Here is a 288,358-nt window from a genome sequence, read left to right as displayed (position 1 = left end):
AGCCCAGGACCAGATGGATTCACCGCTGAATTCTACCAGACATTCAAAGAAGAACTAACTCCAATTCTTCTCAAACTATTCAGAACATTCGAAAAAGAGGGAATCCTCCCAAATTCTTTCTATGAAGCCAGCATCACCTTAATTCCTAACCCAGAAAAAGATGCAGCATTGAAAGAGAATTACAGATCAATATCCCTGATGAACATAGATGCAAAAATCCTCAACAAAATTCTGGCCAATAGAATGCAACAACACATCAGAAAGATCATCCACCCAGACCAAGTGGGATTTATCCCTGGTATGCAGGGATGGTTCAACGTTTGCAAAACAATCAATGTGATACACCAAAGTAACAGACTGCAGAAGAAAAACCATATGATTCTCTCAATAGACGCAGAGAAAGCATTTGATAAAATACAACACCCTTTCATGATGAAAACTCTAAGCAAACTGGGTATGGCAGGAACATTCCTCAATACAACCAAAGCAATTTATGAAAAACCCATGGACAACATCCTATTGAATGAGGAAAAGTTGAAAGCATTTCCGCTGAGATCTGGTACCAGACAGGGATGCCCACTCTCACCACTGCTCTTCAATATAGTTCTGGAAGTTTTAGCCAGAGCTATTGGGCAAGAAAAAGAAATTAAAGGGACACAATTTGAGAAGGAAGAACTCAAACTATCCCTCTTTGCAGATGATAGGATTCTTTATTTAGGGGACCCAAAGAAGTCTACTAAGAGACTATTGGAACTCATAGACAAGTTTGGCAAAGTAGTAGGATATAAAATCAATGCATAAAAATCAACAGCCTTTGTATACATAGGCAATGGCACGGCTGAGGAAGAACTTCTAAGATCAATGCCATTCACAATAGCTACAAAAACAATCAAATACCTTGGAATAAACTTAACCAAGGACATAAAGATATCTATGATGAAAATTACAAAACCTTAAAGAAAGAAATAGAAGAGGATACCAAAAAATGGAGAAATCTTCCATGATCATGGGTTAGAAGAATCAATATCATCAAAATGTCTATTCTCCCAAAAGCAATTTATACATTCAATGCAATACCAATCAAGATTGCAAAATATTCTTCTCAGATCTGGAAAAAACGATGCTGAAATTCATATGGAGACACAGGACACCTCGAATAGCCAAAGCAATCTTGTACAACAAAAACAAAGCCAGAGGCATCAAAATACCAAATTTCAGGACATACTACAGGGCAGTGGTTATCAAAACAGCATAGTACTGGTACAGAAACAGATGGATAGACCAATGGAACAGAATAGAAACACCAGAAATCAAACCAAACATCTGCAGCCAACTCATATTTGATCAAGGATCCAAAACCAATCTCTGGAATAAGGACAGTCTATTCAATAAATGGTGCTGGGAAAATTGGATTTCCACATGCAGAATCATGAAGCAAGATCCCTACCTTTCACCTTACACAAAAATTCACTCAACATGGATTAAAGACTTGAATCTACGACCCAACACCATCAAATTATTAGAGAGCATTGGCGAAACCCTGCAAGATATAGGTACTGGCAAAGACTTCTTGGAAAATACCCCAGAAGCACAGACAGTCAAAGCCAAAATTAACATTTGGGATTGCATCAAATTGAGAAGTTTCTGTACTGCAAAAGAAACAGTCAGGAAAGTGAATAGGAAACCGACCGAATGGGAAAAAATATTTGCAAAGTGTGATACAGATAAAGGGTTGATAACCAGAATCTACAAACAAATTAAGAAACTCCAGAACAACAAAACAAACAACCCACTTAAGCGATGGGCCAAGGACGTCAATAGACATTTTTCCAAAGAGGAAATCCAAATGGCCAGCAGACACATGAAAAAATGTTCAAGATCACTAGCAATCAGAGAAATGCAAATCAAAACCACAATGAGGTTTCATCTCACCCCGGTTAGAATGGCTAACATTCAGAAATCTACCAACAATAGATGCTGGCGAGGATGTGGGGAAAAAGGGACACTAACCCACTGTTGGTGGGAATGCAAACTGGTTAAGCCACTATGGAAGTCAGTCTGGAGATTCCTCAGAAACCTGAATATAACCCTCTCATGCAACCCAGCCATCCCACTCCTTGGAATTTACTCAAAGGAAATTAATTTGGCATTCAAAAAAGCCATCTTCACATTAATGTTTATTGCAGCTCAATTCACAATAGCTAAGATGTGGAACCAACCCAAGTGCCCATCAACAGTAGACTGCATAAAGAAATTATGGGACATGTACTCCATAGAATACTATACAGCAGTCAAAAACAATGAAACCCAGTCATTTGCAACAAGATGGAGGAATCTGGAAAACATCATGCTGAGTGAATTAAGCCAGTCCCAAAGAGACAAATATCATTTGTTTTCCCTGATCAGTGAAAACTAACTGAGCACCAAAGGGGAAACCTGTTGAAGTGAAATGGACACTATAAGAAACAATGACCTGATCAGCCCTTGTCCTGACTCTTGATGTACAATGTAATACTTTATCCTTTTTAGTATTTTTTTTTGTTGTTGTTGTTCTAGTACTAGTGGTTAAACTCTGTAATTGACACACAATTATTCTTAGGTGTTTAAAATTAACTGAAAAGTGATCCCTGTTATATATGAGTGGGAATTAGAGAGGGAGGAGATGTACAATTTGGGACATGCTGAAGCTGACTTGCCACTAATGGTGGATTTAGAAATGTGCCAGGGGATTCCAATACAATCCCATCAAGGTGACATGTACCAATGCCATCTCACTAGTCCAAGTGATCAATTTCAGTTCATAATTGATGACTCTGATAGGTCTAAGAGTAAAAGGGATCACACAAACAAGACTAGTGTCTGCTAATACTGATAGAATCAAAAAGGGAGAGAACGATCCAACATGGGAAGCGGGATACACAGCAGACTCATAGAATGGAAGATGTCCTAAACAGCACTCTGGCCTCAGAATCAGCCCTTAAGGCATTCGGATATGGCTGAAGAGCCCATGAGAGTATTGTAGGCCTGGAACGCTAAGGCACCCTGGAAAAGAAAAAAAAAAAGAAGACCTAAATGAAAGATCTCTGCGAGTGAGATCCCAGTGGAAAGAACGGGGCCATCAAAGATGGAGGTACCTTTCACTGAAGGGAGGAGAGAACTTCCACTTTGACTATGACCCTGTCGGAATAAGATCAAAGTCGGCGAACCCTAAAGGCTTCCATAGCCTTGGCAACTCATGACTAGAGCCTAGGGAGATTACTGACGCCATAAACAAGAGTGTCAATTTGTTAAGTCAACAACAGGAGTCACTGTGTACTTACATCCCATGTGGGATCTGTCCTTAATGTGTTGTCTAATGTGCAGTGATGCTATAACTAGTACTGAAACAGTATTTTTACACTTTGTGTTTCTGTGTGGGTGCAAACTGATGAAATCTTTACTAATTATATACTGAATCGATCTTCTGTATATAAAGATAATTGAAAATGAAAAAAAAAACCTGGTGTTAAATTGGAAATGGCATAGAAAATTAATTAATTTTTAAAAAATATCATGTAGGATCTCTGTCTTTAATGTGCTGTACACTGTTATTTAATGCTATAACTAATACTCCAATAGTATTTTTCACTTTGTGTTGCTATATGGGGGCAAACTGTTGAAATCTTTACTTAATATATACTAAACTGATCTTCTGTATATAAAGAGAATTGAAAATGAATCTTGATGTGAATGGAAGGGGAGAGGGAGCGGGAAAGGGAGGGTTGCGTGTGGGAGTGAAGTTATGGGGGGGGGCATTGTAATCCATAAGCTGTACTTTGGAAATTTATATTCATTAAATAAAATTTTTTAAAAAAATTCAAACACTACCAAATTAGGCGAATTGGGTTTGAAGCAGAATGATTTTAAAGACTTTGATAAGTCTTGGAAGACTTGAAAAAATAAAGTTATTAAACTAAAAATAAAAGAATCCTTTGCAGTAAATTGTGAGTGGAATTTGCTACAAGCACACCTAAAATACCTGGTAGTTTTCTGGCTAACAATGACGCAGGATGATTAGTACTCATAGTTAATATTTATTCAGGGGCAGGTGCTGTGGCACACCTGGCTAAAGCCCCATTGTATAGTGCCGTCATCCCCTATGGTACCAGTTCTAGTCCCAGATGCTCATTTTCCAATTGAACTCTCTGCTATAGCCTGAAATAGAAAATGGAAAGTTAGTCTGTCTGTCTGTCTATCTGTCTATCTATCTACGTATCTTCTATCATCTATCATCTATCTCTCCCTCTCTGTCTGTTGCTTTGTCCTTCGATTAAATAAGTCTTTAAAAAAAAATAAAGAAAACAATTTGACACTCTTGTTTATGGCGTCAGTAATCTCCCTAGGCTCTAGTCATGAGTTGCCAAGGCTATGGAAGCCTTTAGAGTTCGCCGACTTTGATCTTATTCCGATAGGGTCATAGTCAAAGTGGAAGTTCTCTCCTCCCTTCGGAGAAAGGTACCTCCATCTTTGATGGCCCCGTTCTTTCCACTGGGATCTCACTCACAGAGATCTTTTTTTTTTTTTAATTAATCTTTTATTTAATGAATACAAATTTCCAAAGTACAGCTTATGGGTTACAATGGCTTCCCCCTCCTAAAACTTCCCTCCCACCCACAACCCTCCCCTTTCCCGCTCCCTCTCCCCTTCCAATCACATCACGATTCATTTTCAATTCTCTTTATATACAGAAGATCAGTTTAGTATATATTAAGTAAAGATTTCAACAGTTTGCACCCACATAGAAACACAAAGTGAAACATACTGTTGGAGTACTAGTTATAGCATTAAATAAGAGTGTACAGCACATTAATGACAGAGATCCCACATAATATTTTTTTTTAAAAATTAATTTTCTATGCCATTTCCAATTTAACACCAGGTTTTTTTTTTTCATTTCCAATTATCTTTATATACAGAAGATCGATTCAGTATATAATTAGTAGAGATCTCATCAGTTTGTACCCACACAGAAACACAAAGTGTAAAAATACTGTTTCAGTACTAGTTATAGCATCACTGCACATTAGACAACACATTAAGGACAGATCCCACATGGGATGTAAGTACACAGTGACTTCTGTTGCTGACTTACCAATTTGACACTCCTGTTCATGGCGTCAGTAGGTCTTCTTTTTTTTCTTTTCCATGGTGTCTTGGCTTTCCATGCAATACTCTCATGGGCTCTTCAGCCAGATCCGAATGCCTTAAGAGCTGATTCTGAAGCCAGAGTGCTGTTTAGGACATCTTCCATTCTATGAGTCTGCTGTGTATCCCACTTCCCATGTTGGATCGTTCTCTCCCTTTTTGATTCTATCAGTTAGTATTAGCAGACACTAGTCTTGTTTGTGTGATCCCTTTGACTCTTAGAACTATCAGAGCCATCAATTGTGAACTGAAATTGATCACTTGGAAGTTATGGGAGGGGGGAAGCCATTGTAATCCATAAGCTGTACTTTGGAAATTTATATTCATTAAATAAAAGTTTAATAAAAAATAAAAATAAAGAAAAATAGTAAGGAAATAGCAGAAGAGGTGAAGGAATTTGGCAACCACTTTTGCCCTCCCAAGTGGTGACTTAACCATCATGCCAAACACTTGCTTCTGTTTCACTTTTTAAAATTTTTTAATTTTTTAATTTTTTTGACAGGCAGAGTGGACAGTGAGAGGGAGAGAGACAGAGAGAAAGGTCTTCCTTTGCCGTTGGTTCACCCTCCAATGGCCACCGTGGCCAGCGTGCTGCAGCCGGTGTACTGTGCTGATCCGAAGCCAGGAGCCAGGTGCTTCTCCTGGTCTCCCATGCAGGTGCAGGGCCCAAGCACTTGGGCCATCCTCCACTGCACTCCCGGGCCATAGCAGAGAGCTGGCCTGGAAGGGGGGCAACTGGGACAGTATCCGGCACCCCAACTGGGACTAGAACCTGGTGTGCCAGCGCTGCAGGTGGAGGATTAGCTTATTGAGCCACGGCGTCGGCCCTGTTTCATTTTTAAGTAAGATCTGCTGATATTTGCAATACTACAAAAAATGGTAAATATTTCATTTTGCAAATGTAATTCATATGCATTATTTCTATATAGACCTTTATTATGTATAAAACATGTTTTTTACTTCAAAATATAATTTTTTGTCCAGTTTAGTTTTCTCATTATAACCCAACAAAGAAAATAGTTTATCAGGTTAATAGATGATTCCAGTGAGTAACAGATGATACCATTTCAATATTCTAGGTGAGAGTTTAAAAGCTTAGGAGAACTTTCTTTGTTGTGTTAATAATTCTCTCTTCTATTGTCTTTCAATTTCAAACATACATTTTATTGGGTGTAATAAGTCAAAGTGGATTCACATTTGAAACAATAATACTGTTTCTCAAGAGTCATAAAAAACCGCATTTGACCTCCGCCTTGTTAAAGTAATCAGAAAAGTCCCTTATATTCCTCATAAGGAGAGAGAATATGCCAAATACAGGAAGTGGGACGTTAGTTTCATGCTTTTTTCTTCATTTTAACATGTCAATCCAGATTTTCATCTTCTCTGAGACTTTAGGGGAGCAATGCTGAACTCTTGGGGATTCAGTACTGATTATTAAGGTAATAGAGAAGTCTTTGTCACAGAATTTTAAATCATAGTTGAGTCACCTGCTTAGGAAGTAAGGGAGTAACTGACTATAGGCTCGTCCTGCGAGGCCCACACTGTTGGTATGGTGGGGTGATGGTGTTCTTTGATAAGAAACACTGGAGACATTTTTGGTGAACATATCCATTTATTAGCAGTTAGGCACAAGCTTTTATAGAGCAGGCAAAGGGGAGTAGCTAGCTCAGGGTAGCAACACTAATTCTATGGGATAAAGCCGATATAGGCACTGCTATGCTTCTCCAGTCAGCTTGAAGGTCACATAAGCCACGTAGCCTTCCAGTTGGTCTTATGGGTCTGGGCCACATCCCAGAGCACTTTATCTAGCTGACAATTACAAGGCCCCTCAACAGGAAGCAGATATGGGGAAAATGTGCCTGGGGCTCCACCACCTCCCAGCAGTCAGCTCATATGTGGGTCTCAGTGTGCTGAGTCCTCAACCAGGGATTTTCCTTGCAGGGGGGTGGGGCCTGGTGTGCCATGTCCTCTTGACCTCCTGCATAGGCTAGGCAGGCAGTCTTCCAGCCAGGCACAAGATCACCCACAACTGACATTGCTTTTCTTTCTTTCTTTTTTTTTAAAGGCAGAGTTTTATATATACATATATATGTATATATATATAAATATATTTATAAGTTTTATAAATATATATATCTTCTGCTGCTTTCCCAGGCACATTAGTAGGGAGTTGGATAGGAAGTGGAGCAACTGGGATCAAACTGGCACTCATATGGGATTCTGGCAATGCAGGGATTAGCTTAACCAGAAATGTCTCAGCACAGGCCCCAAATTACTCACTATTAACGCAGAACCAGGGTTATAAATGGGAAGGATTTTGTCTTGTGAGACTTTGCTTCTTCCTCCTCCTCATTTGGGCCTCCCTATCCACAGTGGTGTGTTGTGCTGTGGATTCCTTGTGCTGAGAACACAGGGGTCGCAGGCCTGTCCGGACTTGCAGAGACTAGGCTCTCCTTCCCTGCTACTGCTGTCCAACTTACAGGAGTTGCCATTCTCTTTTACCTAGTCAGAAAAGTTTTTGCCTTGCAGACAATATTTTTAGGGTGACAGAAGGTGTGTCTTTCTGACTTCTAGATTTAGGATAACCACCGGAAACTGCAATTATGAAGAGCAGGACATTTGTCATTGCAGTTAAGCCACTGCTAATCAAATAACAGTTATTAAGCTCTTAGTATATGCCAAGCACTTTGGGATGTTGTTTAAATGTATTAACTCCTTCAGTTCTCATGACTGTCGCATAAGTAGATGCCATTTCTCAATTTACAAATGAGAAAACAGAGACTTAAGAGCTTCCACCCAGTCACACAGCCAGTAGGTGCCAGACCAAACTGAAACTTTAGTCAGACTCCACATCAACTGCATAGCCTTCCTGCCACTATCCTTCCACGACACATCATTTTCCCTGGTAAGGGGGGACAACTCATGGTCTGTGGAAGGAATATTAATAAAATGATTAAAATTACAGTGTAAAACCAAATTCTCACATATTTTACAATCTTTTTTTCATAATATGGAAGATTTAGATTTTTGTAACTGGAGCAAAGTTGAAATTTTATCTGTAAAAAACAGATCGTTACATCTTTGACAAATCCTTTGGATATTCATAGATTATTTGGTTTGTGATGAGCACTGAAGAAAAAATGTTCTTACCCTTATGGAATCTGTAAAGGAGGCTGACCAATAAAGGTTATATGATAAGTGCTATAATACAAGTATAGGACAGCACGCATGAAGGGACAAGGAAATCACAGCCCTAGGGGTTCCCTGGATGAATCAGGGCTAGTGATAGAGCTGGGGGATGATGATATTTAATTTGTGTCTTATAGAATGGCCAGGATTTTAATTTTAATTTTGTTAAGAAAGATTTATCTATTTAATTGAAAGGCAGAATGATGGAGGGAGGGAGAGAGGAAAGGAGAGAGATATCTTCCATTCTTGGTTCACTCTGAAAATACCCTCAACAGCTGGGCTGGGCCATGCTGAAGCTTGGTGCTAGGAACTCCATCTGGGTCTCCCATATGGGTGGCAAGGACCCAAGTACTTGGACCATCATCCGCTGCTCCCCAGATACATTAGCAGGGAGCTGGATTGGAAGCACACAGTGCCTGAGGACTACTCCAGGCACTCTAATACAAGATGCAGATGTCCCAAGCAGCAGCTTTACCTAGTGTACCACAATGGCTGCCTCTCTATTATTTTAATTTTATTTTAAAATTTAATCCCACTGTATTCTATAAAGGATGAGTACATACCAGAATTGGTTGGAAATAGGCAACAAAACCACAGAGTGAGAAAATAGCCTATGTTTCTGCTTTTAAGTAAACCTCTTACAGAAAGACCTAGATCTCAATGTACTTGATCCAATGGACACAATATCAGGGCTTCTTTCTCTGACTGATTGATAGAGTAGATTGAGTCACTACTGTATTTACAGTGACCCAAAACTATTTTATAATTAGAATGTTTGCATCCAAGCAGTAATTGCTTGTGTTCATAGCTTTTGCTAATTACATTGAGTGTTTTAATCCAAAATTGAGTTTTCAGCATTTCAAATGCTCCTAATATGGAGATGAGAACTTGAAGATATTAATGGTAGTGTTGAACAAAGGAGAGTAATTTTAAAATTGTGAATAAAGGCTTCAGAGAGACTCAAGTTTGTTGAAATGCATTCTCAAATAAATTTGTACATTTCTTTTCCAAACTATGGATATTAGAACTCCTATCATGTAGGACAGCCATAAGACAAAGCCCTGAGAGAACAAGGGTATGAAGATGTACTGCCTAAGTTCAAAACCCATTTTCATGACTTAGTAGGTGTGTGAACTTGGTTAGGCTGCTTAATCTTCCCGTGCCTCAATTACTTCATCAGTAGAGTAGGGATAATAAGATAACTTGCTTCAAAGAGTAATTATAGGATTTAAGGGAAATATAGATGTGTATATATATACATATATATATATATATGAAATGCACATATACGTATATCTGTGTACATATGTGTTTGTGTGTATATGTATACACAGGACTTGAACCAGTAGCCATATGGGATGCTGGCACTACAGACGGCATCTTTACCTGCTACACCACAGCACCAGCCCCATACAATTCTTGATAGACATGATGTACTGTGAAAAAGAAACTGCAGTAAATAGCCTTTAGTTTTATAGTGATGAGGTGCAGGGAAAGGGAATCATCTATGTCCTTATGACTAGGTCTCAGTATTTTAATCATCCTATGCCTTTGGACTGTGATCTTCAAAACTGTGCTGCAGGCTTCTCTCTCTTCTTAGATGGGACTGGGTGGTTCCCGTTGATGAGCTGGGGATTTTCCTTCCAGGAGAGGTTATAAGCTTAAAGGTTAAGACACCTGCATCATAAATGCTTGTATTCAATTCCCAGCTCCAGCTCCTGACTCCCAACTTCCTGCTAATGTAGACCCTAGGATGAAGCAGATAATGGATCAAGTAATGGAGTTCCCACCACATATGTGGGAGACCTGGAATGAGCTCCCAGTGAACAGCTTTGGCTCCAGCCATCTCTGGCCATTGTGGGCATTTTGGGGGAGAACAAGCAGATGGAAGTGTTCTCTCTCTCTCTCTCTGTCTTTCTCTCTCTCTCTTAATTAAAATACACACACAGACACACATAATTTAGAACACTGCCTGACATATGGCAGAGTACTAAAAGCACAAAAATTATTGATTCTATGTATGTGAGTTGAGGAGTTGGCATTCTTTTGACATTAAAAAAAATTACTACTTACTTTTGAAAAAAATACGCATGACTCCTGCTTTTCAGTTTTGCATGTAAGGAACTTAGACATGGTTACTCTATCCAAAAAACAAGTGCAATGCTTAGCAGTCTGAAAAAACATCAGTTTTTCTTCAGTCTATAGGAGATACAGGAGAAACAGGTGATACAGAGGGTGCCAGCTTCCAGGAGAGACTTATGCATGGAAGCCTCCATGAGAGCTAGTGCCAAGATTGCACTGTGCTTGACAAATTGCTGCACACTCAATGCGGACGCCTCTACGAGTTGGAAAGTTCAGGGTGACCCAGTGAAGCTGGGGTTCCCATACCTCTGTGAGTTTTACCTCCAGAAACTTGGCCAGGTTCTCACAGTAATACCAGAAGAAAATGTACATGCCTTCAGCAGGCGAAGAGAAGCAGAACCATGTTGAAATATTTCACAGCACTTTTTTATTATTAAGGCTCAGCCACAGGATAAACTAGTCAACCAGAGTGGGGGGTTATCAGAGCCAGACTGATGTTGGGGGAAGGAAAATCCCCAGCTCATCAACGGGAACCACCCAGTCCCATCTAAGAAGAGAGAGAAGCCTGCAGCACAGTTTTGAAGATCACAATCCAAAGGCATAGGATGATTAAAATACTGAGACCTAGTCATAAGGACATAGATGATTCCCTTTCCCTGCACCTCATCACTATAAAACTAAAGGCTATTTACTGCAGTTTCTTTTTCACAGTACATCATGTCTATCAAGAATTGTATGGGGCTGGTGCTGTGGTGTAGCAGGTAAAGATGCCGTCTGTAGTGCCAGCATCCCATATGGCCGCTGGTTCAAGTCCTGCTGCTCCACTTCTGATCCAGATCTCTGCTGTGGCCTGAGAAAGCAGTAGAAAATGGCCCAAAACCTTGGGCCCTGGCACTCACGTGGGAGACCTGGAAGAAGCTCCTGGCTCCTGGCTTCGAATCAGCGCAGCACCAGCAGTTGTGTCCAACTGGGGTGTGATGAGTATTACTCACTGGGAGATAACTTCTGGACATTGTTCAGCTTGGAGGAGAGGAGATGAGGAGGTGATAACACCAATAGAGGTGACCAATCCCCCTTCTCTGCTAACAAGAAGAGGTTATGCTCAACTTGGGTATTAGCCTGGATACTTGTTTTACCCTGGAACACTGACCAGAGCTTTAAGGCCAAATCCAGCACACACCACCTGATATTCATGAAAGCACAGACATTCCACTAAGCCATAGAGACATAGCTCAAAGGTAAAAGCATCAGAGGAAAAACCCAACAAGTAACTCCACAAACGCCTAAAAAATGCAAAAATTCAAGAAACAAAAAGAAAAAAGACACCTTGACACCCACAGGGTAACACAACAACATTTCAATATTAGAATGTGAAGATTAAGAAGTTGATGAAATGCCAGAAATGAAATTCAGAAGATTAAACATAGGATTACTTGGCTGGTTCCGTGGCTCACTTGGTTAATCCTCCTCCTGCGGTGCCGGCATCCCATATGGGCACCGGGTTTTAGTCCCGGTTGCTCCTATTCCAGTCCAGCTCTCTGCTGTGGCCCAAGAAGGCAGTGGAGGATGGCCCACGTGCTTGGGCCCCTGCACCCGCATGGGAGACCAGGAGGGGGTACCTGGCTCCTGGCTTTGGATAGGGGCAGCGCCAACCGTGGTGGCCATTTGGGGAGTGAATCAACAGAAGGAGGACCTTTCTCTCTGTCTCTCTCTCTCACTGTCTAACTATCTGTCAAAAAAAAAACAACACAAAAAAACAACAACAACAACAACATAGGATTACTTAAAAGCAAGCAGAAGCAAATCCATGAATTAAAGAAATCCATACATGACATGAACAAAAATTTTCCCCATGAAATTGAAATTTTTAAAGAGCAATAAATATGAAATATTATAAATGAAAAATTCAATACAGCAAATAAAAATACAGTGGAAATCCCTAACAACAAACTTTGTGAGGCAGAAGAAAGAATATCTGGACTAGAAGACAAATCTTTAGAAATATTTCAATCAGAAAAACAACAATAACAACAACAATAAAAACAAGAACAATGAGAAACAGTGACTTGATCAGTCCTTGTCCTGACTGTTGATGTATAATTTAATACTTCATCCCTTTTAGTATTTTTTTGTTCTAGTTAATACTATTGGTTGAACTCTGTAATTAACACACAATTATTCTTAGGTGTTTAAAATTAACTGAAAAGTGATCCCTGTTAAATATAAGAGTGGGAATAAGAGAGGGAGGAGATGTACAATTTGGGACATGCTGAAGCTGACTTGCCCCAAATGATAAAGTTAGAAATGTGCCAGGGGATTCCAATTCAATCCCATCAAGGTGGCATGTACCAATGCCATCTCATTAGTCCAAGTGATCAATTTTAGTTCACAATTGATCACATTGATAGGTCTAAGAGTCAAAAGGATCACATAAACAAGACTAGTGTCTGCTAATACTAACTGATAGAATAAAAAATGGAGAGAACGATCCATCATGGGAAGCGGGATACACAGCAGACTCATAGAATGGAAGATGTCCTAAACAGCACTCTGGCCTCAGAATCAGCCCTTAAGGCATTCGGATATGGCTGAAGAGACCATGAGAGTATTGTAGGCATGGAAAGCCAAGACACTCTGTCAAAAAAAAAAGAAGAAGAAGAAGACCTAAATGAAAGATCTCTGCGAGTGAGATCCCAGTGGAAAGAACGGACCATCAAAGAAGGAGGTACCTTTCTCTGAAGGGAGGAGAGAACTTCCACTTTGACTATGACTTTGTCTGAATAAGATCGATGTCTGCAAACTCAAAAGGCTTCCATAGCCTTGGCAACTCATGACTAGAGCCTAGGGAGATTACTGACGCCATAAACAAGAGTGTCAATTTGTTAAGTCAACAACAGGAGTCACTGTGTACTTACTCCTTATGTGGGATCTCTGACCTTAATGTGTTGTCCAATGTGAAGTAATGCTATAACTAGTACTCAAACAGTATTTTACACTTTATATTCTGTGTGGGTGCAAACTGATGAAATCTACTTAATCGATCTTCTGTATATAAAGATAATTGAAAATGAATCTTGATGTGAATGGAATGGGAGAGGGAGCGGGAGATGGGAGGAGTGTGAGTGGGAGGGAAGTTATGGCGGGGAGCCATTGTAATCCATAAACTGTACTTTGGAAATTTATATTTACTAAATAAAAGTTAAAAAAAAAGAACAAATTAGAAAACTTGAAAACAGTGGAGTATTGTCAAACAAACCAACATACCGGCCTTAGGAGTTCCTGAAGGTATGGAAAGAGAAAATGGACTAGAAGATCTATTTAGTGAAATAATTCCTGAAAACGTCACCAATTTGGAGAAAGAAATGGACATCCAAGTATAGGAAGCACATATACTAAAAAACATGACCAGAAAAGATCTTCACCACCACATATTGTACTCAAACTTTCCACAGCATAACATAAAATGGTTCTAAAATGTGCATGAGAGAAATGCCAGATTACTTTCAGAGGATCTCCAAGTAGACTCACAGCTGAATTCTCATCAGAAACCCTTCAGGCTAGGAGAGAATGGCAAGGCATACTCCAAGTCTTAAGAGAAAAAAACTGTCAACCAATAATACTGTATCCTGCAAAGCTCTAATTTATGAATGAAGGTGAAAGAAAGACTACCATAACAAACAGAAATTGAATGAATTTTTCACCATTCATCTTGCTTTACAAAAGATGCTTAAGGGTGTGTTACACACAGAAACACAGAAAAATAGCCATCATTACGAAAGTGTGAAGGCAGAAAATCCCCCAGGAAAAGTACAAAAGAAATCCAAAGTAACCAAAAGGAATATTTATGGGAAAATGGCCGGGCCAAGTTGTTACTTATCAATAGTCACTTTGAATGTAAATACCTCAACTCTCCAGTTAAAAGATGCAGACTGGCTGAAAGGACTGAAAAACAAGAGACATCTATTTGCTGCCTATAAGAAATACACTTCACCAACACATACATGCAGACTAAAAGTGAAAGGATGGAAAGAGATATTCCATGATAATGCAAAACAAAAAAGAGCATGTGTAGCCATCCTAAAATTAGACAAAGTAGTCTCTAATACAAAAATTGTTAAAAGAGATAAAGAAGTCCACTATGTAATGATTAAGGGATCAATTCAACAGAAAGATGTGACTATAATAAATGTATATGAACCCAATTACAGGGCACTTGGCTATTTAAAAGAATTTTAATATATCTAAAGATAGACATAGACTCCAATACAATTGTGATGGGGGACTTCAACATCCCACTTTCATCAACATACAGATCAAAGAAGCAGAAAATCAACAAAGAAATAAGAAAGCTAATCAACATTATGACCAAATGGACCTAACTGATATATACAGAACTTTTACCCTACAGTTGCAGGATGCACATTCTTGCCACCAGTATATGAAACTTTCTATAAGGGAGACCATATGCTAGGCCACAAAGCAAGTCTCAGCAAATTCAAAAAAATTGAAATCACACCACACATCTTCTCTGAGCACAAAAGAATGAAGCCAGAAATAGACAACTCAAATATCTCTAGGTCATGTGCAAACACTTGGAGACTGAACAAAATGCTTCTGAATGAAGAGTTTGTCATAGAAGAAATCAAAAGAGAAATCAAAAATTTTCTGTAAATGAAAGAAGATGAAAATATATCAAAATTTTTGGGATACAGCAAAAGCAGTGTTGAAAGAGAAGTTTAAATAACTCGCACCTACATGAAAAAATTAGAAGGTATCAATTCTTTTCTGGAACCAAACAAAAATGCCCAATCTCACCATTGCTTTTTAATATAGTCCTGGATGTTTTAGCCTGAGCCATTAGACAAGAAAAAGAAATGAAAGGGATATAAATTGTAATGGAGGAAGTCAAACTATCCCTATTTGCACATGACATGATTCTTTCTATATATACGGGATCAAAAGACTCCACTGAGAGACTACTAGAACTCATAAAAGAGTTTGGTAGTTGGCAGGATACAAAAATTAACACACAAAAATCAAGAATCAATAGCTTTTGTATACACAGTCAAGGTCATTGCTGAGAAAGAGCTTTTAAGATTAATCCTATTCACAATAGCTACAAAAGGAATCAAATATCTTGGAATAAATTTAATCAAAGATACCAACGATATTTATGATGAAAATTACAAAACATTAAGGAAAAAAATAGAAAAAGATACCAAAAAATGTAAAAAAATCTTCCATGTTCATGGATTGGAAAGAATCAAGACCATCAAAATGTTCATACTACCAAAAGCAATTTATAGATTCCATGTGATTCCAATCAAAATAACAACATTCTTATCAGATCTAGAAAAATGATTATAAAATTCATATGGAAACATAGGAGACCCCGAATAGCTAAAGAACTCTTACACTACAAAAACAAAGCTAAACGCATCACATTACAAGATTTCAAGACATACTACAGGGCAATTATAATCAAAACAGCCTGGTACTGGCACAAAAACAGACGTGTAGACCAATGGAACAGAATAGAAACTCCAGAAATCAATCCATGCATGTACAACCAACTTATCTTTGATAAAGTAGCTAAAATAAATCTCTAGAACATGTACAATGTCTTTAATCTTCAACAAATGCTGCTGTGAAAACTAGATCTCTATGTGAAGTATGAAGCAAGATCCTTACTTTTCACCTTCCACAAATATCTACTCAAAATGGATCTAAAACCTAAACCTAAGATCCAATACTATCAAATTACTAGAGAACATTGGGGAAACTTTGCTAGACAGTGGCTTGGGCAAAGACCACAAAAGCACAGGCAATCAAAGCCAAAATTGACAAATGGGATTACATCAAGCTGAGAAGCTTCTGCACTGCAAAATAAACACTCAGCTAAGTGAAGAGGCAACTGACAGTGTGGGAGAAAATATTTTCAAACTATGCAACTGATAAAGGGTTAACATCCAAAATCTAAAGAACTCAAGACATTCAACAACAACAAAACAAATAATCCAGTTAAGAAATCTGTGAAGGACTTGAGCAGGCCTTTTTCTAAACAAGAAATTCAAAAGGCCAACAGATACATGAAAAAATGCTCTGGATCACTATCACCACGGAAATGCAAATCAAAAGCACCATGAAGTTTCTTCTCACTCTAGGTAGAAATACTCTCATATAGAAATCAATGAACAACTGCTGGCAAGGATGTGGGGAAAGAATACCCTAGTGCACTGTTGGTGGGAATGTGTACTGGTGCAGCCACTGTGGAAGACAGTATGGAGATACCTCCAAAATCTGAATATAGACCTACCATATGATCCAGCCATCCCACGCCTGGGAATTTACCAAATCCAAAAGAAATCAGCATATGAAAGATTTATCTGTACACCTATGTTCATTAGAGCAAATCACAATAACTAAAATATGTAATCAACCCACATGTCCATCAATGGTAGATTGGATAAAGAAATTATGGTATATATGTATATATATATATATATATATATACACTATAGAATACTATTCAGCTGTTAAAAAATGAAATCCTATCTTTTGCAATAAAGTGGATGTAACCAGAAACCATTATACTTAGTGAAATGAGCCAGTCTCAAAAAGACAGATAACATACATATGGTTTACATGATCTAAGGTAACTAATAGAGTACCTAAAATGTAATGTACTGGAGTGAAATGGACATTTTGAGATTTGACGATTTTGATGATTGTTTATAGCTCTTTTCTTTTCTGTTGAAGAACAGTGTTTTTTTTTTTTTTTTGTACTATTTTGGACTCTAACTTAGTGTAGGGTTAACTTTAAGATCATTAGGTAAACTGAAAGTAGATTTTGGTAAAAATTAATAGTGGAGATAGGAGAGGGAGGAGGTAGGGTTGGAACATGGGTGAGAGGAAGGGTAGAGTGGGAAGTGTCACTATATTCCTAAAGCTGTAATTAAATACATGAAATTTGTGTAACTTAAATGAAATTTTAAAAAAATTGGTACACTTACATGAAGAAATACTGCTTAACCATCAAAAAGAATGAAGTCTTATCTTTCGAAATAAAATGGATGCTACTGGAGACCATTATGCTTGGTGAAATAAGTCGGACACAAAATGACAAATATTGTGTTTTCTCTGATTTGTTGTAGCTAATACAGAGTGTACAAAAAAACCCTGAATACATGAGTGAAATTGACATTTTATGTTGGTTATTGTTTATAGTCCTTGTCTATATTCCTGTAGAACAGTAATCTTTCCATATTTGGTGAAACATTAAGCATGTGATTATAAAGTAACTTCAAAATATGTCATTGCGGGCCAGCACCATGGCTTAACAGGCTAATCCTCCACCTTGCGGTGCTGGCACACCGGGTTCTAGTCCCGGTTGGGGCGCCGGATTCTATCCCGGTTGCCCCTCTTCCAGGCCAGCTCTCTGCTATGGCCCGGGAAGGCAGTGGAGGATGGCCCAAGTCCTTGGGCCCTGCACCCGCATGGGAGACCAGGAGAAGCACCTGGCTCCTGGCTTCGGATCAGCGAGATGCGCCAGCCACAGCGGCCATTGGAGGGTGAACCAGCGGCAAAAAGGAAGACCTTTCTCTCTGTCTCTCTCTCTCACTATCCACTCTGCCTGTCAAAAAACAAAAACAAAAACAAAAACAAACCCAAAATATGTCATTGCAAAAATTTAAAGAAAAAAGGAAAGAAGGAGGAGGGGAGGGGAGATATTGTTATGTTCTTAGGATTGTATTTATGAAATATATGAAGTCTCTTCTTTTTATATTAACAAAGAACAAAAATTAAAAATAAACTAATCATTGATGGTGTCAGTGCTGTGGCTTAGCAGGTAAAGCCGACACCTGCAGTGCTGGCATTCCATATGAGTGCCAGTTCGAGACGCAGCTGCTCCACTTCCAATCCAGCTCTCTGCCTTGACCTGGGAAATCAGTACAAGATGGCCCACGTCCTTGGGCCCCTGCACCTGCGTGGGAGATCCAGAAGAAACTCCTGGCTTCTGGCTTCAGATAAGTACAGCTCTGGCTGTTGCAGCCATCTTGGGAGTGAACCAGCAGATGAAAGACTTCTCTCTCTCTCTCTGCCTAACTCTGACTTTCAAAATAAATAAATATATTTAAAATATTTTTTAAAGATTATTTACTTGAAAGTCAGAGTTACACAGAGAAAGGAGAGGCAGAGAGAGAGAGAGAGAGAGAGAGAGAGAGAGAGGTCTTCCATCCGATGATTCACTCCTCAATTGGCCGCAAGGACTGGAGCTGCACTGATCTGGAGCCAGGAGCCAGGAGCTTCTTCTGAGTCTTCCACGTGGGTGCAGGGCCCAAGGATTTGGGCCATCTTCTACTGCTTTCTCAGGCCATAGCAGAGAGCTGGATCATAAGTGGAGCAGCCGGGACTAGAACTGGCACCCATATGGGATGCCGGAACTTCAGGCGATGGCTTTACCTTCTATGCCACAGCACTGGCCCCAATAAATAAATCTTTTAAAAGAGTCATTATCATACTAATGGCTATAATGGATAAAGGGGACAGCTTGTAAGAACAGAAGGGTCACATGTGCAGAGAGATGGAAATGCTCATAATCAGAAAGATATTCTAGAGATCAAAACATTGACATAGAAATGAAAAACAGCTTTGGTGGACTTAGTAGTAGACTCCTCACAGCTGAACAAAGACTGAGTTTGAGACTTTGTCAGTAAAAGCTTTCCAAACTGAAAATCAAAGAGAACAAGGACTGAAGAAAATAGAAGAGAACATGCAAGACTGTAGGACAGTTACAAAAGCTGTCCATACTGTACTTTAAGGTGTACATAGCATATAATTACATACTGTTTAATGCCAACTATTTGGCATTCTGGAAATGGGAAAACTCTGGAAATAGAAAAAGATCAGTGGTTGCCAGGAATTGGGCATCTGGGAAAAGGTGAATGGGCCGAGGACCGAGGATTTTTAGGGCACTGAAAATATTCGATGATGTATGCCATTATACATGTGTCAAACCTATAAAATGTATAGCACTGAGAGTGAACCCTAATGTGAACTGTGACACATCAGTGCAGGGTCATTGCACTGCCTGGGTGGTGATGGTGATAATGGTGACACCTCTGCACAGGAGACAATAGGAGAGATACAGGAACTCTCCTGATTGTCATCCCAATTTTGCTGTGAACCTAAAACTGCTTTTGAAACAATCTTTCTAAAATGAAGGCTCAGGATCGTTAGTCTACAGTAGATCTTTGCTTATTTAAGAAGTTTACCATAGTTTGGATCATGAGATCCTTTACTGTTCTTCCCTCTCCTTATCTTGCCATTTTTTTCCATTCAGCATATATTAGTACACCAATCTACACTCACATATTCACTAGGAATACTTTCAGTTATAAAATGTGATTCATAATGGCTAGACCTCATGTGGATTTATTTTTGTTATAAGGCAGTGTAGGGTTGCAGTGGCTTAATGACAGCGTCAAGGACACAGGCTCTTTCTCTTGTTCTTCTACTGGTGACTTGCTACTCATGGTACCTGTTGTAGCTCCAGGCTCCATAACCTGCTATAAACAGATGAATGTGATGGCCCCAACAATGTCAGTCTTTTATCAGAAAAGCAAAATTTTTATCAAAAGCCCTAGAAGATTGTAATTACCATGTAATTTTCCAGATTATCTGACTGTGTAGCATCATGCTATTCAAATACTGGTCTATGGACCAATGGCTCTGGCATCCCCAGGGAGTTTGTTATATTTTAGATATGTTTAATACAGATTAGAGATAGACGTCATTTATTTCTTTTAGCTGTTGTGTGAGTCCATCACACGAATACACCCTATCTTATTTGTCTAGTTCCTGCTACTGGGTGCTTAGATTTTCTTTTTCAGTCTCACTCTTTAAAAACTATGCTATAATGAAGACCTTTCTCAATTATATGCTGGAATGCAAAAATATATCTAGATAGACATGTTAGTTGATGTGCCTTTTTTAGAAGATTTATTTATTTATTTGAGTGGCAGAGTTACATACAGTGGGAGAAACAGAAAGCAAAGTCTTCTATCTGCTGGTTCATTCCATAAATGGCCGCAAGAGCCAGAGCTGGGCAGATCCAAAGCCAGGAGTCAGGAATTTCTTCTAGATCTCCTATGTGGTTTCAGGGCCCCAAGCACTTGAGCCATCCTCTGCTGATTTCCCAGGCAACCAGCAGTGAGACGGATCAGAAGTGGAGCAGCCAGGACTAGAATGGACACACATAGGAATAACAGCACTACAGGTTGAGGCTTAGCCTACTATGCTACAGTGCTAGCCCTGGTGTGCATAATTTTTAAAGATTTACTTACGTATTTGAAAGGCAGAATGAGATAGAAAGACAGAGAGAGCAAGAGCGAAAGCAAGAGAGAGAGAGAGAGAGAAAGTTCTCATTTGCTTTTCACTCCCCAAATACAAACAGTAGACAAGGCTGGGCCAGGCTGAAACCAGGAGTCAGGAACTCTCCATCTGGATCTCTTAAATTGTGGCAGGAACTCAAGTACTTGAGTTATTTTCCACTGCTTTCCAGGCATATTCGCAGGAAGCTGGGTTAAAAGCACAGTACCCAGGACTCAGATGAACATTTGGGGATGGGATGCTGGTGCCATGGTGGCTTAACCTGCTGCTCCACAATGCCCACTCAGTGTGCATATTTTTTTAATTTTTAAAATTTATTTTGGGGCCTGCACTGTGGTGTAATAGGTTAAAGCTCCACCTGCGGTGCCAGCATCCCATATCAGTGTTGGTTCATGTCCATGTTATTCCACTTCCAATCTAGTTCTCTTAATGGCTTGGGAAAGCAGAGGAGGAGAGTCCAAGTGCTTAGGCCCCTGCATGCCTGTGGGAACGATGTTCCCTGATGGGGTTTTCTCTCATCTGTGTGTGAAAGAATTTAAGGTGAAGACATAAATGTGTAGGAGAGCAGGATTTATTTGATGGGACAGTAGATGCTCAGAAGTAAGTTCAGGCAACCTGTCTCCATGAAGAAGGAAAAGCTGCTGCCTCAGACAAAGTTGGGGTCATGCCTTTATATGGTAGGGGATGTTGCCCTCGTTGAATATACAAATAGAGCAGAGTTTGTATGAAGCTTCAGCCCACATGGTGATCTCCAGGAAGTATCGTGGTATCTCAGTGTGGGGCTGTAGCATACACATAGTCATAGTGACATCTCATAAATCTGTCTATGCAGCCGTCTTTTATTTTAACTGAAATAGTCCATTTTGACATTTTGTTTCTTATCTTTGGTTGTGATATTAGGTTCCTTCCTCTCCCTATCTCTGCAATTCTTACTTTTCTAGGTCCATCCAGGGACTAACTTCTTCATGAAGTCTTGTTCACGTATTTCATCCACCTGAAAACTGTCTTCCATGAACACCTAATGCTGGAAAAGAGTTCTCCAGAATGTTTTGGGGAGATACAATGTTTCATTCCTTTCGTATTGTGCTATTCTTGAGGGCATAGCCTCTATTTTGTATTCCTTTCATATCATGTTGGGTACCTGGTACTGTTTTGGACATATATTTGATCTCCTTAATTACTTGTTGGTCCAGAATATAGTTGTTAAATTGATACGCAAATTGGTAGAATTAGAGAATTATAAAGTATTAGGATCATGTCTCCTTATTTTAATAATTCTAGGTCATACAGTCTAATTTTCCATACTTGATAGATGTAGAACTGTGTCCCAGAGAGTTTAAATATTTCATCTGAACTTTTATAGATGTTGATTTATTTTTTAAGAAGCTACTACTACTTTACATTTGGAATACCAGAAGGAAGCATTCCACAGCTACTATTCCCCTTTCCTGCTTGTCACGAGGAAAGAGAAAGGTTAGATCCCACCCATTTTAGGCATTTATGGCTATACATGGTGATATTTCTTTCCCGTAAATGTTTATATGTATTGCATTACTCCTACTTCTACTTTCTGTAATTAGCGTGTGAGTCATTTTTATGAACCTGGTACTGAACTGAAGTCTTACTTTTTATGTAACTGAATTTGGAACTAAGTATTTGGTTAATTTCATTTGTGGCTTTTTCATGGACACTATTAGTATTTTTATTTAATTTTTTTTCATGTTTAAGGATCATAGTATAAGAAAATGATGGTTTTTTAGAATAATATGTCACAATAAGAATTTTCAATATTCACATACAGAAAGATCTTTGTGTGTATTCTGTTTCCTGTGACTTCAATGATTTTTCTTTGTAGAATAATAAAAAGATATACAGCGGGGCCAGTGCTGTGGCATAGCAGGTAAAGCCTCTGCCTGCAGTGCTGGCATCCCATTTGGGTGCCGGTTTGAGTCCCAGATGCTCCACTTCTGGTCCAGCTCTTTGCTATTACATGATAAAGCAGTAGAGGACAGCCCAAATCCTTTGACCCCTGCACCCACATGGGAGACCCAGAAGAAGCTCCTGGCTTCTGGCTTTGGACTGGCCAATTGGGGATTGAACCAGTGGATGCAAGACTTCTCTCTCTCTCTGCCTCTGCCTCTCTGTAACTCTGCCTTTCAAATAAATAAATTAGTTAAAAAAATACATCTTTTAAAGTGCTATGTAGTGAGTAAAAGATTAAAAAGTGTCTTCTCTTTTCAGAGGGCACAGCGTGGAGTTTATTGTAACCCAAAAGGAAAATCATTTAACATGTGCAGTTTCAGCAGCACCATCCCTGGGATATTACATAAACTTTCTCATTATTGCATATTGCTTCATTTCCAAACTCAAAGTGCAAATAATAAGGTTGGCATCATCCCATAAAAATAGACAAGTCGGGGACCTGCATTGTGACACAGTAGGCTAAGTCTCTGCTTGTGGCGCTGGCATCCAGTATTGGTGCTGGCTTGTGTGCGAGTTACTCCTCTTCTGAGCCAGCTCTCTGCTTATGGCCTGGGAAATAAGTAGAGATGGCTCAAGTGCTTTGGCCTCTGCATTTGCATTGGGGACCCGGAAGAAGCTCCTGGCCTCGCATTGGCTCAGCTCCAGCCATTGCAGCCATTTGTGAGTGAATCAGCAAATTGAAGATTTTTCTCTCTGTTCCTCCTCTGTAACTCTACCTCTCCAAAAATAATTATGTCTTAAAAAATAAAAGTAGATGAATCTACACAATACTGAAATATTTTAGGTATTCAACAAATTTTTATTAAATTCAGTTAAATTTAAAGAAAAGATAGAAGTGATTTAAACTTTCTGGAATAGGGAAATTTATTATTAGGGACTCTGTAAGTGAACCATTTTTTCCTTGAACTTTATTCAAACTCCATGGCCAAATTTTTCCAAACTAGTGGTTTCTCTAGCTAGCTAGTTTGATTCTTCAAGACTCAGGTCGGGGATAGACTCCTCTGGGAAGATTTTTAAGATATAAACTATGCTTTTAACCTCCAACTTGGGGTTTATAGTTTACCTATGAGCTCCCATATCATTCTGTGTTTACAACTGTCTCTTATTACAGCAGCTGAAATTATGTTTATTTGTCTGTCTTCTAAACTCAATTGACTGTTTTTTTAAAGATTTATTTATTTTATTTGACAGAGTTACAAAGAGAGAGAAGAGGCAGAGTGAGAGAGAGAGAGAGAGGGAGAGAGAGGTCTTCTATCCGCTGGATCAATCCCCAATTGGCTGGAGCTGCGCCGATCCAAAGCCAGGAGCCAGGAGTTTCTTCTAGGTCTCCCATGTGGGTACAGGGGCCCAAGGACTTGGGCTATCTTCTACTGCCTTCCCAGGCCATAGCAGAAGCTGGATTGGAAGTGGAGCTTGAACCGGCACCCATATGAGATGCTGGCGCTTTAGACCAGGGCGTTAACCCACTGCGCCACAGCGCCAGCCCTTCAATTGACAGTTGAGATTAGAGGTTGTTTCTTATGAATCTATTCGTGTTTGAAAACCCATAAAAAATAGAATAAGAATAAAATTGTGCAAGTACAGAAATATTTAGAAGAAAATTTTTCTTGTTAAGGAAGAAAAGAATGCAACAGAAAGCTGCTAACTCGGTCTTCTCAAACTAATTTCAAGATGGTTCAAATCGCAACAGGTAGTTTGACACAATAGAATCTGACAAGACTAAGTTTGAGTTCTAAATTATGAAGCATTCCTTTCTCTTGGAGCTTTGGTTTTCCCATCTGAAAATCAGCAAATTATGGCCTATAGTAGAGGAGGCTCCATAAATGTTATTTAAATATGGAATATTAGAAAGTTCTTGGCCGGTGCCGCGGCTCACTAGGCTAATCCTCCGCCTTGCGGCACTGGCACACCGGGTTCTAGTCCCGGTCGGGGCACTGATCCTGTCCCGGTTGCCCCTCTTCCAGGCCAGCTCTCTGCTGTGGCCAGGGAGTGCAGTGGAGGATGGCCCAAGTCCTTGGGCCCTGCACCCCATGGGAGACCAGGATAAGCACCTGGCTCCTGCCATCAGCTCAGCGCGGTGCGCCGGCCACAGCGCGCTACCGCGGCGGCCACTGGAGGGTGAACCAACGGCAAAAGGAAGACCTTTCTCTCTGTCTCTCTCTCACTGTCCACTCTGCCTGTCAAAAAAAAAAAAATTAAAAAAAAAAGAAAGTTCTTAACAAATGAAAGCTAATAGGATTTCTTTATTTTAAAATGTATAGCACACTTACCTCTTCCTTTATCAAGGAAATATCCAGGGGCAGACCATGAAAGTTGAATATAATCTCCATTAAATTTGTCCTGCGGGTTGCAATTTTACCAGGTGGGAAGACATGATGTTGATCACCACTAGGAGGCGCTTCGGACACAGTATGGACCCTCCAGAGGTTAGTCTACTAAAGTCTTCTACTTCAACTTGTGCCACCAGATCATCTTTGACTTTAGGTCTGGGTGCATTCAGGATGATTTTACCTACCACAGAAAGGAAATGTGTAACTTTTCATGTGTCCATGTCGATTTTTCTTCTTTTTTTTTTTAAATTTATTCATTTATTTGAAAGTCAGAGTTACACAGAGAGAGGAGAGGCAGAGAGTGAGAGAGAGAGAGAGAGGTCATCCATCTGCTGGTTCACTCCCCGATGGGCTCCAACGGCCGGAGCTGCACCGATCTGATGCCAGGAACCAGGAGCTTCTTCATGGTCTCCCACGTGGGTGCAGGAGCCCAAGGACTTGGGCCATCTTCCACTGCTATCCCAGGCCATAGCAGAGATCTGAATTGAAAGTGGAGCAGCTGGGACTCAAAACCGCATCCATATGAGATGTCAGCACTGCAGGCGGTGGCTTTACCTGCTATGCCACAGCGCCAGCCCCAAGCTATGTTGATTCTTAATGTTGAAGTTGATCTTGCAGCCATGAAGCGTTAATATTTTTTGATAACAAACTTTGAAAAAGGTAACAGCTTTAAGTTAAGAAAATCTGTTATATTGGTATCATTTTAAAATTAATTATGAGGCATTATAGTATGTTACAAACATGTTTTAACTTATCCCTCTGAATAACTTGACTATAAATAGTTTATCAGGATTGTGTTTTATTTGTCTTTGTAGTTGCAGCATTTAGCACAGTGCTTTTCATATAGTAAGTGCTCAGTAAAATTTTGTTTAATGTAAATGAAATGAACTGGGCTGTGTGTGTGTGTGTTAGGTCCATTAATATGACTATGCTTTAAATCACATAAATTATTTCATAGTTATATTCTTGAGTTTTCCATAGAACCTTATATTTTCAGTGTCTGCCATATGCAATTTACTTAAACAACTGACATGTTTTATTTTAATGATACTTACCATCTTCAACATAGCATGGTACATACAGAGCTTTGTTCTGTTGTTGTCTTAAACCTGTACATCTCCTCCCTCTCTTATTCCCACTCTTATTTTTTACTGCAATCAATTTTCAATTGGATTTAAACACCTAAGAATAATTCTGTATTAAGCAAAGCGTTCATTCAATGGTATTAAGTAGAAAAAGAAAATGGTGGCCGGCGCAGTGGCTCGCTTGGCTAATCCTCTGCCTGTGGCGCCAGCACCCTGGGGTTCTAGTCCTGGTTGCTCCTCTTCCAGTTCAGCTCTCTGCTGTGGCCCAGAAGGGCAGCAGAGAATGGCCCAAGTGCTTGGGTCCCTGCACCCGCATGGGAGACCGGGAGGAAGCACCTGGCTCCTGGCTCCGGATTGGCGCAGCGCTGGCTGTAGCAGACATTAGGGAAGTGAACCTACAGAAGGAAGACCTTTCTCTCTGTCTCTCTCTTACTGTCTGTAACTCTCTGTCTCTCTCACTGTCTAACTCTGCCTGCCCAAAAAATAAAAAAATAAAATAAATAAATTAATTAATTAAATAATAAGCTATTCTACAATAGTCAGGATAGAGTCTGATTGAGTCATTGCTTCTCACAGTGTTGATTTCACGTCTACAGGTTTCCTTATAGGTGCTCAGTTAGTTGCTACAGATTAGGGAGAACATAAGATATTTGTCCCCTTGGGACTGGCTTATTTCACTTAGTATGATGTTTTCCAGATTCATCCATTTTGTTGCAAGTGACCAGATTTCATTTTTTTTTTACCACTATGTAGTATTCCATAGAGTGCATATGCCATTCTTTTTTCTAACAATTTCTTTATCCAGTATTCCACTGATAGGCATTTAGGTTGATTTCATGTCTTAGCTATTGTGAATTGAACTGCAATAAACATGGAGGTGCAGATAGCTCTTTTATTTGCTGATTTAATTTCCCTTGGGTAAATTTTGAGGAGTGGGATGGCTGGGTCATACATTAGGACTATATTCAGATTTCTGAAATATCTCCAAACTGTCTTCCATAGTGGCTTTATCAGTTGGCATTCCCACCAACAGTGGATTAGAGTACCTTTTTCCCAACACCCTCTCTAGCATTTGTTGTTTGTTGATTTCTATATGAAAGCCATACTAATTGGAGTGAGGTGAAACATCATTGTGGTATTGATTTGCATTTCCCTGATAGCTACTGATCCTGAACATTTTTTATGTGTCTGTTGGACATTTAGATTTCCTCTTTTGAAAAATGTCCGTTAAATTCTTGGTTCATCTCTTAACTGGGTTGTTCATTTTGCTGTTGTGGAGTTTCTTGATCTCTTTGTAGATTCTGGTTCTTAATCCTTTATCAGTTCATAGTTTGCAAATAATTTATCCCATTCTGTCAGTTGCCTCTTTACTTTCCTAACTGTTTCTTTTGCAGTACAGAAACTTCTCAATTTGATGTAATCCCATTTGTTAATTTTGGCTCTGAATGTGTCTCTGAAGTCTTTTCCAATAACTCTTTGCCTATGCCAATGTCTTGCAGGGTTTCTCCAATGTTCTCTATTAATTTGATGGTGCCAGATTGTAGATGTAGATCTTTAACCCATTTTGAGTGGATTTTTGTGTAAGGTGTAAAATAGTGGTCTTTTTATTTATTTTATTTCATTTTTTTGGACAGGAAGAGTGGACAGTGAGAGATAGAGAGAGACAGAAAGATCTTCCTTTGCCATTGGTTCACCCTCCAATGGCTGCCGCGGCTGGCGCACTGCAGCCAGCACACCACACTGATCTGAAGCCAGGAGCCAGCTGCTTCTCCTGGTCTCCCATGGGTGCAGGGTCCAAGCACTTGGGCCATCCTCCGCTGCACTCCCTGGGCAAAGCAGGGAGCTGGCCTGGAAGAGGGGCAACCGGGACAGAATCCGGCGCTCTGACCGGGATTAGAACCTGGTGTGCCAGCACCGCAGGCGGAGGATTAGCCTATTGAGTCGTGGCACCAGCCAAAGTAGTGGTCTTACTTCATACTTCTGCATGTAGAAAACTAGTTTTTCCAGCATCATTTGTTGAAGAGACTGTCCTTGCTCCAGGGATTGGTTTTAACTCCTTGATCAAATATAAGTTGGTTGTAGAGGTTTGGATTTATGTCTGATATTTCTATTCTGTTCCATTGGTCTATCCATCTATTTTTGTACCAGTACCAGGCTGTTTTTATTATTACTGCCTTGAGTATGTCTTGAAATCTGGTATTGTGTTGCCTCCAGCTTTGTTTTTGTTGTATAAGATCGCTTTAGCTATTCAAGGTCTCTTGTACCTCCATATGAATTTCAGCATCATTTTTTTCTATATCTGAGAAGAATGTCTTTTGTATTTTGTTTTGTATCAGATTGAATTTGTAAATTGCTTTTGGAAGAATGGACATTTGGATGATATTGATTCTTCCAATCCATGAAGATGGAAGATTTTTTCCATTTCTTTGTATCATCTTCTATTTCTTTATTTAAAGTTTTGTAATCCTCATTGCAGAGATCTTTGACATCCTTGGATAAGTTTATTCCAAGGCATTTGATTTTTTTTTTGTAGCTACTGTGAATGGGATTGATCTTAGAAGTTCGTTTTCAGCCATGGCATTGTCTGTGTTTACAAAGGTTGTTGATTTTTAAGTATTGATTTTATAATCTACTACTTTATCAAACTCTTTTATTAGTTCTAATAGTCTCTTAGTGGAGTTCTTTGGATCCTCTACATAAAGAATCATGTCATCTGCAAATAGGGATAGTTTGACTTCCTCCTTCCTAATTTGTATCCCTTTAATTTCTTTTTTCTTGCCTAATGGTTCTGGATAAAACTTCCAGGACTATATTGAATATATGAGAGTGGGCATCTCTGTCAGATACCGAATCTCAGTGGGAATGCTTCCAACTTTTCCCCATCAATATGATGCTGGCTGTGGGTTTGTCATAAATTACCTTGATTATGTTGAGGAATGTTCCTTCTATACCCAATTTGCTTAGAGTTTCACCATGAAAGGGTGTTGTATTTTATCAAATGCTTTCTCTGCATCTATTGAAATAATTATATGGTTTTTGTTCAGTAGTTTGTTAATGTGGTGTATCACATTGATTGATTTGTGAATGTTGAACCATCCCTGCATACCAGGGATAAATCCCCCTTGGTCTGGGTGGATGATATTTCTGATGTGTTGTTGGATTCTTTTGTTTGGAAGTTGTTGATTTCTTCTCTAGTTTTAATTATCTAATTATTCAAATTAATTAAATAAAATTATTTAATTATTTAAATTGATTTAGGTAATTATTTAATTAGTTTAATTTAATTATTTATTTTCTCCTATTAGTTTTGGGTTTGGTTTGCTGTTGTTTGTCTAGATCCTTGAGATGCACTGATTGCTCATTTATTTGGTGCCTTTCCAATTTATTGTTGTAGGCACCTATTCGTATAAACTTTCCTCTTAACACTGCTTTTGCTATATCCTGAAAGTTTTGATATGTTGTGTTGACCTCTTCATTTCTTTCCAGAAAGTTTTTGATTTCTCTATTGATTTCTTCTATGACTCACAGTTCATTCCAGAGCATATTGTTCAGTCTCCATGTATTTGTATATGCTCTTGAGATTCCCAAGTTGCTGATTTCCAGCTTCATTCCACTGTGGTCTGAATAGATGCATGGTATGATTTTTGTTTCTTTGAATTTGCTGAGACTTGCTTTATGGCCTAGTATGTGGTCAATTCTAGAGAAAGTACCATGCACTGCTAAGAAGAATTTATAGTCTACAACCGTAGGATGAAAAGTTCTGTAGATATCTGTTAGGTCAATTTGGTCTATAGTGTCAATTAAATCTGCTGTTTCCTTGTTGATTTTCTGTCTGGTTGATATGTCCATTGCTGAAAGTAGAGTTCTGAAGTCCTCCCAATACTATTGTATTGGAGTCTAACTCTCCCTTTAAATCCTTTAACATTTCTTTTAGATAGCCAGGTGTCCTGTAAGTAGGATGTCCCTTTCTTTCTCCAAACACAGGAAGTTTTCTACTAGTATTTCACTAAAAAAGGCCTTCTAATCTTTTGTCTCTCTCCATGACTTCAAGAACTCCTAGAACCCAAATGTGTGTGTGTTTTTTTTTTTTAGTATCCTTTAGATTTCCAACTTTTTTTTTTAGTTATCTAATTTCCTCTTCTTGTCTTCAGCATGACTGTATACTCTCCTGTGCTTTGTCTTCTAAGATATTCTCTCTTCTGCCTCACTAATTCTATTTTTAAGGCTTTCCACTGCATTATTATTTGTTCTATTGAATTCTTCATTTCATTTTTATTTCTCTTTAAGATCTCAATTTCATGTTCTATTAAATTCTACATTTCATTTTTGATTCCTCTTTAAGGTCTCAATTTCATGGGAGAAATTTTCATGTCCTGCAAGGATTTCAGTAGTTCATTTTGATCACTTTTATGTAATCTTATGATCAATTTTTTGAGTTCCATTTCTTTTTTTTTTTTTTTCTGACAGAGAGAGACAGTGAGAGAGAGAGACAGAGAGAAAGGTCTTCCTTTTGCCGTTGGTTCACCCTCCAATGGCTGCTGCGGCCCATGCGCTTCGGCCGGCACACTGCGCTGATCCGAAGGCAGGAGCCAGGTGCTTCTCCTGGTCTCCCATGGGGTGCAAGGCCCAAGCACTTGGGCCATCCTCCACTGCACTTCTGGGCCATAGCAGAGAGCTGGCCTGGAAGAGAGGGTAACCAGGACAGAATCCGGCGCCCCGACCGGGACTAGAACCTGGTGTGCCAGTGCCTCAAGGCGGAGGATTAGCCTGTTGAGCCACGGCGCCGGCCCAAGTTCCATTTCTTGCATTTCTTCATTGAAGTGTCTGTCATGTTATTTTGGGAGCGTCATGTTGTCTTCCCTATTGTTTCTTGGATTGGTGCATTTGTTTGGCATTTGTGGAGATACTCATTGGTTTCTTCTTCTTCTTTATCTTTTTTTTTCCCCCTGTGGCAGCTTTTATTGTTGGGTTATGACTCTGTAGATAAGTGGAATGTCTGCTTTTAGTGAATCTCTGGAGGCTTGTAGTGAGTGTGGCCAGAAAGCTCTGTTCAGTTCTCCAAGATTAAGGGCGTGCCTAAGGTGACACACCCAGGTTTGGCATGGTAAATCTCTTTTTTTTTCAATCAGAAGGGAGGTATATTCTGCTCAGCTGAGCTCTTCTCCTCAATGGCGATCAGTGCCTCAGCTGTTGCCCCAGTGGGTATAATATTCGTCTGCTCTGTCCCAAGGACACAAGGGATCTGTGCAGTCCTGTGTAAGTTCAGATTCTCCAGCAATGTCTCTCACCAGGAACCCCCGAGCTTGTGGCATCTCCCACTGAGACTGCTCAAAGTTGTAGCTACACCGTGATTCCTCCCACACACCCTGTTTTTTCTACAGTCCCGGTTCAGAAGCTTCACATAATCATAAGCTCCCATCCCCCTGTTATTTCTACCTACCAGAGTCAGGAGTCTCTGCTCAGCTGACTGCTGGACTCAGACATGAGCTGGCACTGCTGTTTCTTATGTCCAAAATGGCGCACACTCTATTGGCTTGTCACACTGCACCTTTGTAAAGTGATCAGAGAGAAACATGTATGTCCCGTCTTTTTAATTTTTTTTCTCCTCTATTTTGGCTGGTGCACTTTCCCCCATGGGGCTTCAAGCCTCGTTCCCTCCAGGCTCTTTCTTCTGCTTTTTCTCCAGTGGCTTGGCTGCTGCCGCCTGGTATCACCTCACTTCCCAGCACTGCTACGTAGGTTCTCGGCTGTTGGAGTCCCGAAACGTGGGTGCCCACGCCCTCCACATAGATAGACCATGTTCTTCCAATTTCAGTAGAGTTTCCTCTGCTGTTTTTTTCCTAACTCTTCCCTGAGACTACACTATCTCCACTTTTTTTAAAACTCTCTCTCCTGTGCTGCCATCTTGGAACTCTTCAGAATACTTCTTGATGCATCCAATTTTATCCTTGTTCAAAATTTCTTTGGCTGCCTTGGATATTTTGTGATTCCATATGAATTTTAGGATTTTTTTTCTTTTTTTTTGTGAATTGAAATTTTAATAAGAATTACATTTAATGTGCAAATTACTTTGGGTAGTAAGAACATTTAAACTATATCAATTATTTTAGTCCATGAGCATGAATGAGGAAGAATCAAAAGAAGTAATCAAATAATAATATTTGTTAGACTTTGGTATAAGAAATGTTGAATAAGTGAACTTGCATAGTAAAGAATTTTTTAAGATACCGTACGAATATAAGACCCTGTAAAATTCCAGTGTGGCTAAACTCAGCTAAGGGCAGATTTTTTTATTTTTAAATTTAATTAAGAGTTGGAAAATTTTCCAGTCTTACATCCATACCTATTTGTATCAGATATACAGTGATTACTGGAATCATTGAAAAAACAAAAACAACCCAAACCAGCCCTAGAACCAAGAAGTTGACTGATAATTTGATTATCTGGCAAGATTTAGTTCTGAGTCATAAGGTTCATGTACTTTGATTTAGAACTGAGTGACTTGGTAAAGTCCCATAAAGATATAACAATATACTTTGACTGTTAATGTAAATTATGGCTTATTTGAAGATAAAATTTCCATAGTTACCACTCAGACTCTCACCCACTATAGTTTGAATATGAAGATATGCAAGAAGGAGAACAAACTTTATTTTATGGTTAGTAGTGCTCATAACTGAAATATCTAAATGTATGGTCATTGTACCATCTGTGCAAAAATGTTAGAGATATGCCCCTTAACCTTATTTTCCACTGTGTTCTCTCCTGCAGTCCTTTGTGTTTTCTCCCTGTTCCCTGGCATGATCAGCTATTTTTAGAGTGGTGCCTTTTTGCCTTGCCATTTCCTTTTTCTGGAATGTCCTTCCTCTTTTGCTGGGGAGAGTCTCCCATTCTTTAAAGATTAACTCAAAAGTTTCTTTTCTGGGAAGCCTACTGATCCTCCCTCTCTGGTTCCAAAGACATTTTTAATTATACCTATCATTTCACCTATAGTAGTGAGCCTTTGAAACAAGTTGTTGTGTTACTCCCAGTTACCTTATGAGAAAGTTCAAAACCCTTAGATTTGCAAGGCCCCACCCTATCACACACCACCTCTTTTTCAGCCTCACCTCTCACTCTGATCAGATGAGTCATTCTGTTTCTCAGTGGTCAGGCTCTCTTCTCACTCTCTTTGTACATGCTATTCCTTTTGCCTTGGACACCATTTCTATCCTCTTGATGACTCTTCAGCCCTTAAGTTTTCCTTACATTTTTACTTCCTCAGAGGGACTTTCAAAAACTCCCAGATGAGGTTGGTTTTCGCTGAGACAGGTGTCCACAGCATTCTATCCTTTGCATTTGAAGGTATCTTTTCCACTGGACTTCATGATTATGTCTATTTTGTTGACAGTTATATAGTCACTACTTAAGTATGGGCGCCTCAGAATCACTTGTTAAATATTTCTTGGTAGGATGAGTAGAAGGACTGTCATCTAATGGGCCCAGGTATTTGTCTCCAATGCAAGAAAGAATTCAAGGACAAGACATAAGTAAAGGTTAAGAGAGAAATAAGAGACAGTATTAGCAAAGTGAAGGTACACACTCCAGAGGGAATGCGGGCATCAAGAGTGAACTGTATCCAGGGAGGTTCAGGATTTGGGGGTGAGGCAGCTTTTCTCTGCCAAAGGCCACTGAAGTGTTTATAGCTTCATTCACGGGTTACACGAAATTATCAAGTTAAAACTTAGCCTGCTTTATGAGTTATTGAATTTTGAGTCATGCCTGTGGGTGCCTTGACAAGGCCAGAGCAAATGATTTCATGACCTCACATGGCGTGCAGGCCAGATGCTCCCCACCCCTGATTTATATGATCTGCATAGGGCAGAGGAGTAGAATATTCATAGAAGGTGGTGTTTGGGTGGGGCTTTCTAGGAGTAGGGGAGAGTTCTAAGAATTTGGGTACCATCTGTTTTCTTTCCTTTTTACGAAAACTCACACGTGTCATGTTGTTAGGTGTATGGTGGGAGAAGAGTGTCACCCTGGTAATTTATTATAATGTTATAATAATTAGTTAGAGGTCATCATGGGAACATGGCCAGCAGTTTGTTGGGCATTTCTAGCAGCTCCATTTATGGGCAGCAGTATTGTGGTAAGAGTAGTCTTGGGTTACCTTAGCCAGACAAATGGAGGGGAAGTTGAGTGAAGCAGGCAGAGCCATGGGGGGCTGGTGGCCCTCAGATCTCTCCTTGCCCATGTCATTCTCTTCTGCCTCTGAGATTTGGGATCCTTTACTTTTTGGAGGTCTAGGGTAAAAAAGGTTCATTTTCTATAATTTCTTCATGATGTGTCAGGACCTAATCCTTGCCTGGCCAGGGAACTAAAGTCCCTTGCTAGCTGATCTGGAAATACCAGTGGCAGAGCTGGAGGTTTGTCATCAGTTTTTGGCAATGGCTTGAATCCCTGAATAACCATGATTTTTACATGAACCCGTTGGGTTATGGAAGATATAAATTAGACAATTACATTGAGAATACATCAGCAAAAATGGAGCAAGCATCAGAACCATGTCAGTAAAAGAACACTCATTACTGCTTCCTTCTCTGATGGTACAAGGCAGGTGACATCCTTCACCACAATCATGGAACCACTTGGTTAATCATACATCCTTCTGATATCTTCTTCCATCAGCCCACTGTTGTTAATGCAAGTATAGCAAGTTTTATTGCAGGCTTTATTAGTCATTGCATATACTTCTTCCATTTCCACTGGTAGGAACCTTTGCTCATTGGTTGTCCATGACCACGTTAACTCTGGAATCTAAACCATCTTGTAGTTGCTGTAGGGACTACTCAGTGGTCTGGGCTAATGTGCTCAGGCCAGCAGGCAGGTTCCTCACAACAATTTTATGTTATGTAGTAAGATTTTATCGTTTGACATAAAGTTGCTGTTATAGTGGAAAATTTACAAGGGAATTTTTCTGCTAATTTTATTGCTAATTTCCCAAGGAAAATAGTAGAAGAGAAGAAAAAACATATCAACCAGAAAGTTCAGTATGTTTAACATCCTGTTTTAGGGAAGGGAATTCAGCAAAGACAAGAATCTTACTTATCTTTAAGCATTTTAAAATTAAATTGGGGCCGGCGCCGTGGCTTAACAGGCTAATCCTCCACCTTGCGGCGCCGGCACACCGGGTTCTAGTCCCGGTTGGGGTGCCGGATTCTATCCCGGTTGCCCCTCTTCCAGGCCAGCTCTCTGCTATGGCCCGGGAAGGCAGTGGAGGATGGCCCAAGTCCTTGAGCCTTGCACCCACATGGGAGACCAGGAGAAGCACCTGGCTCCTGGCTTCAGATCAGCGAGATACGCCGGCCGCAGCGGCCATTGGAGGGTGAACCAACGGCAAAAAGGAAAACCTTTCTCTCTGTCTCTCTCTCTCACTATCTACTCTGCCTGTCAAAAAAAAAAAAAAAATTAAATTGGGGTCCTAAATTTGCTCTTTTTTTTTTTCTTCTAAATTTGCTCTTGAGAGTAGGCAGAGTTAATCTCTGGGTGGGTCTGTGAAGACTGAAGGTTGTACAAACTAAATTCTTGGCATATATATGTAGCTAGAAATTCCTTGCAATTTAACTGCAATGGTTGTGTTAAGTAGTACCTGAGAGTGTCCTTTATATTTAGGCTATAATTGGTTAGAGAGGGATTCCTTTCTCCACGTTTTTAACAAAGCTAGATTTTCTGGGGAGATGGGTGGTTCATAATTTTTGGAATCTGGTGCCAGGAGATTTTATTGCTGTATTTGATCAGAGCCTTCTGTACCTCGCCTAAATTGATAATATGTTTTATTTGATCTAGGATATCTAAATCAAAGGGAATGTCACAGATGAGAAAGAGCTTCCCATTTAACGTCTCAAGTGAGTTAAACTGTAAGGTGGCCTTGGGTGCCATCCACACTCTAAGGAGAGCCATAGACAATGGCTTGAACCAGGAATCTGTGGTCTCGGCATGGTTTGGCCAGAGAGTTTTAAAATAATTGTTGTCTCTTTCATACTGGCCTGAGTATTATGCTTTCTAAAAGGCATGGAGGTGGCAGATAATTCAAAGAGCAGAGACAAAGTGGGAGGTCATTGTCACTCTGGAGTGACATTAGGAGCCCAAAACATGGGATTATTTATTTTAGTGGTACTTTGCATATTTTTTGTGCCTTTTCTGTTTGGATAAGAAGCCTTCTGTACATCCAGTGAAAGTATCAATGAAGATTAATACATATTTGTAATCAGTTGCTGGGGGCATATCAGTGACATTAGTGTATTAGTGAATCCTCACCTGGTTAGGTTTCTGTCCTTTGTATGGAAGTGAGTAGAAACGTGGTTTGTTGTGGCTGCCAGGGTTATTTAGAAGATCCTGGGACAGAACTGAGTCACTTTCTTTATAACAGAATGTAGTCCTTTTCCTCTAAAGACACAGGAAACTATTTGAATTTGGACCTGTCTTCCCAGATGGGTAGAATCATGCATTGTTTGGTTAATTTTCCATCAAGAGGCTATTGATGGCATGATTTTATGATCTAAACTTCACCCCTAACTGATGTCTTTAGTGTAATCTCCTTGCTAGGTTCATTCTATCTCAGGTGTGGTATAGTAGGGCTGTCCAGCTGTCTCTAAAAGCTGGGATAATAGAACCATTTTTGGGACCTCCTGGGTGTCAGCATTCTTCTCTGCCATATTTACCCATGCATTTACATTGTTTATATGATATTCCCTTTTTGGTATCCCCTGTAATGAAAAGAGCCCTCTCCAGAGACTCCAAAACTGCCTGGAAGAGAGCCATGTTTAATAGGGTAATTTTTTGTTTCAGTCAGCAGTCCTCTTTCTTTCTCAATTGTCACACATGCATGTTGCACATGGTATTAATATTTGGTATTTGTTTAAATATTAGATTTCTGATCTTTTCCCAGTTTTAAAGCTCTAGTCAAGGTGAAAAGTTCAGCATTTTGCACTGAGGTGTTGGTTAGTAATGCACGAGTCTCTACAACTCGGGTAAGATCTACTATGGTATCTCCTGCCTTTCTAACTCCTTCCTTCAGGAAACTGCTACCATCAGTGAACTATTCAACAACTGGATTTTCCAGAGGTTCATGCTGTATATTGGGATTACTGAAGTAGGCTATGTATGGTCTCCACACAAGTGAGATGTGCTTTTCAGTATTTTCAGATGGCAGAAGAGTAGCTGGATTGAGGACTTGCATGCTTTGAGAGTTACTCCAGGTGAATCTAAAAGGACACTTAGTAAGGCATTCTCCTGTTGGTCATTGGTGTCCTTCAATTTCCAGAGTCCCTTGAACTTGGTGTGGAGTTTGAGGCTAGCCTTAATTTGATTTTTGTGATTTCCTCTACCAAAAGTGCAGTCACAGAAACCACTTTTAGTCAACTGGGCCATCCTGTGGCCCTTGAGTGCAACTTTTTAGAAAAGTAGGCCACTGGCCGTGGAAGTAGACCCAGTTTAGGGGCAAGTACACCCAGGGCTATTTGTTGTCTTTCAACTACAAACAGGGTCAAAGGCTTGTCTAAATGAGAAATCCCTGGTGCCTGGGCTATTGCCAGCAAAACTTTAATCTTGTGAAAGGCCTTGTGTTTTTCCGTTCATTCATGTGGATATCAGGGCCCTTTATAGGGATTTGGTTATCAATCCAAGTCCTGGGATCTAGATTCTACAGAATCTTGACATTACCAGGCATGGTCTTATCAGTTGTTTTTTCTTCTTATGTGGCAGTCCTTCACATAGTATGACTTCCTGTTAAATGGGAGGACATAGTTTTCCAGAGTTAGATCTGTTTAAAAATCTGAACTTTCATTGGGGAAACTTCATGCCCTTTTTCTTTAAAAAATTTAAGACTTAAATGGTATTTTCATCTGAGTTCTGCTTAGAAGGACTGTAGATCAGGATATAATCTACACATTATTTGTACTGATTTAAGACAGTTATAGAAAAAGGGACATCTACTGTAGTTGTTCCAGCTTTTTTTTTTTTTATCCACCTTTCTCAGAACCTTCTTTTATCTGGATGATAGGATATCTCAGTATGAGTGAGATCTGGCTATCCTCTGGTATAGGGGGATAGATTTGGTTGTGGGTAGTGGTTATGGGCTAGTAGATAGTGAAGATAATTAGGAATTGAGGGAGATGGGGGAAGACTCATCAACACTGAGGGATGGCCCCAGTGATGCGATGAGCTGAATTTGAGGTAATTGAGCTGTTATTATAGAAGATCACTCAATAGTGGGTCATCCACCATATCTGTCTGTTGCTCTTTTAATCTGGCTCCTCTGGGAGGGTATGTGACTGTTCAGCATTTCCCATAATTCCCAAAAGTTCATGCTTCTCAAAATCAAATATAAAAATTTTTTTTTTCTACAGAGGCTTCACTTGAAACATAGCCCTCCCCTGCCTAGCACCTGCAAATGACAGTTGTCGGATACATGTTGAAAATCTTTTCCTTTAACTATAAGCACGATCCCTTTTCTCATCTCAATATGGCATCACCATCTTTAATTATTCTCCTTAGCTTAAGTAGCACATTCTACATATCAGTATGTTTTGTCAACTGTACTTCAAAATATGTTCCAAATCTATCTGAAAGAACACAACGGTTAAATGTATAGATTGTAAATCAGACTACTAGCTTTTCTCATGTTATTTTTTTGTGCTTTAGAGTAATTGTTCCTCCAGTATATGATTTATGAGAGTATTAGTTGAATCCATACATGTAGACCAAACTGAACAGTGCCTGCAATAAATCCCATATACTTGTACAGAGTATTATCATTGTGAGTAACATCCTAATCCAATCTGGCATTATCTTTGCGATAGTCTCTTAATGTACCTTGCCCCATCCTTTTCTGTCCAAAATCCAATTTTCACATGGCAGCAGGTGATATTTTTATTTAACAAACTAAATTGAATTGTAAGTTATATACAAAAATGTGTTTGTGTTAAGCATACATCTCTGAGCATTTTGAAAAATTATAAACTTATATAACTACTATCATGAGTAAAACATTTTTATTATGTCAAATAGTTGCCTTGTATTCCTTATTATCCTCTGCTTCTCACTGTGACTCCTGGCAACTAATCTAATTTCTACCATTTTAGATTTGTTTGGATTTACTATGCTTTCATTTAAATGAAAATTTACAGGGTGGATTTTTTGGTATCTGATTCCTTTTTTCACCATGTTTTTGAGATTCATCAATATTGTTGCATACATTCATATTTCATTACCATTAACTTAAATAAGTTATTCTACTGTATGTATAAGCTACTGTATGTAATTCACCCATTTAATGAACATTTCTTATTACCCATATTTTTTGGTTATTATAAATACAACTACAATGAACATTTGTAAAAAAGCCTTTGAGTAGACATATGGTTTCATTTCTTTTGGGTCATTCTGGGAATAATATTGTGGGATGGCATTCTAAGTATGCATGCCTTAATAGGAAATTATTTTCTGCAGTAGTTTTACTACTTTATATTACTACCAGGAATGTTTGAGAATCAAGTTGCTCCATTTTCTTGCCTACTTGTAGAATTGTGGATCTTCAGAATTTTATCCAGTGTTAAGACTATATAGTAGTGTTGCATCTGATTTTGATTTTCATGTGTCTAACGACAAATGATTTTGAGGATGTTTTCTTTTGATTACTAGCTACAATGACACTTCAAAAATTTGTGGAAAAATGGAAATAAAAAGATAAATAGCCTATTTAGGCCAAACATGAAATTCATGAAGTTTTTCATATTTTCCATGAACATTTTGAAAGCTCCTTGTATTACTTTTAGTAGCTGTTTTGTAGACTCAGTTGACTTTTTTACATAGACAATGAAGTCCTATGTCACATTTTTTTCCTACCAATATCTCCAGCATGAAATTGAATAGAAGGAAGGCTGTTTTGAACCACTAAATCCCCCATTATTGTAAATCAAAGTTCATAATGATATATTTAGAGACCTTCCAGGTGATTTTCATGTTCACCATTTACTGAATTTTATTAACCTACATGAAGTTTCATTGTTACTGAGATATTCAGTCTCATGAACTTTCCACTCTCTCCTTACATACTTGGTTTCAGTTCCTAGCCCATACCATGCTTATTACCATGTTAGAGAGAGGGGTAGTGTTTAATCTGGGAACCCCTGATGAGCAGAAATCTCTCATTCTTGCATTTGTTTCTGTCATTTCAGTGTCCAAACTCTCAGACTGAATCTCTACAGACAGCATTTTGGGTTACAGGTGGTTTAAGGTTCATATCATCCCAACCTTGCCACCTGATAAGGAAGGTTTATTTCTCCTACTTCACCTTATGTGAATCTGGTGATGGATTCTGCTAGCATTGGCTTCAGTCATGAGCTCACCCTCTGACGTGATCTCTGTGGCCAGAGTGTCAGTTCTATTAGTGGCACATCTAGAGCTAGGTACATAATGACAAGGGAGTAAAGGTCCTAAAGCACCCATTAAGCTACACAGTATTTTCAGGAAATGTGGCTAGGGGAGCAATGTTGATCTGTAATGAAAGTGGGTGTTATAAACATGGCTAAGGGATAAATTAACAGGAATTCACGTATTTCCCTGATTTATGTCTTCTACAGATCTATACCTATATGAAAATTACTTGTTCCCAGCCTAAATGAATATTTGATGATCTATTCTTACACAGAGGCTTTTATTTTATTTTATTTTTATTTTTGACAGGCAGAGTGGACAGTGAGAAAGAGACAGAGAGAAGGGTCTTCATTTTGCCATTGGTTCACCCTCCAATGGCCGCCGCGGTAGTCACGCTGCGGCCAGCGCACCGTGCTGATCCGATGGCAGGAGCCAGGTGCTTCTCCTGGTCTCCCATGGGGTGCAGGGCCCAAGGACTTGGACCATCCTCCACTGCACTCCCTGGCCACAGCAGAGAGCTGGCCTGGAAGAGGGGCAACCGGGACAGGATCGGTGCCCCGACCGGGACTAGAACCCAGTGTGCCGGCGCCGCAAGGCAGAGGATTAGTCTAGTGAGCTGGGGCGCCGGCCCACAGAGGCTTTTTTATGATCTTTTGTTGTGTTTGTAAAGACATGAAGTGAAGTAAACATCAAAAGAAGCATGATCCTTCTGGGCAGTGCCATATTCCTTGGGGCTCAGCTGTGCTCGCCACTGCCAGGGCTTTCTCATCTGCTTAACCCACCCTCCTGGGCCTTGTGAACTGACCTTGCCAGTCCTCTGCTGAGGCTCCATCATTCAGCATCTTTTATAGATGTGGTCTCAGCTGCTGCCAGCCTGCCCTTCCCACCCCACTACATCACATATAGGAAATGGTCACTCTTCTTCCTAAATTATTCCTTGCTGATGAGAGACAGCTCATCCAAGAAGAATACTCTGACAAATCCATTAAATCTGTTCTATTAGACTAATGTGAGAAGGCTAAGAACTTTTCTCCACTGCAAGGAACATTTGAAGCATTGTATTCCAGAGAACATGCACATAGCAAGTACTCAATAAATGCTTCAGTTGAATTGAAATAGAGGAAGTGACTGTTTTGACAAGAAGTAGAGAAGAAAGGCAGGTAAGACTAAGTCCAGAGGAATCCATATGGAACTTTGTAGAAACAGGCAAACTTGAAAATGTTGTTCCAAAATCCATGCAAGTCACCAGGTTCTTTACACCTGAATGAACCTGCTGGAGATTTCTGGGACAACAACCAAGTGAAGGATTTATTAACATTTCACCTTTACTGGGGTTACATCTATACCAACAATGCTGGTGTTACCCTCTACCTGAACTATATTAAACACCATTTATCATTCAGACTTTGAAAATGTTAGTGTTTCTACAGCTAAATCATCATTGACAAACTTTTATCTCTTTCTGAAGGCCAGGAAGGATAAAATCTTCACAGGAACAATACAACACAAGTGATATGTTTTTTGTGTTAAAGAAGGTTTTGTTACTTTATATGTTGTGTGTGGGGGGGGTATGAACTGTTGAAATCTTTACTGCATACAGAGCTGGTCTTCTGTACATAGAGTTAATTAAAAATGAATTTTAATGAAGAATGGGATGGGAGAGGGAGTAGGAGGTGGGATGGGAGTTGGGATAGCAGGGTAGGTATGGGGGGAAGAACCACTATATTCCTAAAGTTGTGCCTAAGATTTTGCATTCATTAAATAAAAGCTAAATAAAAAATAAAGACTATTTTGTTTGATTTTAGGATGGCTATACCTGCTTATGTTTGCCTTCTGTTAGCATGGAATACCTTTTTCCATTGTTTCACTTTTAATATCTTTGTTCATTGATAGTGTCTATGGTGATGAGGTGTTTTTCAAGTAGGTGGCAAATAGATGGGTTTGTTTTTTAATCTATACAGTTTGTATCTTTTAATTAGTGAATTTATACCATTTACATTCAAGGTTACTATTGATAAGTAACAACTGGTCCCTGCCATTTTTCCATATATATTCCTATTGTTTGCTTTGTATTTCCTCTTTACTTTACTGGGAGATTTTCTGCCTTCACAGTCTTTCATAATGATGACTATCTTTCTGTGTTTCTGTGTGCAATGCATCCTTAAGCATCATTTTAAAACTGGGTAAGTGGTGACAAATTCTTTCCATTTCAGTTTGTTATGGAAGGTCTGTATTTCACCTTCATTCATAAATGAGAGCTTTGCAGGGTATGGTATTCTGGATTGACAGTTTTTTTTTTCTTTTAAGACTTGGACTATATCTCTCGATTCTCTCCTAACTTGTAGGGTTTCTGATGAGAATCAATATCAGCTATGAGTCTAATTGGACATCCTCTGAAAATAATCTGGCATTTCTCTCATACACATTTTAGAACAGGGACCAGGAACTTCTGCCAGGTCTCCCACTCTTGTGCAGGGGCCCACGAACTTGGGCCATCTTCCACTGCTTTCCCAGGCCATACAGAGGGCTGGAATGGAAGTGGAGCAGCCAGGACTTGAAGTGAAGCCCATATGGGCTGTCGGCACTACAGGCTGTGGCTTTACCTGCTATGCTACAGCTTTGCCTCCCTAAATAAATTTTTATTAATGCTAATACATTTAATCCTTAGCTCACCTGGATACATATTTTAAAAATGTATTAATACGTCCTCTGATTTTTACATTTTGATAGCAATGACTGGCATCCTTACAGTATTATTCTTTGCACAAACATTATAGATGGCTTTTAATTTGTACTTTTTAGGGAAAAATTGGCAATCTTTCTCATATAGAGAAAGATTATTTTGTCATAGGCTCATTTCTGCATCTTCAAGATGATTGCTTGACACTTATAAACTCTGCACCAGAAATACCTGTGGAACATATGAAAATATGTGACACTTAATCTTTCAAGCAACTTAGTCATGAGCATCTTTAAAAAGATGTATTTATTTGAAAGGCAGAGAGAGAGAGAGAGAGAGAGAGAAAGAGAGAGAGAGAGAGAGAGAGAGAGAAAGTTAAATCTCCCATCTCCTGGTGGACTCTCCAAATGACTGCAATGACCTGGCTGAGCCAATCCAAAACCAGGAGTTAGCAACTTCATTTGGATCTTCCGTGTAGATGGCAGGGACTTATGTATTTGAGTCATCATCTGCTGCTTCCCAGGCGCATTAACAGAGAACTGGGTTGTAAACAGAGCAACTCAGACTCAGACTGGCATTCTGATATGGGATATGGCCATTCCAAGCAGCAGTTTAATACACGGAACACCAATGCCTGCCCCAGTCATGAAGATTTTGACAAATATAAATTTTTATATTAATTATGATAATTTTTCATTATTCTTTTAAAATTAATTAATTAATTCATTTTTAAGTAATACAAATTTCATATGCACAGCTTTAGGAATATAGTTATTCTTCTCATCATACCCACACTCTCACCCACACTCCCTGCCTCCTTCTTCCCAGTCCTATTCTCAATTAAGATTCATTTTCAATTAACTTTGTACACAGAAGACCAACTCTATACCAAGTAAGGATTTCAATAATTTGCACACATATGCATACACACACACAAAAACTGTTTGAGAACAAGTATCACAGTTAACTCTCATAATACAACTCATTCAGGACAGAGGTCCTGCATGGGGAGTTAGTGCACAATGACTCCTGTTGTTAATTTAACAATTAGAACTCTTATGTATGGTGTCAGTGACCACCCAAGGCTCTTGACATGAGCTGCCTAGGCTATGGAAGCCTTTTGAATCCACAAACTTCATCAGTATTTAGACAAGGCCATTAGTAAAGTGGAAGTTCTCTCCTTCATTTAGAGAAAAGTACATCCTTCTTTGATGGCCACTTCTTTCCATTGGGATCTCACTCACAGAGAACCTTCATGTAGAATATTTTTTTGCCTCAGTGTTTTGGCTTTCCATGCTTGAAATGCTCTCGTGAGCATTTCAGACAGACCAGGAAGCCATAAGGGCTGATTCTGAGGTCAGAGTGTTACTTAAGGCAATTGTCATTCTATGAGCTAGCTGTGTGGACTGCTTCCCATGTTGGAATATTCTCTCCTATTTAATTCTATCTATTATAATTACCCCATACTTGGTCCTATTTATATGGTCACTTTAACACTTAATCCTGTGTGTATATATATATATATATATGTGTGTGTGTGTGTGTGTGTGAGTGTGTGTTCACTTTAACACTTAATATGATCACTTTAACATTTATGACATTTTTAGCACCCAGCTTATTGGGATGTGGGGGTCCCATGACAAGTTTTTTTTTTAATTTTTAAAATTTTTTTTTTTTGACAGGCAGAGTGGACAGTGAGAGAGAGAGAGAGACAGAGAGAAAGGTCTTCCTTTGCCGTTGGTTCACCTTCCAACGGCCGCTGTGGCTGGCGTGCTGCGGCCGGTGCACTGCGCTGATCCGATGGCAAGAGCCAGGTGCTTATTCTGGTCTCCCATGTGGGTGCAGGGCCCAAGCACTTGGGCCTTCCTCCACTGCACTCCCTGGCCACAGCAGAGAGCTGGCCTGGAAGAGGGGCAACCGGGACAGAATCCGGCGCCCCGACCAGGACTAGAACCTGGTGTGCCGGTGCCTCAAGGTGGAGGATTAGCCCATTGAGCTGCGGCACCGGCCCATGACAAGTTTTTAAACTGTACCCTTAGAAGTTAGTCTGGAGGCCAGTGCCATGGCACAGTCAGTTAATTCTCCACCTGCAGTGCTGGCATACCATATGGATGCCGGTTCTAGTCCTGGCTGCTCCTCTTCCAATCCAGCTCTCTGCTTGGCCTGGGAAAGCAGTGGAAGATGGCCCAAGTCCTTGGGCCCCTGCACCCATATGGGAGACTCAGAGGAAGCTCCTGGCTTCTTTTCCTATTCAGTCTCTGTTATGACCTGACATTAAAGATGTTTATCTTAGAAGCATGGATAATTTAAAACTTCATTCTTTGGGCATGTGTTATTCTAGCATTAAATTTGAATTATTCTCTATCAGATTTGACTTCCAAATTATCTGGATGAGCTTCCTAGGAGGAGGAAAAAAACTACAAGAGATTTTTCTTTACCTTTTGGGAATTGACAAAGGAAATGAAATTTTGTGTTTTCTCAAGATAGTATCTTGTATTCTCTGCTGTCTTTATTGGGTTTTGAGTGCTTGAATAACTGTCTTAAGATTTTTTGATAGTTTAAAAAATATTTAAGTGACTGCTTTATAACTTTAATTAAATGTGGTCAATAACTCTTGTTAGATCACCCAGATTAAATAAATGATAATTATTTTTTGTGTGTGTGAGGGGAACAGGGATCCTGTTTTGACCAAATGTTTTTAAAGTGCTTAACAACTTTGAAAGGCTTTCTCAATATTCAAGTTTCAAATTAAGTCTTTTGACTTTGGTTGAGATTTCCAGCTGTGGCTCCAGGAGATCCTCAAAGGATGTGGTTCTCTTCTTGTAGAGAATCAGCTAATTAAGCTTACTTGGATGCTAAGGAAAGTGTTTTCAAGTTGTAAAGTACTGCTCAACTTTAAGTTGTATGTACATAGGCATGTTATTGATGTTAATTTTCTGGAGTCTATATAACATTTATGATAAAAGTTCTGATGTGATGCTATCAGTCATGGTTGTTATCTTAGTTAAAAAATGGAACTGGAGACCTTTAAAAGATCTTTGAGATTTCCCCTTTCATCACAGGCCCAGAGGCCTCAAAGGATGGAATAGTTTGTAAAACCTCATTGTGCTTTTTAAAATGTTGTATGCAATACAAACAATGAAAATCTCCTTATTGATTATTGAACTGTCATCTAAATTTGAATCATGGTGATTTTAAGTCTTTTATCATCCACAGTTCTTGTTCTTCTCTGGAAACATTTACACTCAGAAAAGACTAACAAATATTTATAAATACAAGTTTCTGACAAAAGATCAATAAACCAACTAAATTTTCAGTAACTCTGATACAGAAACAAAATGTTTCATGAAACTGCTAGTAAAGTTCAAATAAAACACAGTAATTACATAAGACTCAATGAACTGTAATTTACACATTCCTTTGTCTTTTACTGAAAACATTGCTGGTTCTATATTTAAATGTTTTGTCTTCTAGATTAAAATAAATTCTTTCTTAAAGCGTTTGTGACATTTTGGCAAAATATATTTTTGCAAACAAAGATGAAAAATTTACCATTTTCCTACTGAATTCCTCCAAAATTGAAAAACTACTTATATGAATTTTTTTTGGCAATGTGACTATTTGCCCAAGTTCATTAAGAATCTGTTCTCTTCATAATAGAATACAATTTGAAATTTTAGCACATCTAAAAATATATACATAATGTCTTATTTCAAGGGCTCCCAGCCTTGCAATGAGTAAGTAAAATTGTAACTCCTTAATAGATCTTAAAACTTCAAAATATTAGGTAGTACAGTTAAAAAAAAAAGTGTCCTTCTTGGTTAAGCCTCCTAACTTTCAGAGTTTTCTAAATCTGATATTACTCTATATTTAATCAACTTTTCTTGCATATTTATGCAAATAATCAACTACAATATGCCTGCTATTAAATTCCAACTCTGCTCCTTTTTTAAAAAGATTTATTTATTGATTTGAAAGTCAGACTTACAGAGGAAAGCCAGAGAGAGAGAGAGAGAGAAGATAGATCGATCTTCCATCTGCTAGTTCACTCCCAAAATGACCTCAACAGCAGAGGTTTTCACTATGACATAGTGTTGGCCCTTGTTCATTGTTTTTAAGATTCAAACTTGATTTGTTGGTTTGGCACTTGAGATGATAGCTCCCTTCCACAGAACTAATAAAGCTGAATTTAACAATGGACTCCACGTAAACTTAGCTTAAAGACCTTCCAAATATTTTCTTGCTCAAATATGTGGCAAAGGGGCTTATGACACTGATTCTTGGCTGTCAGCTATTTCCCCACACCCATTTCCAGCTTGGCAATCAGATCGCTCAACAGCCAGGACAAGTCCATCCTGGCAATGTGGAGCAAACAGAAACTAGCTATAGGATAACTTATCATCAGTGTTTAAAAATATATAACAAGAGGAGAATATAAAAGTTAAGATGTCTTGAGTCACTTGTGTCACCCTAAACTGAACTATAAAGGCTGAGAGGTTATGAAGAAAAGAATCTTATACATGATTATCTGATAGTAACTATCACCATATACTGCACCTATAGAGGTCTATAATTTCAAAAGAGATACGCTAGACATGATGCTCGATATTGTCACATCTATAAATAGCACCCATTTGGGGTTTTCAGACATGTGCAAGCCTTTGACTTCTTTGCAAACAAGAGGTAAGGATTAGGACAGAGAATGTAGAGTTAAAATTTGCAAAAATGAAATGTCCAATGGCAGATTTTTAGATGAGATTGAGCGCATTCAGGGTGGTATGGTCACAGACTAATGGCAGATTTTTAAAAGAATCTGAACATTGCTACCCAAAGCACCTGGCTTATCTAAGAACAATGACAGCCACCTGTTCTGTACTACAGAGGCTGAGTAGTTCACCCTTGGGCAGCCCACCTTACTGTGTGGGGCCACTTCTTGAACAGTGGGGAGATTACTGGCTCACTTCTGGCTATTTGGGGAGATACTAAGCCACATTGTTCCGTAATATAAATGCTACTCTGAAAACAATATAATTTTAAAATTCATTCATTTTGCTTCTGAACCTCTCTGGGTAACCTAAAAATGACTGATTATAGGTTTTTGAACAAATGTATTCCAGGAGGCTGTACTCGACTGGTATCTTCTTAGAAACTCCAGAATTCTTACAATGGAAACAGTTTCTTGGTCTAAGGAAACTGAGAGGCTGAACATGCAGTTGTAACCTTTCAGGAAAATTTGGGAGAAAAAGCTACAAACTTTTCTGGCTCACACTGTTGTTATAAGGATATTAAGGAATTCCTACTTTTATTGCTACTGTGCAAGGATGATGCACCTACAAGATAAATTTTTGTAGAAACTACCTGGGCCAAAACTCATCATCATGTCGAGAACCTCCACAGCTAAACCTGAGAACAGGAAGTGTCTCAGAAAAAAGAAAATGCCTGTCGTCTCACCTCTTCCAATCCTGAAAACCTCTATATTGACCCTTAAAAGCTACAAGTAGCTAGAATGGTTGCTTAGGTGTGGGATTCTGAGTGGTCTTCAGCATCCATGGCCTTCATTTGAATGGTCAGCGATAGATCAGTAGGTTCTTTTTTTTTTTTTTCTTAAAGGTTTATTTATTTATTTGAAAGACAGAGTTACAGAGAGGCAGAGGCAGAGAGAGAGAGATCTTCCATCCATTGGTTCACTAACCAGATGGCACAATGGCCAGAGCTGGGCCTTCCAGGTCTCCAGTGAGGGTGCAGGGACCCAAACACTTGGGTCATCTTCCACAGCTTTCCAAGGCCATAGCAGAGACCTGGATTGGAAGTGGAGGAGCCGGGACTTGAACTGGTGCCTTTATTGGATGCCAGGACTGAAGACCATGGCTTTAACCTGCTGTGCCACAACGCTGGCCCCCTCTTTGAAAATATTATCATATTCTCTCCTGTAGCATCAGACTTCTGCCCAGATGTCAATAACTGATATAATGGCCTTCACATAAGGTATATTTAAACCTTTGTGATTGTATGATGTGATTGTACCAGATAAGAGGATTATATAAAAATAAGTGATAGAAATAGAGGGAAATTGGTTCATCCAAGGAAAGAAGCCACAGAGGCCACCAGAAATACAAATAGGAGGAAAAGACTGGAAGTGAAGTTAAGGGCTTGCCTTAAAGTCCAGTGTGGGGTGAGTAGATCTTTGCTTTAAGGAGGGAGAATGGATGCTGGTAAGATAAACACATGTATTCTATATAGGGGGGAAAGAAGTGTAAAGGCAGGCAAGAATTTATGCCCAGAGGATGGTCTGTGTATATCAGTGGGTTTATGAAGTTATATTATTTATTGATTTTGAGTGTTGTGAAGTCAGTTTATTAAATAATCTCAACTCATTTGCATATAAGCATGAAGAAATAATATTTTTCCCAGTAGCTGTTATTAGCTTTGTTGTGATGAGGTCCCCCCACCAACTAGTGGGCAACAATTTCAATTAGTGATATTTAAACCAACCACATTACTATCATACTTTTTAACATTAAAATTATCTTGGTTTGGTGATTGAAACCTACATTTGTTTTTCATTGGAACTAAAGTTCTCTTATTTTTCTTCCTCTAACTCAGCTAGAATTACTTTCCTAAGGCCTTGAAATAGGAGAGGAGATGTGTGCCCTCAGTCTCAATTAATTGCTTCTCCCTTTTCTGAGGGGTATTTAGCTTGGATCTTGGAGGGAGAGAAAAGGCAGTGTCTCCTCCAAGCCTGTCCAGCTGTGGTGTGGTTTCAGACCACACTGAGGTAGTAGGTGCCTGGAAACTGATTCTCTATTAGGCTCTTGAATGTGCCTAGGCAGGCTCATCCCTCTGCAAAATCCCTTAGGAAAGGAGATCTCAAGTGGATTCATCCCAGCCACCTTCTACAATGTCTACTCTATCAGTAAGAAATTCTTTGGTCTTTGTTGTATCAAGTGTACACAGAATCTTTACTGCGTGCAAGGGAAGCCTGTCTATCTCCCCTGCTCATTTTTTCATTCTTAGCAGCACTCAGAACTCTTCTCAGCAGGAGTTTATATGGCCTCCTGAGATTTACACTTTTTAGATTTTTTAAGGGGAAAAATTTCATGTATTTAATATATAGAGATTTAGGAGCTTTATAGTGATACTTCCCACCTTAACCTCCCTCAAACCCATTCTCCCACCCTCCCTCCTCATTCCTTTTGTATTCTTTCTTTTAAGTTTTGCAATGATCTGTTTCTAGTTTATTTTTTATTTTTTTATTTTTTTGACAGGCAGAGTGGATAGTGAGAGAGAGACAGAGAGAAAGGTCTTCCTTTATCGTTGGTTCACCCTCCAATGGCCGCTGCGGCCAGCGCATCTCGCTGATCCGAACGCAGGAGCCAGGTGCTTCTCCTGGTCTCCCATGCGGGTGCAGGGCCCAAGGACTTGGGCCATCCTCCACTGCCTTCCCGGGCCATAGCAGAGAGCTGGCCTGGAAGAGGGGCAACCGGGATAGAATCCGGAGCCCCAACCGGGTCTAGTTTATTTTATACTCAGAAGATTAACCCTACACTAAGAAGAGAATTCAACAAATGACAACAAGAAGAAAACACTGTCTATCAACAGTAGAGACAAGGGCTGTAAACAACCATTGAATCCACATTGTAAGTTTCACACATTATTTTTTAGTACTCTCTTATATTTTTATATTATATTAGTTACCATAAGTCAGGGAAAACATATGGTATTTTTCTTTTTGGGACTAGCTTATTTCACTAAAAATAATGTTTTCCAGTTACATACATTTTATTGTGAAAGACAGGATTTCATTTTTTTAAATGGTTGAGTAGTATTCCATAGTGTACATATATTATGTTTTCTTTATTCAGGCATCAGTTGATGGTCATCTGGGTTGATTCCATATCTTAGCTATTGTGAATTGAGCTGCAATAAACATGGGGATACAGATAACTCTTTCTTATGTTCTTTTAATTTCCTTTGGGTAAATTCCAAAAGTGGGATTGTTGGGTTATATGGTATATCTATTTCAAGTTTCTGCAGTATCTCTATATATGTACCGCTATATTATGGCTGTAATAGTTTACATTCCTGCCAACAGTGGATTAGGGCACCCTTTCCCTCACATCCTGGCCAGCATTTATTGTTTCTTGATTTCTGTATAAGAGCCATACTAACTAGAGCAAGATGAAACCTCACTGTGGTTCTGATTTGCTATTCTTTGATGTCTAGTGATCCAGAGCATTTTTTCATGTGCATGTAGGCTATTTGAATTTCCTCTGAAAAGTGGCTGTTCACATCCTTTGCCTATTTCTTAACTGGATTGTTTGTTGTTTTATTTTGTTGTTGTTGTTGTTGTTGAATTTATTGAGCTCTTTATAGATTCTGGGTATTAATCCTTTATCAGTTTCATAGTTTGCAAATATTTTCTCCCATTCTTTCAATTGCCTATTCACTTTGTTGAGTGTTTCCTTTACAGTGCAAAAAGCTGCTTAGCTTGATGTAATCCCATTTATCTGTTCTTGTTTGATTGCCTATACTCCTGGCATATTTTCCAAGAGGTTTTTGCCTATTTCAGTGTCTTTCTCAGTTTCTCCCAGATTCTCTTCTGGTAATTTGATGGTATCAGTGATAGATTTAGATCCTTGATCCATCTTGATTTGATTTTTATATAAGGAATGTTATTTCATACCTGTGTATGCAGAGATCCAATTTTCCAGCACCATTTGTTGAAGAGACTGTTCTATCTCCAGGGATTGATTTTAGCTCCTTTGTCAAATGTTACTTGGTTGTAGATGTGTGGATTGATTTCTGGGAATTTCTTTGTTGGGGGTTCTTATTACTGATTCAATCTCAATCTTGGTTATTGATCTTTCCAGGTTTTCTATGTCTTCAGGTCTCGATTTTAGTAGATTATATTTGTCAAGGAATAATCCATTTCTTCTGGATTTTTGAATTTGTTGGCATACATCTCTTTGTAGTAATTCATTTTTATTTCCATTTAATTCATTGTTACATTTCTTTTTCCATCTCTGTTTTTATTGATTTGGGTCTTCTCCCTCTCCTTTTGTTTATTTTGGCCTATGATATATCAGTTTTATTATTTTTTTGTGAAAAAACAGCTCCCCATTTCACTGATTTTTTTTTGTTTCAATTTTGTTTATTTCTTCTCTAATTTTAATTATTTCTTCCCCCTTACCACTTTTGGGTTTGGCTTGTTGTTTTTCTAGGTCCTCGAGATGCATTGATAGCTCATTTATTTGGTACTTTCCAATCTCTTGATGTAGACACTAATTGCTATAAACTTCCTTCTTAATACTGCTTTCGCTTTATCCCACAAATTTTTTTGTTGTATTGTCCTCTTCATTTGTTTCCAGGAATTTCTTGATTTCCCTTTTAATTTCTTCTACGACCCATTGTTCATTCAGGAGAGTTTTGTTCCATGTGTTTTCATATTTTCTAGAGATTTTCACGTTGTTAATTACAGCTTCATTCCATTGTGGTCAGGAAAGAAACATGGTATAATTTCAATCGTTTTTTAATTTGCTGAGACTTGTTTTACATCCTTGAATATGGTCTATCCTAGAGAAAGGTCCATGCACTGATGAAAAGAATGTGTAATCTTCAACTGTGGAATGTAATGTTCTGCAGATATCAGTAAGTGCATTTGGTCCATAGTGTAGAATATCTGTTGTTTCCTTGTTGTTCTGTCCATTCTTGAAAGTGGGTTGTTCAAATAAAAAAAGAATGTGGGATGTTAAAGTCCCCCATCTCTATTGTTTTGGAGTCCATGTCTCCATTTAGATCCATTAATATTTGTTTAAATCACCCAGCACCCTGGAATCAGGTGCATATTCATTTCTTATGGTCACATCTTACTGTTGAATTTCTCCCTTAATCACAATGACCTTCTTTGTGTGTTTTAACAGTTTTTGTGTTAGAGTCTATTTTCTCTGATATTAGGATGGCAACTCCTGCTCATTTTTGCTTCCTGTATGGAATATCTTTTTTTCATCCTTTCACTTTCCTTCTGCATGTATCTTTGTTGATGAGGAGTGTTTCTTACTGGAAGTTTGAGTCCTGGAGCTTGTGATACATTGAGAGGACAGGGGTACCTTGCAGCCCTATGTGGATGTCCAGCCCCCTGTCAATGCTCCCAGCCAGACAAAAAGCAGTAGTGATTGTGAATTTTTTCTTCTATTAAAATCTCCAGGACATACACAGGCAAATGAGATCCGCTGCAGTCTCTACTGGTTTCAAATGGTCCATTCTCTTTTCTGCTTGCTGGGTGCCTTTTTTGGGTGATGTAGAAAAAGAAATATGCTTTTCTTTTGCTGTACTAGATGTTTTCCTTGCTCCCTGGTAGGGTGTAAGGATGGACTCAAAATCTTTGTGGTCCTCAAGGTACTCCCTCATGCAATATCACCAGTGGCATTTTTTGCCACAGTCTGTTTTCACTTTGGTTTCAGATGCTGGCATGTCCTCCATTCCCTGGTTTCAGGAGTACTGTGTGGGGTCTCCACTCAGTGCTGCATTCCTTCCATGCTACTCTATGGTGTCCACCTTTATTTTGTAGAATTTCCATTGTAAACTTCTCTCTAGCTTTCCCATGTGAATGCACTTCCTCAGCTTTACTTCTGGTAGTTACCTGTGGTCAAAAGCAGCATGTCTTTTCCCTATTCAGCCATCTTGGAGTCCCTTTGAGATTTACACTTTTTTCAGAAGCTTTTTTTCCTCTTTTATAACATGGCACTTCCCTAAAAGAGCAAGTTATTTCTGTTTTAGTCCTTTTCTTATTTTTTATTTTGCAAATTATTTTATTTTATTATATTTGAAATGGAAGGAGAGAAAGAGAGAGAGAGAGAGAGAGAGAGAGAGAGGAAAAGAGAGACCTTCCATTTGCTGGTTTACTCCCAAATGCTTGCAGCAGCCAAGGCTGTGCTAGTCTGAAACCAAGAGCCTGGCTCTTGATCCAGGTCCTGCACTTGGGTAGCAAGGAACCACGTACTTGAGCCACCAACTGCTGCCTCCCCATGTGTGCATTAGAAGGAAGCTGGATCAGGAACAGTGTAGCTGGGACTTAAATCAGGCACACCAGACAAAATGTGGGCATCCCATGCGATGTGTTAACCATTATGCCAAATGCCTACTTGTAGTCCTATTCTTATATTGTGAGGTGCTTTAGGTATGAGACTGGTAGATGGTAACCGTGTTGCTTTTTCTAGGCCAGTGCCTCTCACTTACTCTAAGTAAATTTAGCTAATAGTTTTTTTTTTTTTTTTTACATCTTGGCATTTGAAATACATATAAGTATTGTTCTCAGCTGTTTACCTGCGTATTGACTTTGGGAAAAGAGGATCATGATGGGCATTTGAAAGACTTTCTTCGCCTTAGATACTTTCTGTATCTAAGGGAGAAAGGGAATTCTAGATCCATACAAAGCAGAGAGCAGGCCAGGAGCCACGTGCAGCAAGTGTTTGGTTATGAGCAGCTATAAGCAGCTTAGCATGGGTAGCAAAGTGAAGGCAGCGTGAGCAGGTGACCCAAAGGCCATGCGCCCCAAAGGTGCGGGGCAACAAGGGCAACAAAGGGCAATAATGGCAAAGAAGGGAAAAAAGGGCTGGGCTCACCATTTTCCAGGGCTTTTATACACTTCCAAAGGGGAGTGGTTACGTAGGCTGATTGGCAGGTGGGCGTACAGGTGGGGTCAGGTAGGGCATCAGATCACACAGGCTGTGTGGTGAAAGCATGGCTTTATAGCTCACGGATCTAATCAATTTTATCCTATCTTCCTTCGTACATCGTTCCCCCTTCAGAGGCTCCATTCTCTTAATCCTAAGGGATGCAACATGATTGTTTTCACATATGTACACCATGAAGAATGGTTAAGGCAATTAGCATATGCCTTACCTCATATACTACTGTGTCCCACATACATCTCAGTCAACAACAGACTGCCTATGTAATGCTGGTTACATAGAGTCTTATCACCTAATGATGTTATTGTTACCTTAGTTTGTGTATGTGTATGGTCTGATGTTCACCCAATGATGAGACTACCTAACGATGCATTTATCAGAAAGTATTGCTATCGAGGCCGGCACTGCAAAGATAGGAGGGAACGAGACAAAGTTGGGCCAACTTGCTATTCTCTATTCCATGTCTGACTCTCCTTCCTGAAAGGCTGGCCACACTGACCCACAGTGGTCCCTGGCCCACCACAGGACTCTTAGCAACAAACCAAGAGAGGTTTAGCCAGGCAGAGGCAATGATTTTTCTCAGACTACTACAGCAACTGCCCTCATTGTCCCACTACACTTTCTCGTCATGCCTAGAAACCAGCATCCAACACTGAACCCCAACAGCAATGTTTTAGGTAGGCTTATTGATTTTTTTCTGATCCTGCAATTCCTTACTTTAGTGCTGTACTTCCCCATCCTAAAACTCTTTTAATTCCTAGTGGCTCTGCTTCCCTGGTGTGATTTTGGCTAACAGGGTTATTGGTTGCTTTGTAAATCTAGTGATGTGGAGCAAACTTCCCAAAACATAGAATCTTAAAACAACAGTTATTTTATTTCATCCATGCATGATTTCCTTTAATATAGATGATTTTTTTTAGCAGTTTATGTTTTTAATACTTGACTTGCTTTATGGATCATTAAATTTGTATAACTGTGCACTGGAGGCGGCCCGGCCTGCGCGGTGGAGCCCGGCGTCCATCTGTGCGTGAGCCCTGCTCGCCCTCTTCTGCCTCTGGAAGCCAGAGCCACCGCTGAGTGAGGCTGGGATTCTGCCTGGCAACTGTGCTGAAGCCAAGGAAGAGTGGGCAGTGCCGAAGAGCCCCAGGCCGCACCAAGGGCTGGCCCCAGGCCAGGCACACACAGTCTCTCCGGTTTTTAGGCACGAGATGGTGGCCCTGCCTTCAGTGGCCCTAAACAGCCTGGCTGCTGTCCTCGTCCTCCTCCTCCTCAGCCCAGAGGGTCTCCCAGGACCCCGAGGGCCAGCCACAGAAGTGGGCCAGGTTGCGGGGCAGGCCGCCGTCGAAGGGGTTGCTGGGGCGCTGGCGGAGGTAGGCGATGCGGTGCGAGGAGAGGAACTCCCAGGTGGTGGTGTTGCTGGCCACCAGGTAGAGGTGCGAGGCCAGGAGCAGGCTGGCCACCAGCAAGAAGAGAGCGAGCAGCAGTAAGGCGGCGAACAGGAGCCCGCTGGAGCGCAGCCACAGCCCCCAGGGCTGGAAGACGCGGAGGCCGGACCAGGCCAGGTAGAGGCCCCACAGCAGCACCACCAGCTGCAGGGCCAGGTAGGCCACAAAGAGCGGGTGGTTGCGCTCCCCAACACAGTTCCCCATCCAGGGGCAGTGGTGGTCGGCAGTCACGGCAGTGCCGGGACCGCAGGGGCTGCATCACCAGGCAGTATCTGCAGCGCCGCAGGGGCATGGCCGGAGAAACAATGGCCGTCTGCTCTTCCTTGGGCTCCTCCTGGGCCTGGGGCTGGGCTTTCACGTAGCCTGGGTCCATGAGCGACACAGCCAGGTAGAGCAGCAGGGAGCCCAGCACCAGCAGCAGGAAGGTGAGCGGCAGGAGCAGCTGCCCTTGCTCTTCCCATTGCTGCAGCTGGGTGTCGTGCAGAAAGAGCACCAGCGTGATCCCCCAGGTCAGCACGGTGTGCCGGGTCGGCACCAGGACCCCGGGGCTGAGGAGCGCCCAGGGTGCCATTGCCTCCGCCCGAGGACCCACCCGGAAGAAGTGCCCAGAGGGGCGGGCCCTGCGAGGTAATATAGATGATTTTAACGAGGCAATTCAAGGTTCCTAGGAATACAAAATTGTCAGATACATTGTGTTCATCAGAGCAAGTAAAGACTAAGTGTTGGGAATGAATCTTTGAAAACCATTCATAGCTTAGCAACCACATTTTTCTTTTCGGCTGCAGTGCTATGTTGTGCTGTGCTCTTCATGGTCCTATTTTATGCTGGTGTCACAGAGCATGTTTATCCAGCACCACAATTTGGATTCTCCCCTTTTCACACACTCTGCTGGGGCACGCTGAACTGCAACACCAGACATCTTGGCACCAACAGGAGAATATGACATCAGTTCCCTCAGTCCTGGATGACCAGCTGAGACTGTGACTGTGGACCACCACTGAGGAGTACAGTTTGAGTAGAACCCTGTGGGCAGATGCTCAGCTTGTGACACTGCAGCCTGGCTATCTCCTGGGGTAGCATCCTCTTGGATAGGTGTTGATAGAGGCTTTTTTTTTTTTTCCTATTTGGGACCTTCATACACATTAGCTTCTGTGTTTGGGATAGGGGCTATCCTGTTCCACATAGGACTTCCTGAGAATATAATATCAATTTGTACTGAATATTGGCAAGACAGAATTCATTTTTCCAAAAAATTGTTTGGTATCTTTTTTTTCCTAAAGATTTATTTATTATTTAAAAGAGTTACAGACAGAGAAGGAGAGACAGAAAGAGGTCTTCCATCTATTGATTCACTCCCCAAGTGTCTACAACAGACAAGGCTGAGCCAGACTGAAGCCAAAAGATCCAGCAGCTTCATTTGGTCACTCAGGTAGGTGGCAGAAGCCCAAATACTTGAGTCATCTTCTACTGTTTTTTCCAGACACATTAGCAGGGAACTGGATCAGAAGTTATGCAGCTGGGCATGACCCATTGCCCATATGGAATGTTGGTGTCTCAGGTGGTATCTTTACGTGTTATCTGATAATTTGTATTTTTACTACTCAAATGTATAATTTTGGGACTGGTGCTGTGGCACAGTGGGTTAAGCCACCTCCTGCAGCACCAACATCCCATATGGACTGGTTCAAGTCCTGGCTACCCTAGTTCCGATCCAGCTCCCTGCAAATGCACCTGGGAAAGCAGTGGATGATAGCCAAAGTAATTGGGACCCTGCAACCATGGGAGACCCCAAAGAAGCTCCTGGCTCCTGGCTTTGTACTGGCGCAGCTCCAGGTGCCACGGCCTTCTGGGGAGTGTACTAGCAGATGGAAGATCTCTGTCTGTCTCTCTGCCTCTGCCTCTTTCTCTCAACAACTCCACCTTTCAAGTCAATAAATAACTCTTCAAAATTTCTCTAAAAATAGACAATGTTAACTTCATGAAATTTGAAATATCATTTTAGAAAACTTTGCATCAGAAAAATAATACACAGAGACCAATATGAAAAAAGATTCTTTATTCATAACTATTTATGATATAAAATAATGAGTAAACAAAATGATAAACTTGACTATTGACATAGTTTTTCACATACCTATGGATGTGTATATTTAATCGAGGTATATCTTCTAGACTTCATAAAATTAATTTTTATGAGTTCATGATCACACAAGATGAATAAAAAAATCAGAAATATCTTTACTCATGTGGTTTTTTAGAACACTGTTCCAGATTGGCTTGAAGATTTTCTCTTTGTTAAGACACAAATTGTGGTGCTTATAATAATACTAACAACCACAACAGACCCAACCACTGACAACACCAAGGTAGAAATGTTGATTCCAGAATTGCTATGGTTTGGGTTTTCCTCAGGGCTAGGATCTGCTTCAGGGACAAAGAGAGCTACTTGTGCAATATTGGATATTTTTGATGTCAATTTGTTTTTATCTACACTTTGAATAGCAATGAATATGTGGGTTGCATTTTCTTCCTCGATGTTTCCTGGTTTAAACGTAAAAGTTTCCTTGGAGTTGGCCTCATTTGGTTGCAGACCAGTAGTGTTAACCTGAAGAGCATTATCAAAATTGTCCCGTAGGTCGAGGATACTTCCACTTATTCTTATGACATACTGTTCAACTAAGAAAAAAAGTTATGCAAGTTTAGTATCTATCACAAGCCACATCAATTCATTTCCATTTATCCTCAAATATTGTTTTGTTATACTGAGCAATACTCATATCAAAAGCTTTAGCTCATTCTCCAAAAGAAGCTGAATTCAGACTTTCATGGTCTGTCAAATGCTACCACCTTCATATGAAAAAAGTAGAACTAGATTAAAATGTATGAGTTTGATTCACAATAATGGATCAGTGGTAGGTGGATGACATACGGATTAAGATGCTTGTTATGATGTCCATATCCCATATTGGAGTGAATGTGTTCAATTTCTATTCCAGCTTCCTAACAATGTATACTTGGGAGGCAGCAAATGATGGCTTGAAGAAGAGGGTCCCCGCCAATTATGTGGGAGACCTATACTGAGTTCCCAACTCCAGTTGTCTGCTATGTGTAATCCTTGTCATTGTAGGCATTTGGGTGAGTGAACTAGCAGAGCTCTCTCTGTCTGACACCCTCTGTCTCTGTCCCTCTCTTGCTTTCTATTTCTCTGCCTCTCAAATTAAAAAAATACCATAGACAATGAAATGGATACTGTCAGCTAACAATTAAAACCTCTTCTCCAGGCCGGCGTCGCTGCTCACTAGGCTAATCCTCCGCCTGCGGCGCCTGCACCCTGGGTTGCAGTCCTGGTTGGAATGCTGGTTCTGTCCCGGTTGCCCCTCTTCCAGTCCAGCTCTCTGCTGTGGCCCAGGAGTGCAATGGAGGATGGCCCAAGTGCTTGGGCCCTGCACCCACATGGGAGATCAGGAGAAGCACCTGGCTCCTGGCTTCGGATCGGCGTGGTGCGCCGACCATGGTGGCCATTTTGGGGGGTGAACCAACAGAAAAGGAAGAAGACCCTTCTCTCTGTTTTTCTCGCTCACTGTCCACTCTGCCTGTCCAACAAAAACAAAAATAAAAACAAAACAAAACAAAACAAAAATCTCTTCTCCTTTCACCAGCCCATATCCCCGTGCTTTTAAAATGAGAACCTCTCACTTAAATCATAACCACAGGCTACTTTGTCCTTACCTGTTCCAACATCAAAATCTTCTCCTGGTGCTGTCCATGTCAGAGTGATCTCATCTCCGTCAGGAGTGGCATCAAGGTCTGTGATTTGGCTAGGTGGGTACGGGTCAGGAAAGGCGGTATTTGGAACTTGTGATACCACAAACGCACCTCCGGATGTTGTTCTGCTGAAATTTTCTAAGATTGTCTGAGTATTCTCATCAATTTCAGGTCTTGGAGGATTTCCTTCAATTTCTCCTGAATTAAAAAATTGTAATGTACAATGGATAAAACTATACTAGTATTTTTAGAACTCAATGAATCACCTTTCCTGTGTAGTTTTGTTTTTCAGATGTTTTCCCCAGGGATACCATCACCTTTGTACCAAGTTTTTGGAAATAATCATAAGCATCCAATTGGTGTGAATTTTTCCTTTGGTACGCTTACTAGGATATTGTAGAATGGAATTGACTATACTGAAAAGCAATGGTGTAAGTGAACATCCCTGTCTAGTATCAGATATCAGTGAGAAGGCTTCCACCTTTATCCCATTCAATATTATGCTGTGTGTTTGTCATAAATTACATTGATTGTGTTGAAGAATGTTCCTTCTAAATCCAATTTGCTTAGAATTTTCATCATGAAAGGTTCTTGAATTTTGTCAAATGCTTTCCCTGCATCTATTGAAATAATCATATGGTTTTTGTTCTTCAATTTGTTAATGTGATGTATCACATTGATTGATTTGCAAATGTTGAATCATCCCTGCATTACAGGGATAAATTCCTCTTGCTCTGGGTGAATAATCTTTCTGATGTGTTGTTGATTTTGATTGGCCAGAATTTTGTTGAAGATTTTGGCGATTATGTTCATCAGGGAAATTGGTCTATATTTCTCTTTCTCTGTTGCATCTCTTCCGGGTTTAGGAATTAAGGTGATGCTGGCTTCATGGAAGAATTTGGGAGATAACCTCTCTTTTAATTGTTTTGAATAATTTGATAAGAATTGGATTAGTTCTTCTTTAAATTTCTGATAGTATACACCAGTGAAGCCATCCGGTCCTAGGCTTTTCTTGGTTGGAAGGGTCTTTATTACTGATTAAATTTCTGTCTTGGTTATGTGTCTGTTTAGGTTTTCTATGTCTTATGGTTCAATTTTGGTAGGTTGCATGTGTCCAGGAATCTATTTCTTCAAGGTTTCCCAGTTTGTTTGTACACAGCTCTTTGTAGTGGTTTCCAATGATTCTTTTTATTTCTGTGGTGTCTGTTGTTGCATTTCCTTTTTCATCTCTAATTTTATTGATTTGGGTCTTCTCTCTTTTTTAGTTAGTTGAGCCAATGATGTGTTAATTTTCTTTATTTTTTTTTCAAAAAACCAGCTATTCATATTGATCTTTTGTATTTTTTTTGTTTCAATTTTGTTGATTTTTAAAATTTTATTTCTTTTCTTCTACTAGTTTTGGATTTGGTTTGCTGTTATTTTTCCAGATCCTTGAGGTACAGAGATATGTCATTTATTTGATGCCTTTCTGGTTTCTTGACGTAGGCACCAATTGCTATAAACTTTCTTCTTAATACTGCTTTTGCTGTATCCCACAAAATTTGGTATGTTGTGTTGTCATCTTCATTTGTTTCCAGAAATTTTTTGATTTCTCTTTTGATTTCTTCTATGACCCATTGTTCATTCAGAAACATCTTGTTCATTCTCCATGTGTTTCCATATGATTTAGAGATTCTTGAGTTGCTGATTTCCAGTTTCATTGCATTGTGGTCTAAGATGCATGGTATGATTTCATTTTTTTTTGAATTTGCTGAGATTAACTTCATGTCTTAACATATTGTCTATCCTAGAGAATGTTCCATGGACTGGAGAGAAAATAGTGTACTCTATGGCTGTAGGGTGTAAGGTTCTGTAGATATCTGCTAGGTCTATTTGGCCTATGCTGTTGATTAACTCTGTTGTTTCCTTGTTCATTTTCTGTTTGGTTTATCTGTCCATTGCTGAAAGTGGAGTGTTGAAGTTTTCTGTTACAATTGTATTTGAGTCTATATCTCCCTTTAAGTCCCTTAACATTTTTTTTTTTAATTTTTGACAGGCAGAGTGGACAGTGAGAGAGAGAAACAGAGAGAAAGGTCTTCCTTTTCCGTTGGTTCACCCCTCAAATGGCCGCTGTTGCCAGTGTGCTGCGGCCAGCATACTGCGCCAATCCAAAGTCAGGAGCCAGGTGCTTCTCCTGGTCTCCCATGCGGGTGCAGGGCCCAAGAACTTGGGCCATCCTCCACTGCACTCCTGGGGCACAGCAGAGAACTGGACTGTAAAAGGAGCAACCAGGACAATCCAGTGCCTCGACTGGGGCTAGAACCAAGTGTGCCGGCGCCGCAGGTGGAGGATTAGCCTATTGAGCCATGGTGCTGGCCTATAATTCTTTTAAATAGTTAGGTGCATATGTATTTATAATAGTCACATCTTCTTGTTGGAGTGATCTTTTAATCATTGTATAGTGTCCTTCTATGTATCTTTTAATAGTTTTTGTGTTAATATCTGTTTTGTTTGATTATAAGAGTGGCCACACCAGCTCTTGTTTGATTTCTGTTAGCATGGGTTATCTTTTTCTACCCTTTCACTTTCAGTTTCCATGTGTCTTTGTTGATAAGAAGTGTTTTTTGTAGGCAGCAAATAGATGGGCTTTCTTTTTTAATACATTCGGCCAGTCTATGAATTTTAACTGGGGAATTGATACCATTTACATTCTGTGTGACTAGTGTGAAGTACTGACTTTTCCCTGCCATATTTGTAAATAGTACTATTTGTGTATTTTGGATTTCATTTGTTCTTTTGCTGGATTATTTTCTGCATTCATCTTCTTTTGTAATGATGTTCCTGTTTCTGTGTATAGCACATCCTTGAGCATCTTTTGTAAGGCTGGGTGAATAGTTACAAATTCTTTCAATTTCTGCTTGTTTCTGAAGATCCTTATTTCTCCTTCATTCATAAATGAGAGTTTTGCAGGGTAGAGTATTCTGGGTTGACATTTTTTTTTTCCTCTTAGGACTTAGACTATGTCTTGCCAATGTCTCCTTGCCTGTAGGGTTTGTGATGAGGATTGCAGAGTGAATTTATTTGGATTTCCTCTGAAGGTGATTTGTTGTTTCCTCATGCACATTTGAAGATCTTTTTTTGTTTGTTTGTTTGTTTCACTGAGGTGAGTTTTGCTATTATGTGTCTTGGTGAAGTTCTTTTCTGGTCATGTCTTGGGAGTTCTGTGTACTTCTTGCGCTTGGATGTCTCTTTCATTCTCTATTTTGGGGATGTCCTCTGTTATTATTTCATTAACAAGGCCTTCTAATTCTTTTTCTCTTTCCAAACCTTCTGGAATTCCTAGGATCCATAAGTTGGGTTGTTTGATAGAATTTTGTAAATATCCAGCTGTGATTTGTTAAGACTTTTCTCTGCATTTTTTATTTGATCTATTGAATTCTTCATTTCTAGAATTTCATTACTTTTTAATATAATAATTAATAATAATTAATAATAATTAATAATTTAATAATTTCATTATTTTATTTTGATTACTTCTAAGTAATCTGACTATTAATTTTCTGAATTCCTTTCCTGGTATACCCTCTATTTCTTCTTCTTCAGCTGCCATTATAGAAGACTTATACTGTTCAACTGGGGACATCATATAGTCTTCCTTATTCTTATTCAGGAACTTTCCTATGTTTTTCAGCATTTCTGGTTGATTTTACCTTTAATTTGTGACTTTCTGCCTATGGTGCAATTTCCCTCTGCTCTGAGCTGCTATGTGTCTGTGCGTTGCAAGTGGGAGCACACAGCCTCGTCTCCTGGATCCCTGTTTACTTCTAGAACATGATGGAGTGCACCAGAGCTTTGGTGCACTAAGCCCCGCCTACTGGGGCCAGGCTTGCTTCTCACTGGTTCATGAAATGAGCTGAAGTTTTTGATGTTTAAGAATACTCCTTTGGGCCGGTGCTGTGGCACACTAGGTTAATCCTCTGCCTGTGGAGCCGGCATCCCATATGGATGCTGGGTCTGGTCCTGGTTGCTCCTCTTCCAGTCCAGCTCTCTGCTGTGGCCCGGGAGGGCAGTGGAGGATGGCCCAAGTGCTTGGGCCCCTGTGCCCACATGGGATACCAGGAGGAGGCACCTGGCTCCTGGTTTGGATCGGCGCAGCTCCAGCCATTGCGGCCATTTGGGGAGTGAACCACCAGAAGAAAAACCTTTCTGTCTCTCTCTCACTGACTGTAACTCTACCTGTCAAATAAATAAATAAATAAAATCTTTTAAAAAAGACTACTTGTTGTACAGCTTGTGTGGTGGGGAGGAAAGCACTCTGAACTGTAGTGATCTTTTATCCTGGGTGGGGGATGTAGTGAGATGACCCCCGCAATTGATGGGTGTGTGCACAAGAGGCAAAGGTGGCAGCATCCTGCTTATACTTGAAAATGTAAACTATCAATATGGCTTCTCCCTGCCAGCTGTAGGTCTGGCTCGGGGAGGTGGGAGACATAAATGGGCCAGGGCATGCCTGATCTCTCTGCTTGTTACCCTGTAATTTTCTCCTTCATCTCACCTGGAGCTTCAAACGCAGTTTGCCAAGCTCTGTCGCCCGCTGCATTCCACAGCTCCATGGACGCATGACCTCTCACCTTGTTCACTGGAGGGGGTGGCACCGATCTCCTTGTTCAGTGTTTCTGCTGCACCTTTGTTGCACCTTCACAGTGCCTCCACCACTACCACTACCCCTTTCTGTTAGCTCCTACCTTGTGAATCTACCCTTCTCTGCTGGACTCCTGGGCTTCTCTGTGTGAACTTACTGCAACTCCGTTGCCAGCTTGTAACCCCTTTGCTTGTTAACTATCTATTTTGCTCCACGGGACTTGGAAAGTCCTATTGTTATACTGCCATGTTGGCCCCTCCCCTGTTATACCGTAACTGATTATCCCAGTTGATGTGGATGGGGCTCAGCCAATCAACTGAAGGATTTAAGTACAAAAAGAGAAGAAATAGTGCCTCAAGACTGTGACATAGAAATCCTGAGTTCCCAGGATGCTGATATGCCCTATAAGTGTCAAGTTCAAGACTTTACCATTCGGTTGAAACTTAATGGTATCAAATGACAACATTCATCAAGCTTTCACTGGGTTCCAGATATCATGAGTTACTCACCGTCTACTACCCAGCCTGGTATATACATGGCTCTGTTCAATGGACGCCGTAAGCTTCGGGTTGCAGAGTTGGTTCCTCCATGAGCCCATACTTTCAAGCTGTATCTGCCATTTTCTGTATAATTTGTAAAATACCTGGAGTAGACCCCATCATCCTTGAAAGCATCAGCACCTTGTTATAGAAATGAAGGGAACACATTATTACTATAAATAAAAGATACGTTTATAAACTTCCCAAGACAAGCATTGGCCTTTATAAACATATTCTCTAGATTACACTCAATAGTTTGGGACTGACCCTTTGGTGAATGTTTCCATTATGCTCTGCCAAACAACACGTTGTTGAATTGCTATCTTTGGGTTATTTTGATATTTGTAGTATTATCTGTGTAACATGCATTGATGTTTCTATATTTACTATATATATTTACTATATAGTTCTATATTTACTATATATATACATATATGTGTATATATGTATATATATGTGTGTATATATATATATATATATAAACGCCTCACCATTCTATCTCTTATGAAATTACATTCAGATTATTTTGGCACTCTTCTTACCGTTTCTCTACCAGGTTACATTATGTAAACATCATAATTGTGTCATCCCTCTGTCTACATCAAGGTCTCCCACTAAGGAAAAAGTATCTTTCTGTACAATTTAATTTTCATTATAGTCAACTAAAATACTTATTTGGTATTATTTCAACAGCTCTTTTTTTTCCTTCATTTCTCAGCTTTTGCTTTTCAAATCTGTTAACTTCCTGGTCTGACAATGGAAAATTCCATTTGTTATTAGAATAAATACTTGAGGGAGCTCAGGAATTTTATATCATATGTCTACTTTTTTTTAAAAAATATATTTTATTTATTTATTTTAGAGGTAGAGTTACAGACAGTGAGAGGGAGAGACAGACAGAGAGGTCTTCCTTCTGTTGGTTCACTCCCCATATGGTCGCAACAGCCAGAGCTGCACTGTTCCGAAGCCTGGGAGACAGGTCCTTCTTCCTGGTCTCCCACGCCGGTGCAGGGGCCCAGTGACTTGGGTCATCTTCCACTTCTTTCCCAGGCCATAGCAGAGAGCTAGATTGGAAGAGGGGCAGCCAGGACTAGAACTGGCACCCATATGGGATGCGAGCACCGCAGGCAGAGGATTAACCTACTGTGCCACAGCGCCAGTCCCCATATGTCTACTTTTTAATATCACTGCTATTTGAATCACCTGTTAAATTGCAAACACATTCTCTAGGGATTTTAATCCTCTCAGACAAAAGATCTGAAAGAAAGTTTGTTAGACCAGCAGCACCTACAATTTCCTAGATTTCCTAGGGAAGGTCCCCACATTTCTCTTTTTTAACAAACTCTCCAAATCATCACTTTTATACTGAACTTTGTAAATGCCTGCTCTGAGCCACTGTTAATCATCAATAACTTTTTCAGTAAAGACATTCCATGGGGGGGGCCAGTGGCTTGGCTCACTTGGCTAATCCTCTGCCTGTGGCACTGGCATCTCATATGGGCACCGGGTTCTAGTCCCTGCTGCTCCTTTTCCAGTCCAGCTCTCTGCTGTGGCCAGGGAAGGCAGTGGAGGATGGCCCAAGTGCTTGGGCACCTGCACCCACATGGGAGACCACATGGCTCCTAGCTTCTGATTGGCGTAGTCCGGCTGTAGTGGCCATTTGAGGGGGTGAACCAATGGAAGGAAGACCTTTCTCTCTGTCTCTCTAACTCTACCTGTCTGGAAAAAAAAAAAAAAAAAAGACATTCCATGGGGCCGGTGCGGTGCTGTGGTGTAGTGGGTGAGGCCACCGCCTGCAGTGCCGGCATCCCATACTGGCACCGGTTCTAGTCCCAGCTGCTCCACTTCCGATCCAGCTCTCTGCTATGGCCTGGGAAAGCAGTGGAGATAGCCCATGTCCTTGAGCCCCTGTACCCATGTAGGGGACCCAGAGGGAGCTCCTGATTCCTGCCTTCAGATTGGCACAGAACCAGCCGTTGTGGCCAATTAGGGAGTGAACCAGCGGATGGAGGGTCTTTCTCTCTCTCTTTCTGCCTCTCCTTCTATCTCTGTATAACTCTGATTTTCAAATAAATAAAAAAATCTTTAAAAAAGACATTCCAAATTAGCTTACTAGTCATCTGGCAAAATGCTGAGAAATGAAATAAGATGCAGTAAGTTTTAAACGATTTTGTGGAAAAAGAAGAGGCTGGGGATAGTTGTGGAACTGTTATTATATCTGCAGAAGGCATTAAGGTATACCAAAGGACAATTTGCTCTTCTTGGTTTTTCTCAGGGTTAACTCAGATTAAGATGGAATTATAATATGACTTAATAATCTATATTGCAAAAGATAATAATGTAATAATTCAGACGTCTATCAACTTGGCTATTTCCTTGTTCACTGACTCCCAACAGAAGGTTCATTTCCTGGAACAATCCATAGTCTGAGAGAAAGGTCATTCAGCACCATTCTTCCAATAGACCAAGGACACAGAGCATGGCCAGGTCTGTCTCTTGATTCCTGCCAGTCAGGCCTGGTGTCTGATGCCCAAGCCATGATCCCTCCTCTGTCATAGTGGTTCTAGCTTACCTGGGCCTCAGTTCTCAGACAATATTTGTGTTTCGTTCCATCTGTTGGGAATCACACTTGCTTCTCTCCTTTTCTGTGCCAGGGGCCCGAGATCTACCACTTGACTGCATCTGACTGCTTGAGCTTCACCCTCTGCCCAGACTTTCTAGACAATGCCCCCCTGAGAAAAACTCTTGCCCAGACTTCTTGATGCTGTTCTCAACCTCCTGAATGAGACCTTCCTAAGCTGGTGACAGACACTGGCTGTGTAGGTGCCAAACAATAGTGATGACAATAAACTGTATTTGCTGAGTGTGTGAGACAATGTGCTATTTCGTTTCCAGGTGTCACCTGGATAGAATTCCCTGCTGGCCTGTTATTCTTCCTTAATCTAAATAAGTTCTTCATGTGCCTGTGCTATTGCCCACAATGCCACTAGGGCGCACAACACAGACTTATTTACAAAACCCTGTGTATTACCTGCACCATTATCCAAAAGTTGCAAAACTTTTGTGTTCCCACTATTAGATTCAATGACAGCAGTCACATTGGCTCCAAGAACGGGTGCATAGCCTTGAAGGACTTCTGCATAAACAATCATTGGGCTGGGAAAGATGTTGTTGTCTTTATTCATCTTAGCGTTCGCTGTGATTGGAGGTACAGAAGAATTTGCTGCCCGAGAAGTTACTGTGATAGTTAATGTTTCTGAGTCTGCTGTGGCCTGAGCACTGTAAGTCCAAAGGCCTACCTAAAAATTTCAATGAAAACATAGTAAGTATCCGTTGTCAAGTTCTTTTCTGGGTTTTCTATGCATGTCTAGAACAAATCTATGCATGTGTAGAATAAAGAAGCAGGCTTCTTTATTGTTTTGTTTTTTTGTTTGTTTGTTTTTGGTTTTTTTTTTAGGGTTACTAAGGTAAATGAATAAGAGTTGAGCCAGTTCAGACAGGGCGCTCTAGCTTTATCATTTGTGGTGTGTACACTTTTCAATGTCTCAACTGAAAAAAATAACTTTTGGAATGTTTGCCTTGGTTTTGGTCCCATTCTTTGACCTCAGAATCCACAGATTCTATGACTCTGGTAGGGCTACTGAGGAAGGATGTTCCAGCTATTTGCACACCAAATTGCATGAACTCCTACCACATTCCCTCCGAAATGCTCTACTTATACTACCTATTCTTTTTTCCTACTGAAACATACCTTCTTTCTTCCTTTACCTGATGTCATAATTATCAAGATTACTATTTCCTATTTCTTATCTAACTCACTTTGTTTCTGCTCAATCACTGAGCATTGAAAGTGCATTGGATATTATCTTAATTTTAAAAATGATGCAGTCATTGGAATTTACAATTACAATATTAAACAGTTTATTTTTAGTTAAAGAAATTTCAGAGGAAATATAAAAGATGATTGCTTACCTTTGCAGTTCCTGGTACACTGAGATAGGCCATTTTGGAGTTAGAATCCACTGTGAAAGTCTTCATTAGTGTTCCACTGGGATCCCAGAGAGAAATGTCGGGAATCTGCTTGTTCCATGTAATGAGAAAGAATGTGTCTTTCCCCACTGTGCTATCAATAATTACAGTGTCATTCATCCAGGAACTACTGTTCAGTGTTAATCCCTTACTTTCAAGCTGTTCAAAAATATATTTAAAAATTAATGACTGCAGAAGATAATTTTTTTCTTTTACAGTTATCTCTTAATTTGATTTGTGGCCTAAGAATAAGTTTTCATATGTGATATCATCTTAGGTTTGTGATCTCCCTGAAAGCTGAGTAGGATGTGAGAATTGTCAGTTAGCAACTGCGGAACACAGGATCTGAAGAAACAACAAGATTTAATAAAAGCCTTAGAGCAGAAGCATGGCTTTTACAGTTGAGTTTATGATCCTGTTATTTATTCAAAGTGATTGTGGCAAAAACTCAAGCAAACCTTTAGCACTAAAGGGTGCTACAACTCCAGAGAAGAATTAGCTGTTAGGTGGGTGTGTGCCTCTGTTTGTGTTAATCATCTTCATGATGATTTACCAGGTAGCGCTTTTTGATGGCTCAGTGATTGAGCAGAAACAAAGTGAGTTAGATAAGAAATAGGAAATCATTGATAGAAGCATCCAAAGATACTTTTTTTTTGCCAGGCAGACTTAGACAGTGAGAGAGAGAGACAGAGAGAAAAGTCTTCCTTCCGTTGGTTCACACACCCCCCCCCCCCCCCCAAATGGCCGCTACTGCCAGTGCGCTGTGCCAATCCCAAGCCAAGAGCTAGGCGCCTCCTGCTGGTCTCCCATGCGGGTGCAGGGCCCAAGCACTTGGGCCATCCTCCACTGCCTTCCCAGGCCACAGCAGAGAGCTGGACTGGAAGAGGAGCAACCTAGACAGAACCGGTGCCCCAAACGGGACTAGAACCCAGAGTACCGGCGCCACAGGCAGAGGATTAGCCTAGTGAGCCGCACCGCCAGCCCAAAGATACTGTTTCATTACAGTGAAGGGTGAGGAAATCTGGGACCATGGGACTTTTTAAAAAATGCACTCAGATCGGGACCAGTGCTGTGGCGTAGTGGGTAAAAATGTCTCCTGCTGTGCCAGCATATCATTTGGGCACCGGTTTGAGTCCCAGCTGCTTCACTTCCAATCTAGCTGTCTGCCATAGCCTGGGTAACAAGTAGAAGAAGATGGCCCAAGTACTTGGGCCCCTGCACCCATGTGGGAGATCTGGAAGAAGCTCCTGGCTCCTGGCTTTGGATCAGTGCAGCTCTGGCTGTTGCTACCAATGGGAGTGTGAACCAGCAGATGGAAGACCTCTCTCTCTGCCTCTCTTTCTCTCTCGCTGTAACAATGACATTCAAATAAACAAATAAATCTTTAAATAAATGCACCCAGAAAAATATGTGCATAACTTTGGAAAAAAATATTTTTGTAATTAAAAATTTGTATTAACATAAAGACAACAGATTTCATGTATTTCATAGATATAATTTCAGTAAAATAGCCATACTTGTCTCCCTCACTCCCTTCCTCAAACTGTCCTCCTACTTACCTTTTTTGTTTTTTTTTAATTTTTGAAATAAATTGTTTTGTATTTTATATATACATTTTTTGATAGAAAATTTGGAACTATTAGGTTTGATGATATGTCTTAACACTATGGAAATATGGAAAGAAATAGTGTTTCTTCTATGTCACCACTTAATTTCCCCATGTCTAAAAATAATTTCTAGTTCAGATGGGTTTTGATTTTAATAAAATTTCACCTTGAGAAAACTAAAGATTCCAAAACTTAAAGGAAGCACATTTCTTAGCTATTGTAGACACAAACTTGAAAACACACAGAGGGGAACTCTGACCTGGAGCGACTTCTGGGAGAGATCAGCATTTTCTGATGTAAGGGCACCAAAAGCATCAATGAGGCCATTATTCTGAGCATTATCTGAAGCATAATAATGACTTCCTCCTAAAAGATAAATGTGTCATCACTTAGGTTGCTTTATAAAAAAAAAAATAAGTACTTATCACATTTTTGTGATTTTTGAATTAACAGCATAAGCAAAATCATCATTTAGTATGTGTTATTAAAATAGAGCAAAGTGCAATAGATGTAAAGATTAATTCTGAAATTCCATTTTAAAAAATGTTGTAACTAGGAAGTGTAAGGCTACTTAACACCTCAGTATCAGATTCTTAGCTAGCTTAAGTACATCAGAAAACCATTGACTATAAAAGAATATGTTAAGATTCTATGCATTTAACCATGCAGAATTTACACAGCTCTTTAGGGGAATTATTCGCTCTTGTTTATGATACCATTTGAACAGTCGGATTTCACATTTTCCAGCCAGAGTAGACCAGAAACACAAAATCTGAAAGATTAAAAACCTGCTCTGACAATACCTGGCAATGAGGAGAGAGGAAAATAGGGAAGCAATGGAGACAAGTCCAAAAAAAGTACTATTTTAGGAGGAATACTTAGAAATGAAATATATGTCACAATGGCCATGAATGCAGCTTGAAGCAACAGCTTGAAGCAACAACTAAGCCTTCAAAAGCAAGTTTCTATTTGACATCATTAAAACCAATAAATGCAAGAACTGACATTCATAAATTATGTATTCTTCATTATGTTCAAGAAGGCCTTGGAAACAGAATTGGTATTCATTACATTTGTGTATTTAAAAGAACAGCTGCTATAGTTAATATTTATGTAGAAATTTTATTGTAATTTAGTTCTATTCAACCTGAGTTTCTGTTACATTTTCTCACCCCACAGCCCCTGCTTTGGTCTTGTGGATAGAAAAATCTATGTTCTGGAATCGTGGGGTCACCATTCTCTCCATGTGCCTTGCATTGTCATTTCTTTTTTCCCCCTCTTCCTCATTTTTGTTTCATTTTTTAATATTATTTTTATTTTTTTCCTCACAACCTGCTCATTTTTATCATCCCTTTAATTTTTTTTCATTTTAACTTTTAATTCTCACCCTTTTTTCTTCTCAGAGAAATTCAATATGTTGAACAAGACCCAACTTAGAAGTCACCTAGTTTCTCATGCCTTCTTTCCCTTACTCCATACAATTCTGAGGGCATTCATATCTTCCTCTGTTCACACAAAACTTTACTTTTCTATATTCTCTCTGTTATAAAGCGATGTTATATGATTACGTGAATTGATTTCAGTTTTATTTGACTTTCCAACCATCCAGACTCTGAAGACCAGAACAGAGAATGGGTCTGGTTTGACTTTGGTCCCTACCCCTACTGAGTGGGAGCTTGAGAACAATTCTTCCATTGTCAGTCTCTACATTTACACATTGCCATTGAAGGCCTGGGGGTATATCGATCATGTTTTACCTGTTAAATTACTCATTTGTATTACAGATGCATCAGCAGATGGTCCCAAAGCAATAAAATGAATTATCGTCCCACTTTCTGTTACTTCATTAACACAACTGCTGGCAGTTGAGTCCTCCCCATCGGTCAGCAGCACTATTTCAGATCCATCTACTTCAGAATTTTGTTGTTTAAATACCTGTAAACATAATTTAGAACAGAGTTACCATCAGGTGCTTCAGATCAAATAGAATGACAGGAAATTATTTTTTAAAAAGTACAGAGAAAATGAACAAACATTGCAGAATAGAAGAGAGCGCTCCTGTTGTAGAATCATGGAAACTGCAATCAGCAGTTCCCAGGAAATCTTAAACACGAATTTTTTTCTTCACCCCTTGCTGCAGGGAATATTTACTTAAATGAAGTTAGGTTGGAGCAGGACTGTGGAAAACCCTGCAAAGACTAAATGAACTTGACATCCTGGAAAACTGAAGTCAACCAGTTACCCAAAAAGTAACTGCAGACTGTGAGGTTAAATATATTTCTGCCATCTTTGAATGGACTTACTCTGAGAAACCTTCCACGTATGAAATCTGCTGCACAAACAGCTAGATTCATCAAAAATCTACCTCAACCCTAATGATGAAAGTGTTTGATGTATTGCACAAGCAGATTTGACATATAGAAGTCCCTAATAAAACTGGTGTCAGAGAATAAATTGGCCACAATCAATATAATTTTTGCATATTTTGAGGCAAACAGTGAATATTACATATGTTTTAATATATGGGAAATGTACTATGGCATGAACTGAAATCAAACGGAAAAGTAGGGGCACACTTTTATATGTTTATGCCTTTTATATTTCACTCCCCAACTTCTCCCATACATTTAAGTATAAAACAAAGTTCCAAAGATGAAGGGAGATCTCTGTCCCTCACCTCTCCCTTTCCTGAGTTCAACTCATTCACTGAGCACTTGGAATGTGTCAGTCACTGCACTGTGATTCATCAGAAACAACATAGTCCCTGCTTTTGTGGAAAGAATTGAGAGCAATTTACTATTTACTGAGCTTTGTACAAGAACTGAAAAGATACAGAGATGAGCAATACACAATTAAAGTGCATGGCAAAATATTCTGTTGTTTGAGAGAACTAGAATGATATAATGTTACCATTCAGTGAGCACTTGAGATATGTTATCTATGTTGTACATTTAAAATTTAATACACATCCAAGCTTTTCAGTCTGCCTGCTGCCATCTTGATCACCTCCCTACAATTCATACATACAACCAGAGTCACCTTTCTGAAACATAAATTGATTGTCATGCTCTGATGCTTTTTACCTATTAATAGCTTTTTGTGTTGCTTAAAATACAATCCTCTTATCATTTTTGAATCTTTGAAAGATTTAGATGTTTTCTACCTCTCCAGCCATGTTTCTTTCCCTCTCATTTACCAAACCCCATGCCAGTAGCTTTACCATTGTTAGAACAATCCAGTCCCCAGGCCCCCCCCCCTTAATAAGGAACATTATATTTTTCCTTTCTGCCTGAACACTGAGCTCTTTCTCATTCTCTAACTCAGCTTGAATGTCACCCTTCAGAGCAGGCCTCAGGGGCTTCCCTATCTTAAGCAATTCCCCTCTGTGCCCATTACTCCTTATCACATCTCCCTGCTTGTTCCTTCACAACACTGTCTCCATTGCCTGCAACAACTGCTTCTGTTACCTAGGCTTCATCTGTTTCCCACTGGTACAGCATGCACAGAAGAGCAGAGGAAATTTCCTTGGCACAGAGCAGACAGCCAATAAATAGATGCTGAGTAAATTTGAACATGAAGAACTCCATGTGTTAGTTTTCAATATTCTGTTTTACCAATAAGGTAATTGAAGACTAGGAAGGTTGCTGGAGCTCCAAGATGGCGGGATAGGAAGGGAGCACAATGATAGTCTGGGAAAAGATACTTTAATAAAAGTGGAGATCCTGTAGTTTCATGGAAGAGTTAGGGAAAAAACTGCAGAGGAAACTCTTCCAGAACTAGTGGGACACAATGGACCTATGTGGAGGGCACGGGCACCCATGGCTTGGGACCCCAGTCACTAAGTCTACACACCAGCACTAGAAAGGGAGGTGAGGTAAAACCTCAGTAGCCCAAGACACTGGCAGGGAAGTGGCAGGAAGGGCCTAGAGGGAATGAGGCCTGAAAGCCCGTGGGGGAAAGTTCACCAGGCTAACTAGAGGAGAGAAAAAAAAATAAAAGGGACTGGTATGGACATGATTCTCTCTCCACTCACCTTAGAAAGGCAAAGAGCAGGCGCCATTTTGGACATACGTAAAAGCTGTGCCACCTCTGGGCTGCGCCCGCCCCCAGCCAAGCAGAAAAACCTAACTCTGGTGGGGAGAAATAACAGCAGGTTAAGGCCTAGTGAATGTGTGGAGCTGATGAACTAAGACTGTGAAAAAAAAACAAACAAACAAACAATGAGGGTGTGTGAGAGAACTCACGGAGTGCCTGAGATGCCACAAACTTGGCAACCTTGGCAACCCGGTGGGAGATTGTAGGGGACTGAGGACTGCAGAGATTCTTTGTGTGGTCCTTGGGACAGAACAGACGAATATTATACCCACAGGGGCCAGAGCTCCGACACTGACTGCCTTCAAGGAGAATAGCTCAGCTGTGCAGAATTACTTCCCTTCTGAATAAAAAAGAGAGAGAGAGAGAGAGAGAAGATTTACCATGCTAAACCTAGGTGTGTCACCTTTGGCACACCCTTAACCCTGAAGCACTGAACAGAGCTCTCTGGCCACATCCATCACAATCCTCTAAGGATCCATCAAAAGCAGACAGTCCACTTAATCTAGAATCATAGTATAATGAGAAAAGCCACCACAGTGAGGAAAAAAAAAAGAAGAAACCAAAGAATATCTCCACAATGCCAAGAAACAAATGCAGAAACCAAGGAAACATGAACAAGAAAGACATTATGATACCGCCAAATGAACAAGATGCCCCAATTCAAGATTATGAAGATGAAGAGATAGAGGAAATGCAAGATATGGATTTCAAAAAATTTATGATAAGAACATTTAGAAGTTCTCAAAAACAAATTCTTGAACTACAGAAATCCTTACTGGACAGGGTAGAAAATCTCACTTGTGAAAATGAAATCTTAAGGAAGAATCAAAATGAAATGAAGAAACTAGTAGAACATGAAATTGTGATAGTGAAGAGAAATCAAAATGAAATGAAGAACTCAATAGATCAAATGACAAATGCATTAGAGAGCCTTAAAAACAGAATGAGTGAAGCAAAAGAGAGAATATTGGACTTAGAAAACAGAGCACAGGAAAGTATACAGTCAAACCAAAGAAAAGAAGAGGAAATTAGAAATCTAAAAAATATTGTAGGGAATCTACAGGATACTATTAAAAAAAACCAATATTCAGGTTCTAGGAGTTCCTGAAGGCATGGAGAAAGAGAAAGGATTAGAAGGCCTTTTTAGTGAGATACTAGCAGAAAAATTCCCAGGTTTTGAGAAGGACAGGGACATCCAAGTACAGGAAGCTCATAGAACCCCTAATAAACATGACCAAAAGAGATCCTCACCATGACACGTTGTAATCAAACTCACCACAGTGAAACAGAAAGAAAAGATTCTAAAATATGCAAGAGAGAAACATCAGATTACTCTCAGAGGATCTCCAATTAGACTCACAGTAGACTTCTTATCAGAAACCCTACAGGCTAGGAGGGAATGATGAGATATAGCCCAGGTACTAAGAGAGAAAAACTGCCAGTCTAGAATATTATATCCTGCAAAGCTCTCATTTGTGAATGAAGGTGAAATGAAGACCTTTCATAACAAACAGAAATTGAAAGAATTTGTCGCCACTCACCCAGCCCTGCAAAAGATGCTTAAAGATGTGTTACACACAGAAACACAGAAGCACAGTCACCAATATGAAAGAAGGTAAAGGAAGAAAACCTCCCAGTAAAAGATCACAGGAAGCTCAAAGCATATATTAGAAATATCTTTGGGAAAATGACAGGGCAAAATTAATGGCTTCAACTCTCCAATAAAAGACACAGACTGGCTGAATGGATTAAGGAACAAAACCCATCTGTTTTTTGCTTACCAGAAACACATCTTTCCAACAAAGATGCATGCAGACTGAAAGTGAAAGTTTGGAAAAAGATATTGAATGCCAACAGAAACCAAAAAAGAGCTGGTTTAGCCATATTAATATCAGACAGAATAAACTTTAACACAAAAACTGTTAAGAGAGACAAAGAGGGGCACTATATAGTGTATAAAGGTTCAATTCAACAGGAAGATGTAACTATTATAAATGTATATGCACCTAATTACAAGACATTGGTTTATTTAAAAGACTTGTTAAGGGACTTAAAGGGAGACTTAGACTCCAATACAATAGTACTGGGGGACTTCAATACTCCACTCTCAGAAAGAGACAGATCAACAGGACAGAAGATCAACAAGGAAACAGCAGATTTAATTGACAATATAGCCCAAATGGGTCTAACAGATATCTAAAGAACTTTCAATCCTACATATAAAGAATTTACATTCTTCTCAGCAGTACATGGAACCTACTCTAGGATTGATCACATACTAGGCCATAAAGCAAGTCTCAGCAAATTTAAAAGAATTAGAATCATACCATGCAGCTTCTCAGACCACAGTGGAATGAAGTTGGAAATTAGCAACTCAGAAATCCCTAGAGCATATGCAAACACATGGAGACTGAACAGCATGCTCCTGAATGAATGCTGGATCATAGAAGAAGTCAAGATAGAAATCAAAAACTTTCTGGAAGTAAATGAGGATAACAACACAACATACCAAAACTTATGGGATACAGCAAAAGCAGTTTCAAGAGGAAAGTTTATAGCAATAGGTGCCTACATCAAGAAATTGGAAAGGCACCAAATAAATGAGCTTTCAATGCAGCTCAAGGATCTAGAAAATCTGCAGCAAACCAGACCCAAAACTAGTAGAAGAGAAATAATTAAAATCAGAGAAGAAATCAATAGGATTGAATCCAAAAAACGTTACAAAAGATCAGCCAAATGAAGTACTTTTTTTTTGAAAAAAGAAACAAAATTGACATACCATTGGCCCAACTAACTAAAAAAAGAAGAGAAAAGACCCAAATCAATAGAATCAGAGATGAAAAAGGAAACGTAACAACAGACACCACAGAAATAAAAAGAATCATCAGAAATTACTACAAGAGTTGTATGACAGCAAACAGGGAAATCTATCAGAAATGGATAGATTCCTGGACACATACAACCTACCTAAATTGAACCAGGAAGACATAGAAAACCTAAACAGACCCATAACTGACACAGAAATTGAAACAGTAATAAAGGCCCTCCCAACAAAGAAAAGCCCATGACCAGATGGATTCACTGCTGAATTCTACCAGACATTTAAAGAAGAACTAACTCCAATTCTTCTCAAACTTCAGAGCAATCAAAAAAGAGGGAATCCTCCCAAATTCTTTCTATGAAGCCAGCATCACCTTAATTCCTAAGCCAGAAAAAGATGCAGCATTGAAAGAGAATTACAGACCAATATCCCTGATGAACATAGACACAACAATCCTCAATAAAATTCTGGCCAATAGAATGCAACAACACATCAGAAAGATCATCCACCCAGACCAAGTGGGATTTATCCCTGGTATGTAGGGATGGTTCAATGTTCGCAAATCAGTCAATATGATACACATTAACACAACAACAACATTAACAAACTGCAGAAGAAAAACCATATGATTATCTCAGTAGATGCAGAGAAAGCATTCGATAAAATTCAACACCCTTTCATGATGAACACTCCAAGCAAATTGGGTATAGAAGGAACATTCCTCAATACAGTCAAAGCAATTTATGAAAAACCCATGGCCAGCATTCTATTGAATGGGGAAAAGTTGGAAGCATTTCCACTGAGATCTGGTACCAGACAGGGATGCCCACTCTCACCACTGCTCTTCAATATAGTTCTGGAAGTTTTAGCCAGAGCTATTAGGCAAGAAAAAGAAATTAAAGGGATACAAATTGGGAAGGAAGAACTCAAACTATCCCTCTTTGCAGATGATATGATTCTTTATTTAGGGGACCCAAAGAACTCTACTAAGAGACTATTGGAACTCATAGACAAGTTTGGCAAAGTAGCAGGATATAAAATCAATGCACAAAAATCAACAGCCTTTGTATACACAGGCAATGCCATGGCTGAGAAAGAATTTCTAAGATCAATCCCATTCACAGTATCCACAAAAACAATCAAATACCTTGGCATAAACTTAACCAAGTATGTCAAAGAATCAAAGGTATCACATAAACAAGACTAGTGTCTGCTAACACTAATGGATAGAATTAAAAAGGAGAGAATGATCCAGCATGGGAAGCGGCATACACAGCAGACTCATAGAATGGCAGATGTCCTAAACAGCACTCTGGCCTCAGAATCAGCCCTTAAGGCATTCGGATCTGGCTGAAGAGCCCATGAGAGTATTTTAGGCATAGAAATCAAGACACTCTGGCAAAAAAAAAAAAAAAACTAAATGAAAGATCTCTGTGAGTGAGATCCCAGTGGAAAGAACGGGCCATCAAAGAAGGAGGTACCTTTCTCTGAAGGGAGGAGAGAACTTCCACTTTGATTATGACCTTGTCTAAATATGATCAGAGTCAGTGAACTCAAAAGGCTTCCATAGCCTTGGCAACTCATGCCAAGAGCCTCGGGTGATTACTGATGCCATAAACAAGAGTGTCAAATTGTTAAGTCACCAACAGGAGTCACTGTGCACTTACTCCTCATGTAGGATCTCTGTCCTTAATGTGTTGTTCAATGTGAATTAATGCTAGAACTAGTACTCAAACAGTACTTTACACTTTGTGTTTCTGTGTGGTTGGAAACTGTTTAAATCTTTACTTAATATATACTAAATTGATCTCCTGTATATAAAGAGAATTGAAAATTAATCTTGATGTGAATGGAATGGGAGGGGGAGCGGGAGATGGGAGGGTTGTGGATGGGAGGGAAGTTATTCGGGGGGAAAAAGCCACTGTAATCCATAAGCTGTACTTTGGAAATTTATATTTGTTAAATAAAAGTAAAAAAAAAAGACTTGGAAGGTGAAGAATTTTGATTAGACTCACAAAGCTAATGAGTGACAACTGTAGTTTGAATACAGGCCTTTGGGTTACAAACCTATACCAGATTGTCATTCAATTCATAAAAGAGAGAGATTCAATGGAGTTGGGGAGAGCAGGCAAAGCTCTATGAAGGTGAAAGGCTCTAAATAGTCAGTAGACATTTACCATGCAAAGATGGTGAAGAAGGCATCATTGTAGGCTGAGGAATGCATGGGAAAGGGATGGAACTGTCAGTACTCAGCATGGAGAACAACCCGTGTGGCATTGGTTGGAGGATGGGACATCCAAAGGGGAGAACTGAGAGAAATGGCTAAAAAGATCAATAAGGGCACTTTTATTAGGAGATAGGAGACATTAGAATAACTTCAGACTGAGGCATTCAGACGTAACTTTATAGACTGTGAAGGGACAGAGATTTCTAATCAGAAAAATGATGTAATTGTTATCAATGATGAGTTCGGATGATCACTGAATAAAAAGAAGATTTTTTTAAATTTATTTATTTTTGACAGGCAGAGTGGACAGTGAGAGAGACAGAGAGAAAGGTCTTCCTTTGCCATTGGTTCACCCTCCAATGGCCGCCACCGCTGGTGCCCTGCAGCCGGCGCACCGCGCTGATCTGAAGGCAGGAGCCAGGTGCTTCTCCTGGTCTCCCATGAGGTGCAGGGCCCAAGCACTTGGGCCATCCTCCACTGTACTCCCTGGCCACAGCAGAGAGCTGGCCCGGAAGAGAGGGCAACCGGGACAGAATCCGGCGCCCCAACCGGGACTAGAACCCGGTGTGTGGGCGCTACTAGGCGGAGGATTAGCCTGTTGAGCCATGGCGCCAGCCAAAAAGAAGATTATTAGTCACATTTATACATTATACAGTTACTCTATCATACAGTAGATATTGCTGTCAGTATATAAATATAACGTTTCACCTAGTTCTCATAATAATTATATGAGGTAGAAATTCCTATTTTCTATTTTTTAATAGATAATGTACAGAGACTCCAAAGAGACTAAGGAGTTTCTTATGATACAATGAGTGAGTAGCAGGTCCACTACTCTGGTGTCAAAGTTCATGCTGTAATTCATGTAGCTTATCATGGGCATGACCAACAGTTCTTGCTGTATCTGCTATTTAAAACACCAGCTTGCCCTGGCTGAATGTCACAGAAACTAAAATGAGGACTAGTTCAAAGTGCAATAATTCCATATAACTACCTTCACTGTCTCAAAGTTAATGACTTCTATATCCATGTTTGTTTATTGTTTTAACTGACACTTATTTAGCACCAGCTATAACATAACAAGACAGCAGTGTCCCAGACCTCAGTGGACTTACAGTCTAGTGGCTCTTTCACTTATTCACCCACAGTTCATTCATTTCAGTTCACTAGAAAATGGTCAAGTGATATTTTTTTCGGTGTGTTTTATCCTGGACTTCTTAGGAATAATTATGTGAAAATTAGGCAGCAGGTGTGTTCAGCAGTACTTAACATAAAACATCTGGAAACAAGGAACAGTCTGTCTGCAGCATAGTTTTTACCTGATATGCAGCTCTAATTCCCAGGCAGATCTGAGTTCCTCCGGCAGCCACTGTAGGCAAGCTCTGCAACAACATGTCCCTTTCACTGCTGCTTTTTATCTGGATTAGTTGACTTTTAATAGTGGCAGTACTATCAAAGTGAACCATCCCCACCCAGGATCCACTTTCCACAACCTGCAGCAGGAAATATTTTGCTGCTTGATTCATTCGATTTAGGCGATCGTAATTCTGATGGGAAAAAAAGACAAGAAAAATGGTCAAGTGGTTTTAACAGGACAATGTGAGTGCATAAAATTTATTGGTAAGGATTCTATTTGAATATTAATTGGTATTACTAAAGAAAGCATTTTGTTTCAAAATTTAAATACATAAATATGTGTATTATGGGACACATATAAGACAGTTTAAGAACACAAACCATAACCAGAACTGACTATTGACTGCTGAACAACCAAGTTAGAGCTCGAAGGGTAGGGTGGAGATTGAGTTGGCAATGTAGGTCATGATTCACATCTTATATGATCTGTACCTGTTCTTCTAAGATGAAATCATAGCCTAGAGTTTCAAATCTAGCCAGACTATCTCATATTCTAACCAAAGAATGCAATTGCCACATTAATTGAGGACTAGACTACCCAAAAGGTGACAAGTGCCCAAACAGCAGGTAAATTCTGAGAGACCCAGTCTCTACTTCACTTTCTCTTTTTCACTCCTAACCTCTCCCAACCACTTCTTCACCAGAGGGTTGGAGCTGGAATTGGCTCTTTGGTCACCCACCAGGACTCACATCCCTCTTTCCTAGGTGATTGCCCAGGCTCTGTAGCACTTATACACATAGGTCTTCTCCAGTACCTCATCACTACATTGGTCTATAGTGCTTCCCCCAAACCACACGCAAATTTCCCTCTGATCTCCCTGACTAAACCCCTGTATCCCCATGATCTGGGGTTCTCTCCACCATTTTACTTTACCTTTAAATCTGGTTCTACCGGTATCCTAACTAGAGAAGTCTGCCTATCTTTCCCCAATCAGGGGCCTCTTTTCTCCACAGTGCCGCTCCTGGACTACTTGTGTGTGCTGGTGTCTAGCCTTTTGCTGTCCTCGCTAAGGAGCTCTGGGTTATTGTGGCTCATTTCATTTCTATCATTCTCTGCCCTTTTCAATTGCCACCCCCTCATTTGTTAAATCCTTTATTCTTGGTCTTCAGCATGCTGTGTTCTGTCTCCAATGTGTCATCCTCCTGGGTGCCTTATTGCATTGCATTTAATTGTTTGTAGTCTCCTCACTTAAAAAATTATTGACTGATCATTCCTATGTGATAAACAATGGAAATACAAAGATAAATAGCACAAGGCTCCAATCTCTAGAGGAGCTCCCAATCTAGTTTGTAGAATCATGTGTAATTTCAATATAGTATAGAATACTAGAGAAAGGCACAGGGCATAATTGAGAACTAAAAGAAAGGCTTAGTCCAGCCTATAAGCCCAGTTCCATGTCCTGGAGGAAGTGAATGTCTCTCCCAAGTTTTGAAGGTTGAGTATGACTTAACCAATTAAAGAGAGAGAAAAAACTTTATTGAACTAGGAACGTATCAAGGACATGGATCTCTATTCACAAACCTAACATAATATTTGCCATTTGCTGAGTAATAGTAGAATGAATGAATGGTCCATTTTGTCACACATGCTATATGGTGAAGCTTTCTGTTGTGTCTTTGATAATAAATAGACGAATTATACAGTGGTGCATGTTAGATAAATCCCTTTTAGGAATTCTGACTGATTCTTTTCTTTGACTTGAAATAGAACTCAACATCCACCATTCCCTCTATCTTCATTTCTATCAAGCATTTTCAGTAAAAGAACCATGGTTAAAAGCAATTACATATTCCCATCTCTAGTACTGACTTTCCAACTAAAGTCGTTTTTTTTTTCTTTCTTTCTTTTTGACAGGCAGAATGGACAGTGAGAGAGAGCGACAGAGAGAAAGATCTTCCTTTTCCATTGGTTCACTGTGCTGCTCCGAAGCCAGGAGCCAGGTGCTTTCTCCTGGTCTCCCATGTGGGTGCAGGGCCCAAGGACCTGGGCCATCCTCCACTGCACTCCCTGGCCACAGCAGAGAGCTAGACTGGAAGAGGAGCAACCAGGACAGAATCCGGTGCCCCGACTGGGACTAGAACCCGGGGTGCTAGCACTGCAGGTGGAGGATTAGCCTATTGAGCTGCAGTGCCGTCCCAACTAAAGTTTTACTGAAGGGTTTTATAGCTCTCCTCAGTCAATTGTTCCTATTCTGGGAAAATACAGAGACCCTTGAATTTGGTCTTTTTAACTCTACCAGCATCATTCTTTTACTTCAATATTGTGTTCGATATTTTATGACTCCATGCTGCTTAGAACAATCCAGGTATAGGATAAGAGTTCAGAGTGGTCCTAGGCATTCAGTAACTCTCCCGTCCTCATGTCCAGAAGGAAATGGGCCCATGAACTTACAGCCATGCTTCCCGATTTATCAAGAACTAAGCAGACAGTTCTTTGTCTGGGCCTCAGCAGTGAGAAGGCTGGTGGAGGGGGAATTCCCTCCATGGGCGTGGTGCTTTGAAAATCCTCAGAAATGCTGATCACCTCCCATGTACTTCTAAAATTGCACTTTGTGTTTTGTAAGTTTGGGGCCTCTCTGTTATGGTTTTTTTCATTACAGAACTCAACAGCCTAAAAGATAAACAAAATAGAAAAATATGAAAAATTAAAATATATTTTATAAATATATTGCTTATTGGATGAAATACAATAAATGTGAATTAGTATTATAGTAATGTGCACAAGCCTAAATAATATTAATGATACTAGGTAACACTAATTGTGTAAATATTACTATGTGTCAACAATGTTTAAAAAACACTATAGTATTTATTTCACTCTCATGCTACTTGCACAGATTTTTTTAAAATATGATAACATGTCGTTTGATTATAAATTCTGGAGGCAATGAATGGCATACTTACAGACTCGATACTTTGCATATACATTATGGATGCCTTTTCTGTCTGAAATTTATCGGGAAAGAATTGACAATCTTTTTCATACAGTTTTGTTGTAGTATTCATTCTGCAATTTCTTGTTAAACAGCTGTCTCCTCGACATGTATAAACTCTGTTTATACCAGTGATACCTGCGGAACACCTGGAAATATGTGACAGACTTTGAAGCAATTGAATCATTAATACTTTTTAAAAACCCTTTATTCATAATGTCCTTTACATCAAAGTATTCCTTCTGTGTGTACTATGCACTTACTATCATGATAGTAAAGCATAAGAGTTCCCATCAAAGTAATTAGCTTTTTTTCAATTATAATGGGACATTTCAAATAAGACCTCCAGATAATATACCATGGCAGTGTTCTCTGCTGGAGTTAAACCTGCTGCCCTCTTGCTCAGCTATCTCTTTACCTGGCCCAGTGGTAGAGAATGCACCACAGGTATCTAGATGAGGGAACTTGTTAAACCATTCACTGTAAGCACCTCTTTAGCTTGAAGCTCTTTGTAGATTTCTTTTTTAAAAAGAAAATTTCCCCAAAAGAATGAGGTGTGAATAGCTACAAGTGCTGGGATTATTTAGGAGACATTTTTGGCCACAAGGAAATTTCAATGGAAGCAGAGAATGAAGTGTTATCAAGGAGGATGGATAAAGGTTGATGGAGGCATTTTAGGCATTTCTTTTTATGGCAAGGAGTTGAGCAAAGGGGGCAGTGACTTCAACAAATACACTGGCAAGTGATCATAATCCATCTCTTCAAGGTGCTTCCAGTTCAAACTCAGGAAGTGCTGACTGGATTTCAGTCATTTAGGGAATCTCCTAAACAGGTCCATGCTTCTGTTGTCCCAATACTTGGTGAATAGAATACAGCAATCCGTATGAACAGTCATGGTGAATATGCTGCCACAGAGACTAGACAAGTAAATACTAAATAAGTAAACATAGTAACCATAATAGTCTTTAAAATACATGCTTGAAATCATGTCTTTCAGTTTGCACACTTATGACAAGTCTCCAGCCCCAGCAGGACATCTGACATTGTTGAGACTGTTGACACCCAATTTTACACTGACTTTCCCCCACCATTGAGTAACTGTGATGGTACATTTCCATTTCAAATGACCTTCATAAATCTCTAAGAAGTTCCTGCTTGGCTCCTTGAGGGCGTTGGATTTCTTACTCAGCCCCCATTTGGCACTACTTAACCATTTATGTTGGTTCTAGTGTAATGGAAACACCTTTGCTCTTCTCTCAAGGTATGGTAAGTCCATTCACATCGTGGCAACTGCAATGTAAATGACTTCTGGCAGCTGCAGTAGAAAGTTGTAAAATAGGGCACATTGTTACTTTAAGATACATTTTCTTAAAGAAAATCATTGTTTTGTGATACAGTGTCTATGATCTACATTGGGACAAGAATGAATGATTGCTATTTGAAAGAAATCAAAATAAGGAAAATAAGAAAATGTACAGACTGAAGTCATCTAAGAAAATTTAAATATCCATGCCTTGTTGCTTCAATTTTTTTTGAGCTAGCACTGTAGAAAGGCTGATCTTCATTGTACTCATCAAACACTCCCCAGCGGAGATGGGCCCACTCGTGGACAAATGCTCTACCTGTGGATAAATGGTTCAAGTCAATAATCATAATTCAAGTGACAACATTTGCATTTCAAATATTTTTAAGAACTTCATTCTTTGAACTGCAAAATTTTAAGTTTAGGTTTTCAGTAATTACCAGCATTTATATTTTTGTTTATATAAAAGGATATTGCATTCATTACATTATATTACATTATACAATGTATTATCTTTTTATTCCACAATATATTAAATCGTTAAGACATCTATAGAGTATCTGCAATTGGCAGCATATATAAGGATTTGGGTTTTGGATTTTGGCAGACAAAATGGCATAGATACAGTTGTACTGATTAGATGAGGAAGCAATTAGGAGAAAATGAGTAAAAATGGTCCTTAGGAAGTTGAAGATTAAAAAAAAAGATTGACAAACACTGTTATAGACCAAGTATAATTTTGGTGATGTCAAAATTAAGTTATTTATTTCTGGTACGTGACACATATTGTTAGGCATTAATGAAATAAATAAGTATTAATTATATATATTCAGTGAAATAAAATGCATTCAGAAATATTAAGATGTGTAAGATACAGTCCATGACTTGGAAAGCATTTGAGAGAGGGAATTAGAATAAAATTGTTTCCATAAGAATCTCAAAATGAATGGAAAAATAAAGATAAATCTGCAGATTGAGGTCCAGAAAGGATATAATTAGAAATTGCTTTTAGTATTATTGGGAAAATCTTTAGAGCAATCAGAGGTGAAAAAGGAGATTGGGGCTGGCGCTGTGGCACAGCGAGTTAATGCCCTGGCCTGAAGTGCTGGTGTCCTATATGGATACCGGTTCGAGACCCAGCTGCTCCACTTCAGATCCAGCACTCTGCTGTGCCCTGAGAAGGAGGTATTAGAATTAACAGTTGTTCTGCTACAAGAGTTATTTCTGTAGTTCATTAAGAAATGAAAGCAGGACAAAAAGGTCCATGTTAGGAAGAAGTCATGTTTCTTCCTTAAGTCTCTATTCTTGCTCTGTGTGTGTGTGTGTGTGTGAATTTGTATTAATTAGAGATTAGGACACTGATTGGGGAATGTCACCTGGGTATATGGCTATCCCAGAGAATGCCCGTTCTAATCTTCCTGGGATGGTTTTTATAAGTTTTTCATTGCCTTGGTGCTGCTCTTTCTTCTCAAAATGTGGTCTGGGGTCCAGCAGCATCAACACCATTTGGGTGCATAAGAGAAATGTAGAATCACTGGCCCACCTTGTACTTACTGAATCAGAGTCTGCCCATCAACAAGACTCCTTTTACTTGTTACACTTGTGACTATCAATTAAATTGGAAGTATGTCATTGTAAAAATTAAAAGAAAAATAAGAAGGAAGGAGGAAGGAGTGAGGGCATGAGGCAGCGGAGAGGAGGAAATAGAATTATGAGCTTAAAATATGAAATTTTCCCTTTACAAAATAAAGAGGGGAAAATAAACAATAGGATGAAGATGTGAGGTATGGGAGAAGACTGAGAGCTCAGATAAGGCACTGGTCTTATAAATTGGAGGAGCCTTCCTCTTTTATGACAGATGGAGGGAGAAGAGGTGTTGGTGGACATGAGTTTGACTACAGAGAGAGGAAATGGAGGTTACTAGGCTCTCCATCAGTCACTCTTACTATAGACTTTGAGAAAAACTGTTAGAGTTTCAAAACAGCTGCTACAGGAAGTGAAAAATGGAGCACACAAGAGCCAAGTAAAATTATTGTTGAGTAGCTTTGAGGGCTTCATTGAGCTTGGAAAGTGTGGTTCAGTAATATACCAATTAGTTTTATGATTTTCTTCAACCATATTAGGAACAAAATTCCTAGGATTCAAAATTCATACCTGCAGGTCCATATTCGTTTTGTTTGTTTCCCAGTACAAAGTCAGGAGTAAAATGAATGTATTCTGCCTTCTCTTCACATTCCGTGAACTGCTTGGTGTATGGTTCATCTCTGCCTGGGGCAATAGGTGGGGCCACTATAACATCAGCCTGAGAATGTTTAAAAAGATTGTTTAATAAAAGTAGAACTATGATAGTGAAAAAGACTTTAAACAATTAGTGGCAAAACTGGAAAGCATCAGAAAATAATTTATAAGAGCAGATTTTGACTCTTACATGTGTATAACTCTCATGTTTTGGCCTCTTGTATTGAGAATTTTCCTTCCAAGTCTCAGGAATTAATATAGATACATTCTTGAAAAAAAATCTTCTTTCTGTGGCCTCAAACAGGTAGGTAGAAGCTGTAGTCACCATGTCCTAGAAGTAAAAGAAAAAGTAGCCAAGTGAGATAGGAGTAAATGAGCAGGATTCATCACAAGGGTTGCCCAGCTTTCATTGTTAGTACACAGTAGTTGACTGAGGAACAGGGTCTTTCCCCAGTTGTTCATCCAGAACAATGCTTAATTCTGCACTTTGTGAGGCTTCTGGGCTTTCTGTATCTTCTATCAAAAGGCAAATGTTCATGCTTGGTGTTAAGAGAACTTGATTAATAAGAACATATACATATACTTTGGAGTCATTAATTGGTTCCAGTTCCAGTGTTAGCTCTTTCTAGGTGACTGATCCTGGTAGATGCATATAGTGCTGCAAACCTCAGTTTCTTCCTCTCTTGAGTGGGCCATTGCTACCTATTTTTATGATTTGTAAAAAGACAGAATGAATTATAAAATACTCCTCACCTATGCAGTTCTAAATCTTTCATGTTGTTGTGGTGATAAGAAATGTTAGTGGAGAAAGTGTTCGCTGACGCATGCTTAGGAGGACAGGGTACAGACATGGGTCCTCGGAGAGGTTTCTCTTTATCCCATTCCCCAGGAGAGGGAGCTGGCTGGGAGTCCGGAGGAGAGTATTTAGGGAAATTCACATCAAAGGCAAGATTTTGTTCACAGAACTCTTGTTTTGCAACCAAGTTGAAAATAATACCACTTTATATTCAGTATCCCCCAAATACAATGATGAATAAGAGAAACAGTCCATCCCTAGGGCTTCCTATCTAGTGGAGGGGATAGAGCGGAGAAAGGCACTGTGGCGATCTGTTCTATATGATCAAACCCACTGAGGAATCCTGGAAGCTGGGTGATAATGTCAAGCTCTTCACCTTCCTGGAAGCATCCCAGTCCACAGTGCTGTTTTCAAGGCCGGCTCCTCCATGACACGTCTTGGTCTAACAAAAGCCCACAATAGAACTGTTCTTCAGGATCTTACAAGGATCAATTTTTGGTTTTCTTTAATAAAGACCAGTGTGTTCTGGACATGCACTGCATGAGGTCCGTAGAGTAATTGGATCCAGAGCCAGGGCATTAGTCAGAAGAGCAGAGAACAGTGGACTGAGGAGCCAGAGGACTTGTAGGGAGGGACAAGAAGGGCTTTGGACACTTCTCAAGACAGGTTGGAGATTCCTTTAGCATAGACCTAAGGCAGATGAAAGAATTCTCTATCTGCTCCCTAATGGTGCCTTTTCTTGTTTTTGTTTAGCAATATTTACATATCACCTTCTGCTTGAAGTGAAGGCTGTCCATGTATATGAGACAAAAATATATGTGGTCATTGAAATGCATCCATGAATTGAACAAGCAGGGCTGCTGTATGTGGTTGTTAGGGTTGTACATTGTACAACTCCAAAGGGTCCCATTTCTTATGGAGTCTCCATGGCAGAGGTGGCTGTCTTAGTATGTTCTCAGGTGGTGGGGAGACTTCAGATGCCCTTTTAGGGGACCCCTATTAGGACATTTCCCTGGATATTCTACGGAGGCTTATAATGGTTTTCATAGATTTTCCAAACACAATTCCCATACCATTCCTTCTCAGTTCCTTCTCAGAAGTCCTATACCATCCTAGTTGGATCAAAGAAGATGCAGATATCAATACTTTCAAAAGGAAGTACTCTCCAGCCAAGAAGAAACACGAATACATAGAAAAAAATGTAAACTGTAGATTGAAAAGCTCATGTCATGAATTACAATCCAATTTAATATAAGTTTATCATGGCCACATAGTATCCCTAGGATTAAGACCACAAATTATTTCATTGGTTTTATAGGAAAGAATGATTCTTTTTGGTCATCTCATCCAAGCCATAAATGAAACCCATTTCTATCAGTCTTCGAAAGTTATGTGGTAAACTAAGTTCCTTTCTGAACCCCAGTTTTCACTTAATGTGATGATGTCTACTACATAATGTGGATGACAGCATTTCACAAGATTGCTTGCCTAAGGATACAAATGTATGGCTTTGTAAAAGGCAGAGGAATATCAGGAAACATTGTATACTGGAGGTGTGTCTATAAACAACTGGCCTTCTATTTGTAACTAACAATAAAAGAACATACAAGCAAATGTTTTGCTCTTACAAATAGTTCTTTCAAATACTGCTTTCTGATTCAGAAAAGTCTGAAATTGATCATCCATCCTTGGACAGTGTCTTATCATTCAGAACCTGCTATGATAAGTGCTCTCCAAACACATATTATTTAATAAAAAGAATCTTTATCTTCTGTAATTCAAGAGGTACCAATAAACAACACTGTGCTGCAAAGAGTTTTTAGAGAACACATCATAAGTGGCATCTACAGACACCTCCAGGCCTATTGGATTTCATTGGTAGCATGCAATGAAAAAAGCGTGCAAAGAGCCTTCAACAGTAAGCGTCAGGGCTCAGCAATTGTAGAGGACATAATGTCAGGGAGAGGAGAAACCATTCCCGTGACTGGAACACCAATCTCCCCATTGAGGAAATACTATAGTCAGAAGAAATTAGAGTCCTTGGTTCAGTCCTAGACCCTTTCCATCCATATCTGCACATATTTAGTGAGCTCATGTTTTCAAATACCATCTACACACCAACAGAGCCTCAATTTTTATCTCCTTTAAGATTTTCACACTGAATTCAAATCCCTACTTTATCTACTTGGATTTTTCATAAGCACAATGAATTCAAAATGTCCAGCTTACTTCTGCTCTCAGTTTCTAGATTTTTCCCCCCTTATTGCCTTCTGTTTCTCAAATGATGATAATGCCATCCCTCCAAGTCTTCAGGCAAAACTCCTGCTGTCTCCTGTGACTCCTGTCCTACTTTCCTGGATTTCTCTGTAACTCCCATTCCATATCTAAACCATCAGGATATCCAGGATATGTTCAGAATCACACCACATTAATGATTTCTGTCAACACCTCCCTGCTCAGCTCAGTCCCATCTCTGCTCAGTTACAACAGTTTCATGGTTGGGCCCCTGCACTGCTGTGCTGCCGCACTTTAAATAAGATGAGTGACAAGTGGAGCCCCTTTGAGGTTTGCTGCACACTGCAGTCAGACGGAGCCCAGAACATGCATGAGAGCCCACCCTTTCTTGGCTCAGATTCCCTCCACAGATTCTCACCTCACTCAGTGTGAAAGCCAAGGTCTTTACAGTGGTCTGGGCCCTGCTACCTCTCCATTTTCTCACCACTTTTCCTTCTGCTAATTCACTGTTCTTTCCTTGCTCACAGCAAGTCTTCTCTCACCTTCATGCTGCCCTCATCCTGCAGATTTTCAGTGGGCTCTTCCCTCACTCATCTTGGTCTCTGCCCAGATATTGCATCATCACTGAGGCCTCCCAGACCACCTTCTGTGTCGTGGTAACCCACGCTCTCCTCTCCCCATCCTCACTTCACATTCTGTGTCCCTTATACCTGATGAATTTTACTCTGCAGTGACCTACTATCATGTGACTACTGTTTCCTTATTTCTTATTAAGTGTCTCTGAAGAGAATACTCCGCACAGGCCAAAGACTTTTTAAATTCACTGCTCTTTAGTCTCATGTGGGAGCTGTCCTTAATGTGTTGTCCAATGTGAAGTGAAGCTATAACTAGTACTAAAACAGTATTTTTAAACTTTGTGTGTCTGTGTGGGTGCAAACTGACGAAATCTTTACTTAGCATATACTGAATCGATCTTCTGTATATAAAGATAATTGAAAATGAAAAAAAAAACCTGGTGTTAAATTGGAAATTGCATACAAAATTAATCAATTTTTAAAAAATATCATGTAGGATCTCTGTCTTTAATGTGCTGTACACTGTTATTATTTATTTATTTATTTTTTGACAGAGTGGACAGTGAGAGAGAGAGACAGAGAGAAAGGTCTTCCTTTGCCGTTGGTTCACCCTCCAATGGCCGCCGCGGTTGGCGCGCTGCGGCCGGCGCACTGCGCTGATCTGATGGCAGGAGCCAGGTGCCTATCCTGGTCTCCCATGGGGTGCAGGGCCCAAGCACTTGGGCCATCCTCCACTGCACTCCCTGGCCACAGCAGAGAGCTGGCCTGGAAGAGGGGCAGCCGGGACAGAACCGGCGCCCCAACCGGGACTAGAACCCGGTGTGCCGGCGCCACAAGGCGGAGGATTATCCTAGTGAGCCGCGGCGCCGGCCTGTTATTTAGTGCTATAACTAGTACTCCAACAGTATTTTTTCACTTTGTGTTGCTATGTGGGGGCAAACAGTTTAAATCTTTACTTAATATATACTAAACTGATCTTCTGTATATAAAGAGAATTAAAAATGAATCGATGTGAATGGAAGGGGAGAGGGAGCGGGAAAGGGGAGGGTTGTGGGTGGGAGGGAAGCTATGGGGGGGGGGCATTGTAATCCATAAGCTGTACTTTGGAAATTTATATTCATTAAATAAAAGTTAAAAAAAATTCACTGCTCTTTCTCCAGGCACACCATGGCATTATATAAATAATTCCTTAAAGAACAGAGGAGACCAACTGTTAATATACAGATGGAGAAAACCAAGGATCAGGGAGGCCCTTGGCCTTGTCTTTGGTCTTCTGGTGAGACAGGGTAGAATATGCAGGTCCCTCACTGCAGCATACTGCCTATGTATTTAGTGAACACATAACAGTTGTAACTGGAGGACATTACACTAAGTGAAATTATCCAGGTACAGACAGACAGGTACTGCTTGTTGTCATTAATATGTACAAGCTAGACAGAATGATCTCCCAGACATAAAGAAAAGCAATGCCTAGAGACTAGAGTTGGTAGTGGGGAGGAGAAACAGAGGGAGGTTGGATCACCAGGACACAGTTAGGTGGAGTACCCTCATGCCAATCTTCTACAGCACAGGACATGAGCATAATTTACATCAGCCTATTCATTATTTTTTTTTTTTTTGACAGGCAGAGTGGACAGTGAGAGAGAGAGACAGAGAGAAAGGTCTTCCTTTTTGCCGTTGGTTCACCCTCCAATGCCCGCCGTGGCCATCGCACTATGGTCAATGCATCGCGCTGATCCGAAGCCAGGAGCCAGGTGCTTCTCCTGGTCTCCCATGGGGTGCAGGGTCCAAGCACTTGGGCCATCCTCCACTGCACTCCCGGGCCACAGCAGAGAGCTGGCCTGGAAGAGGGGCAACCGGGACAGACTCTGGTGCCCCACCGGGACTAGAACCAGGTGTGCCAGCACTGCAGGCTGAGGATTAGCCTATTGAGCCTCGGCCCTGGCCCCTATTCATTATTTTGTAAAGAACTATAAGACAGGAATTTAGGCTCCATGCTGCTTTTTAGCATCCGGGAGCATTTTCAGAAATTTCTCTCATGATTATTTACCATTAGCTATTTAATTTCCTCCCTCATAATTCAAACAGAAGAAATTTTATTTTTTCCTTACCTTTATTTTTTCAATTAATGTTTCATCTTCTGGCACACCAGGATCTATAGCAATGATAACGTCTTCGTAGCCATTGTTATTCAGCTTAGTGAGGGAAGAATTTGACTTGTGTAGCAGGTATAAGACAAGGAGGAAAACAGAACCTCTGAGTAACCCCATCGTTCTGCATTAGTTGTTCCTTGCCCCAGTGCTGGTTTGTTCAGGAGCCTTGTCTTTTACCTTCTCTCTCCATATATATATTTCTTAAATGATCAGTGTTGGCTAATCATGATCTATTGACTGTACAAAGGTCAATGTTACACATCCAGTAAAATATCTGACTTCAGTTTAAACAATTATTTCATTGTATATTAATGTAAAAGTGATTGAGAAACAGAAGAAATCAAATATTTCTATAAAATTCATTGCATTTTTCTCTTGGTGTATACTTTCTATAGTTTATGATTTTAACTATTCTATGTGCCTAAAGACATAGATTTTATTATTCCTCTAGAATGGATTGTGAAAATCAGTGAATCAATGAAAATTCATAATTAACACACAGAGATAGCAATGTAATATTCTCCCTGAGTTTTATAGAGTAATTTAATTATTTTATAGGTTATTTATAAATTATGGAAGATAATATATGATTATTAAATTCAAACAGTACCAAATTAGGTAAAATGGGTTTGAAACAGAAAGATTTTAAAGACTGATAAATCTAAGAAGACTTGAAAAAATCAAGTTATTAAATTAAAAAAAATCCTTCCCAGTAGATAGTGAGTAGGATTTTCTACAAGCACACCAAAAATACCTGGTAGTTTTCTGGTTACCAGTGACGCAGGGTGAGTAATAATCATAGTTAATATTTATTCAGTGTCTATCAGGGCATAGATTTTCTCATAGATTATCTTTACTGGAACTCTCTAAGGAAGTATGTATACTTTCTTCCTTGTATGTATGGAGAAACTGAGACACACAAACTTTTTTTTTTTTTAAACTTTTATTTAATGAATATAAATTTCCAGTGTACAGCTTATGGATTACAATGGCTTCACCCCCCCCATAACTTCCCTCCCACCCACAACCCTCCCCTCTCCCGCTCTCTCTCCCCTTCCATTTGCATCAAGATTCACTTTCAATTCTCTTTATATACAGAAGATCAATTTAGTATAAAGATTTCAACAGTTTGCACCCACATAGAAACACAAAGTGAAACATACTGTTTGAGTACTAGTTACAGCATTAAATCACAATGTACAGCACATTAAGGACAGAGATCCCACCTGAGGAGCAAGTGCACAGTGGCTCCTCTTGTTGACCCAACAAATTGACACTCTAGTTTATGGCGCCAGTAACCATCCTAGGCTGTCGTCATGAGTTGCCAAGGCTATGGAAGCCTTCCAAGTTCGCCGACTCTGATCATATTTAGACAAGGTCATAAAAGACAGGGTGAGGATAGTAACCAATGATCCTAAGAGTGGCATTTACCAGGTTTGAACAATTATACAGCATTAAGTGGGGAAGAGGACCATCAGGACACACATGTTGGGAGTAGAGCCATTGGTGGTAGAGTAGAGGTTATGATTACAAAGGAATGAGGCCCAAGTGCACTAGACAGGGCCTAGAACAAAGGACAGAGTTATTATTAGAGGAGCTAAGAAAGGTGCTGTCTAAGCTACAATTAAGTTTTCTGATTGAGAGGCAAATAGAACCTGATAGAAGGGGCTTGATAATAATCTGGTGGGCTTTAGGCCTTGTAAATTCAGAGGCCCAGACCTATCTATCTCTTCACATGGGGTATATCCTAAGGGAGGTGTGAACCTCCTAGGGGAAGGCACTCTGTTGACTTTCATTACTTGGCTGGCCTGGGAGGAGAGCTGGCCAGGTAAAGGCAGGTGGCATCTCTAACAAGAAATTTACAGTTCTGCCTGCAATGTTGCTGACCCTACTTGACCATGCCCTTCAAACCAGGAGGAAAAGAAAGCTAGGCATCAGAAGCAATGGGTGGCAGGCCTATTAATGGCTGATCTGTACAGTGATCTGCCCTCAAGGAGACCCAACAGGCCAGTCCACTGCAGTGGCTTTCAATGTGGTAAGCCTGGGCTTCAGCAGAAGTCAGCTTGTGAAGAGCCCTGGCAGCTCTGCCAAGAGTTGGATCACTGGAAATGGACCTGCCCTGGAGTCGAAGGATGCCCAGGTCAGAGCCACAGATCTTATTGGCTCTAAGCTGAAAAGCCCTTCACTCAGCCCAACTTCCAAAGTGACACACAAACTTTTAATAACTTGCTAGATCAAATAGGCAGCAAATGACAGTGGCGGTACCTGAACCCACCTTTCTACCAAAGGACACAAATTTAATCACTCCATAATAAGGCAATCTTCTCTGTTATTTTATTTATTTGAAAGGTGGGGGTGTGGGAGACAGATTTCAGCCACAGGTTCACTCCCCAAATACTATAACATCAAGGTCTGGGTCAGGCAAAGCCGGGAACTGGGATCTCAGTCTAGGTATCCCACATGAGTGGCAGGAACTCAACCACTTGAGCCATCAGCTGCTGCTCCTCCCTGCTTATTAGCAAGGAAGCTGGAATCTGGAGCAAGCTGAAATGGAATGCAGGCACCTCAAGGCATCCTTGCTTTATAACATTTTTTAAAAAATTAAATTATAATAAGTTAAAAAAATTAAAAGGTAAATGAGAGTTAGTTTACAAATTATTATAGTGAATCAAAAATGTTTTGTCCTAAGCCAAAAGAAGCCAGAACTCATCAGAAACCCAAAAGTGGACTGCAAATAGAATAAAAAAGTCTTTAACAGGAATTCAGGTGAGAAGACAGATACAATATTGAATTCTTGGCAACAGCACCAATATAGAATCTTTATCATACACACTCAGATCCCTCCCTTTAGTTTGGATCTGTTGCCCCTCTTCCATTCTCCCAGAGATGCTGGTCCGGTGCTGGCAGCTTGCCTTCCTCAGCACTGCCTGTGAGAGCATCCGAGGAGCCAGCTGACGATGGCAATCTCTGAAGGACTCTCCATCAGGCCACAAAAGTGACTCTAAATCCAGCAGATGCACAACGAAGACAGGTAAAGGTGTTAACATGAAGCACAGAAGCAGGTAGCACCAAACAGCAAGCAATCGTTGGTGCACATTTAGGAAGTGAGGCAGCGGTTCCCTCTCCCACTGCTGCAGAAGTAAGTTGAGTTCAGTATGAGATGGAATACACTGAAGATATTAGCGAGTGAGGGTCCCAGAGAAATTGAAAGAAGCATCGCCAAAAGCTGACCTCCAACAAGCACTGCAAGAAGCAGCTCCAAACGCTAGTGGGATCATGCGTGTTCCAGAAAGGACTGTTGTAGCAGGGAACAGTGAAGATGGTTCATTTTCAAGACCCGTTCCCTTTAAACCTCTGCTAAAAACATCACCCCATGTACTTACACTAAGCCAAAGGCCACTAGATTTTTTGGATTCAGAAAGACCTCCTTTCACCTGTCAAAAGGAAGAAATCCGTGCAGCTGGCAGGCTACAAAGAGAATGCTCTATGAGTGAAAATGCTGTTTGCCAAAATGGACAACTGGTCAGGAGCGATTCCATACGTGTGCTGTGCACGGGGTCAGCTGCTGCCGCTTCCAATTCTCGTCGTGACAACGTCAGGTGTGGCATTCCAACTGCAGATACAGCAACTGAGGGAGCATCAGAAGACATAACAGTTGGAGATGTGGCTTCATTAACACCACAGATACTAACACTAAAGAAACGTCTGCAATTTCTGGAAGAGGAAAATAAAGAAAAAGAAAAATGGCCATGTATTCAATTTCTGTAGCATTCTGACATCTTTACACTTGGCTCTGCTTTCACTGCTAGAGGCAACCACAGCTCTCAAAACTACTGTCTCAATAGCTGGAAATATGAAGGTAGTTCTTTGTTTCTGTCCTTGCACTCTATGTCATTCTATATCCAGACCCTGAAAATGTATTTTTCTACAAAGTAGCTGGGAAGAACCTATACTTGTAGAAGTAAAGATATATTTTGTCTCTGAACTCTATGCAATTTTATCCAGTTCTGCATTAAAAACTACTTGAAATTCTCCCTTTGCATGCTTTGTAAATAGGCTCTAGTTTTTGTTGTTTTGTTTTTTGTTTTTTTTAGAAAGAGTTGTTTTTTTCTGCACAACTGATTCTCAGAATAGGATGGAGAGTAGTTTTACACTTTGTGTTTCTGTGTGGGTACAAACTGATGAGATCTTTACTAATTATATACTGAATCGATCTTCTGTATATAAAGATAATTGGAATAAAAAAAAACCTGGTGTTAAATTGGAAATGGCATAGAAAATTAATTAATTTTTAAAAAAATATTATGTAGGATCTCTGTCTTTAATGTGCTGTACACTGTTATTTAATGCTATAACTGGTACTCCAACAGTATTTTTTTCACTTTGTGTTGCTATATGGGGGCAAACTGTTGAAATCTTTACCTAGTATATACTAAACTGATCTTCTGTATATAAAGAGAATTGAAAATGAATCTTGAAGTGAATGGAAGGGGAGAGGGAGCGGGAAAGGGGAAGGTTGCGGGTGGGAGGGAAGTTATGGGAAGGGGGAAGCCATTGTAACCCATAAGCTGTACTTTGGAAATTTATATTTATTAAATAAAAGTTTAATAAATGAAAAAAAAAACCATAAAAAAAGAATAGGATGGAGAGTACACAGAGAATGGATTAAAAAAGTATCTGTAAAAGAAAAAACAGTACTTTATTTTGTTCTGTTTCTCAAGCACTATTAAGTAGTTTTATTAATAGATATTTTCACACCCACATTTCAACATGAACACTTTTGAAGTCATGGATTGGTGTAAAATTTAAGAAAATCAATCAGCTAATATTTCATGATCAGTACTTCATGATGACCTGTACAGATTAAAATAATTCCTGTCAATTCCATATATCTAGTATGTGTGCATCCTTATTTTCATTTTAGTTTTGCAGATGGTTTCTACGAAGTCTGTTTTTAATAAGTCCTTATGTGAACAATTTAAAAATTGTGGTGTATTTGATAACCTGTTAACCAAAACATAAGAAAAGAAAGAAAAGGAATGTGTGCTAACTGTACCTTCATGGAACCATTATGTGGAACAAGATTCTGGATGGAGCTGCTACACTGGCAACTCAAGGGAAACAGTGATTACCTGGAGTGGGTGAATGCCTGGGTATTAACAACTACATCCTGTACAGACTTGCCCTCATTCCCTCATTGCTTTCTATTTCTCTCTGAACTCCAGTTTTATGGCTTCAAGCAAACCAAAATTCCATCCCATAGTACTCATGCCCAGGAAATTTGGTTTTGACTGGTGGACTGACTATTTAGGCCCAGACTGCAACATATACCAATGCTTAAGTACAAGCTTGTCCAAGGTCTTTGAAATGTTGGAGAACCCTGCGGGACTTAGATCCCCTCTATTTGGGGGATTATCTAGTTTATTTAGAGCTGTTGCTGTTATTACTCCCTCAATGAAATCAGATCAGGAAACTTGTGGTTCTAAGATTGGGAGAGAGAGATTTCCCTTTGTCCGAGGAGGTAAGAAAATTCCCTCCAGGCACTGGGCACAGGCATCCCAGTGAAAATAAGTAAACATTCATAGTAACCTCCCTCAACTTGTTCCTGATGCACCAGGAACCTTGACTGGAGACAGATGATGTCCTTCTCTTGTTTTCCATCTATCTCCATGGCCGAGATTCTGATTCTCTGTAAAGAGGGCAGTGGGGAAGTGTGGTATCTCAGAGCCATCCCCATCCATGACTAGTGCGTCTTGGACAGGGTGCACTGTCTCCATCAGCCCACCATCAGGTGGACATCCTAGCAGAAGCCAGCTTCTCACCAATCAGAAAGGACTACAATGTGGGTCTGGACCAAATCCAACTCAGGCAAACAGGCTCACTCAAGACACTTGGGCTCCCTTGACTATTAGAGTATGAGGAAAATGCAATTAAAGATGTTTATTTTGGTGTAAAAGTTTTTGACATCCATGTATTTTATTTCAGACTATTCATAGTCCATAAAGTTTTTGAAGTATCCTTGTATTAATGGGTCAGGTAACAACTTTAAAAAAGCAATTGTTATATATATATATATATATATATATATATATATATATTAATTTTAGTGTATAATAGAAAAATGTTTCCAAATTATCAAATGCAATTTTACCAACATTATTGTTAGAATGTTACTACATTTGTGTTTTTCTCTTAAAACAAGTGGATTTAAAGGAAAATAGGGCAGGCATTGTATCACAGTGTTTTGGGACACTGCGTTCTATATCAGAGTACTGGTTCAAGCCCCAGCTCCTCTGCTTCCAATCCAGGTTCCTGCTAATGTGCCTGGGAAGCACTGGATGACGGCCCAAGTACTTTGGTCTCTGCCACTTACATGAGAGACCCAGATGGAATTCTGGGCTCCGTGCTTTAGTCTAGCCCATGCCAGTTGTTGCAGAATTTGGAGAGTGAACCAGCAAATGAAAAGTCTCTCTCTGTCTGCCTGCCTGACTATCTATCTATCATCTATCCCTCTCTGTATGTTGCTTTGTCCTTCAAATAAATAGGTCTTTAAAAAGTAAAGAAAAATAGTAGGGAAACAGCAGAATGGGTGAAGGAATGTAGCAACCACTTTGAAATGGTGTGTGGCCATCCCAAGTGGTGACTTAACCATCTTGCCAAACGCTTGCTTCTATTTCACTTTTAAGTAAGATCTGCTGACATTTTCAATACTACAAAAATTGTAAATATTTGATTTTTTGCAAGTGTAATTAGTATGCATTATTTCTATATAGGCCTTTATTATGTATAAAACATCTTTTCAACTTCAAAATATAGGTTGTTGTCAGGTATACTTTTCACATTGCAACCCTTTTTGGGAAATAGTTTATCATGTTAATAACTGATCCAGTGAGTAACAGATTCTGATATCTTTTCAATAAACTGGTGAGAGTTTAAAATCTTAGGAGAACTTTCCTTTGTTGTGTTAATAATTCTCTTCTATTCTCTTTAAGTTTCAAACATACATTTTATCTGAGTAATAAGTCAAAGTGGATTCACATCAAACAATAATAGTGTTTCTTAAGAGTCATAAAAAAATGGATTTGAACTTTGACTTGTTAAAGTAAACAGAAAAGTCCCTTATATACCTCACAAGGAGGGAGAATATGCCAAGTGCAGAAAATGAGATATTAGTTTCATGCTTTTTTCTTCTTATGAACATGCCAATCTATGTTTTCTTCTTCTCTGGGACTTTAGGGGACCAACACTAAACTCTTGGGGTTTCAAAGCTGATTATCAAGGTAAAAGAGAGATCTATGTCATAGGATTTTTTTTAACTTTTATTTAATGAATATAAATTTCCAAAGTACAGCTTATGGATTACAGTGGCTTCCTCCCCAAAAAAAACTTCCCTTCCTCCCGCAACCCTCCTCTCTCCCGCTCCCTCTCCCCTTCCATTCACATCAAGATTAATTTTCAATTCTCTTTATATACAGAAGATCAATTTAGCATATATTAAGTACAGATTTCAACAGTTGGCACCCACATAGAAACACAAAGTATAAAGTATTGTTTGAGTACTAGTTATAGCATTAAATCACAATGTACAGTACATTAAGGACAGAGATCCTACATGAGGAGTAAGTGCACAGTGACTCCTGTTGTTGACTTAACAAATCGACACTCTTGTTTATGGCATCAGTAATTACCCTAGGCTCTTGTCATGAGTTGCCAAGGCTATTGAGGCCTTTTGAGTTTGCCTACTCTGATCTTATTTAGACAAGGTTGTAGTCAAAGTGGAAGTTCTCTCCTCCCTTCAGAGAAAGGTACCTCCTTCTTTGATGACCTGTTCTTTCCACTGGGATCTCACTCGCAGAGATCTTTCATATAGGTCTTTTTTTTTTCACAGTGTCTTGGTTTTCCATGTCATAGGATTTTTTAAGCTTTTATTTAGTGAATGAAATTTTCATATGTACAACTTGAGGAATATAGTGGTTTTTCCCCTCATACCCACCCTCCTGTCCCACTTCCTACTCCATCTCCCATCCCATTCTTCATTAAGATTCATTTTTAATTAACTTTATAAACAGAAGACCAACTCTATAGTAAGATTCAAAGAGTTTGCACCCCCACACACACACACAACATATAAAGTACTGTTTGAGAACAAGATTTGCAGTTAATTCTCATAGTACAACTCATTAAGGACAGAGGTCCTACATGGGGAGTGAGTGCACAGTGACTTCTGTTGTTAATTTAACAATAAACACTCTTATTTATGACATCAGTGATCACCTGCAGCTCTTGCCATGAGCTGCCATGGCTATATGGAAGCCTTTTGTGACCACAAACTCTGTCAATATTTATACAAGGCCATAATCAACAGAAAAGTATACCCTTCTTTGATGGCCCACTGGGGTCTCATTCACAGGTATCCTTCATGCAGGATATTTTTTATCACTGTGTTTTGGATTTCCATGCCTGAATTACTCTCATGGGCTTTTCAGCCACATCCAAATGCCTTAAGAGCTGATTCTGAGGTCAGAGTGTTACTTAAAGTGACTTCATTCTGTGTGTCTGCTGTGTGGACTGCTTGGTTAAATTTATTCCAAGGTATTTGATTGTTTTTGTAGCTATTGTGAATGGGATTGATCTTAGAAGTTCTTTCTCAACCGTGTCTGTGTATAAAAAAGTTGTTGATTTTTGTGTATTTACTTTATATCCTGATACTTTATGAAATTCTTCTATGAGTTCCAATAGTCTGTTAGTGGAGTCTTTTGAATCCCCTAAATATAGAATCATGTCATCTGCAACTAGGGATAATTTGACTTCCTTCTTCCCAAATTTTATCTCATTGATTTCTTTTTCTTACCTAAGGGCTCTGGGTAAATCTTCCAGCATTTTATTGAATAGCAATAGTGAAAGAGGGCATCCCTGTCTGTTACCAGATCTCATAGGTAATGCTTCCAACTTCCCCCCATTCAATAGGATGCTGGCCATGGGTTTGTCCTAAATTGCCTTGATTGTGTTGAGGAATGTTTCTTCTAAACCCCATTTGCTTAGAGTATTCATCATGAAAAGGTGTTGTATTATTACTGATTCAATTTCTGCCTTGGTTATCGGTCTACTTAGGTTTTCTATGTCTTCATGGCTCAATTTATGTAGGTTGTATGTGTCCAGGAATCTATCTATTTCTTCAAGGTTTCCCAGTTTGTTGGCATACAGCTCTTTGTAGTGCTTTACAATAATTCTTTTTATTTCTGTGGTGTCTGTTGTTACATTTCCTTTTTCATCTCTAATTTTATTTATTTATTTATTTTCTTGTTTTTTGACAGGCAGAGTGGACAGTGAGAGAGAGAGACAGAGAGAAAGGTCTTCCTTTTGCCGTTGGTTCACCCTCCAATGGCTGCCGTGGCTGGCACACTGCGCTGTTCCGATGGCAGGAGCCAGGTGCTTCTCCTGGTCTCCCATGGGGTGCAGGGCCCAAGCACTTGGGCCATCCTCCACTGCACTTCTGGGCCATAGTAGAGAGCTGGCCTGGAAGAGGGGCAACCGGGACAGAATCCAGTGCCCCGACCGGGACTAGAACCCAGTGTGCCAGCACCGCAAGACAGAGGATTAGCCTATTGAGCTGTGGCACCGGCCTAATTTTATTGATTTGGATCTTCTCTTTCCTTTTTTGGTTAGTTGGACCAATGGTGTGTGAATTTTGTTTATTTTTTCAAAATCAGTTCATTTTGCCGATCTTTTGTATTGTTTTGTTTTGTTTCAATTTTGTTGATTTTTTCTCTAATTTTAATTATTTCTTTTCTTTTACTAGTATTTTGTTGGTTTGCTGTTGTTTTTCTAGATCCTTGAGGTACATAGATAATTCATTTACTTGGTGCCTTTCCAGTCTTGATGTAGGCACCTATTGCTATAAACTTTCCTCTTAACACTGCTTTGGCTGTATCCCACAAACTTTGGTATGTTTTATTGCCATCTTTGTTTCCAGAAATTTTTTTATTTATCTTTTGATTTATTCTATGATCCATTGTTCATTCAGAAACATGTTATTCATTCTCCATGTGTTTGCATATGATGTAGAGATTCTTGAGTTGTGAATTTCAAGCTTCATTGTATGTGGTCTGAGAAGATGAATGGTATGATTTTTATTTTTTTGAATTTGCTGATATTCACTTGATGGCCAAGGAATTGGTCAATCCTAGAGAAAGTTCCATGCACTGGAGAAAAAAAATGTGTACTCTGTGGCTGTAGGGTAGAAGGCTCTTTAGATATCTGCTAGGTCTATTTGGCCTGTGGTGTCAATTATCTCTGTTGTGTCATTGTTGATTTTCTCTCTGGTTGATCCATCCACTAATGAAAGTGCATTGTTGAAGTCTTCCATTAATATTTTATTTGAGTCTATATCTCTCTTTAAATCCCTTAACAATTATTTTAAATAGCCAGGCACCCTCTATTATGTGCATATACATTTATAATAGTCATATCTTCTTGTTGAATTGATCCTTTAATCACTGTATAGTGTCCTTCTTTGTCTCTTTTAACAGTTTTTGTGTTAAATCTATTTTGTTTGATATTAGGATGGCCATAGCTGCTCTTGTTTGGTTTCTGTTAGCATGGCTTATCTTTTTCCATACTTTCAATTTCAGTCTGCGTGCATCTTTGTTGATAAGATGTGTTTCTTGTAGGCAGTGAATATATGGGTTTTCTTTTTTAATCCACTCAGCCAGTCTGTATCTCTTAACTGGAGAGTTGAGACCATTTACATTCAGTATGTCTTGTTAAATACCATGTTTGCTGTGCCGTGTTTCCTTAAATAGTCCTGTTTATTATTTTGGATTTCACTTGTTCTTTTGCTAGGTCATTTTCTGCATTCATCTTATTTTGTAGTGATGTTCCACTTTCTGTGTTTCTATGTGTAGCACATACTTGAGCATCTTTTGTTAGACTGGGTGTATAGTTACAAATTCTTTCAATTTCTGCCTGTTTTGGAAGATCCTTCTTTGTCCTTTATTCAAAAATGAGAGTTTTTCAGCGTAGAATTTTCTGGGTTGACAGTTTTTTCTCTTAGGACTTGAATTATGTCTTGCCATTGTCTCATTGCCTGTAGGTTTGTGATAAGAAGTCCAGAGTGAGTCTAATTTGGTTTCCTCTGAATGTGATTTGTTGTTTCTTTTGTGCACATTTTTAAAAGATCTTATTTATTTGAGAGGCAGAGTTACAGACAGTGAGAGTGAGAGAAGGAGAAACAGAGAGAAAGGTCTTCCCTACATTACTTCACTCCCTGAATGTCGCAACGGCCAGAGCTGCACCGATCCAAAGCAAGGAGCCAGGTGCTTCTTCCCAGTCCCCATGTGGGTGCAGGCACCCAAGGACTTGGGCCATCTTTTGCTGCTTTCCTAGGCCATAGCAGAGAGCTGGAGCGGAAGAAGAGCAGCCAGGACTAGAGATCTGTTCTTTCTGTTTCACTGAGGTGAGTTTTGCTACAGTGTGTCATGGTGAAGTTCTTTTCTGGTCCTGTCTATTGGGAGTTCTGTATATTTCTTTTTTTTATAGCTCTTTGTCTTTTTTATTTTTATTTATTTATAAGACAGAGTTACAGAGAGAGGTAGAGACAGAGGGAGAGGTCTTCCACCCAATGGTTCACTCCCCAGATGGCTGCAACAGCCAGAGCTGTGCAGACCTGAAGCCAAGAGCTTCTTCTGGGTCTCCCATGTGGGTGCAGGGGCCCAAGGATTTGGGCCATCTTCTATTGCTTTCCCAGGTCATAACAGCTGGATTGGAAGAGGAGCGGCCAGGACTAGAACGGGTACCCAAATGGGATGCCGGTGCTTAAGGCCAGGGCGTTAACCTGCTGTGCCACAGCTTGGATATCTCTTTCTTTTTCTAAATATGCCTTTATTATTTTGACAAGAAGGCCTTCTAATCTATTCCCTCTTTCCACACCTTCTCAAATTCTGAGGATCCGTAAGTTTGGTCGTTTGATAGAATCTTGCAACTCTCCAATTATGATTTTAATTTTGTAATTTCTTCTTCTTGTATTTGATCTGACTGTATTATTTTCAGAAATTTGTCTTCTAGTTCTGATATTCTTTCTTCTGTTTCATATATTTTATTGCTAAGACTTTCCACTGTATTTTTATTTGTTCTATTAAATTCTTCACTTCCAGTATTTCATTCTGATTTCTCTTTAAAATCTCAATTTCTTGGGAGTGGTTTTCATTTAGATTGTGAATTTTTTCCTGATTGTTCTAAGTAATCTATTTATTTCCTGAATTCCTTTTCTGTCATATCCTCTATCCCTTCTTCAGCCTCCATTATTGAGGATTTGTATTGGTCCTCTCTTGAATTCATAAAGTCTTTCTTATTCTTATTCAGGATTTTTCCTTGTTCTTCAGCATTTCTGCTTGATTTTATTTTTAAATTGATTTCCCTTTGCTATGAGCTGCTCTATGTCTGTGTGTTGCAAGTGGAAGCACGCAGCCCCACCTGCTGGAGCTGTTTACTTCTGGATCATGATTGAGGCAGGGACCAGGGCTTTGGTGCACTAAGCCCTGCCTACTAAGGCTACTGTGCTTGACAAATTGCTGCACACTCAATGCAGACACCTCTGATAGTAAAAACTTCAGGGTGAGCTAGTCAAGGAGGGTTACCACATTTCTGTGAGTTTTGTCTCCAGAAACTTGGCCAGGTTCTCACAGTACATATCAGAAGAAAATATGCATGCCTTCAGCAGATGAAGAGAAACAGAACCATGTTGAAATATATCACAGCACTTTTTTATTATTAAGGCTCAGCCACAGGAGAAACTAGTCAACCAGAGTGGGGGGTTATCAAAGCCAGACTGATGTTGGGGGAAGGAAAATCCCCAGCTCATCAACTGGAGCCACCCAGTCCCATCTAAGAAGAGAGAGAAGCCTGCAGCACAGTTTTGAAGATCACAATCCAAAGGCATAGGATGATTAAAATACTGAGACCTAGTCGTAAGGACATAGATGATTCCCTTTCCCTGCACCTCATCACTATAAAACTAAAGGCTATTTACTGTGGTTTCTTTTCCCCAGTACATCATGTCTATCAAGAAAAATTGTAAGACATACTAAATGGCACAAGAAGAGTCTGAAGAGACAGAATAAGTATCAGACCAAACAACTATCAGGTCAAAAATTTAAAACAGATGCCCATCAACTGATGACTGGATAAAGAAATTTGGTACACATGGGGAGATTCTAAGACGGTGGATTAGGGAATAGCATACTGCACTGGAATAGGGATAAATAGTAACAAATAAAAGTGTAGGAAGGGCCGGCGCCGTGGCTTAACAGGCTAATCCTCTGCCTTGCGGCGCCGGCACACCAGGTTCTAGTCCCGGTTGGGGTGCCGGATTCTATCCCGGTTGCCCCTCTTCCAGGCCAGCTCTCTGCTATGGCCTGGGAGTGCAGTGGAGGATGGCCCAAGTCCTTAGGCCCTGCACCCACATGGGAGACCAGGAGAAGCACCTGGCTCCTGGCTTCAGATCAGCGAGATGCGCCAGCCGCAGCGGGCATTGGAGGGTGAACCAGCAGCAAAAAGGAAGACCTTTCTCTCTGTCTCTGTCTCGATCTCTCTGTCTCTCTCTCACTATCCACTCTGCCTGTCAAAAAAAAGTGTAGGAAGTGTGCTCTCAGGGGAGAATTAAGGAGAAAACCACACTGGAAAGTCTACCAAAGGAAAAGGAACACCATGGACCTGTGTGGAAGGTGCAGATGCACAGCATGAACACAGACACAACACATGAGTGCAGCAGCCAAGAGCCAGAGCAGGTGGCGGCTTTGAGACAGAGGTGATAACAGACTGCAACAACCCGTGGTGAAAATGCCAAGGGAGAGCGTGCCATGAGCCTGGACTGGAGGACTGGGACTAGTGGTTACTAGCAGTTATCAGCGGACTCAGTGGAAGTAACAGGTTTATCCCACCCCAGCCACCCCACAGCAGTGCCCTCTGCCAGGCTGAGAAAGGGTGGCCAACATTTTGGGTTTGGGCAGCAGATGTGGAAGTGAATGTGCATGCACACAGCAACTGACTGAGACAGGACAGTATCTGCTCATAAGTACTGGCGGCAGTGGCAGGAAGAGCAACATTCGGCCAATAGCTCTTGTATATGCATGTGATCCAGAGATTCCAGCAGAGCAGAAAATCCTCAGTCCCCACTGACTTTGAGCCTGGCTGGGAGGATTTATAGGTAACTGGGTACCTATATAGGGCTTTGAGGCTCCCCAAGCCTCCCAACATACCACAGGCTCTGGGGCTCAAACTGCCTGGAGCTGGCTTGGGGAACATCTGCCTCTTTGCTGACTGGACAGGTTGGCAGGGAAGAGTGAAACCTCTGCACCCAGAGACTGTGAGAGCCTTGTGTGCTGAGACTGTTGGGGTCAGTGGCTAGATGAGAGGGTGCAGGGTGTAGCTGGGCAATCATTGGGTATGGCTCCACATGCCCAGAGCTCCTTGGTTGCCCGGGGTGGGCCATTTCAGTGGGAATAGTGCTCACAGTGAGGACTGTGAAAAATCATTTGTGTGGTTCATGTGGTGGTGCAGAATAGTGTTGATCCCCTGGGAGGTAACAGCTGGGCAATATTCACCTTGGAGGAGAGAGGATGTGGGGGTGATCACACCAACAGAGGTGACTATTCCTCCTTTTGTGTTAACAAGAGGAGGTCTACCATGCCCAACTTGGGTGTTAGCCTGGATACTTGTCGTACCCTGGTACACTGACTAGAGCTTTCTGGACATACCCAGCATACACTTCCTGGTATTCACTGAAAGTGAAGACATTCTACTGAGCCACAGAGACATAGCTCAAAGGTAAAAGCCATCAAAGGAAAAACCCAATAAGTAACTCCACAAATGCCTAAAAAATGCAGAAATTCAAGAAACAAAAATAAGAAAGACACCATGATACCCACAAAGGAACACAACAACATTTCACTATTAGAATGTGAAGATTAAGAGACTGATGAAATGCCAGAAATGGGATTCAGAAGATTAAATATAGAATTACTTAAAAGCAAACTGAAGCAAATCCATGAATTAAAGAAATCCATACGTGGCATGAATGAAAATTTTCCCCATGAAATTAAGATTTTTTAAAGAGAAATCAAAAGGAAACACTAGAAATGAAGAATTCAATACATAAAAAAAATACAGTGGAAAGCCTTAACAACAGACTTGGTGAGGAGAACAACAATTATCTGGACTAGAAGAAAAATCTTTGGAAATCTTTCAGTAAAAACAACAACAACAAAAAACAAGAACAAATTAGAAAACTTAAAATAGTGATATATTATCGAGCAATCCAATATATGCACTGTAGGAGTACCTGAAGGTGTGGAAAGGAAAAATGGGCTGGCGCCACGGCTGAATAGGCTAATCCTCTTCCTGTAGCGCTGGCACACTAGGTTCTAGTCCTGGTCAGGGTGCCAGATTCTGTCCCGGTTGCCCCTCTTCCAGGCCAGGCCAGCTCTCTGCTGTGGCCCGGGAGTGCAGTGGAGGATGGTCCAAGTCCTTGGGCCCTGCACCCCATGGGAGACCAGGAGAAGCACCTGGCTCCTGGCTTTGGATCAGCGCGGTGCGCCGGCCACAGCGCACCGGCTGCAGCGGCCATTGAAGGGTAAACCAACCACAAAAAGGAAGACCTTTCTCTCTGTCTCTCTCTCATTGTCTACTCGGCCTGTCAAAAAAAAAAAAAAAAAAAAGAAAACAAGAAAGAAAGAAAGAAAGAGAAAATGGACTAGAAGATCTATTTAGTTAAATAATTCCTGAAAACGTCACCAATTTGGAGAAAGAAATGGACATCCAAGTATAGGAAGCACATATACTAAAAAACATGACCAGAAAAGATCTTCACCACCACATATTGTACTCAAACTTTCCACAGCATAACATAAAATGGTTCTAAAATGTGCATGAGAGAAATGCCAGATTACTTTCAGAGGGTCTCCAAGTAGACTCACAGCTGAATTCTCATCAGAAACCCTTCAGGCTAGGAGAGAATGGCAAGGCATACTCCAAGTCTTAAGAGAAAAAAACTGTCAACCAATAATACTGTATCCTGCAAAGCTCTAATTTATGAAGGAAGGTGAAATAAAGACTACCATAACAAACAGAAATTGAATGAATTTTTCACCATTCATCTTGCTTTACAAAAGATGCTTAAGGGTGTGTTACACACAGAAACACAGAAAAATAGCCATCATTACGAAAGTGTGAAGGCAGAAAATCCCCCAGGAAAAGTACAAAAGAAATCCAAAGTAACCAAAAGGAATATTTATGGGAAGATGGCCAGGCCAAGTTGTTACTTATCAATAGTCACTTTAAATGTAAATACCTCAACTCTACAGTTAAAAGATGCAGACTGGGAGAAAAGTGACTCATCTTTTGTAGGTAGAGGGGTTTGTCTGTAGAGAAATTTTGAACAATTATACAGCATTAAGTGGGGAAGAGGACCATCAGTACACACAGGTTGGGAGTAGAGCCATTGGAGGTAGAGTAGAGGTTATGATTACAAGGAAATGAGGCCCAAATGCGCTAGACAGGGTCTAGAACAAAGGACAGAGTCATTATTGGAGGAGCTAAGAAAGGTGCTGTCTAAGCTACAATTAAGTTTTCTGATTGAGAGGCAAATAGAACCTGACAGAAGGGGCTTGATAATAATCTGTTGGGCTTTAGGCCTTGTAAGTTAAGAGGCCCAGACCTATCTATCTCTTCACATGGGGTATATCCTAAGGGAGGTGTGAACCTCCTGGGGGAAGGCACTCTGTTGACTTTCATTACTTAGCTGGCCTGGGAGGAGAGCTGGCCAGGTAAAGGCAGGTGGCATCTCTAACAAGAAATTTATAGTTCTGCCTGCAATGTTGCTGACCCTACTTGGCTGTCCCCTCAACTGTGGTGGTCACTTTGGAAGCTGGGCTGAGTGAAGGGCTTTTCAGCTTAGAGCCAATAAGGTCTGTGGCTCTGACCTGGGCATCCTTCGACTCCGGGGCAGGTCCACTTAAATAAAATTTTTAAAAAATGGTACACATACATGAAGAAATACTACTTACCCATCAAAGAGAATGAAATCCTGTCTTTTGAAATAAAATGGATGCAACTGGAGACCATTAAGCTTAGTGAAATAAGTCAGACAGAAAATTGCAAATATCATGCTTTCTCTGATTTGTTATAGCTAATACAGAATGTACAAAAACCCTGAATATATGAGTGAAATTGACATCTTATGATTTGATTAATTTTTACAGCCCTTGTCTATATTCCTGTGAAACAATAGTCTTTCCATATTTGATGGAACATTAAGCATACGATTATAAATTAAATTTAAAATATGTTATTGCAAAAATTTAAAGAAAAAAGGAAAGAAGGAGGAGGGGAGGAGAGGTATTATTATGTTCTTAGGATTGTATTTATGAAATATATGAAGTCTGTTCTGTTTATATTAATAAAAAATAAAAATTAAAAATACAAATAATTAACATACTAATGGATACATTGTATAAAGGGGACAGCTTGTAAGAGTAGAAGGGTCATGTGTGCAGAGAGATGGAAATCTCAGAATCAGAAAGATATTCTAGAGATCAAAATATTGACATAGAAATGAAAAACAGCTTTGGCGGACTTAGTAGCGGACTCCTTACAGCTGAAGAAAGACTCTCTGAGCTTGAGGCTTTGTCAGTAAAAGCTTTCCAAACTGAAAATCAAAGAGAACAAGGACTGAAGAAAATAGAAGAGAACATGCAAGACTGTAGGACAGTTACAAAAGCTGTCCATACTGTACTTTAAGGTGTACATAGCATATAATACATACTGTTTAATGCCAACTATTTGGCATTCTGGAAATGGGAAAACTCTGGAAATAGAAAAAGATCAGTGGTTGCCAGGAATTGGGCATCTGGGAAGAGGTGAATGGGCAGAGGATCGAGGATTTTTTAGGGCACTGAAAATATTCGATGATACTACAATGGATGATGTATGCCATCATACATGTGTCAAACCTATAAAATGTATAGCACTGAGAGTGAACCCTAATGTGAACTGTGACACATCAGTGCAGGGTCATTGCACTGCCTGGGTGGTGATGGTGATAATGGTGACACCTCTGCACAGGAGACAATAGGAGAGATACAGGAACTCTCCTGATTGTCGTCCCAATTTTGCTGTGAACCTAAAACTGCTTTTGAAACAATCTTTCTAAAATGAAGGCTCAGGATCGTTAGTCTACAGTAGATCTTTGCTTATTTAAGAAGTTTACCGTAGTTTGGATCATGAGATCCTTTACTGTTCTTCCCTCTCCTTATCTTGCCATTTTTTTTTCCATTCAGCATATATTAGTACACCAATCTACACTCACATATTCACTAGGAATACTTTCAGTTATAAAATGTGATTCATAATGGCTAGACCTCATGTGGATTTATTTTTGTTATAAGGCAGTGTAGGGTTGCAGTGGCTTAATGACAGCGTCAAGGACACAGGCTCTTTCTCTTGTTCTTCTACTGGCGACTTTTTACTCATGCTGCCTGTTGTAGCTCCAGGCTCCATATCCTGCTATAAACAGAGGAATGTGATGGCCCGAACAATGTCAGTCTTTTATCAGAAAAGCAAAATTTTTATCAAAAGCCCTAGAAGATTGTAATTACCATGTAATTTTCCAGATTATCTGACTGTGTAACATCATGCTATTCAAATAGTGGTCTATGGACCAATGGCTCTAGCATCCCCTGGGAGCTTGTTAGACATGTAGGATCTCAGGCATTGCCCCAGACCTAATGAAGCAGAATGAACACCTCAACAAGATTCCCAGGTGATGCATATACATTAAATTTTTAGAAGCAGTATTGTTCACAATATTGACCACAACTGATGCATTTGATTTTGTTAGATTGCCTTGGATGTGAACGCATTATTACAATTCAGGTCTCTGATAAAGAAACATAGGCTTAAGGAGATAGCCTTGACACCCACGTAATCCTTCATGCTTGATCGAGTTTCTTTGCTGGGCGTTCATCGTCTTTGCCGCTCCTTGGTAGGCATGGCCTTGGTTCTTGTTTTATTGCACCATTCATGCCTTATAGTGGCTTTCTAGTTGGTCTTGAGAAACCTGCTCAGGTACTTCTCTTCTGTCTGACTGGTCCTTGCCACCTGTGGAGGGGTTAGAAGCAGAGTTTCTTCTTTCAGTGAAATACTTGCCCAACTATTGGTTGTTTTGCATGTTTTTCTTGTTCCAACATTTAGGTGCTTCAGAGTAATCAAGTTCAAAATTATTATTATTGATCTCTTTATTTAGTGAACTATATTGTTCATGCAATGGGTTTTCATTCTAGATAAATACATTTATCAGTTCTTGCATAATTTGAAATATTTTTTCAGAATATCATGAAGGAGAAAATCAATTTTAATTTTCTTGTACATAAAGTGCCTTCCACACTGTCAATAAAATATCTGGTCCATTGCTGTTCTAAAGTAAATTTCCCTAGGACAGTTATTAAAGGGAATATATCTAGAAGAGAGAAAATTAATAAAATGATAATAGATACAGAGTTTTAAAATTTCTCCTTAGGTTTCAAAACAATGCAATTGACAGGTAATATGTGTCACCACTAAAATTCTGGTGACTCTTGCATGCAGTTACCTGTAGACCTGAATAAAATTTTTGAATGGCTAAAAATTTGAGAAGCTGATATAAGTAGAATGAAAGTTAGTAGTATCAAAATGAATGGAAAAGTTAAAAGAGAAGGCAAAGGCTAATATAAGCTATCTTGGTAGGGAAAAACTGTGTGTATTATACATAAGATGTCTTCAGCACCTCTCTACTGAAATAATAAATGCATGAATATTATCCTGTGTAAAGAGTCCTTCATTCACTTAATTTTCAAGAAACATTTTCTTTCAGGTTAGTACTCAATAGATCAAATAAAATATGCCATAGAAAGCCTTAGCAATAGAGTCAGTGAGGCAGAAGAAAGACTGTCTGAGTTAGAAGATAAATGTCTGAGAATTTAGCAGTCAGATTTAAAAAAAAAAAAGAAATTAGGAAAATTAAAACCAGTGTTGGAGATTCATGGGATACTACCAAATGACCCAATGTCAATGTCTCAGGATTTCCTGAAGACATGGAAAGAGAGAATGGATAGAAAGCCTAATTAGTGAAATAATTACAGAAAATTTCCCCAATGAGAAGAAAAGGAATTTCCAAGTACAGGAAGCAAAAAGAACTCCAAATACACATGATCAGAAAATATCTTACCATGACACAACATAGCCACTCTTTTCACAGTAAAACATAAAGAAAAGTTTCTAAAATGTGCACAAGAGAAATGCCAGATTACTTTCAGAAGCTCTCCAAGTTGGCTAAAGCTGACTTCCCATCAGAAACCCTACAAGGCTAGGAGAAAATGGCAAGATATATTCTAAGTCCTAAGAGGAAAAAAAACTCTCAACTCAAAATACTGTACCCAGAAAAACTCTCAATTATGAATGAAGGTGAATAAAGACCTTCCATAACAAACAGAAATTGAAAGAATTTGTCACCACTTCTCCAGCCTTACAAACAGTGCTTAAGTATGTGAAACACACAGAAATAAGGAAACAAGATCATCACTATGAAATAAAGTGAAGGGAGGAAATCTCACAGTAAAAGTATAAAGGAGGGGCCGGCACTGTGTTGCAGTGGGGTATTTATGGAAATAGAAGTGCCAATTCATTACTTATCAATAGTTATCTTGAATGCAAGTGGCCTCGGTTCTCTGGGCTGGTCAAATGGATTAAAATGCAAGATCCATATATTTGCTGCCTGCAAGAAACACACCTCACCAACAAAGATATTCAACGTTAATGGAAACAAACAAGCAAAAAACTAGTATAGCCATTCTAATATTAGACAAAATAGACTTTAACAGAAAATTGTTAAAACATACAAAGAAGGGCACTAAGTCATGACTATGGGATCAAATCAACAGGAAGTGTGTCTATAATAAATTTATATGCACTCAAGTACAGGGCACTTGGCTATTTAAAAGAAAAGTTAATGGCTTTAATGGGAGACATAGACTCCAGTACAATGGTAATGGGGGATTTCAACATCCTGCTTTCAGCAAAAGGCAGATCAACCAGACTGAAAATCAACAAAGAAACAGCAGAATTAATTGACCCTATAGACCAAAGGGACAAATGGATAGCTACAGAACTTTTCATACTCCAGTTGAAGAATATGCGTTCTTCTCACCAGTGCATGGAAGACCAATGCTAGCATAAATCACATGCTAGGCTATGAAGCAAGTCTCAATAAATTAAAAAAAAAATTATACCATGCATCTTCTCTGATCACATAGAATTAAGCTGGAAATCAAAAACTCAAGAATCTCTAGAATATATGTAGACACATGGAGACTGAACAACATGCTCCTGAATGAACAGTGGGTCATAGAAGAAATCAAAAGAGAAATAAAAATTTTCTGAAAATGAAGGAAAGCAACAATAAGACTTATCAAAACATATGTGATACAGCAGAAACAGCATTAAGAGGGAAGTTTATAGAAATTGGTGACTACATCAAGAAATTAGAAAGGCACCAAATGAATGAGCTATCAGTACATCTCAAGGACCTAGAAAAACAACAAACCAAACCCAAAATTAATAGAAGAAAAGAAATAAACTTAGAGAAAAAATAAACAAAATTGAAACAAAAAATACAAATATCAGTGAAATGAAGAGATAGTTTTTGAAAAATAAGCAAAATTGAAGCACCATTTGGCACCAAACTAACCACAAAAAGAGGCAGAAGACCTGAGTCAATAAAATCAAAGGTGAAAAAGGAAATGTAGCAAGAAAAATCACAGAAACAAAAAGGATAATTAGGAATTACTACAAAGAGCTGTATGCAAACAAATTGGTAAATCTAGAAATAACGGATAGATTCCTGGACACATACAACCTACTAAAATTGAGCCATGAAGACATAGAGAACCTAAACAGAACAATAACCAAGACAGAGATTGAATCAGTAATAAAGATCCTCCCAAAAGAAAAGCCCAGGAACAGATAGCTTCACTGCTGAATTCTACCAGACTTTTAAAGAAAACTAACTCCAATTTTTCTCAAGCTATTCAAAATGATTGAAAGGGAGGGAATCCTCCAAATCTCCTTCTATGAAGCCAGCATCAACTAAATTCCTAAGCCAGAAAAAATATAAACCAGAAAAAGAGAACTCTAGACCAGTTTCCTTGATGAACATAGATGTAAAAGTTCTCAACAAAATACTAGCCAATTGAATCCAACAACACATCAGAAAGATCATTCACCCAGACCAAATAGGATTTATCCTTGGTATCCAGTGATGGTTCAACATTCACAAATTAATAAATGTAATACATCACATTAACAAACTGAAGAACAAAAACCATATGATTATCTCAATAGATGCAGAGAAAGCATTTGATAAAATACTACATCCTTTCAAGATAAAAACCTTATTCAAACTTGGTATAGAAGGAACATTCCTCAACATAATCAAAGCAGTTTATGACAAACCCATAGCCAGCATTTTAATGAATGAGAAAAATATTGAAGCATTCCCTTTAGGATCCAGAACCAGACAAGGATGGCCACTCTCACCATTGCTATTCAATATAGTCATGGAAGTTTTAACCAGGGCCAATAGGCAAGAAAAATAAATCAAAGGGATAAAAATTTGGAAGGAGGAAGTCAAACTATCCCTATTTGTAGATGACTTGATTCTATATGCAGGGGATCCAAAAGACTGCACTAAGAGTCTATTAGAACTTATAAAAGAATTTGGTAAAATGGCAGGATATAAAATCAACACACAAAAATCAATAGCCTTTGTATACACAGAAAATGCCATGGCTCAGAAAGATCCTCTAAGATTAATCCCACTCACAATAGCTACAAAAAATTTAATATCTTTGAATAAATTTAATCAAGAATGTCAAAGATCTCTACAATGAAAACTATATAACATTAAAAAAGACACAGAAAAATCTTCCATTTTCATGGATTGGGAGAATCAATATCATCAAAATGTTCATACCATTGAAAGCTATTTACAGATTCAATGTGATCCCAATCAAAATTCCAATGGCATTCTTTGCAGATCTAGAAAAAATGATGTGAAATTGATATGGGAATACTGGAGATCCCAAATAGCTACAGTAATCTTATACAACAAAATGAAAGCTGGAGGCATCACAATACCAGATTTCAAGACATACTATAGTGCATTTATAATCACAAAAATAGACAAATAGAGCAATGGAACAGAATAGAAACTCTAGAAATCAGTGCATGCATATACAATCAACTTATTGTTTTTTACAAATGAGCTAAAATCAATTCCTGGAGCAAGAACAGTCTGTATAACAAATGGTGTTGGGAATACTGAGTCTCTGCATGCAGAAATATGAAGCAAGACCCCTACCTACACCTTCCACAAAAATCCACACAAAACAGATCAAAGGCCTAAACCTTTGACCTGATACTCTCAAATTCGTAGAGAACATTGGGGACATTGGAAGACATTGACATAGGCAATGACTTCTTGGAAAAGACTCCAAAAGCAAGGGCAATCAAAGCCAAAATTGACAAACGAGATTACATGAAGCAGAGAAGCTTCAGCACTGCAAAAGAAACACTCAGCAGATGAAAAGGAAACTGACAGAATGGGGGAAAATGTTTGCAAACTATGCAACTGATAAAGAATTAATAACCAGAATCTATAAAGAGATCAAGAAATTCAACAACAGCAAAACAAACAATCCAGTTATCCAGTTAAGAAATGGGCAAAGGACTTATACAGGCATTTTTCAAAAGAAAAAAATCAAATGGTAAGCATTATATGAAAGAATGCTAAGGATCACTAGCCATCAGGGAAATGCAAATCAAAACCACAGTGAGGTTTCACCTCACCCCAGTTAGAATGACTTTTATACAGAAATCAACAAACAATAAATGCAGGTGAAATAAGCCAGTACAAAAATGCACATACCATATATTCTCCCTGATCTCTGGTAACTAATAGAGTAATTAAAACTAATCTATAGAAGTGAAATTGACACTTTTAGATGCAAAGACTCTGAAAAGTTCTTTTTTTGATTGTTGAAGAACAGTGTTTTTCATGCTATTTGTTGAACTTTTACTTAGTGTAGGGTTATTCTTAAGTGTATAAAGTTAATTGAAAATAGAACTTAGTAAAAAAATAATGGGAATAGAAGTGGTAGGAGGAAGAAGGGAGGGAGTGTTGGTGGGAGAGAGGGTAGGGTGAGAAGAATCACTATGTTCCTAAATTTGTATATATGAAATGTATGGTTTGCATACCATAAATAAAATGTTTCTAGGTAAAAAAAAATAAAAATAAAATGAAGGAAATTTTGTAACTCACTACATTAGAATGAACCTTGAAGACATTATAGAACAAGCCAGCTAACAAAAGGATAGATGCTATATGAATCCTTCTATATGAGGGACCCAGAGTAGTTAAATTAATACAGACAGGAAGTAAAGTGTTGGTTATCAGGGGCTAGGGAGCAATGGAGAAATGGAGAATTATTATTTAATGGATATGGAATTTGTTTAGGAAATGAGGTAGTTCTGTAGGTGGAGGGAGGTTATGGTTGTGTAACAGTGTGAATATAAAATGTACACTGAATTGTGTGCTTAAAAATGGTTAAAAATATAGATTTACACAGGCGTTGCGGCTCAATAGGCTAATCCTCTGCCTGCGGCACCAGTACCCCGGGTTCTAGTCTCCGTTGGGGCACTGGATTCTGTCCCGGTTGCTCTTCTTCCAGTCCAGCTCTCTGCTGTGGCCCGGGAGGGCAGTGGAGGATGACCCAAGGACTTGGGCCCTGCACTCACATGGAGACCAGGAGAAGCACCTGGCTCCTGGCTTCGGATCAGCACAGTGCGCTGGCCACAGTGTGCCGGCCACAGCGGCCATTGGGGGGTGAGCCAACGGAAAAAGGAAGACCTTTCTGTCTTTGTCTCTCACTGTCCACTCTGCCTGTCAAAAAAAATATAGATTTTATGCTGTATATATTTTACTATGAAAAAGAAAGGAGGAAAAGAAAGCTAGGCATCAGAAGCAATGGGTGGCAGGCCTATTAATGGCTGATCTATACAGTGATCTGCCCTCAAGGAGACCCAACAGGCCAGTCCACTGCAGTGGCTTTCAATGTGGTAAGCCTGGGCTTCAGCAGAAGTCAGCTTGTGAAGAGCCCTGGCAGCTCTGCCAAGAGTTGGATCACTGGAAATGGACCTGCCCTGGAGTCGAAGGATGCCCAGGTCAGAGCCACAGATCTTATTGGCTCTAAGCTGAAAAGCCCTTCACTCAGCCCAACTTCCAAAGTGACCACTGCAGCTGAGGGTATGGTCAAGTAGGGTCAGCAACATTGCAGGCAGAACTGTAAATTTCTTGTTAGAGATGCCCCCTGCCTTTACCTGGCCAGCTCTCCTCCCAGGCCAGCCAAGTAATGAAAGTCAACAGAGTGCCTTCCCCCAGGAGGTTCACACCTCCCTTAGGATGTACCCCATGTGAAGAGATAGATAGGTCTGGGCCTCTTTACTTACAAGGCCTAAAGCCCAACAGATTATTATCAAGCCCCTTCTATCAGGTTCTATTTGCCTCTAAATCAGAAAACTTAATTGTAGCTTAGACAGCACCTTTCTTAGCTCCTCTAATAATGATTCTGTCCTTTGTTCTAGACCCTGTCTAACGTACTTGGGCCTCATTCCTGTGTAATCATAACCTCTACTCTACCACCAATGGCTCTACTCCCAACCTGTGTGTACTGATGGTCCTCTTCCCCACTTAATGCTGTATAATTGCTCTAACCTGGTAAATGCCACTCTTAGGATCATTGGTTACTATCCTCACTCTGTCTTTTATGACCTTGTCTAAATATGATCAGAGTCGGCAAACTTGGAAGGCTTCAATAGCATTGGCAACTCATGACGACAGCCTAGGGTGGTTACTGGCACCATAAACTAGAGTGTCAATTTGTTGGGTCAACAAGAGGAGCCACTGTGCACTTGCTCCTCATGTGGGATCTCTGTCCTTAATGTGCTGTACATTGTGATTTAATGCTATAACTAGTACTCAAACAGTATGTTTCACTTTGTGTTTCTATGTGGGTGCAAACTGTTGAAATCTTTATACTAAATTGATCTTCTGTATATAAAGAGAATTGAAAATGAATCTTGATGCAAATGGAAGGGGAGAGGGAGCGGGAGAGGGGAGGGTTGCGGGTGGGAGGGAAGTTATGGGGGGTGGGGAAGCCATTGTAATGCATAAGCTGTACTTTGGAAATTTATATTCATTAAATAAAAGTTAAAAAAAAAGAATCAGGAATTTCAGAGCATAAGATTTAACATTTTTCTCTCATCACACATGTTTTCAGTTAAGGAGCCTGGTACTTATCACAGTGCTCTTTGTTCTATTAGGTAACTTGCTATTATTAGGTAGTTTGGTATTACCCTGTGGTAACCCAAGGAAACTAGGATTGCTTAGTGCAATAAAGATTTATTGAGCCCTTGCTGGCTATAAACTGGAACTGTGGTAGGCTTTAGGGATATGAAAGCAAATTATAGACAGTCCTTGGCTTTAGTGAGGTCATAGATTAGCACTGAAAACAGAGTTAAATTACCACAACTTAGTGCAACACAAAACACACACACACACACACACAATGACTATCTATCTATCTATCTATGGCATTGTGTTTGAGAATTCATGTTCTACAACCAGATTGCCTGAATTTAAATGCTGACTTTATTGGTTTACAAGTAGAGTGATCCTAAGCAAGTGATTCAATCTGTTTATGCTTCAGTTTCATTGCCATGAAGTACAGGTCTAGTAATGCCTACCTTAAGTGTTGTTGGGAGAATTAAATGAGTTCATACTAGAAAGTGCTTAAAGTAGTATTTAGCAAATAGTAAGCACTTATTAAATCTACTCAGCATCAGCATCATTTACAATGCAGTGGCAGTAGCAGAATATAAAGTAGAGATTTTGTCTTTTTCTCACTGCTGAATCCCCAGTGTCTAGGGGATTACTGTATACATGGTAAGTGCTTAGGAAACATTTTTATTTTATAGATGAGGAGACTGATGTCAGAACTTCTATAGAGTAGAGAGTTTGGGGACTGATTGCATAGGTGGTTAGGGGAAATATTGCCTCCAAAGGATTTTGACCCAATGATTACATATTCCTTGCAACAGTGGCTAGTGGGCATCCTTGACAGGGAGCACTAATGCAGCCACGGAGGTAAAATGACATTGACTATCTGGGGAACAGTGATTATTTTGGCTTTGTCAGGTTGTAAAGGATGAGGTGAAGAATGATCCGAGATGTGATGGATAAAAAGATATATTTTATTTTATTAATTGTTATATACCTGACACTATGCCTGGTGCCAGCAATTTGCAATTGCTTCCATTATATTCCTCAGGAGTTTGCATAGAAGACCTGAAATCCCATGCTTGGAGGACTCGACTTTATGGACTCAACTTTAAGAAAAGCAGTGACTTGGATGTGGTGCATGGATAGCTAGAATCTTGGCAGCACAGAGAATGCACTAGACATGGCCTGGGGTGGGGGTTGCTGATGGTGCTGACTGAAGGAGAGTGACAATGAAGTTTTGTGCTAATCTAGACAAGAGAGAATAATGCCTAAACTAAGGTCGGGTCTGTGGGGGAGAGAGAGGAGGTACATGAATTTTAGAGGTCATTGTAGGGTATATTTTCTGGAACTTTGTGACTGAGACTGAAGAAGGAAAGAATACAAAGGTAATTCCCAATTTTCTGGCTTGGCTGGAGGGATGGAGAGTTGGGACTCTCCACTGCCCCATCTCAAGAAAGAAATAAGAAAAAGAGCAGATTAGGGAGTGGGAGGCAGAAACAAATTCACGCTGGCAGTTCTTGATGAGATGAGTTGGAGATATCAAAGGAACATCTAGGTAGAGAACACTTGGTCTCCCTATCTACACACACATAAATAGATGAACATATAAATAAGTTTTGTGTGTATGTCAGTTTGTATACTCTGATACTTGGAGAGTTCCCAGAAACAGAGATCTGGAGTAATCAGACTGGAATGTAGCAGCTGTTTATTTATCGAAACTGTTAGGCTACCTTGATGAGTCAGCCTTCGTGTTCAAAACTGGATATGTGAATTCCTTGCCAATGAATGTGTGTGGCATCTTCACTCAGGTCTCAAAGTCTGAGCATCTATAATTCAAGATTAAATATTATTAAGAGAGACATATCTGCTAGAAGTTAATCACTCTTGTCCTACTATATTCTATGATACTTTACGACAACTTTGTGACTTAAAATCACAAAAATTCATTGTCTTCTGATTCTGGAATCAGAAGTCTGAGATGGGTCTCATTGGGCTACAGTGCCAGCAGGCTGGTCCAAGAAAGAAGAAAGAAAGAGAGCTGGACTGATTCTTGGGTTCCTGAATCTACTGAACTTGAATCTACATTTTAATAAATTCTCAAAATGATTTGTGCACATATTGAATTTGGAGAAGCACAAAATGGTTAAGTATTTATTTCTTCTAATGCTGGGAAAATTACACTGGTTTTAGTTGAATCCAGAAAAGTTTCAGTGAAATTCTTGCAAGATCATCCTATATACTTAAAACATAAAATACAATACCTTAAAAAGTTTTAGAATTTTCTTTTGGGAGAAATTTAAAGAAAAAAATAGTCACTATTTTTCTCTGTGATAATTTGTCACATATGCAAAGAAATAGACATCTCCATTTCTTTTGTCATTTTATAACAGATTTATACTACTCATATACCAAAGCCTCAGCACAGGCCCCGTGGAAGTCTACATTTCTATACCAGTGACTTTGTCCTTCCTCATTCTGATTAAACCGTTGGATGTCACCTTAGTTCCCAGAATGATCCTGGGGAAGTACCAGTACATCTCTTGGACTGTTTAAGAGTGGCCCTGGCCAACCAGTTAGCAAGCTTGAGACTAAGGGTTATGTCCATCAATGTGGCCGTTCCTCCTGGAAAGAACAAGAGTTTACCTGCACATTAAGTTACTATTAGGTGTTTTGAATTTGCCAGTCTTTTCTTCAGTATATTCTAGGTGAGGCCTAGAAAATGCTTTTTGACAGCAAAGAATTTATTCTTTGATTAAGTAGAGCAGCAAACATTTCCAAGAAACAACCATTCTATTTATCTTCTCTGCATTTCAGTCATTAAAAAAATCATTGTATTCTTAGAATTGTATCTATGAACTACACATTCCATTGAATCTGTTCTCTTTGTATTAATATCACATTAACATGAGAATTGTGTTATAGTAATTACCATGCATTGGCTGTGATGCTGAGTATATAATTATTAATAAATTCCTTAAGAAAGAAAACTAGAAAAATCGAATTTTATCTTTGTTAATAGTCAAACAAAGGTTAATTACAGACTGTCATGGGTTTAAAGGATAATTCCAAAGGAATATGGATTTTTACATCGAGTTGTTTTTGTAATTTATTGTTAATGAATTAACTGAAAATATAACAGTTTTTCCTACTGGAAATAACTTACTGGCTGATGGCTTATATAATTTCAGACCTCTTTTCATTAAATGTGCATGGGTAAGAATTTAAAGTATCTAAAATCACTTTCAGGATTCTGGGTCAAAGCCTCATTAGGTTCTCAAACCAGCAAGCTGACAGGGACAAGGATTTAGTAAAATGCCAGGTCTCCTCATTTAAGGATCACTTCTTGAAGGCAACTTTAATATTTGTTATGGGGAAAAGAGAGGTAATAAAGATAATTAGTTTTAACTATAGAAGAGTTTGCAGCTGATTTATTATATACAAAGGAAAGTAGAGAACTGGAGGTTTTCCTGGATAACAAAATAGGCTTCTGTATTGTGTAAATGAGAAGATGCAACAGAGATAAAGAATTACAGACCAATTTCCCTGATGAAAAAATTCTCAACAAAATTCTAGCCAGTTGAATCCAGCAACACATCAGAAAGATCCCATACTGAGTGAGATTTAACCCTGGTATGCAGGGATGGATCAACATTCGCAAATCAATGAATGTGATACAACACATTAACACATTGAAGAACAAACACCATTTGATTATCTCAATAGACGCAGAGAAAGCATTTGATAATATACAACACTCTTTCATGATGAAAACTCTAAGCAAACTGGGTACAGAAGGAACATTCCTCAACACAATCAAGGCAATTTATGAAAAACCCATGGCCAGTGTCCTATTGAATGGGGAAAAGTTGGAAGCATTCCCACTGAGATATGGAACCAGACAAACATGGCCACTCTTGCCATTGCTATTCAATATATTCCTGGAAGTATTAACCAGAGTCATTAGGCAAGAAACAAAATCAAAGGGATACAAATTCGGAAGGAAGAAATCAAACTATCCCTATTTGCAGATGGCATGATTCTGTATACAGGGGATCCAAAACACTCCACCAAGAGAATTGGAACTCATAGAAGAGTTTGGTAAAGTACAGGATATAAAATCAGTATACAAAAATCAACAGCCTTTGTATACACAGACAATTCTAAGGCTGAGACTGAATTTCTAAGATCCATCCCATTCAAAATACCTATAAAACATATCAAATACCTTGGAATAAATTTAACCAAGGATGTTAAAGATCTCTACAATGAGAATTATAAAAAACTAAAAGAAATAGAAGAAGATACAAAAAATGGAAAAATCTTCCATATTCATGGATTGGAAGAATCAATAGTATCAAAATTTCTATTCTCCTGAAAGCAATTTACAGATTCAATATGATACCAATCAAAATACCAAAGGCATTCTTCTCAGAAAATGATGCTGAAGTTTATATGGAAACATAGGAGACCTCAGATATCTAAAGCAATCTTATACAATAAAAACAAAGCCAGATGCATCATAATACCAGATTTGAAGACATACTATAAGGCAGTTATAATAAAAACAGCCTGGAACTGATAGAAAAATAGATGGATAGACCAATGGAATAGAGTAGAATCACCAGAAATCAATCCAAGCATCTACAACCAACTTGTTTTTTTCCAAGGAGCTAAAGCGAATCCCTGGAGCAATGACAGTCTCTTCAACAAATGGTGCTGGGAAAACTGGATTTCCACATGCAGAAGTATGAAGCAAGACCCCTACCTTACACCTTACACAAAAATCCACTCAAAATGGATTAAAGATCTGAGTCTATAATATGACACTGTCAAATTATTAGAGAACATTGGGAACACCATGCAAGACATTGGCATAGGCAAAGACTTCTTGGAAAAGACCTCGGAGGCACAGGCAATCAGAGCCAAAATGAACAAATGGGATTACATCATATTGAGAAGTTTCTGTACTGCAAAAAAATAGTCAGGAAAGTGAAGAAACCAACAGAATGGGAGAAATTATTTGCAAACTATGCAATGGATAAAGGTTTAATAACTAGAATATACAAAGAGATCAAGAAACTCCAGAGCAGCAAAACAAAAAACACAGTTAAGAGATGGGCAAAGGACTTAAACAGACATTTTTTGAAAGAGGAAATCCAAATTACCAATAGACACACGGAAAAATGTTCAGGATCACTAGCCATCAGGGAAATGCAAATCAAAATCACAATGAGGTTTCACCTCACCCCAGTTAGAGTGGCTTTCATACAGAAATCAACAAAAAACAAATGCTGGTAAGGATGTGGGCAAAAAGGTTCTCTAATCCACTGTTTGTGGGATTGTAGACTTGTAAAGCCACTGTGGAGGACAGTATGGAGATACCTCAAAAATCTGAATATAGACCTACCATATGACCAAGCCATCCTACTCCTGGGAATTTCCCCAAGGGAAATGAAATCAGTACATAGAAGAGTCATCTTAACCCCCATATTTATTGCAGCTCAATTCACAATAGCTAAGACATGGAAACAATCTAAATTCCCATCAACCAAAAATTGGATGATGAAATTATGGGATATGTACACTATAGAATACTATGCAGCAGTAAAAAAAGAAATTAAATCTGTTCATCTGCAACAAAATGGATTAATCTGGAAAATATCATATTTAGTGATGATATTTAGATATTCTCTTTGATCTGTGACAATGAATAGAGCACCTAAAATGAAATCTGCAGAAGTGAAAGTGACACTTTGATAAGGGATGACTTGAGCTGCCCTTGTATTGACTCTTGAGGAACACTTTTGGGGTGTTTTTGGTTTTTGTTTTTTCATTTTTTTCTCTTCATACTATTTGTTGAACCTTTACTTAAGATAGAGTTAATCATATGTGTATAAAGTCAATTGACTATGGATCTCAGTGAGAAATACAAGTGAGAATAAGAGAGGGAGGAGGAAATTTGTAACTGTCAAGCTGTATAGCTCTGCATACATTCCTAAGGACTTACTTCTAAGGGTACAGTTTAAAAACTTATCATGAGACCCCCAAATCCCATTGAACTGGATGATAAAAATGTCATCCTAAGTGCTAAAGTGATCATATTAAGTGGTAAAGTGAACATAAATAGGATTAAGTGTTAAAATGACCATATTAATAGGATCAAGTATGGGATAATTGTAATAGATGGAGTTAAAAAGGAGAGAATGCTCAAACATGGGAAAGGAGTCCACACAGCAGACTCACAGAATGACAATTATGTCTAAGTAACACTCTGACCTCAGAATCAGCCCTTAAGTCTACCTGATCTGGCTGAAAAGCCCGTTGAGAGCATTTCAGGCATGGAAAGCCAAAACACTGAGGCAAAAAAAATATTCTACATGAAGGATCTCTGTAAGTGAGATTCCAATGGAAAGAAGTGGCCATCAAAGAAGGATGTACTTTTCTCTGAGGGGAGGAGAGAACTTCCACATTGCCAATGGTCTTGTCTAAATACTGACGAAGTTTGTGGATTCCATAGCCTAGGCAGCTCAAGTCAAGAACCTCGGGTGGTCACTGACGTCGTATGTAAGAGTGTTAATTGTTAAATTAACAACAGGAATCACTGTGTACTAACTCCCATACAGGACCTCTGTCCTGAATGAGTTGTATTATGAGAGTTAACTGTGATACTTGTTCTGAAACAATTTTGTGTGTGTGTGTGTGTGCAAATTGTTGAAATCTTTACTTAGTATAGAGTTGGTGTCCTGTGTACAAAGTTAATTGAAAATGAATCTTAATGGTGAATGCGATTCAGAAGGGGAGTGGGAAGAGGAGGAGGGGTGGGAGTGTGGGTATGATGGGAAGAATAATTATATTCCTAAAGTTGTACTTATAAAACTTGTATTCCTTAAAAAATTAATTAATTAAATAATTTTAAAAAGGGTACATGAGTGTGTACCGTTTTCCATCATGTTTTGGCCTTTCTACTACTTAAGTTTTTTCTTGGTTACATATAAAAACCTTTGTTCCAGTATTAAATAATACATGTTTATTGTAAATAAAAACTTAGAAAACATTATAAGATTTAAAGAAGGAAATTTTGATTACTTGTTATTTTATATGTATACACACTTTTTTTTTCTTAACTCACTAAGAGTATTCTATATATTCAAACATTTAAAAACAGGACATTATATTATAAGCTACCCACTAAAAGATCATTTTGGAATGAGGACGAAGAGTTGGTGAGGAAACTAACAATGTCTTAATGTTTCCTCTGTGCCAAGCACAAATAAATAAATAAATAAATACAGATATAAATTAACATGTCCAATGTTACAGAAATATTTAAGTGGATATTTAGTTCAAAGGAATTTATTATGTCAGTAAAATTTTTCACAAATCCAATTTTAAGTGACTCAGTAGAATTTCATCATGTGAACACATCATATCTTATAATTATTATTAAATATTGAAATTATTCTTGGGGCCAGTGCCCTGGTCCACTTGGTTAATCCTCCGCCTGTGGCGCCAGCATCCCATATGGGTGCCGGTTCTAGTCCCAGCTGCTCCTCTTCCAGTCAAGCTCTCTGCTGTGGCCAGGGAGAGCAGTGGAGAATGGCCCAAGTGCTTAGTCTCCTGCACCCACATGGGAGACCAGGAGGAAGCACCTGGCTCCTTGCTTCGGATTGGAGTAGCTCCAGTTGTAGTGGTCATTTGAGGGTGAACCAACGGAATGAAGACCTTTCTCTCTGTCTCTCTCTCTCCCTCTCACTGTCTAACTCTATCTGTCAAATTAAAAAATAAATAAATAAATAAATAAATAAAAGTAAAAAAGAAATTATTCTCAGTTTTGGCATCTTTCATAGACTGCTGCTCTGAACACCTTGTTCACAGTTTTAGTTATTTCCTTATACGTCTGGATATATCAGCTGATGTGTCAAGAGTAAAGATTTTTATGGTCCTTAGCATTCCTAAGTGTATGGCCCGCAACATTACTGGAAAGACAGTGCCCATTTATAGCCTATGAGATAGTATATGAGAGCATACACCTCACTGCATTTCATAAGAGGTAATATTTAAAAGGCCTTTGTTAATTTGAAAAGTAAAAATAATGTTCTATATATGTTTTCCATTTGGTAACACAGATTTTGTTGTTGCTGTTGTCAATCATTAAGATTACTCATAGCAGGCAGAAAATGAGGGCTGAGTAATATTCATATACTCAGTTGAGGAAATTGAATGAACCAATGAATCCGAATGCTTAGAATCTTCTGTTTGTTATTCTTGGTTGCCTCCATCACTGCTTGTTATTAAGAGCAACTGATTCACTACCTGGTGTGCGTATTTCACATGAGTTTCCAAATAATCTGATCTCATCTAGCGGAAAAACAGAGCAACAAAATTAACTAACTAGACAGCTATTTATGTTAAATTGACAAATGTGATGGACTATTGCCCATCATTAAAAAAAGCAAGCTAGGAAAAAAAAAAAGCAAGCTAGGCAATTAACTATGTGATTATGTTAAATTAGCAAATTTAATTGCCACATGACTCTAGCCAATAGCTATGATGAGCACAGTCCTTTGCCACAGTTCTGTGACTCAGTGGGATTTCCCCTTATTTCTTGATTCCCGACTGTATTTTAAATGTAGATAAGATGGGTACATAGGACATTTTTTTTTTTGACAGACAGAGTGGATAGTGAGAGAGAGACAAAGAGAAAGGTCTCCCTTTTCTGTTGGTTCACCCCCCAATGGCCGCTGTGGCTGGCGCGCTGCGGCCGGTGCACCACGCTGATCCGAAGCCAAGAGCCAGGTGCTTCCCCTGGTCTCCCATGGGGGTGCAGGGCCCAAGCACTTGGGCCACCCTCCACTGCACTCCCAGGCCACAGCAGAGAGCTGGACTGGAAGAGGAGCAACTGGGCCAGAATCCGGCGCCCCGACTGGGACTAGAACCCAGTGTGCCAGTGCCGCAGGTGGAAGAGTAGCCTATTGAGCCGCGGCACCAACCTGGACATTTAATTAACAGAAAATGCTTCCTTATAAGCATCTTTTATAAAAGATTTATTTATTTATTTGAAAGGCAGGGTTACAGAGACAGAGAGGGAGATCTTCCATCTGCTGGCTCACTCCCCAGATACCCACATTGGCAGGGACTGGCCAAGCCATAGCCAGGAGCCAGGAGTTTCAAAAGGATCTCCAAAGTGAATGAAGGGGCCCAAGGACTTGGGTCATTTTCCACTGCCTTCTCAGGCACATCAGCAGGGAGCTAAATTGGAAGTGGAGTAGCCAGGACTTGAACCGGCACCCACATGGGATGCCAGGGTGACAGGCAGTGGTTTAACCTGTTGTGCCACAGTGCTAGCCCCTCACTGGAATCTTACAAATTTTTTCCTGCACAGGGAAACATTAAATCTAAAATATTTCATATATTTGCAAGCTTTATGCATATGGAACCTTGCTTATTTAATAAATGCTATAATTTAATAAAGCTATAATGGAGTATTTAAAATCATTTCTGAAAAATAAAATGTAAGAAAATCTATGAGATTGGTATGAGATTTTAGTTAGGTCAGATAAACTGAAATGTTGCTAAAATTCTCCATGCTAATTCCAGAAATATTTACTAGTCTGGGTCAGTTCCTTTAGCTCCACCTGCTGGCAAGTAGATGTCACTAACATTGAGATGGATCCATGTATAGAAGAAATGGTTCAAAGTAACACAACCACCTCGGTTCAACATGCTGACCTTGTCACCAGCTAAATGACCTTACTCAATTTGTTGAGTCACTCTTTCCTTCATCCACCTGATTTGTAAAACGTGGGCATAATATTGCCAACTCATTGAGTTTCTGTGAATAAAAATGAGATATTAAGAAAAACTGTTACAGCAGCGCCTAGTGCTCAGTCAGTATCAGCTGTATTACTATTAAGCAGTAGCAAGAATTCTTGTTATTCTAAATTTTCTAAGGATTCTAATTGTTACTACAAAGAAAATTAGTTTGTCTCCTCTGCCCTCATCAAGCTGATGTTCTGTGAATAACATTAGTATAATTTCAGCTATGTGTCTGGAACCAAGCCTACCAACGAATTAACCCCAAAATACTTTCTGACTTGGGGTGGAATGGAGGAATAGAGCATCTGAAAAGCTGAAGTATGAGAAATGTTGATCTAATCCATGCACACAAGCTTCTGTTTCAAGACAGGTAGTGTGGTAAAGGCCTTTGTCTTTTAGTTAAACTTGTTTCTAAAAAACATGATTACAGTTGTGGTAGAGGCCTTTCCAAGGTCAGAAGAAGAAAAGGGGAGGAACTAATCCTGGAAATAAAATGTAGTTGTTATTTGCTTGCCTTTAAAATTACTATCAGCTTGGGTTCCTCTTGTTAGCTTTGAGGGATGGTGTTAACCTTTGCTAGACAACATATAGCTCAGTATGTGTATGGAAAAAAAATCATCAGTAACTATGTATGTATGTGCAGTATTAAATTAATTCCTGTGGCTGCAATGTAGCATTAGAATATCTCATCATATATATACATGTAGCCATATAAGGATGCAAAGAAACTAAAACCATATATAAGGAAATACCCCTCTTTGTTTGGGAGTCAGGCTTTTAGATGAAAGTCCACTTGAGCCTTATGCTGGCAAAAATAATAATAAAAGAATACTTCCTGTTAAAAACCTTATATTATCATCTTTATTCGCTTCCAGAATTTTTTTATTTCTCTTTTGATTTCTTTTATGACCCACTGTTCATTTAGGAGCATGTTGTTTGGTCACCACGTGGCTGCATATGTTCTAGAGCTTGTTCAGTTGGTTTCCAGCTTCATTCCAACAGAGATATTAAAAAAATCTAGGATCATTAGCCATCAGGAATATGTAAATCAAAACCACAATAAGATTTCACCTCACCCCAGTTAGAAAGGATCTCATATGTAAATCAACAAACAATAAATGCAGGTGAGGATGTAGGAAAAAATTAGCCTAATCCACGGTTGATGGGAATGTAAACTGGTGCAACCACTGTGGAAGACAGTATGGAGATAATTTAGAAATTTGAATGTAGACTTACCATATGACACAACCATCCCACTCCTGAGAATTTATCCAAACAAAAACTAATCAGCATATCCATGTTTATTACAGCTCAATTCACAAGAACTAAGATATGGAATCAACCCAGATGTTCATCAACTGAAGACTGGATAAAGAAATTGTGGTATATATGCACTATGGAATAGTATGTAGCAGTAAAAAAAAAAAAAGAAATCCTGTTGTTTGCAACAAAATGGATGCAACTGGAAACCATTGTACTTAGTGAAATAATCCAATCATGAAAAGACAAATACCATATATTCTCTGTGATCTCTGGTAACTATTAGAGCACGTAAAAGGTAATCTACAGAAGTGAAATTGAATCTTTGAGATGTGATGGTTTTTAACAGCCCTTGTCTTGACTGTTGAGAAACAGTGTTTTTATTCCTTCATACTATTTTTGAACTTTTTACTTAGTGGCCCAAGTGCTTGGGCCCTGCACCCGCATGGGAGACCAGGAGGAAGCACCTGGCTCCTGGCTTCGGATCAGTGCAGAGTGCTGGCCTTAGCCGCCATTTGGAGGGTGAACCAATGGAAAAGGAAGACCTTTCTCTCTGTCTCTCTCTCTCACTGTCTACTTGCCCGTCAAAAAAAAAAAAAAAAAAAAAAAGGTTAACTGAAAATAAGATCTTTGTAGAAAATGAGAAAGGGAATAGGAGAGGGAGGAGGAAGAAGGGTTGGGGCATGGGCAGAGGGAGGGTATGTTGGAAAGTATCACTATGTTTATGAATTGTATATAGGAAATACATGAAATTTGTATACCTTAAATAAACTTTTAAAAATACAGTAATTATTTTTGACAAAAGTGCCCAGACCATACGGTGAAGAAAAGGAAAATTTTTCCAAAAATTGTGATGGCAAAACTGGATGTATGTATGTAGAAGAATGAATTTAGATCCTTACCTCTCACGGTCTATAAAAATCAACTCAAAATGGATAAAGGACTAAACTTAAGAATTGGGACTATGACATTGCTAGAAGAAAATGAGAGGAAAATACTTGAAGACATTGATATATGTGATGACTTCTTGAATGAGACTCCCAAAGCACAGGCAGGAAAAGCAGAATTAGACACATGGGATTATATCAAACTCAGAAGCTTCTGTACATCAAAGGAAACAGCCAGTGAAGGGACATCCAACACAATAGGAAAAAATATTTGCAAGCCACTTGTCCAACAAAGGTTTCTTTATTGACAGGACATAAATAGATTTCAACAGCTTGTTAGCCTGCTTAGTAATGATTCCTATTTATACACAAAGTATCTAGATCTCTATCTGTTCTCTTCTCCCAGGACCCTCAAATCTTAGCAGAGAGTCTGGATGGGAGTATGTGAAATATTAGTGTCTAGCATTTAATTTAATTTGCACTATGGAATTTGCATTTAATTTATTTATTTTATTTTTTTTACAATCAGAATGGACAGTGAGAGAGAGAGACCGAAAGAAATGTCTTCCTTTTCCGTTGGTTCACCCCCCAGTGGCCGCTGCGGCCGGCGCGCTGCGCTGATCTGAAGCCAGGAGCCAGGTGCTTCTCCTGGTCTCCCATGCGGGTGCAGGGCCCAAGCACTTGGGCCATCCTCCACTGCACTCCTGGGCCACAGCAGAGAGCTGGACTGGAAGAGGAGCAACCAGGACAGAATCTGGTGCCCCAACCGGGACTAGAACCTGGTGTGCTGGCGCTGCAAGGCGGAGGATTAGCCTATTGAGCCGCGGCGCCAGCCTCTAGCATTTAATTTAAAACTCTGCAAATGCTGACTATTATCATTATCAGATAAAATAATGAAGAATGGTAATGTTATCATTACACCTCTCTCTTCTTGGCCAAGTCCTGAAACCTGCCTCATTTCTTCCTCCCCTACAATTTGCCCTGCCTACCCAGTCAATGCGTGATGGTGGTAGTGACACTATCTGATTTTCAGCCCAGATACTAAGGACTTGCTGTATTTTTTTTATTAACTAAAGAAATTTGTTTAACATGTAGTACTTGAATACTTTTATGGGGTACCGTACAGTATTTCAACACTTGTATCCAACATAAACTGATCAAATCCAGCATTTAGCATTTCCATTTCCATATCTTTTCTCTGAATTTGGAGCCTGCCAGTTCCTCTCTTCCAGTGCATAAAGTGTTGTTTTGAACCATAGTCACCCCACTGTGCTGTGGATCACTGGATCCCAATACTTCTGTCTGCCTGTGTTTAGCATCCCTTATCCAATCTCCCTCTATCCCTGTCCCCACTCCCTCCCGTCCTTCCCAACCATTAGTAATCACCAAGTTTAGATTGGCCTTTTTTTAAAAAAAAAAGTTCCGTTTATTAGAGAGAACACACTGATATTTGTCTCTCTGTGTCTGGCTTATTTCACTTAGTTTAATGATCTCCAGTGCTATCCATTTTACTGCTAATGTTAAGATTCCATTTTTCTGGCTGAATAATATTCCATTGTGCATATATACCACATTTTCTTCATCGATTCATCTATCAGTGAACACCTAGGTTGATTACATATCTCAGTGGTTGTGAATAGTCCTGCAATGAACATGGAAGTGCAAGTTTTTCTTTGATATGCTGATTTCACTTTGGTGGAAGTGCTCAGAAGCGAGGTAGTGGGTCACATGGCAGACTGTTGTCAGAGTTCTGTGGAACCTTTGTACTGTTCTTCAAAATGGCTGTACTAATTTGCATTCTCACCAACAGTGTACAATATTCCTTTTCTCTACATCCTCACCAACACTTGTTACTTTCTGTCTCTTTGCTAATGGCCACTTTAACTGTTGTGATATGCCTTGTGGTTTTGATTTGAATTTCCCTGATGGCTAGTGATATTGAGTATTTCTTTATATATTTGTTGGCCAAGGCCTGGCTCTAAATGGACTAACTGACTGGGTTCTTGGAGTTCCAGGTCCCTTTGCCACACCCTGTCAGTAAGAATAGCTGCATTCCTGTGCCAGCCTAAAATATGCCTGAATCATGAGCTTAAAGCGCCCTCTAGAGTTTAAATTGTGCATTCATCCTACAGTTGTTTTTTAGTATCTACCCCTTTGGTGGATTTGGAATTGCTTTTGAAATTTAGGAAAAGTTTATCTCTTGTGACAGTTAAAGTTGCCAGGAAGAACTATTTAACATATTTCCCTTTTGGAATTTGGGTTCCAGGAACTGAATAAAATAGACTTTTCTTAATGACAATGACTATGCTTAGGTCTTCTAATTCAATAACTTTTCTGTTCTCATTATTTAGCTCATACCTGAATTGCTATGTTTGATTGTAATGAGAAATTTTAGCATAAACTTCCTCAAACCCTTTTATAGATTTGTCTCCTCTTTTTTTTTTAAAGATTATTTATTTGAAAGTCACAGTTATACAGAGGGAGAAGGAGAAGCAAGGCAGGGAGAGAGAGGTCTTCCATCTGCTGGTTCACTCCCCAATTGGCTGTAATGGCTGGAGCTGTGACGATCTGAAACCAGGAGCCAGGCGTTTCCTCTGTGCCTTTCACCACGCGGGTGCAGGGGTCCAAAAACTTGGGCCATCTTCCACTGCTTTCCCAGGCCATAGCAGAGAGCTGGATCGGAAGTGGAGCAGCCGGAACTCAAACAAGCGCCTATATGGTATGCCGGCACTGCAGGTGGAGGTTTTACCTGCCATACCACAGTGCCAGCTCCTCCTCTTTTTTTTTTTTTTTTTTAAGAAACCATTCTAACAAACAAGATTAGAAAATTTATTCCTCAGAAAGATTTTGGTATTTCTCCAAATGTCTGAAATCATGTGAAAGTATTAAGGGCAAACAAAATCTACTCAAGCCCCATGTCAGGAAGTTTTTAAAAAATTTTTATTTATTTATTAATTTGGTCAGGGAGGAGAGATAGCTGGCAATATATCTATCTATCTATCTATCTATCTATGTGAGAGAGATTGATTGATCTCATCCACTGTTCATTCCCCAAATACCTGCAATGCCAGGACTGAGCAGGGCTGAAACTAGAAGTTGGAAACGTAATCTAGATCTCCCATGTGGGTGGCAAGGACCCATTAGTGGAGCAATCACTACTGCCTCTCAGGGTGATCAGGAGCCAGAGCTGGGGACTGAACCCAGGTACTTTAATGTAGGACACTGGTATCTTAACTACTAGACTAAATGCCTCCTCTTAATAAGGTGTTATTTTAAAGTATCATTTTAAAAGCCTGGTGTTTGTATTCAATCTCCTGCTCACTCCCTCCTTTTCCCTCTTTCTTTCCCTCTCTCTCCTCTCTCCGTCCACCTCTCTGTCCTTCCTTCCCTGTTGCCAAGGTTAATAGCACAGGACTATCATTAGATGAATAAAAAGAGATTTCTAGTCATTCCAAAGTGTATCTGGAAATCGATTTTGCTCAATGTGACTAATTCTAAGATGTAGTAATATTTGGCAAACTGGAAGGTTTAATCAGGGTCATTTGCTTCTTTCCTTTTTCTTGAGGTTTCCTATCTGTTTTCTACTTAGAGCAAATGAGAGCAGAAGCATCATTTCCTGTGGCAGATACCAGGTGGGTATTATTTATCAAAACCACAGCTTCCTACAAATGTATGCTTCCCCTAGCATAGCACCTACCTACTGTGCATTGTTAACTGCCTGCCTGCTTGTTGATGCTGCTGGCTGTAGGCTCCAGAGAGCAGAAACCATATCTAGCTTAATTATCCTCACAATCTTCATCTAATAGACAGCTTGGCATAAATGGATAGGTACTTGAAAATACTTACTGAATGGGTAATAGAATGTCCCTGACACACAGACAATATGCTTAAAGCAAGAGATATGTGCAGGGCAGGAGTGATAAAAAAGTAGATGAGAGAGTTAAGGAGTTATCAAGGAAGGACTTGGTATGTACACAGAGGCATGTAGGGGATGCTGGGTAGGATGAAAAGAGGCCATGAAGTGACGAGGATCAGCATGATTTGATGAATCCTGTTCAGTAGGAGCCACTCGGAAGGACAGGAGGAGGTGGCCCCAATAGGACATCAGATATTTAAAATTTCACAATTGGAGCTGTTCCAGGTTTTTACTCAATCCAGAGTATGACCTTGGAAGTATGAGGTCAAACCATTTGGAATTATCATATTTTCTCATTTTTTTTCACTTATAAAGAGTCATTTTCATGACTCAATTAAATAGCACGCTGAAGTCTAAAAAAGATAGGATGAAGATCAAGAACTTTTGAGGCTAAACCATGGATTGACTCGCTCATATAGATTCTGATAGCATTCCGTGATTTTAGGAGGGAAAGGGAGAGAGTGTTGTGATTCAAGAACCTGTCTTAGGTAAGGCTGATGGGTGTCAATGAAGGAAGGGAGGATGGAGGGCATCAACCAGTGGCACAAGATGAGGCTTTCTAATAACAAACATGAAACAATAGCAGTTATGACCCAGTTTGGAAGTTGCAAAGGGCAGATGGAGAATACTTCTCCCCATCCTCTTCTGGTGCTTGATACTTGAGTACTGAGAGAAGGAGCAGCCTCCACTTGAAGGAAAAGAGTCTTCCAAGCAGAGTCCAGATCAGCTGAGTGCAGGAAGCAGAGGACACTCAGAGGGGAAGTGAGATAAAGCCTCGGTGGGACATGGACTTTTATTTGAAAGGCCTAAGTTATTTGAACACATGCAATGCTCCTGCCAATGTCTAGAATAGATTCATCAGATTTACTGCTCACTTAATTGACCTTTCAGAAACTGAAAAACAAAACAAGATTATTGTAGAGCAAAGAGGGCATAAGGCAAAATTTTGGCTTTTATCGTGTGTGACAGTCCATACACATTTTTGCAATGAGCTTCCCTATAACTGAAGTATATAACATTGTTTTTAAATTAATTAATTAATTAGAGAGAGAGCTCCCATCTAGTGATACACTCCCCAAATGCGCACAACAATCAGGACTGGTCCAGGCTGACACCAGGATCTAAGAACTCAGTGCAAGGCTAGCATGTAAATGGCAGAGACCTAACTACTCGAGCCCCCCAGGGTTACTGTCAGCAGGATGTCAGATACTCTGATATATGGTATGTCGCTATCTTAACTGCTAGATCAAACACCTGCCCCAAGAATGTCATCTTCTTTGCTGTTCTCCTCTTTATCTCTCATCTCCACGCTGACATTTATCTCTTTTCTCTTCTCATACCCGCCTATGCAGTGCTCCTCTTAGTCCCATCCTACATTCCAGAATTCACCCAAAGAGAAATGAAAATCTCAATGAGTACTAGACATATCCCAGGTTAAACGCATGGCAGCCGTGTTCCATGGAGCTGAGTTGGGGCCTCAGACTACTCGTTTGTCCCTCTTGTGAGGTATATGCCCTGGGTTGGTTTTGTGACTTTCAGAAGCACACTCCATTCTGACCCTCTGACCTTTTGGTTGGCAAAGCACCTGGATATGCTCTCAATAAACATCCCAACTTTCAAGACATCAGTGCCTGCCTTCTCAGCCTTCGAATTCTCTTCTGTTCAGTCATCACAGCAAAGAAACGCTAGCCATGGAAACCTGCCTGAAAGACATACAATCTATCCACTCAAAATGTTATCTTTGGGGCAAGATCAAGTGCTGTTTTCTAGGCTTGTATTGTTTGGGCTTCTATATACTTGCCTTTTCTAAATAATACTGAGGAATTCCTCCATTGGCTTACAGAGAAGAATGTGACTAGAATCATATCAGACTTCTGATAAGTTATTACAGGGATATTGTTGAAAGTGCTGCTGCTCTTAAGAAGATAATGCTCTAATTTATTGACATCCATGGATGTCAGTTCTTATGAGTTTCGAGAGTAGGCAAAGCCCTGCTCCTCCCAAATCCCTGGGTTTTTTTGTTTTGTTTTGTTTTTTTTACAGGCAGAGTGGACAGTGAGAGAGAGAGAGACAGAGAGAGAGGTCTTCCTTTTGCCGTTGGTTCACCCTCCAATGGCCGCTGCAGCCGGTGCGCTGCGCTGATCCGAAGCCAGGAGCCAGGTGCTTCTCCTGGTCTCCCATGCGGGTGCAGGGCCCAGGCACTTGGGCCATCCTCCACTGCACTCCCTGGCCACAGCAGAGAGCTGGCCTGGAAGAGGAGCAACCGGGACAGAATCTGGCGCCCCGACCCGGATTAGAACCTGGTGTGCCGGCGCTGCAAGGCGGAGGATTAGCCTATTGAGCCGCGGTGCCGGCCTGGTTTGTTTTCAACTGTGGACTCTGTTCATCTGATTACTATATATGTCTCCTTTGTCCTGCCTACTTGAAAGCTCAAACTAAAATGTAGCTATGGCAATTGTGTAGAACATTATACCATGCATTGGATGTGCTGATCCTTCCTCTAGTTTGTTTTAAATATGTTCTTATGTTTATTGTCTATATAAATGTACTTCAAAGAGTTCATGGGAAAGGAATTAACATGTAAGTTTATTTTGGTTCAAAAAATTTTGAAAGCCAAGTATACAAGGAGTCTTCAAAAAGCTCAAGGAAAATGCAAGTTATGGAAAAGCTATGCATGAATTTCAAAATTTGCACCAAAATTACTTTATATGGTAATTTTCTTTTCCCATGAATATTTTGAAGCATGATCCTGTCTGTAAGGTACTTGAAATAAGTAAGAATTAGAAATGAAGAAATAAGTTTTGTATCTATATAGAAACAATACCCTAGCTATTTTGTTTTCAGTCATAGAGACACTCGCATCTTGAATTTATTTTGCTAATGGACTGAGAACTCAAAAGACTTTCTACAAGAATATCTACCCCTGGAGACCCTGACATCACTGATGGAAACTGAATGGGGATCGCCATAGTGCACGGTCTATATTTGCTTTTCCTCTTCCTTTTCTTCCCCTCCCCCTTCTGTCCGTCTTGTCTCAGCCTCTCCCACCATGTATACAACCCACTTTCTCTTCCCAGCTCCGTTTGTCTGATCAGAGCAACCTCCTGGTTTCAAAAGTAAATTCTCAAATGTTCTTCCTTGCCTGCAGGACAAACATCAACATTTACCTTTATAATCTCGAGACCCAGATTGGGCCTGGGATGTAGCAGGCAGCTGATAAGCATTTGTTGGATGAAATGAATTGCACTGAATACAGTGATGCATCTAAGCATTAGGAGAGCACTTGGCACAACAGACACCACAAGTGTTTATTTCTCAATCGGTGTTTAATCCTCATCCTTGTGGTCATGTAGCTCCAAAGCTCCTACAGTTGGCAATGTCTCATATTTACATAATATGGTACCCTTCAAAAGAAACCAAACAACCTTTAACAATTTTATTAGAGTAATTGCAATTACATGTCTTCTTTAATTGGAACACACCTTAAATCACATCAAAACATTCTCCCATTTGCTGATATAAGTGCTATTTCCTTCTAGCATTCAGAATCATTCATGGATGATTGGAATGATCATTAAACTTCTGAATTTGAACATAGTTTTTATGCTCATGTACCCAGGTGTTTAGAATTTTACTTAATTGTATCACTCACCAAAGGAAATCTAAAATGCATTTTAGGAAATTTTATAATGAAGAGAACTTGGAGTGATTTATTTTTCATATGAAACTCAGCCCGAGCCTAGGGATACCTGCAATTCTCCCACCCACTTCCACAGAATTTTTAAAATGTGAACTCCAGGAATGGTGCTGTTGATGCTAACACTAGGATAAGGAGGAGTAACTTCCAGACTAGGTGTCTCTGGAGGAATAAACAAAGACACTCGTGCAACATTGGATATTTCTGATTTCAGATTGACCTCATCAACAGCCTGAATAGCAATGAAGAGATCTGTGCCGTTTACAAAGGCGATGTTTTCTGGTTTAAACACAAAGACTTCCTGAGAGTTGGCCTCCTTTGGGATGAGACCAGTCGTGTTCACTTCGACAGTCTCGTTGAACTTGTCACTGAAGTCAAGAATACTCGTGCTTATACGAATGATATACTTGTGAGCTAACAAGAAAAAAAAAAAGAGGAAAAGATTGTGATTTGTAATGCTCCAATCTTAAAGAAGCTTTGAAAGTTTATGAGAGATTATATCAACATCCCCAAAAGTTCCAATGAATAAATAAAATTGACGGTCCATATTTACAAGGGCTTTTGTCACACTCTTGTTTGTATGTCCTTACAAGGTGATAGGCATAGAAGTGGCTTGGGCATGACTTAAAGCCTTGATCAGCATAATACCTGCCTGAGATCAGAGGTTGTTTCTTTACCACTTATTACTTTATTATCTGTAGAGGGGCTTTGGTATCACTGCTTCTCAAACCCCAATGTGCATATAAATCACCCAGTGGTCTTACAAAGCAAACTCTGGCTCAGAAGGTCTGGGTTGGGGCCTGAGGTTCCACATTTCTAAAAAGCATCCACGAATGCCCACAGTGCTGTCCATGGGCTATACTTTGAGAGACAAAGGCTGGGAGGATCTGAGGTTTCTCCCAAAAGCCAGCTCTGTTCCATCAATTTCGATTCTCTACTCCCGGTTCTTCCCCAGAAATCACTACTGGAAATGGGACTTCCTAAAGACAGTTGAGCAAAATTCCAGAAAAAAATCCCAAGACCCTGAGGTTTGTCTTTCCTAGCTGAAACTTCTTGTTCCCCAAGGAGCCTAGAATTTTAGATTTTAAATCTCTCTTGTCTAAAAAAGCTTTACTTTCATTTCAGAGGACATTCAAGGTCCTTCCTAACCTCTGCTCCCCATCTGCATCCCTACTCTGCCTCCTTGCCTGCTTCTGCACCTCTGCTTGGGTGGTCCACTCCTTTACAGGCTCCTTGCCCCATTCAGCTTACCTCGCCCATCGTCATAATCATCCCCAGGTGCTGTCCAAGTCAGATTAATGAGATTGTTCCCTTGTACTTTAGCCTTCAGGTCGGTGATTTGACAAGGAGGGAAGAGGTCAGGTATGGTTCCCTTAGGGACATTGGAGGCCACAAATGAACCCCCAGAGCATGTCCTGCTGAAACAGAGTTGCTTGTCTTGAAGATTATTTGTATTAATTTCAGATCTAGGAGGATTCCATTTTATTTCACCTGCATTAAAAAATTAGTCAAAATAGAGTAAACAACACCACCGAATGCCAATGTCGCCCTCTGTTTTCTTACCAGGTTGCAGTTTTCCTGTTTTCCCTTTCCCCTTCATTCTTTCCATGCACAAAATGCATTTTAATTTCATTATTTATTATTTTTTTAAAACATTTATTTTATTTATTTGAAAGGCAGAGTTAGAGAGGGGGTGGGGGAATCTGCCATGGCAGCAATGGCCAGGGCTGGGTCAGGTAAAGCCAGGAGCCAGGAGCTTTTTCCAGGTCTCCCACATAGGTCTAAGGGCCCAAGCACTTGGGCCATCTTCTGCTGCTTTCCCAGGTGCATTTGCAGGGAGCTGGATCGTAAGAGGAGTAGCCAGGTCTCAAACTGGCACTGTAGGCAGCAGCTTAACGCACTATGCCACAGAGCCAGACCCACAAAATGCATTTTAAAGTGCTTCATTGGTGACAAGATCCTATTCAGATTGCATGAGGGGAAAAAGCAAAGATTGAATCACCGTTCTTAATGTTTCAGATAATCCTGGATATTTAGTGAAAAAACCTTTTGGAATTTATTTTCATGACAGTTGTCCTGGGATTGTTTCTTTTTCCATCTTTTTTGCCTACCCCAATTTTACCTTCCCACAAATTCAGTGTAAATACTTCCTCTGTTGTAGAAATCTCTCTAGCTTAGATAATACTTTGGGTTTTATTATCATTCTTATTTATTTGGCCATTAATCAGCTGAGACTTTCAGAATTACCTTGATTGTTCTGTATATTTTTCTTTCCTTTTCTCTGAGTTTGGGTGTTGGCCTATTAGATTGCAACTTCTCATGCAGATTATGGGCTCCAAAATTTTATACTATTTATTAAGTTAAAGATTTATTTATTTATTTGAAAGTCAGAATCACAGAGAGATAGGGAAAGACAGACAGAGAGCTCTCCCATTTGCTGGCTCACTTCCCAAGTGGCTGCAGTAGTCAGGACTGAGCTAGACTGAAATTAGGCACCAGGAGCTTCATCAGGGTATTCCACATGAATGACAGGATTGCAAACACTGGGGCCATCCTCTGCTGCTTTTCCTAGGCTATTAGCAGGCAGTTGGATGAGAAGTAGAGCAGCCAGGACACAAAATGATGCCTAGATGGGACACCGGTGTGGCAGACGGCAGCTTTATCTGCTATGCCACATAATTGGCCCTCCAAATTATATGCTTTTTAAAGACCCCTGATCTCAGTGAGTGAATAAGAACCTTATTCTTGGAACCATCCCAATTTCCTCCACATTCCTGCTGTTATACAAAAGTCATCCTGGGATTCAAAAAGTGTCCTGGCCTGCTACATCTGTGGAGTCTCAGGTTGTTTTTTCAGTAAAAAGATTCTATGACATTGCTCCAAATTTATTTAATCGTAAACTCTACTTCATTAGCCTCAAAATTTTTATCTGTAAAGGAAATTAGTCTAGTCTTGGGCAAAGGTGAAGTGAATGCTTGGAGGCTCCTAGTATTTATTTGATCCACCAATAGGAACCACTGCTCTTGGCAATAAGGCGCATCAACGAACAGAGGCAAGCCTATGCCTTCCCAATGCCAAGCCAGCAATTACCATTATTAGTCTTAGAGGCCAAAGCTTCTCTAGCCTCTGTTTCCCCTGCTGTGAAAGGAGAAATGTACTTAGGTGAGTTAGATATTGTGGTAAGGCTAGACACAGCCATTAAACCAGTCTCCTGCTGTCTTCTTCCCCTAACTCAGAAAGAAGGGAAAATGAGAATAAAATAAACTGTAAAATGTGGAAGGGTTTGGGAAGCTGCAGGGTCTTTTAACAGAGTCTGTGGACCACCTTTGCCAGAGGGGACACCACATGTCTCAGACTCTTCCTTTGCTGAGCACACAGCTAGGAAAAGAGGCCATGGAAAGCTTCTTGGAGGAGCTGTTCTTACCATACTCTGGGACTGCAAAAGGTCAGCCCAGGACACAGTGGAACTGGATGGAAAACAGGTCCTGGAACCCATTAGGACTCAGCCTTGGTGCCAGTTCCTTCTGTCATCAAGGCAAGTGTTTGCAACCAAGGGTGATGTGGGACCATGTGTTTCATGGATGTGGTCTTCCTTCTCCATGAGCTCAGTGTGCTGGCCAGTGTTAGTTTCATCTACTATTCTCCCTGGTCTGAGCAGGAGGGGAGAGGAGGTTAGGGAGACAGTGGGTTTGTGATAAAGGCAATGATGTAAATACCAAACCCCACGTTAATTTTTTTCCTGTGGAAATGTCAATATTAGTGGAGAAATTCATTACAAAATATCTTAATTTGTTTAAAAAATTGGTACATATCTATTGAACACTTACTGTTTGCCAGCAATAGCTTATTAGATATATTTCCCTGTTTAGTCCTTATAGCCATCCTATGAGGTAGTCACCGTTATTATCCCTATTTTACAATGGTGGGCAGTGAAGGACAAAGAGATTTTGTACTTTATTTGGTAGAGGCTGAGATTTGAACCAAGGTTGTCAAAAGCTATTTTCTATATAGTGGTTTTCAGCTGAGGGCCACTTTACCTCCTTCAAGGACAGAGGACAACATCTGTGGACATGAAATTTTTTTAAAAATTTGAGAGGTAAAGACATACACACACTAATACTCACACAGAGAGAGAAAGAGAGAGAGAGAGCGAGAGAGCACTGCCATCTAGTGATTCACTCTCCAGATGCTCACAATGACCAGGACTTGGCTGGGCTGAAGCCAGGGGCTGGGGACTCAATCCAGTTCTCCCACGTGGCTGGTAAGAATCCAACTGCTTGAGCCATTACCTGCTGCCTCCCAGAGTCTGTAAAGGCAGGAAGCTGGAATCATGAGCTGGAGCAGCTTTGAACCCCAGCGCTCTATTGCAGGACACAGGTGTCTTAACCTCTACACTAAAATCTTCCCAAGGGAATATTTTTGGTTGTCATGACTGGCAGCTGCTACTGATATGTGTGCGTAGAGGCCAGCAATGCTGCTAAACATCCTGCAAGGCACAGGGAAGCCCCCACAACACAGTTTTACTCAGCCAGAACATCAGTAGTGCTGTGGTCGAGAAACTGTGATTTGATCCTGCCCAATTCTACCCCAGAGGCTTAATGGTGTTCTCTTAGTCCCAAGTGTTTTGCTCCAGCCAGATGTGTCACTACAGATTACTCACCGTTCTCAATCCAACCAGGAATGTACATGGCTCCGTTCCGCTGGGGTGCTGCTTTCTGTCTGGCCGTGTCAGTTCCTCCCAGAGCCCACACTTTTACACTGTATCTACCATTTGTGTCATAAGCTGTAAAATACCTTGAGTAGACACCGTCATCTTTAGTAGTATCAGCACCTGTACAAGCAAATGAAGGAATTAATGAATATCTTAAAGATAAATGGGCAGTTAAATATTTCCAACTTATGTGCAAGTTAAATGTTTCAATGCAGAGAAGTCCAGCATTATCTCCAAGGGATCTCAAGATGAGCTACGTTAAGGATGAGGTCTATTTCTACTTTTACTCTTCTGGTGTGTGTGGCTTTAAATGTGTACGTGCTGTCTTCCTGAATCGTTTTTCTTTTTGAAGGTAGAGATCTTGTCATGAACTTCTGTTGTGTTCAACATAGCTTAAGGTACCTACTCAATACAGATCTGTTTAGCTAAATTGAATTTTTGTATGTGACTGGGCAGGAAAACATGTGATATGATTATTTGTAAAATTCATGACTGTGCCCCAGGGAAGATTTAGGTAGGAGATTTGCTTAAAGAATTTATTCTGATAAGGTTGCTTGCATCACAGTATGCAGACATGTGCATTCCAAAAAGAAACGTGGAATTCTCTTTCTTCCTATCCTTAAATACAGTAGAAAGTAGATTTTTCACTTTGAGACAAGTTAATATTGAGTGTGCATGACCATAGAAATCATATAGAATTGTGCTCAAAATCGTTTCTGCTGCATTTTAAATATGAAAGCTTGGCGATAGGCATTGTGGTGCAGGGGTTAAGCCACCACTTATGATGCCTGTGGTCCCATATTCAATGCTGCTACTCCACTTATGATCCAGCTGCCTGCTAATGTGCCCAGAGATGCTTCAGATGATGTTCCAAGTGCTTGGACCTCTGCACCCATGTGGAAGAGCCAGAAGAAGCTCCTGGTTCCTGGCTTTTGTCTGGCTCAGCCCTTGCCGTTGTGGCTATTTGGGGAGTGAATTGGCAGATGAAAGATATCTCTGTCTCTCCCCTTCTCTCTGCCTTTCAAATAAATAAATCTTTAAATAAATAAATAGTAAAGCTTCAGTTTCTTCACCTGTAATGTAGGTATAATCATATCTAAAATTTGTGTAGTGAAGATAAAATAAAAATTTTATATATGCCATATCTTCATGTATATATACCTTTGTGTATATATATATATATATATATATATCACTATGTATAGACATATGTATATATGTGTATGCACTTGTATGCAAGAATTCCAAACTTTTATGCACCAAAAATAAATTTATCTTTTAATTTGATTTCCCCATAAACTTTTGAAGAACATTCATGTTCACAGGTGCACACTCGTGTGTATGCCTATCACAGGTATCTATTCAGTTTGCTCCTTCCCCTTTTCAGGGGGTCTGACAACTCCCTAGAGTCTTTGAGATTACTGTGTTTGAACCACTAATGCATCTTGGGCTTTGCAGAAGCTAAAGGTGGGCCCTTCTGCATTTTTCCCCAACATTTTCAAATTTAAGAATTGTGGGGAAGGCAGAGAACCCCCAGTGCTGGGCCTTGCTTCTCACTATACTTACCGGACCATGCCCTCCTGCGATGCTCGGTTTGCTTCTTGGAAAGGGAAAGATAAACGTTCCAGTTTCTTGAGTACTTACCTGCTCCATTGTCGAACAATTCCAAGGTCACAGTTTTTCCACTCACTGATTCAATGAGAGCTGTGACACGGGCTCCGAGAATTGGTGCGGCTCCTTGGCGAATAGACACATAAACTATCATGGGACTGGGGAATTTGCCTGTGTCCTGGTTCATTTTGGAGGTCACGGTAATTGGAGGCAAGGTGGCACTGGATGCGCGGGAGGTGACAGTCAGGGTTAGCGTTTGTGAGCTTGCTTGCAGACTGTATTTCCAAACGCCCACCTGACCAAAACAAATGGAGACATTTCCAGTGACTGTACTGGAGGTGACATAACGTGACCTCAATGTTACCTACAGGAGAAGCCTATCCGATGTAAGCATGTTGTAAACATACCAAAGAAGGTGTGGGTGGCTTTGATGCTATGACATCCAGGGGAATCTTTGGTGTATTTGGATTAATTCAATGGTCCCCATGATCAACAAAATGGCTATGGGAGACACTGAGATCTGAAAGGAGTGTCCATATCATTTGCTCTGATATTTAAGACATGAGTTCCTGGGGTAGTGGAACTACTTTCCATGATCCCAAAGCTTTAAGGACCATTTTGCACCTTGACTGCCAACCAATTTGAAGGTTCTCTTTTTATGCTTGGAAAAAATAGCCCTGATTTTCTTTCTCTGGACTTACTGGCACACTGAGTGATTTTTATCAGATGGAGATTATTTCTCTTCAGTTCAGTACTGATTCCCCTTTTGGAAAATGCCAGCATTTAAAATGCCACAATTATTTATTTAAATTTATTAAATTGTAATAAGGAAAAAAGCTGGCTCCATACCTGGGCAGTGCCGGGGATGTGGAGGTACGCCATTTTGGTGTTTGTGTCCACTGTGAAGCCATTCTGCTTCTTCCCGCTGGGATCCCAGAGAAGAATCTGGGGACGTTGCGTTGTCCAGGTGACAAGAAACAGTGTGTCGTTTCCCACAGTGCTGTCCACAACCACCGTGCCATTCATCCACTCTTTGTTCTGGAGGGTTGACCCCTTACTCTCAAGCTGTTAAGAAAAACAGCTGCTTACTTTCTGGAAAACAAAGCTCCTTTCATGGGGTCTTCCCTGCTCAGTCCCTAACCCCCAGTGCCACCATTAAAAGCCTGTAGCCCTTGGTGTGGTATTTTGGACCTATGATTGACCTAGTTCAAAATCAGCTTTGCAGCCTTAGCACCCACACTTTTCCCCTCCTCCACCCACACAAGGCCACTTCCCCAAATGACCTTCATGAATCCCTGGCCTTTGTCATCCTCCCTGGAAGACTTGACGTTCTTCCTCATTTGTCTAGGTCTTAGTGTTCTCTGATGTCAATCTCCCTGACCCATTGTAAACAAGCCTTCTGTCCTGTGAATACTCATAGGATTTTTGTATCAGACTTCTGACATATAACACATGGTGTTTTTACCCTATAAAAAGCATGAAGCTCATCTCATGTTAGCCTTTAAACCCTTAAGGGGACTGGTTGAGACTGAGTTTTTCCTCACACAGGGAGAGTTTGAATTACAGGCAAGTAACTGCTAGGTCAAGTGTCTTTGTGGTCGAGGCCAAGGCGGATGTGCTGTTAGAAAAGAAGGGACTTGCAGCAGAGCAAGCATTAATGTGGGGAAGGACCAACAAAGCTTGTGGAGAAAATGTGATTTTGAGGCCTAGCTCCTCCACGGTTCTCAGTTGTCCAAAAGTTGGGACCATTAGGAGATGGAGTGGCCTGGTCATGGAGCCAGACTTTCCAGTTTCACAGTAGATCATGGATGATCTTGGTGAAAGTGTCTTAAATCTGAATCCTGTGACAGGTCAGTAAATGACTCTTGCTCATTCCCCATCTCTCTCCCTGTTAGGTTTCTTAAATATAAACATAATGGGCAGAAACTGCCTGGTGGTGAACTTGTCCCTTCATTGGTTGAAATACGTTTCTAAGACACATTCCTCACCTTTCAAATGAGGCCTTGCATTTAATTTTCTAGATTAGAACCAGGATAACCCAAATGGGTATAATTCTTAGATTAAATAAATGCTACATCAGACCAGACATCTTGTTTTGAAATCTCTTATTCTTATGCATTGGAATTTACTTTTATCCAAATTTTCATAATAAAAGTTACAATTGACACTGTTGTGAGTGCCAATTACCTATTGTCTCTAAAAACTCATGTGAATAATCTCTGTAACTACTGGAAAAGGACCTTTTAAAATGCATTTGTCCTTCATCTGGAATGGTCCCAACATTTGAAAGACAATTCAGTTTCCCTGACATTTTAAAAATAGTGGCCTCTGGAGGGATTCTGGTTCCTACCTTGTGGAGAAACGAAGGCCCACGGAGGTGAACTTCTTTACTGGGGTCAGAAGGTTAATGGCGGACCTTGGACCAAGGTCCAGCTGTCTGGACAGACACCATAGACTTTCCCTTGCACAAACTGCTTTCCATTCATAATATGAAACTCTTGGCAAATATCAGGGATGTGAGGTAATGGAAAAATAGAGCAAAGAATCCCTGTACTAGGCTGAGCCTTTGTCCAGAAAATCGAGATTGAGATGATCTAATCTGAAGAAAATTCTGAGCCGATTATTCTCATCTTCCTAGGAGTGCTTCATAACAGATGTTATTATGAAAGACTCTCTGTGCCCATTATTATGTTGCTGGTTTCTCTAAGGAATTTACTTAGCATTACTTCCAAACTTTTGTTTAAGTGAGTAGTGTTGCATTTTAGAAATAATGTCTAATACCAGGCATGACCTTCTATTTTTATTTTGATTCACTATGAGAAGAATGCAGAGCCCAAAACTTTGCACCATTAAATTCTCTGTGGTGGCTGTGACTACACAGAGACATGAAGGGTGAAAGAGGAAAAGCCCCAACCTGGATGGCGTGCTGAGAGGGGGCTCCGTTTCCTGATGAGAGGGCCCCGAAAGCATCGATGAGGCCATTGTTCTGCACTTGATCTGAGGCATATGTCTGTAAACCTCCTGAAATGCAATTATATCATTAGAAATTACGTTCCAGAAAGCCAGCATTTGCAACATTTCAGCAATTGTTAAGACAGCAGAATATGGGGATGGCACTGTGGTGTAGCAGGTAAAGCCTCCGCCTGTGACACTGGCATCCCATATCGGCCCCTGTTCCTGTCTTGGCTGCTCCATTTCCAATCCAACTCCCTGCTAATGCACCTGGGAAAAGCATCAGAAGATGGCCCAAGTGCTTGGGTACTTGCTATCCATGTTGGAGACCTGGAAGAAGCTCTTTTCCTGGCTTCAGCCTGGCCCAGCCCCAGCCATTGCAGCCATTTGGGAAGTGAATCAGTGACTAGATGTTCTCTCTATCTCTTCCTCTCTCTGTAACTCTGCCTTTTGAATAAATTAAACATCTGTTAAAAGGTAGCAGAACATGCAAAATAAATTTGTCATTATATTAATGAAGTATAAATAGATAGACATCAAACATGTGCCCAAATTAACTCAGAAGTTAGCACTATTTTTAAAAATTTAAATTAATTAGTTGGTTTTATTTGAAAGGCAGAGAGAAAGAATTTCAATCAACTGGTTCACTTCCCAAATGCCCATAACAGTCAAAGTTGTTCCAGGATGAAGTCAGGAGCCAGGAACTCAGTCAAGGTCTCCCACATGGGTGGCAGGGATCCAAGTAGTTCAGCCATCATCTGCTGCCTCCCAAGGTACACATTAGCAGGAAGCTGGAATGGAGAGCAGAGGTGGGACTCAAACCTACGCACTCCAATATGGGATGCAGTGTCTCAAGCGGTGGCTTTATCCACTGTGTCAAACTTTCTCCCCAGTATTAAGTTTTATTCCTAGTTAATAATAGCTTCAGCAACATCTCAGTCATCTGGCTACTTCGCTACCTGCAAAGCAGCCACAAATCTCTGACAGGCCAAAATTAATAACATAAAATGTGCATTTTAGAAGTCATTCACTTTTATGTGTAAGAAACAATCAAGCCTTATTCCAAGACTCTTGATTTATTCTTATTTGAGATATAATTCTAACAAACTTAGCTTTCTTATTAATCAGGAAAGATATCTTATGTGGTGATAGTAAGGAATAACATGGGCAAAGAGACAGTTACAGGAAAGTATGTTATATAGTAAAAATAATAAATGTATACAGCAGACCTTGCTGTCTAGAACTATTTAGAATAAGTACATCTAGCACAGGTGATATGAAAGTACTTTTAAGCTGTGGAAATGGGACCTGGCATCGTGTTGCTGTGGGTTAAGCCACTGCCTGCAATGCTGGCTTCCAATATGAGCACTGGTTCAACTCTCGGCTGCTCTGCTTCTGATCCAGCTGTCTGATAATGTGACTGGGAAAGCAGGGGATGATGGCCCAAATGCTTAGGTCCCTGAATTCATGTGGAAAGCCTGGATGAAATTCCAGACTCTTGACTTTGGCCTGGCCCAGCCCTGGCTGTTGAGGCATTTAGGGAGTGAACCAGTGATGGAAGATCTCTATCCGTGTCTTTCACTCTCTCTCTGCAGCTCTGCCTTTCAAATAAATTAATTAATTAACTTTTAAAATATTTTTATATAAAGGCAACAAATTTCATGTATTTCAGATATACAGTTTTGAGAACATAATGATACTTCACACCCTACCCTCCCTCGCTCAAACCCTCCCTCCTCCTTCCTTTCTTATTTTTCTTTTAATTTTTACAATGACATCCTTTCAATGTAGTTTATAATCAAAAACCTAATCCTCCACTAAATAAAGGATTCAACAATTAGTAACTGGAATAACCACTGTTTATCAGGAGTATAGACAGGAGCTACAAACAATAACCAAATCTCAAAATGTAAATTTCACTCATATACTTTGTATTTTTGTACTCTCTATATTAGTTATCACTCATAAAGGAAACGTGATATTTGTCCTTTGAGGGTTTGCTTATTTCACTAAGCATAATGGTCTCCAATTGCATCTATTTTGCTTTGAACGACAAGATTTCATTCTTTTTATGGCTGATTAGTATTCCATCATGTATATATACCATAATTTCTTTATCAGTTGATGGACATCTGGGTTGATTCTGTATCTTAGCTATTGTGAATTGAGCTACTATTAACATAGGGGTACAGATAACTTTTCATATGCTGATTACATTTCCTTTGGGTAAATTCCCAGGAGTGGGATGGCTAGAACATATTGTAGCTATGTTTTCAGATTTCTGAGGATCTCCATATTGTCTTCCATAATGCTTATACTAGCTTACATTCCCACCAATGATGCACTAGGGTACCTTTTCCCCCACATCCTTGATAGTATTTGTTATTTTTTGATTTTTGATGATAGCCATTCTAATTGGGGTGAAACCTCATTGTGGGTTTTTAAATAAATACATTTTTTAAAAAAATAAGCAAACTGTTGAAATTCTATCCAACCTTAAGGAAGGTATTTCAGTAACACCATTGACGTCTCGCCCATACCCCCTTACCTGTGTGATGCATCTTTCCCCACTTTAAGTATTGGCTGCTCGTAGCTTATAGGTGCCCCCTTTTCCAGAGCATTACCTTACCAAAGGGGCCACCCTACCTAGAGTAATAATACCCCTCGCCTTTTCCTCGCCCTGACATCCACAGCCAGTGACTGATGGACACTGTGGCATCAAGTCTGCGATGCATTCATCATGCAGAGCCTCCGTGGGATCAGGCTTCAGCTAGAATCTGACAAAGTCCACATCCACCCTACGCTCCTTCCTCAACCCATTTTGCCCTCCTTCCCGTTCTCCTGAAGCTCTCCTTCTGTCCATCCCATGCACCCAAATCTCTGTCTCAGGCTCTGCTTCTGGGAAACCCAGCCCAGCACAAATAGTATTAGACTCAAACAGTTCTGTCATTTTAACTGTCTCAGAAGGTAATTGCTTAGTGTAATCTTTGGTATTCGCAGTATTGTCTCTAAATTTAAAAACAGAAAGATATCACTTCTTGGCCTTTTGGCTAAGATCAAGTATAAAAACAGAAAGAAAATTGTGCTCACCTACTGTGCTAAAGAAGCCAAGAACAAACAAGGTCTATTTCAACCATCTGTCTGTGTCTGCGAGTCAGGTGCACCACACATTAGCGTGTTATGAAGAAACTGCGTTGTGAGCTACCTTTTCAGTGGCCATTGATATTGTTCACCAGCTTCTGTCTTCCTTCTTAGACCAATCTTCCCTGGGGAAAGTTGAAGGCCCCCTTCTTCGTGCCTCATTACTCTTGCTATTGCTAACACAGAACTCGCAGCTTAGTAGTATGTATTAGAGACTGGTCATCTGTGGGCCCAGGTCTCTTAGCCAGCTGACAACTGGAAGGAAATGGCTCTTGGTTAACCTATTAGATTTTTCTAGTTCTTAAACGATGCCTGGAAAGAGAGCCCCAAGTTCCCATCAGACGGCTGTACTGGTCCCATCATCTCTAGACTGCTCCAGTCCTAGAATCAAGGCCTTAAAATAAATGGGTGGAGTTAGTTCTCAGGGTTACTTGGGTGTCAGGGCATCTGGATGGCCAAGAAGATGACCCTCCCACCAGTTTCCTTTTCTCCTCTCCTAGTACATTGAAGCTCTCGGTCCAGTGGCAGAGGCAGCACAGCACTCTCAACAGGCACTCTCTCACCTGTCATTTTGGACAGCTCCTCTAGTTCCAGAGCTGCGGATGGCCCCAGGGCCACTGTGTGGATGATGGCTCCACTTTGCTTCACTTCGTCAAAGCACACTTTTATGGTGTTGTCCTCCCCATCGGTCAGCAGCACGATCTCAGAGCCATCTGTCGGGTATTTCTTCTTAATCACCTAAGGACAGGAACCATGGGATTCAGGGTGGCCAGGGAGTTTAGAAAAACTGCACTTAGATGGCACAAGAGGGAACAAACCAGAGTCAGAGTAGCTGAGTCTCTATTTTGTGATGATATGATTTTACACTACACCATTCATGGACTTCAACAATCTTCCTTTCTCTCAGCCAGCAGCTTCAGGGAAGGGTGCTGTGGGATTTAGGGCAGGTCTAGGAATCAGACGCTATGAGGCATCAAGGAGATTTTAGTTTCCTTCACCTGATCTCTCCTTGACAGGCTTCCCAAGTGTCCATGATGCCTTCAGAAACCACACTCACTTCATGAGGATTATATTCAGGGGACATATTTTTTATTGGTTTAGATTGGTTTAGATTACCCAGGTGACAATGAGTTATTAAAAATTTTTAATATCCCTTCTGATTAAAGCAAACTAATCTCCAGTCCCTAATTGTCATATGACACCTACATCCCAACTTTCCCTATGACTCAGATGACATTTTTTTAATATGATGTAGAGAGTTTATTCCTTTGGCCTATATTGAAGATGATTATGAATGAAAATTAGATACAAGAATGCTTTATCTATTTAAGAAGACAAAGTTTGCGTTTTTCTCAAAAAGAGTGGCAGAAGGGGCCTGCGTTGTGGCATAAAGGGTTAAACTGCCATCTGCAATGCTGGTATCCCACATGGGCACTGGTTCAAGTACTGGCTGCTCCACTTCCAATCCAGCTCCCTCGATTGCACCTAAGAAAGCATCAGAAAATGGCCCAAGTCCTTGGGCCCCTGCACCACATGAGAGACCAAGATAAAGCTCCTGTCTCCTGGCTTTGGCCTGGTCCATCCTTGGCCATTGTCTATATAGGAAGTGAACCAGCAGAGGGATGAGATTCTCTCTCTCTCTTTCTCTCTCTCTCTCTGACTCTGCCTCTCTGTAACTCTGCCTTTCAAATAAATAAAATAAATCTTCAAACAAAAGTGGCAGGAAAGATCCAAAAATAAAGTAAGTAATCAACCTCAAATCCTATAACTTTCTCTCTCCAGATCAGAATCTCAGAGACGGAAGCCGACTTCATTAGGAAAGGAAAGTTGAGGGCAGAGGAGGCTTCTGCCCCGTTCCCTGCTTGAACTGAGATGAGACTGCCCACCCCCCCATGGAAGTTTCTGATGATATGGGAAGACAGGAGAGCTGTGACTGTCAGCACATGAAGGAGCCCAGAGCCCAGGAGCCTGTCAGTGCTGGTCATGATCTTGGTCTGACCAAGGTGCAGGGGTTGGAGAGGCGGCTGAACTGATCATCAGCAGGTGAGAGAGCACCTAGTCCTGAGGTGAAGGCTGAGCATTGCATAGGTGGCCTGTAGTCAGGTGGGAGACTTGGTGTGCTCAAGGCTCTACCCCAACAGTGACATCCGGAGTGGGGCTGAGGCAGCTGAGGAGGACCAGGGGGCTCTGATCAAGCCAGGGGAACAGGTTCTGTAACCACAGCAGACATCACTACAAGGAGCCCAAGAGAGACCCGACCAGGGTCCTGCAGCAGCCAGCAGCAGCCAGCAGCAGAGACTTGAATAGAGTGCAGGAGCCAAGGCCCTCTGCCCCATTGCCCAGACTCTGGGGGAGGAGGAGCACTCTTCTAAATCTCTATTACATCTCTCACATGCTCTGTCATGCATCTGAATGGAAAATGCTGAGCCCGAAGTTCTGGATCTGGACACCACGTGGCATGAGTCATCTCAGGGTTTTGCATAGTAGGAGTTCAGTACAGCACACCAGGGATTTCCTGGGCTGTTTTCCTCCCTCATTTGCTTCTTTAATCAAAGCTTGAGTGGGTGGCACAGGCAATGGAGCCCAGATGTGTACAGGTGCTGGAGGAGGGCTTTGCTGCTGACTGTGAATGTGATAGAAACTCCTTTAGGAGAACTGAGCTTCAAGGAGGAATATAAGGGCCAGAAGGGCAGGCAGCATTCGAGGAGATGGTCCAACCCAGTGTCTACAGCAAACAGTGTGAGCTGGAAACTACATGTCCCCACTGCCACTCAGGAAGGTGGAACAGCCCCGGTAGCATGTGTCGTGCCAGAAGAGCAGGCAGAGGGCAGAACTGCCAAGATACTTCGAGGTTCTGAGTCCCTAGGCTGACCAGTCTCTTTCAGCCTCCCATTCTTTGTTTTATGTAGTGAGGTGGGCTCTAAACAAATACAGAATGTTGTATATATTCTATGTGTATATAGAATACAGCATTCCATGTTTGTAGCAATTAAGCATCAGGTGTTATTAGTGCATTAAATAACAATTCAATTTACTTATTAGGACCTGTATAAATGATATATGCCCACAGTCTGGGAGGTGAAAAGAGAAGCCCTACCCCTAAAGAAGTTATGCTTGATTGAAACACATGGTTAGAGTCTAAGACAGAAGAGTTTACCAGTCACAGAGGCATTTTTAAAGAAAACAGTCATACGATTCAGAGAGAGAGACTCTGTAGAGTTGGAAGGACCAAGAGAGATGTCAGGATCAGATGGGATAGTGATGACTCTTTGCAGAATGCTGTGACTTGAGGTGAAAAGAAAGGAGGAAGAAGAACTCGCGGTGAGGGTAAACCTGGCAAAAGAGTGGACGCTCTGAAGGACAGGTGATCCAATTTGCTTGAACTCAGGATGCCTGGCAGCCTGGAAAGGTGGGAGGGAGCTTTATCATGAAGGATCTTAAATATTTGATGGAGGAATTTTAAGTTAATTGCACTGAAAAATGAAGACATTTATATCTAAGTAGAGGGACAGTGGGATTGGATGGTCAGATGAGAGCTTTAGATATGACCCCAGGACAATCTTATTTACAGTTTCTAAGTCCTCCTGTTCCATAAATAAACCATTTGCTTTCCCAAAAGGGAGTCCAATTTGCTGAAAAATCTGGAATATTCAGCTGCCTCAAAGTTGAATCATACTCGCAGGGTCTCTTCCCTTTAGAAGATCCTCATGCACCTTTTTTAAAATTTAAAATCTTAGGTTTCGAGATAACATAATTATAATTTACATTATAGTCAAAGACTTAATGGATCAACTAAATAAAGAGCTTGACAATATCTGGATTGAAAGAGTTCCTCAAAGCTGTATTGTAGTTTGTGCATGTACACTTACTTGTGTTACCGTGTGGATAGCGTGACCCTACCAATAAAAATACAAGCTCCAGGACAGGAGGGGTGGTGTCTGTTTGGCCCTCCTGGTATTCTTAGTGCCCAGCAAAGTGCCAGGCAAGCAGAGGGTGCAGTGTGAATATTTGGAATGCAGGTACAAATGCACAGAGGCAGAAAGCACAAATGCATGAACGAATTAGTTAACAAGAGCTTTGGAGACCTGTGTCCTTGCAGCATTTGAACTATTGCTCTGCTCTTGGCTGTCTAATTCAGTGAGCCACTAGGCATGTTGGGAATCACCAGAAATGGAAATTTCTTAAGAAACATAAATTGCAGACGTTGCAAAGTCTGATCGGGATTCATGTCTTACCGAAAATGCCACTCGGAGCCCAGAGCAGATGGATGTCCCTCCCGCGGGCACTGTGGGTAAGCTTTTGGTGAGGGCTTCTCTGTCGGTGCCACTGTTGATCTGTCTGAGTTCACTTCGTACTTGGGCAGCACTGTCAAAGGTCACCATCCCAACCCAGGACCCCTGCTCAATGATCTGCAGCAGGAAAAGCTTGCCTGCTTGATTCAGTCGATTGAGGCGGTTGTCACTCTGAATGGAGAAGGAGGACAAACTCAGAACAGGAGAGAAGGATTTGGAAGTGGCTGACTCAATGCAGAATAAAATGACAGCAAGCTTACTTGAGGTATCATCTTCCTAGGCGAACGTTTCTCATTTATATTTGGCAGCATCTTTAATTTTACGTAAAATTTAAGAGGACTTTGTTTAAACAGCAAAACTTAAAGCCAGATTACATAACCATTAAGATTCATTGCTCTAGTGAGAGTTCTAGATAAGTCCTACATAGGACTCTAGACACTGTATATTGTCAGTGAAGCACAGACAAAGTGAAACTCATGTCACTCATCAGATCTTTGCTCATAGTTAAAAACTAATTTAACTTGGCTCAATCTCTGTGGACACAGCTGAGTTGGGCGTTCCTGCTGGCAATGTGGTTGTAACTGCTCTGACCCTTGGGGGTGTGTTTATTCCCAGTGAGTTCCACGTTGTGGTCCAGATCACACTGCACACATGTCTGCGGCCAGCACCCAAAAGACCGAGCGTCACTGAACGTACCGACATGCTTCCAGACTTATCCAGGACTAAACACACGATTCTTTGTCCAATCTGCAGCAGTGAGAAGGTGGGAGTGGGTGGCTGGGTTGTCATGGGAGTAGTTTTCTTGAAGTCCTCAGAATCGCTGATCACTTCCCACGTACTTCGGAAATTGCATCTTTGGTTTTGCAAGTTTGGAGCTTCATTATTGTGGTTTTGTTCTGTACAGAATTCAACCACCTGAAATTGTCAACAAAATGATATACATTGTGGTAAGCTAAAATCAAAGAATTTGAATGAAATATTTCAAATCTTTATCAAGAGTATTTTAAGTTCCTGTTCTTCTCCCCAGTCTGCCCTGTTAACCCATAACCTTGGCTCAATCCCACAATCACTGTAGAGCGCTCCTGGGGAAAATCATAATTGTAACTCAGATTCCCTGTTTCAAACCATGTCTTTAATATCATTAGATCCTTTTTACTCCTCGGTAATCTCTCTACCTGTTCTGGGGGCTTCCATCCTACTCTCAAAGTGTCCAGGTGAGAGCATCACCTCTCTCTTCCAGCCACCCTTTAGCACCCCTCTCCTGGGAACATCTTTGTTCTCCACCCTTGCACTACCAAGCTTCTCTTCCTTCCCACTTGCTCACCTGGACTCCCAGTTTGAACATTAAGCACCCAACATTCCAGCTCTCTCCAAAATACATTTGGATGCCCCACAGGCTTCTCAAACTCAACGTGTTTGTAATTGAACTCTTGGTCTTTCTCCAGCTCTGCTCCACTTCCTCCTAAGTATTTCCCAACTTGATGTTGCCTCTATGTGTCCAGTCAATCAAACAGGAAACAGAGTTTTCCTACGTTTTTTGCCTTGCAAACTAACCAAAAGCATGCATTCTACTGCCTCTCCCTCCCCCCACCCATCACTTCTGCTTCTCTCTGTCACTCTGCCTTTCAAATAAATAAATTTTTTTTAAAAATAAAAGTAACAAAGCAGTGGGGGCAGGCATTCGGTGCATCAGTTAACATACCCTTGGGGTACCTTGATTCCAGTCCTGCCCCTGCTTCTGATTCCAGCTTCCTGCTAGTGTGCACCATGGGAGGCAGTAGGTGATGGCTCAAATACTTGGGCCCCTGTCATCCATTTGGGAGATTTGGATTGAGTTTTGGACTCTGGCTTCAGCCTGGCTCAACCCTGACTATTGTGGGCATTTGGGGAGTGAACCAACAGATGCAAGATCTCTCTATGTCTATCTCTGCCTCTCTCTAGGTCTCTGTGCCTTTCAAATGAAATGAAAAAAAAAAATTAAAAGTACCAATGTATTTAAAAATTTTTTAAAGCTGTTAAAACTTTGTACAAACTTTTAAGGGCACCAATACTCTTACAAAGACAGAAAATCTGTTAGCAACCAAAGGCAAATATGCAGGCTGAAAGATCTGTCAAGTAAGAACTTTTGGCCTTGTTTTTAATAGCTAATTAAAAGAATTGCCTATTATTTCTGGACAAATTTCTTACTTAACTAAGAATTTGCAAGCTTGTATGCCTGTAAGGGCAGTTGAAATAATTCTAAGCACATAAACTAAAAGATAGCAGGGGAGGGATGATGGAGAAGGAAGAATGGACATAGAAAGGGGTAGAGAGAGGATCTTATTCCCGATTTTGAACTCCAAGCTCATCTGAAAGCTGGGAGCTGGTGCTTTTTCCCTTAAAACTGATGGTTTCTTTAGATTTTCCACTAAAATTTGGTCCTTCCTAGGAGCCCCTGAGGGAAAAAACCTTACCAAATGTCTTTCAGGGGAAGACAACATGAAGGTACTTACTGAATTGATGCTTTGTGCAAACATTATGGATGCCCTCTCCTTCTGCTGCTTGTTGGGTATGAACACACATCCTTCTTCATACAGCCCTGTTTGGGGGTTGAATTGGCACAGCTTTTGGATACAGCTGCCTCCTTGGCATTTATTCACCATATTTTTACCAGTGATAGCTGCTGAGCATCTGAAAACATATGAAGGCTAGATGTCTACAACATGGGATAGTTTCTTTTTTAAAAAATACTTATTTAGTTTTTTCAACGTTTATTTAATAAATATAAATTTCTAAAGTACAACTTTTGAATTATAGCAGCTTTTCCCCTCAAAACCTCCCTCCCACCACAACCATCCCATCTCCCACTCCCTCTCCCATCCCATTCTTCAAGATTCATTTTCAATTGTCTTTATATACAGAAGATCAACTTAGTATATACTAAGTAAAGATTTCAACAGACTGCACCCACCATCATGGGATAATTTCAAAGTGTGAGGCTCCATGTCCGGTCTCTCAGATCTCCTCATCTATGATTCCCTTCCACAGCCCAAGAAAACAAACATGTTGGCCTGCAGCCTCAAAATATTGAATTTTCATCATTCATTTCTGTGTGTCAGCAAGTCTCTGCAGGGCTCCCAAAACAGCATTAGAATTTGTTTCTATGTGGCTGAAAGCTACATCTGGCTTAGGCCTTCCGTTTGCATTATTAATAAGGATCAGAGTCCTTAGGCACCTCCTAATCCCTGGAAAATCAGGGGTTCTCTTTTGTTTCCCCAAACACTTGCTGACATTTCTGTTTGCTTGTTTACTTTCTAATTAGTCTGCTTCCTATGGTTTTTGCATAGTTCTTATATATTCACAGTTATTTAGAATTTTTATGTTATATGCTAATAAGTTTTGCTGCTATTATAGATGGAATGCTTTCCCCATATCTTTTTTTAGCAATATTTCTGAGTATTTCAATATTGTAGGAGCAGTATAGAAAATTTGAAAAATAGCAAAAAGTATAAAAAAGAAAAGATAAAACCATGTCTCACTATGAGAAATAAATCACTATTAACATATTGAAGTATTTTCTCTTTTTCCTATATATCAGTGTATTTCATATATAGCTTTATTTTCTGCTTTTTTTTTATTTTTATTTTTTGACAGGCAGAGTGGACAGTGAGAGAGAGAGACAGAGAGAAAGGTCTTCCTTTTGCCGTTGGTTCACCCTCCAATGGCCGCCACGGCCGGCTCACTGCAGCCGGCGCATCATGCTGATCCGAAGCCAGGAGCCAGGTGCTTCTCCTGGTCTCCCATGGGGTGCAGGGCCCAAGCACTTGGGCCATCCTTCACTGCACTTCCTGGCCACAGCAGAGAGCTGGATTGGAAGAGGAGCAACCAGGACAGAATCCGGCGCCCCGACCTGGACTAGAACCCGGTATGCAAGGGGTCTGCTTTGTGGCATAGCGGGTTAAGCCGCTGCCTGCAATGCCAGTATCCCACATCGGTGCCTGTTCAAGTCCTAGCTTCCCCATTTCTGATCCAGCTCCCTGCTAATACACCTGGAAAATCAGCAGAAGATGGCCCAAATCCTTGGGCCCCTGACCTATGTGGGAGACCCAGAAGGAATTCCAGGCTCTTGGCTTCAACCTGGCCAAACCCCAACCATTGCAGCCATTTGAAGAGTGAAAAGCAGATGGAAGATCTCTCTCTCTCTCTCTCTCTGCAACTCTTTTGAACAAATAAACAAACACATAAATAAATATTTTTTTTTTTACTTATTTGACAGGTAGAGTTAGACAGTGAGAGAGAAAGACAGAGAGAAAGGTCTTCCTTCTGTTGGTTCACCCCCCAAATGGCTGCTTCGGCAGGCACTGAGCAGATCTGAAGCCAGGAGCCAGGTACTTCCTCCTGGTCTCCCACGCAGGTGCAGGCACCCAGTCACCTGTGCCATCCTCCACTGTCTTCCCGGGCCACAGCAGAGAGCTGGACTGGAAGAGGAGCAACTGGGACTAGAACCTGCACCCATATGGGATGCTGACGCTGCAGGCAGAGGATTAGCCCCCATAAATAAATACTTTAAAGCACCTTAATATGTGAATATATTTTAAAAATAAGATATAGTTGAATATTATTTCAAATGTTATTTTAGCAATTTCATATATTTTTATACTATAATATATATTCAACCTAATTGGTTTCAGTTCTCCACAATTCATCAATACTAAAAAGATGCATTCCAGGCCAGCTCTCTGCTGTGGCCAGGGAGTGCAGTGGAGGATGGCCCAAGTGTTTGGGCCCTGCACCCCATGGGAGACCAGGAGAAGCACCTGGCTCCTGCCATCGGAACAGCGCGGTGCGCCGGCCGCAGCGCGCTACCGCGGCGGCCATTAGAGGGTGAACCAACGGCAAAGGAAGACCTTTCTCTCTGTCTCTCTCTCTCTCACTGTCCACTCTGCCTGTCAAAAATAAAAAAAAAAAAAAAAAAAAAAAGAAAAAAAAAAAGAGAAAAAAAAAAAGATGCATTAACACCAATGAATAAACAAAGCTATGCATAAGATTTTTGACTACATTTCTAAGTTTGCCACATGATTGAGCTGCAGAGTAAAGGATCAGATCCCACAGATTACATATTATAAAGTCTGTTATTATTTCCTTAAAATGGATTTTTAAACATGAAATTGCTGGGTCAAGAAATGAGAAAAATGGTAGGTATTTGGCACCTGTCATAAAAATTGCTTTCTAGAAAACTTCCAATTGATGCCTCTAACAATCATGTATAAGAGCTCTCATCCTATGCACAGGAACTTACTAGGTAATCAACGACTTTCACCTTTGTTAAATTTGCATCTCTTTGACCACTAGTAAATAGGAATATTTTTAACTGTTTCTTGACCCTTTTTATTTTTTTTCTTTTTATTAAGATTTACTTATTTATCTGAAGGGCAGAGTTACAGAGAGAGAGACAGACAGACAGAGACAGATCTGCCATCAGCTGTTTCTCTCCCTACATGGGCACAATGGCTGTGGGTGGGCCTGGTTGAAGCCAGGAGACTAGAACTCCTTCTGGGTCTCCCAGGTAGTTGGCAGGGGCCCAAGTATTTAGGACATCTTTGGATGCATTCCAAGGGGCATTAGCAGGAAGCTGGATTGGAGGTAGAGCAGCTGGAACTCAAACCATCACCCTCATAGGGGATGCTGGCATCTCAGGTGGTAGCTTACTCTGCTGCACCACAATATTGGCCCTCATTTTTATTTCTTCTTTTGTGAATTGTTTATTCTTTTTTGTCTATTTTTCTATTAGGGTGTTATTGTATCACTGATTTTCAAAAGCTGTTTATGTGTTATAATATTAAGTTTGGTTTAAAAAAAAAAACTTTAAATTTAGGGACTAGCGCTGTGGCATAGTAGGTAAAGCCACAGCATGCAGTACATCATCCCATGTGGACACTCATTAGAGTCCCAGCTGCTCCACTTCTGATCTAGCTCTCTGCTGTGGCCTGGGAAAGCAGTAGAAGATCCTTGGGCCCCTGCACCTGAGTGGGAGACCCAGAAGAAGCTCCCGGCTCTTTGCTTCAAATGGGCCTAGTTATGGCCAGTGCAGTCATTTGGAGAGTGAACCAGTGGATGGAGGATCTCTCTTTCTCTCTGCCTCTGCCTCTCTGTAATTGCCTTCTACATAAATAAGTAAATCTTTAAAAAAAAATTTAAATTTAAAAGCCTGTTTTTACAAATTTTGCAGCAGATGGGAGACCTCTCTCTCTTGCTCTCTCTCTCTCTCTCTGCCTCTCTTCTCTCTGTGTAACTCTGAATTTCGAATAAATAAATAAATCTTTTTAAAAAATTGTTTGCAATAACTTTTTCTGTTTTTTACTTTTTTATTTAGCTTATATTTGGTTTGTGTGCCATGAAACTTTCACTTTATATGCAATCATGTATACATTTTAGTTATATATTTTTCCATTTCTTGAATGCACAGAGGAAATTCCCTCTATAGGGATTTATTATTTATTAATACTCTGGTTTTCATTATGATTTTTAACATATTTTATGGGTCCATGTAATTGGAAGGGGATCTGTTAATTTTCCCCATATAGTTCAAATTATCCTGATGTCTTAAAAAAATCCTACCTTTCCACATAGATTTGTAATTCTTCCTATATGAAATAGCAAATTATATATGTGTACCATGTATCTAAATGTCTGTCAGTCCATGTTGTTTCAATTCATACAGTTTTATAGTATATTTAAAATTTGGAAAGTAAAGTCCCCTTGATTAATATTCCTTTTAGAAAATATTCTTAGTTACCATCCACTGAATGAATTCTAGGATTTTCACAATAAGATAAAAATGGATGTCCTTTTAACTAGAGTTTCATAAAACCTGTGTATTAATTTTGCTTGAACTTATTTCTTCCATGGATTGAAAGTCTCTCAATTTATTTTAGTTTTCTTTTAAATCATTCAGAAGGATTTTATAGTGTTTTAAGTGTGTCCTCTACATTTCTTTGAGTTCTTCCTACTTTTATTATACTGTAATTGCTCTTTTGAGTGAAATAATTTTTCTATTATATTTCTAAATTAGATATTGCTAATATGAGGAACAACAACTGAATACTTATTTTTTACCTGGTCATCTTACTGAATTCTCTTGTCAATTTTAATTTTAATTTATTCCCTTGGGTTTTCTAAGTGGACCACATATCATCTGCTTAAAAAGCCATTTTCTCTCTTCTCTTGGTATCTGTTTTCGTATCTCCCAGTTTTCAAGTGTTATTGCATTGGCTACAACTTCATAAGCAAATTTAGATAATGATGGTAATAGCAGCCATTTTTATCTTATTTCTGAGAATGTCTCTAGTCATTCGCTATTAAATATGATGGCTTTCAATTGACAAAATATATCATGCTAGTAAGTAACCATCTGTTGTGGGCTGTATTATCATTTTTGTAGTTGCTTTGATTGCTTTTAAATCTTAAAATCCATTTAAAAGTTTAGAAAATAAATAACACAAACTATTAAGTATTATTAAATATCCTATTAAATACTAAAAATTTGTTTTTAAGAGGACATGGTAATCAAGTTAGTTTGCTAATGTGGAAAGAACATCCTGCATGTGTCTGGCCCAGCCCTAGCTGTTGCAGGCACAGGGGAATGAATGAGCAGACAGAAGAGCTCTTTCTTCCTCTCTCTCTCACTCTGCATTTCAAGTAAATAAAGTAGGTCTTTTTTTTTTTTTTTTTTGAGAAGTCAAGTAGATTTGGAAGTCCCCATCACTCAATGTCTGCACTAGCTCAGTCCACATGCGATGAAGCCACTGGTTGCAAGAACATGCCAGTAGAACCAGGGCAGCCACGAGTACTTCCATGTGTTGAGTTTGCTTTCTGCTGATACTACACAGGGTTTGGTTCAAACTCGGAGGGGTTTGGTTTTCTTCTACTATTTGGATTATTTTTCAGATGAGTTCCACAGTCGCCAGGCCCATTCCTACTGACGGAGCCCACACAGATACCGTTCTTCCTTCCCGGCCACAGAGAGTCCGGTTAGCACTTGTTTACATCTCCGACTCTGGCTCAGGAAGACGGAGTTTCTGTAGTTGACACATGTTTTTAATAAGGCAAATGATTTGGAGCAGAGAATTACATTAAGAAGCACTTGTAAACAAAAATGGTGGATTTGTGGAAATCTGAAAAGGACGGCACTAAGAGAAGAAATTAGAAAAATAAGAGAGAAAAACTGATGGCTTAAAAGTAATCAATGAAGGGGGAAATCGGTTGTAGTTTGAAACAGTTTAGGAAAAGTGAAATGAAAATATGCATACCTTACTGCTTGTCTTTTCCCATTGGATAAGTAGAATTTCTCATTGTTGTTGTACTCATCAAATACTCCCCATCGCAGATGAGCCCACTCGTGGACAAACACCCTACCTGTGAGGAAATGTTGTAAACACCTGATGACAATGGCAATGGCAACATTTCCTTCTCACACTGGGAGAAAACCATTCTTCTAAACATTTATGATGCTTTCATATTAATAACCATTAATGAAAGGCTTGATTTCCTTGGAGAGATCTAAGGTGATAATTGTACATTTATGTAATACATATGTACTAACTTTGGCTTTATCAAATGTTTAGGCATCTGTTCAGTGCCAGGCAGTTCTTCATCCTAAGATGAAATGGCAGCCCTGTCCTCACGCAGCTCAGTCCAGTGGAGCACACACCGATCAGATGCTAAATGCTCGGGGTATAGGGGTTAAGTCCAGATCCTTTTTTTTAAAAAAAAAGAAAAAGATTCATTTTATTTATTTGAAAGACAGAGTTACAGAGAGAGAAAGAGAAAGAGCTTCCATCTGCTGGTCCACTCCCCAAATGTCTGCAACAGCCAGAGCTGAGCTGATCCGAAGCCAGGAGCCAGGAGCCTTGAGCTTCCTTTGGGTCCCCAACATGGGTGCAGGGGGGGCTCAAACACTTGGGCCATCCTCCACTGCCCTCCCAGGCTATAACAGAGAGCTGGATCAAAAGCAGAGCAGCCAGGACTAGAACCGGCGCCGAAGTGGGATGCTGGCACTGTAGCCCCAGGCTCTAACCCACTGCACCACAGCACCGTCCCCAAGTCCAGCTCCTTAACATGGCAGACTAGGTCCCTGATGATTCAGGCTCTGCCCCTCTTCACAACCTTAATTTCTGCTGTCGTCAACTGCTTTCAAAATATTGTAATTGCAATGAAATCTTGATCTTTTTATTTGCTGGACTGCACCATGCACTTGCTCATCTCTGATCCTTTTTGCCCCCCTTCTCAGACTCCCTCTTCCCCTGTCTCTGCCTGGAAGACGCCCACCCTTCTTTCAAAGTCAGGCTTTTACTCACCTGGAAGCCTTCCCTGACATCCTCAGACTGGACTGGGTACCTGCTGCTCTGCAACCTCATTGCATCTCACTGCGGCACTTGCCATCTTATAAGGTCATTGCTGAATTGCTGCTTCCTTGCCAGTCTCCCACACTGCACACCTGTCTCCATGAGAACAGGTGATCTGACCTCTACATTGTCATAGCTGGGCACACAGTGTCCAGAACTTAACAGAAAGTCCGTGAGAATTCCTTAAACTTGGATGAATCTCAGTGACTTCAATTTTTCTGGGATGTAAACTCCAAGGTAGGTTGGACTTAGAGGGCTTGGGGTGGGACACACTAAGGAAGTCTTGATACTTCACACTAAGGAACAACTACTGATCTCTAGAAGGGAAGAGAGGGGACTGGCATTGTGCTGCAGTAGGTTAAACTGTTGCCTGCACTGCAAGCACCCCATATCAGAACACTAGCTGGAGTCCTGGCTGCTCCACTTCCAATCCAGCTCCCTGCTAATGTGCCTGAGAAATGAGTAGAAGATGGCCCAAGTGCTTGAGCTTCTGCCACCCACGTGGGAGACCCAGTTGGAGTTCCAGGCTCCTAGCTTTGGCCTGGCACAGGCCCAAACATTGCAGCCATCTGGGAAGTGAACAGTGGATGGAATATCTCTGTCTTTCTCTTTCCTTTTCTGTCACTCTGCCTTTCAAATAAAGAAATAAACTCTCTTTAACAAAAGATAAGGGAAGATTGTGAAGGAGCAGGAATGGAGTGATAGTACAGAAAGGAGACATTGTGAATGAATGACATGATAAATGGTTATGACGGTCAGACAGGGCTCAGGAGAGGGAGAGAGTGGGTAAACCAATTCAACACATATCTATTGAGTCATACATTGAGAATTTTCTGTTCCTTCCATGGAGGTGAAATGGAGTGTTCTAGAACAACAGAGCAGTATGTTTGGCCCCTTTCTAATAAGATCTTTCAGTGCTTTTGGCCACTCGGAAGTGGGGCATGAAGGCACCAGGGTTCTTTTGTATGTTTTTTGCTGCCTTGTTTGTTTAAATAAAGAAGTCAAGATGATTCTGGGGGATCATAACCTTTTTTGCAATAAAGAAATTTAAGGAGCCAGCATTGTGGTGTAGTAGGTAAAGCTGCTGTCGGCAATACAGGCATCCCATATGGGATGGTTTGAGTCCCAGATGCACCACTTCAAATCCAGTTCCCTGCTAATGGCCTGGGAAAAGCAGCAGTATATGGTCCTTGTGCTTGAACCCCTGCACCAATGTGGGAGACCCAGAAGAAGCTCCTGGCTCCTGGTTTTGGCCTGGCCCAGCCTTGACTGTTGCAGCCATTCGGGGAGTAGGCTAGCAGATAGAGGGCCTCTCTCTGTCCCTCTTTTTCTGTAACACTGAATTTCAAATAAACAAATTAGATTTTTTTTTTTTTACAAAAGCAGAGTCTTGAGTTCCCCTCTTGCCCCTGTTGCATCAAAATCTGCAATTTAACAAAATCTGTTTAGAATTTGAATGTAGTCTGAACGCACTATGGATGTCTGCCATCTGGTGGCCACCACACAAATTGCAGGCAGATTTTTATTCCCCTGGATGCAACCTCTTGCATCTCCACAGAAACTGATTAGGCATTAAATTGTTTTACAATCATCATCTGGTATGACAAAAATGATGAAAATTAAATACTACATTTAAAATGTGTAGAAGTTGAGAAATTGAATTTCTAACTGAAAATTGGACTATTCTGAATTCCAATTATAAGTGAAAGAAAATGTTTCCTCAGTGAATTTATATGTAGGAGTTTCCTTCACTTTTATGTGCTACTCAAAGCAAAATTCTTCCATCCTGAGAAATGCAGTTGAAGATTTGATCTGTCCCGTACCTTGTGGTCCATATTCAGGCAGCTTTTTTCCTGCTATGAAGTCGGGAGTGAAGTGAATCCTTTCTCCCCGTTGCCCACACTTTCCTATCTGCTCAGTGTAGGGCTCATCATTCCCTGCAGGGTCTGGTGCAGCAACCAGGACATCAGCCTGAAATTTAAGAAAAAGCTCTTAATTACCGCAGACTCGAAGCAAGCAGGTTGACCTCATTCACCCTGGAGTATTTGGAAAGCACTTCATCTGGTTGTAGAGTACTTGGATTTTAAAAACCTGCATTGCAGGTTGGGGGTGGGGTGTGTGGAATGGAACTTGAAAGAAGAAGTTCATGTTCTCACATTTTTGTAGGTCTCCAGTTTTGGTCTCACATAGTCAGGTTTTGTCTTCCAGTTTTCAGGAATCAAAATGGCAACTTGCTTGTAATAAAACCTTTTTCCTGTAGCTTCAAACAAGTATGGAGATGCCTGAGTCACCATGTCCTGGGAAGGGAGAAAACACGGTTACCATCATGGCTGAGAGCAGACTGCATTCCCAGCCGTTCACGGTCACGCCTGTATTTCACGTTTTCAAAGACAGCTGGTGTCAAGGTGGGAAAAGGAGCTGTGAGAATACTTTCCTGAACAGTGTCAGCGAACTTGCTTAGCATGTGTCCGTCCTCTGCGTCACACTGTGCAGATGCTGGCCCTGACGCCACCGCTCACTGCAGGACACCAGGCACTTTCTAATTCTGAACCTCAGCTTCCCCGTTTATAAAACAGAAAATATTGCAGTGACTAGCTGATAGACTGTCATGAGGGGAAAACGAAGCCTCGCAGGTGAAGCACTAGGAATAATGTTTCCTTAACACCAGCGAAGTCGATGGTTAGCTTCATTTCATGTGATCCTTTGAGGATCAATAACCCTTTGAGGGAGAACTGAAGAGTATAATTTTCAAGGTCTCACAGCCAGCAGTAATGGAGAGAAAGCTAATATGACTTCAGCACCTGGTGCTTTTTGCAAAAATTCTGAAATTTAATTTTTTCAAGATTTATTTTATTTATGTGAAAGGCAGAGTTACACAGAGAAATAGAGAGAGAGAGAGATCTTTCACTTGCCCATCCACAGGTTCACTGCCCAAGTGGCCACAATGGGCTGGGCCAGCCCAAAGCCAGGAGCCAGGAGCTCCTTCTGGGTCTCCCACATGGGTGCAAGGGCCCAAGGACTTGGACCATCTTCTACTGCTTTTCTCAGGCCATTAGGAGGAAGCTGGATCAGAAATGGAGCACCCAGGGCTTGAACTGGTGCCCATATAGGATGCTGACATCGTAGGCAGTGGCTCCACAGATCCAGCCACAGCTTGCTCATTTTTAAAAGTGTTCTTAATAATTTGAATTTCGTTGCCCACTCCCCACCCCCCAGATTTTTAACAATCTTTAGGAGAATTCATCATTGTATCATCCAAAAAAATAAAAAGTCAGAATTACCAAAAAGTTGGAAAGTGGGTGTACAATTTCCTGTGTTAGAGTGTGGCCACGTTGTGATTTGACTTGTGAAATATGAATACTCCTAGGAAAAATAAGTAGCATGGAAGCACTTGTTTTCTGTTTCAACAGAAACATCAATGGGAATAATCTTTTAGTGCAGGGACTCCTCCTAGTACTGGATATAATGTAGAGGCTCTGCAAATACTTGTTAAATGATTGACTAATTGATGGAATGAACAGATGAAGTGGTTACAGTGAGTGACACACTTAGAGCAGTGCCAAGACAAGCAGTAACTGGGCTCCCAGGCATTGAAGAGATCCTGAAATACACAAGTACTCACACTGTGTAACGTCTGTGTGTGCGTGTGTGTGTGAGAGAGAGAGAGAAGCAGAGAGACAGGGAGAGGGAGACACAGTGACAAACAGATAAAGGGAGAGGGAGGGAGAGCCAGAGAGCATGCTTCTCTCTGCCTCTGCCCTGCTGGCCTTGGGAAGCATACTCGGTTTCTTCAACAACTACGGTTAACACTGGCGAGAGCAGGTGCTGTGGCTGGAACTGCTGCAGCGCCACCTACCGGTCTCGTAGGGAAGGAGCGCTTGTGCTATTGCTCCTGCTACAAGTGTTTAAAAAGCGGAATTCGAGGCTCTCTCCCCACATGGGCAACAGGAGGAGACCCTCCCCCTCGGAAAGAAGGTCCCGGGAGCACGGAGTGACGGGTCGCCGGGAAAGGAGGCCAGAATCTCCCAACTCTGGGGAGATACGTAGACTCTGCAGAGCTGGCGCACCAAGTGGGGTGAGCCCGGGTGTAGTCACGGGTCAGGCACAGTGGCTGAGCAGACAACTCCTCCGAAATCCTTTAGCGTCTCCTTCCAGACAGGGGAATGGGGAGAACCAAAGAACCTCACACCCAGCTTGTTTATGACTCGAGCTAAAAGGCTCATTTATAATTGTGCTGAGATCTGCGTCTCTCAGGGGGAAGACCCCCCGAAAACAATGAGGGATGAGCACTTCGTTGGGCGTTTGCTTCGCTATCTGGCCAGAGACCAAGACTCAAGGACACATTTTCCTCCCATATCTGCAGGGTTTGTTTCTCCACATGGGCAATCAAAAACTCACTCGAAGTTTCTGATTATTGAGAGAATTCAAAAGATGTGAACTTGTTTGCCAAAGCCACTCTGAAGGTCTTTGGGTTCAATAGGAAAGTTTCATGGTGGCGGCACGGTCCCCACCAGCCCCCACGGTCCCCACCAGCCCCCATTCCCTGTGGCTGCAATCGTCAAGCCACAAACTCCTGGCAGGTGGAGATGTTTCTCTCTCCCAACTCCGCTTCCCTGGGTTTGCCTCTGCTTACAGCAAGGGATCTTTGGGTCTGCTGGTCCTTGTACTATTAACTTTCCATCAAGACAGAGAAAAAGGGGACTGGTGGCCAGAACTACAGCCACCTTTTATTGAACTCTCATTATGTGCTAGGCACTATGTATACATTTTTAAAAAAATTATTTCCTAGGGGCCAGTGTTGTGGGGCAGCGGGTTAAGCCATGACTTGGAACATCCACATCCCATATCAGAGCTCCAGTTCAATCCCTGCCCTGCCCTACTTCTGTTCTGGCTCCTTGCTAATGTGTGTGGGAGGAAGCAGATGGTGGCCCAAGTACTTGGGCCCCTGCCACCTACCTGGGAGACCCTGATAGAGTTCTAGGCTTTTGGTCTCCACCTGGCCCAGCCCCGGCAGTTGTGGCCATTTGGGAAGTGAACTGGAAGATGGACGATCTCTCCCTCTCTGTATCTGATTCCTTCTCTGTGACTCTGCTTTTCAGATAAATAAAATAAATCTTAAAGCTTTTTAAAGTTTGAGATAATTTCAGATTTACTTCCAAAAAATGCACAGAATGTCCAGCTTCTCTCTGTATGCATGCATTTTTTAAATATTTGATCCTCATGAAACCTGGTAAGAGAGGTCCTCATTGTTTGCATTGTGCACATAGGCTCCCTTCTTACTCGTTCCATGCACTGCTCCCGGACACACTGCAGCCAGATTCCAGAGTGGACGATGCAGAGCGTTCTTTCTTATCCTTAGTTGTTTGTCGCTGTGCCAGAACTTCTCTAATCCCTCCACCTGACAGCAGGAAGCCTCTTCTCCCCACCCCCCCATCCACCCCTGCTCCCAAGAGATAACAAGGTGAGGTGCTGACCCTCAGCTGCCCCCTGGAGGGGTCAGTGTGTTCTGAAATCAGGGCTGTGCATCCTGGACTCATATTTACCATTACAAGGAAGGGGGCCGGAAGTTAGGCTAAAAGAAGCATTTTCTGTGTGCCTATGGTAGAATCTGACAAAGGATTTCTCCTCTGTGCATCTTACATTATCTGCCCAATGGAGCTGACTCTGTCTTCATGTCCAGCTGAATAACTCAGTCCACAGTCAACAGATACGGACATTATTTTGAAGCACCCCAAATGCACCAGGCTCTAAGTCCTGTGCATTGCCTTTGTTGTCTCATCTTCAAATGAAGACACTGTGGCTCAGACATAAAAATAAATTGGCAGTGTCATGCAGCTGAAGTGGGAACTCACGTTCTCTCCATCATGGCATTAGGCTTCCAGTGATAATTATCATTAGTAAACAGTTACCGAAGTACAGGTGATTGCCGTTTTAAACCTACCTTTATATGTTGAATGAGTGTTTCATCTTCTGGCACATTGGGGTCAATGGCCACGACGATGCCTTCATAGCCATTGTTATTCAACTGAATGAGCGAATTACTCAGGACCCCTTTTAGAAGGTGAAGGATCAAGATGAAGCCAGAACTCTTAAACGACCCCATTGCTGTACATCTCCCTTTGGAAAATGCTGGTAATGGAACTTTCTTTCTCTCTCTCTCTATATATATATACATTTATCTCAAAATATAGACACAATTTCCCAGGTGGTTTATTACAGGACTTTAACCTCTTGAAATAAAGTTGTGTCATGAGTGCATTTGTCTTCAATACGAGGTGATAACTAGTGTCTTAAATTGTGTACTTTTAAGTGTTTCAATTTAAAAGGAATGTTGGTCTCGCCTTTGGCTGGGCCAGATGCTGGAGAGAGGGTGGGAGAAGCCACATCCGGTTCCCTGGAAGCTGCTATAGAAAGAGCTGTTTGTTTCCTACAAATGTTTGCCCAGCTGGTGATGCTGACTCACAAAACACCATCCCCCAGCCCTCACCTGCTTTGCAGAAGTCTCTTTGTTCTGCATATTCACCAATCACTCGTTAAGTATTAAACACAAGCCATATATCCAGTTTTCCCTCTTGGTGGTCTTCATGTATATCCTAATTAACCTTAACCTTGGCACTGCCTGGCACTCCCTTCAACAATCCATGTGCACCACAGCATGAGCAAATAGCATAGATACTCTGGAATATTTTATAATGAAGATAAAAATTTCTGTCTCACTTTGCAAAGCAAACTTCCTCATCAGATCCCTGCTTCCTCTATTCTACATCTTCTGTCAGTCAGCAACATTCAAATGAACATACATTATTTTGATGAAATTAAATGTCACTCCACATATGAAATATGGACTGTTGGCTACATAGATTCTTCTTTTTTTAGGTTTTATTTTATTAATTGAGGGGTAGAATTACAGACAGAGAGAGGGAAAGACAGAAAGAAAGGTCTTCCATCCACTGGTTCACTCTCCAAATGGCCACAGTGGCTGGAGCTGAGTGACTCTGAAGCCAGGAGCCAGGAGTTTCATCCAGATCTCCCACATGGGTACTGGAGTCCAGGCACTTGGGCCATCCTCCATGCTCTTCCAGGCCATCAGCAGAGAGCTGGATCAGAAGAGGAGCAACCGGGACTCAAAACAGCACCCAAATGGGATGCCAGTGCCACAGGCCACAGCACTGGCCCCTGCTACAGAGATTCTTTTAAGTTCGCCAGACCTCAGATGAAGATTCAAATTTCCTGTACACAAATTATTAGACATACTCCTTCATCCATACTTTATTTGGTCTTCAGAGAGTAGTAAGCATGGATTTCAGCTCATCTGTCCCTTTTCTTTGACAATCTCATGAAAAATTAAATCAGTACCCATTACTAACATAACCTTAAGTAACTGGAAGTGAAGCATTGAAATAGTATGGAAGTAACAAATTATAAAGTGGTTATCCAGGTGATCCAAAATGCACTTCTACATAAAAATATGTACACCTTTATTTACATACAACATTTTAAAAAAATAGGTCCTAAGATATCTGGACTTCCCAACTTAAGTGTCTTTGTCAATATTTCCTAGAAAATAGAGCCGGTGACAAGCTTGTATGCTACTGGTTTATCTGAAAATTAATCCCAGAGCAGTGAGCACGTGGAAAAGGGGAAATGAGTCAGAGAAACCTGGGAAGCAATAGGAGGAGAAGCACTACAAGTCTAGCCACTGACAGCTAACGGGACACCCAGCTGGCCAGGTTGCAGAGTCACTTGCCCTGCCTTGGAGGATGTCTTCTCAAGGACTACACAAAGGAACCACACGGTGGAGCTGTTCATGGGAGGAAGAGAAAGTGAGTTTGGCCCCTGCTCACCTTCTACTGACAAGCAACTTCCCCGGCCCTTCTGCCCTTTAGCAGTTTTGTGGATTCCAAGATGTGTCTCAGGCAACAGAACCATTTGGGCCTGCAAGGCACAAACCATGCCCAAGATGGAGCAAGGGACCAAGGGTACCGATGGTAGACCAAAAAAATCCAAGGATGCTCAGTAAAACCAATCCAATGCAGTCCAGCTCTTTGAATTGCTCCGATTCATGTTCATCATATCTAGTGTCAATGGGACAATGTAGGGTTTGTCCTTTGTGTGTGAGAGAGCTCAAGCTGTCACCTTTTCTCCAAGAGAAGATGCAAGTCCAGTAATTCACAGACTGTGCTTCAGAGTGGTGGCCGATCACAATCTCCTAAGATACTTAAGGCAAGAGCGTTACAGAAATGGACTGCAGTGCCTGCTGCTGCTACAGCTGGCTTCAAGGCCATTATAGGCATTTACAATCTCCCTTTATCACCTGTTTTCTCCTCTCCTAGCCAGCGCTTTGGCTGATCTGTATTGATTAACTGCCAGCTAGGGTACTCCCATCCTTTCGTGCCTCAAGGGGGCCCTTGGTTACCCTGTGCTTGTTGGGATATATCTGCTGCCTTTGCCTATGACTGGTGTGCACACCCACTGGAGATGCCCAGGCAGGTTGGCTTGGCCTTTGCTGCAGGCTCCATGGAAAGTCCCTCATCTGCTAACACCACCGGCTCTTCTCAGTTTTCCCCAGAGAAAGGACCTGATTCAGCATGTCCCATCTGCTGTGCAGGCTATGTTGACAGCTTCACTTTCCCTGGTGACCAAGTCTGGCCTGAACAATTGCACAGAGGCTTGGGCTCACATGAAGCACTGTCCCAGGGCACCTGGATGGTAGCTTTGTCAGGTGCAGCCCACATGGGCCAAAGAACACAAGCCAGAGGTGCAAGCACACACTTCCCCAAAGACACACAGCATTTCCAGCACCCTAAGAGCCTCTTTCGTGTTTCCTCCCAAACCAAAACCTAAGATAAGCACTCTTCTGGTCTCTGTTGCCACATAGATTAATTTTGCCTGTTTCTGAACTTCTATAAACAAGAATATACAATTCACTCTTAGACTCTTGAATCTGGCTACTGTGATGTAACATTTTCTGAATGAAATTTGGCTGTGTGGTTGCCCATAGCAGGAATATGTTCCTTTGTCATTGTATTCTTTTATAAAAGGATTCTACAATTTATATTCCTTCTGCTGTTGATGAGCATTTGGATTCCTTCCAGTTTGGGGCAATTAGGAATGAAACTGCCATAGATGTAAACACTGATTCAGTTGAGTATATGCCAAGAGCAGGCTGCCGGGTTTGTCGAGTTAAGACTCTCTCCTTTGATCAACACTTCAGTCACGGACCTGAATCCTTTCTGACTAGGCTTGACTCAGGCTTCCCTCTCCGTCCTTGCAGAATCCAGGCTGAGCAAGCATCCTGCAAGTCAGTTCAGGGAATACTCTCCACCCTTGCTACCTGGTCACCTTTGATATCTTGTCACCACGGCTCACTTTCACAGCAATAATCCTATCAAGTCAGGCTAGCCAGACATCCATGATCTTTGATGCTTCCTCTTAGTAATACTCCATCCACTGAGCCCACCCTGCTCTTTGGTTGTAAATCCCCACCTGTCTGTGTTAGAGTTGGAGTTAAATCCAATAGTGCTGTGGTCCCTGTACTGACTGCCAGGGTCTCCCCTGGCATCTCGAACAAGTGCAGGGATAACTTTTCTTTAATACTGGCTTTAGTTGAACTCCCAAACACTGTCCAACATGACTGTTCCAGTCACTTCACATTTCTCCCAGTACATGGTACTCTTGGTCCCCAGAGTTTACCTCTTGAGCGTGTAATTGCATTGTTCTGTACTTTTGAGTTGCATTTTCCTCAATGACAAACTGTTAAGCACTTTTAATAGAATTATTGTCATTTGGATATTCTCTTTTATGAAGTTCCTGCTCAAGTCTTTTCATCCAATTTATAAACTAAGTTATTGCTCTTTTCTTATTGATTTGCAGTAATACCTTATATGTTCTGGATATTGGCTCTTTCGTTGTTTTGCAAGTGTCTTCTCTCAGTTTGTAGTTTGGCTTAATGGTATCCATTGATGGACAGAGGTTTTTAATTTTAATGGAACTCAATTTAATCTTTTCTTTTATTTATAGTGTCTTTTGTATAACATTTAAAATTGCTTTCCCAGTTACTGAAGATATTATACAATATTCTATTCCAGAAGTTTTACTGTTTTACCTTTAATACTAAGGTATATGATTTATCTCAATTATTTTGTGTGTGGTGTGAGGTAAGAGTCAAAGTTTTATCTTGTTCTGTTTTTCTCAATGGATAGCCAATAGACTCACAGCTTTTGTTAAAAAGACCATAATTTCCTCCGCTGAGTTCCAGCTGTGCTTTTGTTGTAAATGAGGTGACTGCCCATGTACAGGTCTGTAGCTAAACCCTTGTTCTGCTCCCTGTCCCATGGGATGCTGACATGACCTTCCTTACCCCAGTAATACACTGTCTCAGTTTCTGCTTCTTTGTAAGTCTTAATATCTAGTAGGTTAAGTAATATGAACTTACTTTTCCAGTTTCATCCAGATAGTGCAAATGACAAGATATTTTTCTTTTTTTTAATGTATCAATAGTATTCCATCATGTGTGTGTGTGTGTGTACCATGTTTTCTCAATTCATCTGTTTATAGACATTTAGGTTTTTTCCAAATCTTGGCGAGTACGAATAATGCTGCAGTACAAATTGGAGTGCACATATCTCCTCAACATACTGATTTCATTCCCTTTCCTTCCCTTCCTCCAACAGAGGAACTGCCATACTGTTTTCCATAATGGAAGCACTAATACTGAAAATTGGTTTTATTTATTTATTTATATTATTTTTTGACAGGCAGAGTGGACAGTGAGAGAGAGAGAGAAAGGTCTTCCTTTTGCCGTTGGTTCACCCTCCAATGGCCGCCGCGGTGGGTGTGCTGCGGCCGGCGCACCGCGCTGATCCGATGGCAGGAGCCAGGCACTTCTCCTGGTCTCCCATGGGGTGCAGGGCTCAAGTACTTGGGCCATCCTCCACTGCACTCCCTGGCCACAGCAGAGAGCTGGCCTGGAAGAGGGGCAACCAGGACAGGATCGGTGCCCCGACTGGGATTAGAACCCGGTGTGCTGGCACTGCAAGGCGGAGGATTAGCCTAGTGAGCCGCGGCGCCGGCCCACTAATACTGAAAATTGTTAGCTAAAAGCTGGGAGTGGTGGGAAGGGTATAGCAGGATCTTGGGTGTTTTTCATTATTTGTGTGTCTGGCTTATTTCACTCATATGACATTCTCCACTTCCACCCATTTTTGCTGCAAATGACAAGATTTCATTATTTTTATGGCTGAATAGTATTCATTTTTTTATCCATTCATCTGATGATGGGTACTTTGGTCGATTCCATATGTTGGCTGTTGTATATGATGCTACAATAAACTTGGTGGAGCAGGTATCACTTTGATACAATGTTTTCCTGTCTCTGGAGATACACAGTTTGTCTTTTTATTTGAAAATATTTCAAATAATACATAAAAGTGTAAAAAAGATTTCAATGAACACAATCTTTAACATTTTTCAACATTTAACAAGGTTTAAGATTTTACCATATTCACTTCATATGTAAACATTACATATATGTATACACATGCAAATTTTTGAAAGCAGAGGTGCATATATTACTATCACATACTGTATTTCTATTTTTGTCATTTATTCTGTGAGGATGCAGCCACTGTGAGACTTAGAAGTTCATGTGGGTAACTTCACAACAGGCTGTAGTGTAATATTCAAGGTGGGGAGGAAACCTGGGCAGAGAAATTTGCTGCTTTCCCCCCCGCACCAGCACTGCTATGAGTCTCAGGGTTTCATACGGTCTCTTTCTTCCTGTTCCAGTTCCTCATATATCCCTCCCCGAAACATAATCAAGATTTTATTCTTAATTGGATCTAGTCATAAAACTGAGATCTATTCTACATTATTTATTATATATATTCAATAACATTTTAAGCTCTTTAATTTAAAAACCAAATGATTTCTTGCTCAATTCGCTTTTTTAAAACCTTAGAAGTAAAATTAGGTGAAAGAGGATTTTCATTTCATTGTGACCTGTGCTTCACTGTTCCCTTGTTCTTGGTAAATAGTTCTATGGCAAAAAGGTTTCCAGACCCTATTTAACAAATGAGCAGAACAACCTGACAATTTCCAAACACTGATCTCTCCAGCTGACCTCTTCTTTGGTTGAATAAAAGGATATGAGTCATTTATGTATTAAAATAAACTCAGAATAATATCTTTTATTCTTGACTTAAAGCCTTGTGAGGATTCTAACCATTTTCATCCTATAATTCTCAAGGCAGTAACTGAGAACATTGCTTTGATAAACAATAAATTCAATAAACCTTTGTTACAAAAGCATTATGAAGGAACAAGGATAATATCCATATTTTAAGGTTACTTCCTACAAAGAAAAAAGGTCTCTTTGAGCAATTATGGAGTTTGAACTGTGGGATATTTAACCAAAAGGCAAGAGGTAAAGAACTTTACAACAGGGGCTTCCTATATAAAATGCAACTTGATCTTCAGTCATAAACAAGCAACCTATTCCATACAGATAAGGATAAAAGGAAAATTAATCAAAGTAACTAAGCAATTGCTTCACACAGCTACCACTAAACCTAACCCTTTTCTCTACTTCAATTAAACATCGATTTCTTGGATTTAATTCAACTTTGCCTTTGCCTTTGCTTTTAACAGCATTATCTTGAAGAGTAACTTTTATTGTTTCTCCATAGCCAGTCTAAGGGTTATCTAGTTCACTCTCCAAAAATGAGTATTACAAAATATTTTTTATCTATCATGCAAAAATTTGATCTGTAATTTATAAAACTCAACATTATACATTTTTGACATTAATTTGGTTTTGTTGGTAAGTTTTTACAAAGTATGAAGGTCATAGGTCTTATATTTAAGAAAGAAGGTAGTGTATAGGCTTCTTCATAGTAATTTTGTTCCATTTTCTTTCTTGTCTGCTCTCTTTTTCCTATTTAAAGTACAATGTGTTGCAACTATAATAAGGCAAATCATTCCTATTGAACAAATCACTATTAAAACTCCTTTCAATATAAGACGATCTCTGGCAAGCACAGGAACAGAATTTGGGGGAACAAACAGAGACACTTGGGCAATGTTAGATACAACAGACTTTAAGGAGTTTCTATCCATTGCTCGAATGGCCACATAAATTCTGTGGCTGTCTTGGGTTTCTCCAACAAGTTGATATTCAGGTGTATTCATGAAAAATGTGGATGAGAATGTAAATATCTCTCTGGTGCCAGCTTGCTGAGGATTTAGCTTTGATGTATTCACTAAAATGGCATTGTGAAAGTCATCTTGAATATTCTGTAGACTATTACTCATTCTTATTTCATAGCTTGTAGCTGAAATTTAAAAATATAAATGGGCTGGTTAAGTCACCTTAGCTTTTCTAGTTTATTCGCAACAACTAATGAAAATAACAACAAAAGTGCAAAATACCTGAGACTAAACAAAACTAGAAATATGAATATGAAAAACATTAAAAATACCACATTAGGACCCATTACTGAAACCTGAACAAGAGAACATATATTTCTGAAAAGCAAGATTCAGCACAATAAAGGTATTATTTCTCCCAATTTGTTTCGTGAATTTGCTGTGATTCTATTAAAGATGTCTGCAGGAGCAGGCATTTGGTATGGTGTGTAAGATACTACTTGGGATGCCCTTCTCTCTTTGGCATGCCTGGGTTTCCATCCTGGCTCTGCTTCTGATTCCAACTTCTTGCTTATGTGTACTCTGTAGGTGATGGCTCAGATTGTTGGGTCTCTGTCACCTATGTGGGTGTCCTAAATGGAGTTCCTGGCTCCTGGCTTTTGTCTGGTCTAACCCTGGCTGTTGTGGGCATTTGAGGTGTGAATCAGCTTTTGGGAGATTTCTCGCTCTTGCTCTCTCTCTCTGACTTTCAAATAAATGAACTAAAAATGCTTGTAATTCTGCCTTAAAAATAAATGGTCAAAAATGGCCATATATATTAAAATCTAAAAAGTAACAGGTAAAAGGATTAACCCTATCAGATAGAAAAACACTGTAATACCTCATTTGCAAAAGCACTGTCTGCTGGAGTTTGAATAGACATAGATCCAAAGATAAACCAAAATACATTCAGGAATTTAGGACATGAGAAAGGTGGAATTAAAATTAATTGGGGGAAATTTAACTTTCTCAATAAATGGTACTCTTATAAATAGGTAAAAATATAGAAAAAGATGATGTGGGAGGAAGCCTGAAAGTTAGCAGAGGCCTTAGACAAGGAAAAGATAAAGGTAGCACTCCGTCAGTGTCCACCCAAGCAAGGGTAAGGGAGCCCTAAATCAAGAGGCTTTCCCAGTCACCCTAAGAAAAATGACGGCCAGAGTCAGAGAGGGCAATGAGCCAAGGCTTCCATGAGTTGTGGGAAACATTTCCCTAAACCTGACTGGTGAAAACATGAATAAATACCCATTGTTCTACTTTGAGAAAAATAAATGACCTCCAGGCTTTGGAAGCACACACTCTGCTGCTGCTACCTAGAGCACAGCTACTGTTTGCCATCAAGGTTTCTGAAGGATCAGCGGTGCTACCAAGGGCCGTATCCCTCCTGGGGCAGACTGGGATTTGTGGGTTATCAACAATGCAAAGCTTCCCAGGACAACTCTCTGAAGCTTTTTCAGCTCCAAACTCCCAAAGCACTTTCACCCAACTAAGTTCTGATGTAATTTCTAGAAACGCTGTTTAGTGGGGGAAAAATATGTAATGAAGTCAGCAAACCTACCCTGGCCCTGATCGAAGTCTTCTCCAGGTGCTGTCCAAGATAAGGTCACCTCCTCTTCTGCTCTGGCAGCTTCCAGGTCTGTAATTTTGCACGGTGGAAACACATCAGGGTGGGGGCCAGCTGGGACTCCCAGCACTGAGAAGGAGCCCCCTGAGCTCGTTCGGCTAAAACCCCACTTTTGCTGCTCCTCTTTCCTGCCCACTGAGTATATCGGTGCATTCATCTGAATATTACCTGGAACACAAAAGAAAAAATAGCCAAACCCACACATTATGAATCTCCTGAAGAGTTTGGCTTTGGCAGATTATTATTATTTTTTTTTGTTTTTTGACAGGCAGAGTGGACAGTAGAGAGAGAGAGACAGAGAGAAAGGTCTTCCTTTTTGCCGTTGGTTCACCCTCCAATGGCTGCCGCGGCCGGCGCACTGCGCTGATCCGAAGCCAGGAGCCAGGTGCTTCTCCTGGTCTCCCATGGGGTGCAGGGCCCAAGGACTTGGGCCATCCTCCACTGCACTCCCTGGTCACAGCAGAGAGCTGGCCTGGAAGCGGGGCAACCGGGACAGAGCCGGCACCCTGACCGGGACTAGAACCCGGTGTGCTGGCGCCGCAAGGTGGAGGATTAGCCTATTGAGCCGCGGCGCCGGCCGGCTTTGGCAGATTATTAAGAGCCTTTTCCAACGCTTTTTTTCCTTAACTATATATTTAGAATAACAGAGTTTATGGGGCTGGCATGGTGGCTCTCTCCCTCTATCTCTGTAACTCTGCCTTTCAAAAAATAAAAAAAGAATAACTGAGTTCCTTTGAGTTTGTTTATTCAATCATTCATCCATTCACATATGCTGTGTCAGTTATCACAGACAAAATGGTACCCTTCATGAATTTACAGTCATTGATCATATTAATAAATATGTGTTTATCATTATTATAAATATAAGATGGAAAAGAGGCAGGGTGGTATGAAGGAAAACAACACAGGTGCATAACTTAGGTTGGTTATCGAGGAAGCAAGATTTGAATGTTTCCTAATAGTTGTAGTTAAAAAACAGAGGTAGGTAAAAAACAGAGGTAGGGGGTAAAGCCACCACCTGCAGTGTTGGTATGGCGCCAGTTCGAGTCCCGACTGCTCCACTTCCAATCCAGCTCCATTCTATGGTCTGGGAAAGCAGTAGAAGATGACCCAAATCCTTGGGCTTCTGCACCTGCACGGGAGACCTGGAAGAAGCTCCTGGCTGCTGGCTTAAGATCGGCTCAGCTCCAGCTGTTGCAGCCAACTGGGGAGTGAACCAGTGGATGGAAGACCTCTCTCTCTCTCTCTCTCTCTCTCTCTCTCTCTCTCTCTCTGCCTCTGCCTCTCTGATTCACTGCCTTTTAAATAAATAAATAATTCTTTAAAAAAATTAAAAGAATGGAGATAGAACATTACAGCAAAGGGATCAGTTAAGAACGCTCAAGTGAAGGAGAGTTTTGCAGGAAAACAAACAAACAAAGACAGGAGGAGAGTAGTTTGGGACGAACCAGAAGAGGGTCTTGTGGAGCAATGTAGTTGGGTTTAGATTTTAATCTTACATCCTGGAGGGAAGCAGGCAGTGATATGATGGTATTTTCTTTCTAAAAAGTCACCCTGGCAACCTGGTGGAGAGTGAATTAAGGCACAGCAAGCAATGAGGCCACTCAGTCAGCCATTCTTTAGTTCAGGGGAGCAGTGGGTGTCTGGCCCCACGGTTAAGACACTACTTGGGACAACAGTAACCCATATTGAAGTTCTTTTTTTTTAAAGATTTTATTTATTTATTTATTTATTTGAGAGGTAGAGTTACAGACAGTGAGAGGGAGAGACAGAGAGAAAGGTCTTCCTTCCGTTGATTCACCCCCCAAAATGGCCACAATGGCCGGAGCTACGCTGATCTGAAGCCAGGAGCCAGGAGCTTCTTCCTGGTCTCCCACATGAGTGCAGGAGCCCAAGCACTTGGGCCATCTTCTGCTGCTTTCCCAGTCCACAGCAGAGAGCTGGATGGGAAGAGGAGCAGCCAGGACTAGAACTGGCACCCATATGGGATGCTGGCACCGCAGGCAGGGGATCAACCTACTGCGCCAAGGCATCGGCCCCCATATTGAAGTTTTTGTTTTGTTTTGTTTTTTGACAGGCAGAGTGGACAGTAGAGAGAGAGAGACAGAGAGAAAGGTCTTCCTTTTTGCCGTTGGTTCACCCTCCAATGGCCGCCGTGGTAGGCGTGCTGCGGCCGGCGCACCGCGCTGATCCGAAGCCAGGAGCCAGGTGCTTCTCCTGGTCTCCCATGGGGTGCAGGGTCCAAGCACTTGGGCCATCCTCCACTGCACTCCCTGGCCACAGCAGAGAGCTGGCCTGGAAGAGGGGCAACCAGGACAGGATCGGTGCCCTGACTGGGACTAGAACCTGGTGTGCCGGCGCCGCAAGGTGGAGGATTAGCCTATTGAGCCGCGGCGCCGGCCCATATTGAAGTTTTTGACTTCAGGTCCTGGCTCTGCCCCTGATTCCAGCTTCTTGCTGATGTGTAACCTGTAAGGCAGCAGTGGTATTGGTATTTGGGGTCTCTGCACCTACGTAAGAAACCCAGATGGAGTTCCTGGCTCCCGGCATTGGCTTTGGCCCTGTCCCAGCTGTTGCTGGCATTTGGAGAGTCAACCAGCAGATGGCTGATCTCTCTGTTTCTCTGCCTCTCCAAAAGAAACAAACGAAACAAAACGTTCAGATGACAGAAAACAGCAATGAGGATGATAGCAATAAGGAGAGGCAAGAAAGAGGAAGTTCCAGATGTTGTTCAGAGACAAAATCAGCAAAAGACGGTGGCAGACTTTAACATGGAATGATGAAGGGGGAAGTTGGTTACAAACAATAGTTTCTAGGATTGAAGAACTTTAGAAGAGCGGTAGGCTAAGAAGAAAGAGACCAATGAGAAGTAGTACTTATTTAATATAACCATGTGCCAGAAACATTTCTAAGTACTTTACATATGTCAAATATTTAATTTTCTTTTTTAAAAGATTTTTATTTCATTTATTTGAAAGTCAGAGTTACATACAGGGAGAAGCAGAGGGACAGAGAAAGAGAGAGCTTCCATCTGCTGGTTCACTCCCCAAATAACTGCAACACTAGGGCTGGGCCAGACCCAGGAGCCTCATCTGGGTCTCCCATGTGGGTGCAAGGCCCAAGCACTTGGGCCATCTTCCACTACTTTTCCAGGTGCATTAGGAGGGAGATGGATTGGAAGTGGAGCAGCCAGGACTCAAATCAGAGCCCATATGGGATGCCGGAGCTGCAGGTGGGGGGTTTACCTGCTATGCCACAGCACCATCCCCTCAGATATTTAATTTTTGAGCACGGCTATGAGAAGGGTACAATTATCACCCCCATTTTTGTAGGTAATAGAAAAAGGCATACAGAAGAGAAGTAACTTGCAAAGTCAAATAGTTAACAACTGGGGAGCCGGTTTCAAACCCAGGTAGTGTGGCTCAGCTGGCAGTGTGAAAAGGTTCAGACTAGGCTCGGAGAACTGCCAAGATTTAGGGATCCAGAAGACAAGGAGGTGATGGAACAAGAACCTGACCAAAAAAAAACCCAAAAAAAAAAAAAAAAACCAAAAAAAACAAAAACCACTCCAGAGAAGGAGAATTGGAAACCAGGGTGGTCACTGGGACTAGGGCCACAGCAAGTCTGGTGGGGTGGTGAGGGTGGAAGTGAGATGGCAGTGAGCAGAGTAGTAAACTGGAGGTGAGAAGTTGCAGTCAGCAGGCTCAGATATATTCCAAGGAACTGGATGGGAAAGAGTAGAGGGGTGGCCACTAGCTGGTAGATGAAGGACGCCACTGCTGCTGTGTCAGGAGATTTGGCGGTGTGGAAACAGAGCAGCTGCCATTTTTCAGGGAAGTGTTTGCTCAAGGTCGTTGCTTGAATATGATCTGATAAACTGAATATTAGGTATATGAGGCAAGCACAGGGAAACCTGAATTCTTTTCTTCTGTGCTCTAAAGGGTCTATATGATGTGCATAAATAAAGCCATACTCGAATGTCTCTAACATCACTGTACTCTAAGTACTGGTGTTTGCCTCCTTGACTACGGCTTTAAAAAGATGCCCAGCTCAGCCTGAAGCCTGCAACCTCCTCGATAAGAATCCAGTTCTCACTCTATTTGATATCCCAACTTGCTAGGACTAAGCCTGTCAGCTAGTAGCTTTCAAAAATGCTATCTCTGTGTTAAAGAGGGAATATCCATATAGAAACAAAGTAATATATATATATATATATATATATATATATATATATATATATAAAGTCATCTCTATGCAACAAAATCATGTTGCCTTGGTAGTTGATTTACACTGTTTTTGAAGTAATCTAAATTACTTAAAATAGAGATAAGAGTAAACTGTGTTCTAGGTGACACAAAAAAGACCATGAGATGCAAATCCATTGCAGTGTCTTGACTGTTTTCTAGTGATAGTATATGTAGAACAACAAAAAAATGTAAAACCATATTGTGGAATAGTCCCAATGATTAACTATAACTGTCAAAATACATGTGTAATATTTCATAAATGACACAAAGTTTTGGAGATAAAAATGCTTAGAAAGAAATGTTTTGAAAGACTACAGGATGATATAATTCTATTTGCCAGATTTCACCAGCACTTCCCACCAGGCACCAAAAAACAAATGATGTTAAAAATAAAAAGATGTGCATCTTCTACTTATTTGACATTTTTATCTTGAAGGAAAGCAGAATCAGAGAGTGCTCAGTTGTCTGAAGCATCCAAGCTCATCTTTATCAGGAACTCATTTGCTGGGGGGATCGTTTGGGCCGCTGGTTTTCATCTTGCAACTGTTAGAGACTTTTTGTCTTTGCCTCATCCAAACCTCAATGGAGGAAATACAGGGTTAAGAACTGAGAAAACTCAACCAATCTCTGTATCTATCAGTAATTCTGGTGAAACAGTCACATGACAGAGGTCAAAATAATTATTAAAATGAAGGTGGGAGTACCCTGTGGGAATTACCTATTGCCTGCCTGGTATCTACTACCACTGAATCACTGAGGACTGACAAGATAGTCAGCAGATTATGTACCGATTTAAGTACAAATAGTTTCAAAATTCTTTTTCTCATCCCTCTGTCTCTCTAATACACACACAGACAGACACACGAACCCCAGAGAGATACACAAAAAAGGATGATAGCCGAATACCAGTGCTAATGATGCTTACCGTTTGCTATGTATCCTGGTGCATACATGGCACGACTCCCTAGAGCAGAGTGCGCGAGGACATGTATGCCAGGAGAGCGACTGACGTGTACTTTTAAGCTGTATCTACCACTTACAGCAAAGGAGAAAAAATACCTCGAGTAAATTCCATCATCTTTTATAATATCAGCACCTGTATAAACAATCAGAAATTCAATGTCAACACTTGTCATCATAGTGGATTATTGATATGTAAAACTCATAAGTCATTTCCATTTAAGCATGTGTTATCACGGTTATAACTACTTTTGATATTATCAAGTTATTAAAAGCTGATGACTCCATAATTGCTACCTGTGATTCCTTAACCTCAGAAAGTTTTTTCCAATGATGAATGCATTTTACCTGTTTCAGTGTATTTTTTTGAAGATTTATTTATTTATTTGAAAGGCAGAGTTACACAGAGGCAGAGGCTTTGAGAGAGAAAGAGAAAGAGAGAGAGAGAAAGGTTCCATTCCACTGGTTCACTCCCCAAATGAGTGCAATGGCTGGAGCTGAGCTGATCTGAAGCCGAGCCAGGAACTTCTTCTAGGTCCTTTACGTGGGTGCAGGGGCCCAAGGACTTGGACCATCTTCTACTGCTTTCCCAGTCCATAGCAGAGAGCTGGATCAGAAGTGGAGTAGCTGGGACTAGAACTGGTGCCCATATGGGATGTCGGCCCTGTAGGCAGCGGCTTTACCCACTATGACACAGTGCCAGCCCCTTCAGTGTTAATAAAGACTTGAGAATCATCTTTAAAGTGCTTTCATTCCTATCACTAAAAATAATACTAGTTTTTTCATGAAACTAAGCACGTTTTTAAGCTTGGTTATGGTCACAGACCTTTCTGAGATAAAAAGATAGAAGTTATTCTGTCTCCCAGGAAATGAATATCCATGCACATATACACATTTCCATCCGATGAATGCTTTATGAATAAAAACCATGGTTGATAAACAGTGGTAAAGAGGTGTGAAATCCCCTGATCTCCTCATTAGAAGGTGCGTGGAACGGCTGGTCTGGATTCTAAGGGGTTGTACATTCTGCCCTCTGGGCCTAGCTTCAAGTGGCCATGCCGAAAGCTTGGCCAGTGCTAGACCTCCTCCCTTCACATTCATCCCCAGAGAGAGCAGGTCATCTCCAAGTCAAGTCCATGACTGAAAGGCAGGAGGGCCTAGATCCTAAGGCTGCAGTCGGAGGAGGTACAGCTTAGCCCAAGAGAACAGCACATTCACAGTTCAAACACAGGTGGCCATATGGGGCAAGCAGCTTATCCTATCCTAGAGGTCAAATCAGTTCTCACAGCATACCCCAGCCCTGAGCCGGGATTGGGTCATTGCTACAGTGCTCTGGAACCCCCCTACCCCCCGCTACAGAAGCAGGGTTCCTAATGTAAGGAAAGTAGGGGTATATTTAAATAAAGAAGGAAGAGCTAAAACATCTTGCTATCAAGGTTTATTTAGGGGAAAAAAAACTGGTGGAAAAAATAAAATCTTAGCATGTAGTGACTTACTGATTAGTAAATAAGAAGCTATACCTTTGCTGAGAAGTTACTCAGGAAAATCTCTTCTTATCACAGTTGTCACTACCATCTCTTTCAATCATTAAGACAGAAAGACATAAGTGTGAGGGGAAGCAGATTCACATTTTCACACAAAAGTAGCACTTTTCACTATTTCTTTCATTAGGGTATACATCTAGATATCAAATAAATGAAATGGTTCCAGGAAATATGTATAAAATGCTATTGAACTGAATTAAATGTTTTTGCCTAGGAGAACAGAATATGTTCTCCAGATCAGTCCAGAGGCTGCCAAAAAGGAGCAACATTCTGCAAAGTACATCACTTTGGACTGTGGGTAAGCAGGCAGAGCACGAAGAGTTCATCTGGATCCATTCCAATAAGCACAAGAAGAATTTTCAGGTATCTCTCTGAGAGAGGCTTGAATGAAAATCCTTTGAATGAACTTCTGTTTTATAAATGCCAGGCACAAGTGCCATGACAAGATACCCAATAGGCTGCTAAACCTAAGACTCTCAGGGGGAAAAAAACTTCCAAAGAGCAAAAACCAGACCTACCTCTGAAACAACAAAGAAAAGGAATAGAATCTTATTAGCAGATGGAAACACTAGGGACTGCCAACCTAGACTTCAAGGTCTGTTGTCATCCTGAAAATTTAGTTTAGGAGAAAAATGGAATAGGAACATGGCACCACAAAAGAGTTTGTTTTTAAAGGTCAAGAAACAGTGAGAAAGAGCCCAAGTGCTGCCATCTGCCTGGCCTGCCGCTGTGCTGTCTGTCCTGGGTGACAATGAGGCTGTGAACTCCGTGTGTGCAGAATGAGAACGCTGGAGTGGGGTTTTGCTTTGTTTTCACAGTGGTGTGAGAATTGGTGCTGTGATGCCACTGGGCTTAATGGACTGCTCTCCTGGGGACCAATTCACACACTTCAAAGGCTCTGGCCAAGCTGTTTCTCATCATCCCAACCAACTGCCCAGAGAATAGTCTAGGGTCAGCTACTGGATCACAATTTCAATTTCAATGTCCCCCCCCCCCCCCCCCCCCGTCTCCCCACTTCTCACTACTGGATTCGACAGGGGAAGGAATGGTCTTTCACTATCTCTTCCTTTTTGGATTTCATTTGCTCTTTTAGTTGTCTGATTATTTCAGAGTGAAACCAGTGACTCCTGGAGGGGTAAGGGTATGACATACAAGCGTGTTCCTGTGGGATCTGACGAAGTGAGAGTGGTCAGTGCCACTGGTCATGAAGAAGCCTAGATCAAGGGATCAGGCAACTTCCTCCCACCTCTTGCTGTCCTGCAGGAGCCCCTGGGGAACTGTTTTTTCCCAAGTCAACCTGTAGCTGCTCAGTATGTCAGTGATTCTGAGAGAATTCAGGAGTTGGATATGACTGAATGAGCGACATGATTGAGTTGCAGGAATTTTACATATAGGCTTAATGTTGATACTACCACATCCCAGCACCTGAGAACAAGAAGAAAATGATCACGTAGATCACATACCTTTCCTTGTCACCCACCTGCTCCATCATCAAGAAGTTTCAGCCTAACAGGCTCTCCAGTCTCTGGCTCAATGGTAGCGGTTACAGTGGCATTCCAGATGGGATAAGACCCCTTTCTCACGTTTGCATAAATCATCACAGGGTGGGGAAAACTCGTGGTATCTCTGTCTACAAAGGCTTCCACAGTGACTGGGGGTACAGCTGAGCTGGAGGCACGAGAGGCCACTGTCATTTTTAGGGCTTGAGGAGAATGGTGGGTATTGTTCAGTATGTAAGTCCAGGGCCCAGGCTGCAAAACAAAGGCTTTTTGTTTTGTAAAATGTAGAGAAAAATATCAATCCTGAATTTTATTAGCTTTTATTGTATATAAATAAATGAACATATATTTCATATTTGAATAAATATAAAAATATTTATATCTATTTGAAAGAATGACAGAGAAAGAGGGAGGCACAGATATTCCATCCGCTGACTCATCCCTAAACAGCTACAAGAGCCAAGGCTGGGCCAGGCCAAAGCCAGGAGCCAGGAACTCCATCTGGATCTCCCATGTGTGGGGTAGGGGCCCAAGCACTTGAGTCATCATCTGCTGCCTCTCAGGTTCCATTAGCAGGAAGCTGGCCCTGAAGTTGATTAGCTGGGACTCCAATTGGTACTCTGATATGGGATGTAGGCATTGTAAGCAGTGACTTAATCCACTGTGCCACAGTGCTTGTCCAATTTCTTATTTTGTAAAAGATATTTATTCTATTTTGTCTTCAGGAAAGGTTATTTCTTTTTTGTTTGTTTGTTTATATAGTCTTTATTACCCAGAAGATTTATCCATGATTTATCATTTTCATTGATTTTTCTTCTTTCCTGCAATTTTTACCTTTTCTCTAGGACAATTTTATTTCTGCCCAAAGAACATCCTTTAGAATTTTTTAAAATTGGGGCAAGTGTTTTGCCCAGCAGTTAAATCACTGGTTGGGATTCCTGCATCCATATCTGAGTGCCAGGGTTCAAGTCCTTGATCTGTTCCCCATTCCAACTTCCTACCCATGCACACTCCAGGAGGCAGCAGGTGACAGATCCAATCTGAGTCACTGCCACCCATGTGGTAGGCCTGGATTAAGTTCCAGGTTCCTGGCTTTGGCCTGGCCCATGCCTGGCTTTTGTGGGCATTTGGGGAGTGAACCAGTGGATGGGAGTGCTCTCATCTTATCTGTCTCTTCTCTACTTTTCTGTCTCTTTGCCTCCCAATTAAGTAAATATTTTAAAAAATATTTTTTTCTGTATGGGCCTTGTGGCACAGTGGGTTAAGTTGCAACCTGGGGGACTGGCATCCCAACATAGGAGTGCCCAGGATTGAGTCTCAACTCCACTTTCTCATCCAGCTTCTCACTAATGCACCTGAGAGGTGACAGATGGTAGCCCAAGTACTGGGGTTCCTGCCACCCACATGGTAGACTGGATGGAGTTCATGGCTCCTGGCTTCAGCCTGGCCTCTCCCTGACTAATACAGGCATTTGGGAGTGAGCCAGCAGGTGGAAGATCTCTCTGTCTCTCCTTCTCTCTTTGCCACTCTGCATACTTTTACAATTGTTCTTCTTTCTTTCTTTCTTCCTTTCTTTCTTGCTTATATATTTTTTGATCTTTTATCTTTTCTTCATTTTTTTACATTTTTTCTTTCCTTTTTTTACATTTGTTTAAGTGTATACCTTAAACATTTTTATTAATATAAAGAGAACAATTTCCTGTATTTCATAGATACAGTTTAAGAAGATACCCAAATTTCCTTTCTTCCCTAATCCCCCCTCATTCCTTCCTTTCTTTTTTTTTTTAAGTTTTTAAAATCTCTTCTCTCTACTTTAGTGAGAGGCAGAGAGAAAAGGGGGAGGGGGAGGAAGAGGGAGGGAGAGAGAGAAACAGAGATTGAGAGAAAATACACATGCTCCCATCCACTGGTTTACTCTTCAAATGCCCGTGGAGTTGGGCCTGAACCAGGGGGAAAGTCAGGAGCTGGAAACACAATCTGGGTCTCCCACATGGGTGGCAGGGATGCGACTACTTGAGTCATCACCGCTACTTCCCAGGGTCTGCATTAGCAGGAAGCTGGAGTCAGGAGTCAGAGTCAGGTATCAACCCCGGTACTATGTTGTAGAATGTTGTAGAACGCAGGAGTCTTGACCACTGGGTGAACTCTCCTCCTTTAATTCACTTTTAAAATGTAATAATAAGTGTCCACTTCGCAGCACTTTGCAAATAGTAATCTAAACTCTTCACCCAAAAGGCAGCCACATTTTTTCATTCTTCTTCACAACTGAGAAAGTGAGATCAAGTTATTACTTTATGATTCATGGAGACACTGGAATAGAAGGCAACAATATCCTTCTTTCCTTCCACTTCTGCCAAACTCACACTCCCAGAAATCCCAAGCAATGTAAACAACATATGCTTACTACTGGAGACCAAGAAAAGGACCTACTGTTTCGATAGATGACAGCTATAAAATATCTATGTTGAGTAACTTATAGAAATGCTGCTAAAGTCCACTCTCTTGCCTATCTGGACTGTCTGGAAGAGCCCTGCCAAAGAAGGTCAGAAAGGAAAAGGCTAAAAGTATAATGTAGTAGAAATGTGCCCTTTTGATTAAGCTATCTATACATGTGTTGCTTTTTCCCTGACACCGCGGGTAGCTTGTTAAATCTGGGATGCACTTAGGAGGAGCTAACACAGTATGAGGAAAAACAAAGAAACATTAAGGTGAGACCTAGGGTGGGAAGTGAAGGCACCATCAGCCCCTACCCTACCTTCCTCATAGGGATTCAAGCAGCCATTTTCCAGTAAAGTCATGATTCAAGCTAGCCACCAAGATATCCTATCAAGATCAATCCATGCATTCATCATCATCTATTTCTACCTATCTACTCATCTATCATTTATTACCAGTCTAACTGTCCATCTTTCCATCTGTCCTCTTTTTGGAATCAGCATTAGTGTCAGACCAATGGCAGGAACCTCCACATCAAAAAGTTCTCTCTAAGTGTAATCATTGTTTTGCTACTGGGCACCTAATCCAGACTAAGGAGCCAGACAAAGGGAACAAGGAATAGCTAAAGTGTTCCCAGTGAAAAGAACGTGGTGAATTAGGAGAAAAGTTCAGTAGCAGTAGGAAATAGAGTGTTTAGGAGAACAGTAAGAGAATCTCCGGCAGAAACCAGGACAGGAGGACTTTGTGTGTCCCAATAACCACTTGGATTTTATCCTGAAGGCACCAGTGAGTTCTGACCAGGAGGCAGATGGGTCAGGGTTATGCTTCAGAAGAATTGCTTGGATAGAGAGGAAGAGTGGGTGGGGTGGGGAGGATGCCCGCTGGGAATCGAGGTGACCAGGTAAGAGTCTGCCAACAGGGATGGGGAAGGGGCAGTGTGTGATGAGGCGGGGGATTCAGGAGTACAGAAACAGATCTGGTCAATTCACAGCTCTCTTTAGACCCTTCAGTGGTTCCTTTTGCCTTTAGGATTCAAGTCCCTACCCCACCCCCCTTACAGCCATGCAAAGCCTTTGCAGGTGTGATTTCTTTTTATCTCTGCAGCCTTATCACTCCCCTCTGCTTCCTCCTCCAGTCTCCTTACCTTATTATGCTACTCTGTAGCTCAACTGTATTGAACCACTCACAGTTGTATGAATAGCCAGGTTCTTTCCCTCTGAACCTTTCTATGTGCTGTTTTCTCTACCCAGAATCCATCACACCTACCAGCCCTTTTATCTGTTCCTAGAACAAGACCCAGCACACAGCAGGTGCTCCAAAACAAATGCATTGCATGTATTCCTATTATAAATCTAGGTAGAAATTTTTCCCCTAGCACATAGGCGACTATGTGTATATAGATTACATAAAGTTGTAGGCTAGAAAATAATTATTTGTAATACTAGTGAAAATATCAACTTCCTTTACTGAAGTGAGAAGTATTTATCCAATGTTTAAAGTGTTGAACATACCTTAGTTGTTTCTCTTGTTTTAAATATTTACAAATTGCCTTCATAAACTTAAAGTTATTTTGATATAGAGTATCAGAACAAAATTTTCCATAGTCAATGCATTTGATCACATAATTCAGTTGGCTAAACGTCATCACAAACAAGCTCATGACACCTACCTTAGCAGTTCCTGGAATCCAAAGACTAGCTGTCTGGAAAGCTGGGTTGGTGATGAAACTGTTTATGTGGTATTTTCTTCCATTAGGATCGAATAGTACAATCTCAGGGGGACCGCTGGTCTGCCACGTGACTAGAAAGACAGTGCCATTGCCCACACTGTTATCCACAAGCACAGTGTTTCTGAGTTGATGGTGAGGTTTAACATTTTCACTTGTACTTTCAAGCTGTTAAAGAGAATATGCATATGAAAGTTCCCAGTGCATATGTAATCATTTCTCTTTTTCTTTACTTTTATGATAAATAAAAATGAACTGGTAAAAATAAAAATCATTAATTCTGAAACACACTATGCTTACATAACTACTTTTTCATATGAAAATACTTTGCCAAAGCAGAACATTACATACTATATAAGTATACTCGCTATAAAATACTTTGTTACAGTTAAAACAAGTGTCATTTTATTATTCTTTATCAAGAGATTTTACTTGTTCTCATATTGTTTTTTTTTTTTTTTTTTTTGACAGGCAGAGTGGATAGTGAGAGAGAGAGAGAGACAGAGAGAAAGGTCTTCCTTTGCCGTTGGTTCACCCTCCAATGGCCGCCACAGCTGGTGCGCTATGGCGGGCGCACCGCGCTGATCCAAAGGCAGGAGCCAGGTGCTTCTCCTGGTCTCCCATGGGGTGCAGGGCCCAAGGACTTTGGGCCATCCTCCTCTGCACTCCCGGGCCACAGCAGAGAGCTGGACTGGAAGAGGGGCAACCGGGACAGACTCCGGTGTCCCGACCGGGACTAGAACCCAGGGTGCCGGCACCACAAGGTGGAGGATTAGCCTATTGAGCCGCGGCGCCGGCTCTCATATTGTTTTTCATCCAAACTAACACTGGCCTCAGATCAGCAATTATAACAAGTTTTCTTTGATTTTTATTTTTGCTTGTGTTTTAAAATGTATACAACCTGTCCAGATTCTTATTTTAATAAGAAATGAAAATTTGTATTCTGGTACATTAAAAAATTATTCAGCTAATCACAACAAGCTATACATGTGCATGTGTGGGTACACGTGTGTGCACATGTGTATCACATGTATAGAGTACATACATCTGCCTGCCACTGTGCTAAATGTTTCACATGTGTTATCTTTTTTGGTCCTTATAGAAACCCTCTAGATAAGTACTGTCAAGGTCACAGATGAGAAGACAGAGGCTTAGAGAAATAATTTGTCCAATGTTAAATTAATGAAGAATGGAACTGGTATGAAACCCAGGCAGGCTGTCACCAGAGCCCCTACATTTAGTTAGAATTTATTAGCCATGGATACAAATCTGTAAATAACTTTGAAAATGTATAAAACTTGTAAAATTGCTCAAACATGGAAAACACATAAAATTACATTGGTAGATGACAGCAGAGACATGAAGGGTTATTTGTTGAAATCAAATGAACATGTTAGTGGGCTGCTCAGCCACACTCTGCTGGGCCCTGGGCTGGTGGAGGGGATTTAGCCACAGCTCCTGTCCTCAGTCTACTGGAGCTACTGACATGCAAACAACAGGGAAGAGGCAGCCAAGTTTAGGAGTAGCAAGGCTCATTTGAACCCATATGAATGATATTTCATGTTAAATTCTTCTTTAACTTCTTAAAATACTTATTTCATATTGTTAAGGAAGAAATCACAGGTTATAAAGATTACTGAGAATTATCAGAAGATCAGCGAATAGGCTACACTCACTTGAATTCACATAGTTTACTTCTAACGGTGGGATAGTGGTTATTGCATTTACTGTGTACATATAATCTTCATGTTCAATATTTCCTGACAATAATTTACAGAGCTCATCATTTGCAGTAAGCCTTTATCTTCACATATTCATTTACCATCTGTGAGGAAACCATAGATCAAATTTGATTCCAAACATTGTTCAGTTATGTCCAAAATGTCTCTAAAGTACTAAGAAAAAAAAAACCACTTGGTCCATTAAAAAGTGGCTCGATTAGAGGAAACGTTTGCAAGCAAAATCAAGGAAGCTGCTGTAGTGGAAGAGGCAGCTGGACATTTTTAGGGGTTAATGAAACTGGTACTCCTGAGACAAGGCAGGAGTTTCAAAGATGTTAAAGATGCAAAAGTAAAATGGATTCTGATTGGTAGAAAGCTGTAATGAAACTAATAAGACTAAGTGCCTGGTTTTTCATTTCTCTTCTGGGCCTGAACTCCAGCCCACCTGCATTTTGAGCTGCAAGGAAGGAGCCGGCTCTGCTTACAAACCTTGAAAAGCTGAGGTGGCCATCACAGAGAACTGCTCCTAGAACTGAGGAGTGTGACATCAGGTGAAAATGAAGCCTGGCTCTGGTCACCTCAGGAAGCTCATTAAAAGCCTTCCGCACCCACATTGTCACATACTCAAATACTGCTGCACATTCAAGTACGGTCAGCCAAGCAGTTAGCACACCTCATCTATTTCCCCTGCTTCCTTCTCCCCTCCTCACCCCTGCCATCTGAAACAATAACATCCAGGAAATTCTGACCTGGATACTTTGCTGGAAAATGTCTCCAGTTCCAGAGGAAATTCTACTGAAAGCATCCATCATGCTATTGGAGTTTGATTGATCCGGAATGAAGAACTTTAAACCTCCTGAAATACATGATTAAAATTAAAAAAAAAATCAAAATCTCAGATCTTTTCCAACAACCTACCTTCCTTCCTCTTTCTTCCTTCCTTCCTCTTTCTTCCTTCCTCCCTTCCTCCCTTCCTTCCTTCCTTCCTTCCTCTTTCTTCCTTCCTTCCTACCTTCCTTCCTACCTACCTACCTTCCTTCCTTCCTCTTTCTTCCTTCCTTCCTTCCTTCCTTCCTCTTTCTTCCTTCCTTCCTTCCTTCCTCTTTCTTCCTTTCTTCCTTTCTTCCTTTCTTCCTTTCTTCCTTTCTTTCTTTCTTTCTTTCTTTCTTTCTTTCTTTCTTTCTTTCTTTCTTTCTTTCTTTCTTTCTCTTTCTTCTTTTTAAGATTTATTTGTTTATTTGAAAGGCAGAGTTCAGAGAGAGAAAGAAAGATACAGAGAGAGATCTTTCATCTGCTCGTTCACTCCCCAAGTGGTCACAAAGGCCGGGACTGGGCCAGGCTGAAGCAGGAGCTAGGAGCAAGGAACTTCATCAGAGTCTCCCACGTGGGTGCAGGGGCCCAAGCACTTGGGCCATCTTCTGCTGCTTCCCCAGGTGCATTAGCAGAGAGCTGGATCTGAAGTGAACAGCTGAGACTTGAGACTTGAACCAGCACCCCTTTGGGATGCCAGTATCACAGGCGGTGGCTTAACCCACTATACCACAACACTGGCTCCTTTGTGTGTATTTTTATCATAGACATTAGTACAGTTAATCTTAAAACATTGTTTTTAGCTCCATAATTATATATATTCAGCTTTGCTTAAAAAGGAGTTTATAAAAACATTATTTTATATATTGTTAGTTGTATGTAATTGGGACCTTATGGCAGATGCCCTAAATAGCACTCTGGCCTCAGAATCAGCCCTTAAGGCATTCAGATCTGGCTCAAGATCCCATGAGAGTATTTTAGGCATGGAAAGCCAAGACACTCTGGCAAAAAGAAAAAAAAAACCTAAAGGAAAGATCTCTGTGAGTGAGATCCCAGTAGAAAGAACAGGCCATCGAAGAAGGAGGTACCTTTCTCTGAAGGGAGGAGAGAACTTCCACTTTGACTATGACCTTGTCTAAATAAAATCAGAATTGGCGAACTCCAAAGGCTTCCATAGCCTTGGCAACTCATGGCAAGAGCCTAGGGTGATTACTGACGCCATAAATAAGAGTGTCAATTGTTAAGTCAACAACAGGAGTCACTGTGCACTTACTCCCCATGTAGGATCTCTGTCCTTAATCTGTTGTACAATGTGAATTAATGCTATAACTAGTACTCAAACAGTACTTTACACTTTGTGTTTCTGTGTGGGTGCAAACTGTTGAAATTTAATTAATATATACTAAATTGATCTTCTGTATATAAAGATAATTGAAAATGAATCTTGATGTGAATGGGTTGGGAGAGGGAGTGGGAGATGGGAGGGTTGCAGGTGGGAGGGAAGTTATGGCGGGGGCGGGGAAGCTACTGTAATCCAAAAGCTGTACCTTGGAAATTTATATTTATTAAATAAAAATTTAAAAAAATAAAAATTTAAAAGCACCAAAAAACAAAAAAAATCCAGATGACAGATTTTAGCAATGATTTCTGTGCTTTTAAGAAAATTATTTCTAGTTTTTCAATTAAGCCATATAATCTGAATTTTGTGGTTGTCCTTTAAATATTTAAGTATATATAAATACAACCAGCATAGAAAATGTCAAAACGATACATAAACCAAAACCATAGTGCCAAGTGCTAGGGACGAAGGGCAGAATTTCTGACCCTTTGGCTCAGCCGGTCCCCCCAAATAAAAAAACCAAAGTCAAAACAATAACAGATTCATGTGCAGAGGGCGGGAAGGAATAGCAGGGGAGGGCAGGGTGGGTACGTCACAAAGGGAAGACCAGGGTTAGGTGGAGACTCAAAGGGGAGAGGACAAGGCCCACCAGCGTAACTCAAGCCAAACCTGAGCTGCCCCAGACACACTGGGGCTATGTCCCAACAGGGAAGCTATCAGGCCCAGGCGCCTTCCCCCTTTTTCAATCAGCTGGTCAGCTGCCCAGGCCTGCTGGGCTGGGGACCGACACAGGCTCTGCCAATATTTAAGTTAGCAGGGAGCTGGAACAGAAGTAGAGAAGCTGGGACATGAACTGACCATATGGGATCCCGATGTTGCAGGTGGTGGCTTTACTTGCTTTGATACAACACCAGCCCCTCTTACTAAAATAGAGTTTCTGTGAGGATAAACTGAATGATGTAGGAGTATATGACAATACAGTTATACCATGAGGTACTAACCAAAGTTGTTAGGGTCAGGTGTTTGACCCAGCACCTGAGATGCCTGTGTCCCACCTCTGAGTGTCTGGGTTTGCTACCTGGCCCCCCACTGCAGCTTCCTGCTGACGCAGATCATGACAGGCAGTAGGAGATGATGGCTCAAGTAACTGGGTTCCTGCCACCCAGATGAGAAACTTAGTTTGGGCCTGGCTCCCAGCTTCAGATGGGAGTTCTCTCTGCCACTCAAATTCAAAATAAATTTAGTTCTACAGACTGTACGACCTGTACGACGTGCTAATTCCTCCAGGTTTCTGGCTGCCGATGATCCCAGGGTGATGGAATGGACGGTTGAGCCGCTGGTGAGCACACTGTGCAAGCAGCTGCCAACGTGCTCATCAGCCCCGCTGGTCACTAATATGATCACAGCGCCGTAAGCTTTGCCATTCAGTTTTTCCACCACCTATTTTGGAAGGAAATGTAGTTCAAATTGTTTAATTGAACTGAAGAATTTGCGTTCATGCCAAGCTACCTACTAGCAAGCCATAAACCTGTTTGAGGTTCTCTGTAGCCACTACACATTATGCACCATGATGTGTCCATAGTTTAGACTGGTCTCTGTCATAGAGGCCCTGGGTACATGACTGTGTGGGAGTCTTGCCTCCAAGATCCCGCGAGTGGTCAGGAAGAGGGCCCAGAGCAGTGCTCCTCAACATTTGGATCAGCTGGGGTGCTTTGAACAATTTTAGTCATCAGGTCACAACCTAGATTAATTAAATTATGATCGCGGGTTGAGACCGAGTCATCAGGAAGTTTTAAATTCTCAGGTGATTTCACGGGGCAGCCGAGGTTGAGAAACACTTGCAGCAACCACCCGTGATACGACTTGCTGACAATCAGGTGCTCACTGCACGGCTGCATGCCATATGCAGCATCCAGACGTGTGCTGATTTAGATGAACTCTGATAAGCCCCAAACATACCTTTGGCCTTAATTGATTCTCACAGGACTTCAGGTCTAGGTTGACACTAATCAGGAGACAGGCTGGTTTTGACCAGAAAACCAGAGGGTAACAATGGTTACAGCTGGGGTAGTCTCAGAATGAATAGGGACAGTTGAGAGAGTGCCCAAATGATATTTGAGTCTCTCTGCCTTAACCATTTTGTATTCATTTATTTACTCATTCTTTAAACAAGCATTTATGAAGCAACTATTACATGCCAACTTTGTCAGGCACACAGAATACAATGTCATCAATGGTTCCTAACTTTAAAGGTAATCCATCATTACTCTCTTATAGTTGAGGTTGCTATGAGCACCGCATAACAAATTGACCCTAATCAGAAGGAAGCTCAGGTACAAAAGGCAGGAAAGAAAAGTCACGGTGAGTGAGGCTTAGGAGGCTCTACGCTACCTGAAACCCCTTCTTTAGTCCGGAGCACACGCTGATTTCTGCTTCAGTGGACACAGTGGTAGGCAGGTGAGAAACCAGCTGCTTTCGGTCATCGCGGCTGTTAATTTGCTGTAGCGGGGCTCTGATCTCTCCTTTGCTACTGAAACTGGCAGTGCCCACAAAAGTGTGAATTTCCACAATCTGCATCAAAAAAAATTCTGCTGCTTGTTGCAGTCGAAGGAGTCTGTCAGCCTATGTCCCAAAAAGGAAAAAGCAAGCATGAACATTTGATAGCTAAAAGTATGACTAAGATAATTAAATTACCAAATATATCTGCTAATTCTTCATGAGCCGTTGGATCATAAATTTTTAGTTGGAAAGGTGACATAGTGTTAAAATATTGTTTGCTGAATTGTAGTTTCAAAAATGTGTGCCTTTTTGGGGAAGGGATAGTGGTTGGAACTTTGCCCCAACAAGATGCTCCTAATTACAAACACATATCCCTACTGTTTTTTCTCCAACTCAGATCTATGTAACCAATTGAGGTTTGCAACTGCTTTTTTAAAAATTCAGACTGGGTGGAGTGCGTGTTTGGCATAGTGATAAAGCTGCCACTTGGTATGCCTGCATCCCGTATCAGAGTGCCTGGGTTCAAGTTCAAGTCCTGGCTCCCTTTGGAGTCCAGCTCCCTCATACGTGTGCCCTGGTGATGGCTCAAGTATTTGGGTCCCTACCACCCATTTGAGACCCAGATTGAGTTTCTGGCTCCTGGCTTCAGCCTGGCCCAGCCCCAGCCCACGCCCCAGCCCTAGCCACTGCCATTGCAGGCATTTGGGCAGTGAAACAAAGAATGGAAGATTCTCTCTCTCTCTCTGTCTCTTTCAAATAAAGAAAACTAAATGAATAAATACATTTAAAATTCATACTAGGTAGGTGAAAACATTGCAAACAGACTTTATGGTAGAGAGGAGTAGTAGAGAATCTAGTGTCCTTCCTGAGTTAGCCACTGTGATTGTGGTCATCTTAGGTTGGCAACTTCATCTGTAAAGCGTATTCAGTAGTGTCTTTCTTACTTTTTAAAAAAAGATTTGTCTATTTGAAAGTCAGAGTTACAGAGTAGGGGGATACAAAGAGAGAGATTATCCATCCTCTGGTTCACTCCCCTACTGGCTACAATGACCGGGGCTGGATCAGGCCACTGGCAGAAGCCAGGAACTTCTTCCAGGTCTCCCATGTGGGTGGCAGGGGCCCAAATACTTGGGGCATCCATCTTCCTCTGCTTTCCCTAGGCCATTAGCAGGGAACTGGAACAGAAGTAGAGAAGCTGGGACATGAACTGACCATATGGGATCCCGATGTTGCAGGTGGTGGCTTTACTTGCTTTGATACAACACCAGCCCCTCTTATTAAAATAGAGTTTCTGTGAGGATAAACTGAATGATGTAGGAGTATATGACAATACAGTTATACCATGAGGTACTAACCAAACATACAGCAATATTAGTGTTCAGGTTTGGGCAGGTGATGTTACAGATGAATTCACTAAGATCACTTGTTTGGAAGACTGTGGGAAAAGAGAAAGGGGCAGCAAGTTGAGTTTCAGGGTTTCACGGGTTCATGGATGACTGTGACCTCTGTCTCCATCCCGGACACCTCCCTTACTGCCTGGACCTGCATGTCACCCCACCAATCTCATGTCCCACAGTTTGTCTCAAACTCTACACACTCAAAATCCCTTGCCCCCCCTTCTTAAATATTGTTTCTCTTACAGTACTGGGAGATAAGTTGGTAGAGTGGATAAGCAAAGATTGAATCCTGCCTTTAACCTTTGCTGATTTTGTAGCCGTGAAAAAATTACTTGTCTTTTTATAGCCTGTTTTCTCATTTACAAAATGGATACAAAATGAGCATTCAGAATGTATATGCTATTATCATGATCATGGTCATCAAGTCACCATTCGCAATGATGACTCTCCTCCCAAATGGATGTGCTAGAAATCTACTACTCCTGTGTAACCTGCTTCCATGTCTTAAACAGATCCTGTTAAGTAAATGTGTTACATTTCTTTCAAATCCATACCATATTTCCATCTCAGTTGCGTCTTCCTCAGATCTACCCAATGTTGGTGATAGCCATGCCAGTCAGTCCCATTCCCCTGAACAAGTCCTTCTCATTCTGCTCCTTGGCCACTGCACACACACTTTCTTTCCCTGCAGTGTCCTCGCTCATACTCTTCCTCATCTCACCCAATCTAGCAAGCACCTACTATCCTTCAACTCCAAGTTCACCCTTTCAGTGAAGTCTACCTTGCCCACTTTCTTCTATAGCACTAGACATTGTCTTGACAATGCTTCCACGGCAGCTCATATGTCTGTGAGATCTTGTCATACTCTATTGTACTTATTCACGTGGATGTATCACATCTCCATCATTAGATTCACAAATGTTCAGAGCAAACACCCTGTTCTCCCCCATCTCTGTATCCCACAGGCCAGCACAGTGTGGGCACCTGATAAATAAAGGGATGGATATAATGGTTCAGTGATGGTATAGGCAATAAAAGGGAGGAAAGGTGACTTTGTCACCTGGGGCTTATTTCTTTTCTGCTTATTTCGTGTCTTAAGTAGTTATCTTCCTTTCATTCCATCAATCCTCACTCAACATAGACAGGTAACCAGTATTGTTACCCTGAGATTGTATTTGAGAAAAGCATGTCCTAGCCATCAGTAGGTAGACAGCATGACAAATTGCATTAGCAGAATTCCTAATATTCCTATATTCTTAGTAATTCAGATAAGCCCCCTGTCATATCCCTCTCCAGATGCAAGAATTCTAGGACTAATGAGGCAGAGAACACAATAGCATAAATTCTCTTCTTGGACATGTACTATAATAAAAATAAAATCTGTCATTTGTAATTAATTATGAACCAAAAACTCCATATTTATTATCACATTTATTCTCCCTCAATACTCTTGTGATGTAGACAGATAAATGTTTAATAATTAGCTTTTTGGAAAGAAACACAGAAGTGGGGGAGAGAGGGAAGAGGAGAGGAAAGGAAGGAAGGAATGAAGAAAGGAACAAAAGAAGGAAGGAGGGTGGAAGGAGAGAAGCAGGGAGGAGGGAGGGAGGGTTGGGTGAGGGCAAGTAAGGGCAAGCTCTGATTTAGAGCAATGGCCATTTTCTGTGCAGTAAATAGCCTCACCATGGCTGACTTCAAGCTGACAATGTGATGGCATGGAACACAGAGCTGGGAAGAGGTGTACAGTAGCCAACCCACAGAGATACAATAAGCCAAAAATAACCTTTAGATTATAGGTTAGAAATAAGCATTTTTTTTTTTTTGCAAAGGGGCCAGATAGTAAAGATTTCAGGCTTTGTATGCCTGAAGTTCTCTGTTGCAACTACTCAATTCTGCCATTGTAGCACCAGGGTGGCCATAGGTGGTATGTGGTAACAAATGAGTCACTTTTTTATGGATGCTGGAAGTTGAATTTCATATATTTTTTCATATGTTATGAAATATTATTTTCCTGATTTTTTTCTTACTATGTAAAATGTAAAACCACTCTTAGCCAATGCTGGGCATAAGTCATAGTAAAAACTAGAATAAAATTTAGGAAGTAACGAGTTTTGAGCACTTAGTCAATTTGTTTTTAATATTTTGAATGACAAGATCATATAGTTTAAGGTTAAAAATGGCTGCATTGATTAAAGGGTTTGCAAATTTCCATGTGAAAGTAGGTATCCTAGTCCTATTTTACGGTGAGAAAACTGAGCTCCTGATTACAGCCAGTAAGTGACGTAACCAGAACTGAAGCACATCTGCCTGATTCCAGAGACTCAGCCTTGAGCTGGAGGTTCCTAGAGCAGGTTCCCAGGAGCTGGCTAGATCACCGGGCCACTGAATCGTGTAGGGACATAGGAAACATACACACGTCAGGCCAGCTCACTGCAATTTCCATCTGCTGTTTCAACCACAGATGCTTACCAGCGAATGGCTGTGGCCAGAGTTTTCCTTATGTGTCAGGATCTTGAAGAAGAGTCTTGGTAGGGGAAAAGTTGCTATTAGTGGCCAAAATGGAGGTGAGGAATTATCTGTGTATTTCCTTCATCTGCATGATCCTAATTTCTGGGCCACATTCTGAATTTGTCTGTCCCATCTCCAAGAAAATAAGCTGTGATCATTTCGAACATTTTGCCTGCCTTTCAAATAAATAAATAAATCTTTAAAAAAAAAATGTTACCTCGGCCATCTTGCTGGACACATCCAGCACGAGACAGACCACCTTGTCACCAGCCTGCACAAGGGAGAATGTGGGAGGAGGTGGGAGCTCGGTCCCACCCAAGGGAGCGCTGCGGTTAAAGTCATCCGAGGCTGTGATTATGTCCCATGCACTTGAGAGGCTGCATATTTGGTTCTGGCGGTTAGGAGATTCTTGGTTGTGGGTACTTGCGTTACAGAATTCAACCACCTGGAAAGAGAGCAGGGGCTATCAGAGAGGAGCAACTCTCCCCCAGCACTGGAGAAGCTTTTCATTCTCATGCAACTTGGACTGAAAGACCAGGTGAGCCAAAAGAGAGGAAATCTAGACAGGCCACGGCAGTGTACTTCTTCCCTTGAAGAGTGACAGCTGGTTTGCAAACAAACTTTGGCATCCTTTCCTTGAGACACTAGCACCTTTGTGATGATGACCCCCATTAAAAGCTTACTTGTACTTGGCAAACAGAGAGCAGACCGTGTGTGTATATCTCAGTCTTAAAAAAAAAAAAAGTCTCCCTCCTTCCTTAGCATGATGTTGTGTTAAGAAAACAGTCCAGAAGATGTTATCTTTGTTGGACAATTCCATGGAATCATATTTAATGACTACTGCACCTTTATTTATGGAACAGTCTGCATATATTGGTTTAGCTCAAATATTTACCTCTAAGAATAAGATTAAGAAGGAAAATAACTTAAGTCTACTTCCTGACACCCCCATTCCCATAATTTAGAAATATAGAGATAATTTGTTCAATGCTACTGATGAACCTGTGTCAGTACCCCAGTAAAGGTGTAGTTTGTACTGCAAAGGAATGGATCCCTATCTATTTCCAGGCCTCCATTCCTACAGGATGGTCGCTCAGATAGAAGAAGCATTATGGACTCTCTAATCTCTTCTCTGATTTCATAGAAGCAGCTGAGGCTTTGAAAAGAGATTAACTGCAATAGGGTGTGAGTTTCTTAGTAAGACAAGGAGACAGGGCAGAACCTGGTTTGGTTTAACTTTGTTTAGCTCTCTTTCCCCACATTTCATGACTGTGGTTAGGAAATTGTGGAGCTTTCCTGACTAGATATTGATCACAAAGATTGTGACGTGTCACAGATAGTAAGACCAAATACACAGAATTAAGCTGGCATCAGATATGTAAGCTAGAAACTAAGAATATAATGGATGGGACAAGAAATAGGAAAAAATCAGGGCTGTTGCTGTGGCATAGTGGGCTAAGCCTCCACCTGCAGTGCTGGCATCCATATGGGAACCAGTTCTAGTCCTGGCTGTTCCTCTTCCAATCCAGCTCTCTGCTATGGTCTGGGAAAGCAGTAGAAGATGGTCCAACTACTTGGGCCGAGGGAGACTTAGAAGCTCCTGGCTCCTGGCTTTGGATTGGCCCATTGCTCTGGCTGTTGCAGCCATTTGGGGAGTGAACCAGCGGATGGAAGACCTTTCTCTCTGTGTCTCCCTCTCTCTGTAACTCTACCTCTCAAATAAATAAATAAATAAATAAAATATTTTTAAAAAAAGAAATGAAAAATAAATAGGAAACATCACCTTAAAATTACAAAACAGTTCCTAGTCTTGAATAAAATCAGACTGAATATCTTCAAGGAAAAAAAATGCATCATTTCAATGGGCATTGGTCAGCCAGGGAAGTGAAAAGTCCACCAAGGCGTATACCTGTGAGGCTCCCAGCCCGGCCCACAGAGGAGTGCAGCACAGACAGGACTGTGAGGTTTTTGTGATGCAGGTAGACTAAACCTAGAACTCATTTGGCTCCCTCCTTTCTGATTCCATGCAGGCTTCTGGAGAGAGTCTGGCTGCTCCCTACGATCACCCCTAAAGTGAAAATGAAGGGGTAGGAGAGGAAGAGACCCCCCACCCCACACGCCAGGACAGTTAGCACACTCCTTTTAAACAGGAATTTTTAAAATGGTGCTCTGGATTTATACACTAGTCCCTGTCCGTTATTTTCACATGCAATGCTAATAAGGCCGGGTTTCTGTGCCCCTAAAGCTGAGTGTTATTGGACTTCAGTGAAATCTCATCTTTCCCTTTAAGTTCTATTTCCAGGCCTGCATTCCTAAAGTCCATATTGGCTGCCTACAGAATGGTTGCTCAGATAGAAGAAGCATTATAGACTCTCTAATCTCTTCTCTGATTTCATAGAAGCAGCTGAGGTTTTTTTTTTTTAATCTTTTATTTAATGAATATAAATTTCCAAAGTACAGTTTATGGATTACAATGGCTTCCCCCCCCCCCAATTTCCCTCCCACCTGCAACCCTCCCCTTTCCTGCTCACTCTCCCCTTCCATTCACATCAAGATTCATTTTCAATTCTCTTTATATACAGAAAATCAGTTTAGTATATATAAAGCAAAGATTTCAACAGTTTGCCCTCACATAGCAACACAAAGTGAAAAATACTGTTGGAGTACTAGTTATAGCATTAAATAACAGTGTACAGCACATTAATGACAGAAATCCTACATGATTTTTTTTAAAAATTGATTAATTTTCTATGTAATTTCCAATTTAACCCCAAGTTTTTTTTCATTTTCAATTATCTTTATATACAGAAGATCGATTCAGTATATACTAAGTAAAGATTTCATCCGTTTGCACCCACACAGAAAAACAAAGTGTAAAAATACAGCTGAGGTTTTGAAAAGAGATTAACTGCAATAGGGCGTGAGTTTCTTAGTAAGGCTAGGAAACTGGGCAGAACCTCTTTGAAAAATAAAAGAAAGAGAAATAGGAATTGCAAATATTAAAATACAGAGTGGTTTACTACCTCAAGTAAAAGAAAGTGTAAAATGTATCACGTTCATTAATCCAACACACTTTAAAAAATAAAGCTATTTGTGAGGCAGACAAAGTTCCCTCCTAACCAGTGGTACGTTCTCAAATGCCCAAGACCACTAAAAGCTGTGCTGAAACCAGCAGCTGGAAACTCAGTCCAGGTCTCCATATGAGGGTGGCAAGAACTTAACTGCTTGAGCCACCACCTGTTCCCTCTCTAAGAAATGATACAGGAACGCCACCATAAAAGCAATTAATTTTGTGGTCTCCAGAGTTGCCTGGCTAAATCACCTATCCTGGAAAGCAGATGATCAGCTTTCTAAAGGACTTTATTTTTGGTAATTGTCTTGGGAAATTTAGTTTTTTCACTTGTAGAATAAAAATTAGATGAACTCTAAGGTGTCCTAAGCTCTAAAATGCAGTGCATCTTGGGGCCAGCTTGGTGGTACAGCAGGATAAGCCTCTGCTTGAGATGCTAGTTTCCCGTGTCTGAGTGTTGGTTGGAATCCCAGCTGCTCTACTTTAGATCTAGTTTTCTGCTTAAGCACCTGGGAAGGTAGAAAGAGATGGCCTAAGTACTTTGGGCCCTGCCATTCATCCGGGAGACTAGGATACAGTTCTTGGCTCCTGGCTTCAGTCTGCACCAGCCTTGGCTGTTGCAGTCATTGGGGAAGTGAACCAGCAGATGGAAAATGTCTCCCTTTCCCTCTCTCCCTCTCCTCTTTTGCTGTGACTTTCAAGCAAACAAACAAATAAATATTTACATAAAGTAAAATGTAGTGAACCTAGATTATTTTGTAAAGTTTAAGCACATAAAATGTATCAATCTATTTTAAGAAACGGTACATTTTTATAGGATTTTGTCATTCCAAGGCCATACTTACAGAAGATAAACTTTGCATGAACATTATTGATGCAGTGGCATTTTGGGTGCTGTTGTAGACAAACACACATCCTTCTTTGAAAAGCTTACTAATGATACAGTTTTCTTGGGGGCAAGGGCCTTTTTCACATACAAAGATGCCTGTGATGTCAGATGAACACCTAAAAGTAGAAAGAGAAACTTAGAATTGGGTTTATTTTAGAAAGATCTATGTTCTTGGCCGGCGCCGTGGCTCACTAGGCTAATCCTCCACCTTGCAGCGCCAGCACACCGGGTTCTAGTCCCAGTCGGGGCACCGATCCTGTCCTGGTTGCCCCTCTTCCAGGCCAGCTCTCTGCTGTGGCCAGGGAGTGCAGTGGAGGATGGCCCAAGTGCTTGGGCCCTGCACCCCATGGGAGACCAGGAGAAGCACCTGGCTCCTGCCATCGGATCAGCGCGGTGCGCCGGCCGCAGGGCGCCTACCGCGGCAGCCATTGGAGGGTGAACCAACGGCAAAAGGAAGACCTTTCTCTCTGTCTCTCTCTCACTGTCCACTCTGCCTGTCAAAAAAAAAAAAAAAATCTATGTTCTTGACCGCCTTACATAGTAGTATGGATCAAGGACTGTAAGTTGCTAGATACAAATAAAACATTACAAGCATTGCACTATTAAGAACACTCATTAATTTGGAAATGCACTCCACTTTATTTTAAAGCCCTGAATCTTGATGGAGGGGTGTGGACGGGGTGGTCCTGATTGCCAAGGGCTTAAACAGCTACACAGGAAATTCAGACAAACCAGAAAGGACGTGGATGACAGCGTCCTGGGTCAGAGCTCCTCTGAATTCAGTTCCACTGCACACCAGAGAAAGCAGAGAATGATGACATTTAAAGGGCTCCTTCCTCAATAAGCAATTACAAATGCTGTCAATGGAAGTGAAAAATGGTGCAACTTTTAGGAGAGGAATCAGAAACTATTTCCCAAAATTGCAGCTGAGGGTACCCTTTGACGCAGTAATTCCTGTGTACTTGAGAAATAACATATGTATAATGCTATAACCTCTAGTGTTACTGGCAATAACAAAAGATTGGGAACAACTCATTTTTCCAACAGGAGGGGATTGGTTGAATAAATTGTGATAATTTCACATAGGAACATGGTGAAGAAGTGGGAAAAGTGAGATAGCTAAGGCATAACCTTTTATGAAGTTTGCCACACAAATATTTACTTAAAAAACTATAATAGAATTTAAAAAGCAAAAATAGAAAGGTCTCTACCTTATCATTTAAATTTTAGCTGCCAGTATAAACAATTTTGGAATTAAGCAAATAATGGATTTTAAACATGAGAAAAAGTACTAACCTTGTTACTTTAATTTGATTCTGCCCATTTATGTAGAAAGGCTTGTCATTGTTATATTCATCAAACACTCCCCAACGGAGATGGGCCCATTCATGGACAAACACTCTGCCTGTGGAAGAGAGAGCTTTGGCTGTTGAGCTCCTAGAAACTCAGCGAAGACCTTGCCTAAGCTGTAGATGACGTGACAACACTCTGCTGTACATTCCCACTCCAAAGACTTGAAGTCCAATTCACTGCCCCACTTTCCTCTTCCATGTCCTGCTACTCCACCCCCTACCGCCATGAAGAGTCCTGTGAAAATGTTTGGTCCTGTGGAGGCAAACCAGTCGCACATCTATTTGGAGCTAGTAAGGAGGTCCACATCCTCTCTTTGTGCAATCAAACTGCCTATCAGGTTTTGTTTCACTTCACAGAGGTCAATACATTAAGTTTGGGGAAAGAAGAAAAAACATATTCAGGTAAGTAAATTGGCCTCTGTCATCTTTAGTCTGTGCTATCCAAGCAAACCTGTCTTTTCCTGGGAGACAATTCTCCTTTCTACTGGAATGATTAAAATCAAAGGGTCAGGAGGAGGGAGCAAAAAAGGCCATTGTAGAAGCTCTTCCCCCACTTGTGTGGTCCTTTCTCTTTTATCTTATCCCTTATTCTCCAGCTTTCTCTTTTATTTTATCCCTTATTCTCCATGCTTATGCTTATTTCTAACTCTTAGTTCATGGAACTCCCCCATCTTCAGCATCAACTCCTTTTTGACTTTATCCCTAAACCTCTGAATCTTACATTGCATTTAAAGTTGAGACCAAAGTTGACTTCTCCTCCACAGAAGTTTTCATATGATGTCCACTCCCAAACTACATTTCTTTTCTTTTCTTTTTTTTCTAATCATTATTGTAAGCTCTGGGAACCCAGGCATATTTGCTGAATTGACTCAGGCTGTCACATTGTGCAATTTTTGGAGCTGGGGACAAAGGAATGGAGGGGAACAAGCTGAATGACTTAGGGAAAGCTTGTGCCTGCTCATGGATTTGAGAGGTGCTGATGAAGTCATATGTCTGTGCAGGGATACTCAGCATGTCATGGTTACCAGGGAGAGAACAGTTTTTATAAAGTTTTGTAAAGTGCTATATAAAATATATTTTATAGAATATGTCACTTGCATACAGAGGGTAACAAAATCTACTTAAACAGAGTAAAAAGTCAAAACACCATTCGAAAGGCATTGCTTACCTCGTGCGCCATAGCCTGCTGTGAATTTCTCATTCAGTAGGAAGGCAGGTGTGAAGTGAATGTACTTTCCCTCCTGTCCACACCCTCTGTATTGCAGAGCAAATGGGTCATCCCCATATGCCCCATTCCAGTCAGTCACGAGGACATTCGCCTGCATGAACAGAAATGGCTCATAAGACGACCTCTGGACTGGGATGCTGGTGACATGAATGTATACATTTGTTAAAGCATTTTGAACAGTGCACTTGAGATCTGTGCATTTTCCTGTGTTTGGCCACAATCAAATTTAAAAAACAGATTAAAGAAAAAAGGAAGAAAAACCTTTTCAATGGAGTTCTGAATGCACTCACAGCCAAATTTCAACAATCATCTGAAAACTTGCAAAACCATCTCTATTTTGCTCACCTCACCAAATTTACATTACTTTCACTTGAACGTCCCATTTTCGAGATTAAAATATTTTTGAACTTTAGCACTGTTAAGGTCTAATATCATAAAACACTATGAGACACAACAAAAATATTTGAAGACATTTTAAGAGCATTTACACATCATTCAGAACAGCACCGTAAAGCGTTACAGACTTTTGCAAATCACTTTCCATAGGTCATCTCATCAGTGTAAGGCAATAGGACATGTTTTTATTTTCACTCTTGCTCTTTCATTCCTGTAAACGATTAGTTCAGCCAAGAAATCATACTAATGTAGGTGCATTTCATCTTCTGCTGTGACTTTTACCTTTATGGGTGCTAACACGCAGGATGTTAAGTCCAAAACTAAGGTAAATGTTCATGTATCCATGAAGACAACACAATTTTATGTATGACATTGCTTCTTTTTTCTTTTAGGAAGAAGAAGGATAACACGTCTCAGATTTGCCTTTAAAAGTTAAGTATTTCAGGGCCGGCACTGTGGTGTAGCTGGTAAAGCCACCTCCTGCAGTGCCGGCATCCCATATGGGCGCTGGTTGGAGTCCCAGCTACTCAATTTCTGACCCAGCTCCCTGCTATGGCCTGGGAAAGCAATAGAAGATGACCCAAGTCCTTGGGCCCCTGCACCCATGGGGGAGTCTTGAGGGAAGCTCCAGGCTCCTAGCTTCAGATTGGCTCAGTTCCAGCCATTGCGGCCAGTTGGGAAGTGAACCAGCAGATGGAACACCTCTCTTTCTCTCTCTCTGCCTCTCCTCTCTCTGTGTAACTCTGACTTTCAAATAAATAAATAAATATTTTTTTAAAAAAAATGTTAAGTATTCCTTTAGTTAAAAAAAGGGGTGGTGAAGGGGAAGAAATCTGATTTTGGAAGAATGGATCTAAATCTAATGCAATCCAATATGTATAATGATCAGTTTATGTAAGATTTATATATATATGTGTGTGTGTGTGTGTGTGTGTGTATGAGAGAGAGAGAGATTGATTCACAAAATTCATGGAAAACTTGGGGCTGGCATTGTGGTGCAGTGGGTTAAGCTGCAGCTTATGATGACAACATACTGTATTGCAATACTGGTTCAAGCCCCAGTTGCTCAACTGTTGATCCAGTCCCTGGCTAATGTGCCCAGGAAAGTGGTAGAAGATGGCCCACATTGATCCCTGCCACCCTTGTGGGAGATCAGATGGAGTTTCTGCCAGGCCATTGTAGTCATCCAGGGAGTGAAGCAGCAGCTGGAAGATCTGTCTCTCTCCCTCTGGTCTGTCACTCTGCCTTTCAAATGGATAAATGAGTGAGTCTTTTAAAAACTACATGGAAAACTTACATTAAAAAAAATATATTTATTTATTTATTTGAGATGCGGAGTTATAGAAAGAAGGAGAGACAAAGACAGAGGTCTTCCAGCTGTTGGTTCACTCTCCAGATGGCTGCAATGGCTGGAGCTGGGCCCATCCAACGCCAGGAGCCAGGAGCTTCTTCTGGGTCTCTTCCATGGGTGTAGGGGCCCAAGCACTTGGGCCATCTTCTACTGCTTTTCTAAGCTATCAGCACGGAGCTGGATCAGAAGTGGAGCAGCCGGGAACTGGCACCCATATAGGATGCCCACTACACCACAGCACTGGCCCCAACTTGCATTATTTTTTAATTACTTTTTCCATGAAGTTTTTGAAGCCCCTTTGTGTACATACATATACACATGTATATGCAGATCCTTCAAAAAGTTTATGGAAAATGCATATTATGAGAAAACTATGCATGAATTTTAATTTTTTTGCACCCAAATGAACTTTTTAGTGCTATTTTCCCATAAACTTTTTGAAGTACCTTCGTATAGTATGTGTAAGTGACATCAAGGGGTAGAGGAAAATAATACTTTCCTTTTTATTTTTCTAAATTTCTATGTTGTTTTACTTTTTTTGTAATGAGGATGAATTACATTTATAATAATAATTATTTTTAGAAAGATAAGAATTCAAACCAAGGGTGTTGCATGGCTACAGAAAGGCTAAAGAGGTCAGGCTTTGGTTCGTCCTCGCTTGTCCTGTGTGTGGAGGTTTACCCTAAAGCAAAAAGGAAAGTGTGCTGAGCAGGTGATGGGACACTCGGAGTCTGGCTGAGGTTAGGTTGTACTGTATAGACCATAATAATCCAGCTCTTACCCACTTTCGCCAACCCTCACACCCTTTACCTTGTGGGTCCTGTGTCCTCTGCAGTACTCACCAAGGCCTGTGTATATGTGAGCATTTGCTCAGTGTTTGCTTAAAACTGGCATTATCAGGTTAAAGGAATTGCTACCCAGCAGATACACCAACAGCACACAGTGGCCATTCTTCCCTCGGATGCTTCCATTGAGTCAGATTCTTTCTGTCGCTTTGCTTGTTTATTTCCTCCCCTACATAAGGCTCAGCAGGACTACCTTTGGCAAGCTGGGTTTTGTGTTGGGGGTCTCCAGTGCCACTGAAGGCCAAGTTGATGACTGCAGTCTCTACTTACAGACTGCAAAGAGCATGGGCTTACCGGCTGATGGGGTGGAACCAAGGCCTTATCTTATTTGAGTTTCAGGTTCCTCATCTGTGATAACAGTAACTCATTTTAGGCCATGTGAGAATTAAATCATGTATGTGAAGTACCTGGCACTGAGTCGGAGTTTAATAACTCTTCCCAGTTTATACCTGTTCCCCTATCTGGCCTATCTTCACGCCTAAGCATTGTAAATGCTTTCACTTGCTTATAAATCAATTGCTTTTAAGAGCCTCTTCATGGGCCAGCACCGCGGCTCAATAGGTTAATCCTCCACCTGCGGCGCCGGCACCCCAGGTTCTAGTCCCGGTCGGGGTGCTAGATTCTGTCCCGGTTGCTCCCCTTCCAGTCCAGCTCTGTGCTGTGGCCCAGGAGTGCAGTGGAGGATGGCCCAAGTGCTTAGGCCCTGCACCAGCATGGGAGACCAGGAGAAGCACCTGGCTCCTGGCTTCGGCCGCAGCGGCCATTGGAGGGTGAACCAACGAAAAAGGAAGACTTTTCTCGCTGTCTCTCTCTCTTACTGTCTACTCTGCCTGTCAAAAAAAAAAATTTTTTTTTCTTGAGAGAGCCTCTTCAGGACAATAGGGTCCTTACCTGTACTTCTATAGCCCTCAGTTTCTGAGGGAGTAGTTTCAAAGGAGAACAAAGCACTAAAAAAGTCGTAGGAAATTTTTTTTTTATTTGACAGGTAGAGTTATAGACAGTGAGAGAGACAGAAAGGTCTTCCTTCCATGGGTTCACTCCCCCAAATGGCTGCTACAGCTGGCGCTGTACCGATCCAAAGCCAGGAGCCAGATGCTTCTTCCTGGTCTCCCATGTGGGTGCAGGGCCCAACCACTTGGGCCATCCTCCACTGCCTTCCCGGGCCACAGCAGAGAGCTGGACTGGAAACGGAGCAACCAGGACTAGAACCCGGAGCCCATATGGGATGCCGGCGCCGCAGGCAGAGGATTAACCAAATGAGCCATGGCACGGCCAGTCTTGGAAAATTTCATACCAAATGACACAAATAAGGACAAGGAGAGGCTGGACTGCATTGTCATAGTTGTGCTGTGTGAGCTGTGGGTACAAATCACAGCCCACTGCCTTGCTAGGACCCTGAGCTAAGTTCCCAAGGCCTTCACTCCTAGCCCTCTGGTAGCTGTGATGGGCGCTTCTTCAAATAGTCACTTGCCAAACTTATGTAACACTGGGATGGGTGTTGTGGCACAGTGGCTTAAGTCCCTACATACGACACCAGCATCCTGTATGGGAATGCTTGTTCGATTCCTGGCTACTCTGCTTCCTATCCAGCTCCCTGCTAATGCACCTGGGAAAGCAGCAAATGATGGCTCAAGTAATTGAGTTCCTGTCCCTCACGTAGGAGATCTGGATGGCATTCCTGGCCCTGGCTTCAGCTTTTTTGGCCTAACCCTGGATGTGGTGGCTATTTGGGGAGTGAAATGGTGGATAGAAGTTCTCTTACTCTCTTTCTGCCTTTCAAACAGATTTTAAAATCTTAAAAACTGGCCGGCGCCGTGGCTCAACAGGCTAATCCTCCGCCTTGCAGCGCCGGCACACCGGGTTCTAGTCCCAGTTGGGGCGCCGGATTCTATCCTGGTTGCCCCTCTTCCAGGCCAGCTCTCTGCTATGGCCCGGGAAGGCAGTGGAGGATGGCCCAAGTCCTTGGGCCCTGCACCCGCATGGGAGACCAGGAGAAGCACCTGGCTCCTGGCTTCGGATCAGCGAGATGTGCCGGCCGCAGCGGCCATTGGAGGGTGAACCAACGGCAAAAAGGAAGACCTTTCTCTCTGTCTCTCTCTCTCACTATCCACTCTGCCTGTCAGAAAAAAAAAAAAAATCTTAAAAACTGACTCATGTAACATGTATTTATAGCATGTATTCCACCCAGTGCTAGACATCATACTTAACCAGGACCTGCAGTTTATGAGAGTACTTAAGGTTAAGCTCTTTTTTTGGCTAGAAAAGAAAAGGCAAACCTTCCCCAATCCCCCAGTCCCCAACACACACACTTCATCCCTAACACACACACCCATTCCCTTCCTGCCTTCTTCTTTTCTCTTTACTCCTCTTAAAAAACATCCTGGATTTGAACCAGTGTGAAATTCCACTCATTTCACCATGGCCCAAGAAGAGTCACATTCTTGTGCGTGAGTGGCCTGTGTTTCTGTGCAGATGTGCGTGTCCACTGCCCCTGACAGGATGTAAATGAAGACAGTCATAATTGGACTTGTCCCTTCCCACCTCATCCTCAGTAGCATAAAACTGATTCTTGGTTCTCAACCAAAAATTTCAGAAAGGAGCCTGTAAAGTCTACAATAAAGAGATCTTCTGAGAAGCTACTTGGACAGTGGCATTTTACTTAATTTTTTATCCCACTATTTGCAATCATTTATTTTATTTTCATATCTTTTTAGTTTTTAAAAATCAAAACACTTTTAATTAGCACAATACAGTTTTATGTACTTATGGCGTACTCATTATTCATCTATTTTCTCATCAATATTCTATACAGTAATATTATTTGTGTGTTAATGTGAGTGATTTGCTTTTGCTTAAATCCTCATGCTCAGAGTTTAAGTACAGCGTATTTGAGTGTTTTTTCCCTCCTCCAGGAGGAAAAAGTTAAGCTCATTTAATAAAATCTTGCATTCTTACCTTTTCATATGATTCAAGTACTGCTTTGCTGTAATTATTAGCTTTCCATGTTGCAGGTATTAAAATCTGTATGTTCCTGAAAAACACTCTTCTCTTGGTAGCATTGAATAGATAAAAAGAAGCTTCAGTTATCATTTCCTATGACAAGAGAAAAATTTATTTTATCACATGTCAGTCCTTTATGTTTTTGTTTTCCTGTTATACTTCAGACAGTAATAATAAAGAATAGCAAAAATATTTTGAAGGAGCCAGTTTTCTTTTAGAGAAAACATTTGATTTGGGGAAAACCTGTTAAAAAAAAAAAAGAGCTTGAAAAGGTGATCCAGAAGATTTTAGGATACTGATTGTGTGTCTGGACTTGCCTTCATAAGTTTCCTAATTTCATGAAAGCCTTTTAAGCTTTGGCTGTACAAAGCCTTCTTAGGTCATACCTGTGGGTGTGTCTGAGCCCACACCCTATGGCCACACTGATTTTGCTCGAGCAATACCAAAGGAAGCTCATAAGTAATTATCCTCCCTTGCCAGAATAAAGTGAAAATAGTTAGATGAGAAGGAAGGTTTGGGGGCTTTGGCATTCCACACAGATTCTCACCCTTTCTCTCCAAGAATTCCCACCCTCAGAATGGAATCCAACACGATGGTTTTAATAAGCACTATCTTGCCTACTCATCAAAGAGTCAATCTTTGTTCCTACAGCGGGTTGTTGTTTTTCTACCCTACTACCCCCCAAAAAAAGTTATGGAAGGAAAACAAGAACACTAAAACTAGTAGTGACCAATGACAACAAAAAGAGGGCTAGATCAACACTTTAGTGGTCTCCATCGCGTTGTGATTCTGGGTGCCAGCTTTAAGTGCTGCTCTCTCTACTGGTCAAATACAAATCAGGCAGGATTGTTAGCTTAATAGAGAAGGCTACAGATCTGATCCAATGGGATAATGGTATTGATTTCATGACTGCCACTCACCTGAATGTTTGAAATGAGGCTCTGATTCTCAGCTACCTGAGGATTTATTGCCACGAGGACTCCATCATACCCATTGTCTCGAAGCTGTATCCCGGCTCCCAGGGATGGGAGTTCTGTGCTTAGGATGACCAGGAGGGCCACAAATGTCAGGCTGCAGACAGGCCCTGTGGGGTGCCTGTGGGTCATGTTGTACAGAAGCTTCTGTTGTACTCACAGAGGGCCTGCCGAGTACATCCTACCAGGTGGGCAGTGCCAAAGCCGATGGTTTCTTCCTGAACTCCGGGGATCTTAGAATGTGTGACGAAGGAGGTGCCTTCTCTCAAGAATCTGGGGTGGATCTACCTGCGACCGGCCTCGACAAGCCTTTTCTCTCTAAGGCACTGCCACACTTGCCTGTTCTGTGGCTGAACTTTCTCCTGAGTCATAGTTGGGCAAGAAGTCTGCCCCTTACTCATTTTCTATCTTCTCAGAAGGCAGAGGGAAATAAAACAAAAGGAGCTTAAAAGCAGCAGGCCCGGCCGACTGGTCTGGGAATCAGTAACCCTGGACTGCTTGATCCTCCAGCAGCAGAAGAGAAAAACAGACCAATGGTGTTTTTCCTCTCCTTGTCCTTGATAACCTCCCCCATCAGACCTACAACAGCATCCCCATGGCACTCAGGTCAGATTTTGTTTGCTGTGAGAATCCTTTGTCTACTTATTCTGAAGATTTGGAAATTCACCACCCTGCAGCCCTGTCCCTGGAGCACCTGGGTGAGGCAGTCTGGGCAAGCGCTCCTGTGTTGGCCAGAGTGAAGGTGTCAGATGTTCCCCAGGGAGGGCCAGGTGTGGGGAGCGTGGATACTCATGCAGGCCACAAAGGCCTTTACTGCCTTTTTTCACTGGAACAAAAAATGCATTTCTTTTCCAGCAACTCTCTCCTGGAGGGCAGGCCCTGCTTTATCCAGCCTTCCGTTTTCTCTAGTGCTCATCTCGGTATTGGGTACATGTCAGGCTTCCTAAATACTTTACGCTGAATTAATAATGTCTGATAATTACTTAATGGTTTGGAGGTTACACATCAGCCCACTTAAATGCCAATTACCTGATGCATGTATGATTTTTATTTCCAGAAGGAACTACTATTTATTGAGTGATGGGTGTTACTATGTCTATTTTATGGATTATAAAACCAAGGCTCAGAAAATCTAAAATCTTGGGGCTTTTGGCACAGAAATTAAAATGCCACTTGGGATGCCTGTATCTCATATCAGAGTGCATTTTTTAAAAAGCTATATTTATTTACTTGAAAGGCAGAGTTACAGAGAAGCAAAGGCAGAGACAGAGAGAGAGAGAGAGAGAGAGAGAGAGAGAAAATCAATCTTCTATCCTCTGGTTCATGAACCAAATGGCCTCAAAGGCCAGAGATGGGCCTATCCAAAGCCAAATCCAGAAGCCAGGCACTTCTTTCAGGTCTCCCACGTAGGTACAGGGTCCCAAGGACTTGGACAATCTTCTGCTGCTTTCCCAGGTGCATTAGCAGGGAGCTGGATCAGAAGTGGAGCAGCCAGGACTCAAACCTGTGCCCACATAGGATTCTGGCATTGCAGGCTGTGGCTTTACCCCCAGTGCCACAATAAGGGCCCCCGAGAGTGCATTATTTAAAGTCTTGACTCTGCTCCTCGTTCCAGTTTCCTGCTACTGTGCACTTTGGAAGGCACCAGGTGATAGCTCAGGTACTTGTGTCTCTGCTGCCCACATGGAAGACATGACTGAGCTCTAGGTTCCTGGTTTCAGCCTGAGCCAGCCCCTGTTGTGGGCATTTGGGGGTTGAACCAGTGGATGAAAGAGCTCTCCCTCTCCCTCTCTTTCTCTCTCTCCAACTGTTTCTCTCTCTACCTTACAAACAAATAAAAATAAATAAATAAAAAATTGTAAAGAAGAAAATGTACTAATGTGTTTAAGGTCAAGAGTATTATCATGGTGCTAAAATGAAACCCACTGGCGGCCGGTGCCGTGGCTCACTTGGCTAATCCTCTGCCTGTGGCGCTGGCATCCCGGTTTCTAGTACCTGTTGGGGCGCTGGGTTCTAGTCTTGGTTGCTCCTCTTCCAGGCCAGCTCTCTGCTGTGGTCCGGGAGTGCAGTGGAGAATGGCCCAAGTGCTTGGACCCCTGCACCCACATGGGAGATCGGGAGGAAGCACCCGGCTCCTGGCTTCGGATCAGCACAGTGCTGGCTATAGCGGCCATTTTGGGGTGTGAACCAACAGAAGGAAGACCTTTCTCTCTCTCTCTCACTGTCTATAACTCCACCTGTCAAATGAGAAAAAAAAAAAAAAAAGAAACCCACTGACTCCAAGTTCCATGGTTTATCTGTGTACCATGTTCTCTCTCAGTGACCACATTATTCTAGGACCCTTCTTTCCTTAGTGTATAAGAACTCCACATACAGTGACAAATATTGGAAACTGTTGCAAACTAAGAAAAATGTTTGATTCACTGGGTTAGAGTTGAGACTTGAGGCCACTGCACACTGTTTCCTGCTGTGGGCTAATCTTTAAGGGTGATGGGGAGGCAAGTGGAGCAGGCAGGGAAAGACTTGTCCCTGCTCTCAGCAGGGATTTGACCAACGCTAGGTCTCTACAGGGCATCTTCAGGGGCAGCTTGATGTCATTCTTCCTCCCCCAAGGTTGGAGACTTCTAGACCAGGGCTTTGGTCCTCTGTCTTAGCTTTGCCAAATAATCATAATGGTGGATGGTATTCAACCAGCACTCCCTATGCAGGCACTTTGCTGTTTCCTGCAATTCTCAATTTATGAAATATTATTGTGGTCTCACTTACGGATGAGGAACTGGGTCTTAAACGGTTTCTGTAAAACAACCATGTTCACCTCATCGGTTTGTTGGAAGAAGTATTAGCTAATGTTTTTAAGTGTTTAGAATAGTACCTAGCTAGGATGGGCATTTAGCACAGTGGTTAAGTAGCTGCTTGGAACCTGCCTCCCATGTAGTTTAGAGTTCCAGCTCTGCTTCTGATTCAGCTTCCTGCTAACTGTGCATACTGGGAGGCAGTAGGTGATATCTGAAGTACTTGGGTCCATGCTTCTCATTAGTCAGAGACCTGGAAGGAGTTCCAGTCTCCTGATTTGGCCTGGTCCACCTTGGCTATCACCAGCATATGAGGAGTAGACCAGTGGATGGAAGATCTCTCTCTTTCTCTTTTTCAAATAAATAAAAATTAATTAAATGTTTTTAATTTCACAAAAATGGAAATAGAACAATACATAGCATATTATAAGTGATGTAATCATATCAGCTATCATTATTGTTACTAACATCAGTTGACATGTCTAACATTTTCTTGCTTCCTTTCACAAATATTTATTGCTCATTAACTCCATGTATTGTGGTGGGTCCTGGGGATATCAGTGACCAAGGTTCAGTTCCTGTCCCCAAGGAGCCCACCATCCAGCAGAAAAGATACAAAGTTATGTAAGGCACTGGAGGCTGTAGTCCATCGGGTGATGGTGGAGAAGAGGTCTCATGGCAAAAGCATGAAGGCAAAGAACTGCATGGGGAGAATTCAAGAAAAAGAAATGAAGTATAACGGCTGTAACCCTGAGGGGTGTTGAGGGGGAACCTTTCCCTTGCTCTCCCTCTGCTTGGAAGCTCTCTTCTCACTTCTTCTCTCCTCTTTTCCTTCAAATTTCAGCTCTGCTCTGGAAGCCTGAGCTCCCCAACTCAGCAATTCCCTCCCCTTTGTGCTTTTACATTGTCACTTCTCCAAGGCATGGTCATGGTTGCCATGTCAAGTGTAGGCTGGCTTCCTATTGTAGGTTGTGTGGAAAAACAAAGTGGATTCTTTCTCCTCACAATTTCCCAACACCTAGGTCAGTAAACTTTCCATAATAATTGTGGAATAAGTGAGGGGAATAGAGAAGTAAATGAAGCCAGGCCATGGAGATGAACCATGCTTTCTCCTTACCTGTGCTCCCTACAAGTTATCTCTTTTGTTCTACACCATTCTCTTCTTTCTCCCTCTTGACAGACAGTGCCTGGGTAATTGGTCTTCCCCCTTGAGTGTACTGGAGAATGGAAGGCTCCTGGTTACCACATGGCTACCAAAGTTGCTCATCCTACAACTCAGAGATAACTTAGCTGCCTCCTGCTCTGACGCTGATTCCCAGACTTGGGTTTTTTCCATTCATTCATGCTGAGTCTACAAAGTGGAAGGCCAGAGGCATGGCAACACCAAAGACGCTGCCTGTAACTGATTCACTGAGCAGAGCAATGCACTTCTTTTCCTCTTGCCTTGGAACTTTGTTTTTTTATGCCAATCTCTTGGGTTTTTTTAATACTTTTTTTTTAAATTTATTTTACAGGTAGAGTTATAGACAGTGAGAGAGAGAGACAGAGAGAAAGGTCTTCCTTCTGTTGGTTCACGCCCCAAAATGGCTGCTACGGCCGGTGTTGCACTGATCCGAAGCCAGGAGCCAGATGCTTCTTCCTGGTCTCCCATGCAGGTGCAGGGGCCCAAGCACTTGGGCCATCCTCCACTGCCCTCCTGGGCCACAGCAGAGAGCTGGACTTGAAGAGGAGCAACCGGGACTAGAACCAGGCGCCCAAATGGGATGCCAGCACCACAGGCGGAGGATCAACCAAGTGAGCCACGGCTCCGGCCCCCATATGTATGTATGTATATATACACACACACACAACTGTGGAATGTACAGTCAAGATAAGTATCTTTACTTCTTCACATACTTAATATCTCTTTATGGCATAAGATTCAAAATCTTACTTTCTAGATATCTTTTTATACAGAAATAGGTAAATATTTATAGTCACCCTACTGTGGAATAGAACCTCAGAACTTCTTACTGCTATCTAGTTATAACTTCCTATCCATTAATTAGCTCTCCACCCCTCCCCCCCAACTCCGGGGCTCCTCCCCATCCCCAAACTCTTGCTAACCATTAACACTTATGAGATCACTTTTTTTTTTTTTAAAGATTCCACATGAATGAAATCATGTGGTACTTGTCTTTTTGTGCTTGGCTTATTTCATTTAACATAATGAGCTCCAGTTCCCTCCACACTGTGGAGGCAAGAGTCCATCCTTCCTAGAAAAAAAAAAAAAAGATTTATCCTTTTTTAAAAATGTCTTCAGGCTGGCGCCGTGGCTTAACAGGCTAATCCTCCACCTTGCGGTGCTAGCACACCGGGTTCTAGTCCCGGTTGGGGTGCCGGATTCTATCCCAGTTGCCCCTCTTCCAGGCCAGCTCTCTGCTATGGCCCGGGAAGGCAGTGGAGGATGGCCCAAGTCCTTGGGCCCTGCACCCGCATGGGAGACCAAGAGAAGCACCTGGCTCCTGGCTTCGGATCAGCGCGATGAGCCGGCTGCAGCGGCCATTGGAGGGTGAACCAACGGCAAAAAGGAAGATCTTTCTTTCTCTATCTACTCTATCAAAAAAAATAAAAAAATAAAAAAATAAAAATGTCTTGAGTTGTATTCCATTGTGTATATGTACCAGTTTATCACACCAACATTAAAAATTTTACTTTGTTGAGATATTTTTATTCATCAAATTTCTTTGATATACTTGTTTGCTATTTTTTATGCATTTGTGGCTATGAGTAAGGAAATCACAACTTCATCCAACATTGTACTGTTGTAGTCCTTGTGTGAATGTGTTGCTACTGAGTTCAATATTTATTAGGTATATAATGTTTTAAATGCTTTATATCTAGCAGTCAAATCTAGCCTGCTGCCTCTGTTTTGTAAATACAATTTTATTGGCACACAGTGAACCTCCTATGTTTATGTGTTCTGTGTCTGTTTTGAACAAATATGGTGGTAGAGTTAAATGGCGTGACAGAGGGGTTGGTGCTGTGGCATAGTTGGTAAAGCATCTGTTCGAGTCCCAGCTGCTCCACTTCTGATCCAGCTCTCTGCTATGGCCAGGGAAAGCAGTGGAAGATGGCCCAAGTCCTTGAGCCTCTGCACCCACTTGGGAGACCAGGAAGAAGATCCTGGCTCCTGGCTTTGGATAGGCTCAGCTTCGGCCTTTGCGGACATCTGAGAATGAACCAGCAGATGGAAGATCTCTCTCTCTTCCTCTGTTTAACCCTGCCTTTCAAATAAATAAATAAATCTTCAAAAAATTAGCATGACAAACACAGCACCTAAAATATTTACTATCTGGCCTTTTACAGAAAAATATGCTTGCCCTTGCCTTAAATGATGTGGAAATTTTGATAGATTGTTTCATATGTGGTCAAAAATGTTCAATGACATTTGGAAAAATTGATCAGGATTTTTGGATGGACTAAAATGAAGTAATTTTTCCCATTTAAATAATAATAAAGGGCCCTTTCTGTTCACAAATTCACTATTCAACCAGATTTTAGGAATACATTAGGTTTAGATGAAGTGAGGGGCCATATTCACTTTGCCGGGACAATTTTGCTCAAATAATAAATTTGAGACACTTATGTAATCATTTTTAGGACGTTTAACTTTAGCTCTCATGGATATTTCCTCTTGAATGTCTTATAAAGGTGATTACAACTCATACCAGAGCAATTTAACTAAACACTCTGCCTAAAAGGAGCCTCACATCTGTTTCTTATTTCTGATTATGGGACGTTAGCCAGGTTAGCCAGACTCTAGGTTAGCGCTGGAAAGGCGCCTGGACTTGTTCTTGTTCCTTGCCTTAATGTCACCCTCCCGGGTCCCCTTCTTGGCCCCTTCACAACCCTTCAGCTCTCAATCCCCCGTGCTTTCCAGCACTTGCACATATGGAGCAGTGTGTTTATCCTAAGAGCTTTTTGCTGGACAATCACTGTGTTGGGGGAATAACAAGCATTGCTGGAACCTTCCAGGGGAGAGAGCCCACGGTGAATCCCACAACGAGGTAAAAGCATGGATGATCAAACTGCGTGGTTTGCAGTTGCTTCAGTTGTGAACTTAACACCCGAGTATGTTGGCGAACATCTCATGACACGAACATTAAGCAGAGGCACGGAATAAGCTTCCAATGTTTCCAAGTAAAATCTCGCTGTGCCTGTTCAGGAGTTTATAAACCATCCCAGCTGGCCGGAGTGCAAATACAAAGAATTTGAGACCTGGAAGACACCCTGGGGAACACTGTCTGGCTTTCTCCAGAGGAAAATACCCGAAGCCAGCCAAGGACGCCAGCCAAACAGTAATATCACAGGTTTACAACCAAGGTGCCTCCTGCGGCCGCTGCCTTCGCTTTTTCAAATTTTCCCTTTAAAAAAGCCATCGCAGGGATCTTCCTGCCAAGAGTCCAAAAATTCGGAAATGGCCTTCTCTTTCTGGCCGGGTTCGGTTAACATCTTCGGTAACGACACCCAAGTGCAGCCCTTTTCGTTGAAACAGCACCGCGAAAACCCAGTTACCCAACGAGCGACTGGCCCCACCCCTCCCTCCGGCCCCCATGGCAGGGGCGGTGCTTGCGCGCCCCTCGTCCAACCAATGGGCTGCGCCTGCTGCGCCGCCGGAAGGGGCGGGGCGGCCGTTGCCACAGAAGCCACTCGCCGGTTACCAGCTCAGCTTTTGTCTCGCCGCACCTCGGAGGGCGCCCTCCCACCGCAGAACTCCCAGAAAACCGCCGATCTGCCTCCTCGCATTCCCTGGCTTGCCACCCACGGCGCTGCCCCGCATCCCGCTCCCTGCCAACAGCCGGAGAGCAGAGGTACGAGAGCGTGCTCCCGTTACCACCGTAGCTGGGCGTCAGCTTCGGCCGCGTCTGGGTGCCCTTTATAGCGCAGCCGCAGCGGGATGACGTCACGGCGACGTGCGGGCGCCGCGGCGGAGCCCTGGGCGTGACTTTAGAGGGGGCGGATTTGGTGTGGGCAAGATGGCGTGGAGCTGGTTGCCTAGGGTTGCCGTCAGGGGTCGCGGGGCCGAGGTTGGTGGTGGATGGAGGGAAAGGCTCTCCCGCCGCCGCAGAGCGGTACCTCAACCCGCTGCTGTGCTACCCTGCACTGCCCCGAGACCGAGGGCTGGGAAAAGGCCGCGAGGCTCTCATTACTGGGAAGGATGTGGACCCCGGGGCGTCAGGGCAGGTGTTAGCGAGCGATGGGCTTGTCCGCTCGCTCCCTGGGTATGGCGGCGCAGCTTTCGGAGCCCTCGCTTTACTGTGCCCACGTACACGAGAAGCCCTGGGGCTTTCCTGCCCGTGTTCCCTGGAGGTTCCAGCCCGGGTTAGAGACCCTTTATTGCTCATGGTTTGCATGGCTCCTGGAAAGTTCTGGTGCCCGCCTGTATTCAGCCCCAGCTCTGCCACTGATCTCGCCTTGTGGTCTTGGGCAGGTCACTTAACCTTACTTCAGTTTCCATATTTGCGAAATGGGGACAATAATAATCACCCTGGGGTGGTTGTAATGCAAGATTACGTAAATGCAGTACTACATGGGCGGCATTGCATATAAGCAGTCAGCGAGTGGTGTTAGTAAGAACCATAACCACCAGTCTGTTACTGGTCTTTGAAAGTGTGTTTCAGAACGTAACCTTTTTGATACAGGATAAGGTTCAGGTGTCTTTGAATGAGGTTCATGGAGTAGTTTTGAGCACCACAGTTGGTGTGTATTGATAGTGTAGTTTTTGTATCCCATACACCCAGAAACATGAGAAAATGGCTTTTTTAACAGTAATGATTGTGCTTGGTTTAGAGTGAACAAGACTCCCAGGGTTAAATATAGCAAGAAAGTTGAAATAACATCTACCCGCTGATCAGGATTCTATTGAGAGTTAGTAATTCTTTTTCCCTGTGCTATGATAGTAGGTCTTTGTCAACTTAAGACTTCATTGAAGATGATTTGTAATAATTCTGCGAATAATAAAATGAAGGAATTGTTTTATAGAATTGACTCTATGCAGATATTTCAGGCCTGGGGCAGGCCCTGTGGCCCAGCGGGTTAAACCACCGCCTGCTGCTGCAGCATCCCACATGGGTGCCCGTTTGTGTCCTAGCTGCTCCACTTCAAATCCAGCTCCCTGCTCATGCGCCTGGGAAAACAGTAGAAGATGGCCTAAGAACTTGGGAGCCCCCACTCATGAGTGAGACCTGGAAGAAGCTTCTCACTCCTGGCTCCTGGCTTTGGCCTGGCCTAGCCGAGGTGGTTTTGGTCATTTGCGGAGCAAACCAGTGGATGGAAGATTCTCTAACTCTGCCTTTCAAATAAATAATTAATTAAAAAAAAAAAAACCACAAACTAATAACTCAAGCCTGCAGGTTATTTCAGAAATGGTAATTGATTCAGGATGATTATGAGATTTTTTTTTTGGAAGAAAAATTCTAAGAGACGATCTAGTGAGATCTTCTCACTAGACTGTTAACCCAGAGGGACTTTATATTAAAACACAAACCAAAAACTACCTGTAAGTGTTTCTGTTTTGTTTGAGCCTTGCCACAGCATTCGCTGGCAAAGGTTGTCTTTATCTTGAAGCAAAAACCAGGGCCCTCTGTGGCTAAGAGTCATTGGTCAGGTGGCTAGTAAGGTTTAAGAACTGATGTTTGATGAGTGTAGCCCAGGAATCTCTCATTTTAATGTGCTGCCTTTGGATGATGGCTTGGTTAAATTGTGTTTTAGGCTACCCGTACCCTCTTCAGGAAAGAAGGAAGGAAGGAAGGACATTTTTAAAAGCTTTTTCTTCATACTGGCTTAAATTATTTTTTAAGCTTAGTGGAGCAATCCCTTAGGTCATCATAGGTAAATGAGGTGTGGTACTCATATATGATCACTTCTTCCAGTGCTAATTTGTTGTTTTAGTATTCAATTCTTAGTCCCTCATTATTTTTCTTGTTTCTGTCACCAGTAGAGACAATTTTCATTTGCTTTCTTCAGCATTTTTAATAGGAAAAGAATGTTGACATTTTATCTCTGTAGGACCCTAACAACCAGCTTTACTGCTTCCACTCTCCTCCCCTCCATCTGCCTAGTTCTCCAAACTGTGACCATGTTGATCTTTTTAAAAAATGTGCGGGTGACCTGTCACTCCCCTCTTCAAATTATTTAAAGATCTTTCTTAACTTTTAGGAAGAAAAATTCAAGCCCTCGAGCTCAACAGGCAGTTGGCCCCTCAGCCTGCACAGCCTCCTGTCTCACCATTTCCTCTCTTCCAAGTCATGTCCCCTCCCCATTCCTTGCTCCTGCCAGTCTGTGGCCCCTACTGGAACACTGTTTCTGCTCCCCTTCTGCTAGCTCAGACTTGTTCTTTTGCAGGACTCCACCAAGGTCCCACCTCTTCTGGGAAGTCTTCCCGGAGCCTGCCAGTTGGCAGTCGGAATCCTTCCATATGCTTTTTGTGACAGGTACACAGTTGCCAGTCACAGCTTTTGCACACAGGCAGTCACTGTTTACTCTCTTTAGACTTTCAGCCTGTGCCTCTGAGCAGCTCAGTCTCCTTCGTCCCTCACTTCCTGATCCTGAGCACTTATTATTTATGAGTCTACAAGTGCACTTTTAGAGCCTGACCCAATAAAAGGCCAGTGTTTGTAGTACCTCATAGCTTTTAGTTCAAAACTGAATTCTGCTAGTTCCTCACTTGCAATCTTTGGGAAACTATTTAACTTTTCCAAGATTTGGCCTTATCTGCAGTGTTTGCATTAAAAATATTATTTTCATTTATTTGAAAGAGATGTGAGAGGAGATCTCCCAACCTGTGGTTTACCCCCCCCCCCCAGATGCTCACAGCAGCCAGGATGGGGCCAGGCTGAAGCTGGGAGCCTGGAACTCAGTAGGGGTCTCCCAGGTGGGTGGCAGGAACCCATATAATGCCTCCCAGGATGTGCATCAGCGTGCAGCTGGAATTGGAAGGGGAGCCAGAACTCCAGCTCAGGCACTGGAACCCAGGTGCTCTGAAGGGGATACAGGTGTCCCAAGTGGTGTCTTGATGAGGTTTATACAGTCAGTCAGTGCCCTGGTCAGTAGACAGTAGCAGCTGTCATTGTGCTGAAGGGAAAGAATAAGTGTTACCCGGTAGAGGAAGCTGCCCTTCTATATACCTGTGATTCAGTTCCTCCTGGGCAATTTCGCTCTATGAGTTCCCCTTCATTTCAGATGTGTCCCAGTTTGAACAATAAATGATTTGGTCTCCCAGCTTATAGTTGAGAATCTAACTTGTACATTCCTCTGTGTTAGGTAATTAAAAAAAATATTTGTCAGATAATTTTTGAAAGCAGATGGTGATGGGTTCATATTTGCTCTCACACAGCACATTTAAAAGAAAACTAAAATGTGAGCATTTACAGAGCAGTTAAATTCAAAAGTACATGATTTTGACACCACCTTTAGTTATTTAGAGTTCTTGATGGGCTGGAGGAATTAGGGCAGTATTTTGGTAAGGAGTAAGGCTTGAGCCTTGAAATGTATACCCCATATTTACAGATCAGATACTCTTGCTCTCAACTTTTCCATTTATTTTACTCAATCTGCAGTCCATCTTTAAGTATACTTATTACTCATTAGACCTATTTCAGGGTAAATCAGTAGGAGCTGCATGTTTTTATTGGAGGCTAATGGAAGTTTGTTTTCTAAAATTTGATGTCTGGCAAACAAAATCTGTGGGATTCAGATGCTTTTCTCTTCAGAGAGATTCATTTTAACTGAGTCTGTCTGAACCTAGACTGACCTGGGTACCAATGGTGGTCATGGGTTTATGCTCTCCTTTGCCTGACCATGAGTAGCATCACTCTCACCAATAGCCATCCCTGAAATGCTTGTTGTTTGTCAAAATATTGCATGGCTCACTGAGTGTAGCTGGATCACATAACCCTTGAGCACTCCTGGAAAAAGCTTTGGATCTGTGCCTTTTGGGTAGGGAACTGATAAAGTTATCTCTGTATAGGAGATTCTTTTAACTATTTAAAACATTTTTTTTTTTCAATTTAAAAAAATTTTTTTGACAGGCAGAGTTAGACAGTAAGAGAGAGAGAGACAGAGAAAAAGGTCTTCCTTTTTCCACTGGTTCACCCCCCAAGTGGCTGCTATGGCCGATGCTTTGCGGCCAGCATGCTGTGCTGATCCGAAGCCAGGAGCCAGGTGCTTCCTCCTGGTCTCCCATGTGGGTGCAGGGCCCAAGGACCTGGGCCATCCTCCACTGCCCTCCTGTGCCACAGCAGAGAGCTGGACTGGAAGAAGAGCAACTGGGACAGAATCTGGCGCCCCGACTGGGACTAGAACCCGGGGTGCCGGCGCCACAGGCTGGGAATTAGCCAAGTGAGCCGCGGTGTCGGCCCTATTTAAAACATTTTTCAAAAGATTTATTTATTTATTTGAGGCAGAGCTACAGACAGACAGAGAAGTCTTCCATCCACTGGTTCACTCCCTAAACAGTGGCAATGGCTGGAGCTCAGCAGATTTGAAACCGGGAGCCAGGAGCTACTTCTGGGTCTCTCATGTGGGTGCAATGGCCCAAACACTTGGACCATCTTCTACTGCTTTCGTAGGCCATCAGCAGAGAGCTGGAATGGAAGAGGAGCAGCTGGGAGATGAACTGGCGCCCACATGGGATGCCAACACTGGAGGCGGAGGCTTAACCCATTGTGCCACAGTGCTGTCCCCAACTATTTGAAACATTTAAAAATGTCAAATCTTTTTTCTTTTTAACATTTATTTATTTATTTGAAAGAGTTACAGAGAGAGAGGGAGAGAAACAATAACCAGGACTAGGCCGGGCTGAAGCCAGGAACCAGGAACTTCCTTTGGGTCTCTCCCATGGATGGCAGGGGCCCAAGTGCTTGGGCCAGCTTCTGCTTCTTTCCCAGGCCATTAGCAAGGAGCTAGATCAGAAGTGGAGCTGCCAGGACTTGAACAGACATGCATATGGGATGCTGGTGTTGTAGGTGCGGTAGGTCCCTCCTAGAACACAGAAGAGGTGATGTGGCATTACCTGTAATTGACTGCTTCTGGACAACCCCGTCTCAACCCTGTAGCATTAGAGCACCCAATTAGAATGTATGCTACCATTTAAGGGGGACAAAGGGAAATGTAAAAGGGAGCTGACCAAAAGTATGTAAGGCAATGTTGTGCTGCGTTTCAGGTTCAGCCTTTGGATGTGAATCCACTGAGCCAGTGGCAACACCAATAAACACTGCTTCCTGCTAAAAGCCTTGGTGTCCTGCCTCTCTGTTTAGGGATCCCACTACATTTCTAGGAGCTTGTCTGAGGTTTGGAGATGATGTTTTCACCTCCCTTGTTGCTGGTGTATGGCCCCCAGGACACTGGGAGAGGTGATCTCACCCAGTGCCAGCAGACTGATCTGCAGGAGACCAACCTTTCATGTGTGCTGGGGGTAGGGCCCCTGAGAGCACCAAGGAGCCTGGTGAGGTACAGGAACCAGCTAAGACAGTGCTATCCATCGGGCCAGTGAAGGCCCAGGTTCGTTTTGGTGCGCCTCCTCCCAACAGGCAGAAGGGGAGCCTGATCACCTAAAATTGCCCGAGTAGTGTCAGACAAATTTTCTAAGGCACTGGGCCATGGGTTCAAAATATCATTTGAGTGTGAGTGAGTGGTGACTGAATAAGATTAGCTGAGGCCAAGTTCTGATTTAATGAAAGTTGAGTGAGTATGGGCTCTCGATCCATGGGTCTGTGGCTATCCCCATATGGCTTAGGGCAGCCCCAGGCTATCTACTAGGTCTACAAACCTGGCACAAGTCAGGCTTTTATACTGACCTGCCAAAGCAAAGAGGTGCCTGAAATGTCTCTATGAAGAGAATGGCCAGAAAAGGTTGAAACGGTTTCTCACCCCTTCCTTCTTCATGTGTGATTGTTATCTTTTAGAGGGAGGAAGTGGGTGATCAACAGAGTAAACCTACTCCCTAGAGTGCATGATAAAAAATTTCCAAAAGGGATATCCAGGAAACCATGGTGTTAGACTGTCTCCTGGCAAACTGTGGACCTTCAGTGAAACAGATTGGCCTTCTCTCAGGGTGGGTTGACCTTCCGAGGAGTCACTAAAGAACTTGTTAGCAAAATGTCTCAAGTCATCGTGGGGGACTGTGGTCACCCTGACCAATTTCCCTGCATTGATTGCCTACAAGACATAGTCCTTTCTTGGCCACCTGGCTAAAATCTTGTCAGGAGGAGAACTGTAAAATCATGATGGCCCGGATTACAGTCCCTTCAAAATACCGAGCAGAACCTAAGAAGTCCATTTTATCTGAGAAGCCAGAAGAGGTCTCCCTTGCCATGTGCACCACTGTATCCTCTGCTAGCACCTGAACTTCCCACAATCTGACTCCTGAGGACAGTAGCCCTGCTTTGGTCACTCTGGAAACTGACCAGTCTATACACAGTGGAAACTTGAGGAATCGACAGCCCCACGACCTACAAGATGGATAGTCTATTCTTAGCTTTTGTGACTGTAACTATGGTCTTATCTAGGTACCCAACAGACTCTGGACCCCTATCCTGTGACTCATGTATTCGCATAACTATCAGGCCAGGGTGTCATCATTACCCTGCTTTTTCATGTCCCTTTCTCTTGCCATGGAACAGTCTCAGGGACCTGCAGACATAATAGGACCATCTGTTCTATCTGCAAACAAGGGGATCAGTGCATTTGTTTCAGCTCATAGTACTCCATAAATGAGGAGTGGTTGGAGGCCTGGAACCTTGACAGTACAGGTCAAATAATTAACTGAACCTGGATCACTAATCCAAAACAGCCAGTTATCAGTCCTTTTTGATGTGTGCATGGCCATGGGTGTAACCCCTCACATGTCATCAAGTGTGGAATTCTATTTTGGGAACAAGAATACAGGTTCAATGATAAATACATGTGTGATCAGCCTTGGACCAGCTCTAGTTGCTATGCTGATAGCTGGCCTTACTGTCCTTCTTAGGCCACTTGGCAGGGTACAGACCAAACAGTCCTCCTCCAAAAGGGTGTTGCCACATCAAATGTCAGTCGGGAGCTTGTAATCCTGTTAACTTCACCATCCTTAACCTCGAGGACTCTAGATGCAAAACTGGCCATCAGATTGGTGTGTGTATCTATGGATGAGGCACAGACCCTGGAACCGCATTACATTTCAAGAGGGTTACAGTCCCACACCAGGCTTCATCTCATGAGGTCTTTCATTCCTTTTATAAGGAAGTGAAAAATAACCCCCCTCCCCCAAACTCTGCCACAACAAAAAACCTGTTCCTGGCCTTGGCAGAAACTGTAGCTCAATCTCTAAATGTCTTCCTGCTATAACTGGGGGGACCAATATGGGGGGTCAGTGGCTTGGGATTCTAAGGAACTAGACCCTGGTGAGCTCTACAATGAAACAAAGTCTCCCCACTCAACTGCCGGCATTTGACTTCTCAAAACCTCAATTACTGGAAAATACTGCCTTTCCTGAAGAGGAGGACAGTTAAACACTCAGAAAACTGACATGCCTGGGCCAAAAATCCTATAATACAACTGCCCAGAAAGCCCAGTGCTGGGCATCTCCAAACCACACAAAACCAAATCTCTACCCCTTGTCCAATTTCTCTGACCTAAACAGGCCTAGACAACCTCACCACAAACATTGAGTGGCAGGCCCCAGGGGGACTCTACTGGATATGTGGAAAGGCTGCCTATACTAAACTACCCCAGTTCTGGTCTGGATCTTGTGTGCTAGAGACCATCTGTCTCTCTATTCCCACCAGCTAAAGGAGAACATTTGAGAATCCCTGTATATGAGCACTGAGGGGACCAGGGAGCTAATTGGTGACTGGAAAGATGACCTATGACCCCTTGAGTGAATAATCCACTATTAGGGACCTGCCACTTGGGCAGAGGATGGGTCCTACAGATACCATACTCCTATTTACACCCATATCATCAGGATACAAGCTATTGTTGAAATTATAACTAATGCTCAGCAGGTTAAAGTTCTGGCCTGCAGTGCCAGCATCCCATATGTGTGCTGGTTCAAGTCCTGGCTGTTCCACTTCTGATCCAGCTCCCTGCTAACATGCCTGGGAAGGCAGTGGAGGATGGCTCAAGTCCTTGGGCCCCTGCACCCCCATGGGAGACTCAGAAGAAGCTCCTGGCTCCTGGCTTTGGATTGGCTCAGCTCCGGCCACTGTGCCATTTGGGAAGTGAACCAGTGGATAGAAGACCTCTCTCTCTGTCTCTGCCTCACTCTGCAACTCTGTTTTTCAAATAAATAAAAATCGTTTGTTTTTTTTTTAAAGAAATTATAACTAATGAGACTGCAAGATCTCTCATTGTATTGGCCAAACAACATACTAAAATGTGCAATGCTTTAGACTACTTGCCTGCCTCTGAGGGAGGAATTTGGAGAAAATTAAACCTTGAACAACCGCTACCTGCAGATAGATGATGAGGACAAGGTCATAGAGGAAATCACGGATCAAATGACAAAGATTGCAAATGTCCCAGTCCAGACCTGGAAAGGCTGGAACCCTGGGAAACTCTTTGGGGGATAATGTTCAACTTTTTGGGGATTCAAGACCCTCAAAAGGGTTGTAGTTTTAATTTTGGGGGCCTGCCTGATTCTACCTTGCCTGGTGCCCCTGGTTGTAAGATCTGTCTCCAGCCTCATCAAGGCCTGGTTAGAAACAAAAACAGCTGCACATGTCTGGATGTTATGGATGTATAAACCTTTAAACCAGGATGATGCTGTTGGACACGGAGAGGGTGCAAGCTTCAAAGTGGAGAATGTGGTAGGAACCTTCCCAGAACAAAGAAGAGGTGCTGTGGCATTACCAGTAACTGTGTATGCCTGTGCAACCCTATCTCAACCCTGTAGCATTAGAATGTATGTTACTATATAAGGGGGACAAAGAGGCTGAAATGTAAAAGCAAGTTGACAAAAGGTATGTAAGGCAACGCCCTGCTGCATTTGGAGCTCAGCCTTTGGATGTGAATTTGCTGAGCCAATGCCGGCATGAATAATCACTGCTTCCTGCTAAAAGCCTTGGTGTCCTGCCTCAGTTTATGCATCCCACTGTACAGGTGGTGGCTTAACCTGCTTAACTTGCTGTGCCACAACACTGGCTAAACTGGCAAATCATTTGATTAGATCATTAAATCTGTGTACAAAGTCTGTCTTTATTTCACCACTAGCAAGTACAATGCATGTGTCAATTGGCAATATGTTCCATGTCATTGAAAACATTTTGTGCAACGTCTGCTTTTCCACACAAGAATACATTTTGTCCAATAAAATGATAGTGTGTCCTGTAAAGGTCAGACTTTTTTATGGTATAGAAAATCATTACATTTTTGTAGACTACATAGCTATTTTAAGTTACTGTATTATCATAACACAAAAACAGTGGGATACTTTCAAATTGCTGAATAATATTTCTCCTGGAGAATATTATTGTTGATAGTTTTCATGGAAATATCTGAAACTTATGTGGTTCTCTGGTTTGTTTTGAGAAATCAGTAAGAATAACGTTAGAAATTTGTGCTAAAGGTCACTTTAAACTCTCCATTTTTACTATGTGTTTTATTTACCTCTTATGATAAGACACAGTTACCACGTTATAGGTGATGAAGCAGAAAAATTTTCTTTTACAATTTTATTTTAAGATAAAAGGGAAATTATATGTATAGCTGCCAATGGCCCACAAAGCCAAGAAATCATTTGAAATATGCCACACTGAATCCTCTTATATTTTCTTGTTTCTTTCTGTTGTTTTTTAAAAAAATATATTTATCTTACTTGTTTGAAAGGCAGAGTTACAGAGATAGAGGGAGAGACAGAGAGGAAGGGAGAGAGAGAGAAAGAGATCTTCCATCCACTGGTTCATGTCCCACATGGCCTTAATGGCCAAGGCTGGGCCAGACCAAAGCCAAGGAGCTGGTCCAGGCTGAAACCTGGAGCCTGGAAATCCATCAGGGTCTCCCTCAGTGGGTGGCAGGGGCCAAAGTACTTGGGCCAACCTCTGTTGCTTTTCTAGGTGCATTAGCAGGGAGCTGGATCGTAAGTGGAGCAGCCAGGGCTCCAACCATATGGGATGTCAGCATCCCAGGTGGCAAACTTAACCAATTGTACCACAACACTGCTACAAATTGAGGATCTTTATCCTCTTTTAGTGTTTTTAAAACTTTTACTCCAAATTTAGAAACCACTTTTAAAATTTTTTATTTATTTATTTTTTTTATTTGACAGGTAGAGTTATAGACAGTGGGAGAGAGAGAGACAGAGAGAAAGGTCCTCCCTCCATTGGCTGGCCCCCCAAATGGCCACTATAGCTGGCACTGTGCCGATCTGAAGCCAGGAGCCAGGTGCCTCCTCCTGGTCTCCCGTGCGGGTGCAGGGGCCCATGCACCTGGGCCATCCTCCACTGCCCTCCTGGGCCACAGCAGAGAGCTGGAGTGGAAGAGGAGCAACCAGGACTAGAACCCGGTGCCTATATGGGATGCCGGTGCCGCAGGTGGAGGATTAACCAAGTGAGCCACGGTGCGGGCCCCTAGAAACACTTTTCTTTGAACAATTCCTGAAAAGATGAATAAGTCAGAAACAAGACATATTGAGGGACTCTAAACCTGTGTCCTGTCAATCACTATTGCTTCCCTTTTACAAGGCTTGTAGATGCTGTGGATTCAAATGTAAGACACTCTTCCTTGAGGCTTCAGTCTATGGAGAGACACATATTTAAACAAGATAAATTGGCCGGCGCTGTGGCTCAATAGGCTAATCCTCTGCCTAGCGGCACGGGCACACCAGGTTCTAGTCCCGGTTGGGGAGCCGGATTCTGTCCCGGTTGCCCCTCTTCCAGGCCAGCTCTCTGCTGTGGCCAGGGAGTACAGTGGAGGATGCCCAAGTACTTGGGCCCTGCACCCCATGGGAGACCAGGATAAGCACCTGGCTCCTGCCATCGGATCAGCGCGGTGCGCAGGTCGCAGCGCGCCGGCCGCGGCGGCCATTGGAGGGTGAACCAACGGCAAAAGGAAGACCTTTCTCTCTGTCTCTCTCTCTCACTGTCCACTCTGCCTGTCAAAAAAAAAAATAAAAAATAAAAAAATAAAATAAAAAAACCACCAAGATAAATCCCAGCTCCTTTCTGAGGGGTAGCTATTGCAACCGAATACATTAGTATCTGGTGGTTCTCTTGATTGCAGTCACTCATCAAGAGCTTGTTCTTCTTGGGGAAAGCGTTGTGGCTCAGAGGGTTAAGCTACAGCCTGCATTACCAACATCCCATGTGCGTGCCAGTTTGAGTCTCAGCGGCTGTGCTATATGTTGTTTTCGCAGTTTCTTGGGGCCTCAATGGCTGGTATTGTTATAGAAACCTGGGGTGGGAAAACTCCCTTCGTTCAAACAGGCACCAGAGAGAGTGGAGGATCCAAGCAGTTTATTAACGCGAGTGGGCTCAGCTGAGAACTGAGCAACAATCCCAAGTTTCTTACAGTATTTATAGGTTCATCAGCATCATACCTTAACTGTTACAGCATTGGTGGGCTTACATTGCAGCCTGCGTGACTTAGGACCACACTTCCAATGATCGTTGGGTCCGGTATGTTTGTAAAAGAGATACCAAGGGCAGATTTCTTAGGATAGATTTATGTCTGCAGTTACAGAAGCAGAACTTAGGACATCTTCCCTCCCTAGACAAGATCCCAGTGCGCAGCTGTTTCACTAGTTAATTGCAAGCAGCCACTTTTCATGGTTAGTGTTGGAGGGGGCGGTCTGCTTTTTTTTTCTTTGTCTCTGGTTGTGGCTGTATTTCCTCTACAGTATTTAAAAAAATGTAAGGATACATTTCATTGACTTGAATTTTCAGACAGAAATAAATACAATTTTAGTAGATACTTTGGAAGTTTTCTTAATTGTGAATTCAAGTTTGTAAATAATTTTCAACCTGTAATTTAATACCTAAAGGATTCAGTGTTCTTGGACAAAATTTATTTTGTAATACAGAAATATAAGACTCAATCATAAAGGGGTAAGTATCTGAAAAAAAATCTTAAATAAGATTGTTGACTTTGTGTAAACATAAAATGAAGTCAGGAGGACACTGCTGTGTTATCAGAGTTGATGGTTGCTAACCTCTTAACTCATTGCTTACAATGAAGCACTTTTGAAGACATTTGTCAATTTTCACATTTCCAAAACAACATCTCCAAGTTTGAGCGACAAGAATTAGAATGTTTTAATAACATTTGGAAATAATGTCATCAGTCTATTTTCATTGTCACTGAAGAATATCCTAGCCTGAGGTCTATTTTTGGAAGAATACCCTATCTGCTTTACTTTCAAAAGTATGTTGCATTTCTACTGTTCCAGGTGTAGGTAAAATTTATGTCTTACCGGCTGGGCTTAAAAGAACTGATGACAACAGTCACCCTACAATGTTTATATTCTTCTTGTCCCACTGAATTAATATTGCAATACTTGAAGAAATAGACTAGGAAAGATTTCTGTACCCTGTAATAATGTAGAAAACAGTGTGCTTTTGGGGAGCAATGTATGACAAATGGCAATTGTTGAATGGTTGTGCTGTGTAATTTTGATACTATTTTATTTACTATAACAATACTTGTCGTAAGTTGTCTTTGAAATGTTATTCTCTTATTGACAGGATCTTTATCATTTATCATAGAGTAATGACAGAAAAAAAAATCTTTACCAAAATGATTTCAGTAACTAAAATATTTCCAACTTTCAGCTTACGTGGAGTTGTGGAAGCCATCTATAATTCTGCTTGCTGAATTGATGGAGAAGTCTACAAATGATGGAAATCATTCAGAAGAATTCTCAGACTCTCTCAAAAATAGATCAGAGAGTGAATGTTTACCACCGTCTGCCAGTGAAAGCCATCTCATCTGGTACTCACCTCAATATCAGGGGAAATTGAATTCTCTGATTTCAGGGTATTATTTTGTCCATAAAGTAAATTATTTGAACCAAATCTAGTGTTTTCTCAAGGATATATTCTTTAGATCTAGAATTCATTCATTAAAATATATTTATTTAGTCTTATCACAAATTTACTCAGCATAATCCAGCAAGTTTTTTTTGAATATTAATGAAAGCAATTAAAATTGAAAACTTACCTATTAAGAATTTATAAAGCTTTTTGACTAAGGCAGATGAAAATATAAATATTAGAAAGTATTAGAAACATAGTTGAGCACTAATTTACTGTCATTTAATATATAAGGGAGCTTCAAAAATTTCACAGAGAATGTATGTTACCTTTTAATTCCATTTGTCCATGAATTTCTGAAACCACCTGGTGTTGATGTACTCAAATAACAAATGCTTATCATATTTTACTTATATAGAATGAGGAAGACATTTATTATTTATATGAATTATTGCTGCCACCCTCACCTCCCCCAGTGACAGTCTTAAAATCCCATTATCATCACTGTAGTCCACTTCTGGTTTAACTTCTTACATTTGAAGATTAGATTTTGTCAAATATAACCATTCCTGACTTTGCCCATGGTTTTTAGTAAGGGACAGGTTCATTTATAGCCAGAATCTTCTTAGGTCCGTTATTTGGATCCAGTAGTGCTCAAGGGCACAATCCACTTTTTTGACAAATCCTCTAGGACAGGTGCCTTTAATGTGCCATTGTATCATGTTCTGAAAAGAAAGAAAATGCCGCCAATTAAAGAAAGACACAGGGACCGATGCTGTTGTGTAGCAGGTGAAAGTGCTGCCTGGCAACACAAGCATCCCATAGGAGCATGAGTGCCAGCTTCTGCCTGGCCCAGCTCTGGCCGTTGCAGCCATGTGAGTGAACCAGCAGATGGAAGATCGATCTCTTTCTCTGTCGCCCTCTCCCTCTTCCTCTGTCTAGCTCTGCCTTTCAAACAATAAATAAAAAGAAAGACATAGTGCTTCCCTATCACTTGGAATTGTATTTATAAGTATTGAAAAAGCTCTTTCAAACTTGGTTATATATAGATGTTTAACCAAAAAACTCGTAATTACATGAAAGCAAAATGTAAGTGAAATACATTCATTAAGGTATTCTGTCTTTATACTTAAAGTCCACCTCTTTTAAGACACTTTTTGACTCAAAGTTGTCATTATTAAGAGTCCTGGTGTTAACGGTGTTTCTTTGAAGCATCTTTAAATGAATAAAAATTTTTGGATGCTGAGCTCTTAGTTACAAAATACAGCAAGCCTGCTTCTGGAATGTCACTTTCTGCTTTGGTCTCTGCCACCCAAGGGGTTAGAAAAGTAGTGCAGCCCTTTCTGTGGGCTAGTCAAAGCTCGGGAACCCATTCTATCAGTTTTGAGTGTGAACACACAGGCAGGGCAGGACTGCCACTTGGCTGATGAGGTTGGTAAGACGCATCCTGCTTTCAGGTTGTACAACGTGACTGAAAAAAAAAAAAATCTTACATTATTAATACACGTAGTATTTAGGTAAAGCAGAGATCATTAGTTTTATTTTGAATGGTGATATCCTAAAGCCAAAAGTGAAGATTTTCTGTCTCCAAAGAACTTTCGTCTTTTTGTAGTCTGTTTTTGTAGCTTATTAATTCTTCTGGAGGAAGTTTTTGTGCAGAACAGTAAGTTTCAAGAAAAGAGTTGGGAATCTAGAAAGATAATTTTTTTTTTTTTTTTTTTGCATTTGGAATAAGGGAGAAGAAGATAAAGGAGACATATATAAGCAGCTTCAAAAAAGTTCATGGAAAATTCACGTCATATTAAAAAAAAGTTTATTTTTATCTACTTAGGAGGAGAGGAAGAGAGAGAGAGAGAACCATCCATCTGCTGGTTAATACCCTAGTTGCCCACAAAACCCCTGGCTAGACCAAAGCTAGGAGTCTGGAACTCCATCTGGGTCTCCCACATTGGGGACAGGAACTCAAGTACACAGGCCATCATCTGCTGCCTCTCAGTGCATTAACAGGGACTTGGATCAGAAGCAGAACAGGCAGGATTCCAGCTGATGCTTCTGTATGGAACGTGGTCGTCCTAAGTAGCTGCTTAACCCCTTGTGCCACAGCGCCCCCCTCCACATTATTTTTTAATTCCCCCTTTCCAGTCTCTTTGAAGTCCCTTGCACACAAATTCTCTTATAAACCAGAAAGGGAATATCGATTATCAAACATAGAATAGTTAAACATTACTTTTATTGGTCTTTGTGTTTTACATATCTTTAACATTTAAAAAATAATTTTTCTGAGAATAGAATAGAAAAAATAAGCAAATATGGGGAAAACATGTATTTTCAGTGACAATTTACAACTGCATTTTGCAGAAATTTTACAGAACAGTACTATTTAATCAGGCTATGGTATATTTACATTGAACGTTTATGTGACAGGTTTAACTTAATTTTATTTGTGTGTTTGTAACTAGCCCAAAGCAGGATAACCTCAATGAAAAGGCTGAATTGAAAGCAACACTTACAGAAGCTGAACTGGCAGCTTCTTCTGTAGAATTACTTAAAGACACCATTGAAGAGATTAGTTTTGAAAATGTGAGTATTTGACTCGTAAACATCTGATAAGATGAAAAGCTAATATAGTACTTAGAGTGCATTAATTGATATTTCATATCTTAACTAGGTATCTACATATGGATATTTGATACCAAAAATGGGGGGTTACAGTGTTCTTTATTCCTGTGTCATTAACTGTAATTCTTTTCCTAAAAGACAGTACCAGGCACATACCTGATAAGATGCTTATAAGCTGGACACTGTATTTGGTGCTTGACTTAGCTAACACTTGAACTGGAAAGTCAATTTTTCTCAGTTGTGAATGTAAAACTTAAGTCTGAAGGATGAAGTATATCTATTTTTAGTGTTATTTGGAATAGAAAACCGCTTTTAAGAATTTCATGGGCAGGTGTTTGACAGTTGACGTGCCACCTATATGGCCTGCATCCCATATTGGAATGCCCGGATTCTGGTCCTGGCTCCCTTGCATTCCAGCTAATGTGTACCCTGTGAGGCAGCAGATGATGACTCAAGTACTTGAGGCCTTGCTACTTGTATGGGAGACCTGGATTGAGTTCCCTGCTCCTTGCTTCAGCTTGGTTTATGCCTGGCTGTTGTGAGCATTTTGGGAGTAAACCAGTGGAAGTAAGAGTTAGTCCTGTCTCTGCCTTTCTCTTTTAGTCCTTCTGTCTTTCAAATAAATGAAAATAATTAAATAAATAAATGAAAATTATAAAATCTCCATTCTTTAAAAAATAAAATTTCAGCTTACTAAAATTTGAGTTAGGAACAAAAACTAGATGGTATCCTCTAGCTTTTTATTGAGTAAATATCTGAGATACTTTCAGAGTTTAAGCCCTTATTTTTTTCTTATTTTTAAAGATTTATTTATTTATTTGAAAGTCAGAGTTACACAGAGTGAAGAAAGGCAGAGAGAGAGAGGTCTTCCATCTGCTGGTTCACTCCCCAATTGGCTGCAACAGCTGGAGCTGCACTGATCCAAAGCCAGGAGCCAGGAGTTTCCTCTGGGTCCCCCACATGGATGCAGGGCCCCAAGAGCCTGAGCCATCTTCCACTGCTTTCCCAGGCCATAGCAGAGAGCTGGATCGGAAGTGGAGCAGCTGGATCTCGAATTGGAGCCTACATGGGATTCTGGCACTGCGGGCGGCAGCTTAACCTGCTATACCACAGCACCAGCCCCAAACCCTTATTTTGATTTCATTTTAATTTAATATGCTATTGTAAGAGTTCCCATTGCTATTAGTAAACTTGGCAGAATTTCCTATTACTTCATGTAAGAGAATTATTTTGTTACTAGAGAAATATATTTTTAATAATACCATATTTTAGATTGTATGACTTAATGCTGTGTATTAAAATGTGTGTGTGGTTCTTGTATTTTGGCAGGCTCATCTTTCTGCATCTAATTTGAAGATTGCTAAACAGAAGGAAATATTAACCAAAGAATTAGACACTTTCAAACCTGCGAACATAGCTTTAGACCATCTTAGAAACATAGACTACAAACAAGTAAGGCACTCATTTAATAGTGATATTTCTCATTTAAGGGGTATATTAGTTTTCAAACTATAAACATTAAAATATTGATATTTGAAATGCTAACAATTCTTTGGATTTTTGTTTAAAAAGACAGTCATTACTACTTTTAATGTTACATAAATAGTTCTATATGAAACAAATATAAAATATAAAATACAATATAAAAACATAAAAAGCATGTTTTTATAAAAATTATTTTCTGTATCAAAAACTCATTACTTGTTATCCTCCATTTAGCCAATTATAATAAAATACTCTTAAATGTTACTCCTATGTACATTTTCTTTATATATACATATTTCAATGGTCTTATTGAGATACAATTCAGTTCTCCCATTTAAAGTATACAATTCAGTGGTTTTTAATATATTTGAAGAGTTGTGTAGCTATCACCACAAAGTTTTAGAATAGTTTCACCACTCCAAACAGACCCTGAACACAAACCATCCCGCCTATACCTCCCTCAAGGAGCCCTAGGCAACCCTTATTTGCTCTGTCTGCTCTCTCTTTCTCTGGATTTGCCTATTCTGTATATTTTATATACAAGGACACTGTGATAACATGGTTGTTTGTGACTGCCTTGCTTCAGTTAGCGTAATGTTTTCAGGGCTCATCCACACTGTAGCTTGTGTTAGAACGTGACTGCTCTTCATTGCTGAGTGTAGTCATGGTGTGGGTGTGCCACTGTTACATTACCATTTACAGTGGCTGGACCTTGGCATCATTTCTGGTTTTGGCTATGATGACTGATTCTGCTGTAAACATTCAATTTTCAAAGCTGTGGTGTAGATTTATGCTTTCACTTCTCTTGGCCGTATATGTAAGAGTGGAATTGCTTGGTGTACTTATAAAGATTGAGTATCCCTTATCCAAAATGTAGGGAGACAAAACTATTTTATATTTTTGTATATTTACATATACAAAATGAGATATTTTGGGGATGGGACAGTATAATAAACACAGAATTCAATTATGTTTCATATACACTTTATACACATGTATTTTTGGTGTACCAGCTGTTTCTAATTCATTGCATTAGGTTAGGTATGGGATTCTTCTCTTGTGGCATCATGTTGGTGCTCAAAAAGTTTTGGTTTTTAGAGCATTTCAGTTTTCAGATTTTTGCATTGAAGATGCTTACCTGTGTTAAACACTACTAATTTTGTTTTTTATATCTTGTAGTCTTTTGTTCTATATATGTATATAGATATGTGTATTATTTTAGAAAGACAGGATGCTTCTATTCTTACTGCTTTGGAACTTGACTTTTGTCCTAAACACTGTATCATCAATTTTTTTTATATGAAATATTTTCTGAGTAGGAAGGAATCTTAATCTGAGCTCTCTGGAGCCTTGCAGAGTCCATGAGCCCTGTGAAATTGTGGGCTATATAATTATATGTGAGTAAGTGCTTTCTGATGAAAGGATGTTATAGCTTTCTCACATTCTCAAGCAGGAGTCCGCCCCTCAGAAGTGAATGAGTGTTCTTCCATTGCAAATGGCTACACTGAAGTCTCTTACTAATTTGCTCTAAATCTTTAAGATTTCTTTCTTTCTTTTTTTTTTTTTTTTTTTGACAGGCAGAGTTAGAGAGAGACAGAGAGAAAAGGTCTTCCTTCCGTTGGTTCACCCCCAAAATGGCCAGGAGCCAGGTGCTTCCTCCTGGTCTCCCATGCGGGTGCAGGGCCCAAGCACTTGGGCCATCCTCCACTGCCCTCCTGGGCCACAGCAGAGAGCTGGGTTGGAAGAGGAGCAACCGGGACTAGAACCCAGGGTGCTGGCGCTGCAGGCTGAGGATTAGCCTAGTGAGCCGCAGCGCCGGCCAATCTTTAAGATTTCTTACTGCTACAATTTCTGTTGTTTACATTCTTTGCCTATCTGTAAGCAGCACTGTGTCAAGCTCCTTTTGTGTACCCTAGTTTTTGTGATTTTTGTTAGTCTATATCTTTTGAATTATTCTGCTGAGATTAATTTAGTATATTCAGTAATTTCATAAATTGGAGACAAAACAATTACTTAGAATACCCATGCAAAAATCCTTTTGGCAGTTCATGCCTTTAAGACTCTGAGCTGTGTATTTTAGTGGCCCAGGTTAATTTCAGAAATGACTCTTACTCCACTTTCTCCTTTTTAATGTGGAGAAGTACAGTTTGTAATCACTGATTTATAATACCCTTTTTTTCCACAGACAGGAGACTCTTTCTCCAGCATGTTCTTAGAGAATCTATCTGACAGTGAAGATGAAAACATTGTAAGTATTTCCACACTTTAGTCCGTTCTTTCTGGTGTTTCTTGCTTATTTGTATGCTGCTCTGCTTTATAGAATTAGTTAATATTGTCCAAGTTGTAACATTTCTAACTCTCACGTTGTATTTGCTGAAGAATCTTCAGAAGAAGATACTTGAAAAGGAGACCTATATCCAAGAGCTGTCTTCCTTATTTCAGAATGAAAAGGTAAGCAGAATTTTGGTTTTGAACTAAGTCATCATATATTTTAAAAATTACTTATTTGAAAGGCAGAGGGAGGAGGGGGACGGGTCTTCCATCCACAGTTTCACTTCCCAAATGCCCACAACAGCTAGGGCTGGGCCAGGGTGAATGTGAATTCTATTTCTCAAACATGGGTGGCAGGTTCCCAAAGTGCTTGAGCCATCACCTACTACTTCTCAGAATACACATCAGCAGGAAGCTGGAATTGGAAGCAGAGCCAAAAAACGAGCGTGGGCTCGTTGGGACGTGGGTGTCCCAAGTGGCTTCCTAAACGGCTGTGCCAGGAGCCTGTACCTAATTCATCATATTTTCTCCTTCCCACACTGGCCTCATGTCCTCAGAAATCAGCACAGAAAGATTTTTAAAAATTTTAGATTAATAGGATATTTTACAAATTTTATGTACTAAATATAACATTTAATTTAAACTTTTAAGGAAGTTTTACAATGTTTATCTGTCAAGGTACTTGACATAAATCACAACAAATTATGAACTGTATAAATTTATGTTTTATTTCAAGTAGGAGCTAAATGAAGGAATTTTGCTGTTTCTAGGAGCAGTGTAGAATACCTATAATTTGCTTAGGAGGATAGGAATAATTTTTAAGAGGAGATAATTAACCAGTTGCCGTTAAATAAAAGTGGAGGGAAGGAGAAAACTTCCCTATAGCTCTACCTGAAATACATTCGTAATGGGAGGTCGGTTTGGATAAGGCAGTATTTGATTTTCATCAGCTTTTTAGCGGATGTCTAAATCAGGAAAAGATTTAAGATTTTGTGAGTTGGGATACAGCAGATAATAACCTTTTTGTTTTTTCTGTTACAGGCAAATACTTTGAAAGCCAACCGTTTGTCTCAATCAGTAAAATTAGTGCATGAACGACTGCAGTTCCAAATTCATAAAAAGGAAGCAGAGAATGACAAGTTAAAAGAATACATAAAGGTCATAAATACGTATCCACTTCTAAAGCTTCAGAGATAAAGTTAACGAAAAGATAGAAAACTGGTTCTTAATTCTTGAATTTGTTGATTTTAAAAGAATGCAATTTAAATGTTGCCATGGGAACTACACATTTAATGTAAATCTTAGAATTTCTGGCCCATCTAAAGATTTGGGTACAAATTCCAATATAAAAATGCTCTCTGTATTTAGGACCAATCTGGGAAGGATTTGCAATGATCAAATTACATTAAAAAATCTTTCTGATTGTATAATTGTGTTTATTGTCAAAATTTATAGAATATGTCAAATATAAAGGAGGAAGTAAACACTTAAAAATACCAACACCATTGTTAACATTTTTGCATAGATTATTGTTTTTCATTATAAAGTTTTTTAAATTACAGTACTTTCCTATATATGCATATAGTTTAAAAAAAGATTTATTTATTTGAAAGGCAGAGTTTTAGTGAGAGAAGGAGAGACAGGGGTGAGGAGATGGAGAGAGGGAATTATCAATCTTCCATCCACTAGTTCACTCCCCAAGTGGCCACAGTGGCTGGGGCTGAGCTAGGCAGAAGCTAGGAGCCTGGAACCCCATCTGTGTCCTACACAAGTGGCAGGGACCAAATCTTTGGGCCACACATGTAAATTTTGTTGTTGTTGTTATCAATCATGATAATGTTAAAGCTAGTTAACCTAGCTTTATGCTTGGGTAATTGAGTAGTCCCTTTGTTATACAGCTCTACAGTGGTATAATTATGGGCAGTTTTTGGTGTAATTCTTTTGGAGCCACAGTAACTTTGAGAATAGAATTTGAGGTCCTTCAATATGTCCCTTCATTTGGTAAGTGATGAGCCACTATAAAATAATTTGATAGTGTGTGTGTGCTTCCTGATAGTTTCTAGGGTGGAATTTGATAAATTTAGTGACAAAATCTTGTCTAGAACCTTGGGGAAAAAAAACGTTCACTTCACCTTTATACTTGAAAAGGTTTTTCATTCAAGTTTCGTTAACTATTTGTGGTGTGATCCTGACACCCTGTGGCAGTTGTGAGAATGACAGCTATATTTCCTGTGAGGTCAAGGCTTCCTTTGTCTTAATGCAGACTTAGTGTGCTGCTCTTGTCTGTTTTCAGTCAGCCTCTTATCACAGTGTTTCATTCATCACTGGATAGATGCCCGCCCTCAAGCATCCTTTTAGTTTACTGATCTTACAGATTTGATCAAAGTCCGTTTAAGAATGTTTTGCTTCCTCTGTTTGTTTACCTGATCACTGTTTAAAAAAATCAAGTCTAAATCTTAAAATGTACCTCGTAATCTCAATTTTATGTAAGTTGAGAACCATATTTTTTTGTTGACCATAGGTCTAAGTAGAACAACCACATTTTTTCCTGTGATTCCTTTTGAAATTTCTTTTATTAAAATGACAGTCCAGGGAGTGAGAGACTAAAACCTAAATTCTATAACGATTTTGTGTTTTTTTCCCAATATTATACCACTTTCAAAATGGAAAAGCATTCAGATAGTGTCATCAAATTCTTAGATTCTCAGTACTCAGGCGTTTTAAATACAGAGTCTTTTTTTTTTTTTAATTTGTTTGGCAGGCAGAGTTACAGAGAAATTGGTCTTCCATCTGCTGATTCACTCCCCAATTGTCCACAACTGGGGCTGAGTCAGGCTGAAACCAAGAGGCAGGAATTCCATCCCCTGTCTCCTACGTAGGTGGCACTGGCTTTAGCACTTGGGGCATCTTCTACTGCTTTCCTAGCTGCATTAAATGCAAAGTCTTAAAATAATTGGAAATCAGAGTTATCACACTAAATCAGGTCATGATCCACAGAGCCTCGTGCTGTGTCATCCTGTCGCCAAGAGATGTCAGAGTCTGGCCGATTAGCTTCACACTGTGGGATAGAATCCTAACCTCGAACATCCTCTTACTTTTACTGGTCTTGCAGATCTGATCGTTACTGTTTTATCTACACCCACGTTTGGTCTTGCAATAATGACTTAGTTCTCACTGGGTAAAGCAGCACTTCTGCTGTCCTCCATGTAACTCACTCTGGAGTCAGGGCATGCCTCCTGATTCTGGTAAGGTAAAATTGGGTAAATGAGTCTATGATTATCTCATGGCTACCTTTCATGATTTATAGAATTGGATGGCATCTCCATTGGGCCTTTATCGTGCAGCCTGAAGGGCAGGAACAGGTTTGTGGAGAAACCAGCTCTTTTGAGCTTTGACACCTATTTGGATCTTATCTAGCTCAGTTTTTTTAAACTTGCTTTTTACTCATGCTATGTGTAAGATTCTAGATTTAAACAAAAACGTTCTAGTTAATCTCAGAATTTTTAAAGGAAGTTAGTATTTGTAGCATAATCATCAATATTAGTATCCTCAATAATGGTGACAATTATTTTACGTAGGCTTATATATTTTAAATGTACTTACTTTAACTGGTTGTGAAAAAGTATTGGTGAAATCACCTTTCACTGTTTTGCTTTGTATTAATCTTATGATTAATAACTTTGATAACATCTGAAGAGATTGTATACATGTTTTTTATAATGGTTATGTAAACATTAGAATTCTGAGATCATTTAATTGTTATTTTTTCAGAGCTTAGAAACCAAGATTGCCAAGTGGAACTTACAGTTGAGAACCAGTAAGCATGAGATGATAGCAATGAAAAAAGCAAGTAAGCAAAAAGCTGTAGCTCTAAAAAAGGCATCTAAAATTTATAAACAAAGGCTTGAACATTTTACAGGAAATATTGAAAACATTACTTCCCAGATTAGAGACCAGGTGAGTACACCTGTTCTTTTCTAAAGATGTATGTCGTGTAGTTTATGTAGTTAATGTTATGATGCTTAATACAAAAATTTTATTCTTGTCTTATTGATATTAGAAAAACTCAACTCTTTGCTATAGTCTTTTATTTTGAAGGATTACATAAAATGTTAAATTGACACGTTGAATTAAGTCAACATTTCCTTGAGGACTTTACTTAAGGGAGATGTTGAGTGTGCCAACTAACTAAGGCTAACCATTCTTAAGTATCCTATCCATCCTTGGTAAGTTACTGTCGTATGAGTATATTTAAAGTCCTGAGAAACCTTTCAAAAACACAGTGTAATGAAGGGTATTGAACTAAGAGTTTCCCATCCTTACTTAACCACAGAGCTCTTCTTTTACCCACAAAGCAACTCTTGGAACTGGTTCTGAGGAGTAAGTTTGGGAAATGCTGATTTATGTTATTAGGCCATATGACTTTATTCAGCAGTAATTCACTTCACTTAATGTCTGTAATGAATTTAAAACCATATGCTGACGTAAACACACCATGTGAAAGATATCTTCGGGTATGGTTGAAAGTTGAAAATTGGACTTAGTTCTTTGTTGTTATTGACAAATTATTATATTTATTCAGCTAACAATTAATAAAATTTTTATTCTTTTTAATGTTGCTCTGGTATCCCATCTTATAAGAACTTATGTTAAAGCTTACAGAATCATTAGAGTCTTCTAGGAATGAAAACAGATTTTACAAAAGCTCATGCAAACAAAACAATGTTTTAGAAGCTCAAATGTTAACATTTTAAGGCTTTGATATTTAGTTATAAGAGTTAAAGACTAGGTGCAAAATCTGGGAGTTTGTAGACCTGGTTGAGTGCCTAGAAATATTAAAGACTAACTGAAGCATTGACTTCTTGAGGTTTTCCTATTTAAACAGCACCACCCGTGCCCTAGGCACAGTACAGAAAGAGCCCCCTTTTGTCAACTTGTCACTTCAGCTATGAAAGTAACTTCTCTAAGCCTCGGTTTCTCTCTTTATAAGCTAGGACACTGACGCTGCTTCTCTCGGGTCGTCGTAGAGTGCTGGTTAGCCTGCCTTCTTGCCACACAGGCCTTCCTGTTCCTCTAAGCTATGGAGCCCCTTTTGTTGTTTTGTTTGTTTGCTGCTGCATCTGGCTTCCGTGCTCCTCCTTGGCTCACCACACTGGTCCTGTATTTAAATTATCCAGGTTTCTTTTCAGCTGACACTTCTTCAGAGAGGCCTTCAATTAATCTTACATTTTTTTCATAATATTATTATTTTAAAAAATTTATTTATTTATTTGAAAGGCAGAATTACAGAGAGAGAAAGCGGAAGAGACAGAGAGAGAGAGATCTTCCATCCACTGATTCACTCCCCATATGACCATGATTGCCTGAGCTGGCCTGATCCGAAGACAGGAGCCAGAAGCCAGGAGCTTCTTCCTGGTCTCCCATGTGGGTGCAGGGACCCAACCACTTGGGCCATCCTCTGCTTAGCAGGGAGCTTGATTGGAAGGGAAGCAGCTGGGACTCGAAACTGGTGGGCATATGGGATGCTGGTTTCGCAGGCAGCAGTTTTACCTGGTGCACCCCAGCACTAGCCCCTGTAACAAAGATTAGTAAGGCTGCAGAACTGAGTGTCAAGAAGTTTGGAATCAGGAGTCATCCCTGTGTATACCACAGAGGGATCTTAACCCCCACCCCGATACTTGTGTGGTCGTTCACATTTTCTGTATATAGTGTGCAAAATGAAAAGCTCAAGAAATATAAAGGAAATTATCCTCATCAACTCTGAAATACTGTTTTGAAATAGTTGCATCAACATCTTTTAAAATATTAAGTTGGAACTACCACTATGTGTATATAAAAACTAGTGAAATAGATACTCTATAAAAGTATACTTTAGAACTTTGCTATATTCAACATTGTATACTGACTTTTCTAGTTGAATTTCATGCTATTTCCTTGTTTATGAAGTATCTGTGCTAACAAAACAGCAAGATTTTTGAGTTACAAAATAAATATATATTTTTTAGGAAGCCAAATTGTCTGAAACAGTTTCAGCTTCTAATGCCTGGAAAAGTCATTATGAGAAAATTGCAATAGAAAAAACAGAATTGGAAGTTCAGATTGAAACAATGAAAACGTAAGAAAGAATTTGGAATCTTTACTGTTTAGTAAGAAAGAAATGTTGTTGGTTCCTTGCTGTTTAAGCGGTTTGTATTTTGGTTATTCTGGATTACATGGAGTAGACATGCTACCTATTTGATTTATTTTTGCTATTTATAACTCTAAACTTTTCTTACTCTACTATAAAAACCAATGAAAATGATTGCTCATGAAAAGTGAGCTGGTGTTCACATTTTGAAACTTTAAACTTGTGGATTAGTATTTGAGTGTGTGTCATATTATTTGTAGTAGGTGTTAATACTAACTTTGTCTTCAATGGAAGTGATGTTTCTCTATTTAACAAGAGTGTGTAAGAATATAGGATACCTTCAAAGAGCTCATGGAAAATGAAACTAAAAGACAACTTTATTTTGCTGCAAAAATTTTTCAAAATTCATGCATACTTTTTCATAATTGCATTATCATGAACTTTCTGAAGGACCCCCCCCCATATACGTGGATTTCAAATTTGTTTTTGCAACAAAATAAACTTACCTTTAATTCTATTTTCTATAAACTCTTCAAAGTAGCTTCATAAAACAAAGATTAAAATACATAAATTCTTTGAAAATTCTAAAAATCAGTACTCTTAATTAAGGTGACTTAAATGCATTCACAGAGAAAACCAATGAGTAAAAATACATATATCTTATGTTTTAAAATTTCTAACTGGGATGCTAACAGTCATGAACCCTGAATACTTGCTTTTAAGTGTTTCATTTTCTATATATTCAGTTTTATCATTGAAAACTATAGCATATATAATCTTTCTAAAGATTAGTTGCCATTGACTCACTTGATCTTTTTCTTTAACCTTATCCTTAAAATTATGTGTGTGTGTGTGTTTGTGTGTTTTCATGTGTAGGCTCACATGTATGAAAGAGACATTCATACCTGTGGATGACAGGTGAACATTTTATTGACTAGAAAGAGATTATTGTATTTTTTTCATTGGCATCATCAATAGGTATTTGTTTGTAATCATAGTTATTCTGTTGGTAATGCTATAGATTACTTCTTCCTATTTCTGTTGTTCTGAGTTCTGTTAACTTCTTCTTTGTCGCTTGTCTAAACAGTAAACCCCACCAACCTGATTTCAGAAATACACTTAACATGTGTTACTTGAATGAAAACTTCTGTGGCTTTTATCAAATCTATTATTTATTTTATGAAGGCAAATAGTTCATCTTTTGGAGGACCTGAAGAAAATGGAAACCCACGGAAAAAATTCATATGAAGAAATTCTTAAAAAGCTTCAGTCAATTGAGCATGAAAATGAAACTCTGAATCTTGAGAATACAAAGTTAAAGGTACTAGTAAGGGCATGTGTCTGTGTGTGTGTTCTGTGATGACAACTTACAATGATTAGTGTAAGTTCCTTGAAGAAACAATATTTTTAACATGGTGCCCTTGTACTATTTTGTCCTTTTTGTTTCTCCAGATATTACAGTATCAATATAATAAGTAACTTGTAAAACTACTGTTATCTGTCTGTATTTATGCATGTATACATGCATATTTGTATGCATGTTTAAATTGTTTCCAACAGTAAGTAATAATGTTTTTGGAGTTAAATAACTGTCTATACCTCAACTTTTAGAAAATTTATTGACTCTTCCACTTTAGAAGTTAAGTGACTCATCCAAAATTACATTAAGTTTAATGCATAAGACTATTTGTAGGTGTCATGGTTACGATAGGATATAACCTCAGGCCTGGTCTGTTTGAAACCACAAAGTATGTTCTTGGCTGCACTATAACCAGAAAGAATTTTCCAACTTAGTCAAATCCAAGGGTTGATTGGTTTGTCTGTGTACCAGAGAAGAAATGGGGAAGGCATTTTATACTTTTTGAGAAAGATGATACTTGAGCTCTCGGTAATTAGAGATACATGTAACATGATGGGACCTGACCAAAGCTGATAGCCTCATTTTCAGTTCCATAGCATTGCTTCGCAGGACAGAAAATTTGAGGGATGTTTAAGAAGTCCATGGAGAATACATACTAAGAAAAGCTATGCTTACATTTCAGAATATTTTTACAACCAAAATAAACTTATCTTTTAATTCCATTTTTCCAAGAACTTTTTGAAGTTCCCTTGTAGAAGACAGTAAAACATCTTTTTGAACCATGCATTAAAGTTTGTGTGCAGAGAGTGAATAATAGTGTATTAATGCTGTAATATCAGTAGCATAGAGTGCACTTTAGGGAAACCTGTAACCTAAGCAGCTAACATTATTTTCTTTGTTTATAACAGTTGAATTTTAACATTGCATTTAGAATTAGCTAAAAGATGTACATTTATTCTGGTATTTATTGTAATCAGTGTGGTACTTAAGGGAAAATATCTTTAATGTTAAAAGAGAAAAGCAAAGAGTTTTTTTTTTAAGAGTTAAGCTTTTTTTTTTTTTTTTTTTTTTTTTTTTTTTGCGTTAGAAAGGTACTTGTTTCCCTGTTTGGGAAAAATTATAATTACTGGCTGTTTAAAATTATGTAAATACTATATAAAAATTGCAGCATTTGTTTTTATGAGGTTTTAAAAATCATTTACCTGAAAGGCAGAGTGAGAGAGGTAGAGATAGATCGTCCTTCTGCTGACTTACTCCCCAAATACGTACGATAGCCAGTGCTGGGCCAAGTTGAAACAGGTAACTAAGGACTCCATCTGAGTTTCTTACATGGGTGACAGGGGTCTAAGCACTTGAGCCATCATCTGCTGCCTCCCAGGTACATTAGCAGGAAGCTGGGTTGGAAACAGAGGTGTGATTTAATGCCATGCACTCTGATAGGGGAGGCAGGCATCCCAAGCAGTGATTTAACCCATTATACCATAGCACTCCTGTGAATATTTTTGATGAGCAAAAACATAGAAAATTTAAATATCATCACTAAAGAAATCATTTTAACAAAATGAAGACATTCAAAGCTTTAAGTTTCTTACTTGTTAATTTAAAAAAAAAAAAAAAAACTGTTTCCTAAAAGGATATTAGAGCTACATCCAAATCTCCTATATCTGATCTAAGCATTTTTTCTATTATCTTTATTTTTTTTAAACTTTTATTTAATGAATATAAATTTCCAAAGTACAGCTTATGGATTACAATGCCCCCCCCCCCCCCAAACTTCTCTCCCACCTGCAACCCTCCCCTTTCCTGCTCCCTCTCCCCTTCCATTCACATCAAGATTCATTTTCAATTCTCTTTATATACAGAAGATCAGTTTAGTATATATTAAGTAAAGATTTCAACAGTTTGCCTCCACATCGTAACACAAAGTGAAAAATATTCTTTATCTTTAATATGCCGGGTACTGGAGAGAATTTTCTGCATTGTAGATTTTGGCATATTTTCCCAGTTGCCCACGTGTTTTCCAACTCCTGATCTGTCTTTGTGGGAAAGGTATAATGTTGAACTCTTTATAGATTCTGGATGTTAACCCTTTATTAGTTGCATTGTTTGCAAATATTTTCTCCTGTTGGTTGCCTCTTCACTTATCTGAGTGTTTCTTTTGCAGTACAAAAGCTGCTCAGCTTGATGTAATCTCATTTGTCTGTTTTGGCTTTAATTGTGCTTCTGGGGTCTTTTCCAAGAACTCTTTGCTTATGCCAATGTTTTGCAGAGTTTCTCCAATGTTTTCTAGTAATGTGAGGATATTGGGTCATAGATTTAGGTCTTTGATCCATTTTGAGTTGATTTTTGTGTAAGGTATAAGGTGTAAGCTCTTGTTTCATACTTCTGTGTTGCAGTGGATTCGTTTCTGAGAAAGGAGTGTGGTGGGGGCAGGAGGCGTGGAGTCACCACACAGATCCCAGGAGTCGGGTGAAATCAGGCCCGAGGCAAGCAGCCTGCAGACTCGTTTATTTCAGTTGCTAAAGCTGCTTATATAGCCAAGGCAGCCAATCCGGTCAAGGGGCGGTCTATGCCTTAACCAATCACAGCCTGTTGCCAGTCAGGCTCTGTTGCCAGGCAGTTTCTGAAACCATCCAATCACAGCCTGTTGTCAGTCCGGCTCTGTTGTCATGTGGTTTCCGAAGCCATCCAATCATGACCTGTTGTCAGTCAGTCTCTGTTTTCGTGTGGTTTCTGAAACCATCCAATCACGGCCTATTGTCAGTCAGGCTCTGTTGTCATGTGGTTTCCAAAGCCATCCAATCACGGCCTGTTGCCAAACAGTTTCTGTCATCAGCGGCCATCTTGGCATGACCTTCTCACCTTCTCTTTCCACCACACTTCTGCACATGGAGATCCAATTTTCCTAGCACCAATTGTTGAAGAAATTGTCCTTGTTTCAGGGATTGGTTTTAGCTCCTTTATCAAAGAGGTTGGTTGTAAATGTGTGGATTGATTTCTGGAGTTTCTATTCTGTTCTGTTGGTCTACAAGTCTGTTTTTGTACCAGTAACAGGCTGTATTGATTAAAACTATGTTTAAAAGTATGTTTTGAAATCTGATATTGTGATGCCTCCAGCTTTGTTTTGTTGGACCTCTCAGTTGCAGAGATGCCCACTTGCTCGGGAGGACGCCCAAAGATCGAGACTCCAGACCAGTTGATGCAAAAAGCACGAGGTTTTTATTGAACGTTTGCGCAAACGGGCCCCCACCTCAGGTAGTGAGGAGCCCTGAGCGGCAGTTTCACACAGGTTATATAGGCAACGAATTAGCATATTCCTAATGCGCATGCGTAGGATTGGTCAGTTCAGAGGGACCATTAGCATATGGGAGAATGCTGGCAAAGAATGCTGGTGGAGAGTGCTGGTGGAAAATGCAGAGGTGGCACGGGATTGGCTCGTTCGGAGGGACAATTAGCATACCGGAGAATGCTGAGGGAGAGTGCTGAGGTGTTACAGGATTGGCCGGTCGCAGTGACATCATAAGTGCGCGCGTAGAGACTCTCCAAAGGGGAGGGGCAGTTCTGCTCTGGGTGCACCCAGAGGTTTCCTGGAGGGGAGGGGCAGTTCTGCTCTGGGCGTGCCTAGAGGTTCTCTGAAGGGGATTGACTTTTCCTTCCCAGAGAATGTCCTGCCCGCTAGACTCTGGGGAACATCTAACCTCTTAAGAAGCCCCTGATATTTGCCCAGGCCTAGTTTCTTGTCCCTCTCCCCCATAAGGGTCCTTCAGTTTTTGTTGTTTAATATTGGTTTTGGAAAAAAAAATAATAATATTGGTTTCAGTATTTAAGATCTCTTTTGTTTCCAATGAATTCGAGCATAATTTTTTTCTAGATCTGAGAAGAATGTCATTGGTATTTTGATTGTGATCATGTTGAATCTGTAAATTGCTTTCGGTAGTATGGACATTTTGCTGATATAATCTGATTGTAGACCTACCGTATGATCCAGCCATCCCACCAAAACCAAAAGAAATCAGCATATGAGAGTTATCTATATCCTCATGTTCATTGCAGCTCAATTCACAATAGCTAAGATGTGGAATCAATCCAGATGTTGATCAACTGATTACTGGATAAAGAAATTATGGCATATTTATGCTATGGAGTACTACTCAGCTGTTAAAAAAATGAAATCTTATCTTTTGCAGCAAAGTAGATGCAACTGAAAACCATTGTACTTAGTGAAATAAGCCAGTCTCAAAAAGACAGATATCATATGTTTTCCTTGATTTGGGGAAACTGATAGAGTATCTAAAAGGTACTGCATTGGAGTGAAATTGACATTTGGAGATTCAATGATTGTTTACAACCCTTGTTTCTTCTTTCCAGTGTTTTCTAACAGTGAAAATGTTTGTAGTCTGATTCTTATTCCTGTGTAGGGACATTAAAATTATTTATTTTCATTTGTTTGAAAGGGAGGAAGAGAGGAGAGAGGAGAGAGGAGAGAGAGAGAGAGAGAGAGAGAGAGAGAGAGAGAGAGAGAGAATATGAATCTCTTCCATCTATCGGTTTACTCCCCAAATGTCCGCAACAGCTGTGGCTGGGCCAGGCAAAGGTCAGGAGCCTAGAACTCAATCTGAGTCTCTCCTGTGCGTGTCAGGGGCCCATCTACCTGAGCCATCACCTGCTGCCTTTCAGGGGACCATTAGCAGGAAACAGAATAGGAAATGGGGGTGAGACTTGAACCCTGGCACTCTCATGTGAGATGTGGGTCCTAAGCAGATTGATTACACACTGCTCCACAATGGCTACCTTAATTTTTAAATTTATCTTGAATATTCAGGATATGTCCTTTATCCTTGGTGTTTTGGCATTTCACATGCACATATGTAGGTGTGGGTGTATTCTTGTCCATAGTGCTGAGTACTTTGAAGACTGTGTAAACCCCAAGTCTTGGGTCTACCTCTGGGAAATTCTCTTGTGTATTTCTCTGGTGATGCTTCCTCCCCTCTGCCCCTTTCCATCTTCAATCTTTCTGGATGCACTATTGACTGTACTGTTGACTTGTTCCACCTCTGCAATTGATACTATGTCTTCTATCTCTGATTTTTGGAGCAATTTCCCTGGTTTTGTGTTTTAACCCTTCTTTTAAAATTTTTAATTTTCATTTCTCTGAGTGTTCATATTATCAAATATCTGAAAATATCTTGAGAATTATCTTAATATTTTTATTCAGATTCTCAACTGAGTTTTTTCTTTCGGATTCACTCCTCTTCCCCCTTTTAAATCTGAATAAACCCATCTGGATCTTTCTCTTTCATATTGCTATCTTTCTCCGAAGGTTAAGAATTTACAAATGAGACAACACAAAACAAATGAGAAGACTGAAAATAATCTAGTAGATTAGTTACTTAGTTAACTAATGAATAATTAATAAGCTAAACTACTTAAAAAAAGCCCAGAATGTCTTGAGTCACGAACACTTTCCCTCTGTTTTAGTTCTCCCCAGACAGATAATTCAGCTTCTCTGGAGAGTGTTGTAATAGGGGCAAACTCCTGGTTCCGAGCGTTTCACCTTGAACGTGCAAAGTTGGGGCAGGGGTGGTAGGCTCTCTGATTCCTAGAAACTGAACTGATGCTTTTCAGCCCCAAGTCTGATGCTTGTCCTCAGCCCTGTGCTTCTCTGGATTCTGCAGGCCAGTGAGCTTCCTCCTTAGCCTAACCCATTCCTGCTTCAATGATTCCAGAAGCATCAAAGGTATTTCACCCTTTGACTCCTGGTCTGTTCTCTTTATTGTATTCCTTTTTATTAGCTTGGTATTAGGAAAGAGGGAATATGAGAAAATCTGGCTAGTTCTTGAGTAGAGAACTCTAATTTTATTTGAACCTAGGAGGTTCTCTCTGGTAAAGCACATTACTAACCTTTGCCTCATTTTGCACTGTTTTATTTTCTCTGTGTTTTACATGTAGTACTTCCTTGTGTAATTTGTCTCCCCCTGCTGGCTATCCATCCTTCCCTCCTCCACACACCAAGGGTCAGGGATTGTTTTATTTCCCCTTTAGTTCTAGTGCCTCTTACTGTGCCTGGAATATATCAGTCATTTAACAAATGACTATGGAGGGTAACAGCAGCAAGGGAGGCAGTTGATAAGAATTTTACTTTCTTTTTTCTAACTCTCATATCAATACTGTAATAAAGATACTTTTCTCAATTATGGATGAATGCATTAACGTTCAGAGAGGTTAAATCACTTGCACAGATTTACTCTGTTTATTGGAAGAGACAGGGTTAGAATTTGGAGAAAAGAAGAAAGGAAATACTGATAAAAATCCTGTTCACATTTTATAATTACAAATTTGCTTGGTTGAATCTTTTAAATCAGGTAAACTTTGCTTGAACTTGTACTAGAACCTTCCAAAAGAAAAGATATACTAACTCATCCAGAGAATTATTGTTTATATGTTAGCAAGTCTTGTTTTAGTTACGATTCAGCTTCATTTTAGATAATACGAAACCCAAACGAGGTGGCTTAATTAGAGGTACATATTTACTATGTGGAAGAAGTCCAAAGCTAATCTGGCATCAGAGACTTACCCTCTGTTTAGCTTTCTCCTCTGCCATTACCAGGTTGTGACCCTCATCCTCACAGTCCAAGTGGCTGCTGGAATTCCAGCCTTGATAACCAAGTTTCAAACCACAGGATGGAGGGAAAAACAAGGTATATGACCTCCCTCTTTTTTTCCTCTCCTCCCTTGGAGACTTCCTGAAAGTCCCTTATAACTGGGCTCTTGTACATCTGAGGGTCAGGACCCCATCTAGCTACAAGGGAGAGTAGGGAAGGAAGTCTTCTCATTATTCTGAGCTCTAGCCAAGTGTGAACACCTGCTATTTCCTACAATTGCTTCGTGTTGTCCCTCATCTGTTCCTGTAGTTTTCCTATTCTTACACTTTGTAATGCTGCCTTCTTACATTGTGTAAATCTTGCCTTTCCTTTACGGTTTAGCTCAAATATTACTTCCTACTAAAGTCTTTTCAAAGATTATGAATCTTTCCTTATAAATGCCCATCTTTGTGAGTAAGGGTGCTCAAGGAAGGTGTGGTATTTACTTGGCCCTCCAGAAATATTTGGCTAATGAAAGCTTAAATTGTTTTGTCTGCAAAGAGGAAGCAATTTTATTAGGTTTCTTTTCTTAATTTCCTTGATATCTTTCAGAAAGAAAAGATTAGAAAGATCATATTAATTTTAAATCTTGTTTTTAATAACATGATAGTAGACTTTTAAGTTCATAAGCTATAAAGGTCATTGAATTAAAATTTATTCTTTAACATATTAATAATTCAGCAACATTTTAAATGTATTATTCTTTGGGTTTATGTATAAGGAAAATATCTAGATATATTTGACATATTATTTACAGTAGAAACTTACCTAGATGTTTGTGTGTTGTCCCTTTAAAATTATTTTAAAATTTTATTTGAGAGGCAGAGAGGGACACACACACAGACACAGAGACAGAGAAAGAGGAAAGACAGAGAGCTCCTATATACTTGTCTCTATCCAAATGTTTGCAATGGCTGGGACTTGACCTGATTTCAGCTATCACTGTGCCTCTGGGTGTTCACATTAACGGGAGGCAGAAATCATAAGCTTCACCCACAAATTAAACCCAGGAACTCTGATTTGGGAGGCCATAGTATTTTTTTTAAGATTTATTTATTTATTTGAAGGAGTTACAGAGAGAGAGAGAGAAAGAGAGAGAGAGAGAGAGAGAGACGGACGGACGGACAGAGAGAGAGATTTTCCATCTGCTGGATCACTCCCCAAATGGTTGCATCGACCCAGGCTGGGCCAGGCCAAAACCATGAGCCAGAAACTTCTTCTGGGTCCCCCACATGGCTGCAGGGTCATCTTTTGCTGCTTTCCCTGGAGCATTAGCATGGAACTTGATGGAAGTGAAGCAGCTGGAACTAGCACAGGCGCTCATATGGATGTCGGCATTGTAGGTAGTGGCTTAACCTGTAACCTGCTATGCCACAGTACCAACCCCACAACAAAGGTTTATATGGAAGACTATAAAGTTGCATCTGTTGAATATAGAAAATTAAAAAAATAGAAGAGTAGAAAAGGAGAGAAATTAATTACCTGTAATTTCACAACTGTAAGATAACTAAAGTTAATAGTGTAGATATGTTTCTAATTTTTATTGTATCTGATTCATCGATCAATAGATCATTTATAGATTCTGTTGGGAGTCTCTTGAATTTTGCACATCTTACTAGCAGAGGCACTGACTGCTTGTGATCCATATTATCTGTAGAAGGATATTTGCATAGCAAGCATCCTTGGAAGATAGCAGTGTTCCCTTTGGAGTAAAGGGTAGGCTTGCTTTTGCCTGTTAGAAGAGTTGGTTCCCTCCACTCAGGTTTGCTCACCTGTGATACATCCCAAGGCATATACAGTTGTCCGTTTGCCTCTTTGTGTTAACCTGTGGGAATTGGGGCTTAGGAAACTTACACAAATATTGACAGTCTTGCTATTCTTGTTGAGTAAGGAAGTCCCCGTGACTCAGGAGATTCCTGTCTTTCCCTAGCATCCATGAGATGCTGTCATAGGCTAACTGGGCAGCTTGCAAAGAGGGTAAGATCTCAGGTCCTCCGAATTCACTATAGCTTCTTGGTTTTATGCTTAGTAAGGTTTCGCTGTCTTAAAATCAAATTTGATTTTACTTTGATCTTTGAAAAGTAAGTTTTTAAAATATATATTTTTTTTTTATTTTCTGTTAATTTTTGCAATAACTTTTGTGGTATTTCATACATACAGTTTTAAGAGCATAATAATACTTACTGCCATACCCTCCCTTCCTCACTGCCTCACTCCCACCTTGCCTCTTCCTGCTTTTCTTATTTTTATTTAATTTTTACAATGATATACTTTCAGTTTTCTTTATAATCATAAGCTTAGCCCTCTAATGAATAAAGAATTCAGCAAGTAACAAATAGAAAAACGACTGTTCTTCAAGCATATGGACAAGGGCTATAAACAATAATAAAATCTCAAAATGTCAATTTCGCTCATATAAATTATGTTTTTTCTACAAATGTCATATTTTCCCTGATTTGTGGTAACTAATAGTTTTCATATTTAATATTTAATTCCTCGGATGCTTCCTAAGTGTTGAGTTGAGGCAATAGTTAGCCTATTTTTTTCCCTAATAGTTAGACATTTATGGTAAACATATTTACATAACTTGTTTTCCACATTGATTTAGAACCCCAACCTTTATTATATAATTTTTAAGTATTTTTTCTTTATATTGATCTTTAATTCTTGTATTAGTCTCATAATAATTTTAACTCTTTATACATTTTAGTATCTAATAATTACTTAGATTCTCCACTTAGTATTCCTTTCAAAATTGTTTTCTTAACTACTCTTTCATGTCAATTTTAAATTAATTTTGTCATATCTCTTCTAATTGTTATAATTTTGATTGAAATTATTAATTGTTAAATGGATCTGGAAAAAAACTGACTGGTATATCCACAATATTGATTCCTTCAATCTAGAAACAAAGTTAAGTTTTCAGGTCTTTCTTTGTCAGTAAATTTTTCAAAGTTTTACAAAACATGTGATGTCCTGTGTAATTCTTATTAAGGTTGTTTGTAAGTATTAGTCACTAACTTTTTAAAATTCCTAAGTTTAGAATTGTAATGATATGTGAGCAGAATTATTTTATTAACTTAGGTGGTAAGTCAGTTATGTTTTTAGAATTCTGTGGCACTGAACTATAAGTGTATTCTAATGACTTACAGACATTTGTTTATGTATTCCTTGCTAGACTACACTTGCTTCTTTGAAGGATGAGGTGGTTTCTGTTGAAAATGAACTCTTAGAATTACAAGAAGTGGAAAAACAACAGAAAGCCCTTATTGAAGTATATAAAACTCAGGTGACCAATTCATCTATTTCAATGTTTGCTAAAATTGGTTGGCAATTGAAAATACTGTGTTTGCTTGCCATCAAACCAAATGGAACTGAAGAGAGGTGGGGCCATTATTTTGTGATATTGTATGATACGTCCCAAGCATTTCCTTCTTTCCTTTCTTTTTTTAAATATTTATTTATTTATTTATTTGAAAGTCAGAGTTACACAGAGAGAGAAGGAGAGGAAAAGAGAGAAAGAGAGAGGCGGCGGGGGGCGGGGGGTGTCTTTCATCCACTGATTCACTCCCCACATGGCCACAACTGCTGGAGTTGAGCTGATCCGAAGCCAGGAGCCAGGAGCTTCTGGGTCTCCCACATGGGTGCAGGGGCCCAGGGACTTGGGCCATCTCCTACTCGTTTCCCAGGCATAGCAGAGAGCAGCCAGGACTCAAACCAGTGCCCATATGGGATGCTGGCACTGCAGTTGGTGGTTTTACCGGCTACACTACAGCGCCGGCCCCTCCTTTCTTTTTAAAAAAGATTTATATATTTATTTGAAAGGCAGAGTTAAAGAGATAGAGAGACAGGGAGAGAGGGAGAGAGATCTTCCATCCGCTGGTTCACTCCCCAAATGGCCACAATGGCCAAGGCCGGGCCAGGACCTCCTTCTGGATCTTCTGTCTTAAGCTGCTTTCCCAGGCACATTAGCAGGGAGCTTGATCGGAAGTGGAGTAGCTGCAGCATGAACCAGTGCCCATGTGCGATACTGCCATTGTATGGGGTGGGGCTTAATCCATTACACCATAATGCTGGCTCCCCAAAGCATTTCTTATGGTCTCAAATAAATAGATGTTTCGGCCGGCACCGTGGCTCACTAGGCTAATCCTCTGCCTTGCGGCGCCGGCACACCGTTCTAGTCCCGGTTGGGGCACCGGATTCTGTCCTGGTTGCCCCTCTTCCAGGCCAGCTCTCTGCTGTGGCCAGGGAGTGCAGTGGAGGATGGCCCAAGTACTTGGACCCTGCACCCCATGGGAGACCAGGAGAAGCACCTGGCTCCTGCCATCGGATCAGCGCGGTGCGCCGGCCGCAGCGCACCAGCCGTGGCGGCCATTGGAGGGTGAACCAATGGCAAAAGGAAGAGCTTTCTCTCTGTCTCTCTCTCTCACTGTCCACTCTGCCTGTCAAAAAAAAAAAAAAATAAATAAAATAAATAGATGTTTCTAATTCCTGGCTCAAACACTACCTGTGGATGTATTGGGTATACCAAAAAATAGATTTAAAATTAGTGATATAACTGTTATATGAACTTTAATGTATAATCTTATTAATCTTGTTTATATTTGTTTCTTATATTTAATGGTATTGATTTAGAGCAGGGATATGGAACCTTTTATCTGCCAAGGGCTATTTGTGAATTTATAACATCATTCTTATCAACTTTTGTATTATACAAAATAAGCCTGCTACAAGTTTATTGAATTTTGAGTCCTGCCTGTGGTGCCAGACCAAATGATTTTGTGGGCTTTATAAGGTTCTTTGGCCAGATATTCCCTACCCCTGATAGAGTAATGCCTCCCTTCTGGGGCCATTAAAGCCCAGGACACCCCCCCCCCCCAAAAAAAAAAAAAAAGATATATTCACATGAAAGGCCTAGAAAAGAACCTGTGACAATATTTATGAAGTAGAGCATATATTTAGTGGTAATTTATAGGAATTGGAAATATAATGTTAAAAAACGTTTTTGTGAAAAAGACAAGATTTAACGCAGGTCCTTGCATGATGGGTAACAAACTGATCAATAAAAATCCTAATTTTATTAGAAGAGAGTTTGAATTAAGGAATGTTGAGCCAAGAGTAAAAGCTTAGGGGGACAAAGTATGCACAAGTAGGAAGAAGCTGCACCTGAATGGACTGGATGATAAAAGAGAGTTGAGACATCCGGGGTTGGAGGGAAGAACAGAGGCTGTGGAGGACCGTGGGGATGTCATCTGGATTTAATCCTTCAGTGGATGAATCCCCGTATTTTGCTGCTGGGCTTTGTGTAACATGTTCAGATGTTTTTTGAGTAGATTTTGATTTTCTGGGGAAAATAATTGAAATGGGAGCCCATTGGGGCCAGAGACTGATTCGTTAAATAGCATTTACCTGGAAATGAAAATGCCTGTAGCCTTCAGAGTTCAATGGAGGAGACTAGAACTGATGGGAGAAGATAGGTAAATTATGAAAGGACTATGGATAAAAGTAGAGAATTTAATGATTTCATATTTAAAGAAGGAGTAGCATTAGGCATTGATAGAGTAATAATGATTTCTTTACAATAAAAGTTGGATTTTTAGCTTTTTTATTTCATGTGAGATCTTAATACATATTGCTGTAATGATGTGTTCTATTTTCAGGTACAAAAGTTGCAAGAAGCAGCTGAAGTGGTGAAAAAAAGATGTGAAAATTTGCTACATGAAAATAAACTAATAACAAAAAGCAAAGATAAAAAATTAGAGAAGGTAAGTTTAAAATTTCAGATAATCAAATAATACTTTATATATATATGTTTTTAACTTTATGAAAATTATCTAGGTTTCTTCATTTTGATAATTTTTTCTAGTTCCTACCTAGGCATGATCTATTCTCAATCTTTGTGGGAGTTCTTTTCCTAAGGAAATAAAGTTTCTTCCAGGTGTGAAATGTTGTTTGTTTATATGAATGTTCTTCGACTTTTTCCTTCATATTTGGGAAGTAGCATAAATGTTTAATTTTTCTGATACAAGAGCAGACTTACTTCAAAAAACTGAATATTTACCACTGAGCATCAACCATAAGTTTGCAAACTGATCTTTCTTTCTTCTGCTTGTGTATCTTTTGTGTCTAAAAAAGCAAAATAAATATTCTCTGCAGAGTGCATTTTTGGAAGAAAAATGATATCTTTCAAAAACCCACCATTTCCCTTTATTCACCTTATTGCAGCAGGATGAGGGGAAGGCCAGTACTGGCAAGTTAGAATGTTTTTGTGAATATTTCTAAGTTTTGAAATGAAACCGCATCCCTTCTTGGGGTTTCCTGCTGTTTTGGTGAGGAGGATGGAGAGGTCATGGGATGTTAGTGCTCAGTTCCAACTGAGTTCACTAAGGGTTCCATAGTTGCTGGGAGCCCATCTCTTGGGAGTGAGAAGTCAGGGGGAGGTGCCAATGTGAAGAAGAGGTTTGCCAGAGCCAGCGCCCTCACAGAGATAAAAGATAGCCCACCAGATGCACCTCTGACTGCGGCATTAGAAATATTGTTCACCTCTTTTTAGCAGACCAAAGAAACCGTTTCGTGTTCTTTGGTCTCTTTTTTATCCCAAGAGACACACCAGCACAGTGTCTCTTCTGCTAGGCAGCACTGGAAGTAAGAGCCTGTATTCAAAAACCTACTGAAAGAGCAGAAGGGACAGCAGCCTGTTGTCCAGGTACTGTGAGGTCACAATGTGGTGTAACTGGTACTTAACCAGGAAAGTAGGTTCTTTTTTAGTGAAATTATTCTTTTTTCTTTTCCACTGGTTTTCTTGCGGGCTCTTAGGTGTTTTGGGGATGCAGGTGCACTTTGTTCTGGTTTTATCTTTTCTGATTAACAATGCCAGATGTTGCACAGAAGTTCTAGGTGTTCCCTGTCCCCAGGAAAGAGCCCTGGCTCTTGTTTTTTCTCCTGGTGAGTGTCCTAAATGCTGGGTCCAACTATTTGGCTTTAAGTAGCAGCACAGGCATTTCTTTTTTCTTTTTTCTTTTTCTTTTTTCTTTTTTTTTTTTTTTTAATTTTTTATTTAACTGAAAGGTAGAGCTACAGAGAGACAGAGAGAGATGTCCTCCTTCTGCTGGTTCACACCCCAGCCAGCTGCAATGGAGCCAGGAGCCCCACGTGGTTGGAGGGGCCTAACCTCTTGGGCCATCCTCCAGTGCCTTAACAGGCCATACTCAGAGAGCTGGATTAGAAGAGGAGCAGCTGGGACACGAACCGACACCCATATGGGATGCCAGCACTGCAGGTGGAGGCTTAGCCCACTATGTCACAGCAATTGCCCTAGCGCAGGCATTTCTTAAGGTTGCTGCTTGTCACATCTCCATAAAAGGGTGATAGTGAAGAACAATGCAGCCAAAGAGATTAATGTAGATAAAATTGGGGAGTTTTGTTCATTGTAGCAGTAATGATCGGAGTGGTAAGTGAGCACTGATGCTGTTACCTATCTTGAAATAATGGCAATGAACCCCACCAGTTTGAGCTGAGTGAGACAAGGCTCTGTAATTTAGTGAAGTCTGATTTATAAGACTGAATCACTAAAAGTGAGAATTACTTTAGAGTCAGTGTCTGGAGGGGAGAAAACTTGACTGGCTTTATTAATACTACTCTCTATGCTTGAATATAATGAAAAGATTCCTTTCTCCCTGCCAGTTAGTATTACTGAATTTCTTTGTTCAACAAACTGTTTGAAAGCTGAAGTCCAACCCACTTTATAGTTATATGTGCTTACTTACAGAGTCTAAAGTAATATGCATTCTTGTTTATTCTGTTACATCTCTTTATTTAAAGTCATTATGCCTAACGTACTTGTTATGTGACAAGCATACTTAGCACTTACGATAGTAGACATACTAATGCTGAATGTGTGCTCTTGGCTTGTTTCCCCCAATGCCACCACTCAGATGAGAGGCCAGATGGAGTCTCAGATGCAGGAGTTAGAGCACGTGCGCGAGTCCTTGACGGCGGCCAAGAGGAGGCTTCGCGAGTGTCAGGAGAGCCTGCAGCGCTGCAAGGGGACGTGTGCAGACCAGGCGCACACCGTTAGGCAGCTGCAGGGCCAGGTGTCCAGCGGTCGTTCTGAGTTCTGCTGGATGTGTGAAGGAACGCTTTGGACTGATTTCGCCACTTGAGGGCACTTGTGACAGGGGTTGATTGTTTTAGTCCCATCTACGTTGGTTCTTGAAACATCATTTTCAGGCACATGCTATAATATCATTTTACAGGCTCTGCTTTTAGCATTTTATGGTGACAATTTGATACTGGAAAGTACTAATTTAGTTTATTCATGCGAGTCTGTATTTAGACATTTGAGGATGGAGTGATAGTGTGAAGGAAGGAGTAAAGCTGTGCTTACATATGTTTCCTGATGGTAGGATAAGGAAATTACTGTAATTTACCTTACAGAAACTAGAATTTACCTTCAAATTGTGCATCATGTCTATTGGGATTATTTTCAATCTTTATTTTTCACATTATGTTATTTTTTCACTCCATCACAGTAAAACATGTATCATGTATGTCTGTCAGTCACCACATAGTTGTTTCCTAGCTCAATGACCAGCACACAGTCAACACTCAATAAATATTATGTAATTACTTTTTCCAAAGAAGCATGTCCAAGGACGGTGGCAAGTTTTTTCATTTTTCATTTACAGAACAGTTTGAAGGAATCCCTGTCTGTCTTGCAATTACAATATGTATTTACTATTTTTAAAAATGCATGGGCAGACATATACCCTAGTGATTTAATTGCCAGTTAAGACACCCATGGCCCACATTGAAATTCCTGCTGTGGCTCCTAATCCCCACTTCCTGCTAAAGCAAATGCTAGAGGCAACTGTGGTAGCTCAACTAATTGAATTTCTGCCACTCATGTGGGAGACCTGAATAGTGTTTCTGGTTTCCAGTTCAGCCCTGACCCAGACCTGACTGTGTTGGGCTTTTGGGTACTGACCAAGAAGTGGGAGCTGTGTCTCATATTCTATCTCTGTCTGTCTCTCTCTCTCTCTCATACACACACACATACACAAATAAATAATGAAAATTTCAAAACAAAAATGCACACACAATTTTCGTGACCTTCAATCCCTGGGAAGAGATTTTTCTAGGAAAACATCAAAGTATATAGGTTAACTTGAATTACTAATTAAAGTTTATTTTATTATCAAAGCTGCTTAATTATTTAAATCAGCTTGTGAAGCAGTGGACAGAATCTTTTTTTGTCATGGGCAAGTGTGTCTTTGGTTGATTTGTTTATTTTGCTTCTCAAAAACACATGGTTTTTACTTTATAATTGCAGCTTCACAGATACACAGCTATCAGTTAATATTTTTAGTTGAAAAGAAAACTGTAAATAAAACACTAAGTATCCAAAAATAGGAAGTAATATTTAGTGTTAATAGTTAAACTTAATAAATATTCTTTTCCCATAAAGTATTGTTAAGAATATTTTTGTTTTTTTTTTGTTTTTGTTTTTGTTTTTGACAGACAGAGTGGATAGTGAGAGAGAGACAGAGAGGAAGGTCTTCTTTTACCGTTGGTTCACCCTCTAATGGCCGCCACGGCCGGCATGCTGCGGCCGGCGCACCGCGCTGATCCGATGGCAGGAGCCAGGGGCTTATCCTGGTCTCCCATGGGGTGCAGGGCCCAAGCACTTGGGCCGTCCTCCACTGCACTCCCTGGCCACAGCAGAGAGCTGGCCTGGAAGAGGGGCAACCGGGACAGGATCGGTGCCCCGACCGGGACTAGAACCCGGTGTGCCGGCGCCGCAAGGCGGAGGATTAGCCTACTGAGCCGCGGCGCCGGCCGTTAAGAATATTTTAATTGCTATTTTCCAGAAAAATTTCCAGTTATAGGAACATAAGAATATAGTTTTTTTAAAAAAAGCTTAATCAGGAATATAAGAGCTTATATTTTAACAGTGTGACATTTCTTGTTTTCTTTCTGTGTAGGAGTAATACTAATATTTATATCCTCTTATTTCTTATGGTTGTTCTAACAATAAAATATGTAGATTTCTTTGGAAGTTGATCATGAACAAAATAGCCATGAAAACCTTTATTTTTACTTTTAGGTTGAAGGAAATCACAGTCTTCTAGCAAAGCTCTCTCTGGAAGAGGAAAATTATCTTATTCAGTTGAAGTGTGAAAACCTTAAACAGTAAGTCTTAAATTGAGTTAAAATTGGTGTTGGATCTTTGTTTTACACCAATTTTAAAATCTGTATTTTCTGTAAAAAGAAAATTGGAACAGATGGATGCGGAAAACAAAGAGCTTGAAAAGAAGCTGGCAAACCAAGAAGAGTGTCTTAAGCAGAGCAATCTGAAGTTTAGAGAGAAATCTGCAGAATACACAGCCTTGTCCAAGCAACTGGAAGCTGCTTTGGAGGAAGGCAGACAAAAGGTACAGATAGCCTTTATTTAGAAACTTTTTAATTAGTTTACCAAAGAGTTGTTTTTAGCCAGACAATATCTCATCTTGCCAAGCCTGTGATTGTTTTTGTCCTGATGACAGGGTGAAGGGAGCAATTGCATTTTTGTTTTTCACCTACTGTCCATTTGGAGCAAAACAGATCCATTACTGGTTCAGAGTTGCTGCAGTGGATCAATGGTGATGTGGCAGTCTAGGGCAGAAGGGGAAAAACACCTTGAAGGCATTAACACCTCCCCCCATGCCCTTCATTTTTAATATAAAAACAACTTGAGTGTACAGAGAATTGGAATTTTGGTTTTGATTGGTCTGGTGAGCTCTGAATCTCAAGTCTCTTGACAAAGACTGCTGCCTAAGTAAGTAGATACAAGAATAAAATTCCAGTTAAATTCATCAGGTTACCATTCAGCCTAACCCAGTGCCTCCCTATATGTCAGGCTCTGTCTGCCAGTGCTGGCCTGGCCTCAGCTCTCAGGATGCACACAGCGTAGTAGGGAGTGGTGTGGTAACAAGGGAATGTCGTCCCACATGTAACTGTTGTAACCGAGTATGGGTTCGAGGTACACTGGAAGCAGTGGTTATTTTTATCTGGAGGTGAAGGCAAATGATGAGTCAGGAAGATCTCAGAGAAGAGGCACATTGGTTGAAAACACCATTAGGAAGGACAGAAGCTGGACTTCGGAGGCCAACAGGAATGGGATTTGAATTCTGGCTCTGACAATTCCATACTGTACCTTACTTTAGGTTGCTTCTTTACACTTCAGTTTCTTGATTAGTATAGAACTGAGTGATGCTGGAAAGTTATCATCTGTGTCCTGATGACTCTCAAATGTATTTCTCCACTCATTCCCCTCTCCCCACTGAAATCTCAACTCATATCCCACTATTCACTTGGCATTTCCATTTCACGTGGGCATCTCAAACTGAAAATGTCTCACACCAGTTTCTGGATCTTCCCCTCCAGACTTGTTTCTTCCTGTGGTCTCACCAAAGTTCATTAATGGCAATTCTGTAAAAGATAAAATCTGATACTCATGAAATGTAGCTGTTACCTCACAAGTGTCTGTCTCTGTCTCTCCCTCTCATACACACTCACACACACACACACATACTTTTTGAGCTCTGGGAAACCAGTGTAAATGTACTTTGACAGACATATCATTGAAGAAAAGTTAAATATAAAATGTATTGCCAGCAATAGACACGTAGTATAGATTTCTCAGCCCCGCCAACCTCAGGCTCAGCCTAAGTGGACTTTGGAAATGGCTGGTACCCTCGGATTCCTTCCTGAAGTACTTAGGGCCCCCAGAGAGGCGAGCGCCCTCTGTTATCTCCTGCTGAGGTGGAATGTGGACTGTCTCAAGCTGCTGCCATGTGTGGATTGCCCTTGCTGCCTTGCCATCCCTCCCTGTCCCTGAGGGGACCCTGCCAAGAGCACAGATGTTTATCCTGAGGGCTTTTCTCCCACTGCAAACTCCAGCCAGTGCCTTGGGATTGGTGTAGAAGAAATCTTTGTGACTCACTTTATACTAACTTAGAACTTTGTCCATAGGAGTTAGATTAGATGACAGTCCTTCTCTCTAGCTCCTTGCTCCAGCACCAACCCCTGCCTCTACTTCCATTCTGTGGCAACATTCTGAAAAGTAGACTCTCAGATATCTAATCCTTGGGTAAGCATATAGCTAAACTAGAGTTTCTATTCATTCTATTCGTATGGAATAGGATAAATGAGAAGCCAGTCCTGGGTGTATATGCGAGGAGTAAGTATATTATCCCTTGCCCCCAAATTCTGCCTGTCCAAGTGTATAATCAGCATGAAATGAGAGCTTTCTGTTGTGCCACCACCGCTCTAGACACCATGGTGAATGCAAGTACTATTTAAAATGGCAATGGGTCTCATTATGTTTAAAAATAGACTGTTGTGAAAACACCTGCCCAAGTCACAAAGCCAAGAAAAGGTATCTTATCTGTAACATCTCAAGTTAATCTTACAGGTAGTTATGCTGCAAAGGTAAGCATACATACTCCCACCAACTAGTTTTTGAGATAGAACATCTTTAAATATTTGCTAACTAAATTATCTGATGCCCAGTTAAGACCTATCTGGAAAAAGAGGTGGAATATAACTCTGTCAAGGCTTTAAGTTATAAAGAAAGCATATTTAGTTTTTGATTCTCTTAATAAAAATTTCAGGTCTCTGAAGAAATAGAGAAAATATCGTCTAGAGAGAGGGCTTTACAAATTAAAATATTAGATCTGGAAACTGAGCTTAGAAAGAAAAATGAAGAACAAAATCAACTTATTTGCAAAATGAACAATGTAAGTATTGGTGTGGCTTACTATAAAAAAATCACATTTAGCCTTCTTACCATGTAGTTTAGTTAAACAGTTCAGTTACAAAGGAAGAAGAATCTAAGGTTATTGCTTTAGTGATAATATTGAAAGTAACATGGGGCTGGCATTGTGGCAGAGTAGGTAAAGTTGCAGTACTGGCATCTCACGTGGGCGCTGCTTTGTGTCCCGGCTGCCCCACTTCCCACCCAGCTGCCTGCTGATGACCTGGGAAAAGCAGTGGAGGGTGGTACAAGTGCTTGAGCCCCTCATGTGGGAGACCTGGAAGAAGCTCCTGGCTCCTGGCTCCCACCTGGCCCAGCCCTGGGCATTGCAGCTATCTGGGAAGTGAACCAGCGGATGGAAGATCTCTCCTTCTTTCTCTGTAATTCTGACTTTCAAATAAATGAATCCTCTTTTATGTAAAAGAAAATTAGCAAATAATATAAAACCCAAAAGGTGCAACTGTCAGGATCATGCTGCAGAAGTGTCTGGCTGCCCCTCTTGGCAGTAAGTCTTGTATTGCCCCCAAGTCTCTTCAGGCGCTTTGTCTGCATGACAGCTGCTTAGTGAAGCTACGGACTTTCTTTGTGGTATGAATTTATAATTTTTTAAAGATAAGCACAGTTTAAGCCATCATTAGGAGTTAGAGTTTTATATCTGTTTTGAATCATGATTATGTTTTTAGGAAGTTAAAATTTGGTGTTAAGTAAATATTCACGCTTGCAATATCTACTCCATATGAAATAGATGCTTTGGGTCCACTTAGCCATGAAATGGGAAAACCAGATTGGCTGTGTCCAATTAGTCTTCTAATGTTTTTTTCCAGAATATTCATGAAATAGACAATTGTTATAAGATACTCTAAAAGCTTACATTTATTGTGATTAAATTGCTTACTAACTATCTACTTAATAATGACATTGAGTTTGATACTTTTTCATGGAGCCAGACTCCATGAAAATGGCTCTTTCATTCCCAAATGTCTAAAATGTTAAAAACCTAAAAGGTTCAAAAGTTAAATAATTTTTGGCATGCAATTATTATTTAGTACTAATGCCATAAAAATTTTATGACAATTTAATCTGAACAAAACAGTCATTTTTAATTTAGTAAGACTTTCCTTTTATTTCTAAAATTTTTTATTCACCATCATTATTTCTGATATTTAAAATGCATGTAATGTTCTTTGTGTGATTGAAGCCTCTGAAAAAGTAAGATGAGATGGGTTTTACTCTAATGTTCCCACTACTGGTCTAAAACTACTAAAGTAAATAGCTTAAAATCATTTTGGGGTCTGCATTGTGGCATAGCAGGTAAAGCCACCACCTGCAACTCTGGCATCCCACATGAGCATTCCTTCGAGTCCCGGATGCTCCACTTCCCATCCAGCTCCCTTCTAATGAGCTTAGGAAGGCAGTAGAAGATTGTCCAGGTTCTTGGAACCCTGCACCCACATAGGAGACCTGGAAGAAGCTCCTGGCTCCTGGCTTTGGCTTGTCCCTGCCCTGGCTGTTACAGCTATTTGGGGAGTGAACCAGAGGACGGAAGACCTGAATCTCTCTCTCTTTTTCTCTCCCTCTCTCTGTAACTCTGCCTTTCAAATAAATAAATCTTAAATGTTTTGTTAAATTTTTGTACCAGTGAGGAATCTAGAATGAAGCCCAGATTTAGACCCAGCTGAGAAATTGGTCCTTGTGTTCTTTGCCTTCCATGGGGTGGGGTGGTTCAATGGACAGGTCAGTCTTTTTTTTTTTTTTTTTTTTAAGATGTATTTATTTGAGTTACAGAGAGGCAGAGAGAGAGAGAGAGAGAGAGAGAGAGAGAGAGTGTCTTTCATCGCTGGTTCACTCTTCAAATGGCCTCAATGGCTGGAGTTGTGTGGATCTGAAGCTAGGAGCCAGACGCTTCTTCCAGGTCTCCCTCTCAGGTGTAGGGGCCCAAGGACTTGGGCCATGTTCCACTGCTTTCCCAGGCCATAACAGAGAGCTGGATCGGAAGTTGAGCAGCCAGGACTTGAACCAGCACCCATATAGGATGCTGGCACTGCAAGTGTTAGCTTTACCCGCTATGCCATAGCATTGCCACCCTCCCTCCAAAAAAAATATTTACCTTAGAAGCACGCTGGAGCCCCATTTGAATGGTGAGTGCCTGGGAAGCCTTCGCTGACTGTACACTGGTGCGATAGGTGCCGCTCATGGCGCCCCGCACACCCGCAGCCTGGATTGGCTCTGAAGTTTTATGTATCATGCTGAAATCTGCTCACATGGTACATTCTGCTCTACAGTGTAAGTGCCTTTGTGTGACAGTGTTTCTCCCCAGATTGTTGGGTAAAACTGCTGCTCCATAAAGCGTCGCGGCATCTGACAGCTCGTTCTAGCACGGGCCTCACCCCACGCCTTTGAGCATGGGGCTTGCTTGGATCTGCAGCATCCAACACCTGGTGAGAAGGGTGTGCATGGGGCGGCTTTCCCAGGTGTCTAGATTTCGGTTGAAAGCTGGATAGTATTTGCAACCTTTCTCTAAACCATTTACAATGAACAGTTCTACTCAAGAATTTATGTGCGACAGAAATTTAAAAAGTCTATTGGGCTTTAATTTTTTTTTTAAAAAGAAAAGCTATCATGTTAAGAGTTATTTTTTAAAGGATTCTAAAGTTAAAATGTTCACATTAACAAAACCAGAATTCTAGTTTTTAAGACAGCAGAGATCGTTCTTATGACATAAAATACCAAATTTTAGGCAGAAAAATTAGTATGAAAATATGTTAAATGTAATGGCAGTTAGTTATGACAGCTTTAAACAAAACTCATTGATTATATGAATCCTGTGAAATATGTAATAGTTGGAGGCTAAACAAATGCATTATAATAAACTTTACTACAATTGGTATCAACCAAGTGTGTGCTTTAATTTCTAATTCTGAAGAACAGTGAACCTTAAGTTAATAATGAACATTTTAGATGTGAGGAGTCCTTATTTAAATCTTGAAGTGAATGGTTACTCATGTATACGCTTGTATTGTGACTTATTTTTTGATATGAATGCTACTAACTGATTATCTGTATTTTTTTATTATTTAGAAAGCTCATCATCAGGAAGTGTGTTTGAAAGAAATACAACATAGCCTTGAGATGTCGGAGAATCAAAATGAGAGTATTAAGAATTATTTACGGTTTCTTAAAACTTCTTATGTAACAATGTTTGGATAAATTATGGAATTTATTTTCTAAGAGCAGTAGGATTTTACTATGCCTCTAAAATGTGAATTGGTAAGAAGGATGTAAATATGTTACCAGTTGTTATATTTTAGGATTTACAGGTAGTAGTATCAGAGTTTTTATGTAGAGATTTTTGAAACATTATTTTTAATTTGAAACTTTAAAACAAGGTAACTTTTAATATGGATAATTTTTTTTCTGGATAATTCTCATGTAGCTCTGGTGTGATTCCTTTTAAAATTATATTGGCTTCTAGAATATTTTTCACACACACATAGAAATCAGAATCATTCTTTGAAAGATTTGTGACTACCATTCTTCTAAATTTATTATAAATTTAGGCCAATTATGAGCCAAATGCATGATTTTAAGTAATGTATATAGTTGTTTTATATTGTGGTGCTGTATAATTGTAATAAAGTAAATATTCTGAATTTTAATGTTTGATAATGCTGTATTTAACATCCAACCTATTATTTATTTCTATTAGGTTTTAAAAATAAAATACTAAGTCATAGGTAGCTATTGCATAGTGAAAATAGGACACTGTGTCTTTATAAAGAAGAAGCATTCAGGCTATCCTGGTTTCTTGTTCATTTTACCTTAGTGATTATCTGGTGTTATTGTTGCAGATTTTCTAAAGCCCCTGACCTGAGTTCACCAAAAGATTAAAGGGGAAAAACTTGTTCCAGCTGCTGCATGGCCAGCTCACATGGGATGATCAAAATAAGCACTCTCAACACCAAGAAGCTTTAGAGATCTTTATTTTTGGGATGAAGTAGAAGAGGGATCCACAACTTGTTCCCTGTAGTCTCCTACCCTGTGGGAGCCAGCCCCTGATATTTTTTTTTCTTAAAATAGCAAAGACTCACATAGAATGTTACAAACCAGCCATATTTTTTGCCCCTCAATTGCTAATGAGATCAGTGTTACCTTTTTACATTTTTATTTGTAAAATTTTTTTAAAATATTTCTGTATTTGAAAGGCAGAGTTTCAGAGAAATCTGGGGAGAGAGAGAGAGCAAGATATCTTCATCTGCTGGTTCACTACCTAAATGGCCACTACAGCCTGGGGCTGGACCAGCTCAAAGCCAGGAACTGGGAACTCTTTCGAGGTCTCCCATGTCTTCTGCTGCTTTTCCTGGTGCGTTAGCAGGGAGCTGGATCAGAAGTGGAGCAGCTGGGTCTTCAACCTGCACTCATATGGAATGCTGAGATTGCAGGTGGCAGCTTAGCCTGCTTTGCTACAGTGCTGGTCCCTACCTACCACCACCCCTGCCCTTTTTAAAATCATCATACTTATGGTACTAAAAACATACTTAACCCTGGAGGCCTTTCTTCATTCTCCTAAGGCAAAAGGAGCCTTAAGAAATGCCCACATGAAAGGAAACGAAGGCCCTTGAGTGTTGCTCCCTCGACTGCACTCCTGAAGGGCAGAGCTGTAACTTATTCAGGTTTGTATCCCAGCCCCTACACAATGGCAAGTACTCAGTGTGTGGAAGGGTGGATGGATGATGAATGAGGTAGGTATTCACTGTCCTGTTTCAGATAGGAAAACTGTAAGCTAGAGGGATCAACTGCCATTGCTGCAGTATAGAACTCAAGTTCACAGTTGGCATTTGTCCTCAGAAGTCTTTTTTTTTTTTTTTTTTTTTTTTTTTTTTTTGACAGACAGAGTGGATAGAGAGAGACAGAGAGAAAGGTCTTCCTTTTTGCTGTTGGTTCACCCTCCAATGGCTGCTGTGGCCGGCGCATCTTGCTGATCCGAAGCCAGGAGCTAGGTGCTTCTCCTGATCTTCCATGTGGGTGCAGGGCTCAAGGACCTGGGCCATCCTCCACTGCCTTCCCGGGCCATAGCAGAGAGCTGGCCTGGAAGAGGGGCAACCGGGATAGAATCCAGTGCCCCAACCGGGACTAGAACCAGGTGTGCCGGCGCCACAAGGTGGAGGATTAGCCTGTTAAGCCATGGCGCCGGCCCAGAAGTCTTCTGACTCCAAAACTAAAGTTCTGTCTTCCTGCTGTGGCCGAAGCAGTAGCAGCAGCCAGCAGCAGCACTGCTATTATTTATTAAACATTTGTGATGTGCCAGATGTGTATTGACTTACTTGCTTTTTGGGACACTAGGACACAGAAAGGTTACATCACTTACTCAAGATCACATAGTGATTAAGCAGCTGTCATCCAGAATCTCTGCTCTTAACTGTTTGCATTTGTTTCATAAATAAGGACAATAGTTTCTTTTAACAGTAATGCATGTACACATCCCTAAATCTCTTTTTCATACTATGGTGCTCATAAAAGTGATTTGCAGTTACGATATTAGAAAGTGGCATCTGCAGTGTTTTAGAGGGACTGTGGGAGAAAGAGACCACCACAAAACGCCTAAGGTTGGTGATCACTACTGGTGACACACTGTGATGAGGGACATTTGTCAGATCCTGGAAGAACTTTAATAGTCTCTGTGCTGAATGTGTCCAAGTGCACCATGGAGAGCACGTTGGTCGCCCCTGGTTGAACAAACTCAGGGTGAGGCCCCTGAGTCAGCGCCCTGGTGACCTGGAGCAGTGTCTCTGCTTCCAGTTTTCCACCATCCCTGTTTCAACAAGGTGCTAAAAGGTTTGCAGGATTTTCCCTTATTCTTGATATTCAGGGTCTCAAGCTCTTCTTAAGCTCTAAAAGTTTCCTTCCACTGCCTATGTTATTACGTCTCCACATGTTCTTTCCTTCTTCCTGTTTGGTCTCTTGGATCTGATCTCCCTGTGACTTAGCCCCCGCTTTGGGGTGTCTGTCACTGCATGTCTTGTAAGGTATTTCTTTCCTCTTGATTTTTGACCACTGGTGTGGTTTCAAGAGCAGCCATTCTCTTTTTCTGTTGAATGTTGACTTTCAACTAAGAAATCTTTTTTAAGTTCTGCAATTCCATTATATTTTCATTAAAATTCTCTTGTGTGTGTTCCATTGGTTCTACTTCAGGAGGCATCTCTTATTTCTGTTCTGCTGGACATCTTTCTTTCCAAGTGCCATAAGGGAGGTTTAATTTTCCCTTGCCTGCTCATGGCTGTGGTTTCCTCAACACCTGCCAGCGGCCTGTCATGCGCATCTGCCGGGCAGCAGCAAACCAAGTGGTGAAAGATGCAGTGGCTTCAGTTCTTGTGGGCCCACGAGACATGTTACCATCTGTTGAGTTTCTATGAGAAATTTTCTGCTCCCAGACCTTCTTAGTCATAAGCAGCACTTTTTCCCCAACTACAAATATTAGAATCACATTGCTAGAGAACCCTCTTCAAGGCTTTCTGGGGTCAGCAGATCTTCTGCAGTAGTCTGGATGTGAAGCCCTTTCTGGAGGTGAGCCACAAGGAGGGTCTGTAGTCGGGAAAGTGTGGAATAAACAGAATTTTATCTGCTTAAAGAATGCATCTGATCTACATCTTCCAACTAGTGAGTCATACATCACATGAAGTTCAGAGTGACTCATTTTTGTAATTAACAAGTTTGTGTATGTGAGTTCACAAATATTAGTGTGTGTTTGGAGAAAGGTATAGAATCCTACATGCATTTGGCAAGGGTAGAGAAAATAGTGTTAATGTTTCCTATATGTGCTTTTGCTTCAATTATTCTAGTGAGATTTTATTTAGATTTTTTTCTAATCAGATAAATAAAAAATCTAAAAGAGGACTGTTATCAATAAATGTTAGGGAGTAGCAGAGTGAGACAGGTAAGAAAGGATGGCCAGAGAACGAAGTACTAGAGTATTATTTTTAGGGGTGCTATACATTTGGATAAAGAAACAGTCAAGAGAAGCGTGCTAGACGTAAAGATGAAGACTGCTGGAACCCATTATATACAATGTATGAGGGCTCCCTTTACTCCACATCCTTGTCAGCTGTCACCTTTTATCTGCTAATAGCTATTGCACAGTGATGAGTGACACCGAGCATGTCTTCATGTTCTTGTCGGCCACTTGTATGTCTTTGGAAAACTGTCCTTCAGATCTGCTGTGCACTTTTTAATTGGATTCTTTGTTCCTGTGCCATTGAGTTGGGTTCCTTTTATATTCTGGTTATTAACGCCTTGCCAGATGTATAATTTGCAAATATTTTTTTCCTATTCTGAGGATTTTCTCCTCAATTTGTTGAATGTTTCCTTCGTTGTGCAGAAGACTTAACTTTCATTAAATCCCCTTTTTTTTCTTTTTTAAAATTTATTTTAGAGGGAGACAAGTAGTGAGGGAGAGGGTAAGAGGGATGAAGGGAGGGAAAGAGGGGGAGAGAGAGGTCCCATCCCCTGCTTCACTCCCAAATGCCAGCAATGGCTGGGACTAGGAGGTGAAGCTAGGGCTTCCATGTGGATGGCAGGAGCCCAGTCACTTGAGCCATCACTGCTGCCTCCTAGGATCTGCATTAGCAGAAAGCTGGAGTTACGAACCAGAGTCAGGTGTTGAACACAAATACAACGTGAGGTGTATGTACAAGATGTCTTAACCTCTAAGCTAAACAGCCAGCCCTATTTTTGCTATTGTTTCCTATGTTTTTGGAATTTTACCCACAAAATCCTGTTTTGTTCCAATGTCCTGAAACATTTTTTTTTCTGTTTTTTTTTTCTAGTGTTTTCATAGCTCTAGGTTTTACATTTAGATCTTTCATAAATTTTGAGTTGATTGTCATATATAGAGAAAGAAGATCTGTTTTCATTCTTCCACATACAGAAATGCAATGTTCCCTTCCCTATTTATTAAAAAGCCTCTCCTTTCTCCACTTAGTCACCTTTGTTAGAGATCTTTTGGCTGTAAGTGTGTGAGTTTACTTCTAATCTCTGTTCAATGAGTTTTCTATCTTCTGATATTTTCTTTTTACTTGTTAGTGTCTGTAAGTTGGAAGAAGACCTTTTAGTATATCTTATAGGACCAGTCTGGTGGTGATAAATTCAGTTCTTGTTTGGGAATGTCTTGATTTCATCTTCATATCTAAGCTTTGTTGGGTAGAGATTTCTTGATAAGCAGTGGAAGTCTTATCCCCCTTTCTTCTGGCCTGTAAGTTTTCTACAGTGAGTCTGCACTCAGGCATCTATTTGAATATACTTTCTACCCATTTGGCCTCCTCAAGTCCCCCTTGAACCCAAGTAAATTGGATATTTGCTCTTTCAATGCTATCCCAAAGTTACCTTCAATTTTCCTCATTCTTTATTCTTTCTTCTTTTTTCCTCCTCTGACTCTATTTTCAAATAGCTTGTTTTTGAGCTAATTCCTTCTTCTGCTTGATCTATTCTGCCATGGATGCTTTCTATTGTATTTTTAATTTCACTTGGCGTACTTTTCAATTCAGGATTTATGTTTGATTTTTTTATAAAGATTTATTTATTTATTTGAAAGGCAGAATTACAGAGAAGTATAGGCAGAGGCAAAGAGAGAGAGAGAGAGAGAGAGAGAGAGAGAGAGAGAGAGAGAGAGAAGTCTTCCATTCACTGGTTCACTCCCCAAATGGCCACAATGGCCAGAGCTGAGCTGATCCAAAGCCAGGAGCCTGGAGTTTCTTCTGGGTCTTCTATGTGGGTGCAGGGGCCCAAGGACTTGGGCCATCTTCTGCTGCCTTCCCAGGCACATTACCAGGGATCTGGATCAGAAGTGGAGCAGCTGGGACTCAAACCAGAGCCCATATGGGATGCCAGCATTACAGGCGGTAGCTTTACTAGGTATGCCACAGTGCAGGCCCCTTATGTTTGATTTTTAAAATTTTATTTTACTGATTTGAAAGACGTACACACAGAAGGTGAGATATCTTCCATCTGGTAACCAAATACCCACAATGGTCAGGTCAGGGTTAGGCCTAAGCCAGGAGCCCAGAACTCGGTCCAGATTTCCCATATCATTGGCAAGGACCCAAGTATTCTAGCCATTGTCTTGCCCCCAGAGTCCACATTAACAGGAAGCTGGAATGGGAAGCAGAGTGAGGACTAAAACCCAGACACTCCAATATGGCATGTGCTTGTCCCACATGGCATCTTAACTACTGTGTCAGCCACCTCTGATTTTTAAAAAATTTGATCCTATCTCTCTTAAGCCTCTCTGTTAAAGCATTGTTTCTCTGTTTTTTCCTTAATCATTTTGTTTACTTAAATAACTTAAATTCTTCATCCCAAATTTACATATGTCAGTTTCTGTCTGGTCAGGTTCTGATATTTTATTTTATTTATTACATAAGGTCAGGTTTCCCTGCAAGTTCTTGATATCTGTTGGTGTATGAAATCATCTGTGAATTGAAAGTTGAATTTTTTTTCTAGTCTTCATTTGTGTATGCCTGCCTTCCAGAAATTCTAAGCAGTCTGCTTACTTTTTTCTGAACCTGTGAACACTCTATTTCAGCACTAGGTGGCGCCTAAGTGTTACATGACTGCTGTTAGTGTGTTACTGTTTCAGCACTAGGGGGCACTCCTATACCATGATCATCCCATATCTACAGTTGGCATCTTGTTCAGAATGTACTGCTAGAGGCTCCATCTGTAAGCACTGGCCTGGAGATAGAGGCCTTTGGGCTTTGGTGCTGAGTCCCACCATGGCAGGCCCAGTATTGAGCTTTAAGGCAAAGTCCTGCACTGACTCAGCGGCTAGAGGTTAGGGGAGGGGCAGTGGAGGAGTTCCTTTACTGATGGGTTTAGAAGCTTGATTTGTAGTCACTGGCCCCCGGGGGCAAGAGCCGTGGGACCCTGCCCAGCTGTGGGTTTCACAGTGCAGGACCTGGTACTAGGTTTCAAGTCTGAGATCTATAGTTAAATTTTTCTCCCCCATGTGAGAGGCATGCAGAAGCATTACTCTAAGCTGGTGAAAAGAGGTGGGTTTTTCATAAATAGCTGTTCGAATTGGTGTTTCTATGGGTAGATGATCACTGGCACACTGTCTTGCTCAGCCTCCAAGGAAATCTTGAATGTCCCTTGAACGTAACTCTATCTAAAACTTCATTCCCCCTCGCCGCTATTTCCAGAAGATTTGTTTTTACTTCTACACAGAAACACAGGTAGTTACTTCAAAACTTCGTACATTGGCATTTCCAGACTAGAGGTATAACTTGGTTTTATGATTTGAGTTTGCTTTATTTGAAGAGTTTTATTTTCAACTTTCTTTATGGCTCATGTGGCAGTTGAGGAATTTCAGAAAGTAAAAATTTTAATTGTAATTGAGCTGACTCATTTGAAATACTAAGCACAACACTTGGTATTATAGTAGGCATTCAAAAATTTCTATAATGGGGCTGGCGCTGTGGTGCAGCAGGTTAAAGCCCTGGTCTGCAGCACCGGCATCCCATATAGGTGCCAGTTCAAGTCCTGGCTGCTCCACTTCTGATCCAACTCTCTGCTATGGCCTGGGAAGGCAGTAGAAGATGGCCCAAGCACTTGGGGCCCTGCACCCATGTGGGAGACCCGGAAGAAGCTCCTGGCTCCTGGCTTCAGATCAGCTCAGTTCTGGCCATTGAAGCCATTTGAGGAGTGAATCCGCGGATGGAAGACCTCTTTCTTTCTCTGGCTCTACCTCTCTCTATAACTCTGTCTTTCAGATAAATAAAATAAATCCTTTTTTAAAAAAAGATAAACTTCAAAAATTTCTTTCTTTTTTCCTGCCTGACAAAGAGATTTTATAAATTAATAAAATATGAATTCCATTATATAAAATGGTCAAAGGATAAGGACAAACAATTCACAAGTACCAATGGCCAATAACTGTGTTTATAAGATGTTCAGATTTATTAGTAAACCAATATAAAAAAAATAATCTTTTATTTTTTTCTCTATAATAATTTTAAAGAAGTAGTTACTAGTGTTGAAAAAGGTAAAGATTCTCATATAACCAATGGAGTTTATTTTTCCATTATGTGAATATGCCATAATATATTAACCGTTAGTCTACTGTTGGATAATTGAGTTGTTTCCAAAGATAACTGGGAAAAAATCCGCAAATATTTGGAAATTAGGAAGATAACCCAACTCACAGAATTTTAAAATATACTTATTTATAACTCATGAATTAAATCTTAAAATAAATCTAAAAATATTTTGTACTGTAGTACATTAAAACGTGTGAGAAGGCAGGTGGCATCTCTAAAAAGAAATTTACAGTTCTGCCTACAATGTTACTGACAGTCCTTGGCCATCCCCTCAACAGTGGTGGTTACTTGGAAGCTGAGCCGAGTGAAGAGCTTTTTTCAGCCTAGAGCCAACAAGGTCTGTAGCTCTGACCCAGGAGTCCTTCAGCCCCAGGGTAGTTCTATTTCCAGTGACCCAGCTCTTGGCTGGCAGAGCTGCCAGGGCTCTCCAAAAGCTGACTTCTCCATCTGAAGCCTTGGCTTCCCACATGGAAAACCAATGCCATTTGCAGTGGACTGGCCTATTGGGTCTGCTTGATGGCAGATCACTGTGTAAAGTAGCCATTAATTGGCCTGCCACCTGTCTTACATTGCTACCATTGCCTAGGTTGCTCCTCTTTCCTCCTGGTCTCTGGTAAAGGAGACCACGGAGGAAGACTTAAGAGGAAGCAAGTCAAGGGGGGGTGCTCAGTTCCATTCCTACTCTTTGGTGGCCTGAGATAATTTTTTTTTTTTTTTTTGACAGAGTGGATAGTGAGAGAGAGACAGAGACAGAGAGAAAGGTCTTCCTTTTTGCCATTGGTTCACCCTCCAATGGCAGCTGCGGACGGCGCATCTCGCTGATCTGAAGCCAGGAGCCAGGTGCTTCTCCTGATCTCCCTTGCGGGTGCAGGGCCCAAGCACTTGGGCCATCCTCCACTGCCTTCCTGGGCCATAGCAGAGAGCCGGCCTGGCTCTCTGGAAGAGGGGCAACCGGGATAGAATCCAGCGCCCCAACCGGGACTAGAACCTGGTGTGCCGGCGCCGCAAGGCGGAGGATTAGCCTGTTAAGCCAGGGTGCCGGCCGGTGGCCTGAGATAAAAATCTACAGTTACAGGCATGTTCTGATGGTTTTTCTGTGAGGTAGACAATGCCCATGAGGAAAGCTGTGTCCTCACTTTAACATCAAACATGATGACCACCTTATCTATAAATAATTAGAACTTAAGGAGAGACAGATAATACAATCGATTACTTACTTCAACAGAATGCAAAATCTGTGTCTTTTTGGTCATCCCAGAAAATAAAAAATAAAACCTTAAATGTAAGAGTTAGCACCTGGAATCATCCCATAACTTGGAACAATTTTAACGGAGTCAGAACTAGGGAAGAGAAAATAGTTTACTGGAGCTGGCTAGCTTTCTTTTAGAGATGCCATCTGCCTTCTTTTCAGGCCAGCTCTCCCAGGCCAGCTAGTAATGGAAGTCAACAGGGTGCCTTCCCTAAGGAGGTTCACACTTCTCTTATGATATCTCTTCCAGTACCCCATTTGAGGAGATAGGGCTGGACCTCAGATACACCTGGCCACGCCTTAGCCCACTTGATTGCTATCAAGTCCCTCCTGTCAGTTTCTATTTGCCTCTCAATGGGAAGACTTCCTCAAGGTTTAGAAAGCTCCTTTCTTGGATCTTTAGACCCTGGGGGTTTAATCTACTTATTGAATTTGTTTTCTCCATACTTGAAAGAGTTAAATTCTAGATGGTCATGCACATGAAATCTTGGATAGAAGCAATTTCTGCAAGTTCGCACTGCGTTCCCCACCTGCTGCTGGAATCTCGACTTGACTGCTACTCTGCCCTACTCAGCTTGAAGACAGAGTGGTCATTGTCCCATACCCCCTAACAGAAGTTAGGGTCTGTTCTTCTTGGGGAGAGGGATGTGAAGAGTCAGACGGGTTAGTGGGCAGTCAGGGTGGTTCCAGTGGAGGTTTAGGGTGTGAAATTATTGCTTTTCCCAGAGGTTGTCTTTAGCAAGATCAAAAGGGCCTGCCAGGCCGGCACCGTGGCTCAACAGGCTAATCCTCCGCCTAGTGGCACCGGCACACTGGGTTCTAGTCCTGGTTGGGGCGCCGGATTCTGTCCCGGCTGCTCCTCTTCCAGGCCAGCTCTCTGCTATGGCCCGGGAGTGCAGTGGAGGATGGCCCAAGTGCTTGGGCCCTGCACCCCATGGGAGACCAGGAGAAGCACCTGGCTCCTGCCTTCGGATCAGCGCGGTGCGCCAGCTGCAGCAAGCTGGCCGCAGCGGCCATTGGAGGGTGAGCCAACGGCAAAAGGAAGACCTTTCTCTCTGTCTCTCTTTCTCACTGTCCACTCTGCCTGTCAAAAAAAAAAAAAAAAAAAAAAGTGCCTGCCTGCCCACTCTTTGGAAGCTTCCAGTCTTATAACAAGGGACTGGCAATTCTTTCTGAGTTCCCAGTTTACTGTATAGCAAATTAGGTATGCCACCTTTCTTATAGATCTTTTATTTTATCATGAGCAATCCAGACAGGATAAAAGATTGCAAATCAGGTCTTTTGATGGGTTTTTCCCTCCTTTGTAACCAAATGTCAAGTTTTTTTCTCCCCCAAAATTGTGCTTAAAAACCCCAGTACCACCAGCCCTTTTGGGTTTTGCCTATTGTGGAACCCACCTCCATGCAACTCTGGCTGGAGGTCTCTTACTCTAATAAATCTTGCTTTTAAATATTAAAAAAAAAAAAAACAGACAAAAAACTGTTAGATACAGTTAGCCAGTAGAGGAAACTTTATATAAATATATAAGTATATAAAAAGGACAAAGACTGGCACTGGGGTGCAGAAGGTTAAGCTGATGCATATAATGCTGCTATCTCACAAGTGTTGGTTTGAGTCCAGCTGTTCCACTTCCGATCCAATTTTCTGATAATGTACCTGGAAAAGCAGTGGAAGATGGCCCAAGTGCTTGGACTCCTGCACCCATGAGGGAGACCTGGAGGAAGCCCTTGGCTTTTGGCTCTTCGCTCCTGGTTTCAGCCTGGCCCAGGCCTGGCCATTGCAACCATTTGGGAATGAGCTAGCAGATGGAAAATTCTCTCTCTCTTTCTCCCTCTCTTTCTCTCTCTCTCCTTGTTTCTCCCATGCCGTCCCTTCCTCTCTATAACTCTGTCTTTCAAATAAATAAATAAATATTTAATAAAAAAAAGTCAGGAACTAGAAAGAACACAGAAACTCCTAAAAGCAGCAGCAGGAGAAACAAAGTACACAGGTGCAGCGGCCCCTATCCCGGCACCCTGACTGTCAGACATCATCCTGCTGATAAAAGGGTTCTTCATCTACTGAGGAGACGGAAGAAACAGCTCAGTAAAGAAGTGATGAAAACTGCAAATGACACACAGAACTTCCAAAATCCAGCAAAGGGAGGGAGGGAGGGAGGGAGGGAGAGAGACAGAGAAAGACGGGGCCGGGGAGAGATGCTACTGCCACTGCTCCCTGCTGCCACTGCTACTACTATCCTGGCTATCTTGCCAGGGGATACCATATTTCCACTTACAGAGATCTACAAATATCACGGACTCTGAAGGCCAGTAGAGAGACAGGAACAAAGCACATCAACCACGGCAGCCACATGCCACTACTTCCTCACCTCCTCTCTTGGAGACACTGTATTACCAACAGTAGATTCATCAGAACATAACCTGTGAAATCTAGGGTGGAGCCTACCAGTATCCACACCTTCCAGTGTGAAATCCTCAGGGTAACCTCTATCCACCCCCTGGAACTGTGGCAAGTTCTCCTTAACATATTTCAGTGCTGGGACTTGGGCTCTTGATGGTATAAGCCCGTACATTTGTCATGCCACACACAGGACCTGGAGAAAGTTGTATCCACATTATACATCTGAGAGTCACAGCTAATGGTGCCACAAGCTCCTGCATGAACTATGATTGGTAAAACATGATGTCAGCTCCTTTTGTTTCTCATAGCACTAAAAAGGTGGTTACAGGCACCAAAAACTCTATTGTGATTGACACCCAACTCTCCAGGGGCTAAACATAAATGTCTGTGGAAGGTCACATCTATTTCACAGTCAAACCAGTACCTCTACAAACTACTGCAGACTAGACAATTGTGGCTATCATAGACACTGCTGAAACAGATTATCACTAACAAATCACATATTGCATTTCTGGGCAAGCCTAGAACCAAAGCCAAATAAACAACCCAAGTGTCAGTCCATATTCCATCTAAGCATAAGAGCCTTTTCCAATGAAACTTTCATAATATAAGGAACAATTAGGCTAGATGTACAGACGTCAATGTAGAAATACAAGAAACATGAAGAAGGATGGAAGCATGACACCTCCAAAAGACCATAATAGTTCTCAAGATATAGAGCTTGTCAAAAGGAATTCTATGAAATACCTATTAAAAAATTTTAAATAAATAACATAATTTTAGTTTGATCCTATGAAAACTCAGATACAACAGAATACAGATAGTTTAAAGAAGTGAGGAAAACAATAGATGATATGAATGAGAAATTTAATAACGAGAAATCATTAAAAAGAATAAAATTTTGGGGCCGGCACTGTGGCTCACTTGGCTAATCCTCTGCCTGTGGTGCTGGCATCCCATATGGGCGCTGGTTCTAGTCCCAGTTGCTCCTCTTCCAGTCCAGCTCTCTGCTGTGACCCGGGAAGGCAGTGGAGGATGGCCCAGGTGCTTGGGCCCCTTCACTTGCATGGGAGACCAGGAAGAAGCCCCTGGCTCCTGGCTTCAGATTGGTGTAGCTCCGGCCATAGTGACCATGTTGGAGGTGAACCAATGGAAGGAAGACCTTTCTCTCTCTCTATCACTGTCTAACTCTATCTGTCAAATAAATAAAAATAAAAATAAACAAATTTTGGAGCTGAAAATATCAAAAGACTTTTGAAATACCCCAGTCAGGAAAAGATAAATCTAAAAAAATATAAATGAACAAGCCTGTGTGTCATATGGGATACCATTAAGCAAATAATTATTTGTATTATAGAAATACTTGAGGTTGAATAAAATGAAAATGGCATTGAGAAACTATTGAATAAAATAATAGTGGAAAATTTCTCAAGTTTTAAAAGAGATATGGACATCCAAATACAAGAAACTAAGAGGATCCCAACCAGACTCAACCAAAAAAGATCTTTTCCAAGGCATATAATAGCTGAATTTTCGAAAGTTAAAAAAAAGGATAGAAGAGAATTGGATGATACATTCAAGGTTTTGAAAGAAGAAAATCCTTCCAACCATGAGTGTTAAAAACAGTGAAGCTATCCTTTAGAAGTGTAGGAGAAATAGAATATTCCTCAGACAAGCAAAACTGAAGGAATTCATTGCCACCAGACTAGCATTACATGAAATCCTGCAAGGAGTCCTACATTAAAAGTAAACAGGAAAACACATGCTAGTAACAAAAACACCAATAGAGCAGATATAATCTGTAACCGCTCAACAAAATGACAGGAATTAGTTCTCTCTCTCTCTCTCTCTCTTTTTTAAAGATTTATTTATTTGATGAATCATTGAACACACAAAAAATGGAAAGCTATTCCTTGCTCATGGATTGGAAGAATCAATATTGTGAGAACGCTTATTCTACCTAAAGCAATGTATAGATTCAATGCAATCCCTAGCAATATACAAATGTCATTCTTTATAGAATTAGAAAAAAACACTTTTAAAATTTATATGGAATCACAAAGAAATCCAGAATAGCCAAAGTGATACTGACTTTAAAAAAAAAATCAAGCTGGAGGTATCACAATACCTGATTTCAAAGCATGCTAGATGGCCCACACAAAGCAGATGGGTGGCAATGTGCCGCGCAAGCAGCTGGCCACCAAGGCGGCCTGCAAGAGCGCGCCGGCCACAGGCGGCGTCAAGAAGCTGCACTGCTATGGGCCAGGCACTGTGGCGCTGCACGAGATCTGGAGTTACCAGAAGTCCACCGAGCTGCTGATCCACAAGCTGCCATTCCAGCGGCTGGTGCGCGAGATCGCGCAGGACTTAAGACAGACCTGCGCTTCCAGAGCTCGGCCGTCATGACTCTGCAGGAGGCAAGTGAGGCCTACCTGATGGGGCTGTTCGAGGACATGAACCTGTGTGCCATCCAAGCCAAGCCCGTCACCATCATGCCCAAGGACATCCAGCTGGCCCGCCGCATCCGCAGCGAGTGGGCTTAGGCAGTGTGCCCTCGTCTCCGGTTTCCATCCTCAGCCCAAAGGCTCTTTTCAGAGCCATTTAAAAAAAAATCATGCTAGAAAGCTGTAGTAATTAAAACAGCATGAATATGGAGACACAGGAGACCCCAAATAGCTAAAGCAATCTTGTACAACAAAAACAAAGCTGGAGGCATCACAATACCAGATTTCAGGACATATTACAGGGCAGTAGTTATCAAAACAGCATGGTACTGGTAGAGAAACAGATGGATAGACCAATGGAACAGAATAGAAACACCAGAAATCAATCCAAACATCTACAGCCAACTTATATTTGATCAAAGATCCAAAACTAATCCCTGGAGTAATGACAGTCTATTCAATAAATGGTGCTGGGAAAATTGGATTTCCATGTGCAGAAGCATGAAGCAAGACCCCTACCTTTCACCTTACACAAAAATTCACTCAACATGGATTAAAGACTTAAATCTACAACCCAACAC

The 288,358-nt window shown here is 40.7% G+C and overlaps 5 protein-coding genes and 2 pseudogenes across 10 annotated transcripts; 3 read left to right on the top strand and 4 right to left on the bottom strand.

Annotated features, from left to right (window-relative positions):
- Positions 1-56,252: 56,252 nt before the first annotated feature.
- On the bottom strand, positions 56,253-57,046 carry LOC133760836 (palmitoyltransferase ZDHHC12-like; annotated as a pseudogene).
- A 1,683-nt stretch (positions 57,047-58,729) lies between these two features.
- Positions 58,730-93,945, bottom strand: LOC133760835 (calcium-activated chloride channel regulator 4-like). The gene is made up of 14 exons (XM_062193429.1): positions 93,787-93,945; positions 88,260-88,400; positions 87,986-88,133; positions 86,042-86,150; positions 84,500-84,677; positions 83,988-84,206; positions 81,499-81,726; positions 72,794-72,971; positions 71,296-71,402; positions 69,373-69,588; positions 68,432-68,699; positions 65,371-65,541; positions 60,205-60,438; positions 58,730-59,151 (listed from the first exon to the last, which is right to left on the bottom strand). Exons 1-14 carry the CDS (start codon positions 93,943-93,945, stop codon positions 58,730-58,732), a joined length of 2,778 nt encoding a protein of 925 aa, XP_062049413.1.
- Positions 93,946-97,104: 3,159 nt separating this feature from the next.
- Positions 97,105-97,596, top strand: LOC133760834 (mitochondrial fission factor-like). The gene has a single exon (XM_062193428.1). It carries the CDS (start codon positions 97,105-97,107, stop codon positions 97,594-97,596), a length of 492 nt encoding a protein of 163 aa, XP_062049412.1.
- Positions 97,597-139,606: 42,010 nt separating this feature from the next.
- On the bottom strand, positions 139,607-172,022 carry CLCA1 (chloride channel accessory 1). The gene is made up of 14 exons (XM_062193427.1): positions 171,861-172,022; positions 168,076-168,216; positions 167,743-167,890; positions 164,825-164,930; positions 159,029-159,206; positions 157,233-157,451; positions 156,480-156,707; positions 152,808-152,982; positions 149,066-149,172; positions 147,001-147,216; positions 146,185-146,446; positions 144,490-144,660; positions 141,081-141,320; positions 139,607-140,243 (listed from the first exon to the last, which is right to left on the bottom strand). Exons 1-14 carry the CDS (start codon positions 172,020-172,022, stop codon positions 139,861-139,863), a joined length of 2,736 nt encoding a protein of 911 aa, XP_062049411.1. The 3' UTR covers positions 139,607-139,860.
- A 6,785-nt stretch (positions 172,023-178,807) lies between these two features.
- On the bottom strand, positions 178,808-216,651 carry CLCA2 (chloride channel accessory 2). Its single transcript, XM_062193426.1, has 14 exons — positions 216,466-216,651; positions 215,501-215,638; positions 209,894-210,044; positions 208,670-208,778; positions 207,330-207,489; positions 203,632-203,859; positions 199,402-199,632; positions 198,273-198,450; positions 195,611-195,717; positions 193,084-193,308; positions 188,960-189,230; positions 185,901-186,071; positions 180,663-180,896; positions 178,808-179,250 (listed from the first exon to the last, which is right to left on the bottom strand). The coding sequence occupies exons 1-14, from the start codon at positions 216,649-216,651 to the stop codon at positions 178,808-178,810; spliced, it is 2,832 nt and encodes a 943-aa protein (XP_062049410.1).
- A 7,340-nt stretch (positions 216,652-223,991) lies between these two features.
- Positions 223,992-274,165, top strand: ODF2L (outer dense fiber of sperm tails 2 like). Of its 6 annotated transcripts, none has more exons than XM_062191656.1 (17): positions 223,992-224,164; positions 237,098-237,302; positions 239,758-239,878; positions 241,247-241,369; positions 243,588-243,650; positions 243,782-243,853; positions 244,715-244,831; positions 247,445-247,630; positions 249,679-249,788; positions 250,986-251,121; positions 260,980-261,090; positions 263,462-263,566; positions 265,736-265,894; positions 267,907-267,992; positions 268,072-268,234; positions 270,455-270,580; positions 273,676-274,162. In XM_062191656.1, exons 2-17 carry the CDS (start codon positions 237,145-237,147, stop codon positions 273,802-273,804), a joined length of 1,965 nt encoding a protein of 654 aa, XP_062047640.1. In that variant the 5' UTR covers positions 223,992-224,164; positions 237,098-237,144; the 3' UTR covers positions 273,805-274,162. The 6 variants fall into 6 exon arrangements, with proteins under 6 accessions (XP_062047640.1, XP_062047641.1, XP_062047642.1 ...); XM_062191657.1 differs by having other exon boundaries at positions 237,098-237,257; positions 273,676-274,160; XM_062191658.1 differs by lacking the exon at positions 270,455-270,580 and having other exon boundaries at positions 273,676-274,165.
- Positions 274,166-287,481: 13,316 nt separating this feature from the next.
- LOC133759132 (uncharacterized) lies at positions 287,482-287,876 on the top strand (annotated as a pseudogene).
- The last annotated feature ends 482 nt before the right edge of the window (positions 287,877-288,358 follow it).

This window comes from Lepus europaeus, chromosome 5 (assembly GCF_033115175.1).
Source record: "Lepus europaeus isolate LE1 chromosome 5, mLepTim1.pri, whole genome shotgun sequence".
NCBI classification, from domain to species: Eukaryota; Metazoa; Chordata; class Mammalia; order Lagomorpha; family Leporidae; genus Lepus; species Lepus europaeus.
The sequence above is the reverse complement of the archived record's forward strand: the minus strand, read 5'-3'. Positions and strand labels throughout refer to the sequence as shown.

Excerpts from the sequence above, each read along its gene's own strand:
- CLCA1 (XM_062193427.1), bottom strand. The coding sequence starts at position 172,022 with ATGGGGTCGTTTAAGAGTTCTGGCTTCATCTTGATCCTTCACCTTCTA. Across the intron at positions 167,891-168,075 it reads AACTGGAGACCTACAAAAAT|GCTGATGTCCTGGTTGCTGC; the intron begins GTGAGAACATGA and ends CTTAAATTTCAG. Across the intron at positions 152,983-156,479 it reads GGCTCCGAGTGGCATTTTCG|GTGATTAAGAAGAAATACCC; the intron begins GTAAGACATGAA and ends TCCTGTCCTTAG.
- LOC133760835 (XM_062193429.1), bottom strand. The coding sequence starts at position 93,945 with ATGGGGTTACTCAGAGGTTCTGTTTTCCTCCTTGTCTTATACCTGCTA. Across the intron at positions 69,589-71,295 it reads TCTCCCAGAAGTCGCTCCAG|CTTGAAAGTAAGGGATTAAC; the intron begins GTCAGAGTTCCC and ends ATTTTTGAACAG. Across the intron at positions 68,700-69,372 it reads GTGTACCAGGAACTGCAAAG|GTAGGCCTTTGGACTTACAG; the intron begins GTAAGCAATCAT and ends TGAAATTTTTAG.
- CLCA2 (XM_062193426.1), bottom strand. The coding sequence starts at position 216,651 with ATGACCCACAGGCACCCCACAGGGCCTGTCTGCAGCCTGACATTTGTG. Across the intron at positions 199,633-203,631 it reads TGTCCAGCAAGATGGCCGAG|GCTGACAGACTCCTTCGACT; the intron begins GTAACATTTTTT and ends TTTGGGACATAG. Across the intron at positions 198,451-199,401 it reads GACTAAAGAAGGGGTTTCAG|GTGGTGGAAAAACTGAATGG; the intron begins GTAGCGTAGAGC and ends CTTCCAAAATAG.
- ODF2L (XM_062191656.1), top strand. The coding sequence starts at position 237,145 with ATGGAGAAGTCTACAAATGATGGAAATCATTCAGAAGAATTCTCAGAC. Across the intron at positions 268,235-270,454 it reads TGGAGGAAGGCAGACAAAAG|GTCTCTGAAGAAATAGAGAA; the intron begins GTACAGATAGCC and ends TAAAAATTTCAG. Across the intron at positions 270,581-273,675 it reads TTATTTGCAAAATGAACAAT|AAAGCTCATCATCAGGAAGT; the intron begins GTAAGTATTGGT and ends TTTATTATTTAG.
- LOC133760834 (XM_062193428.1), top strand. The coding sequence starts at position 97,105 with ATGCGTGTTCCAGAAAGGACTGTTGTAGCAGGGAACAGTGAAGATGGT.